The 288,358-nt window shown below is 46.4% G+C and overlaps 1 protein-coding gene across 1 annotated transcript; it reads left to right on the forward strand.

The window, feature by feature from the left end:
* Positions 1-54,280: 54,280 nt before the first annotated feature.
* Positions 54,281-239,413, forward strand: SLC35F6 (solute carrier family 35 member F6). Its single transcript, XM_069605616.1, has 6 exons — positions 54,281-54,550; positions 169,315-169,387; positions 188,247-188,418; positions 221,837-222,049; positions 229,302-229,412; positions 236,241-239,413. The coding sequence occupies exons 1-6, from the start codon at positions 54,474-54,476 to the stop codon at positions 236,717-236,719; spliced, it is 1,125 nt and encodes a 374-aa protein (XP_069461717.1). The 5' UTR covers positions 54,281-54,473; the 3' UTR covers positions 236,720-239,413.
* The last annotated feature ends 48,945 nt before the right edge of the window (positions 239,414-288,358 follow it).

A 288,358-nucleotide genomic window follows, 5' to 3' on the forward strand; every position in this document is an offset into this window, starting at 1 on the left:
CACATTCAAACTGATAGACAAATGGGAAATGTATCTGGAAGCACCCAATCCCAAACATCTCCTGCCAAGCAGGTGTATGCTCAAAATCTCCATTGGCAACAAGAGCATAGTCCATAATAGTTGGGTCGTGCGAGACGTCACTGCCGCCTTTTACTTAGGCAGTGACATTCTCAATCGCTTTTCCATTAGTTTGGACCTAATAAACTTCAAGGCTTGGTCCCGATTAGCAGATAATCCCATGGGCTTTGATGGTCCAGAGAAAGCATTTAGGTCAACTCAATTGCTACCTTATGCAGTTGAAATTCAGATTGGAGAGGAAGAAACCATCCCAGAAAGGACCCGACAATTCTCCCTGGAAGTGAAAGTTAAAAGAGGACAGAAATTGAAAAACCCTGATGCTTATATTCATCTAAATGCTTCTCTCCAACAGCAAGGGTTGGGGGTAAACCCAACACCATTAGTCAATACAGAACATGACACCATTCCAATAGAGGTGGACAACAGCGACTTGAAGAGCATCAGTCTAGCCGCAGGCACCATTATTGGAATTGCGGTTGATGACCGACATTCTTCCATTGATTTAGGGAATGAACTGTTAGGACTGATCCCCAAGGACTGTTTTGACAGTGACAGTGATGACAACACAACACCAGACAGGATCTTCACCCAGCATGGGGGGAACTTCCTGGTGTACACTTCCTGCCCTTATGGTAAGGAAGATGTGACTTGTGACTTCAGGAGGGATGAGGTGATTTTCCAGGTCCATGAGGGCTGCCTTTCCCACCTGAAGCCACCAGTCCAAATCAGCACTCTGACCAGGGACTTCTCCACCCAGCTGGAGGAGGCCGCTGAGATAGCGAAACCAGAAGTCTTTCCAGGCTTCAGGCAGATGGATGAGGAGAGAGTCAACCTAGCTGATGCCTGTGTGACTCTGGAGCAGAAGCAAAGGCTGAAACAAGTTTCTTGGATTTTCAAGATCTCTTTGCGGTGACTGTGGTCGCAACGACATCCACACAACAATTCCCACAGACCCTGGCATGACTCCAGTGTTTGTGAAGCAATATCGCTTGCCTCTCACATCAATGGGGTCCCTTACTGAAACAATTAAGAACCTTGAGTCCTGCGGGATCATCCGTCCAGTCCGCAGCAGCTTCAATAATCCGGTGCTGGGGATATTGAAGCCAAATGGCCAGTGGAGACTCTGCGCGACCTTAGCAAGCTCAACAAACGGGTCCATACTTCCCGATGGCCTCTTCCATACATTCACGAAGGGCTGGCCCAGATCCAGGGATCACAGGTATTCACTGCAATAGACCTGACCAATGGATACTGGACTGTGCCTGTCAGTAGGGAGGACCAATACAAGCTGGCTTTTACCTTTGGGGGCCAGCAGAACACATGGACCCGGACTCCCTTCGGATACCTCAACTCCGGTAATGAGTTCAACATTTTCCTTCATAAGGCCATGCCCGACCTGGCTGAGAGGGGTCAATCTGGCTTATGTAGATGATGTCCACATCAAAAGCTCAAGTGTGGAGGAACATATAGCGGAGATCCGTTATGTTCTGACCCAGCTGAGGGCCGCTGGAGCAAAACTTTCCTTTCAGAAAGCACAGTGGTGTAGAACCCGTGTTAATTTCTTGGGGCATTAGATTACTCCTCAGGGTCTCTGTCCCCAGGAAAAGAAAGTGGAAGCACTTCAGAAACGGAAAGACCCCACAACTCTGTGGGAACTAAGGAGCCTCCTTGGACTGACTAATTACAGCAGAAAGTTAATTGAGGGCTACGCAGAGATCACCAGACCCCTGATTCATCTTTTGTCAAGTGGGAATGGGGTCCAGAACAATCCGAGGCAGTAAGACAGCACAAAAGAAGCCTCTCGCAAGCACCTTGCCTAGCTTACCCTGTCAGAAACAAGGAGTTCTTCCTGGAGACAGGGTTCTCTAATACATGCTTGACTGCAGTATTATACCAAAAGCATGACAAGGTCAATAAAGTAATCTCCTATGCGAGTAAAACTTTATCCTCTGTGGAGGAAAAATTCAACGATTGTGAGAAGGCACTCCTGGCAACGGTGTGGGCATTGAAGAATTACCGCCCGTTTATCCAGGGGGAACACATCATAGTGGAGACTCCACACCAGCCTCTGCAATATCTCCAAAGTGACAGAATCTGGGCCGGAAATGTGAGTAATTCCTGAATGACTTCCTGGATTCTGTCAATGCAAGGCTTTCCTGTGGAGGTCAGATATGGCCAAAACAAGAAGAGTCCCCACGCGCAAGGTCTGGCTGACTTGCATGATTGTGCCAGAGAAAACTGTCTCGATGACGAAAGTCTAAAAATCAAGGACAACATGGAGGCATACCTTAATTCCCCACACAAAGACTTTGAAGAAGACAAGTGTGAGGGAATGCCCACTGTCTATGTGAATGCATGCTCTTACCATGTTGACAACAACAGGGAAAAAGAACTTTTGGCCGGCGTAGGGAATGCATCGGTGAATGAGTCCCCAGAACCCTCCGCTGGGTACAATATTGGTCCCCGAAGTAGTCAAGTGGCAGAGTTGATGGCTGTGCATCAAGCCATCCTCACTGCTGTCCAACATCAACACCCACGAACTGGTCATAATCACAGATTCAGATTATGTACGGAACAGGTTCGTGGAGCACCTGGTTAACTGGAAAACCAGAGGCATGCTATGTGCTAATAACAAACCCTTGAAACATGGGAAGTTAATCCAAAATATTGATGATCTGGTCACCTTGAATGGGTTGACCATCTACTGGAAAAAGATCAAGGGTCATTCCAAAGTAGAGGGACCAGACAAAACTGGAAATGACTTAGCTGATCAGCTGGCCAAAACCGGGGCCATCCAAGGGGATCTAATAGAGATCGAGTCCTGGTTGGGGGAAATCCAGGTCGCTGCTATCACTAGGTCCCAGACAAATGCTCACAATGATCTTTCAACTGCACAATGGAGTAAGGAGACTCCAGATGCTCATTTGATTACGGCTCAGAAAGGGGCTCCAATAATTGGTAAGTTTTACCAACACATTGAGGACCCTGAGAACTTTCCCCTGACGGATACTGATTACATTGGGAATGAGGACCTCAGGGTGTTGATGAAATGTCAAAAAATGTTCCGAATCCAAGCCGGTCTGTTGGTAAGGAAATCCCTAGCTGGCCAGTGGCTGGTTCCTACCTCATTCCGAAGCCTGATGTTAAGTCATGCCCATGATGCGGCCACAGCCGGTCATAGGGGGTTTCATACAACACTTGAAATCTTAAGAGAGGTTGCATACTGGCCACACATGGGGCAGGACCTCGACCAATACTTGAAGGGGTGTCTTGTGTGTGCACAATTTCAGCCAACATCCCTCACACCGTGCGCCTCTCCAAAAGAGAGGGATGACACTGACATGGTCAGATTTGCAAGTCGACTTTATAGGGCCTGTGATTATCTCCTCTCGGGAAATAAGTACATGTTGACTGTGACATGTTTATTTACTAAATGGGTGGAATGTCTCCCGGCCCCAAACTGCAAGGCAGAAACAGCAGCTGCCCTGATGATCAATCACATCTTTTCGCGTTTTGGACTACCCCAAAGGATTGAGTCAGACAGAGGTAGCCATTTCACCAGTGAAGTAATGACAAAGATGTGGGAGATACTTGGGGTTAAAAGGAAGCTACATATTGCTTACCGGCCAGCCTCTAGTGTGGCAGTAGAACGTTACAACAAAACCATTGTGAGCATCTTGAAATAAATTGTGGCAGATTCTGGGCCAAGTTGGGATATTCGTTTACCTCTTGTCCTAATGGCCATCAATCTACCCCTTCATCTGCAACTAAAATGTCACCGTTTGAGTTGATGACTGGACGCAGGATGGTGCTTTCCAAGCATCTGCTTTATAGGACCCAAGAGCAGACATTGATCAATGCCTCCACAACTCATGAGTATGTTGAAAATTTAAGAAAACACCTTCAACATGCTATTGCCTATGCTCAGCAAAATCTAGAAAGATCAGCCGATAGCATGAAGACCCACTATGACTTGAAGACTACCAGGAAAGAATACAATGTAGGAGCCCAGGTCTATCTATACAATTTCCAAAGGAACCAGGCCAAACAGCGAAAATTTCTGCCTACCTGGAAGGGACCTTTTGAAATTGTAGACAAGATCTCACCAGTCGCCTACAAGATCTGCATCCCCAAAGGCAGTTTGGTGGAGGGGGAAGATAAGTGGGTCCATATTAATCAGCTAAAGTGTTGCCATCCCAGACACACTCCGCAGCAACTGGAGGAGTCCTCTGGAACCCCAGAGGGGGCAACTCCAGATCAATAAAATTCCAACTCTAAAACCATTCCACACATAGTCTATAAAATACAATAATAAGAATGCAAATGTCTCCTGCTTTACGAAATGTATATGCCCACCCCACTACATTAATAGTGGTGGGGAAATGTCTACGAATATGTTTTTGCCTTTTTGCTTTGTCATCCTAGGAGAGAGAAACCATGGAGACTGACCAAGGAGGATGACCTGGGGAAAACGACCCGAGGGGCCCGGGGTATCACGCAATACTCCCATCAGGACTGGCGAGGAGAAACGATCGATCCACCCCTGGTGGAGTAAAAGATGCTGAACAGTGCCATTCATGGAATCCGGAGAGATGATGCGGACATCCCAGTCTTACGAAGTTCCATTGATCAATGTTCAATGGCCGTCGCAAGAGGGGGGCTTGTGGGATGTCTTAACCCACTCATCCAAGCACTGCAACATCACTAGGCATTGCTGGCAGCAGAAACACCGGAATGGCCACTGGAAAGCATGCTGCTCGCTCAAAATCACCAGAAAATGTGCAGTGAAAACCTGAAAAATAGGCGGCCATCCACTTTTGCACATATTAGTGAGCACAGGAGATCAATGCCTAAAACCACCATTGGGCTACCCACAAAGCAGCCTGAAACCACTTGGAAATAGCAATGCTGATTGCAAAAGAAACAGAGCTAGCTTCAAAAAAAATCTTTTCTTGATTGTCAAAAATTTCTAAAATCATGGCTCACAAAATCATCTAAAAGATCCAACCTCTTTGTTGGGTGTTCCACATTACTCTGCTTCAAGAATCCACATCAATACAATGTCAGCAAGAATCATATGCTATCAAGCAAAATCCTATTTTAAAGATACTGATGAAAAGACGCTGTCAAAAATGGGTGCAATACCGGTACTCACCACTACCAGAAGCTGGCGTTTTAAAACCATATTCTTTGAAAAACTGAACAACTGAACCCAACCTATGCCAAAGAAGAGAATTCTATCAAAATGCCATATAGAGTGCCACACAGTGATTTCATTGTTGAAAAAGACTTGATTTAAAGATATGTTGCTTATTGTGAGTTTATAAATGTATTTTATTTTTACAAGGAACTAAGTTGCAATTGACTAGAAGGCAATCTGATTTAGTTAAAACTTCAAGAGGCCTTCTGTCCATGGGAACCCTTCACACCTTATCCCTAGCCAAAGGAGCCTTCCCCTTCCCCAAGCCAGGGGATTGACAAGCTGGTGTGAACAGGAACTGGGGAGTGGCACCCTGGACTGATGCTCTGCTGCCTGGAAACAAAACAATGGCTTCTTTCAGCTGAATAGAATATGCTGATTTGGGTGTGCCTGGTCAACAACTGCTCTAGCAGGAAGGCAGGCCATGTGATCATCTGACCCACCCAGCTCTGGGGGCGGACCAGACTCAGGTGTGTATTGAATTGAAAGCAAATGTATGTTTTATAAAATTGCTTATAACAAATTTTACCAAGCTGACAAAAATATGAAACTTTGGGATTCTTAAAATGACAAATTCACTCACAATTTAAGACTAAGCTGGACGCCGGGTGATGTTCTGAGACCAAACTCCGGAATTTATTAATATTGTAGATACAGTGTTTATGCTATGAACATAAGAACTTACAGTAATATGCCGAGAGAGGATCTGTATGCATGTATAAATATTGAGAAACCCCCCAGGATCGCGAATAAGTTGTCATTTCGGAACTAAAGCTCTTAGGAAGATCAGAGTTAGACAAGAATGTACCTTAAGTAATCTGTGATGTGTATATGTATTATGAACAAGTTGTGCACCTTGGAAATAGGTTTGTTATGGAAAATTGATTTTCTAAGTAAAAGCAAAGGGGAGTTTCTTCCCTAGAGGGTAAATGGTAGCATCATGATGACACCTCATGACACGCTGATCCTTTCTGATCCTTTCTCCAGTCAAAAGACAGAGAATCCTCTAACCTATCGAATCCTTAGGGGGTTGGGCATAGAGAATCAGCCTACCCACCCACTTTGGAAACACATAAATAGGAACTGCTGAGACCCAGATAGGACACTTTTTTTCCCACTACTCACCGATTCCTGAGAAGCACTCAGCCGGACCAGATCCAGACAATATCCAAATAGAGACTCCAGAGCTAGATCCAGAGACCAGAACTTAGAATCCAGACTCTAGAACCAAGCTCATGAACCCTGAAGCAAAGGCCTAATTCACAAGCTGAATCCTTCTCAGCAGGCCTTCAGAATCTTTTGCAAACTGATTCTAACCCCTAAACTTCCACGGGGCCTAACCAAACCATTCAACAGCCGGGCTGTGCTGTTTGCTTCTAGCTAAGAACCCTGTGCTAGAACCCAGATCCGGACCCAGAAAGCAGTGCTGTAATCCCAGACCCGTCAGATCCATTTCAAGAAGCTGCAGTCCGCCGTGCAGTGCTGAACGCAGAACCCAGAGGGCCTGAGACCTGTCCGGTGGTGAGAGTGAAGCCAAACCCCTTGACCAGATCTTTGACGGGGCCCATTCCATTCCAAAGCTAGCAGTGAGTATCTAGTCTAGGACTGTCCATAACCAAGCTCTTAGTTTAAAGTAATCCTCTTCCATCCATTTTAACTTGTTCAGAACTGCATTATAGAATCTTGTGTCCATCCTGTGGATTCCAAATCTGTAACGCACAATTTGTCATATGAAATCTTGACTTTATTTCTGCAAAATCTACCTTCACAAAAACATCCGTAACTTTTGAACCGCACGTCCTAGGAGCGAAATTTAACTGTCATTTTAACGCTAATATCCTAGGCTTTCCAACAAACCCAAACGATTCCATCATTATAGTTTGTCAGTAATCGTGATTTACGCACGCGGAAAAATTGCCACGAATTGCAATTTGGCTAAATTCATTTCCTGTCAAAATAGCTGTCTCTTGCTTTCCACTGCTGAGTTTCGTTTTCAATCTGATAATCATTCATGAATCATTGCTGGGTTTGACCTGAACCAATCTAAAGTAACTATCACTTATCCTGAATATCCTTTGGTGAATTAAAATCATTTTAGCATATTTTCCCATCCATTGCAATCACATTCAATAGCATTTTGACCTGTGTTTTAAAATCATTTGTGTGTCTCTCTAAGCTTGCTCGGGAAACTGGAATTGAACTGCATTCTTGATTGTATTCCTGAAACCTGTGTGCCCTCATTTCCATCTCTTCATATTGCATAGGGGGGGAGTGAGTAGTCACAGGGGAAAAAGTGATCATATTATCTTTTATTGAAATCATATCAAGTTTATTCCTGTGTTGCATTCTTTCCATCTTGCATTTCCTTGAACCATAAAACTATTCGCTGCTACCTTATCCTTACTATTCCTACTCCTAAGTGATTAAAGAGATTGTCAATTTTGTAATATTACCCATTGTTGATTACCGTCCATATTCATAAGTGTGCTATTCAGATATTATTTTGTTCATAAAAGTGTGATATATACAGTGGCGCCCCCAGCCATTTTTCATAGGGGTGGCCTGATGAGGCCACATGAAATCTTGGGGTGGCACACCAAAACAAACACATAACTGAATTTCAGGAAATCTCTTATGGTGATGTAGTATATAGTCCAGTTGAAAACTATGTGTATATGAGAGAACGAATTGCACATTGATATAGTTCGATGTATTATTTAACAGGTAACTAATTAATGTATCTAATGAGCATAGACTAATACCAGTACCACATTCAAGCATGTGCACAATCCCAAAATACAGCCCACGAGACACCAAAATCTAAATATCGTTATGCTACAAGCAAAACACTCCACACACACACATAGACCAAAAAATAATATAAATTATAACAACGCTTGCTCCCACTAATAGGGAATCCACATAGTTTCTCCTCTTGTATTCATGCACAGCCCATCCAAAGTGCAAAGAAATATGATATGCCATATGTGCAACTAGTCAACGTGAATTCACTAAACATAACGCAAAAACATACAGATGTTACATGTTGCTACCACACCAGGAATAGACCAGCCAAATCTGAGTGGCTACTCAAGTAGATGTACTTAGTCTACAAATTAAGTGTGGAGCCACTAAAGACCCAGCTAGCAGAGAATGTTCACAGCTGAATTATCCTGTTTTGTGGAAAGGGACAGTTGTAGAAAAGGAACAAAGAATGGCGAATCTGGGAATAACACCTCCAGCCAAGTTGTTGGACAGACCGGGAGAACCCATTACAGAGTGGGAAGACTTGTTCAAGTTTTATTTACTAGCAATGGGTGGCAACACATTTTCGGATGGACCCAAACATACCACATTAATGAACTGTTCGGGCAAAGAGGCAGTAAGTAAGCCTTATTAAGAATACCTTGGATCCACTTCCAGCAGCGCAAGCTATAAAAGCAGTGGTGACCAAGAAGAACAAAGCTCCAAGTGCTCTAGGAAGTCCATTAGTGGGAACAAGCTTCAAATGTTGCCTGTATGAATTCATAGGTCACATGGTGTCGGACCCAGGTTGTTCAGCAATAAAAGGGGTGTGCTGGAAATATAGCAGGAGAGGACAGTTTGCTAAAGTGTCACAATCATATTATTCAGGGAGGAAGCAACCCGGACAGAAAGCTTGAATAAACATGGATGAGGCAAGAGAATATTCTATGGTGGTGGTCAGGGGAGTATCCAGCAATTGCAAGAGTGGGGGTGTGAGCCACTAAAAAAGTCCTGCTACTTTCCCCGCAAATGCAGTGCGCGCAATTCTGTGCGGTCTCATTCGCACCACCCAACCCACCCACACCTGCCCCAATCTACTTTTTTGGTAACATTAGTGGCAGATGGCATTTTAACACAACAAAAACAAGAAAATTGCAGAATCATTACAGATGCAGGGAACTCATCTATTAGAGCTCTGTCCAGGCTCTCTGGGGCAAAATACATGCAAACCTCCAAATGTGCATAAGGATTGCACCAATAGAAATGACTTGACAGAAATGGAAATTTCAAGGAATATCATCAGTCTTTGATACTTGGAGGCACCATGGAAGTGCCTTTAGAATAAGGTGCCATAAGCAAGCACTTGCAACCACACCAACAGATATCCACATCATGACAGCTCTGCTGAAATGGAAAGAACTGTACTCATGTTTGTATTAAGTAAAATGCATATCGTCGTTACAGAAACACTATTTTCAATTCAACAACAAAATAAAACCTCTACCTTTGGCGATGGTGAACCGAAGACGTAAACCACTGACCAGACCCTGCACAATGTTTCCTAAAAGCCTTTTGCGCACAACAACCTACATGCAGTCTAGTCGAGGATGGAAACTCGGAAATAAACACAGCCTGGCTGGAAGCATGAGCCAATGCAGAAATGCGCACATCCAGGCTCAGGATGTGTTTATTTCCGGGTGCGTATGCTGCCATTTTACTAAGGCCTGCGGTCTGCTTGTCTGCATTTCTGCAAGATAAGTGCCCGTTCAAGTGTTCTCACCTTTCGGCTTTGTTTAGTGTCACAGTGGCCTCTCATGTTCTGAGGATCTAGGTATGCACAGTGTGCTAATTCAGATACTTATTGGGAAGCATTGCAGGATAGTGGCTGTCATGGGTAGGCATTGCATGCACAGCCATGTCTGCAGTGAAAGCAAGGCTTGTTTTCTGCAGCCATCTGTGGGTGGAAGGGCAAATTCCCAATTTTGAGATACACTGCACAGATGTTCCAATTTTTAAATGGAATTGAATTGAATTGCTTTATCCCTCTTATACATCTTAACCTGTGTTTGGGTCAGTTATTGCTTATAAATAAATCAACAAACATACATGCATTTTTCCTAGTACGTGCAGTGCAGACGCAGCGTGGTAATAAACATGTTCTTATAGTGCTCTCAGCATCACTCTTTGGTTCCAGTTCTGAACTGTTTTCACTTGAGTTCCCTACCCAAACCAGTTAAAGAATTAAATATCCATTATCCTTCATGATGGACAGGTACTGCATATATATATTGTTTGGGGAATAGGAAAAACTCTATAGTAAAATGTACTTTTTAGTTTTCATGTAATGCTTGATACAGGGTTTAAGTTATTTTGAATGCTCCCAATTGTGCCAATTTAGGGGATGTAGGACAAGCGATATAAGGTGATTTGCCAAGAATCACACAAATTGCTTCAGTGGAGCTGGCATTAGAACTCTGGCCTCCCTGTTCATACATCAATTTAGCAGCCCTTTGTTGAGTGAAGGTACAAATAGGAGACATCAATGCTATCATTTACATAGGCCAGGTGGATAGCTCAGGGGCAACTTGACAACATACATAGCAACACAGGTTTGAATCCTGGTCTTGCACTCGCCTTCTGTTCTAATGTCATATTATGTCCGTGGTCCGGTTGATGGTTCTCTCCAGTACTCTCGCTAGTCTTCTGATGTCTTCGGAATTCGCTATCTGCCCCCAAAATGGTGTTAGGAAAGATTTCTTAATTGTGGGTAATTTTCCTTCCATGTGGCAACCCCTAAACTTTTTGCTGTTGTTCTCACCATGATCTAGACTTTGTCAGAGAAGTGCAGCCTTCTGCCGCACTCCTCTGGGCTTTCGCTCCATTCTTACGGGGAAACTGACATGCCCTTAACACAGTCAGTACCGGGAAATGCTGTTTTCCGTAGTTTCTTTATCATGTTGCGGCTTTCGTGCAACATGACACAAGAGGGTACTGTAAGCTAAGTTACTGCTCTCTTGGGTCTCTAGCCTTCTACAGGCCCTAGATACTCTTTTTGGATTGTAACTGATCGGTGCAAGTGAATAACGGACGGGAATGGTGGCAGCGATCGTTTCTTGTGTTTTGAGCTCCTTTTGGCATTTTAAGCGCGTTTCTCGCGCTTAGCCCAAGATGGTGGCCTGGCTCCCAAAATGGCCAGACCACGAGGCTCCTTTGTTCTGTCCGCTGACCGTCTTGCCCCCTTCACCTTCCCCAGGTCGAGCCGACCCGGGGCCTTCCTTATTTGGGCATGTACTTGCCCGCGAAACACAGATGCTTTCGCGGGCTTCTACAGGCCTTGTGTGTGCCTCCAGGATGTGGGCTGGGATGTCTGGTCCCAATACATATCCTGGGTGCCAGAGAGTCTAGGGTGGTGTGAATGCCTGGGACCACCGTGGTCCGTGATAGGTCCACGTATGGTGTGAGTGTTGATGAGCGGATCTCCCATTGGGTCCCCTCCGTTTTAGCACAAAGGGAACCGTGGATAAGAGGGGGCTGGAAACGCCACTACCATGTCGATCTCCTGAGTTCTCACGAACAAAGGAATACAGGAGCCAAGTATCCTGCAACCACGAGGCTGAACCGAGGAATCGCTGGTTACCCACTGAAGGACTGCTCCTCTGCACTGCTGTCGCCTTGTGAAACCCTTTTTACCTCTGATCGAACCAGAAGGCCTGTACTGGTACTTCGACCCTTGGAATAGCGGGGACAGCTATTCTCGGCATCTTCACCATCTCCTGCACATAAGCCTTCGGAAGTGTCTCTGGGCCATCCAGCAAACTGACCAGCCTACACAGGAGTCTTGCTCTGTAACTGCCGCCAGGTTGTGTTGTATTTCTAGTCCTTGTCACTCTCACACGATTCGTACACTTGGCATTCCCAGGTCTGAAGTGAGTAGTGTACATTTGGCTGAGATACACACGGCCGCTCCGTTGCCCTGCTGTGGTAACAATCTGTGCGGGTTCACTTTGTTTGGGACATCTTTAACTCAACTCTGCTGCTGCAGAATCTACACGACGACGAGACGTCCCCTGCTCTCCTGAACCTGCCAGCACTGAAACTGACGCGGAGAAGCCTGGGTCTGCTTGCATCGGGGACCGGTGAGTAGCATAGCTAGGAACTGGTCGCCCTCCTGCCGGAGCCCATAGCTTTTCCCCGCTGTGTCAAAACAGCACGCCTTTCCGTACTCGCGCTCTGCTTCTGCCCACAGTGGAGGCTGCGCTTGAGTCGCGGAACTCTGTTCTTCTTCATTTGTGCACTAAACTGAACTGCCTGATTCCCTCGAAGAGACTCTCCTTTTTGCCCGTTGGCACCAGCGTGTGCAGGTACTTTTGAGCACAAGGCTCCACTCTTCGTAGGGCTTGGACTTCCTTTTAGTTAGGTGCCTTTGAAGTCGGACTGGGTCTAAGCATTATTTCGCACTGCCTGTTTTCTTTCCCTCCTAGGTGGACTACACATTTCGTGCATCTAACGCTTTAGACTCGTTTGTATTTGTATATATATTGTATTGGTTTGGTATGTGTTGGTTTACTAGAGTTGTATTGTGATTTCTCGCTACAGTCATTGTTTTAAAGGCCTTGGAATAATTGTGTATATATTTTTAATATAACACCTGTTTGGAGTAGTTTGTAAGTGTCCTTGCTTTGTGTGCTCATTGCAGGCTTTCAGTCACCCTCACCCCTCTTGAGACCTAGTCTTGACCGCCGCGATCGCTACCCTGATTGGTCTGGCTTGTCCAGAGGTTACCCTGTTCCAAGTAATTAGGTTGGCCTTCTGAACTTCTGCGCCGCCAGGACAGAGTTCAGAAATCCGTCTTAACAAATGGCACAACTGATTTTGCTATATCTCCCAAGATTTGTGCCGGAGTATCACCATTCTCGTCCCGCCTTTGAAACTTCTTTTGTACTAGCTATAAACACCCCAGGTAACAGGATCCCTAAATAACAAGTTCCCTGCCAATCCCTCGGCATCCATGGGAATGCTACATTACCGCAGACAAAGTAAACAGGTTTGCCTACATACAAAGGTCTGTTTTCCCCAGTCAAATATGCAACGTTGGCACAACCTAGAAACTCTCCCATTTACTGATTTCCATTCCTTTGTATGCAAAAAGAAACTGAATCAGGGCTATGGTTAACAGTGTAAGAAGGAGGCATGGCATCCTTATTGCCTATCAGAGCCATTTTAAAGGAAATCAAAGATTGGAAAGGACGAGACAGTCTATCAGAAGGCCTAATAGAAGCAACGTTAGGTATACTCCTGTTTGCGAAAAGCGAGCATCCCAGGGGAGTCAAAACACATTTCTCAAAACTATTCAAATTGGTGCCAGCAAAGTTCCCTGAGATGCTATCATTCCAACGGCCAAAGAACAGTGCTCTAAGAGAAGCATAACAAGGAGTTGTCAAAGATAAAGGATGAATATACCAACCTAGCCCCTTATCCCCGTTTTGCGGTAAATGTGAGCAGACCCAAGAGTTAGACTTATTAAAAATGGCAGGCATAGCATTCATGATAAGTAGTAGAGTATTATTGTGGTACCTTTGTCTATGCTGAGAGTCCCTAGGGGACAGAGTATGCAAATGTACAAAGGGAGTAGGAACAGTAGGTACATTTTCAGTGGGCAACAAGGATTCTAAAGGATGCATTTCCTCAAGGTACCACAATCCTAAAACAGTGACTATTAAAAACCCGAATATCATTATAAAAACACAGCAATACGTTTTCGGGGCCCAAGTGCATTGTCCATTGTCCCGGTTGGTCACCCCCTCATTTACAAGTCCCATACGAGCGGTAGCGCTGGCAGGCATTGTAGCCTTCAAATGGAAACCCCAATGTTTGTTGCTGGCGACCTCCCGGTCGCGCGACTTCTTAGTCCTTCCACAACCCTAGCCAACAGAATCCCCTTTCTCAAATTTGGGCAAAAACAAGCCCTCGATGATCCTTTCCTTCTTCGAATGCACAGCTGAACCATGCCATAAGTCTATCAGATGCACAGCAAAACCGTGCCGCAAGTCTATTTTCTTGGACACAGATTGTACCTTGCTTTTCCTGGTACTGATTGATCCGGAAACAATGTGTCGTCACTTCCCGTTGGAAGCAACGTATCAGAGACAAGTGAATATGCCAAATTTGGAACAGCAGTTTCCGGATGCAAGACTTTTGGAGAGTGTGGAGACAAAATAGCTGTTTCCCCAAGCACCACAGGCTCAGAAAGATTCTCCGACACACTCTCAGCGCTATTTACTGCTTTGGGATCATTGGTTGCAGCATTAGCGAGGGGTTCTGTTTCTTCTGTAACATGTGGCACTGGGTGAGGAAGTTTCTTAACATGGGACGCGTGGATCCAGTTCTTTCTTCCAGAGACCCGCACCGCTGTTTGGGTGACCAACAGGACCTAGAACGGGCCACGCCAGCGAGGTGCAAGGCAGGAAGAGCGCTCAAATGCCTTGATGAGCACCCAACTTACAGGCCGTATACTGTGGCCCAGGCCCTCGTATCGCACAGGTAAAGCCTCTCGTACCTGGTGATAAATCAAATACAGGTTTTTAGTCAACTGGCTACAATAATCTGAAAGTAATACATTTTCAAGGTTTCTCAACAAATTACATTTAGGAAGGTTCCAGATATTGGCAGGTCTCCCCATTACCACCTCAAATGGAGAGAGCCCAGTCTTAGTTTGAGGGGTTGTACGCATGGATAATAACATGATAGGTAATGCATCCGGCCATTTTAATTTAGTGTCGGCACACTTCTTAGCGAGCTTGTTCTTGATGATACCATTGTGTCTTTCTACTAGTCCGGCGCTCTGAGCATGTCTGGCCGAATGGAACCGTTTGTCGATCTGTAATGCCGCACATATCTGCAGAGTTACAGCAGCGACAACATGTGGACCATTGTCTGACCAGATGACTCTTGGTAGCCCGAACCGTGGAAAATATTCCCTTAACATGGTTTTCGCAGTAGTCATGGCTGTAGCATATTTAACGGGGAAAGCCTCAACCCATTTACTAATAGCACAGATGAACAACAGCACATATTTTTTATTGTTACATCGTTCCATTTCAATAAAGTCAAAGTAGATACCTTCAAAGGGGACAGAGGGTGGCCCGAAACTTCCCCTTGGAGTTGCTGTCCCCTTTCCCACATTGTGTTGTAGACAAATCATACAATCCTGGAAGTAGCGCTGGGCAATTTTCGAAATTTTGTCATTTGCCCAAACTTTCTCTAACATCTTTGTCATCTTCTGGGCACATACATGCGTAGGACCATGGGCCATGATGACCATCATCATTATATACGCGTCAGGGAGTAGCCATTTCCCTTCCGCTATGTCCACCCAACACCCGTCTTCATCAAGTTTCCCCAAGCCTTCAGCCCACCTCTTGGATTCTTCTAACGTGGCATCAGCTTGGATATCTCGTACAGACCCAACACCCTCATCCATTGCATAAGCCTTTACAGTCTCCCTTGAAACATACATCTCCGTAAGGGGATCGGTAGCAGTTTGTCTAGCTATCTGATCAGCGAAAGCATTCCCTTTTCCTATGTCATCTGTAATCTTTCGATGTGCTGCACATTTCAAAACAGCTAACTGAGTAGGGAGCGCAAGCGCTGAGAGTAGCTGTACTATTAGTGAGCCATGTTGGATTTTTTTAGTGTCATGTGAAGTTAGGAACCCTCTCTCTGACCAAAGTCTCCCAAAGTTGTGAACCACCACAAAGGCATACTGACTATTAGTATATATGTTTACTGCAAGCCCTTCGGAAAGTTCACAAGCTCGGATCAATGCTATAATCTCTGTGGCCTGCGCAGAGTTATGCGTCATTTTCTTGGTTTCCACGACCGTGCTTAATGTAGTGATTGCATAAGCAGCTGTGGATGTTCCATCCAGAAGTTTGAAGTAGGAGCCATCACAAAACAGCTCTCCTTGCGGATTATCCAAAGGAGTGTCTTTCAAATCAATTCTACCCTTTGTTTCTTGTTCGGTAGTATACAAACAATCATGTGACTCTTCATTGCCGCAAGTAGTATCTTGCGGGAAAGGTAGGAGTTCAGCCGGATTAAGAACACAACACCTCTTAATTTGAATGTGAGGAGCAAACAAGATCAATTCATATCTCGTCAACCGTGCAGAAGTGAGGTGTTGCGTTTGGGTTCGGTTCAGTAGAACATCTACAGAGTGAGGCACCATCAGGGTTAGATCATGGCCTAGGACCATTCCCTCACTCTGTTTTACAGACGCAGCAGCGACAGCTCGCAAACATCTTGGCAAAGCGTATGCTACCGGATCAAGGGCGGAAGAAATGTAACCGCACGGCCTATTCTTCCCTCCATGTTCTTGCGTTAATACAGCCAAAGCACATCCATAACATTCATGCACAAACAACACAAAGGCCTTTTCATAGTTTGGTGTGCCCAAAACTGGTGCAGAGCATAATGCAGTCTTAAGCAAGTCAAACGATTTCTGGTGTTCCGCGTTCCACGGCAATGGCGAAGAAATGCCCTTCTTTGTAAAAGCCAACATCGGTTTGATCACTAGTGAAAAATGTGTGATCCACAACATACAGTAAGAAGCCATACCTATCAAGGCTCTAACTTCCTTCTGTGTATTTGGGACAGACATGCCAGAAATGTGTTTTATTCTTTCACGTGTCAATCTTCTTCCCTCCTTTGACAGGAGATAGCCTAAATAGGCGAACTCCTGGCAACAATATTGAAACTTTTTAAGAGAAGCTTTGTGACCATGCTTAGCTATATGGATAAGCAATAACACAGTGCCCTCCTTACAGGCGCTCTCAGAGTCAGCAGCTAAAAGCTAGTCATCAATATACTGAAGCAATGTACAAGTAGAGGGCAATTCAAGGGTATCAAGTTGTTCTTTCAAAGCCCTACTATAGATGCTAGGACTCTCTGTGTACCCTTGAGGTGCACGAGTAAATGCGAACGAGCGTCCCCCTAATGTGAACACGAACAAGTATCTACTATCCTTGTTTATAGGAATACTAAAGAAAGCATTCTTTAGATCCTCAACACTAAAGTAAGTAGCTGTACCTGGAAACATGGTTAAGATTGTCGTCACATTAGGCACAATTGGAAATTGTGGAGCGACGACTTTATTAATGGCACGTAAATCAATTATGAAACGGAATGGAATTGCATTATCGCCTTTCTTGTACACGGGTAAAATCGGACTATTACACAAACTTCCTGAAATTTCTTCAATCACCCCGCGATGCACAAAATCGGAAACAATGCATTTCAAAGCTTGCTCACCCTCAACTGAAATCTTATACTGGGGAATGCGTGACAGCTCAATATCATGTTTCAAAACTATCTTAACAGGTTCAATCTGTAAAACACTGACATCATTGTCGTCAACAGCCCATAAACTCTCTGGTACATTAATGAATTCTGGCGGCAAAGGTCTAGTCAAGAATTGCGAGACAGAAAATTGCTCTGGTGAAATCGTCAAACGCACTCCATCAGAAGAACAATAAATCACTGCATTTAATTATTTTAACAGATTCAACCCCAGAAAGTTCTCTCCACAATTTGAAGTCAACAGAAATGGAAAGTGATCCGTAAAGGGACCCAAAGAAATGGGTACCGGTGAAGAAACCGGACAAACAACTGGCGTGCCAGAAAGCCCTACAGAAACATTGGTTTGCCCCGGCAGTGGAATGTTTGGAACCCGTGAATGATCAATGGAACACTTCTGTGCTCCAGTATATATCAAAAACTGATGTTTCCTATTTCCCACCACCATTTCAACATAGGGACCTTTCTGATTGACGGGAATAGGTGTAGGTTCCAAACCCTGCTTCGGGCAATCCTAACGAAACAGAATGTCATCAAAAGGAAGCTCTTCAGATAAATATGCAGCAGAAGGATGATCAAATATGTTCCTGGTGTCCACACTCGAAGTCTGATTATCCTGTGAATGTGAAAAAGGTTGCGGAGGATCCTGTGTAAACTGACCTCTACCAGGGCCCCCTACACCCGGGCGACCTCTGGATCGTCTACCCATGTTCCCAAATGTGTTGTTCGACCTTTGTCGAAGGACGGGGCATTGTGCACGCCAATGATACTCTTGACGACAATAGGCGCACTGGTTAATGTTCACAGGACCCAAAGGCACATTCCCTTGCGGGACATACTGACCTCTAATCTGAGAACTACCCCCTCTGGGGCCTCTAACAATTTGCTGTAATAGCACTTTAGTCTTCAAATCACCTTTTCGTTTTTTCAACTCTATCTTTTTCATTATTGACACGGTTCTCAGAAGACATCATTTGTGACTGGATGTCAGGCAGCAATCCATGCACAAATTTGTCCACAAATAACCTTTTCCCAGACTCTGTGCCTAGGTCTTGTCCGCTGAAATCCGAGAATACCTGTTCGAACCGGTTAAAGAACTCGGTAGCAACCTCAGACTTCCCTTGGACACAAGCCGTAAGTTTTTCCCAAATAATTATTTTCTCTGGAATTATAGTTTTCAATTTTTCAATGATTCTATCAGGCAAAGTTAGTATCACCTGAGGCGGTCTTTCACCAGCTGGCCTTTCTCCATCAGGGGTAAAAAGAAAGGCTGCGTGGTCCTTGCTTCGTGTTCACAGCGAGAAGGAAGAAAGGTGGGTGCGCGGCCCGGCGGCCAGCTTACAATTGTGGCGTGCCGGGAATCCCAAGACATTTCCTGGACCGATCAGCAGTGTGTGTCCTGTGCTCCTGTCATCGGAGCGCTTGAAAATGAAAAGATGCAGTTGTGCGCTGTCCGCGCACCACCAACAAGGTTCCCGGGCTGACCAGGCAGTGATTTAATAAAGAGCCCGGTGATCGGAGCTGTCAGATGGAAAAAGAGGTGGAGTGGCTGCCCGCATTTAGTTTAAATAGTGGGCGGTAAGCCCTCCCTGGTGAACCTGGCTGCAATGGTGCTTTGCATGGGCTCCGTGAGCCAAGGGCTGGCAAATGCAGGCAGTGTACCTCGTATATGGGGCCTGAGAGGAAGAGGACACATGAAGGGCCTAGCAGTGCGTTCCGCCTCAGAGCAAAAGATTAAACAATAGAGTGGCTGTGGTGGGTGTGTGCTCCCGAAATCGGAGATTTTTAAAAAAACAGTCAGATAAAGGTGCCCTCAGTGTACACTCCAGACAAATGGAAAAAGAAAAGTGGCACGACCCCGGGCACTGTTATATCAGCCCTAGGCCTGCAACTTGCTGTGCCGGATTGCTGCTCAAGAAGAAAGGGGGAATGGAAAGTGCTGCCTGCAAGCTCCATGGTAAGAGCTAAAGAAAGAACGGTACTCCTGCCTGAGGGAGCTGAATAAGTAATGTGGCCCATCACCCTGGCACCAGTGTCCTCCTGTCTTCACCACTATCAATGGACTAGTCCGATGTGGCCCCCTCGTCCCCAAGGGTGCGGCTATGCAGATATTTGAATTGTGCTATGAACTGTCTTGGATTGATACAAGTGTAAGTTTGAACTGGTTTCCTGCAGCCCGGCAAATGCTTAAAGAGGACTCAGTAAACATGTATTTTGATTCTGCATGCCTGCATGTCACTGATGTGCTTAAAGTGGTCAAAGTAAGTGTATGTATGTGAAGCTGTGCTCCTGCAGGTTGTCGGCAGGCTCTAGATTGTTCCGGAACCTGACAAGGGTGTCATGCGGTGATTGAATTTCCGTTATCCCCTGTTTAATGAAGTGTCTCTCAGAATGTGGTAGAGCTGCCAACTTACCACCAACCCGGACTGTCACCCATCAGATATGTACAGAGTGCTCGCTATATGTTTTATGGTTGCAACTGCCGATTTTCCAATATATGTGTTGAGTGTTTTACCCTGCAATTCCCAAGTGGTCCAAGCAGTGCTGTGTTGTAAGGGGGGGTTGGAGGGGGAATCAGGTAATGTCCAGTGGTACTGGTTTGGTGTTTTTGGTTATGAAAAAGGATGAGTGTGGTGTTTCCCTTTTAAGAACACATATTGCCCTTTTCCTGATGTGTTATGACAACGTCATGAATGACTGGAACTAAAAGGTGCCCCTGCCAGCACATGCGCCAGAACTGTGGCAGACTCCATGTATTGGCACAGTGTCTCTCTATGTCTCATATCGTAGGGCCTGCAGGCCTACACCGTGTGATCATGGTCCTACCATCCTACCGGTGTGGGTGCCCCCAGGCCAGCATATGTGAGCTGGGGGCCCCATGCCACTGTCCTGCTGCGTGATCGCAGAGCAGCTGCTTGTGCAGGGAGCCCCCGGCAGCTGGTGTCTTCCCACAGGGGGATCCCAGCAATGGACACACAGTGGGTGCTGGATGCCCACAGCAAACCTTGGGCCGGACTGTGTGCCCATGAGACAGCCCGCAACTGTGCTAGTTAACAATTATGCTGGGTGCCCCTAGCGATGGCGCAATTGGCCTGCGACACCGCAGGTCCAGTCCCAAAATACAAATACACACACACACATAGCTACACACAACCCCACTTGCCTCCTCTTCACGCCGGTCTCTTCTGGGCTGCTTTGAGGACGGGCCTCCGGCCGCTGCGTGCTTTCTTTTGCAGCGTGGGGCGGGGCAAGCACTTTCTAATGCTTGTGTATTACACGATTCCCTTTCGCTACTCTTTTCTCTCCCTACTTCACAGCAAATGTACTTGGCATGGTTAATGCCTCACATGGTCCCTGTTGATGGGGGTACACCCTCGCATGCCTCCTTAGAAAGCTCCCGTTCTTAGTGCATTTGCCTGCTATCTTTTAAAGGTTCTTGCCCAAGTGCCATAAGTCTGTTTTTTCACAGTAAGCTTAACTGCTGCAGACTTTTCAATGTTTGTTGAGCAGCCTTGTTTGCTAATATCCAGGCCCTAAGCATCATTTGACTGTTACAGAATTTGTTTTGCTATAAATTGCTTCTCGCTACTTTTTTCTGGCTTTCCTCAGGCCTGTGTCACTATTGCGAAAGAAGCCTGTTTTTTAAGATATATCTTTGTTTTGATGACTTCTTAAGCCTTCCTCTACCTAACTAACCACTCCTTTCCTTTCACTCAGTCAATGCCTTGCAGACTCCCACTCTTATTGGCAATTTGTAGTAAGTGTCCCCCTTTCTTTTTTTGGAGGATGCCTAACCTTTTCACTGGTCGAGTTTGTCAAGCCGTCACCTGTCTGAGTGACCCTTGACCAAACTCGCTTCCTTTCTTTCCCCTTTCTCCCTTTGGATCTTCCCTTCTGCTTCATTGGAGCATCACTTTGAGGCGCTTCGACCTCGGGGGCCCCACCAGGCTCTCCCGACTCTCTTGGGGATGAGGGTTTATTGGTGGTGGTACATAGGAAAGATAGGTGGTCTTATATTGGGTTGGTGGTAGGGATTCATTTCTTTTTTGCTTATTAGTTTAATAAAAAAATGTTGCACTACAAAGTCGATTACCATGATTACACTACAATTGTTACAATGCAGTAAAACCTTTAAAACTCACAAAAAGCCTTCAGTTCATCACAAAATACTAGCTACATCTTATTTAACATCCATCATTAAGCAAGCTTGATAAAGTGCATACAGTGCGTCTTAGACTCACTTCCATCATTAAGCAAGCTTGATAAAGTGCATACAGTGCGTCTTAGACTCACTTCCATCATTAAGCAAGCTTGATAAAGTGCATACAGTGCGTCTTAGACTCACTTCCATCATTAAGCAAGCTTGATAAAGTGCATACAGTGCGTCTTAGACTCACTTCAATGTCGCTAGTTCAATTGTCGAAAGAAATCTTAGGCGAGCAACAGAAAGACCTAATTCACTCCCTGCTAGCACGCTTTGCCAGAAATATTCTGTATTTAACCAATTAATGTCCCCCACAAATGTAGAAGTAGTCGCAGTTGTGGACATACTACCATAAAATGTAGTACATTTTCCACTGGACAAACTCCCAGGTAGGTTTGAGGGGTACTAGAAGTTGACATTCTGATGGAAGGCCCATAACCTTTACCCAAAAGGAACGTGGACCCAGCCAGACAGCAAGTTCAAACTGCGGTTTATTACAGCCAAAACCAACAAGGATCAGTACAAGGATAGACAAAAATCCTAGAACGTCTGTGTGTTCCCTGGCTCGCAGGCCAGTTTTGTCCCTTCCTGACATCAGAGTGATGCTACAACTGGGGCCCTTCTCCAGAAAACCTATCATCGCCTCGGATTGGGTACTGAGTGGTAGTTCACCTTTAGTGGACCCTATACATGTTAGTTCACTGGCTCTCGCATGTCATGTGGCTGGCCTGGACCATCTCCAATTATCTAATACTACACCATGTTGCAGTGTGAAGGTCTTACCATTGGTTCTTGCCCATTGCTAACCACCCGTAGGATACTGAACTGTGGTTGGCTAGAGCTGACGTCCCCAGACCTGGGATCCGAAATGATTCTCAGCTCAAGGTGGGATCTATGTGATCACTGCGACAGCTGAAAATGCAGACTTTTTATTTTTTTAACTCTTTACACCACATATATATATATGCGGGGGAGACCCCCCGCAGAATCCCTCCCCCCAATATTAATATTCATACTCTAACACCCCCCACATATATATATGGTGTAAGGGAGGGGTTAAAAAGAAAAACAAAAGTCGGCATTTTCGGCCGTCGCAGTTCCCAGGTCGACATTTTTGTACGATTCCCTCAAGGTGTACCCATTCAAGGTAATAAGAACAATGAATTGTCTGCATTGTAACTTGTGTGCACCACCAAAGTCTATCAGAGTGCCCGTTCACATCGTGCAACCCTCGTCATAAATGTGAATGGCCCTGCCAGTGATCCCGAGTCTCCCCGGCTGTGACATTTGAAGCGCTCTGTATTGAAGATATGCGAAAAAGGTGGTGCTCCAAGTCCATCAGTAGGGCTGCGGGTAAAGGAAGAAGCAACCGACACAGAGGAGATCCCGAGCCCGATCGGTGCAACCTGCAGTAACTCCACATCAGAGCATTGAACATCAAGTGGCCCTCTGACAACCCCGGGCCAGCTGGCGGTGAGTCTGAAGTATGGGGAAAAGGAATTCTGCAAATGCTCAGTCATCATGAGCATGAGGAGGCTCTCTGGCAATCCCGGGCTGAGTGTGCAAGATATAAAGAGGCAATATGTTGTGCGAGGCACGCACATCCACCAGAGTGAGCCCGGGCTGCTAGGTTGACAATGAAAGACCATAATGATGCTTGTGCAACAATCTGAACCCCCTGACAGGTGGATCCTCCACTGACGGAGAAAGTAGGAGATAATAGGACCCTCTCAGGAGCTTTAACAACAGGCAGGCAAAGTGTAACAACACAGCGACAAGGAGAATTGGCCATTCCGGTTTGCCCGCTCACATTCACATGGGCAAACAACATGCTTTCTGCCCAGCCTACTCATGCCTCGTCAGATAACCAATCCAAGCCACCGTCATCCCAATGCAGCACCTCCATGTTCTGGAACCAGCATAGTTGTTTAGTGCTTGATGAGGGGCATGATCCCAGTCCTCTGGCATCCTGAAATAATTTCGAAGAGTCAGTACCTGTCCTGAACTTCGCGTATTGGCAGACATAGTACTACCACTTCTCAGCAAGAAACCAACACATTACATGGAGGAGTACCTGCACTTCTCAACAGTAAGCAGGTGCTCTGGGGAAGTGAGTACCTGTACCTCTGTATTTCCAATTGTGGCACTGGGCATAGTCAACAGTGGTTGAAGTACTGGACTGGCATATGCTTCAAAGCAAAAGCCATGAGGGTGCATCTCTGTTAAAGTGATTGTGCACCCTCCAATGCAAGCCATGTGAGACCAACAGGCCTAGCCTTCAGGGAGAGAAATGTCTGCCCTCTGACACTCTGCCACTGGTGTCGGCCTACCTACCCCACCATCTATGGACAGGCAGATGTGGCCTTGGGGACGGGGTGTACTAGCCCCTGAAACTGGGACACCAACTGCCCATTTATCTGGCCAGAAAGGAAGGAAGATAGGACTGGCCAGGACTGCTGTTCCATCCGCAGCAGTTACTCCAGCCTGAGGGAGGAGAAGAAGTGGCACAGACATCCTGCCACACTGGGTGGGGGGAAAAGGAAAGAAGGAGCAGTGGCCTCTACCTAGCGCAGTATAAAAAGTGACTCAGACACCATATCAACTGTGTCCGGCCAACCACCATCTTGCTGCCTGACACCTGCAACCAAGAAGCAGTGTGATGAGCAAGAGAGGGTTGCAGCTCGTGTGCATGCTTGTGTGCCCTCCTGTTCCACTACAGTAAAGAGAGACGCCCTGCTACCTGCGTCTCGCTGCCTACCTCGCTGCCTACCTCTACATCAAGGGACTAAGACTAAGCCTAAGTGAACATCACCGAAAAGGGGGGGTGAGTGATGTCCTGTCAACCCATGCCCTGTCAGGATTACGTGCAGCAGCCTGAACGCCCTGCGATCTGCGTCTCACTGCCTTGCCCGCAACATCAAGGGACTTTGCCGATGTGGCCCCTGGTGCTCCCAGGTGCGGCTTTACCGGCCTTGGAACTGTTCCATCAACAGACCTTGACCCGTGGCAATGACTATCGCTAATGGAAATAGATGTGAAGTGAACTGGTCTCCGGCAGTCCTGCAAGGGCTCAAAGAGGACTCAGTAAACATGTGTTTTGATGCTGTGAGCCTGCATGGAAGTTGCATATGCTTAAAGTGGCCCCAGTTAAAAATGGATGTGACGCTGTGCTCCCGCATTTTGTAAACATGCCCTATGCAGTGCCAGCAGCTAACAATTACATCATTCAGTAGTGGAAGTTCCACTTACCCCAGGTTAATAAAGGGTCTTGTAGGGTAGGGTAGAACTGCCAACATACCACCAGCAGTTCGCCAACCCTGTCATTTGCTGTATATACGTAGAGTCTCTGACATGGGTTAGATGTCTGCAATTATCGGAGTCCCTATGTATGTGTCATTGGTTCGTTCCACGATTTGTCTATTCATGTTTCTGTAATATTTGTTTTTTTGTTTGTTATGAAAAAGGAGGAGTGTGGTGTGTGACCCTCCCAAGTGTATTGCCCTTTTAAGATGGGCAGTGTTATGTGTGGCACTCCCAAGTGCATTGCCCTTTTAAGATGGGCCATAACAGTGTCATGCCCAAGCTAATAAAAGGAGCAACTGCAGGCATGTGAAACAGAATGGCTGCAGACTCCAGAAGAGGAACTCCTGAGTCCGTGTCTCATTTCAGGTGGGAGGCACAGGCCTGCATGCCCTGATGCCGTGGGACCCTCGTGCCGGCACGGTGGCAGAGGCCTGCACGGTCAGGGGCATGGCTGGCTGTGCCCCCACAACCCTATTGTTGCTGGTGTCCTGAAGTACCAGGGGGCCTGACAGATGTCCAGGCAGGCCCCAACCCCCACAGGCCCTGGGCCTGTAGAGTGCCAGTGATTGTAGCACTCAGGGGGCCCGCTGGATGTCCATAGCAGGCCCCCATAACACCCCACAATCCTCATTGCCTGCGTGTGCGCTCTCGTCGCACTCGGAGCCCACTGCAGTAACAGATTCTGCTACCCCAATCTCAAGCCTCAGCTTTCCTAAGGAATATGCATCCATAACAGGCGCTTACTGCCTCCTCAAGAACGATATGTCCCTTCCTTCTGAAATCCACTTACAAATACAGGCAAGCAGCACCCGGCGCACACAAAAAGGGCTACACTGCTTGCAGCACAAACAGTCCCTCCAAGCTCCTATTCTCGCCAACAGCCACCTCACCTATCCTGTGTAAACCCCCATTGCATGTTACCTGCCCCCTGACATCAACAGCCAGTAGCACAATCTAGGAATCTGAGATTACGATCTCGTTTCTGCAGCACTCCAATGACAGCACCTTACATTTTGAAATTGAGAAACTCCAAACTTCGAATTGCACAAACTCCACCACACACTGCCTGCATGCGGATTCCTCCCACCAAGCTTTAAGCCCCTTGCACACAAAGGTAGGCACATCACTACCTGCCGTTCTCAACACCAATGACAGCAACTACTTTCCAGTGCTTATAACCCCCAGCTGCCCTGGCCCTGCTCTCAACTCAGCTCCAATAATACTGACAAGTCATAGGGAGAGCACGTCACACCATCTTCTATACTCCACTCGCTCCCGAAAGGCCAGCCACTTGCAAATCCCCTCACTGCCACGCCTCTGTGTGACCGCTCAACCCCACTACTCTCAAACCACCATCAACCATTACCTCCCACCTACCACTAGAAGAAATACAGCTGTACCTTGTAAAAGCCCACCTAACAAACTTCCACCTAGCCACCAGCAACCTTCCCCATGCCCACGCCAAGCCACCACTATGCAGGACTCATCCCCAGGGCCACTCCCCCCCACTACACTGACTCAGCCCCTCCTGGCCTGCGGCCTCATGAACGCTCGCTCACTGCCGGCCCGTCCACTTGACATCATGACCTGATCACCAAACATAATCTTGACGCCTTAGCCATCTCTGAGACTTGGCTTCAGAGGCATATGGACCAGCCCTATCCCTAGCGATACCCTCTGGGTACACTGACTTCCAGAACGGCAAACCCTCCTTAAGAGGAGGTGGCGTCGCCCTAGTAGCCAGAAATTCCCTTCCCTTCAGACAGTGTAACACCTCCATCGATGGCACCTCCGACCTGCTATCACTTAAACTCTCACCATCACCCAATTGCAATATCACCATTCACCTCATCTCTGCCCACCCGGCCCCACCCAAACCTTCGAGTCAAACCTACTTCACATTCTCCAGGATAATCTAAAAGCCTCCTCTAGCATCATCCTGTTATGAGACCTTAATCTAGGTCTTCATAACCAAAACGGCCCACAAGCTAGCTCACTCTCTGGCGCCCTTGACTCCCCAAGGCCACTCCCCCCCACTACACTGACTCAGCCCCTCCTGGCCTGCGGCCTCATGAATGCTCGCTCACTGCTGGGCCATGCACTTGACATCACGACCTGATCACCAAACATAACCTTGACGCCTTAGCCATCTCTGAGACTTGGCTTCATGAGGCATGTGGCCCAGCCCTATCCCTAGCGATACCCTCTGGGTACACTATCTTCCTGAACGACAACCCCTCCTTAAGAGGAGGTGCCGTCGCCTGGTAGCCAGAGATTCCCTTCCCTTCAGACAGTGTAACACCTCCATCGATGGCACCTCCGACCTGCTATCACTTAAACTCTCACCATCACCCAATTGCAATATCACCATTCACCTCATCTCTGCCCACCCAGCCCCAGCCAAACCTTCGAGTCAAACCTACTTCACATTCTCCAGGATAATCTAAAAGCCTCCTCTAGAATCATCCTTTTAGGAGACCTTAATCTAGGACTTCATGACCAAAATAACCCACAAGCTAGCTCACTCTCTGACGCCCTTGACTCCCTAGGTTTTTGCCAGTGCATAACTAATCCCACCCACAGAAAAGGATGCACTCTAGATTGGATTGCCAACCACAATTGCAATGTCTCCACCATCGCCAACACACCATGTCACTGGTCAGACCACCACATCATATACTTCTCCATCCCAGAGCCTGCTGAACCCAAAACCACACACAACCCCTCCCTCCAGCTGTAACACGAAGCTTGTGGAAGCTCACCAGAGGCAACATCTTGCCCCTTCTCAAAACCCCAGGCCTCCAGCCCCCATTCGAATCCACCCCCAACTCATTAGTGGATATTGTCACCTCCATCCTGTCTAACGCAGTGAACCCCATAACCCTCATAGCTCCTCAGAAATCAAAAACAGTCTGACACTCAAACTCGTGGTTTACCCCCGACCTTTTGGAACTGCACACACTGAAACGACAGGCACAGTTAACTCTACAAATCTGCCACTAACGCAGCCAAATTGAACTCCTTCAATTCTAGAATCAGCAATGCCAACTCTGATGTAAAAGAAATGTTCACCATTTTCAGAGAACTTGAATCTCCTGCACAACCCCCCACCACCCTCACTAAAGACTTAACATGGTGCTCGGACAACCAGACAGCACTATTAGGTAATATTGGCACCATGAACTTGAAAAATCCTCTCTCAATAAGATACTGTCAACAAACCCCACTTAGCTACTAGTATCAGATGCACTCCTCCCCCTTCACTCTGTCCACCACTCAGTTCTTCTTCAGAGACCTCTCTGAAACTGAAGTCCTAAACCTGATCAAAAGCCTGAAACCTACCAAATGCAAAGGCGATATATGCCCTGCCTCACTCATCAAAGACTGCGCTGACGTGCTAGCCCCCATCATTACGGCCTTCATAAACGCTTCTTTAGCTAAAAGCACCATTCCAGCTAGCCTCAAAGAAGCGTGGGTCTTCCCTCTCCTAAGAAAAACCTCACTAGATCCAGCCATTCCATCCAACTTTAGGGCAATCACCACTGTCCCCGTCCTACTAAAAATCCTAGACCGTGCAGCCTACCTGCAAGTTAGGCAGTTCCTGGAAGACAACAAAATCCTAGGTATGCGTCAATCTTGCTTCCGCCAAGGGCATGTGACAGAATCTGACCTTCTCAACCTAAAGAATCAGCTAGACAAGATCAGGGATGAAGGAAACTCTGCCCTGCTCCTCCTCCTAGACCTATCTATGGGATTCAACTTGGTTAACCATCAAATCCTCTGCCACCACCTCACCACTTATGCTAATTTCTCTTCACCTGCCACTGCCTGGATTGCCCCCTTCTTGGAAGGTAGGGTCATGAGGGTCTTTTCGAAGATGGATAACGCCTCATCCTCTCCCATCACCTTTGGCGTACCAAAAAGGTCTTGCATCGCCCCTACCCTTTACAAATTCTTTATCAGGCCGCTTTTTAACATCCTAGACTCCCTCGGCATACCATACACAAACTATGCCGATGATACTCAATTTCTGATCCCATTTTCAGGCAACTACTCAGATGACTCCGCCACCCTCAACAACATCTACTGTACTATACAGGCATGGGTGGCACCTAATCATCTTTGTCTCAACAACGACACGACTAAAATCCTAATTGTCGGCTCACCAAAAGCCCTCAAATCTCTCAATAAGCAATACACTGCTTTCCAGATTGACAATTGCCTAATTCCCATCTTAACCACTGTAAAGACGATAGGAATTGACCTCAACGCTTCACTCACTATGTCTAGACAAGTAAGCGTCATTGCCTCTTCTGCAGCCTACACAACTACGCAGCCAGACCTTTCCTCACCAAAACTGATTACCTTACAATTGCACATGCCATTGTGAAAACAAAATCAAAAATATCGAGGCTGAGTACCCCAAAAGGAAATACACCGAACACGGTTTACAAAGGAACATACAAAGTGCTTTATTTATACTGAATCCAGTTACGAAGAACAGAGCAAAATCAGATAGCTATCGGCCCTTAGTGCAACACAACGAACTCCCGCGTGGTTCAGTGTGTTCAGTGAGAGACGCTGTACATTAGAATGCATTGGTCTTTTATACTCTTCGTGAGAACGATGTCCAACCCTACTTCGGGTTAATATTCCGCTAATACATCACCGATCTAGGGTTCATGCCGAGTTTCGCACATCCACATGTAACTGGTTTGCTTTTAATACAACAACAATACGGCAACTGTGTATTCTGTGTTTTCCCATGCAGGTCTTCTCAAACATTAATACATTAATACAATGTAATTAAACAAGTGTTCTACGTTCAGCATTTGAATACATTGTTCTTAACATATGCTCGTGGATTAGTTTCATTGCACGAGTAATCCTTTACACACAGGTCAACGAAGGACAAGGTCTCAGTTCACGACCTCAACAAGTGGCCTGCAGGCAAGTTACATATAAGCTACATACAGAAGTCAAGACAGCCATGTTGCATTTCGGAATGACATTGTCCACCATTTTAACTCACAGGGTGACTTTACAAAGCGAACCTAAAATTGCGGATTGACCTAAAATGGCGGCTAACATTGATTTTAAGGTCAGGACCTTGCAATACGGATTTCTTCGCAAGCGACTTGTTAGCAACTTGGCGTAGGCCAATATACATATACATACTTGCCAACCCTAACGATTTAGGCGGTAGGATACCGCTTTTTAAGCAGTCCTACCGCCTACTGATTTTTTGACACCAAATACCGATTTTGTTTGAAAAAAAAAATATATATATGTATATATATATTTTTTTTTTTACATTTTTTTTTTTTTTGCCCACGCCAGCTCGGGGGTGTCTTTCAAGGGCTCCCCCGAGCTGGCATACCGGGAGAATGCGCGGCATGCAGGCTTTTAATGTCAAAGGCACCCACGGCGGTGGGCTAAAGCGCCCCTCCGCTGCGGGTGCCTTTGGCAAAAGGAGCCATTAGCCCCCACCACGCCGGCTCGGGGGAGTCTTTCAAGGATTCCCCCGAGCTGGCGTAGCGGGAGAAGGCGTGGCATACAGGCTGTTAATGTCAAAGGCACCCACGGCGGTGGGCTAAAAGCACCCCTCCGCCACGGGTGCCATTGGCAAAAGGCGCCATTAGCCCCCCACCACGCCAACTCGGGGGAGTCTTTCAAGGGCTTCCCCGAGCTGGCATAGCGGGAGAAGGCGTGGCATGCAGGCTGTTAATGTAAAGGCACCCATGGCGGTGGGCTAAAAGCGCCCCTCCGCCGCGGGTGCCTTTGGCAAAAGGCGCCATTAGCCCCCCACCACACCAACTCGGGGGAGTCTTTCAAGGACTTCCCAGAGCTGGCGTAGCGGGAGAAGGTGCAGCATGCAGGCCTTTGATGTAAAAGGCGCCCACGGAGGTGGGCTAAGGGCGCCCCTGCGCCGCGAGTGCCTTTTACAAAAGGCGCCATTAGCCCCCCACCACGTCAACTCCGGCGAGTCTTTCAAGGGCTCCCCCGAGCTGGCATGATGGCAGAAGGCGTGGCAGGCGCCTCATTGTCATTAAATGCACCCGCGGCGGCGGGCTCATTCAATGACAATGGGCTGCTGACGCGCCCTATTCCTATCATTACCTCCTCGCCTGACTATTTTTGAAACTTTAAGATTCCTACAGATTTTTGTTCACAGAATGTTGGCATGTATGCATATATTCATTGCAATGGGAGGCACAATATGCTTTCTCCTTTGACAAACCCTCCTTTTGGCCTATGCCAAGTGCTAAACTACTTCTGATCTTCTTGCAAATAGCTCCATGCATCATCGTCCATGCACCCTGAATCACTGTATGAAATGTCTATTGCCATTAGGTCATTTGCTAAAATTTCTTTCAACACATATTCTTTGGAAGTTTTATCTGGGGCATACACTTTATGTCCTATCGTACCTATCGCTTGTGCGCAACATCCCCCTAGCATCGAACATATACTAGGTAGACACTGAATACAGCAACAAAGAAACAACAGGATTCCCAAAATATTCAGCAAGACCGAAAGTACCTTCCAACCCCAAGATCGCAATAAGTTCCAGAACCAAGATCTAAGATCCCAGCTTCCCTCGGGAACATGCATTTCTGAACTAAGGATGTGCAGATTCTGTATTGCCTTGAAGATAGTTGGGGAGGAATCTGGCACAAAAACACAGCAAGCGGACCCGACTAATTTATACACCCCACCATGTTCAGCCAGAATGACATCGAATTCCATTCGATTTTGAAGTGCTACTAGTCTTATCGCCTTCTGTTCTAATCTCATATTATGTCCGTGGTCCGGTTGATGGTTCTCTCCAGTACTCTCGCTAGTCTTCTGATGTCTTTGGAATTCGCTATCTGCCCCCAAAATGGTGTTAGGAAAGATTTCTTAATTGTGGGTAATTTTCCTTCCATGTGTCAACCCCTAAACTTTTTGCTGTTGTTTTCACCATGATCTAGACTTTGCCAGAGAAGTGCAGCCTTCTGCCGCACTCCTCTGGGCTTTCGCTCCATTCTTACGGGGAAACTGACATGCCCTTAACACAGTCAGTACCGGGAAATGCTGTTTTCCGTAGTTTCTTTATCATGTTGCGGCTTTCGTGCAACATGACACAAGAGGGTACTGTAAGCTAAGTTACTGCTCTCTTGGGTCTCTAGCCTTCTACAGGCCCTAGATACTCTTTTTGGATTGTAACTGATCGGTGCAAGTGAATCACGGACAGGAATGGTGGCAGCGATCGTTTCGTGTGTTTTGAGCTCCTTTTGGCATTTTAAGCGCGTTTCTCACGCTTAGCCCAAGATGGTGGCCTGGCTCCCAAAATGGCCAGACCACGAGGCTCCTTTGTCCTGTCCTCTGACCGTCTTGCCCCCTTCACCTTCCCCAGGTCGAGCCGACCCGGGGCCTTCCTTATTTGGGCATGTACTTGCCCGCGAAACACAGATGCTTTCGCGGGCTTCTACAGGCCTTGTGTGTGCCTCCAGGATGTGGGCTGGGATGTCTGGTCCCAATACACATCCTGGGTGCCAGAGAGTCTAGGGTGGTGTGAATGCCTGGGACCACCGTGGTCCGTGATAGGTCCACGTATGGTGTGAGTGTTGATGAGCGGATCTCCCATTGGGTCCCCTCCGTTTTAGCACAAAGGGAACCGTGGATAAGAGGGGGCTGGAAACGCCACAACCATGTCGATCTCCTGAGTTCTCACGAACAAAGGAATACAGGAGCCAAGTATCCTGCGACCACGAGGCTGAACTGAGGAATCGCTGGTGACCCGCTGAAGGACTGCTCCTCTGCACTGCTGTCGCCTTGTGAAACCCTTTTTACCTCTGATCGAACCAGAAGGCCTGTACTGGTACTTCGACCCTTGGAATAGCGGGGACAGCTATTCTCGGCATCTTCACCATCTCCTGCACATAAGCCTTCGGAAGTGTCTCTGGGCCATCCAGCAGACTGACCAGCCTACACAGGAGTCTTGCTCTGTAACCGCCGCCAGGTTGTGTTGTATTTCTAGTCCTTGTCACTCTCACACGATTCGTACACTTGGCATTCCCAGGTCTGAAGTGAGTAGTGTACATTTGGCTGAGATACACACGGCCGCTCCGTTGCCCTGCTGTGGTAACAATCTGTGCGGGCTCACTTTGTTTGGGACATCTTTTACTCAACTCTGCTGCTGCAGAATCTACACGACGACGAGACGTCCCCTGCTCTCCTGAACCTGCCAGCACTGAAACTGACGCGGAGAAGCCTGGGTCTGCTTGCATCGGGGACCGGTGAGTAGCATAGCTAGGAACTGGTCGCCCTCCTGCAGGAGCCCATAGCTTTTCCCCGCTGTGTCAAAATAGCACACCTTTCCGTACTCGCACTCTGCTTCTGCCCACAGTGGAGGCTGCGCTTGAGTCGCGGAACTCTGTTCTTCTTCATTTGTGCACTAAACTGAACTGCCTGATTCCCTCGAAGAGACTCCCCTTTTTGCCCGTTGGCACCAGCGTGTGCAGGTACTTTTGAGCACAAGGCTCCACTCTTCGTAGGGCTTGGACTTCCTTTTAGTTAGGTGCCTTTGAAGGCGGACTGGGTCTAAGCATTATTTCGCACTGCCTGTTTTCTTTCCCTTCTAGGTGGACTACACATTTCGTGCATCTAAAGCTTTAGACTTGTTTGTATTTGTAATATTGTATTGGTTTGGTATGTGTTGGTTTACTAGAGTTGTATTGTGATTTCTCGCTACAGTCATTGTTTTAAAGGCCTTGGAATAAATGTGTATATATTTTTAATATAACACCTGTTTGGAGTAGTTTGTAAGTGTCCTTGCTTTGTGTGCTCATTGCAGGCTTTCAGTCACCCTCACCCCTCTTGAGACCTAGTCTTGACCGCCGCGATCGCTACCCTGATTGGTCTGGCTTGTCCAGAGGTTACCCTGTTCCAAGTAATTAGGTTGGCCTTCTGAACTTCTGCGCCGCCAGGACAGAGTTCAGAAATCCGTCTTAACAAATGGCACAACTGATTTTGCTATATCTCCCAAGATTTGTGCCGGAGTATCACCATTCTCGTCCCGCCTTTGAAACTTCTTTTGTACTAGCTATAAACACCCCAGGTAACAGGATCCCTAAATAACAAGTTCCCTGCCAATCCCTGGGCATCCATGGGAATGCTACATTACCGCAGACAAAGTAAACAGGTTTGCCTACATACAAATGTCTGTTTTCCCCAGTCAAATTTGCAACGTTGGCACAACCTAGAAACTCTCCCATTGACTGATTTCCATTCCTTTGTATGCAAAAAGAAACTGAATCAGGGCTATGATTAACAGTGTAAGAAGGAGGCATGGCATCCTTATTGCCTATCAGAGCCATCTTAAAGGAAATCAAAGATTGGAAAGGACGCGACAGTCTATCAGAAGGCCTAATCGAAGCAACGTTAGGTATACTCCTGTTTGCGAAAAGCGAGCATCCCAGGGGAGTCAAAACACATTTCTCAAAACTATTCAAATTGGTGCCATCAAAGTTCCCTGAGATGCTATCATTCCAACGGCCAAAGAACAGTGCTTTAAGAGAAGCATAACAAGGAGTTGTCAAAGATAAAGGATGAATATACCAACCTAGCCCCTTATCCCCGTGTTGCGGTAAATGTGAGCAGACCCAAGAGTTAGACGTATTAAAAATGGCAGGCATAGCATTCATGATAAGTAGTAGAGTATTATTGTGGTACCTTTGTCTATGCTGAGAGTCCCTAGGGGACAGAGTATGCAAATGTACAAAGGGAGTAGGAACAGTAGGTACATTTTCAGTGGGCAACAAGGATTCTAAAGGATGCATTTCCTCAAGGTACCACAATCCTAAAACAGTGACTATTAAAAACCCAAATATCATTATAAAAACACAGCAATACGTATTCGGGGCCCAAGTGCATTGTCCATTGTCCCGGTTGGTCACCCCCTCATTTACAAGTCCCATACGAGCGGTAGCGGTGGCAGGCATTGTAGTCTTCAAATGGAAACCCCAATGTTTGTTGCTGGCGACCTCCCGGTCGCGCGACTTCTTAGTCCTTCCACAACCCTAGCCAACAGAATCCCCTTTCTCAAATTTGGGCAAAAACAAGCCCTCGATGATCCTTTCCTTCTTCGAATGCACAGCTGAACCATGCCATAAGTCTATCAGAGGCACAGCAAAACCGTGCCGCAAGTCTATTTTCTTGGACACAGATTGTACCTTGCTTTTCCTGGTACTGATTGATCCGGAAACAATGTGTCGTCACTTCCCGTTGGAAGCAACGTATCAGAGACAAGTGAAGATGCCAAATTTGGAACAGCAGTTTCCGGATGCAAAACATTTGGAGAGTGTGGAGACAAAATAGCTGTTTCCCCAAGCACCACAGGCTCAGAAAGATTCTCCGACACACTCTCGGCGCTATTTACTGCTTTGGGATCATTGGTTGCAGCATTAGCGAGGGGTTCTGTTTCTTCTGTAACATGTGGCACTGGGTGAGGAAGTTTCTTAACATGGGACGCGTGGATCCAGTTCTTTCTTCCAGAGACCTGCACCGCTGTTTGGGTGACCAACAGGACCTAGAACGGGCCACGCCAGCGAGGTGCAAGGCAGGAAGAGCGCTCAAATGCCTTGATGAGCACCCAACTTACAGGCCGTATACTGTGGCCCGGGCCCTCGTATCGCACAGGTAAAGCCTCTCGTACCTGGTGATAAATCAAATACAGGTTTTTAGTCAACTGGCTACAATAATCTGAAAGTAATACATTTTCAAGGTTTCTCAACAAATTACATTTAGGAAGGTTCCAGATATTGGCAGGTCTCCCCATTACCAACTCAAATGGAGAGAGCCCAGTCTTAGTTTGAGGGGTTGTACGCATGGATAATAACACGATAGCTAATGCATCCGGCCATTTTAATTTAGTGTCGGCACACTTCTTAGCGAGCTTGTTCTTGATGATACCATTGTGTCTTTCTACAAGTCCGGCGCTCTGAGCATGTCTGGCCGAATGGAACCGTTTGTCGATCTGTAATGCCGCACATATCTGCAGAATTACAGCAGCGACAAAATGTGGACCATTGTCTGACCAGATGACTCTTGGTAGCCCGAACCGTGGAAAATATTCCCTTAACATAGTTTTCGCAGTAGTCATGGCTGTAGCATCTTTAACGGGGAAAGCCTCAACCCATTTACTAATAGCACAGATGAACAACAGCACATATGTTTTATTGTTACATCCTTCCATTTCAATAAAGTCAAAGTGGATAACTTCAAAGGGGACAGAGGGTGGCCCGAAACTTCCCCTTGGAGTTGCTGTCCCCTTTCCCACATTGTGTTGTAGACAAATCATACAATCCTGGAAGTAGCGCTGGGCAATTTTTGAAATTTTGTCATTTGCCCAAACTTTCTCTAACATCTTTGTCATCTTCTGGGCACATACATGCGTAGGACCATGGCCATGATGACCATCATCATTATATACGCGTCAGGGAGTAGCCATTTCCCTTCCGCTATGTCCACCCAACACCCGTCTTCATCAAGTTTCCCCAAGCCTTCAGCCCACCTCTTGGATTCTTCTAACGTGGCATCAGCTTGGATATCTCGTACAGACCCAACACCCTCATCCATTGCATAAGCCTTTACAGTCTCCCTTGAAACATAAATCTCCGTAAGGGGATCGGTAGCAGTTTGTCTAGCTATCTGATCAGCGAAAGCATTCCCTTTCCCTATGTCATCTGTAATCTTTCGATGTGCTGCACATTTCAAAACAGCTAACTGAGTAGGGAGCTCAAGCGCTGAGAGTAGCTGTACTATTAGTGAGCCATGTTGGATTTTTTTAGTGCCATGTGAAGTTAGGAACCCTCTCTCTGACCAAAGTCTCCCAAAGTTGTGAACCACCCCAAAGGCATACTGACTATTAGTATATATGTTTACTGCAAGCCCTTCGGAAAGTTCACAAGCTCGAGTCAATGCTATAATCTCTGTGGCCTGCGCAGAGTTATGCGTCATTTTCTTGGTTTCCACGACCGTGCTTAATGTAGTGATTGCATAAGCAGCTGTGGATGTTCCATCCAGAAGTTTGAAGTAGGAGCCACCACAAAACAGCTCTCCTTGCGGATTATCCAAAGGAGTGTCTTTCAAATCAATTCTACCCTTTGTTTCTTGTTCGGTAGTATACAAACAATCATGTGACTCTTCATTGCCGCAAGTAGTATCTTGCGGGAAAGGTAGGAGTTCAGCCGGATTAAGAACGCAACACCTCTTAATTTGAATGTGAGGAGCAAACAAGATCAATTCATATCTCGTCAACCGTGCAGAAGTGAGGTGTTGCGTTTGGGTTCGGTTCAGTAGAACATCTACAGAGTGAGGCACCATCAGGGTTAGATCATGGCCTAGGACCATTCCCTCACTCTGTTTTACAGACGCAGCAGCGACAGCTCGCAAACATCTTGGCAAAGCCTATGCTACCGGATCAAGGGCGGAAGAAATGTAACCGCACGGCCTATTCTTCCCTCCATGTTCCTGCGTTAATACAGCCAAAGCACATCCATAACATTCATGCACAAACAACACGAAGGCCTTTTCATAGTTTGGTGTGCCCAAAACTGGTGCAGAGCATAATGCAGTCTTAAGCAAGTCAAACGATTTCTGGTGTTCCGCGTTCCACGGCAATGGCGAAGAAATGCCCTTCTTTGTAAAAGCCAACATCGGTTTGATCACTAGTGAAAAATGTGTGATCCACAACCTACAGTAAGAAGCCATACCTATCAAGGCTCTAACTTCCTTCTGTGTATTTGGGACAGACATGCCAGAAATGTGTTTTATTCTTTCACGTGTCAATCTTCTCCCCTCCTTTGACAGGAGATAGCCTAAATAGGCGAACTCCTGGCAACAATATTGAAACTTTTTAAGAGAAGCTTTGTGACCATGCTTAGCTATATGGATAAGCAATAACACAGTGCCCTCCTTACAGGCGCTCTCAGAGTCAGCAGCTAAAAGCTAGTCATCAACATACTGAAGCAATGTACAAGTAGAGGGCAATTCAAGGGTATCAAGTTGTTCTTTCAAAGCCCTACTATAGATGCTAGGACTCTCTGTGTACCCTTGAGGTGCACGAGTAAATGTGAACGAGCGTCCCCCTAAGGTGAACGCGAACAAGTATCTACTATCCTTGTTTATAGGAATACTAAAGAAAGCATTCTTTAGATCCTCAACACTAAAGTAAGTAGCTGTACCTGGAAACATGGTTAAGATTGTCGTCACATTAGGCACAATTGGAAATTGTGGAGCGACGACTTTATTAATGGCACGTAAATCAATTATGAAACGGAATGGAATTGCATTATCGCCTTTCTTGTACACGGGTAAAATCGGACTATTACACAAACTTCCTGAAATTTCTTCAATCACCCTGTGATGCACAAAATCGGAAACAATGCATTTCAAAGCTTGCTCACCCTCAACTGAAATCTTATACTGGGGAATGCGTGACAGCTCAATATCATGTTTCAAAACTATCTTAACAGGTTCAATCTGTAAAACACTGACATCATTGTCGTCAACAGCCCATAAACTCTCTGGTACATTAATGAATTCTGGCGGCAAAGGTCTAGTCAAGAATTGCGAGACAGAAAATTGCTGTGGTGAAATCGTCAAACGCACTCCATCAGAAGAACAATAAATCACTGCATTTAATTATTTTAACAGATTCAACCCCAGAAAGTTCTCTCCACAATTTGAAGTCAACAGAAATGGAAAGTGGTCCGTAAAGGGACCCAAAGAAATGGGTGCCGGTGAAGAAACCGGACAAACAACTGGCGTGCCAGAAAACCCTACAGAAACATTGGTTTGCTCTGGCAGTGGAATGTTTGGAACCCGTGAATGATCAATGGAACACTTCTGTGCTCCAGTATATATCAAAAACTGATGTTTCCTATTTCCCACCACCATTTCAACATAGGGACCTTTCTGATTGACGGGAATAGGTGTAGGTTCCAAACCCTGCTTCGGGCAATCCTAACGAAACAGAATGTCATCAAAAGGAAGCTCTTCAGATAAATATGCAGCAGAAGGATGATCAAATATGTTCCTGGTGTCCACACTCGAAGTCTGATTATCCTGTGAATGTAAAAAAGGTTGCGGAGGATCCTGTGTAAACTGACCTCTACCAGGGCCCCCTACACCCGGGCGACCTCTGGATCGTCTACCCATGTTCCCAAATGTGTTTTTCGACCTTTGTCGAAGGACGGGGCATTGTGCACGCCAATGATCCTCTTGACGACAATAGGCGCACTGGTTAATGTTCACAGGACCCAAAGGCACATTCCCTTGCGGGACATACTGACCTCTAATCTGAGAACTACCCCCTCTGGGGCCTCTAACAATTTGCTGTAATAGCACTTTAGTCTTCAAATCACCTTCTCGTTTTTTCAACTCTATCTTTTTCATTATTGACACGGTTCTCGTAGTACTGAGCCATATGCAGCACTTCTGATTGGGACTTCGCCTGCCAAGCGCTCTCAGAAGACATCATTTGTGACTGGATGTCAGGCAGCAATCCATGCACAAATTTGTCCACAAATAACCTTTTCCCAGACTCTGTGCCTAGGTCTTGTCCGCTGAAATCCGAGAATACCTGTTCGAACCGATTAAAGAACTCGGTAGCAACCTCAGACTTCCCTTGGACACAAGCCGTAAGTTTTTCCCAAATAATTATTTTCTCTGGAATTATAGTTTTCAATTTTTCAATGATTCTATCAGGCAAAGTTAGTATCACCTGAGGCGGTCTTTCACCAGCTGGCCTTTCTCCATCAAATCTAGTTATATTCACCCATGTATCTCCCAACCCTGGCACGTCGTCTATAGTTCTAACTTGTTTCCACAAATCTACGGACAGGAGTACAGGAAATAACAAATCGATGTCGCCTAAGGTGAACACTGAGGACTGCAAGACAGACCCTATTTCTTTATAGAATCCTGTCGGATTTTTCCTAATATCAGGAATAGATTGTCTAATAGTATTCACTTCCTGTCTTGAGAACGGGACGTGGACAAACTTTGATACTTAATGTGCAGGAATGTCCAAAGCGACTATACCTCGTGCAGCATTGGCCACAATCTCAACCTTCGGGACAAATGTCGGAGGAACCTCTCTCATAGGCAACAGAGAAGTAGGTGACTCCGAACGCTTACTAAGCAACAGAGCTAAGTCGAGCGCTAAAGCAGTCGAAGAAGTGTCAAGTGAAAAAGCTCTCTTATAAATACTCAATAACTCTGTGGGACAACTAATCTTTCTTTTTACACAATCATCCTGTAGGTACTCTATCATTACCTGTATCACTTTCCTCTGCATTTCTGGCGTATATTGACTATATGTGTCATATACTTCGACTGGAGTTATCGACATATCTGAAATCCATCTAAGTGCGTCCTTCGTACAAATTCGTGCTTCCTCAGATATCGATTTATGACAAGGAAGGAACCGTTTCTGCACATACATACTTTCCCCCTCATCATCCTCATTCTGCAACTTTTCTAACTCCTTTCTATACCCAAATAACCTCTCGACATGCTCATTTACTTTCTCCACAGTGTCTCTAGAAAACGCTAAAGTCTTTAGATCTCTTAACCCTTGCGGGAGATCTGTATTATTTAATTTTCCCCACATTACACATAAATGAATACCTAAACCTTCAATAAAAACATTTTTCTCAGGAAAATTATCCATATTACAAAGTGTAGCAAAAACATTAGCTTGATCATCCCTCTCCATACAATGCTTAGCCCATGCAATCAAATCACGTTTTTTCTCTGGTGGTACAGGATTGCGAGTGACAACCTTCGACCCTGCACCTCGATCGACTACAAACGGCTCAGGACCACTTGGAAGAGAGGGAGTAGGCAAATTCAATGGAGGTACTGTAACTAGTGCAATAAGAAGAGGTGGAGGAGCTGGAGGAAAGGGATCATTAGGAGGAGCAGGACCAACGGGAACAACAGCAGGCAGAGCAGGAATAGCAGGAGGAAGAGGCAAAGCAGCAGGAAGAGGAACATACGGAGGTGGCGCAGAAGCACCAGGCCTTCGTTCATTTAACAATTTGTCTATGAATTCATCGGAAGCATGGAGGTCTTTGGAAGGATAGATTTTCTGAATTGCAAGTGAGAAAGCCCTATCCATATTCCTAGTCGATGCAGAATGTTTATCTTGGTCATACAATAATGCCTTTTCGGCGTTCGTCTTATGACAGCATGCATGTTTTTCTCTACTTTTAAGTTGCTGCAACGCTTCTTTTTTCCAATTCTGCAAATCATCAAATGGTTCAGGTCTAGCCTTTTTCTTTAATAGAATTAACTCTAACTACTCAATACGAGGGATTTCAAAACTACCATTGATTGTCCACTGAAGTTCGGAGGCATGTCTGGTTTGTCTGTGCCAAATGTCATTAAATACTATTCTTCCAATGCCATGCTTACAGTACATAGTACATGCCGGCGACCCCTCCTGTGGTGCGGGACGGCCAAATGCCAAATATTGTCTATCGCTGCGGAACAACGCCCCTGAAGCAGGTAGACAATTTCCCAGGCATATCAAACTATTGGTGTTACCTGGTCAATAATTGTGTCTGCAGATACAATGCGCCAAATTCAAATTATCAGGGTTGGATTAAGAGTCGGGTCACGACTCATCTGAACAAACCTAAGGAGGTCCGATGGGATTTCAAAGAATCTTACCTAACTAATCTTACCTCGTGTATGGTGATTTCAGCAAATCTGCCCAGCTCGATATGTGGACCCTCATCGAGATGCCGTCTCGGACCACAAGCTAATCGTCCAGGGATCGGGTCGTGCAGTGCTGCTGAGGTGTCGCGTCTCGTTCACTGGGGCCCCTTTTGTAACACCGTCCGATCCCGGTCCAATAGCCTGCGTCAACCTTCAACAATCCGGCATCAATCTTGAGGGTCCCTATTCGGGTGCCAACTGTGAAAACAAAATCAAAAATATCGAGGCTGAGTACCCCAAAAGGAAATACACCGAACACGGGTTACAAAGGAACATACAAAGTACTTTATTTTATACTGAATCCAGTTACGAAGAACAGAGCAAAATCAGATAGCTATCGGCCCTCAGTGCAACACAACGAACTCCAGCATGGTTCAGTGTGTTCAGTGAGAGACGCTGTACATTAGAATGCATTGGTCTTTTATACTCTTCGTGAGAACGATGTCCAGCCCTACTTCGGGTTAATATTCCGCTAATACATCACCGATCTAGGGTTCATGCCGAGTTTCGCACATCCACATGTAACTGGTTTGCTTTTAATACATATATCAACAAGCCTATACGGCAACTGTGTATTCTGGGATTTCCCATGCAGGTCTTCTCAAACATTAATACAATGTAATTAAACAAGTGTTCTACGTTCAGTATTTGAATACATTGTTCTTAACATATGCTTGTGGGTTAGTTTCATTGCACGAGTAATCCTTTACACACAGGTCAACGAAGGACAAGGTCTCAGATCACGACCTCAACAAGTGGCCTGCAGGTAAGTTACATATTAGCTACATACAGAGGTCAAGACAGCCATGTTGTATTTCAGAATTACATTGTCCACCATTTTAACTCACAGGGTGACTTTACAAAGTGAACCTAAAATGGCGGATTGACCTAAAATGCGGCTTACATTGATTTTAAGGTCAGGACCTTGCAATACGGATTTCTTCGCAAGCGACTTGTTAGCAACTTGGCGTAGGCCAATATACATATATTCATTTGAATAGGAGGCACGATATACTTTCTCATTTGACAACATCATTGGCTCCAAGATCGACTATTGCAACAACCTATTCACAGGCACCTCCTCTGGAAATATCAAGAAACTACAAGTCGTCCAAAACAATTCCTTGAGAGCAGCCCTCAATATGCCAAAACGAGAACACATCGCCAATGCTAGAAGAGAGGCTCACTGGCTCCCCATCCAGGAGCAGATCACTTTTAAAACACTCTCCATTGCCACAAAGCTGCTGGTTTCCTGCATTCTACATTGTTGGACCCCCGTGAAACCATTGTGGACTGTGCTCGAAAACCTTCAAACCACCAGTACTCATGGGGCACTTCTTTCAACTGGTGTTGCTCTATTCCTCGAACCATTTCACTACTGCCACAGGCCAGATGAGCACATTGGTTGCCCCGGCTTGAGCAAGAAACTCACAGCTGCAGAAACCTTTGCATTGCCATGTCTTGAACAGCATGTCGGAGCACCAGCATCTTTGTCATCGATCCAAGCTTGAATGCCGAACCAACCCTGGAGGACTCATCGATGCTCATCGTTCCACACAGAGCTTACTCCCGAACCTGACTCGCCACCTGTTCCCTGACTGGATCAATACGGCTCGCTGCATCCGAACCTGTTTCAACCTGCTTGCACAACGTTAAGAAGTCTAGTTCGGGCCATCAAACTGCCAAGAACTGAGATAGGTACTATTGCAAGACCCTAACTCCCTTGGTCCTCTTTTGGGTCCCTAGAGACTTCTAAGCAACCCATGTGAATCTTTTCTCAACCAAGGTGCATCCTTTTGTAACATTGTTGTCATTTATTTTGTCTTTCACCCCTGCTACATTACCCACAGTGCTTACATTATTATATTCTGCATCTTCTGTGTTCTTTCTAGAGGGGTTGGTTTTTTGTTAGTATTTTTATAGTACAGTTATTGCAGATGGTGTGTTTAATTGAAATAAGGCTGGGATGATAGATAGCTCAGGGGCAACGCGTTTGTCTTCAAAGCAAGAAGCAAGACAACACATAGAAAAAAAGGTTTGAATCAGAGTTTGAGGTCCCAGTTAGCCACTACTCATCCCTGTACTTCTGGGGGGCAATATTCACTTCCTCATAATAGTTCACTATGATTTGTCCACCTCAGAACTCTCAGGAGTGTGACTCGAGCATTTTCCTCCTACAGATCCCTGCATATTGTCCTGAGTGTTTGCAATTTGCATTCTGTGCAAACTTACATGTTTATGTTGTTAGGAAGTAGTGTTAGGGAGAATTCTCATAAATGGCTGATTTCCCTTACCCATTGAGTCCCTCAGCAGCTTTGCTGGATTTCTAGGATTTATTTTTTCACCTGGTAAGAGTGTGAGCCTTTTTTTCCCACTCTTACATGTGGTTTGCTGTGTGTGTTTTTACCATTTGTGTAATCTTGGGCTCTGGAGCCTCACCTACTCCATGAGCACCATGTTTGTGTGTGTTACACAGCACCCTCAGTGCAGTAACACAGGATTGTCTTTTAGACTTCCCTCTGACTCCATTTTTCTGGGACTGACTACTGTCTACCAGAAACATGTAAAGTTGCCATTAAATGTATGTAGTCTCTTTAAACTACAGACCCAGTACACCCCATCTTACATGGAGTATTGGAAAGGGTTAATTCTTATCCCTTTTTGTCTGTGTCTCTTGGAGCACTGTTTTGCTCCCTTTACATTAAGACTTGGCTGGTGGCAGTGGTAACTACCCTAACTTTTCTACCGCGGTTATATTATATAACCATGGTATTGTTTTAGGCTATTATATTAGCCTCGAACATAAACCCGCTTGACCAAATACATTTTATTTTGGATGCAGCTGGGTTTAGTCACCATTTTTTTTTGTTAAAGTCTTTCTCGTGTTCTTCTCTGCGTGCCAAACTGGGGATGATTCCTTTTTTCGCTGTCTTTTCGCGGGCTTCTGCATAGAAGCCCTCCTTAAGGCGCCTGAAAGTCTGGGTAGGCAGGATGTGAGGGAGGGGACTTCGGACCCCTGCCATGGGTTCCCTTGGTAACCCAAGTCACACTCTTGTCTGATTGGCTAAGGGGACTGGCCTTGCCAGGTCAGCCACCCTGCTGTGTGATTGACAGCCAGGCTGTATGAATGGGGGAAAACTGCATAAAAAGCAGGTCTCTGGGACTGGAAAGACAGAATCGCCACTGGAACGAAAGAACCAACGAGGAACTGGCAGAAGAGGACCCCTACAACGACTGAACTGCCCGGTGAAGCCCTGCTGCAGGTCCGAATCCCCAGAATCCGATGACAGAGAAGATCCTCCAGGAAATGTCTTCCCTTGAGCTGGTGGGACCAACCAGTTCACCCAAACTCCAAGCCAGGGCCCCTCCTCTGTTTGAATTCACTGTACAGAGCTACAGTGGGCCAGATAGCCAGGAGGGCCGGACCCTGCTTGGGTTTTAAGGAGCGCCCCTCTTATTTGTTGCTTTGCTCTGCTGCTGGTTTCTTCCCTGGGTGGTGCAGGACCCTCCAGTCTTCCTACTTCGTGTCAGTCCGACAGTCGCTTCAGGAACCGTGAGCCTCCAGGAACTACCAGGAACGTCCACCTCAGCTACAGCTTCCTCTCTGTTTTAAGGTACTGTGCAAACCCGGTTGCTCATTTCGTTCAGCCGCGGGGAAAGTGTGTGAAATCTTTCTCCAATCCGAGGACTTGTCCTTCTCTTCTTCTTAAACTAACTTTTCTACCAACCAACCTCGTCCGGAAACCGTGCCGCAAACTTTACCACGAACTACCCTGAACTGTGTGATCTTGAGCAAAATACTTTTGACCCATTGACTTTGGCCCTAAGCCTTTTCTATCTGATCTCCTCACTGAAGTTCCTCTTGTTCAACTGCCCTGAGTACTCACCTGTTGGTTTCATCTAATTTCTAATAACTTTCGTCTTTCCCTCCCTTTTAAATTGCTGGAGTGCCATTTTGCTCCCACTTCATTTTGTGAGCTTAAGTTGTCTGGGATTTAAGGGAAGTGGTGTGGTGTATTGAGAGTGTGATTTTTTAAACTGCTTATAATGGTATCATGTTATACAACTGAAGAGTGAAATAAATGTATATGTTTTTACTTGAAAACCTTGAGTCAGTGTTTGCCTGAATCATAGTAATTGCTGTCCTTTGTGTAACTATTTGATACTGCTCACTTACTCTTGAGATAAGTCTGGCTGCTCCGCTACTGCTACCACTTTAACAGTGTAGTACAGGCATGTACCAAAGGTAAATTTGTACTGTCACTTGTAGTCTTAATTGTGTGTGGTGTTCCCAAAGGGTACTGCATATAATTCTGCCTAACAAGTAGCATTATGGCAAATGGCATTTCTGTAGTTTGGGGTTCTTCCTTTGGCACATGCATCTGCCACGGTGACATATGTAGCACCCATGATGTTGATATCTGCAGTCTCCATGCATTGTTTGTGGCATAGGGTTTGCGCTCAACTGTCGTGCTGCAACACTGTGCTCATCAGTTGCATGCACATGTCTGCTTTATTAGGGAGTCAACTCAACAAGCATTCACGTGTTGTTGGTGTAGTAGCCATCATGCAACTATGCAGCGATAGATGAGCATTGGAAAATGGCCCTGTCATGTATGGTACCGGAAACGTTGGCATATGCATCCTGCTAGCAATGACATAGCTGAGGACTTGCGCACTGGTGGAATGCCAAAGCTTACTACTGTGAAGCAGAAATCCAGACTAAGATTATTATTTCAGTTCCTCGTGGGTGCGGTCTACTTCTGGGCACAGGTGGGAAAGAGGCAACAGCCAGTGATGGAAATGGAAAAAAATGGAAAGGGGGATCCCACAAGGGCCATGGTGGGGGGTGGAGTTTTGGGGAGGGGGCGGTGTTCCCAGGTGACGGAGTTGGTGTTTGAACTCCGCTCAAAGGAAGTGTTCAAAATAATAGTTAAAAACGAGATTCCAAACTCCACACTGTACATCGGCTCCACTTGAAATCACTTCCATGGCAGTGGTGCACCAAAAATATTGTTGGTAATGCAACGATTTTTAGTACATCAAGGGATCCATAGACACGCTCTTCTGTAGAAGGTTATCAGGGAAGCTCAGCAGGTTGAGAGACTGTTGCTGAGATGTAATATATTTAAAACTGGTTGTTAATTGTATGACTTTTTGCAATTAATTATAAAAAAAACAGGTGTTATAAAATGTGTTTGGCCAGAGCATGGGTTGAGCTGGTCACTTGCTTATATTCACAACTGAGGAGTGGGGGGTTGGGGGCGGTATTTCTACCCTGCTGTGAAATCAAACATTGGCACCCATGAACCAACCGTTTAAATTCCTAATAACTGGTGTCAGCACAACAGAAGCATTTATTTATGATTAAGCAGTTTGACAAGCACATCTTTATAAATATAACCTGTGATAAAACACAAAGGAAGAGCACAACAAGTACAGGTTAAAGAAAAGTAGTCAATGCAAATTTAACCAGCATTTTTGAGTTTGGAAATGACTTCTTGTTTTTCTTTGAAAGTGTAAGATGCAGATTTGGAAAACAATAGTGTGCCCAGCATGTAGAAACCCTGCTTTTAACAGTTAAGGCCCCCACCCCAGTGATAGTCATGGCCCATTAAGTCCCGTGGTGTCCCTTTCAGGCCAGAAGAAAAAAGACAGGCTTAGCAAATAGAACCTACAAAGGCGTGAGTGACAGCTGGGGAAAGGAGGACAGAGCAATTAGATCACCGAGCCCCCAGCTCTCCCTCGGCGAAGCTGGGGACTCCGTGAAACCTTGTCAGGGCTGAGGCAGGCCGGGTCCAAGATCTGGTCAGACATCTGATGGCAGATATCGGACCGGCAAGAGCCGGCCCATTGACCAGCGCTGGTAACGGCAATTAAGTGTGTGATTCCTTTCGACTTTGCAGTGTCAAGGATGAGTTTCGGCTCCGACAGGCATGCCCCATTGCCAATGGGTGGAAACAGCAGCGGCTCGATGGTGGCACTGTCATGACCACGCTCGGTGAACTCGCCTGGCACAAAGCTTTTGGATATGTAGCTGAGCCACTTTTGCCACCTGCGATTCCTCCACATTTTCTGATCCCTCCTATGTGCGGTTTTCACATACCCGGCACAGTGTGCCCACACACAGTCGCATTTCACTACTATATGAATTCATTTATTTGAACATGAAATGCATTGTTGATATTTGTGTATCAAACTGTGTATGTAGGGTCGTCACCTTACCGGATTTAGTCCAGACTGACCGTATTTTGAGAACTTTGTCCGGTCGTCCGGTTAACAGACGATAAATCCAGTTTCATCTGTGTCCTGAGATAGGATTCAGAGTGTGAAGACCCAGTAGCCAGTGCAAGCGGCTGGGGGTTTAAGGTGTGTAAACAAATATCAATCCGGTTTTAGAAAAAGTCATGGGACAGAAACAGCACTATTGGAATTGAAATCTAAGCTACTCGATTCCATGGATAAAGACCAGGCCTCACTCCTCATGCTGTTGGATTTGTCTGCGGCTTTTGACTTAATTGATCACTCCATTCTGATCACTTGGTTGAAGGAAGTGGCGAATCTTTCAGATATTGCCGCTCCGTGGATTTCATGCTTTTTGAGTGATAGGCAGCGTAGAGTTTATAGTGGTGAGGCGGAAGCCATGCCAGCTAGTTTAGCCTATGGCATCCCCCATGGTGCTTGTGTGTCCCCTTCCCTTTATAATATTTTTACGGTGCCATTTATCGACCTAATGGAGTTGAATGGTATAGCATTTACGAAGTACGCGGATGACACTCAATGGGTCATCCCGCTAACAGGGTCTCATTGAGAGGAGGAACTAAATATAAATGAGGTATATGACCGTATATAAACTTGGATGCTGCAGAATGGCCTGGCATTAAACAAGAAAAGACTGAACTCATGTTGATTGGCACACAGAATAACATAAAGAAGTTAGGACCAATCCATGAACGTTTCTCGATTGTAGATTGTAATATTGATACAAAAAAGAAAGTTAAAACCCTTGGCATAGTACTGGACCAGAATCATTTAGGTTAGCAGTCTGGTATCCGTGTCAGCTTATTATATAAATTTACTAGCCCACCTTCGTCCGCTCATCTCTCAGAAAAATTACGAGATAATTGCAAGGGCTATAGTGGGATCGAAGATCAACTGCTGTAGTAATCTTTTGATCGGTATACCGAAATCTGAGTGGTTAAGTGTCTCAAATGGAAAGATCACATCTCAGAGGTTAGAAGGAGCCTGCTGTGGCTCCCAGTGGAAGCCAGGATGCAGTATCGCCTGCTTCTGGTTACACATTAATGTCGCGTTGGACCAATGCCAGACTATCTGAAGGATTTACTTTCGGAGAAGTTTAACTCAAGATCTCTTAGATCTAATAATTCACATCAACGGAAGACACCAATTTGTAATACCAGAAACACTTTGAGAGGAGCCTTTGTTAAAGCTGCCCCAAGGACGTGGAACTCTCTCCTGCCTGACTTAATGGAGACTAAGTCAACTGAAATCTTCAAGAAAAAACGAAAAACGTTGTTATTCTGCTAGCCTTCATCTCATCGCTTTTACTCTAGTTTCAGTAGGTCTTGACCTACACTGTCTCCATGTTCTTTATGTCTTGATTGTCTTATTTATGTGTGCCCTTGAGCATGCGGGTCCTTGGCTGCACGTTATTAATGCTGAAAAGTCAAATAAAGTGTCAATTAAAGCAACATGGGTCATGGGGCAAGTACACCGTAAGCAACCTTTTCATATGTAAAGCTCCAACTCTTCATGGAACGTGGTAACGTAGGGGCTGCTATTTTTGATAGCCCATATGCATTTTAAAGGCAAGCCCAGACAGCACGTCTCCAAAGCTTTTTGGTTCATTTGTGAAAGAAAAAGTCCACTTTATATTTAAACAAAGCTACAAAGCTACAAAGCTACCTGCTCGTTTGAAAGCAAAGCAATTGTCTTTTTCGTGTGTATTATTATGGTATATGTTATTTATTGTGTTTAGCTCACAATAGAACGTTTCACATGAATCAATATCAAATATAATACAATATATACAGTGAATAAAACAAATTGATGTATAGCTTCAATTAATCATTATAATAAAACATAATCACCAGAGAATATACATATACTAACTCAGAGTTCAAATGTTTCTCTGTTATTGCCCAAACTCGGAATAAGGCAATCTACAAATGTACCAGATACAAATTCAGGCAATAGTGGCAATGATTCTCACTCTTAATGTCATTGCACTCACCCACAAATATTCCCAAATTACACATATACACATTTCCAGGTGTTTTGTATCCTGTCATCACACGTCGAGGGGTGTCTAACATCTGGGACCTTGCTACTGGGTCTCCAGAAAAAATCTTCGCCTAAAGCTCCAAGATCTAAGACACTAAAACAATTGAATACCTGTCTCCGCTTTTCTCCCTCCATTACTCTCTGCATGTAAAGCTCCCCAAACCAAGACTTTCAGACATCGTAATACTCCCCCACTTGTGTTTTTTCACATTTGTTTATTGTACTTTCCGTATTTTGTATTTCTTGGGTGCACTTGGACCACTATCCTCCCCCCCTGCACATGTCTCCCCCTCCTTCCCCTCTCCTGTGCCTCTGTGCACTTGCACGATCGGAACGGACCATGCCTCGAAGAATGCCTATCTATCTATGCACTTGGAAAAACTGCAGAATCGTTGTCAGACCTATTTGCTGTTATCTACACTGTGCCCGTGTAGACTAGTACCATTCAGAAATTCAAGGACTCTGAATGACTAGCTTTTTCCCCTGTTCCCTCCCTCCTTGAGTGCCTTGAAACAATTGCCTTGTTTATAGGCGCTTTACAAATAAACATTACCATTACCATTATCTCCTAATGTAACTAGCACCTACATACCCAAGGGTTCAGTGCGCTGTAACAATTGCAAAAATAAATAAATAAGAGGTGTCAGCCACGTTATGGGACCACTTCTCAATGCTTTAGGCTTTCTTGCAAGGTAGTCCCCACTCTGCAGATCTGTAAAGCTAATTAACGTCTAGTGAGAGTTACACCATTATCGTTCAGAGTTTATGAGTACTCATTTATCGACCATAAAAGCATGAAAGGCTGAGTCGGCCTTGAAGGGATTCGAACCTGCCAATTGAAGATCACACCCAGATTGCAGCAGCAAGCACTCAACCTGCTGAGCTATCTTACTGCCATTCACACCTCTATACCCACATCAAACTTCAAGCCAGCTATTTGTGGATCTGCATTTCATAGGGAAACCTAAACTTCACTGTTGTGTAAGGGAGCGAGAAGTCTATAATATTGCTCTATGATGTGCCTAACAAGTGCAACAACAAAGAGACAATGGGGCTATTTAATAACAGACCAGTTTCTGCAAAAGGCTAGAAGGAAAAACCAGTCACAAGTCGCTGTAACCGGTTATGCCTCTAAAATGTTCAACAGACCATTCTGTTATTGGTATGTGCTTTATAAACTGGTCAGAGAATCACTCTTACCTTTAAGGCATGTGACTTTATTATGGAATGTTTGCTTGATGGGCCTGCTGCAGTAATTTCTGTGAAACCTGCAGGTACATCTGTGCTGCAGGGTCTTAACTCATTGAGCTAGTCCTGGGATCCACTAGCGTTCAACGCTAGCAATAAAGCTTCTAGGACGTTTTTTACAGCTGTTTTTAAAACTAATAACATATTCAGAAATTAATTTAAAAGCGTCATTTATTAATCTGGCAATATGGTCCAAGTTGGATAATTCACATGTTGTTAAATAATGAGCAGCTGGGGCAGTCACTGGATCCAGTTTTGTCAGAATTAGGTCAGCTATTCATTGCTCCATGGTCAAAAAGTGTATGTTATAGAATTGTATGAAATTTTATTTTCAGCTTTACATAATTATTTTTTATTTGAATAATGAAGATTGCTTTTAAAAAAACAAAGATACTATGTTAAAAAAACAAGCGTTATTTTTTCTCTCCCCTTGCTATTATACTACAGATTTCAAATCTATAAAAGGAGCGTGCAAAGGGGACATGACTTCTTACATTGTGGGCAGGGCTTCATGTTCGGTTTTTGCATCAAACAAAGGTGGCACCCCTATGCATATGCTGACCAGTTTCCAGGGGCAGGCGAAGCGGGCGGTTGTTCAGCGAGCAGAGCAAAATAGCTCAGGGAATGGGGTGGGAGGAGACACAGGAAGGGGCCCACCCAGATAACTGCCTCTGAGCTTGCTGCTGGAGAAAAAGTTCAGTATTCCTTTGTTACAAACAAACAAATACAAATTGCGAAAGCAGCCTCTGTGATGCTCTGGAGACAAACCCTGTTCCCCTCGGTCTTTGTGTTGGCAGGTTTTAAGGTGGGGCACTTTGTAGGTGTTGGCTCTTTTAACAAGGCATTGTTTTTACACAGTATGTGATTACCATTTTAGTGTTAAGAATTGAACATGGGGCATTTTTATTCTGAAAGCCAGCCCAAAGCATCAGTTAGCTGACCAAATGTACCCAGCCTTCCAAGATAATTACTGTGGCACACAACAAAAGTTTTAACTATGTTCTTTATTTTCATGTCTTTATTTTTGACACACGAAAACCTTTTGTTTGTATATTACTTTTTGGTTACAGATGGCGCATGCTTGGAAATGTCAAATGTAACTTTCTTGCTAAGTATTCTAGTGGCTGCTTTGGCACATGGACTAAATGAATCTGCTCAGCATCAAAGCTCTACATTTTCTTAACAGGCCAACCACTGCCTAGCGCACACCAGATGGCACCTCAATGTAACTTGGCACCATGATTAGGAAAGCAAGATTCATTGTTTGTCACCATGCAGACAGTACTCCATGACAAATCAATGCAGTGATATGTGGTTAATGGTGCCTATGTGGTGCTCCTCTATGTAACAGTGCATATGCCTGTTTTTGTCTGATGCCTGTACATTGGCACACTGTAACGTTTTGTGTATCTGGCTCTGACGAGTATACATATTGTGCCAACACTTAAACACATAAAGCAATCAAAGAAGTTGCCTCGAATTGTACATACACTAGACCAAATTACCTTTTCTACAGTGCAACACCATGATTATCACTGGCTGCAGGCCAGCACTAACAAGAGATGCTAATGCCAGCTCCATTAAATAAAACATGGACCTGCTCTTTTTTGCTGGTCTGCGTAATGGTGAGGAGGTAGTGGCTGAAGAACTGTGGACCCTTTACCATGCATTAGAAGCCAGTTTTGTTTAAACCGGTTCATCGGCTTATTACTGGTCAGGCTACAGTTTGTAAGAGGCACAATCCTGTCTGTGTATCCATTCTGTGCATTGTTTATTGACTGTCTCTTGTAGGGTATCTTTTCCTCTCTATAGATATAATTCCCTAAAGATGTTTCTGTATTGGGGGATGGGCATGCTCACACTGAGACCCAGCCTTTCTTCATCTATAATTCTCCAGAAACAAGAAGCAAAAGAACCCTTATAACCCATTTGAGTGGTTGATTTTTGTGATCCAGCAATTTTATACTCAGATCCCAAAACGTAAGCTATTTGAATAAGTATGTATAGTTCATGTTTACAAACATTTTAATGTTTTAGTATGAGTGTTTTAAACAGTGATGTGAGCAGCAAGCCATGTGTATGTCATATATTTAGAGATTCACACATACAATCCTTTTTTATCACAGACTTGTTTATCGAATGTAGAGATCTCTAATTACTGTTTGATTCCTGAAATGCTCTGTGATTTAATGCAAAGCAGACCGGAACACTTATTGGTGCTATTTGTCCGCTTTCCCACTCTCATAGAGGTATTTAGAAAGAGTACAACAAAGTGTAACAGACTGTCCATCTTGGAATGATAACCTTCTATCTGAAAATAATTAATATGGTTAGTCTAGTATTGCCACTTGTGAAATACAAGTGAGGTGGTTATAGAAACAGTACTCCTGCAACACAGAGCAACCTCAGACTCCGGCAGGCTGGTCACACAGCAGTGTGCCAGTACAGACAGTTTGAAACTGCATTCCGGAAAGGCCTTGCCTAAGAGCAGGTGACAGAAGAACCCTTTACGTGCGCAGCAACAGCTCTGTTTTCACATTAGAATTTATCTGTAAAGTATTTGAATTACAAAGCAATGAAACCAGCTTCATTTGTATAGCAATGATGTATTGATATTGAGGAGGGGTTTTGTCGCGTGATGCAGAGGTGTACTTTGGGAGTGACGTGTGCCAATGTGGGGAGAGGGGCGCATTCTAGTGTTTCGCCACGGGCACCAAGTTGGCAAGAAACTGCCCTGTGCTGTGCGTATGATATGCTTCTGTTACACTTCGCCTAACTGCACCCTGATGCACGTCTGTTTCCAGGACCCCCTTTTCGATTGTAAAGATCCGGGGGGCTGATGCTTCCCTGGGAGTGGTTTGCAGTACACCAGCCTTACCAGGAAGGTACCTGCTCTAGGTGTGCAGCGCACGGTAAGGAGTGCCCCTTGCTCCACTGGCGGTGCTGCAGAGCTCTGGGCCTGCGTGCCGGCTGCTGAGTGTGTGTGTGTTCGCTGCGTGCGTCAGCGTTGCTCAATCTTGGATGCGGTCCAATTTTGATTCTCTCTCTATGACTGTAGCTCAGCTGACTCCAGCGGTCATGTGATGCGTTCATATTATTGCTGTGCTGCTGCTCCGGAAGCGGTGTATTAATAAGAGCCGGTGTGTGCACTGTAAACTCCCACGGGCGCCGTGGACACGCAAAACCGGAATCTGTCCGTGCATGCAGGGACCTGAACATCTGGCCTGAAAAGAAAGAACTGCCAAGGTGCCAATCATCTGAGCCATGGCCTGGACATCCTACCAGCTCTTCCTGGCAGGGCTGATGCTCTTCACAGGCTCCATTAACACCCTGTCTGCCAAGTAAGCTCGGGTCCAGGGGCATTGCGTTTATATGTGAGATTGCATTGCATGCGGGTGGTGCAGGGGTATATGTGGGCATTTGCAAGGGATTGTAATGTCTACCAAGTAGTTGCCGGTCAGGAGCATCTGGGGGCAGATGTGAGGCACTGTAATGTGTTCCTGAAGGTGGTGGGTGGTAGTGGCATCAGTGGGCATACCTGCAATGTATGCCAAGTAAGCCTGGGCCCAGGGGCAGTGTGGTCATGTGTGAGATTGCATTAGGGGTCTAGAATACATGGGAGTGTGCAGGGGCTTCTGTGGGCGTGTGAGCAAGTAAGTAGATGGGCAGGGGCACCTGTGGGCATGTGAGACAGTAGGTAGGGGGGCAGAGGCATCTGTGGGATTGTGAGTAAGTAAGTAGATGGGGATGGGCATCTGTGGGCATGTGAGTAATAAGTAGATGGGCATGGGCATCTGTGGGTATGTGAGTAAGTAAGTAGATGGGCAGGGGCATCTGTGGGCATGTGAGTAATAAGTAGAATGGCAGGGGCATCTGTGGGGCATTTGTGGGTATGTGAGTAAGTAAGTAGATGGGCAGGGGCATCTGTGGGTATGTGAGTAAGTAAGTAGATGGGCAGGAGCATCTGTGGGCATGTGAGTAATAAGTGGATGGGCAGGGGCACCTGTGGGGCATTTGTGGGTATGTGAGTAAGTAAGTAGATGGGCAGGGGCATCTGTGGGTATGTGAGTAAGTAAGTAGATGGGCAGGGGCATCTGTGGGCATGTGAGTAATAAGTAGATGGGCATGGGCATCTGTGGGGCATTTGTGGGTATGTGAGTAAGTAAGTAGATGGGCAGGGGCATCTGTGGGTATGTGAGTAAGTAAGTAGAGGGGCAGGGGCATCTGTGGGGCATTTGTGGGTATGTGAGTAAGTAAGTAGATGGGCATGGGGATCTGTGGGAATGTGAGTAAGTAAGTAGATGGGCAGGGGCATCTGTGGGCATGTGAGTAAGTAAGTAGATGGGCATGGGGATCTGTGGGTATGTGAGTAAGTAAGTAGATGGGCAGGGGCATCTGTGGGCATGTGAGTAAGTAAGTAGATGGGCAGGGGCATCTGTGGGCATGTGAGTAAGTAAGTAGATGGGCAGGGACATCTGCGGGTATGTGAGTAAGTAAGTAGATGGGCAGGGGCATCTGTGGGTATGTGAGTAAGTAGATGGGCAGGAGCATATGTGGGCATGTGAGTAATAAGTTGATGGGCAGGGGCATCTGTGGGTATGTGAGTAAGTAAGTAGATGGGCAGGGGCATCTGTGGGCATGTGAGTAAGTAAGTAGATGGGCAGGGGCATCTGTGGGCATGTGAATAAGTAGATGGGCAGGAGCATATGTGGGCATGTGAGTAATAAGTTGATGGGCAGGGGCATCTGTGGGCATGTGAGTAAGTAAGTAGATGGGCAGGGGCATCTGTGGGCATGTGAGTAAGTAAATAGATGGGCAGGGGCATCTGTGGGTATGTGAGTAAGTAGATGGGCAGGAGCATATGTGGGCATGTGAGTAATAAGTTGATGGGCATGGTAATCTGTGGGAATGTGAGTAAGTAAGTAGATGGGCAGGGGCATCTGTGGGCATGTGAGTAAGTAAGTAGATGGGCAGGGGCATCTGTGGACATGTGAGTAAGTAAGTAGATGGGCAGGGGCATCTGTGGGCATGTGAGTAATAAGTTGATGGGCATGGTCATCTGTGGGTATGTGAGTGCGTAAGTAGATGGGCAGGGGCTTCTGTGGGCATGTGAGTAATAAGTAGATGGGCATGGTCATCTGTGGGTATGTGAGTAAGTAAGTAGATGGGCAGGGGCATCTGTGGGGCATCTGCGGGCATGTGAGTAAGTAAGTAGATGGGCATGGGGATCTGTGGGAATGTGAGTAAGTAAGTAGATGGGCAGGGGCATCTGTGGGCATGTGAGTAAGTAAGTAGATGGGCATGGGGATCTGTGGGCATGTGAGTAAGTAAGTAGGTGGACAGGGGCTTCTGAGGGCATGTGAGTAAGTAAGTAGTTGGGCAGGGGCATATGTGGGCATGTGAGTAAGTAAGTAGATGGGCAGGGGCATCTGTGGACATGTGAGTAAGTAGGTAGATGGGCAGGGGCATCTGTGGGTATGTGAGTAAGTAGATGGGCAGGGGCATCTGTAGGCATGTGAGTAAGTAAGTAGATGGGCAGGGGCATCTGTGGGTATGTGAGTAAGTAAGTAGATGGGCATGGTCATCTGTGGGTATGTGAGTAAGTAAGTAGATGGGCATGGTCATCTGTGGGTATGTGAGTAAGTAGATGGGCAGGGGCATCTGTGGGTATGTGAGTAAGTAAGTAGGTGGACAGGGGCATCTGTGGGTATGTGAGTAAGTAAGTAGATGGGCAGGGGCATCTGTGGGTATGTGAGTAAGTAAGTAGATGGGCAGGGGCATCTGTGGGCATGTGAGTAAGTAAGTAGATGGGCAGGGGCATCTGTGGGTATGTGAGTAAGTAAGTAGATGGGCAGGGGCATCTGTGGGGCATCTGTGAGTATGTGAGTAACTATGTAGATGGGCAGAGGCATCTGTGGGTATGTGAGTAAGTATGTAGGTGGACAGTGGCATCTGTGGGGCATCTGTGGACATGTGAGTAAGTAAGTAGATGGTCAGGGGCATCTGTGGGTATGTGAGTAAGTAAGTAGATGTGCAGGGGCATCTGTGGGTATGTGAGTAAGTAAGTAGATGGGCATGGGCATCTGTGGGTATGTGAGTAAGTAAGTAGATGGTCAGGGGCATCTGTGGGTATGTGAGTAAGTAAGTAGATGGGTATGGGCATCTGTGGGTATGTGAGTAAGTAAGTAGATGGTCAGGGGCATCTGTGGGCATGTGAGTAAGTAGATGGTCAGGGGCATCTGTGGGCATGTGAGTAAGTATGTAGATGGGCATGGGGATCTGTGGGCATGTGAGTAAGTAAGTAGGTGGACAGGGGCTTCTGGGGGCATGTGAGTAAGTAAGTAGTTGGGCAGGGGCATCTGTGGGCATGTGAGTAAGTAAGTAGAGGGCAGGGGTATCTGTGGGGCATCTGTGCGCATGTGAGTACGTAAGTAGATGGGCAAGGGCATCTGTGGGCATGTGAGTAAGTAAGTAGATGGGCAGGGGCATCTGTGGGTATGTGAGTAGGTAGATGGGCAGGAGCATATGTGGGCATGTAATTAAGTATATGGGCAAGGGCATCTGTGGGCATGTGAGTAAGTAAGTAGATGGGCAGGGGCATCTGTGGGTATGTGAGTAAGTAAGTAGATGGGCAGGGGCATCTGTGGGTATGTGAGTAAGTAAGTAGATGGGCAGGGGCATCTGTGGGCATGTGAGTAAGTAAGTAGATGGGCAGGGGCATCTGTGGGTATGTGAGTAAGTAAGTAGTTGGGCAGGGGCATCTGTGGGTATGTGAGTAAGTAAGTAGATGGGCAGGGGCTTCTGGGGGCATGTGAGTAAGTAAGTAGTTGGGCAGGGGCATCTGTGGGTATGTGAGTAAGTAAGTAGATGGGCAGGGGCATCTGTGGGGCATCTGTGGACATGTGAGTAAGTAAGTAGATGGGCAGGGGCATCTGTGGGTATGTGAGTAAGTAAGTAGATGGGCAGGGGCATCTGTGGCTATGTGAATAAGTAAGTATATGGGCAGGGCCATCTGTGGGTATGTGAGTAAGTAGATAGATGGGCAGGGGCATCTGTAGACATGTGAGTAAGTAAGTAGATGGTCAGGGGCATTTGTGGGCATGTGAGTAAGTATGTAGATGGGCATGGGGATCTGTGGGCATGTGAGTAAGTAAGTAGATGGTAAGGGGCATCTGTGGGCATGTGAGTAAGCATGTAGATGGGCTTGGGGATCTGTGGGCATGTGAGTAAGTAAATAGGTGGACAGGGGCTTCTGGGGGCATGTGAGTAAGTAAGTAGTTGGGCATGTGCATCTGTGGGTATGTGAGTAAGTAAGTAGTTGGGCATGGGCATATGTGGGTATGTGAGTAAGTAGATGGGCAGGCGCATCAGTGGGCATGTGAGTAAGTAAGTAGGTGGACAGGGGCATCTGTGGGTGTGTGAGTAAGTAGATGGGCAGGAGCATCTGTGGACATGTGAGTAAGTAAGTAGATGGGCATGGGCATCTGTGGACATGTGAGTAAGTAAGTAGATGGGCATGGGCATCTGTGGGTATGTGAGTAAGTAAGTAGTTGGGCATGGGCATCTGTGGGTATGTGAGTAAGTAGATGGGCAGGCGCATCAGTGGGCATGTGAGTAACTATGTAGATGGGCTAGGGGATCTGTGGGCATGTGAGTAAGTAAGTAGGTGGACAGGGGCATCTATGGGTATGTGAGTAATAAGTAGATGGGCATGGGCATCTGTGGGTATGTGAGTAAGTAAGTAGATGGGCAGGGGCATCTGTGGGCATGTGAGTAAGTAAGTAGATGGGCAGGGGCATCTGTGGGCATGTGAGTAAGTAAGTAGATGGGCAGGGACATCTGCGGGTATGTGAGTAAGTAAGTAGATGGGCAGGGGCATCTGTAGGCATGTGAGTAAGTAAGTAGATGGGCAGGGGCATCTGTGGGTATGTGAGTAAGTAAGTAGATGGGCATGGTCATCTGTGGGTATGTGAGTAAGTAAGTAGATGGGCATGGTCATCTGTGGGTATGTGAGTAAGTAGATGGGCAGGGGCATCTGTGGGTATGTGAGTAAGTAAGTAGGTGGACAGGGGCATCTGTGGGTATGTGAGTAAGTAAGTAGATGGGCAGGGGCATCTGTGGGTATGTGAGTAAGTAAGTAGATGGGCAGGGGCATCTGTGGGCATGTGAGTAAGTAAGTAGATGGGCAGGGGCATCTGTGGGTATGTGAGTAAGTAAGTAGATGGGCAGGGGCATCTGTGGGGCATCTGTGAGTATGTGAGTAACTATGTAGATGGGCAGAGGCATCTGTGGGTATGTGAGTAAGTATGTAGGTGGACAGTGGCATCTGTGGGGCATCTGTGGACATGTGAGTAAGTAAGTAGATGGTCAGGGGCATCTGTGGGTATGTGAGTAAGTAAGTAGATGTGCAGGGGCATCTGTGGGTATGTGAGTAAGTAAGTAGATGGGCATGGGCATCTGTGGGTATGTGAGTAAGTAAGTAGATGGTCAGGGGCATCTGTGGGTATGTGAGTAAGTAAGTAGATGGGTATGGGCATCTGTGGGTATGTGAGTAAGTAAGTAGATGGTCAGGGGCATCTGTGGGCATGTGAGTAAGTAGATGGTCAGGGGCATCTGTGGGCATGTGAGTAAGTATGTAGATGGGCATGGGGATCTGTGGGCATGTGAGTAAGTAAGTAGGTGGACAGGGGCTTCTGGGGGCATGTGAGTAAGTAAGTAGTTGGGCAGGGGCATCTGTGGGCATGTGAGTAAGTAAGTAGAGGGCAGGGGTATCTGTGGGGCATCTGTGCGCATGTGAGTACGTAAGTAGATGGGCAAGGGCATCTGTGGGCATGTGAGTAAGTAAGTAGATGGGCAGGGGCATCTGTGGGTATGTGAGTAGGTAGATGGGCAGGAGCATATGTGGGCATGTAATTAAGTATATGGGCAAGGGCATCTGTGGGCATGTGAGTAAGTAAGTAGATGGGCAGGGGCATCTGTGGGTATGTGAGTAAGTAAGTAGATGGGCAGGGGCATCTGTGGGTATGTGAGTAAGTAAGTAGATGGGCAGGGGCATCTGTGGGCATGTGAGTAAGTAAGTAGATGGGCAGGGGCATCTGTGGGTATGTGAGTAAGTAAGTAGTTGGGCAGGGGCATCTGTGGGTATGTGAGTAAGTAAGTAGATGGGCAGGGGCTTCTGGGGGCATGTGAGTAAGTAAGTAGTTGGGCAGGGGCATCTGTGGGTATGTGAGTAAGTAAGTAGATGGGCAGGGGCATCTGTGGGGCATCTGTGGACATGTGAGTAAGTAAGTAGATGGGCAGGGGCATCTGTGGGTATGTGAGTAAGTAAGTAGATGGGCAGGGGCATCTGTGGCTATGTGAATAAGTAAGTATATGGGCAGGGCCATCTGTGGGTATGTGAGTAAGTAGATAGATGGGCAGGGGCATCTGTAGACATGTGAGTAAGTAAGTAGATGGTCAGGGGCATTTGTGGGCATGTGAGTAAGTATGTAGATGGGCATGGGGATCTGTGGGCATGTGAGTAAGTAAGTAGATGGTAAGGGGCATCTGTGGGCATGTGAGTAAGCATGTAGATGGGCTTGGGGATCTGTGGGCATGTGAGTAAGTAAATAGGTGGACAGGGGCTTCTGGGGGCATGTGAGTAAGTAAGTAGTTGGGCATGTGCATCTGTGGGTATGTGAGTAAGTAAGTAGTTGGGCATGGGCATATGTGGGTATGTGAGTAAGTAGATGGGCAGGCGCATCAGTGGGCATGTGAGTAAGTAAGTAGGTGGACAGGGGCATCTGTGGGTGTGTGAGTAAGTAGATGGGCAGGAGCATCTGTGGACATGTGAGTAAGTAAGTAGATGGGCATGGGCATCTGTGGACATGTGAGTAAGTAAGTAGATGGGCATGGGCATCTGTGGGTATGTGAGTAAGTAAGTAGTTGGGCATGGGCATCTGTGGGTATGTGAGTAAGTAGATGGGCAGGCGCATCAGTGGGCATGTGAGTAACTATGTAGATGGGCTAGGGGATCTGTGGGCATGTGAGTAAGTAAGTAGGTGGACAGGGGCATCTATGGGTATGTGAGTAATAAGTAGATGGGCATGGGCATCTGTGGGTATGTGAGTAAGTAAGTAGATGGGCAGGGGCATCTGTGGGCATGTGAGTAAGTAAGTAGATGGGCAGGGGCATCTGTGGGCATGTGAGTAAGTAAGTAGATGGGCAGGGACATCTGCGGGTATGTGAGTAAGTAAGTAGATGGGCAGGGGCATCTGTGGGTATGTGAGTAAGTAAGTAGATGGGCAGGGGCATCTGTGGGTATGTGAGTAAGTAAGTAGTTGGGCATGGGCATCTGTGGGTATATGAGTAAGTAAGTAGATGGGCAGTGGCATCTCCGGGTATGTGAGTAAGTAAGTAGATGGGCAGGGGCATCTGTGGGTATGTGAGTAAGTAAGTAGATGAGCAGGGGCATCTGTGGACATGTGAGTAAGTAAGTAGATGGGCAGGGGCATCTGTGGGTATGTGAGTAAATAAGTAGATGGGCAGGGGCATCTGTGGGGCATCTGTGGGTATGTGAGTAAGTAAGTAGATGGGCAGGGGCATCTGTGGGCATGTGAGTAAGTATGTAGATGGGCATGGGGATCTGTGGGCATGTGAGTAAGTAAGTAGGTGGACAGGGGCTTCTGGGGGCATGTGAGTAAGTAAGTAGTTGGGCAGGGGCATCTGTGGGTCTGTGAGTAAGTAGGTAGATGGGCAGGGGCATCTCTGGGGCATCTGTGGACATGTGAGTAAGTAAGTAGATGGGCAGGGGCATCTGTGGGTATGTGAGTAAGTAAGTAGATGGGCAGGGGCATCTGTGGGGCATCTGTGGACATGTGAGTAAGTAAGTAGATGGGCAGGGGCATCTGTGGGCATGTGAGTAAGTAAGTAGATGGGCAGGGACATCTGCGGGTATGTGAGTAAGTAAGTAGATGGGCAGGGGCATCTGTGGGTATGTGAGTAAGTAGATGGGCAGGAGCATATGTGGGCATGTAATTAAGTAGATGGGCAAGGGCATCTGTGGGCATGTGAGTAATAAGTAGATGGCAGGGGCATCTGTGGGTATGTGAGTAAGTAGATGGGTAGGGGCACCTGTGAGCATGTGAGTAAGTAAGTAGATGGCAGGGGCATCTGGGGGCATGTGAGTAAGTAAGAAGATGGGCAGGGGCATCTGTGGACATGTGAGTAAGTAAGTAGATGGGCAGGGGCATCTGTGGGCATGTGAGTAAGTATGTAGATGGGCATGGGCATCTGTGGGTATGTGAGTAAGTAAGTAGATGGGCATGGGCATCTGTGGGCATGTGAGTAATAAGTAGATGGGCATGGGCATCTGTGGGTATGTGAGTAAGTAAGTAGATGGGCAGGGGCATCTGTGGGCATGTGAGTAAGTAAGTAGATGGGCATGGGCATCTGTGGGCATGTGGGTAATAAGTAGATGGGCATGGGCATCTGTGGGTATGTGAGTAAGTAAGTAGATGGGCAGGGGCATCTGTGGGCATGTGAGTAATAAGTAGATGGGCATGGGCATCTGTGGGTATGTGAGTAAGTAAGTAGATGGGCAGGGGCATCTGTGGGCATGTGAGTAAGTAAGTAGATGGGCAGGGGCATCTGTGGGTATGTGAGTAAGTAAGTAGATGGGCAGGGGCATCAGTAGGCATGTGAGTAAGAAAGTAGCTGGGCATGGGCATCTGTGGGGCATCTGTGGACATGTGAGTAAGTAAGTAGATGGGCATGGGCATCTGTGGGCATGTGAGTAATAAGTAGATGGGCATGGGCATCTGTGGGTATGTGAGTAAGTAAGTAGATGGGCAGGGGCATCTGTGGGCATGTGAGTAAGTAAGTAGATGGGCAGGGGCATCTGTGGGTATGTGAGTAAGTAAGTAGATGGGCAGGGGCATCAGTAGGCATGTGAGTAAGAAAGTAGCTGGGCATGGGCATCTGTGGGGCATCTGTGGACATGTGAATAAGTAAGTAGATGGGCATGGGCATCTGTGGGCATGTGAGTAGGTAAGTAGATGGGCAGGGGCATCAGTGGGCATGTGAGCAAGTAAGTAGATGGGCAGGGGCATCTGTGGGCATGTGAGTAAGTAAGTAGATGGGCAGGGGCATCTGTGGGTATGTGAGTAAGTAAGTAGATGGGCAGGGGCATCTGTGGGTATGTGAGTAATAAGTAGATGGGCAGGGGCATCTGTGGGGCATCTGTGGACATGTGAGTAAGTAAGCAGATGGGCATGGGCATCTGTGGGTATGTGAGTAAGTAAGTAGATGGGCAGGGGCATCTGGGGGTATGTGAGTAGGTAGATGGGCAGGGGCATCTGTGGGTATGTGAGTAAGTAAGTAGATGGGCAGGGGCATCTGTGGACATGTGAGTAAGTAAGTAGATGGGCAGGGGCATCTGTGCACATGTGAGTAAGTAAGTAGATGGGCAGGGGCATCTGTGGGCATGTGAGTAAGTATGTAGATGGGCATGGGGATCTGTGGACATGTGAGTAAGTAAGTAGATGGGCAGGGGCATCTGTGGACATGTGAGTAAGTAAGTAGATGGGCAGGGGCATCTGTGGGCATGTGAGTAAGTATGTAGATGGGCATGGGGATCTGTGGGCATGTGAGTAAGTAAGTAGGTGGACAGGGGCATCTGTGGGTATGTGAGTAAGTAGGTAGATGGGCAGGGGCATCTGTGGGTATGTGAGTAAGTATGTAGATGGGCATGGGGATCTGTGGGCATGTGAGTAAGTAAGTAGATGGGCAGGGGCATCTGTGGGTATGTGAGTAAGTAAGTAGATGGGCAGGGGCATCTGTGGACATGTGAGTAAGTAAGTAGATGGGCAGGGGCATCTGTGGGCATGTGAGTAAGTAAGTAGATGGGCAGGGGCATCTGTGGGCATGTGAGTAAGTAAGTAGATGGGCAGGGGCATCTGTGGGCATGTGAGTAAGTAAGTAGATGGGCATGGGGATCTGTGGGCATGTGAGTAAGTAAGTAGATGGGCAGGGGCATCTGTGGGTATGTGAGTAAGTAAGTAGATGGGCAGGGGCATCTGTGGACATGTGAGTAAGTAAGTAGATGGGCAGGGGCATCTGTGGGCATGTGAGTAAGTAAGTAGATGGACATGGGCATCTGTGGGTATGTGAGTAAGTAAGTAGATGGGCAGGGGCATCTGTGAGTTTGTGAGTAAGTAAGTAGATGGGCAGGGGCATCTGTGGGGCATCTGTGGACATGTGAGTAAGTAAGTAGATGGGCATGGGGATCTGTGGGCATGTGAGTAAATAGGTAGATGGACAGGGGCATCTGTGGGCATGTGAGTAAGTAAGTAGATGGGCATGGGCATCTGTGGGTATGTGAGTAAGTAAGTAGATGGGCAGGGGCATCTGTGGACATGTGAGTAAATAAGTAGATGGGCAGGGGCATCTGCGGGGCATCTGTGGGCATGTGAGTAAGTAAGTAGATGGGCATGGGGATCTGTGGGCATGTGAGTAAGTAAGTAGATGGGCAGGGGCATCTGTGGGCATGTGAGTAAGTAAGTAGATGGGCAGGGACATCTGCGGGTATGTGAGTAAGTAAGTAGATGGGCAGGGGCATCTGTGGGTATGTGAGTAAGTAGATGGGCAGGAGCATATGTGGGCATGTAATTAAGTAGATGGGCAAGGGCATCTGTGGGCATGTGAGTAATAAGTAGATAGGCATGGGCATCTGTGGGTATGTGAGTAAGTAGATGGGTAGGGGCACCTGTGAGCATGTGAGTAAGTAAGTAGATGGCAGGGGCATCTGGGGGCATGTGAGTAAGTAAGAAGATGGGCAGGGGCATCTGTGGACATGTGAGTAAGTAAGTAGATGGGCAGGGGCATCTGTGGGCATGTGAGTAAGTATGTAGATGGGCATGGGCATCTGTGGGTATGTGAGTAAGTAAGTAGATGGGCATGGGCATCTGTGGGCATGTCAGTAATAAGTAGATGGGCATGGGCATCTGTGGGTATGTGAGTAAGTAAGTAGATGGGCATGGGCATCTGTGGGCATGTGAGTAGGTAAGTAGATGGGCAGGGGCATCAGTGGGCATGTGAGCAAGTAAGTAGATGGGCAGGGGCATCTGTGGGCATGTGAGTAAGTAAGTAGATGGGCAGGGGCATCTGTGGGTATGTGAGTAAGTAAGTAGATGGGCAGGGGCATCTGTGGGTATGTGAGTAATAAGTAGATGGGCAGGGGCATCTGTGGGGCATCTGTGGACATGTGAGTAAGTAAGCAGATGGGCATGGGCATCTGTGGGTATGTGAGTAAGTAAGTAGATGGGCAGGGGCATCTGGGGGTATGTGAGTAAGTAGATGGGCAGGGGCATCTGTGGGTATGTGAGTAAGTAAGTAGATGGGCAGGGGCATCTGTGGACATGTGAGTAAGTAAGTAGATGGGCAGGGGCATCTGTGCACATGTGAGTAAGTAAGTAGATGGGCAGGGGCATCTGTGGGCATGTGAGTAAGTATGTAGATGGGCATGGGGATCTGTGGACATGTGAGTAAGTAAGTAGATGGGCAGGGGCATCTGTGGACATGTGAGTAAGTAAGTAGATGGGCAGGGGCATCTGTGGGCATGTGAGTAAGTATGTAGATGGGCATGGGGATCTGTGGGCATGTGAGTAAGTAAGTAGGTGGACAGGGGCATCTGTGGGTATGTGAGTAAGTAGGTAGATGGGCAGGGGCATCTGTGGGTATGTGAGTAAGTATGTAGATGGGCATGGGGATCTGTGGGCATGTGAGTAAGTAAGTAGATGGGCAGGGGCATCTGTGGGTATGTGAGTAAGTAAGTAGATGGGCAGGGGCATCTGTGGACATGTGAGTAAGTAAGTAGATGGGCAGGGGCATCTGTGGGCATGTGAGTAAGTAAGTAGATGGGCAGGGGCATCTGTGGGCATGTGAGTAAGTAAGTAGATGGGCAGGGGCATCTGTGGGCATGTGAGTAAGTAAGTAGATGGGCATGGGGATCTGTGGGCATGTGAGTAAGTAAGTAGATGGGCAGGGGCATCTGTGGGTATGTGAGTAAGTAAGTAGATGGGCAGGGGCATCTGTGGACATGTGAGTAAGTAAGTAGATGGGCAGGGGCATCTGTGGGCATGTGAGTAAGTATGTAGATGGACATGGGCATCTGTGGGTATGTGAGTAAGTAAGTAGATGGGCAGGGGCATCTGTGGGTATGTGAGTAAGTAAGTAGATGGGCAGGGGCATCTGTGGGGCATCTGTGGACATGTGAGTAAGTAAGTAGATGGGCATGGGGATCTGTGGGCATGTGAGTAAATAGGTAGATGGACAGGGGCATCTGTGGGCATGTGAGTAAGTAAGTAGATGGGCATGGGCATCTGTGGGTATGTGAGTAAGTAAGTAGATGGGCAGGGGCATCTGTGGACATGTGAGTAAATAAGTAGATGGGCAGGGGCATCTGCGGGGCATCTGTGGGCATGTGAGTAAGTAAGTAGATGGGCATGGGGATCTGTGGGCATGTGAGTAAGTAAGTAGATGGGCAGGGGCATCTGTGGGCATGTGAGTAAGTAAGTAGATGGGCAGGGACATCTGCGGGTATGTGAGTAAGTAAGTAGATGGGCAGGGGCATCTGTGGGTATGTGAGTAAGTAGATGGGCAGGAGCATATGTGGGCATGTAATTAAGTAGATGGGCAAGGGCATCTGTGGGCATGTGAGTAATAAGTAGATAGGCATGGGCATCTGTGGGTATGTGAGTAAGTAGATGGGTAGGGGCACCTGTGAGCATGTGAGTAAGTAAGTAGATGGCAGGGGCATCTGGGGGCATGTGAGTAAGTAAGAAGATGGGCAGGGGCATCTGTGGACATGTGAGTAAGTAAGTAGATGGGCAGGGGCATCTGTGGGCATGTGAGTAAGTATGTAGATGGGCATGGGCATCTGTGGGTATGTGAGTAAGTAAGTAGATGGGCATGGGCATCTGTGGGCATGTGAGTAATAAGTAGATGGGCATGGGCATCTGTGGGTATGTGAGTAAGTAAGTAGATGGGCAGGGGCATCTGTGGGCATGTGAGTAAGTAAGTAGATGGGCATGGGCATCTGTGGGCATGTGAGTAATAAGTAGATGGGCATGGGCATCTGTGGGTATGTGAGTAAGTAAGTAGATGGGCAGGGGCATCTGTGGGCATGTGAGTAATAAGTAGATGGGCATGGGCATCTGTGGGTATGTGAGTAAGTAAGTAGATGGGCAGGGGCATCTGTGGGCATGTGAGTAAGTAAGTAGATGGGCAGGGGCATCTGTGGGTATGTGAGTAAGTAAGTAGATGGGCAGGGGCATCAGTAGGCATGTGAGTAAGAAAGTAGCTGGGCATGGGCATCTGTGGGGCATCTGTGGACATGTGAGTAAGTAAGTAGATGGGCATGGGCATCTGTGAGCATGTGAGTAATAAGTAGATGGGCATGGGCATCTGTGGGTATGTGAGTAAGTAAGTAGATGGGCAGGGGCATCTGTGGGCATGTGAGTAAGTAAGTAGATGGGCAGGGGCATCTGTGGGTATGTGAGTAAGTAAGTAGATGGGCAGGGGCATCAGTAGGCATGTGAGTAAGAAAGTAGCTGGGCATGGGCATCTGTGGGGCATCTGTGGACTGGGAATAAGTAAGTAGATGGGCATGGGCATCTGTGGGCATGTGAGTAGGTAAGTAGATGGGCAGGGGCATCAGTGGGCATGTGAGCAAGTAAGTAGATGGGCAGGGGCATCTGTGGGCATGTGAGTAAGTAAGTAGATGGGCAGGGGCATCTGTGGGTATGTGAGTAAGTAAGTAGATGGGCAGGGGCATCTGTGGGGCATCTGTGGACATGTGAGTAAGTAAGCAGATGGGCATGGGCATCTGTGGGTATGTGAGTAAGTAAGTAGATGGGCAGGGGCATCTGGGGGTATGTGAGTAAGTAGATGGGCAGGGGCATCTGTGGGTATGTGAGTAAGTAAGTAGATGGGCAGGGGCATCTGTGGACATGTGAGTAAGTAAGTAGATGGTAGGGGCATCTGTGCACATGTGAGTAAGTAAGTAGATGGGCAGGGGCATCTGTGGACATGTGAGTAAGTATGTAGATGGGCATGGGGATCTGTGGACATGTGAGTAAGTAAGTAGATGGGCAGGGGCATCTGTGGCCATGTGAGTAAGTAAGTAGATGGGCAGGGGCATCTGTGGGCATGTGAGTAAGTATGTAGATGGGCATGGGGATCTGTGGGCATGTGAGTAAGTAAGTAGGTGGACAGGGGCATCTGTGGGTATGTGAGTAAGTAGGTAGATGGGCAGGGGCATCTGTGGGTATGTGAGTAAGTATGTAGATGGGCATGGGGATCTGTGGGCATGTGAGTAAGTAAGTAGATGGGCAGGGGCATCTGTGGGTATGTGAGTAAGTAAGTAGATGGGCAGGGGCATCTGTGGACATGTGAGTAAGTAAGTAGATGGGCAGGGGCATCTGTGGGCATGTGAGTAAGTAAGTAGATGGGCAGGGGCATCTGTGGGCATGTGAGTAAGTAAGTAGATGGGCAGGGGCATCTGTGGGCATGTGAGTAAGTAAGTAGATGGGCATGGGGATCTGTGGGCATGTGAGTAAGTAAGTAGATGGGCAGGGGCATCTGTGGGTATGTGAGTAAGTAAGTAGATGGGCAGGGGCATCTGTGGACATGTGAGTAAGTAAGTAGATGGGCAGGGGCATCTGTGGGCATGTGAGTAAGTAAGTAGATGGACATGGGCATCTGTGGGTATGTGAGTAAGTAAGTAGATGGGCAGGGGCATCTGTGGGTATGTGAGTAAGTAAGTAGATGGGCAGGGGCATCTGTGGGGCATCTGTGGACATGTGAGTAAGTAAGTAGATGGGCATGGGGATCTGTGGGCATGTGAGTAAATAGGTAGATGGACAGGGGCATCTGTGGGCATGTGAGTAAGTAAGTAGATGGGCATGGGCATCTGTGGGTATGTGAGTAAGTAAGTAGATGGGCAGGGGCATCTGTGGACATGTGAGTAAATAAGTAGATGGGCAGGGGCATCTGCGGGGCATCTGTGGGCATGTGAGTAAGTAAGTAGATGGGCATGGGGATCTGTGGGCATGTGAGTAAGTAAGTAGATGGGCATGGGGATCTGTGGGCATGTGAGTAAGTAAGTAGATGGGCAGGGGCATCTGTGGACATGTGAGTAAGTAAGTAGATGGGCAGGGGCATCTGTGGACATGTGAGTAAGTAAGTAGATGGGCAGGGGCATCTGTGGGCATGTGAGTAAGAAAGTAGATGGACAGGGGCATCTGTGGGCATGTGAGTAAGAAAGTAGATGGGTAGGGGCATCTGTGGGCATGTGAGTAAGTAAGTAGATGGGCATGGGGATCCGTGGGCATGTGAGTAAGTAAGTAGATGGGCGGGGCATCTGTGGACATGTGAGTAAGTAAGTAGATGGGCAGGGGCATCTGTGGGCATGTGAGTAAGTATGTAGATGGGCATGGGGATCTGTGGGCATGTGAGTAAGTAAGTAGATGGGCAGGGGCATCTGTGGACATGTGAGTAAGTAAGTAGATGGGCAGGGCATCTGTGGGCATGTGAGTAAGTATGTAGATGGGCATGGGGATCTGTGGGCATGTGAGTAAGTAAGTAGATGGTCAGGGGCATCTGTGGGTATGTGAGTAAGTAAGTAGATGGGCAGGGGCATCTGTGGACATGTGAGTAAGTAAGTAGATGGGCAGGGGCATCTGTGGGCATGTGAGTAAGTAAGTAGATGGGCAGGGGCATCTGTGGGTATGTGAGTAAGTAAGTAGATGGGCAGGGGCATCTGTGGGCATGTGAGTAAGTAAGTAGATGGGCAGGGGCATCTGTGGGCATGTGAGTAAGTAAGTAGATGGGCATGGGGATCTGTGGGCATGTGAGTAAGTAAGTAGATGGGCAGGGGCATCTGTGGGTATGTGAGTAAGTAAGTAGATGGGCAGGGGCATCTGTGGGCATGTGAGTAAGTAAGTAGATGGGCAGGGGCATCTGTGGGCATGTGAGTAAGTAAGTAGATGGGCATGGGCATCTGTGGGTATGTGAGTAAGTAAGTAGATGGGCAGGGGCATCTGTGGACATGTGAGTAAGTAAGTAGATGGGCATGGGGATCTGTGGGCATGTGAGTAAGTAAGTAGATGGGCATGGGCATCTGTGGGTATGTGAGTAAGTAAGTAGATGGGCAGGGGCATCTGTGGACATGTGAGTAAATAAGTAGATGGGCAGGGGCATCTGTGGGGCATCTGTGGGCATGTGAGTAAGTAAGTAGATGGGCTTGGGGATCTGTGGGCATGTGAGTAAGTAAGTAGATGGGCAGGGGCATCTGTGGACATGTGAGTAAGTAAGTAGATGGGCAGGGGCATCTGTGGACATGTGAGTAAGTAAGTAGATGGGCAGGGGCATCTGTGGGCGTGTGAGTAAGAAAGTAGATGGGCAGGGGCATCTGTGGGCATGTGAGTAAGAAAATAGATGGGCAGGGGCATCTGTGGGCATGTGAGTAAGTAAGTAGATGGGCATGGGGATCCGTGGGCATGTGAGTAAGTAAGTAGAGGGGCAGGGGCATCTGTGGACATGTGAGTAAGTAAGTAGATGGGCATGGGCATCTGTGGGTATGTGAGTAAGTAAGTAGATGGGCAGGGGCATCTGTGGGCATGTGAGTAAATAAGTAGATGGGCAGAGGCATCTGTGGGCATGTGAGTAACTATGTAGATGGGCATGGGGATCTGTGGGCATGTGAGTAAGTAAGTAGGTGGACAGGGGCATCTGTGGGCATGTGAGTAAGAAAGTAGATGGGCATGGGCATCTGTGGGTATGTGAGTAAGTAAGTAGATGGGCAGGGGCATCTGTGGGTATGTGAGTAAGTAAGTAGATGGGCAGGGGCATCTGTGGGCATGTGAGTAAGTAAGTAGGTGGACAGGGGCATCTGTGGGCATGTGAGTAAGAAAGTAGGTGGGCAGGGGCATCAGTAGGCATGTGAGTAAGAAAGTAGATGGGGCATCTGTGGCTATGCGTACGCGACTGTAAAGTGGGTCCCAAAATAGTGGAGCTGGGGCATTAGTGAGCAGGTGTCAGGGAATGCAATGAATGCCCAGTGGGAGGTGGGCCATGGGTATCAGCAGGGGCATCTCTAGACATGCATACGAGCCTGCAATGTTAGTCAAGTAGGTCTGGCTGCATAATCACTGTGGTCATGCGCGAGGTGGCATACAGGGGCTACAGTGCATGCCAGCAGTGCTGGAGGGGAATGTGTGTGTACATGTGCAATGGACTGTCATCTCGATGCCTAGAAAGTAATGATACAGGGGCACCTGTGACCACTGTAAGGGCATATACTCGATGCCAACTAGGGAGGCGGGGGCGGCGGCATCTGTGATACAGCATTGAGGGGCATTGTTAGGAGAGTTGTGTGTATTGCTCTCCCTGCTCCTCCTTTTTACTATTGAACATGTCTGCCACTGGTGACTGAATGAATGAGTGTGCCAGCTCTATATATGATATTTGCATAACACACATGTCCAGTTTTAAGCGCAGGCGTGTCTTCTTCCCTGAGTCACACAGTTGTTGGTGAAGTGGGTTCTTTAGCGCCCAATTTGTCACTGTTGATTTTCTTAGCAGTCATTGTTTTGCCGATCTGTTGCCACAAAATGCGGGGGAACCCAATCTCCACCCACCCCACGCACGGTTTCCGCTATACCCCTACACACTGTGACATCCCGAGTGTGCACTGGGCATGCGCGAGCCTCGTTTGGGCCCGCGCATGCGCAATAGAATAAAGGAAGTCCGTGCGGCAGTTGCCGCCGGGTGATGCAACCGGCAACATCGTGTCTGATTCCTCTGTGCATGCGTGTGTGTGTACAGGTGTGTTTGGCCACCCACACTCCGCTGGGCCACACAACAACTGGCGACGAGGCGGGATGCCGCACGAGCGCTCGTGGAACACATAGCACGTTGCAGCAGCGACGTTGCGGCGGATGAGTCACGGACCCGGCGGGTGCATTCCGGCGACGTTTAGAAGCAGGAGCACAGTGGTAGTGCCTGAGAAGGTGCTTGTGCGCCACCAGCTCCATTTCGACCAATTTTTGGAATTTCTGGCTATCCTCCATGCCCAGAGGATGACCCATTGAAGGCAGGCACCACACGAAGGGGACCTGAAAGCAGCAAAATGCAACAAGGGGGCCACCACACGCAGTAAGAGAAGTGAAGGTACGTGCAAGACCCTCCAGAGTCAGGTTTGCGGCCTCCAGACCAGCAGGAGGTGCCTGTGCGACCTGTGATCATGTCAGACAGTGATGGAGAGACAGAAACTGCAGCGGTGCCGGCGAGAGCACAACAGGGAGCCTTGCTACCCATACAAGAATTTGATGTGTCAGGACCCCCTTCGAAGTTGGGCCCAAGATGGCGGCTTTGGATCAAAAAACTGGATATGTAGTTTACAGCAACGGGGATTAATGATGACAATGCAAAGAGGGCCACTTTGTTGTACTCAGCAGGCTTAGAGGTTTTACGCATTTACGAGTCCCTCAACTTGCAGGTAGACACATACGCCGAGGTGAAGAAGGCGCTGGAGAACTATTTCATACCGCTCTCGAATGTCGATTACGAGAGGTTCCTCTTCTGTGGGGAAAAGCAGAGAGAGGAGGAGTCGCTCGACCAGTTCTGTGCTGGCTTCGAATGATGGCCACCTCTTGTCGATGGGACAATGATGAGTGCATGATACGTAATCAGGTTCTACAGGGTTGCAGTTCCAGCAAACTGCGGAGACGAGTGTTAAGAGAACCAGGCTGGTCCCTGCAGCAGATATTGGACAGTGGCAGAACATTTGAGCTGGCTGAGTCCAGAGGTGCGAAAATGGATGCGGCGGTGCATCCAGGAGCATCGGAGGAAGCATTCACCATGGGGAAACGGTCGATGTCTAGAGACAAGTGGGGGCAGAGAAAGCAGGAAAGTCGCTCGACTGCGGGGTCCGACAGCATTTGCCAGCAATGCGGCTATGATCTGCCCCACTCAGAGGAATGTCCTGCCAAGGACAGGTCATGTGGCAGATGTGATAGACCTGGCCATTATGCCCGAATGTGTCGCGCCCCTGCCCCGGTGTTAGTGCAGAGAGGCCCAGCCAGAGCACGTGGCGGTGGCTCAAGAAAATTGCGAAGCATCGCGGCGTTGGAGCAGGAGATACAGAGGCTGCACATGGCAGAAGAGGAGGAGGAGGAGGAAGAAGAAGAAGTATTCTTCATCTCAAACATTGCTTCAGGTGCCAAGAACAAGAGACAGCCTAAATGCGTAGTCGACATCCAAGGGGTGCCGATGCAAGTGCTCATCGATACCGGTGCATCGGTCTGTGTGCTGGCCGCAGACCACTATAGGCGGATTCCAGGACCTCCGGCGCTATGTACATCAACTGCCAAGATCTTTACGTTTGGAGGGGACACCCCCCTTCCCAGTGATGGCGTGTTTATAGCGCCCGTGTCCAAGGACGGCATCACCATAAAGGCACGTTTCTTCGTTACGGACGTGAGCCACCACTCTTTGCTCAGCTGCGCAGCGTCCGAGGCCCTGAATTTGGTCCATTTCACGATGGCAGTCTATCAAATGGACATCGAGGTACTGTTAAACAAATTTACAGGCATTTTTGAAGGGGTTGGAAAGTTGAAAGCACCACCGGTGCGGCTGCACATTGATAATATGATCAGGCCGACCGCCCTGAAGCACATGCGGGTCCCGTTCCACCTGAGAGAGAAGGTGGAAGAGGAGCTTCACTCGCTGGTCAACAATAACATTATTGAGAGGGTGGAATGGCCGACACCCTGGGTATCCCCCATAGTAGTGGCGCCAAAGCCGAAGCAGCCAGGGGCAGTGAGGATTTGTGTGGACATGCGTCTCACCAATGCCGCCATTAAGAGGGAGAGGCACCTCACGCCAACGCTGGACGATATTATTGGCGAATTACAGGGAGCGAAAGTATTTTCGAAGTTGGACCTACGAGCGGGCTATCACCAGCTTGAGCTTCACCAAGACTCTAGGTTCATCACCGTCTTCACGACGCACGAGGGGCTTTATCAATCTAAACGCCTGAGTTTTGGTATCTCCTCAGCGGCTGAGGTTTTTCAGAACACTATAAGAGGGGCACTCGCAGGCCTAAAAGGGGTGTTGAACATAAGTGACGATATCTTGGTGTTTGCGGACACAGAAGCCGAGCACATGAGAAGGCTCGAGAGCACACTAAAGAGATTGCACGACCTAGGCCTCACCTTGCACCGCCAGAAATGTGAGTTCCTCAAAGATCGGATTGGGTTTTTTGGGTTCATATTTCACGCAGCGGGAGTGTCACCGGACCAGGAAAAGATCAGGGACATTCGGGAGGCAGCGGCGCAAACATCCCCCACGGAGGTAAGAAGCTTCCTGGGGATGGTGAACTATTGCGGACGCTTTATCAAGGGCCTGGCCTCCTTATCAGAACCCCTCAGAGCACTGACCAGAAGTGATGCGGTGTGGAAGTGGGAAGGTAAGGAGCAGGAGGTGTTTCAGGCACTCAAGAATGCCCTGTCGGATGGGGACACTATGGCCTACTTTAATCCCGCCGTAGAGTCAGAGATTGTCGTCGATGCCAGTCCGGTGGGAGTGGGGGCAGTGCTCTTGCAACCGGACGGAAGAGGAGACATGAGACCTGTCGCGTACACCAGCAAGGCCCTCTCTGATACTGAAATGCGATACTCGCAAATTGAGAGGGAGGCACTCGCCATTTTGTGGGGCTGCCACCATTTTCGCCTATATATTCTGGGTAAGCCGGTGATAGTGGTAACAGACCACAAGCCCCTACTACCAATTCTGGCGGGTCTATCTTCGAAGCCGCCACCAAGGATAGAGAGGTGGATGCTGGCCCTGATGGAGTACGTGGTGCGACTAACGTACAGGCCAGGCACCAACAATCCGGCGGACTACCTGTCACGTCACCCCAACGCTGGAGGTTCCAACAAAGGCAGAGAGGTGGCAGACTGCCAGGGTTTACTCTGTAATGTGGTGGAAGGGGCGCTCCCCGTAGCGTTGTCGAGAGCAACCATTGCCTCTGAGTCATCCAAGGATGAAGTTTTTGACATCACTAAAGAAGCCATTAGAAGTGGAGAATGGAAGGAAATGCAGCGCAACAACTCCCGGCGCCAGCAGGAGGCCCAGAGAGATCTTCAGGCTCTACGGCGGGTGAAGGAGGAGCTCTCAATCTCCGACGACGGTCTGCTACTGAGAGGGAGGCAAATTGTGATCCCGCAGACACTAAGGAAGCGGGTGCTTGAACTGGCACACATCGGACATCAAGGGGTGGTCAAAACGAAAGCGAGACTACGACCAAAGGTGTGGTTTCCGGATCTAGAAGGAAAGGTCGAGGGCTTTGTGAAAAGGTGTTTGGCTTGCCAGGCAGCGACCCCGGGTGACAGGGCTCCCCCTATAAGCTCGATGGAGCGGAGTGAGAAGCCGTGGGGGACAATCCATGTAGACTTTGGTTCGACGGATCGGGGCATGTATTTCCTGGTGGCCGTTGACCAATGGTCAAGATACCCGGAGGTGGAGGTGGTAGAATCAACGGCAACAGAATTCACCACGAGGGCATTCGACAGAATGTTCGCGGCACACGGTTTTCCAGAGATGCTCTGCTCCGACAACAGACCGCCGTTTACCGGCAACCAATTTGCGCAATACCTCCGTGATAGGGGAATCCAGCACCACAGAGTATCGCCACTGTGGCCTCGCGCTAACGGAGAAGCGGAAAGAATGATGCGCACGCTGAATAAAGTGCTGAGGATCTCGGCAAACGGAGGTGACGACCTGCAGAAGAAGCTAGTGGAGTTCTTGAGGGAATATCGGACCATACCCCATCAGTCCATGGGTGTCTCCCCGGCAGAGGCCCTGTTTGGGCGCTGCCCCAGAGGAATGATACCTGAAATGGAGGGGAGGAGTCCGGGCATCATAGACAATGAAAAGGTACGACAAGAGCGGGCCATACACAACCAGAAGGAAAGTGACAGGCGCGGTCTGCAGGGCAAGGAGATCCGTGTCGGAGATTCAGTGCTAGTCAAGAACCGTCACCCCGAAGGAAAGCTAGCTCTACCGTTTGAACCGCACCCTTGGAAGGCCACCCATGTAAAGGGGACCATGGTGGCAGCCGCCTGTGAGCGCGGTACGGTCACGCGTAATGTATCTTTCTTCAAGAAGGTGGACACTTCAACAGGAATGTCCAGTGCCCAAGCCGTGCCCACCCCGGAAGGAGGCCCTGAAGAGCTGTGCGAGGAACCCATGAACATCGGAGCCCCAGCGGCGGAAGCAAGCACGGAGACCCCAACAGTCACATCTAGGTATCCCTCAAGAGTGTCCAGGAGACCGCCTGCCCGTCTCAAGGACTATGTGTTGGACTCAGGGGACTGAGGTCAGGAGATCCGTGGCCGTCAGTAAGTGACGGGAATAAACCTGCTCCCAGGTCGCTCCAGTTAATGTTTACTAAGTTAAATTCATGTTGTTGTTTGTTGTTAAAGATAAAAAGGGATGTGACGTCCCGAGTGTGCACTGGGCATGCGCGAGCCTCGTTTGGGCCCGCGCATGCGCAATAGAATAAAGGAAGTCCGTGCGGCAGTTGCCGCCGGGTGTTGCAACCGGCAACATCGTGTCTGATTCCTCTGTGCATGCGTGTGTGTGCGCAGGTGTGTTTGGCCACCCACACTCCGCTGGGCCACACAACACACACCACCCACCCTCTAGCAGCCAATATAAGCCTACCCCCAGCCGTAAAGAAATCTGCGATGACGTCCCCGCAGTAAAAAGTCTGGATATCGTGAAGTGGCGAAGCCGGGATTCGAAACCAGGCCTCCATGTTCCAAGTTCCGCATTGGCAGCAAGGGATCTACAAGCAACCGGGGGAGGACACAGCAGGGGGCAGATCACCCAGTCTCAGGTAGGGTGGGGAGTGCAGGGTGTGTGGACCTAGGTGCTAGCGAGGATTGGGCCTGATGCTCAAGTGCAGGCTCCAGGTCCCTGTTACTGGCTGAAAGGTACCATGCATAATTTTGCATGAGGGGCCTGGAACCTGTGTCTCCACAGAAGTTTTAGCCTACGGCTACCATGGTCCCTCCTCATTGACCATGCTGTTTAGGAATGATGGGAGTTGTAGGCCAAAGTATATCGGGTAAAGCTAGTGTGGTGGCTATGTAATGTGATTTGCTAATGAAATGTTAGTTTGGAGTTGGTGGGAGAGGTGTTCTTTGAGTGAGCAGGTATGGCGCACAGATATGTCTGGGAGTCATTTTATACCCTGAGAGTGGCCTGGTGGCCAATGGGAGGGGACAGATATTGAAGGGAGTTACTTCCCTACTAGTAAGGTGATATGTTAATTAGTCATCAGGAGAATACCATTAAGATGGGTAATAATAAAGACTTACAGACCTCATCAAGGGTGATTATTACATCGCATAATGACCATTCGCAAACAAATGGCACTGGGCTTTGTCGCAGGGCACCACTTGAGGTCAGGCAGTTATCCTGTGATAATGACCTCCTCGGTCACTCCATAAGGCTACATGAGTCCCACCAGCATTATTTACTGGTGACTCATCCATATTTGGGGCCTGTCATTGGTCGCAACACTGGCGTTGCCCGAGTGATACGCATCTGCCTTGGTCACTTCTCTCCTATTGGCCTTTTTGTGGCCTCCTCTCATGCACTGCTCTTGTGTCGAGCCTCATGCCGCCCTCCCTCCTCAGCGCCATCATTTTCTCCTGCCAGTGTCTTTCTATTCTAAATCCTCGTTGGTCACCAGTCTGAAAGCCCTGCTTGCGGGTTCTTTTTCTTTACCTTTTCTGTTGTTCGTGTAACTCCATTTTGCACCTGAGATGGATTCTAGCGGTAATGCCCTTCTTAGCAGGCTGTACCGTCTCTTGTAATGTCACCTCTTTGCTCTGGTCATTATCCCAATGCAGATCCGATCAGGGTGCTGATAGTTCTGCGCCGGCGTTTCAGCTCTTCCCTGCCTCCTATGACGCTGTTGCGACTAGCAAACAGCGGATAGCATGTGTAAGGAGCAAGTCCTCCTAGGGATAGCAGGAGGGGGAGGACGCATGGAATATATGTGTTGGTCACATGGTTCCCACCATGTGACCGTGATGCAGTTCCTGGGAGCAACCATGCTCCCAGGAGGGGTGACATGCAACAATATGGGCCTGGACTGCTCGCTTTCCCCGGGAACATTCATTGTGAATCCAGGACCAGGCTCATGCTCTCACACCTGCCATCCTATTCAAAGAGGTGCCAACCTCTGTGTCCCCCAACAGAAAATATCAGCGGCCTTGGTGGTCTGCAATGTAAATAGCGAGCGTTTCAGCCGTTCCGGGGGCAGGCTGCCATCTGAGTCATGCAGTACCCCTTAATAGATATGTTAGGGGCACTGCCTCATCCCCCACTGGTCTCCCCTCAACTTCAGTCTTATTTGGTGGGGTACCGTCCAGACTCAATGCGCAGAGCAAGTCGTCTTCTCTACCTGTACCTTTGAAACCTTTGAAACCCTCCAGCGTAAGGGGGTGACATGCTCCCCACACTGTTCAAGATGAAGAGCCCAAGGACTTCAATCCCACTTGGAGAGGTCGCCCTCAAACAACAGAATCACTCAAACCCTTGTTGAGAGTTTACTCTACACAATAATTGGGCTAATGCTATCCCCTACACTGATCCTTTTGGGGATCTGGGCAAGTGGGTCCAGACAGAAGCATTTAATTAAACGTCGTCCATCTATGAGCAGCAGAGCATGGCACCTGCCCAATACTGAAAAGAAACATAAACACTTAAGTTGACTTCACAATATGAGGTGGGTCCACCAGAGACCAAAAGCACGGTGACAACTAGGTTAAGAGAGGACATCTTTTGGTTTTCCTATCAGAATTTAAATGTGACATCCATTAGGGCAGGGGTATACAACCTTTGGCTCACCTGATGTTTTGGACTACAACTCCCATCAGCCCTAGCCAGCATAGTCAATGGTGGGGGATCATGGGAGTCATCGTCAAAAACATCTGGAGAGCCACAGGTTACAGAACCCTGCATTAGGTTTAAGCTTGTGCCAGCCACCCCAGTCATCGTCCCAATAATGGCACTTTTTGCAGTGTTACACTTGCACTCGTGCCTAAGGAGCCCCTTCTCGTCTTTCCTTTCCATGCCTTTTCCCAGTCTCCAACTATCGAGCTTTGAATCGTTCTTGGCAAATCGACTAAATGTGACCTTTGACCGATCCTAGACACTTGTCATGCGTGTAGCATGCTCAGATTACTAAATGGCTCTCGCCATGTGCTGTGGCAGGTACTCCCGAGTCTCCACCAAGCGAGGCTGTCGTCTTGTGTCCTCTTTGGCACTATGCTTTTATTTCTGGGGAATATGCCCACATACAGACCTTGACTGTTCTCGTGCAAAAAAGGTTAGACTGGAAACTGCAGCGTGCAATTAAAAATCTTTTTTCAAACTGCCACACCCTCCTGTTCTCAGGGAGGTGCAGGGTAAATCATGGATAGGGCGATGAAACTTGCCGGGCAAGCGATATCACGCATGCATGCACTCATCAGCTGTTTGCATCATAGCCAAGTTTGATGTAATGTTTGAGGGAGTAAGCTAGCTCAGCGAGTTAAACACTTGCTTGGGATATGTGTGTTTGATCTCCCGTCGCGGGTTCAAAGATTCCAAAGATGTTCTATCCGATAAGTAGTGGTCGCTGTATAAAGTTCTGATTGTATCTTTTTTAGAATGGTTATTCCCTGCCTATTGCTCTAAGAGTGCATGTGGTGCCCAGTTCCCAAGAGCCCTGAGATGCTGCCCTGGTCCTCTCCACATGAGGGAAAGGATAACTTATCCCACATAGGCCAGGCTGCAACCTACGGGCACTGAGTACAGATCTCCGTGGCATCCTTACAAGCGCAATCAAGTGGATCCCTTTTATGGAAACTTCCGGGGTTTCTGTGATCCATCCACTAAGACATAGATGAGAGGGGAGATTGTTCTATGAGCTGAGTAAGCATGTATCTGACCTTCGAAAAGCATCTCTTCTGTCAGCGTAGATACAAAAGAAAAACAGTTGTGTTTGCAATGCCACAGAGTGTCGTAGACTAGACCAAGATCTTGGGGAACCTAGGAAAAATTAAGGTTCACTGCTGAGCAGGGCATTTGCCACAGACTGGGGCATGTAAAAAAGCTGAAAGGGATGGTGTAGAGATCACTTGCATGTCAGGCCTCTCCTGACCTATGTCTCCCTGAAAGGGTGATCCACTGATCACATTCCCCTTTCATAACCTCCTTGCCAAAAAGCATAGTGTGTATCTGTGTCCTGCTGCATCTGTATCCTGATTTGCAGCGCCTGCTTTACCAGTGTCATGGAGCAGGTTCAGAGGTCACAGTTACCCATTTGACAACTGCATTGGCAGCCAAGTCTCTGCAGCACAGGGGCTGCATTTAAGATATTCCCCCTGTACCAAACCTGTGATGGTCATAAGTACCCCATGGTGGTGGCAGGCTAAACGCTATTAATAAAGCTATCCCAGAGTTAAAGCATAGTGCATGACACTACTTATGATGATCATTGCAACCACATCCAATTGGATATCACACATGTGTCAGCTCCCGTGAGCCAAGCTCCGCTGTGGATGGTGATGTGTATCCGGGCCAGATGGGTTGAGCCTGCCAAATGAGAGGACATGAACCTGAATGGCTATGCCTCTTCTTTGATCACCTTGTGAGGGCAGGTAATACCCTCAGCCCGGGACAGCCACACAGCAGGCAACTGCCCTGGGCCCAGGCATCAAAGGAGCACATCCATTCTTATGTACGAGCCTCACTCCAGGGTGCTGTATTCCTAAATGCCTTTGATCCTAGTAGTGAGAAGGGAACGAGGTGGGATAAAGTAGGGGGGAGGGCTATGTTCAGTGGATGGAGACTTCGCCATTTATTTTGTTTCTCTCTGCCTCTCTCTGTCCTTCCTGTCCCCTCCACTTCCTGTACCTTCCACTTTGGGTGTGATGTCAGAAGTACAAGCTCCACTTCTTTCATGAAGGCTAGCTTTAGTCCAATCACCTGCAGGCTTTACCGAACACGTCTTTGATTCACTCTGGAGCAACACCTGAGAAGGATTCACTAGACCTCTTTTGGGAGAGCTGTACCTTTCACAGTCCTGAACCACTGAGGTGAAGAAGGGGCAATGCAAGGCCGAAGAGAACTGTGTCCCATACCCACTCCCAGAGCACATTGGGGGTGACTTAAGCTGTGAACCAGGACCTGGCACTCTGCGCCAGAATCTCCTAAAGCTGGGAGAGCAGACCCTGAACTGAACCATCCTGTCCTCAAGCCCCACTGAGCGGACCTCACAGCATCCGGAGGACCAAATCAGCTGAAGCATCCTGTTCTGCTGCACTAAACTGGTCACACTGTGATTCACCACCCATAGAACCAGAGAGAATATGCCAGCACTGTCTTCTTATTTGTTTGTTTATTTATTTATTTGACATTTTTGTAATGCACTTCGTGCTCCTTGGTCTTCTGCTCTCCTCCACCCATTCAAACTGTATTGTCAGCATTTCTAACCAGCTTGATGCTTCATTGTTCTCTTGCTGAGCCTTTCACTTGCTAGGCTCGGATCAACTGCTAGACGCAGTGGTCCGACTCACCCTCGAACAGTCGCTTCACAGACCCACTCATTGAAGCAACCTGATGACCATTTTGACGACAGTCGTCTGCCGACTCGCACCTCTGGAGTGTGAATAATCGACCCTTCTAATTGAGAACAACCCGGCTCGGCCCCACCTCGAAGAGATCCTGTTGAATGCCCAGATCTGATTCATGAAAGCCCCCTTCGAGCTGCATAGAGCAATTGCCTTCAACCCCTGCTCGACGCACATTTGCTACTTGCGCCCACATGATCCACCGTGCTGGAACTCAGCTCGATCCGCTCATATCATCGCTCAAAACTGGGTTTGACACTGTCAGCCCACCAAAGAACCGAAACAAGGTACTGTTGACCACTAACTATCCCCTTGGTCCACTTTGGCCCTAGAGACTGATTAAGTCACTACTACACCTTCTTTTACTCAAAGACATTTCCTTTTTTGGGGGGGTTGGTAATTTCCTCTGTATTCATGCTCAGAGTGCTACTTTCTTCAGTCTGTTGCATTTTCTCTATCTTTCCACAGGGGTGGGCTTTGTACAGTGTTTTCTCGATAGTTCTATTGCAGATGGTGTGTTTGATTAAAGTATATATATTTCTATAGTATCTTGATGGACATTCCCTTTATTTTGGAGTGTCTTACTGGTTTTTGGGTCACTACTGGATCACATTCACACCCCTCTTAGGAGCATAGCCTTCCTTCGGCCCACGTTACCACAAAAGACAAAGGAGGTATATCTCTCAACTGTGCCTGTTTTACTTTTATGATTACGTTGGCTCTTGGCAGTGCTTTAAATGGGCCGATGCCTGGCGGGGCTGGGCCCCGCCAGTCTCCAAAAAGTGGGGCTGAGCCGGGGCCCTGCCGGGGCCCCCGGTCCCACCACGCCATGGCAGGATGCATTATCCCGCCACGGCCGCAGCCGCGATGGGAGATGCACCCGCCAGTTTAACGTTAGGCAAGTGGACAGAAGTGCCAGCCAGCCACAGCGTTGCTGAGGCTGGCTGGCACTTCTGTCAGTCACTGTAACTTCCCTGATGACCCCCCACCTGAGGGGTCATCAGGGAAGTTACAGTTCCTTTGTTTGCCCTCGCCAGGTCACTGACCCTCTGTGAACCTGCAGGCTCCATGATCTAATATATAGATTAGGTCACGGAGCCCGCGGGTTCCCAGAGGGTGAAAGATGCCTTGGGCTCTGTGATGTCTGCTCAGAGCAGCGATCACTGAGCCCGAGGTGCCTGTCTCCTTTGGCAAATCTATATAAAAGATGCCTTGAACTGTGTACGTTTCAAGCCATCTTTTATAAACGTAGAAATATTTCTACGTTTATAAAAGATGGCTTGAAACGTACACAAACCATAGTAAGGTAAGCACACAAGTGTGCGTAACTTACTATGGTTTGTACACTTTCAAGCCACCTTTTATAAACATAGAAATATGTAACAGTGCTATGTTTATCAAAGAAGGCTTCAAAAATACACAAACCATAGTGGTACGCATACAAATATATAAATGCTCCGGTAGGCACACTCTTTAAAATGCACTGACCTGGCAGGGATCTTCCATTTTCCCTACAGGACACGATGCTCCAGATGGATTATCCTCTCAGGGGGTGTGAAAAAAAAGCAAAAAATGTATAACATAACATTTTGGTTAAGTCCTCCCAAATCACCCCATTCTCATGGGAAGGGGCCCTTTTTCAACCCAAAAGAGAACATTTTCCAGCGTTCACACTGAGCTCCAGTGCATTTCATCGAAAGGAAAGTAGCTTCCAATTCATCAATCCAATAAAAAAATATTTGCACTGGAGCAAATCAGGAGATGCGGGTATGTGTGGTATGCAGTGATTTTAAAAGAAGAAAAATAATGAATGCAATGATAACGAAAACATTTTGAAAATATATATAAATATATATGGGGGATGGGAGTAAAGGGTTAAAATGTGTGGAGGGTTTGGGGAAAGGGGGCTTTAGGGGTGCAGGGCCCCAATAAAAAAAAAAATCTTTGTTATTATTTAATGTATTATTGTTATATTTGTTTCAATAACAAATAACCCCCCGGGAGCATCTCAAGTTTGTACCTGCTCATTAGCACATATTCACAAATCCGAAAAATTTAGCAAATCTGAGATGCTCATGTGCAAATGTGATTCAGAACAAAAAGTGCCTACGGCATCTCAGAGGCGATTGCGGGATCTCCAGATTGCACCAATTGCAGTCTTTGTGGATCAGGTGTGAGGGTGGAAATCTGAGACCTCTCGGCATCTCTTCAGGGCCCCAGCACCTTGGCAGTTGAAAGCTTCAGGAAAAACACGTTGTCGTGGTTCGTACAGGTGCTGAGCTCCATTTGCACCCGCTGTGGTGCCAAAAAGCCGGTCCGGGCCACAGTCCAGGAGGTTCCCGGCTTGCTTGCGCTTCATTAGACACCAGTCCAGACAGTGCCAAAACACCTGTTACCTGATCGCTCATGTATCTGCCACAGTCCTGTATTCTTACACTGCAGCAATCAAAGTTTACGCTTTCAGAAGCAGAGCTCAATATCAGTCGCGTGCATTGAATACATTCTGCTTAATTGTCCAGGGTATTATTATTATTCTTATTATTATTGGGGCCTTTGTTTAGCGCAGTATTTTCTGACCTAACTAGGGTATTCTTTTAACACTGCTTTTTAAAATCTATCTTCGGGAGGCAAACAAGTGCATTGCAAGTCATAGGGGGGTGTACACAGCAAGGGAAACAGGCCCCAAGGGATCAATACCAGGGAGCTGGAAGCTAACAATGGGGGGGGGGGCAGACAATTTGCCAGAAGGGATCTGCAGGGGAGCGAACAGGCGCTGGGGGGGCAGATCTGCCTGTCTTGGGTTAGGTGGGGAGTGGAGGGTGTGTGGACCAGCTACATGATATGATATGATATTTTATATATAGCGCGCCTAAACACAAGTGTTTGAAGGCGCAACGTGCATGGGAGGGCAACAGGGAGACAAGACAACGATCTTACTAGGCCCAGTGACATTGAGATTGCGCAAGTGCAGGGGAGAGGAAAGGGGAGAAGTGCAGGGGGAAATGAGGGAGGAGCAAGTGCAGGACATAGGATCGAAACATCGAAAAAAAAACAAGAAGTGACACCAGCAGTTGCAGGGGTTAAGTGCAGACAACAAGTAAAAGATAGTACAGGTGGGAGGACTGTTGGGTTGCAGATACAGACCCAAGTGCAAGGTTGCCATGTGTCAGTGCAGGTGTGCAACTGGGGGGGACAGGGACTTGCGCCTGTGGTTCAGAGGGTAGCCAAGTATCCAGTGCAGTATCAGGCAGGAGATCAGCAGGGAAGAGGGTGAGAGAAGGCAGAAACAAAGAGGAGAGTCTTGGGCTGCTTCCGGAACCGGAGATGGTCCTGCTCAAGTTTCAGAGAGGCAGGGAGGCTGTTCCAGAGGGAAGCGCCAGCCAAAGATAGAGATCTGCCCCCAGCTCACTGCTTGGAAAAACGATTGACCCTCAATGAGTTGGAGGTGGAGGAGCGGAAAGCCCGAGTAGGAAGATCCTTCAGAAGAGAAAGCTGGAGATTATTTGGTCCCAGGACCCAGAAGGCCTTGTGGACAATGCAAAGGGTCTTGAATTTGATGCTTGCAGTCACTGGCAGCCAATGGAGAGATTTCAGAGCTGGAGAGATACGATCCCTGGGCTTGAGGCCAAGGGCAAGTCTCACAGTCCTGTTCTGGATGAGTTGCAGAGGATGGAGAGTAAAGGCGGGCAGATTTAAAAAGAAAAAGAGGCTGTTACAGTAGTCAAGCCTAGAGAGAACCAGCACTCTAGAGACAGTGATCTTCTGGGTGAAGGAGAGGAAAGGAAGAATACCTCTAAGGAGATGCAGTAGGTAATTTGACTTCTTAGAGATGTCGGAGATGTGAGAAGAGAATGAGAGTGTGGAGTTGAAGATAACCCTGGAGCAGGAAGAGGGCCAAGGGAGGCCATGCAGTGTGGGGCTTTCCTTGCCCTTCTGTATATTAGTCAGGGAGGAACAATGGTGTAGTATGACATGGCATGTCACTGACATGTTATGCTGTGCTGTCTTATCGAAAGGCAGACATGTCAAGTCTCCCACAGCTCGCGGGAGTCTCCAGCAGATGGATATGCTATGTTTGCCTTTCTCCCGCCTAAAATAATTGTAACCCCAATGCAGGCCTATGGGAAAATTCATATCTCCCGCTTTCCTTGACTAAATCTCCCTCGCGGATGCTTTACAATCTTGGCATCTATGGAGGGCATTCTGCATTGTGTTATGCTGACTTGATGTGTTCTATGCCGCACCCCTACAGTAGATGTGTTTTCTAGGCGCAGGCTGTAAATGATAAGCAGACTAATCGCTTACGGACCTGGGCATTTAATTGGGGGGAAAACACGTTTTCAACCGTATTTGAAAGGTATAATGGTACTCAAGTCACTCTCCTTTGGGAGTTTCAAAATGTTGAGTGTTGAGTTTGAGAGCGGACTAGAAGTGGGCACCACTTGTGAGTTGCAAGTTTTCTTTATATTTCCAAATTTGTCCAATTCAATTTATTTTATATTCATTTTAGCCTGGAGCTGTCAAAATGAACTAATCCCATGACACAAGGATTAGAAATATATGCAACAAAAAATAACAAAGTAACAAAGTGGAACCACCTCATAGTATTTGACGCTCTCAGTTAGCTCAAAATATGAGCACAAAAAGTCATCTCATTAAAGTCTTTGGCCCTCATTACAAGTTTGCCAGTCTGGAATTAACGGTGCCTGTAGAACCGTACCGGCACCGCTTTCCAGACTGGCAAACTACAAGTTCTGTAGACGGGTCCCACCTGGCGGGCAGAACGGCACTTGCCCGCAGAGATGCACGGAAACACTGCAACCATTACGACATTGTGCCCATGTTTCCGCGGGCCCCATTTGCGGGGATTTACAGAATTGCTGGCACCGGATTTACCGGACCACCAGGGCTGTAATGCCCTGGTAATTCCGGCAAGTCCGCTGCCAGTAATTCCGGTGGTAGCCTGACGGTTTTACCGGGCTCGTAATGAGCCCCTTTCTCTCATAACATCCTTTTTCTTTCAAGAAGAAATCTAATGCGTTCTATAAATGACAGAATGTGTTTGTAAAAATGTGTAGGTTATGTTGAATTCACATTCCTACAATTTGGTTACAGTGTCGTTTTAAGCAGAAAATGACCCAATGGCCAATCAAGTGCATTCAGCCTATGCATTTCGGTGTACAACACCATCTTCAGGGCTATGCGTACTGAAATATATCATTTGTTTAAGAGAAAATTCCATACAGAGTTTTTATAGATACCATGATGAGCCAGTAATGTTCAGACATGTAAAAGCAAAAAATTTAACAAAAATCTTAGGGAGCAACTGTCTTCCAGTAACATCCAATGGAGTGCAAATGCAACCGTAGTGGTGCGGTTTAAGGTTAAAAACTCATACCTCAAACTCGCAGTCTGCGATCTGTTGCCATGTGTTTGTAACCCGTATTTCACATAATAGGAAGGATGCAGTAACCTACAAATGCTCATCGTGTTAAGTGCTTAATACGGATGTGGAGTCCACTTTCATGCAATCGTTATGGGTTACGGTCCTCTTACCTGCAGTGTCAGATTTCTAGCTACACACGTGCGCCATGCTTTAAAATGTTTGAATTGACATACATGTCGCCAGGCAGTGGCTGTTTTCCCGGTGTCCAGTGATAAAGTCGCCTGAGAAATGGCCGCCAGGGGGCGACATTTCCCAAAAATGCACCCTCATTAAAATCAAACACTTTTCCCAAATATTATTTATAAAATTATACCCCTCCTAGAATATTTGGGGAAAGTATTGCAGAGGTTAGGAAAAAAAAGTAGCCTACCTGGTGACTTTTTTCAGGCAACATTATTACAAGGAACTGTTTTCTCTGGTGGCCCTGCACGGTCTTTTGGACCGTGCCTTCAAGGTGCTGCAAACAAGTGTCAGATTAAAGCTGACAGTGGCAATTTTGAGGGAACTGCTTCCAACATGTCTGAATGTACTGCAGCGCGTAGATGTTCAGTCACCCACACGGACAATAGTAAGCCGCTTTAACCCGGTTCTAGCACTCTGATGGTGTCTCTGACTGTCACACTGATCTGTGACATAGGTTAGATATCAGATCAGCAAGAAATTGATAAAATCAGTAACAGGAAACTACACAAACGAGTATTCCAACGAGTGTGTCTCTAGATGGTCATGTCAGTTTGAGACTCCATATAACTTTTTGAGTGGTGTGTGTGGCCTGCTCCAATAAACACAGTAATTCATAGTTCCTAGAATTTGCTGCAGCGTTGCACCACATGTATATTGAGGACATTTGATTTCTTTTTCTTTGTTGAAAGCGCAGACCTAGCTTGAGAATAACAGGACGCTGTACACGGTGTGGGAAGACAGCGTTTGGGCCGTCATCTTTTAACAGTAGTGCAGTACTGTGAGTTTCTATCTGTGCATCAGTCTGTTCTGCAATGCATGTGCCCTATGCACGCAGGACCAGCCTTAGGGCCGGGCCACTTGAGCGACCGCCCGGGGGACCAGTAGCCCTCGACACACCAACTCGGGGGAGTCTTTCAATAACTCACCCAAAATGGCGTGGTGGGAGAAAGTGCGGCAGGAGCCCTATTGAAATTAAATGTGCCCCGCTTTTGGGAGTAGAGCGCATTTAATAACAATAGGGTGCTGAAAGCATCAGCACCTCTTGAAACATTTGGCACCCCTACGTGCTCCATGACCAGGGGCGCACAGGAGTAGGGGAGGTCGCCAAATGTTTGTTGTTCCGCCTGGGGCGCTGCCACCGCTAATGCCACCCCTGCGGATGACGAGCAAGGAGATGAGAGGATCCTATTTATGATTCTCTGGGAATTTTAGCTGCTCTAGCTCCTCCTGACAGGTATCCAGGCACTTGTTGGAAGCCATGCTGGATTTGTTTGCCATATTATTGTAGTAATTATGGTCTTTGAAGTTTCTTTGTGTTTCCTCAAACTATAGCCATTTTGTATTTATTATCACTACAGAATTAACCCTGTCTTCCAATCGTATTACTTAAAAGCCATTTTGGTGCACGGTATGTGGCATCAAACATGTAGAGAGACCTTTTTATTAACTTAGGCCCATCGCAATCTGCTTGCCGTCATCCCCTTGATCTTTCACCCAGGCTTGTGCGTTTTGTTTCAAGTCCCCTTGTTTGAACTCACTCATCCCCCTTTCTTGAATTGCATATGGCCTGAGTCAACGCTTCATACTTCAGGGGTCAATACACTGAATACTAGCATAATCTATAATATCGCCTGTTATTCCAGTGCTTGGCAGGCAGGTATCTGGTATGGAGCACTATACATAAACGGTCTATTTATGTATCATTATAATTAAAAACACAATACAAAGGGACCTATTGGGTATATCAATTCTCTTTAGCACATCACTTTTGCAATATATTAATTTCTCTATTTTCGTTCTGGGGCTTTAAATGTGCGCTTTGCAGCGCTTGCATTATGGGCTGCGTTCTCTCTTCCCACAGGATATACAAAAGCACATTCTAACGCATTGCCTTCTAACACTGGTTCCTCCACATCAGCTATTTGCTGAAAAAGAATGGTTTACAGATCTTCAGTGGGCATTTCGTGTTTAGGCTCCCTGATGGCTGTCCCTCTCGTGATAATCGGAGGCTATTAACCTTATCTTTGTCACCATTGTAATGTATGTATAATGCACCCCACGAGTGCTTCCGAATGTTTTCACTCTACGGAGGCAGCCCCCAGCCATCATGTTGAAATGGGACCCCCCACACATCTTCAAACGGGCCTGCTTGAGTAGAGAGATCACCACCAATCTATGGTGTGGTTGCCTCTATTCTATAGTGGGGGGACTCAACCTGGTATGAGAGAACAGTGTTCAGTGGAGAGGTTTTGCAAATGCAGTAATGACAATGGGCCTCATTACAACGTAGGCACTCCCGTAATGAAGGGTCCCGGTACGGGACCGGCACCCTTCATTACGGGACCGGCACCCTTCATTACGGGATGCCCTATTACGGGGTTCCCTTGTGGGACCCGGTAAGGATGCCTGGTCAGACCAGACGTCCTTTGCGGGTCCCACGAGGGGACCAGGGAGCTAATAACGGGCACGTTAATGACGGGCCCGCTATTAGCTCCCTCCCCATTCCCATTGAGCCCTATTGGGGCTCGAATGGGGATGGGTTCCTTCAAGGAGGAATTACCGGGTCCTCCAAAGTCAGAATGACCCGGTTATTCCTCATTGAAGGAACCCGGTACTGGGACCCGGTCTGGAGGCAGCCATGCCCTTATTAAGGGCATGGATACCTCCATACTCGTAATGAGGCCCAACATGTTGTTTATAGAGTTAGTTCTGTATTGAGTGTCCTATTTACAACATTTGTAAGAAAAAATTGTTGTTGTCATTTTGGGGGGGTGTGCAACCAACACTGCTTCCTGCCAGGGGAGGGGTGCAATCTGGTGTGAGACCGCCGCTGGCAAGGTGACAGACATTTATTAAGTATACCCCAGTGAGGGAATGAAGAGGGGGCGAGATGGTGTTTTTTCTGTGGTTGTATTGCTGTACAGTTCTTGGCCTTTAATTCCAGACCAGGACAAGAGTGCTTTGATAGGTCTCAATGTATCCTCATGAGAAGAATTAAGGCTGAGTCGGCCGTGCCAAGATTTGAACGACTTAACCCCACCTGGCTGTTGCCCACCCTCTGACAATAAAGCAAGTGGGAAAATCGGGGGAGCCAAAGGGCCTCGTATGCCATGGTTTTGGATGAGGGAGCTGAGACCGAGGGGGCAAAATATTCTGTAAAGTTAAATTCCACGTATAATTTGTTTTGATGATATACACCGTGCACCGCAGCCATTTGCATGGTCTCCAGGCTCTCACGTGGCTCTGTAAGAAAAGTGGGTGGGGTTGGTTAGTGAGGGAGAGAGGGATAGAATAGACGTTGTGCTCGTCTGTTCAAAAGTCAACTGCAGTGTATTGTGCTGAATGTGTATCAGTGTGCTGAATGTGTAGGTTGTGTGAATGTACCACAATTGTACTGTTACTGTTTTACAGGGCACTGCGTCTCTAGATGGTGATGCGGTTATGCAGGGATGTGTCTGGGGATGCAGCTGTGCATGGAGATGCTTCTTCACATTGAGATGTGGTTGCGCAGTGGTATGTGGCTGTGCAGTGGCTGTAGGTGGGGATGCAGCTGTGCAGTGGGATGCAGCTATGCAGGGATATGGATATGACTGGGGATGCAGCTGTGCATGGGGATGCTTCTTCGCATTGAGATGTGGTTGCGCAGTGGTATGTGGCTGTGCAGTGGCTGTAGGTGGGGATGCAGCTGTGCAGTGGGATGCAGCTATGCAGGGATATGGATATGACTGGGGATGCAGCTGTGCATGGGGATGCTTCTTCGCATTGAGATGTGGTTGCGCAGTGGTATGTGGCTGTGCAGTGGCTGTAGGTGGGGATGCAGCTCTGCAGTGAGATGCAGCTATGCAGGGATATGGATATGACTGGGGATGCAGCTGTGCATGGGGATGCTTCTTCGCATTGAGATGTGGTTGCGCAGTGGTATGTGGCTGTGCAGTGGCTGTAGGTGGGGATGCAGCTGTGCAGTGGGATGCAGCTATGAAGGGATATGGATATGACTGGGGATGCAGCTGTGCATGGGGATGCTTCTTCGCATTGAGATGTGGTTGTGCAGTGGTATGGGGTTGTGCAGTGGTATGTGGCTGTGCAGTGGCTGTGAGTGGGGATGCGGCTGTGCAGTGGGATGTGGCCGTGCATTGGCATGTGGCTGTGCATTGGGACACGGCTTTGCAGAAAGATGTGGCTGCGGATGGGGATGTGATGTGAGCATTTGGAGCTGTGTGGGACATGGGCCAATGTGTTTTCACCATTTAAAGGCAATGCATTGTTACTGCTTTCATATGGATTTTACGAAACTACATAGACCGTATTTATATAATCATACAACATTATCACGTTTGCACACAGTTTCATGTATGAATCATTTTGCCTATAAGTGCCAGAATTATGATCAATATCATTAACCAATGTGATGGTAAAAATAGTATTTCTACTGAATTGTGTCTGCTGGGCTAGACTACAGCGAAGGGTGGCATGTCTTGAGTGGAGAAAGAGGGATGCTAATTAGGAAAACCAATCCCAAAAAGATTTATCATTTTTAAGTTATAAGCTAGTAGCCAGGCATAACAAATCACCTCTCCCTGCATTCTCTCCAAGCACACACCACGACATCTGTTTACCTGACACAAGTCAATTATTACTCACCGAGTGCACATGTTCAGGATCACTGGACACTTCTGTGTCCTGTACACTTGGGCTTAACCACACGTTTCCAAGAAGGAACATTGATAAAAAAAAACTGTGTGAAGAAGAGTGGTGGAATAGGTTAATGAGTGGAGAATCCATAACTTTGACTGTGGCAACAGGCAAGTTTCTTGAAAGCCTAGAGTTGGAAGACAAACCAGTTGAGAACAAACAGAAAAATGATGATTTTAAAGAAGAAAGCACAGAAAGAAGAGAATTTTAACGATACAAAACAAATCAGAATCACACCATAATTCTCTTCAAATCCTAAGCCAAAAGAATGATTTTGTAAAAATTGTAATACAATTGAACACAAAAAAACAAACAAAAATAAAACTGTGTTGACGTCTTAAATCCGTAGATTAACAGTGGAGTAAGTTTGCTAGAAATGTTTGGGGGGACATGTCATCTAGCTGAAAGAGGCCTATGCCAAATCAGTGGGACAAAGTGGTGTGCCACAAAAGGCGGGGAGGACAAACACTCTTGTTCTCCCATAAAATTACGCCCATGTCACCAGTCTCACAGTGAATTTATGAACCTCTTACATATGCAAACTGCATGCGATGCTAATATCACTAATGCTAGGAGCACTCTTGACAACACCCACACCTATTGTCTCTGTGGGCACAGGTGAAGCAGCATTAGAGGCAGTCTCTCCCACCACATCATACTTGCCCAAGTAGCATTGCAGCCCCACCTCAGCCAGCTGAGCAGGCTGAGGCCACAAGGCACTTCCTACTTGGATAATGGCCTCCAGCGACCTCAATGTGGCACTTACCAGATGACTAAAGGTATCATTGAAACCTTCTAGCTATCCAATAACCACATTACAAAAACGTGTATGATGCCTGGGTACACCACAAGGCGTCTCTCTCTGGCATCCCATCTGCCTTCCCTCCTTGTACCGGACCACCTGAAGCACAGAAGAGCACCCAGAACCCACATGTTCTACCGGCCTGCGGCTCTCAGTCTAGGAACTTGTTCCTCTGTAGGACAAGCCCACCTCAACCCACACAGCTCCCTCCTTCCTTCATCCCTACTAACCTGCAACATAGGCACTCTACAAAACCCTCAGTGCATGAATGCATCCCTTTTACAGCTACTAGATATCTGCAGTGCTACCCAGACACAATGTAACTTGCAATGGGCGCAGGTCCTACTCAACTCGATCTCTTATTACCCTCCAATTCCTCTTCCTATGCAAAGTCCTAGCTAAATGAGGGTGCGTTTTACAGAGGAGTCAGGCGTCCATGTTCACTCCTTAGAAAAAAATAAATTATACACGTACATTCAATTCTTCTGTGTATTGGTCTTCCAGTCGGACCCCATAAACGAGAGGTCCCTTTCATCCCCCCCTGCATTGTCTGGTCTTTGTTTGTAGCTGTAACTTATAGTTATATATATATTAGGGCACTAGGTTTTCACTTGCCACTAGTCATTGGCTACTGATAGTTGACTCTTGGAGAGCAAGGAATGGTGTCTTGTGTGTACTGACCTTTCATGGCTGGCTGGTAGCTTGCAACTTGAAATCTCTACTCTGATAGATATATTCCTCATGTTTTAATGCACAAGGCACAGCAGAGAACAGTCTGATGCTTCACACTGCCTTGCACAGCTGTTGTGCCCAGCGGGTCTTCTTAGTCCTTTCCCATCAGGGTAAAGTCTGACAGAGCAAGGGACCAGAATTCTCACGTGATCTGCAGGTCATTGGGGCTGTGTAGTTGTCCCTGACCATTTGCCTCTGAAATCCGCCCCGGTGACTACCGCATGCTGCAAGACTCTGGGTGTCAGAGCTAATGGTACCTTCATGAGGGTCTGTGGCTTAGTGGACTAATGCATCCACTACAGGAGCCTGTGTTTGACCTTGTGGTCACAGGTAGGAATCCCAGCAGGTCCACTCAGCCTTTCATAATTCCAGGGTCGATAAAAGGAGTACCATTAAGTTGGGTAACAATACACACCTGTTATTAACACCAAGATGCCCCTTCGGCGGTGAACGTGTGCTTTACAAATACACATGTTATTTTCAGTGTATTTGCAGAAGTTTCACCGGGGGGGCGGGCGGATTTGAGGGCGGCTGGAAGTGTGCAGGATTTAGGCCTGGCATCTGGAGTTACATTACAAAGGGTGGCAGATCTATGCAGGCATATAATGTCCTCCATGCCTTACATGAGTCACTGCCAGATAGCCACTAGGCGCTCACCCACAGAAGTCCATGCAGCCAAAGTACAAAGGTCAAAGTACACTTCTTCCTTTTCCATGGTTCTCTGAGTCACCTGGTGTTGATATGCCTTCTTGGTGGTCAAGTTGCACCTGCCAGCCTTTCATCTTTCTCTGGAATGGGGTCACATAGGATGTAGACAGAGACATAGAATAAGGCAGACTGTGGAATAGGAAAGGCAGAGTGTATGTGCTAGGTTTCATATAGCAGAGGCCTAGCCAGCAAGCAAGGGAGCGATGTACAACACGGGTATGCAGTAATAATAGGGTACAGTAATACAGATAGACTTTGAAGGCTAGACTATTAATGGTATGCTTGGTAGAGCATTGAGAGAAGTCAGTGCCTAGCAAACACATCTCAGTTGTCTCAAGATAAGGTAAAACTGTTGGCTCTGGATAGTTTGTTTGCCTTAGGTTGAGTTGGTAATTATTTTACTTACTCCTGAGCAGTATTTCCAGTGAATCCTTTGATCAATAACAGTGAAGTGGGAAGGTGTTTGACCAATGTGCCTTGCTTCAAAAAACAGGCTGATTTACAAAAGGACCCCCATCCATTCCATGTCAAGGAGACAGAGACTACTCCAATGCAAATGCAGACTGAACTTGAAAGCGAGAGACTGTACGTGAATACTGTGACTTCAGAGGAGATTTTGGGGAAAGATGACTGCAGAGGTTGGCCTGCCTGTGACAGCATGCTAGGCAGTGGTACGCACACATTCAATCCACATAATATCTTGTAAATATATATCTAACATTTCTAATCCAAAATAATACATCACCTCCTCTTAGCAGTACCTAATTGCCCATCATTACTTTATTTCGGCAAATAGGACATAAAAGCAGCTCATAATACAAATTCTATGACCATAATGCTGCTTATAAGGCAGTATATTAAAGCTCTCTTCAATTCACATTTATACAAAATCAACTTCAGCCATAAAATAGCACATCAAAAACATTTTATTTTCCACTGTATCAAAACAAGCATTGGTAACAGGGAAAGGTTGCATAGAAAAATTACATTTATGTACACATATTTAACATTAGTTCACCCCCATATTAATGTGGCAGGATTGAGTGATTCCGGTCAATATGCATTTAGATTAAATGCAGTCTAAAATGAGTTTGATCTAATAGTGCTGGTTTGGGTTAGAGAAACAGTGCTACCAATTTAGAACACACAGGATTTTGGTTCACCCACCCAACCTAGGAGGATGGTTTTGGGATTTTCTGATGCAGTGATGAGGACCTCTCCCCTTTCACTTTGCAAACCGGGTCGCATGTACAAGGTCAAGAATGAGGGCTGAATAAATTTACATTAGTGTAATCTACGAATTTAAGCATCTACAGCCTTCACAGTTCACACATTATGAAGCAATTCTTTATAAGGCTATGGTGTGGGCCGCCTTCGAACCAGAACCAAACATTGACTATATCTGTGAAAACACTTTGGGGACAAGTGAGTTGGATTTGCATTCACAAAGGACAGTGCTTATGTTGCACAGCAGTGCTATCGGTTTTACACTGTGCACACAGTTCAGAAAAAGCATGTTGGTTCTTATTGAAATGTAATCTCCCACCGCTTTAGCACAATGAAGGAAGGATATAACTCACACTAACAAACTACAATACCCTATTCCCATTCTGATTTATCAATGTTTCAGCCCCTGCACTCTGAGCAGAGAAAATGCTATGGTTCTACAACCAGTCAAATTGCACTTAACTTTAAATGTAGTGATAAAGCACTGTTCAATTTCACACAAAATAACAAGATATTCTTTTGGAACAAGCACCCCCTAGTGTAAACCCCCTTCCCAATATTGTCACACTTTAGGGACTTAGCAGGCCAATGACTCCGGGGGACTTTTCTAATTACTTTTGGGGAAACTTTCTACTCACTTTAAAATATTATTTAAGGCTCTGATTCAGAATGGACACCCATGCGTTTTTCAACAGAACTTGCAGTCAGCATCTCCTGCCTTTTGGAAAGCAAGTCTGCTTGATGTAATATTCTTATCATGGGTATTCCCAATCTAATTAATCTCGAGGTTCAGCACTCATCCCTACAGCCCCCCTTCCCAGCACTTGTCTGCACTTATACTGCACTTGCCACCAGCTGGCCCTTGTTATTTATCTTGTTTTTTACTAATCACTTTGTACTGCACTTTCCCCTCTCCCTTTCCCCCTTGCACTTTTTCCCGTCCCCTCTACCCATGCACTTGCGCGATCTGAATGACACCTGGCCTAGTAGGATCGTTGTCTGTCTCCCCTTGTTCCCCCCTCCCTGCCTCGTCGCGCCTTGAAACACTTGTGTATAGGTGCGTTACAAATGCCATATCATATCATATCCCTTTGGAACAGGTGGTACCCCTTCTGTGTATACTTTGATTCCAGGGTCAGGACCCTACTCCCCTGGTTGTTCCTGCTTTTACAGTCACTCATATTCCCACGCTTTGTCATGATTATGCCATACGTTTTGATTGGTCAAGTTCTTCTATTGGTTTATCTAACAGTCAGCACTCCCTTCTTAACACACTCCCCTGGATGTACATATGTCTGAAAAATAAAAAGGTTTTGTCCGATTTCCTCAGGGTAATATTACTTTCTAAGGCCGTTTTTCTTTTATTTTTTTGTAGCAACATGAACTTTTGGAGTTCGAAGCTTTGGTGGTAGCATTTTTAGAACAAAAGGTTCGTGCAAACCTTTTGATTCGGGAAAATCGTCCTAAACCTTATAAAACATGTGACTATCCTCCCGGTTAATGTTGAACATTTTGTTTAATAAGAAGCTCCCAAGATACTCTACTGTGATATCAGAACTTGGATCATGGGCTTAGGGTGCATTCTTGCCTTGATTTGGTAGGTTCCTTATGTGTGGCAAACTGTGCCATTTGTCTGGTGCCGTCTCTCATGGAAGCAAGTAACACTGTGTATCCCGCAGGTGCACTCTTTTGCGGTAGTTAGTGAAGAACAATCTGAATGAAATGATGCATTACTTTGATGCCTCTTCACTGTAAAGTGTGGCAGACTTCATGTCTCTTAATTTGTTCATACACACCCAGTGCACAGGTGTTACTTTTAAGTGGCAAAAAAACACAGCACCATTAGCTTGAGGCGTGTGCTGCTGGTTTCCAAGGTCTTCAGCGTTCCCCCTTTAAACCGCTGCAGGATATTTGCTAGGGTTTGTTGTCACCATCTTGGGTTTCCTGGAGGCATTCTCTTACGCTTGGAGGGCTGAAGCTTGTGGTACTTTTGTGGATCCTAAGAATTTAGTTTGCCTTCTGTTCCATATGGAACAGTATTTCATCTAACCACTCTTCCTCCCTCACCATCGACAGAGAAGACCAGGCGCCCGATGCTTGATGTGAGGAGGGCATTATTGACCTTGATTGAGAGGGTGCCGGAGTCCCATAACTGCTGTTTGTTGGTGATAGCAGTAGAGGCGGATCACGTTGGAAGTATTTAGTATCAGCCCTGCAATTTTGGGTGAATCTAGCAATTTCCGCCACAGATCCATAGGCTGGTCGTTCTTTCACCAGTGTAAACAGGGTCTTTCTACTCAGTAACATGGTCCACTCTTTGTCACTAAATAATACGGCATTGCAGTGAGGTTTCCCTCTGCTGAGAAATGTGCAATGCAAGTCACTTGGCCACATCAAGTAAGTTTGTGCAACATTGGCAAGTATCCCTTAGAGTTTCACGTTCTGGTGCTTTGTTTTTGCTACTGCTGTGTTGTATGGATAAGGGTTAAAGTAGAGTGGGAGAGTGTGTGTGAGTGAGTGAGTGAGTGAGTGAGTGAGTGAGTGAGTGAGTGAGTGAGTGAATGTGTGTGTGTGTGTGTGTGTGTTTGTGTGTTCTTTTAGCCCCAATGTATGAATGGTTATGGGCAGCACGTGACATGAGCCCCCTCTGCCGTTGATTTGCATGCCAAGGTTGCCTTTTTCACTATCGACAATATTGTAGTGGGCCTCTTCAGGTAGCCAGGATTGTCAAACAAGTGGGGAATGAAGCAAAGGCAGTTGGTGCACAGGGGTGGGCCTTGCCCTCAGGCCCTCCCATGTCTATCCCTCTTCATGCTGTACCTTCGTGAATAACGTTGAAGCATCAAATCCCCCAAAACGATTTCACTCGGTCACTTCCTGAGCAAGTGTGTCTCGTGACCTAACGATGAGGACAGCAGGGCCATGCAGAAACGCAAAAATTCAAAAGGCCCATTGTCAGGTGCTTCACGAAGGAAAAAAGAAAAAAAAAGCTGTCGCAAATTTGTCAAATTCCATTCGTAGGTATTCTACACAGTACACAGCTCTCTGGATATGCTGCTTCAGCTTAAAACCGTGTACATACTTGTGGTTGAAAGCACAGGGACAGCTTCCGCGGGATCTCGTGACCCAGTCAGCAGACGAGGCAAGACTCAGAATCAGCATAGTTACGCTTGGAGGCAGGCAGGCCGCGGCCGACTTTAAAAAAGTGTGCGACACATGCTCTCTTCAGGCTCGGAAGAGGGGGGGAGGGGTTATCAAGTTCACGCACCGGTGGTGAGTCAGCGTGGCACCCCTGCGCCTTCGTCCTTCGCCAGTGTCCCCCCAGCTCAGCATCTACCCCCCTCACCCAGCCTGCCTCCTGTGCGCTTTCTACTTCTATTAGTCGTGTTGAAGGCATCACTGTCTACATAATGACCCAATCTTTGAAAGCAAAGAATACATTATGACTAGGGGACGTGGGTTTACACTTTTGGGTTTAGGACAGGAGGCAGGGCCGGCCTTAGGGTATGGCTGCGCGGGGCTCCATTAGTCCCCGCCACGCCAGCTCAGGGGAGTATTTCAAGGTCTCCCCCGAGCTGGTGTGGTATGTGAAGGCGCAGCAAGTTTCCTATTGAAATTAAATGCACCCCACTCCCGGCAGCGGGCGCATTTAATAACAATAGGGCGCTGATGCACAATAGAGATCACTTCCTTGGACATCGGTCAGCTCCATCTCGATCGTTCCCTGAACCCGGCCTGACTGCTGTCTGCCAGAGTTAGCCTCGGTGGCCCCCTGCTACCCTAGAGTGTGACTGCCTCATCCAGGGTTTCACCTGCAAGAGAAAACAGAATGTGCTTCACTGGATCTGGACTTGCAACAGGAGAGCCATGTCTGAGGTAGTATGAGGTGCATTGTGAAGAGGTGGTTCAGCAGGTTGCAAGACTGTAGCTTTACCACACATGGCACTGCACCATTATGAATTCTTTCAGAGGAAATTCAGATCAGATCAGAATCTTATTTGTTTTTTCAAACATGTTTTGATTTTATTTGTTATACATTATCAGGCTGATATTTCATGTTAGGTGCTGCATTTTTACTAAAGCGAGTAGTAGCTCAGCCAATGGACGCCATGTTCTCAGAAAACGTTGTACTTCTGCCTTAAAACTGAAGATGGAACAGCTGAAGTTATAGTTCACTCTGCTGTTAAAAGAGTAAACTAGGGAACCAGAACCCAACTTCCGTCCTCCCCACCTGACACAATATTGTATACTAAGGGAAAGCGCTTTTACCTCACTGTGCACTATTTTCCTTAACTACTATCATGTGAGTTGGTGCACTTCAAGGAGAGTGCATTGAGCACCGTGCTAGTTAAGTTGCCGTGCATGTCGTAGTGTAGTGTACTGGACGGGCAAGCAAGCACGCCTCCGAAATGGGCCCGGCTAACCCCCAGCTGTCTCTGTGCGTAATGATTATGAAACACGAGGCAGAAGCGGAGGCAGCCAACGAAACCGGAAGTCTGACCGCAGCCAGTCAAGCAGGGACACGTTTCGATTAATTCAGAAAAAGCTGAACTGGGGAAAGCTGACCGCATCCGTAAAACTGCAACTTCAAGAGCAGGCCCCTCTTGCAACACCGACAATGACTCAAATGGAATGAGTTGCTCCACTAATCGGGATTCCCTTTGGCTCTGAGTGGCCCAAGGCCAAGGCATTGTGACCGGAAGCCTTAGCCAATGAAGTTCAATGGCTTACATTTCCTTTCGAAAATGGTAACACATTATGCAATCCTTTTTTTTAGTTTGAATCCTGGGACTTGTAGTCCTAAATGGCTCCGTTATAAATTAAGTATTGTAAGTCTCTGAATGCAAAGAAACAAACAGTACGGACTAGCATCTCTGAATGGAATGGTTCATGTTTGCAAAGGAACTGAAGAAGTGAATGGCATGGTCCCCAAATAGAGGGCAATATAGTTCTGATGGGTTTCTATAATTATCTATCAACGAAATTAATCAGAACATAGTTCTTAAAATATCTTCATACAGGGCCGCGAGGTGTGCCACATTTTTGTTTCACGTGCCCGGGGAACTGCCTCCGCTAAGGCTGGCCCCGATCTTCATAACTTTTGGGATGTGTCAAAATAAGGGTGGTAGTGTACCCACACATGCCTGGATTGGTTTGGGGGCATGGGTAGGTCCAGCTTGGGCAAGATATGTCCATGGGATGCAGATTCCCTACACTCGAGAAGAATTACCCCAAAATATTGAAGAGGGTTGAAAATTCCTCTCTCCCATTAGTCCGTCTCTTTGCTTGCAGTGCTGCACTTAGGAGTGTCTGGCAACACTGGGCGGTGATGATTTCCTTCCTGATCTCCGCAGCATAGGGTTTGTGCAGCAAGCACTCGATGCAGTGGCGGATTTAACCGTCGGCAGACAGACAAATGGCGAGCGGGCCCCTGTGCCCTGCCCCACCCCTTCCCTTCCCAGTCTCTCTCTGAGACACACGTTGCAGTCAGACCCGAATTTCAGCAGATGGTCACAGCGCACTGTAATGGAGGCAATGAATCTATAAATGGGCTTTAAACGCCTGCCGCGCAGTGCACAATGCCCACTATTACTCTGTGTTAATTACTTCCCAGTTGTTCTCTGCAGCTCAGTCCAGGTTGCTCTGACTGGGCAGTTTACTTCTCGCCGTATCCCCTCTCCAGAAATGCACGCTCCTGCTCTAGCAAGTGTTAATTGAATTATAGTTAAGAAATAATGCAGATTTAAGCAGACCTGAATTCTCCTTGTTGTAATATTAGTTCAGGGCTGGATGTCTGCGCTCGGGCCTAAAAATCACAATTTAAATAAAATGAATCATGTGTCCCTAAAGTTCATCTTTGCGCAACTCTGCCTACTTTGGGGCCCCGCCTCCAGGACCCGCCCACTTGTGGGCCCTCTGTAATTTTTGCCCACGGGGCCCTTTGCCTTAAATCTGCCACTGACTCGATGGGCTTCATTTAACGATTGCCAGGGGTTGAGGGTCCAATGTGAGCCGCTATGCGTTCCTTAACTCTGCCTGTGCTTGTGAGACGCTCATCGTTCAGGCAAGCCGTCTCCGCGTGCTGCCAGTGCTTTTGTGCACCAACGTTAGGCCATCGGCGCAATGCACCTACTGCGGCGACTCTAGAGTTTGTTATTAGGGCGGCAGGTCGGGGGCACAAATAGGACTGGTGGTTGAGTCGGGACACAAATAAAGGCCAAACAGGTTTAAGTAAACTTGTATTTTACCAGGCTGTTTGTATTTATTGAAAAGGTGACATGATGCGAGTTCTGAGTAGGTTTAAGACAATAAAAGGTTTGCATCAAGTTAATGGACACCCTAAAAAAGTAGCATGTTCAACGGTTGCAAAATGGGCCTCAAAAAAACATCCAAAGACATATAGACTTACAAGTTTGTTACTGTGTGTCATCATCACTTTTTGCTAAGCTTAAAATCAATTAATAAAAGAATACAACATTAAAAAAAAATAATAATAGTCTGCGATGGCCCCTCCCATCCCCCCTCCGCTCTTCCCTATCACAATCTAGTTAATTCAAGTTTAACAATAATAATATCACATTTTTATCTAATGCTTCATGGCGGATATTTCCATTGTCTAAAAGCTGTCATAAATGTTATCACTACTCCATTTTATCATCTTAATTGCAATGTAATGCAGAGGCGTAGGCAGGGTAGAGCCTGAGCTGGCAAGTCCCACCCAACATCTGCAAATGCCCGCTCAGCAGCGCTGTGTGGGCATTTACAGAGGTTAAAGTCACTGCAGTGGACCCAACTACATTAGTCTCAGGCCCCACTTTTTAGACAATCCTGGCTACGCCTCTGATGTAATGTATTGTGAAGTGGATGTACTCTAAAATGGTTTTTTATAGTGCATCTATGAAATTTGTGGTGTTGTTCTTGCATGTGTAGTTCTGTGAAAAAAGAGGGGGTAGTTATAAGGAAGAAGCAAGGTGTGAACCGTGTGGCGTTGATGTGTGTGAGCCAGAAGAGAGTCCTGGGCACTGGTATGGTTCTATATGGTATGTTGCATTAATGCTTGAGCAGTTTCGACTCCAGAGGGAAAAAAGCAAAATCGATTAGCTGACAGGGCTGGGGCCCCCGGGGAGCCCCCGCTAGGTCACATTATTTGATAGAGCCAAAGATGTAGCAGAGCGTGGGATGAGCTCGGAGCCGCCTGCGCCCCCAACATTTCTGTGGTTGTGGTGATCTCAGCAAGCGTAAGTAGTTGAAGGGTGCTCGGAGAGTGACAGATGTGTCACTCAGTTGGGTGTTTTATCCCTTTAAACTTCATTTTTCTCAGAATATTCAGGTTTTGCGTGTTTCGGAGGACACAAAAAACTACATTTTTGTGAAAACCTAAATTTCCCCCCACAGAAAAAAAAGCTCCAAAAGGTGGGAAATCGCCCAGCCGAGGGACAGATGTTTTGGCGGATTTTGCCAATTCTGTTTTGCCAGTGGGATTTTCGTCCACCCCTCTTGAGCTCCATAGTGTGGTCGATAAGAAAGAGTAGAACGATCTCAGGGTGAAGGGCCATGTCGATCCAACCAGAATTCAAATGTGTGACGTCAGGTTGCATACAGATGTCGGAGGCAGGCATATAGTCAGAAGTCATGTAGCCAAGTATCCTGAGCTTGAAAATATCTGCTCGCTTTTCTCCCTCCCCTGCAGCACCTATCCTCGCTCCTGTCAGACAGTGAGGGGCCAGCTTTTAAACTTTGGGCATGTTTCATTCACATAGACTGGTGGGCTTGGGGCCCCAAATACCTATGGGAACTACAACGGGTTCCATAGTCTGAGGTCTATCGTGGAAGGTATCTTTCAAGCTTAAACGTTTAGGAGGCTCAGTCTTTGGTATAGGTGGGTTAGCAGCAAGGAAATATATTTTACCAAACATTGAAATTACAATAGAGGTTGATGAGTTCAGTGAGGGCAGTGGGGCGATGGGTAAGAGGTATGGTTTGATGTAGCTTGCAATTTCTGAACGTCTTCGCTGCGAGAGAAGCTCTCAGTTCTGCTGTCTCTACTCATGATGCTTGTGCTGCACTTAACCATATTAGTTTGATCTATTAGGTGGATCTACCAAAATAAAGATAGGTAGAAATGGCATATAAGGAAGGACACAAAACTTGCAGGTGGTGTTTGGTTATTTACCTACCCATGCTAATCCATATGGCCATTCGCACCCACTTCCTGCCCCTCACCACCCAAAACACATCCTTCCGGGATCATTTTCAGCTAGCTTTATCAGGCCTGCCTGCCAGTCTTTCGAGAGTTAATGACTTAATTGGAGCTGTAAACATGCTACCAGTGTAATAAAAATATCTTAACAATGCATGACTTCAGACACTCGATTTATAAGCACTATGCCTTCCCTGAGGTCCTGTTAAAAACAAGCATTGACAATCCGTGCGGGGGACATGGCCAAAATGGCGGCATGAGCCGATGGCGTCTCTGACACCGCTCACAGACCCATTGCTCAAGAACACTCCTTGGATACTTCAACGGACCCAAAAGGAGCAGAAATGAAGCCAGCGTCGAGCTGACTTCATGGCTGTTGCTCGGAGCCGGATACCCACGGAATAGAGGCATAATGAGAGAAAAACTGCTGAAACAGAGCTGGAACAGAGCTGGAACAGAGCAGCTTCCAAGATGGCGGATGGGCTGAATTGCGGCGGTGAGTGAGCCCAAGGGGAACTAGCACTGCAGGTTGGTGAGGAGGCTGCCAGCAGTTTGGCTGGGCGGTCAGGCTTCGTCCACCTCACTGCACTGCCCAGTTAATGAGGGAGTTCTTCCTCTGCTGCCACCCAACGAGTGGGTATCACCCTGTGGGTGGAGGGTGAAGAGCGAAAAGGCTGCAGGAACAGACCCAGCATGCTCAAAGGTGCTCCGTTCCACCCTCCTTGTGTAACGCGGGACCTCATGCACCGTTCGTGGGCTTGGAGAGAGCAGCACAGCAGGAGCAGCGAATCCTGGTGTCACCACTCACCGCCAAGGACCCGCCAGAAGCTGGAACAGCACCGCCATTTGCTAGCCATGGCAGCTGACAATCTAAAGGTGTAGAAGCTAAAGGGGGGCCCGGCACGGGTTGATCGCTCCGCACAAGCACTAGTAAAGATGAAAGGAGGTAAGGAGGGCTGTACATCTCCCTTACATAAAGTAATAAAGCTGAGAGAAGCCCAGAGAGAGTGAGAAGCCTCCTCCCCACATCACAAAGAGCACATTTGCAGACCAGAGCAAGAAAACCAGAAAGCGATCTCCAACACAGAAGGGCTAGACAGGAACAGCAGCAGCGATATAGTAAAATGTCAAAAACAACACACAAGTCTAAGGAAACCAATATCCAATCTTACGTGGCCCCAGGGAAAAAGAAACCAGACCCAGTTGCCCACCTCGAGGGTATCGAGAGGAGATGGGGGATGAGGTTGTGGCCCAAAGAGATGGGGGATACCACTGACCACAGAGTTTCTGCTTAGAATGCTTCAATCTATAAAAAGAAGACACAAAAAACATGCTTCAGGTGGAATTAGTTGCACTGAGATTAGAATTTACAGAAGCAATTGCAGATTACAGAATGGAGAACACCAGTTTGGGGGAACGGGTTGACCGGGCATAAAGGGAAATTGCCACCCTGGAAGAATAACTTCCAAAAATGAACAAAAGAATTGACCGTACCAGAGATATGGTGAAGAAACGCCAACTAAAATCCAAGGATTTAGACAACGGGGCAAGGCAGGACAATCTGTGAATCTGTTTCCTAAAAGAAAGTACAGATGGTGTGACATTGAAGAATGCATCTCAGATATCTTCAAGAGCATATTGGGGGAAGAGTAGAGCACACCGGTCAAGATAGACAGTGAGCTCAGTCAGAGAAAGACAGTACCCCCGGGATATAGTGGTCAAGCTCCATCAGTATAAAATGAAAGAGTGAATTCTGATCAGCACCAGAAAGAACAGTCATATCGAAGTCCGGGGCAGCAAGATCCAAATATTTCAAGACTTAGTGCAGGCCACCCTTGCCAGAAGAAGGGAAATGGGACCAGTCACAGAACAACTTCAGAAGGATGACATTCGGTACAGATGGACATACTCAGTTGGACTAGAATTCAAAATGGACTGTCAGATACATACAATACTATCACTAAGTGCTCGCCTCAAGCTACTCAACATCCAACTCAACGCAACGGCGGCACCACAAGAATTCATTCTACTCAAGAAGTTTCAAGAGAACAATGCCCAGAGTGGTAGCAGACAAAAAGATCAAGAAAAGGCCCCAAGCCGTGTGTCTGGACGTAACCTTATATAAGGCACAGCAAGAAGTTGATTGAGAGGGGGGAGCGGTGAGGCCTAAAGGTAGGGAGGGGTGAGAAGGGAGAGTGGGGTAAAGCGAGGAATCCTAAGGCTTAGAGGGTTAGAATAGCTCCTCTGAGGAGCCGATGGGGCAAGGCGAATACTGGGGTGGATGGGAGAGGAAGAAAAGGAGAAACAGGAACCAAATCATAATGAGCCTAGCATATGGCAATTAAAGAGCGAGGGAGTGTTTGAGGGCAGTAATCAGGAGTGGGGGCTGGAGGGTTTCCAGCCCAGGAACACATTTATGTTTAAAGTTGTCTATATAGGGATTACAGGTGTTGCAGTGAGGCATGTTTTTGAACAGTTCACTTTAGGGGGGAAGCCAATGACGGTTACAGAAAACAGAACTCATTGGCACACAGCACGTAAAGGGAGGGTAAGGGCTACTCTGAGCCCAAAAAGGGGAAGAGAGTGGGGAGCAGAGAGTGGAGAGAAGGAGGAGCTTGGCGAGATTGTTGTGAGACTGGATAGGATCCTTGAACATTAGGGACCTACGCACACCTATCAAATTAATTCAACTGTTTAAAGAATTAAAAGGGGAAAAAATCAAGACAATTGCACCCTAGGAGACTCACCAAATCAGACCAGATACCTGGCGATGGGCACTGTGACACATAAACGCTAACAATCGTGGCACATGGCAGGCATGCACCCGCAGACTAGGGACTACACCCACTGCTTGCACATGCACAAATCGTTCTCATTAATCAATTATATTCTCGCCTCTACACAGATGCTGAAAGCTATAAGGGAAGTAGAATTTGAACCCATGATAATATCTGAGCATAGCATGATAACAGCTGTGTATGTAGGCCTAGGTTACCTCTTGGGGAGGGGAACAAGGCGTCTAACACTGGGAATTTTGAACAACCTGGTACATGCTGTCGAACTCAAGTAAGGGATAAGGGAGTACTTGAGGTTGAACAACCCATCAGACACCTTGGTAACCATTCGGACACCCTTAAGGCATTCGCGTGATGGAAACTGACAGCTCTAGTGGCGGCCCGATACCGCCTGTGTGAGCACACAGAAGCCAAACAGCTGAGGGAGCTGAAGCAAAGGGACACCAAGCTCAAGGCCAGTCCTATGAGGGAAACCTACAAATAAATGATGAAAACACGTACTCAACTTCACACGTTGAGGGTGCAAAGAGCTTTCCATACTAGGAGTACAGCAAGGGTTTTACGAGCATGTAACAAGCCAGGCAGAAAGCTAGCTAACCAACTGAGAGCCAGCGCGTCCAAAGAATGTATTCACTTGACACTAGATGAAAAGGGGTAGAAAGAGGGAAGGAGCATCAGAAGTGTAGAGCTGTCCAGGCTTACTATGAGAATCTCTACAGGGCAGAGAACACTGACACTAACTTACAGGCATCCTACCTCGGAAGTGTAGACCTACCATACCTGTTGGAAAGTGAATGAAGAGACTCGAATGCGACCATAGACCTCCTTGAAGTTGTCACAGCATTTAAATTCCTGAAATCTAATAAATCCCCAGGGCCAAATGGCCTGATAGCCCCGTTTTACAGAACACTCATTCAAATACTGGCTGCAACAATGGCCACACTTTTTAATTCCATATGAGAAGAAGGCAAACTCCCACCTTAAATGAGAGAAGCTAACGTCATGCTTATACATAAAGCGGGTAAGGACCCCAGGTATCGCACATCGTATAGATCGATAGCACTCGTAAAGCAGGATGCACAAATCTTCATGAAAACACTAGTCAGGAGAATTGAACGCTTAATGCCTTCGTTGATAGGCCCAAACCAATCGGGATTCATGATCGGTAGAGGGATGACTATGTACGGCGTGTGCTGCATTTAATAGGTAAGGCCTACAAGTCCCCAGTGCATTCTCTCATATTGATGCTATATGCGCAAAAAGCATTTGACAAAGTGAACTGGGAATTTCTCCAAAATCTAAATTTCAATTCGGCCCGGGGATGACAAACATGATCATGGCTAATTGCAAAACTCCAACTGCCCGCTTATTGGTGAATGGGACCTACATGGACTTCGTCCGTCTTATACGGGGCACCCAAAAAGGATGGTCGCTGTCAACCATTCTGTTCGCTTTGGTGGTAGAACCACGGGCAGCTAAACTATGGGCTAATGCGAACATCTCAGGTATAACATTTTTGAAAACAGGGCACAAAATAAATGTATTTGCTGATGACATCATACAAACACTGACCATCCCCCACACATCCCTGCAGCATGTAGTGGAGGAGCTAGAACTCTTCCTAAGTATTTCCGGATTCAAGTTCAATGACTCTAAATTGGTGATATTGAACATGAATATACCACCGACAACAAGAGATATGCCCCATCCAACTTCCCGTTCACATGGGCAGATACGTTTATACCATATTTAGGAGTCAGTATTACAGTTAATAGCAACCAACTATATAACACAAATTACATTCGCCTCCTGAACCGCTGGAGGAAAGCGCGACTCACGTGGTTCGGGTTCGGGAGAATGTCAGTGGTCAAGATGAATAAATAAATAAACAGAATGAATATCTTGCCAAGAATACTACATCTCTTGTAGACGTTCCAAATTCTACAACCCAAACAAAAAATCTAACTCTGGGAATCCAAGCTACTCACGTTTTTATGGGAGGGAGTCACTCCAAGGGTCAAAAGGAACACACTGCACGGAGCACAAGTTAGGGGAAGGCCGGCCTATGCTAAACTCCTACACTAGTACTGGGCTGCCCAGATTAGACCTACAGTAGAATGGTCACAGGTATACCCGGAAAAGGAATGGGTACAAACGGAGCCATCAATAGACGGCAGACACTTGTGGACACAACCCCTGGCTCCCCAAATCATCGAGAGTGGAAAGTCTGGATTTCAACTCAATCACAAAAGCATCAATGGAAGCTTGGGACTGCACGTGCAAGATACCCAAATCTGCGTCACTTCCCTCTCTGTACACTCAGATAATTCGCAACAGTGAATTTACACCAGCAATGGGAAACCCCGTAGTCACCAGATGGGCAAGCTAAAGGCTTAATAAAATAGGAGAACTCTTTAACAACAGGGTCATCAGGCCCCTTCGAGATGCTAAAGCAAGATGACAGGATATGATCTGATATGACAGTTTATTTATATAGCGCCTATACACAATGTGTTTCAAAGCACTTCAAGGCAAGGGAGGGAACAAGGGAAAATACGATGACATTTTTACAGGCCATAAACAGTAAGGATGTGAAATTAACTATCGTACTCGGCCTGACGACATTTCAGATAGTGCAAAAGCTAAGACACAGATAAGGAAGGGAGGGGGAGAGTGGGAAGGAAATGGAAACAGACAGGCGACTACCGTACTAGGCCTGACGGCATTTCTGGTAGAGCCAGAGAAAAGAAATGGCGAGGGAGAAGGGTGCAGAAAGGGTGGGGAGGAACAAAACAAGCGACTATCATACTAGGCCTGACATCATTTCAGATAGTGCTGGGGGGGGGACAAATAAGGGGAGGAGGGAGGAGACAGACCAAGTTGCTATCATACTAGGTCCAGGGACAATTCTGATAGAGTAAGTGCATAGAAGAAAGCAAGGGGAGGAAGGGAGGAGATAGGAAAAGGAAGAAAGGGAGAGGAGGAGAGAACAGAGAGTAAGCAGTCCAAGAGAGTGGAGAAGCAAGAGGGGAGAGCGAATAACAGAGGGAGACAGGATTAGACATATGCATGTGCAGCAATGTGGCAATAAGACCCGAGGCGGCCGGGATTAACGAAGCCCCGGGGGCATTACCGTGGGCGGTATTGGCCCGCCGCCGAGGGTCTTATAGCCATTAGTACACAGGCCCGTTATACAGAAAAAAAAAAATGTCAAATAAAACCGCCGCTGGGAAAGGGAAAACGTAGTCCATTTTCCCTTTCCATGGCGGCCATCGGGAGCAGACGCGCTGGGAACAGAAGTGTTCACAGCAAGTACGCTCCCGAGAAAAAGAAAAAAGAGGTAAGTGGGGTTGGGAGAGTGTTGAGGGGATAGTTTGCAGGGGAGGGGGATGGAGGGAAAAAAGACTTACCTGAGTCCCCGGAGGGGGACGAAGGCAGCCTCCAGCCTTGGGGAGGCTCGGAGCGGGGATTGCCCCATTTCAAGCCTACTCATTGGCTAAGGGGCTGCCACGCCCCCCGCCGGGAACAAACGCTGGCACGCTCGTACGTCCACGGGAATACTGTGTGGTATGGCTCGGAAAAGAGCCAATCCACGTGTAGTATTTCCCATGGACAGAGCGTGCCAGGTACTAATGATTGATACTGCCCATCTACTTCCTCCCTTACATCGCCTGTGCCTCACATAGGTTCACTGTCTACATACCTTTACAGATACCCTGCTCTTGACAAAAGGTTCAACCTGCAACTGACTCGCAATTAATTTGTATCCTTGTGCTGGCCCAGCTTTGTTTAATCAGTATTTTTAAGCAATTCCTGATACTAGGACATCCTCCCTTCACGGTATATCACCGTCCGGTCAATACACCAATGAACTACTGGGCAAGCCATAGTCGTGTTGGACCCCCTTGGCATCGCCGGTTTCCGACTTTATGACACTCATCTGATTCCCGCACCCCAATCTACACAGCCGACAAGAGAACACCTATCCAGTGGTATCAGCTCACCAAAACTAGCCTCCCATGTCCTTCAACGGCCAGAAACCAGAGACTGGGCATTAGAACCAAGAGTAGCAGGGACTTCCGCAATACAGCCACCCCACCAACCACAAGAAGGAATATGCACCTCACTTACAGAACCACTTATATTTGTGCTAAGACTACTAAATTCAACAATGCCGTCAAGTCCCGGACACCACAAACTTCGAGCTGCCCTAGCCTAACCACAGCACCCACCTTGCGTGCCTCCCTCAAGCTTAAGTCCTCATTAAACTCTACCGAGGCCCCAGCACCTATCACCATGAGCAAGCAAATACAGATCAAAGGGGCCCTAATCAATGCCAGATCACTCCCCGCCCATGCTCTTGACATTGCAGACATCATCTCTACTTACAACCTTGACTTCATGGTGATTACGGAAACCTGGCTCCATGCAGCGTCAGGCCCTGTGCTTGCGCTTGCAGTCACAGAAAACGACATGATCCTCAGGACTGACAGACCTACGGTAAAAGGAGCAGGAGTAGCTATCATCACAAAGATCTCCTGTAGCATCAGAGAGACCCCTAACACCTTACTACCATCTGGGGAACTACTCTCAGCAAAACTGGCCCTCTACCCCCACTGCCACACTCAACATTTACCTCATCTACAGTTCTCCTGGAACCAGTTCCCAAACAATACTTCTGGGCGTCTTTAACCTAGGCCTTAACGATCGCATGGACAAGAATGCGCTCTCCCTGGCCAACACCATCTCAGCCTCTGGTTTCTCACGCCGCATCCAGACCAGTACACATACCAAAGTCCAGATCCTCGACTGGCTAGCTGATCTAAACTGCAACACCGATGTCACCTCCAACACCCATTGTCCATGGATCGATCATCACCTGAACACCTTCGACATCACCAAGAGTGCTGAGCCCGACAGCCCCCCTATGGTGGTGCCAGCAGCCCCCTCGTGAAACAAAAGAAACATCACTGCAAATAATATATTACTCTTGCTGAACCCTATCCTGACAGACCAAGACTTAGGAACCAATGACCCCTCTGTGATGGTTGAACTCTACAATAAAACTGTCGTTGCTGCAATCGACAAACTAGCCCCTCTCTCCCTGCGCAAAGCCAAACCAGCAGCACACATTAATTCATGATTCACACCGACACTCAAAGCACTGCGCAGTTCTAAGAGAACAGCTGAGGCCATTTGGAAAAAATACCCTAGTGACCTTAACAAAACCAAATTTGCCAATGCAGCTCACTGCTACAAACAGGCTATCCTCCAAACAAAAAGCTACTCCTTTAACGAGAGAATAACCAACGCAAAATCAGGAACCAAAGAACTCTTTGCCATCCTGAGAGAACTAGAGTCCCCGGTACCACCAGTAGATGTCAGCATCAAAGACACAAGCTGGTGCACTAACATTCAGAATGCTCTCTCTGATAACATCTTGCTACTTCAAGCCAAAATCAAATTTAAAAAGACCACTATCCAACCTGACCATCCGCCATACCAAAGCTCGACTCCCTTGGGCAACAACACCAGTCAACAATTTGAATTCTCCTCCTTCTCCGAATCGAAAGTCCTAAAAATCATCAACAGCCTCAAACCTTCTAACTGCCAAGGAGACCTCTGCCCTGCAATTTTCATCAAGGATTGTGCCTCTGAACGTACTCCCTCCATTACTAGCCTTATCAATGCCTCCTTCGATAGTAGCACTGTCCCTGCTAACCTAGAAAATGCCTGGGTACTCCTGTGTTAAAAAAAATCATCACTCGACCCCAACATACCAACCAACTATCGCCCTATCACCACAGTGCCCTTCCTACTCAAAATACTGGATAGAGTGGCCTATCTTCAGATCCCAAACTATCTGGAAGTCAACAAGCTCCTCGGCCTTCGCCAATCAAGCTTCCGTCCTAGACACGGGACAGAAAACTGACTTCTGGATCTGAAAATGCAGATGAATGCATGGGCGTAATTTTAGGGGTGGTCAGGGGTGTTTGTCCCCCCCCCCAAATTTCATGGGACACCATTTTATCCCCATTCATTTGGCTGGGGTCCCTTTCCTTCAGATGTCATGTCTCCCCCCCCCCAACATTTTTAGCAAAGTTACTCCACTGAATGAATGAGTACATAGACAAAGGTAAACTAGCCATGCTCCTCCTACTCAACCTCTCTGCAGGATTTGACTTAGTCAATCATAACATTCTATGTAATCACTTGGAATCAGCAGTGCTCTTCTCTCCTAAAGCTATTCAGTGGATCCAGTCATTCCTCATGGATAGAACGACAAGAGTTTTTTCCCATAGCGCAGCACCCCAACCTAGCCCAGTCACTTGTTGCATCCCACACGGCTCTTGCGTCTCCCCAACACTCTGCAATATTTTTACCAAGCCCCTATGTGACCGCCTTGATGACTTGGGTGTCAACTACACTAACTATGCAGATGACCCCCAAATCCTTATTCCCATCACTGGCTCTCATGACCTTGATTCAGCCAACCTCAACATCATATATCAAACTATCCAAACATGGATGGCTCACCACAGCTTATGCTTAACTCCTTCGGGGCCTTTAACATAGATGGCAACATCATAAAGCTCTCAAAGGAAGTAAAAACCCTGGGATTTTACCTAGATGCATCCTGGACACTATTCAAACATGTTAATGCAACCTTCTCAGCAGCATTCTACACCTCTAAGCTGATCAACGGCTGCAGACCCTTCCTATCTCCAGACAGCTGCACCACACTGGCCATAGCTCTCATCTTGTCCAGACTGGACTATTGCCCTCAGAGCAGCCCTGTATATACACAAAACTTCTCACATTTCCCTCACAAGAAGGAATGCACATTGGCTTCCCGTCCAAGAGCACATTATCTTTAAAACGGTCACGCTAACACACAAATGTCTGAACAACCAAGCACCTACCTACCTTGCCGACAAAATCACCAGATCCCAATCCATCATGCCTACGCGCTCTGCACATAGACACATGCTAGCCACACCTAGATTCAAGCTCCAGAAAGCAGGAGGCAGCAGCTTCCCCAGAATAGCTGCAAAACAGTGGAAAACACTACCAGCCAGACTAAGGTCTGAAGACCCCTTCTGAACCTTCAGAAAACAACTGAAGACACATCTCTTTTTACAGGTGGCCTGTAATTAAAGTATGCCCACCTTCAGACTTGGGTAACCACACCAAACGTAATCAACAACCTGTGTTCCACCCTCTAGGTCTGCCCCCTCCTTCTATGCTGGCAATGCACATACCTGTAATGTATATATGTCATTCTGTAAGGTTCCTGGGTATTGTGTATTTGTCACACTGTCATTGCGGATCCATGTACCTTCTTCACGCGTAAAGCTCAAGCCCCCAGATGCCTCTGGGTTTGGCGCGCTATATAAATGACTAAATAAATAAATAAATGAACCTTACCTTTTGTTATCCAGATCCTTCCATTCCCAAACTCTGTTTTTATGTGCACCTTGATTGTAGTAATATGTTTTTCGTTGTCTGTCGTGAGACATGTTTTTTCCTGTCTCTTTTATTGCCTGGAAATATCAGAACAGTTTGGAGAAATGGCAAATAACTGGCCCGCTGTTCTTTGCTTGCACTGTTTTAATAATATGCAGGAACAAAGTCCTTGAGTTGGGACTGAAATGTTAAAGCACGTGCTCTTAGCACACTTCATTTTCTTTTTTTTGTACAGTAATTGTACGTTTAGTTGCAGACTCAAAAACAGGTTTATCAGTTATTGTAAGAGCTGTTTAGCATCTCGTATTGACATGGGCTAGTTTGGGAAGCCGTTATTCCTCTCACTGTTTTTTTTACATGTGTGATAGTTACCCGCTATTAGTCATCGTTTGAAGCAGGCATGCAGCTTGTGGTTATGTCGACGTAGATGCAAACAAGAGACAGCATATCATTAATGAGAAGGCATCACTCATAGTTAAACCACCTACTAGTATTCACTCAGCAAGAGGCAGTGTGCTTTTAACTAAAACAGACATCACTCTTAGCTCAGCTTCAAATAACACCTAGTCAAAGGCAGTCCGTTTAGCAGGAGAGCTGGCACTCACAGGTTGCGAGTACAGAGGTAGAAAATTGGCAATTCCCCACTTTTTTATTTATTTATTTATTTATTTATTTATTTGTTTTGGTAGCAAAAATTAATTTACACCTTTACAAATAAAATATATCACATAAAATTCATGTAAGATCATAAAATTCATGTAAGATCATAAAAACTTGATCAAGGTTGATCGATACTTGAGCAACTAAAACATAATAAACATAATAAAACACTTCAGCATATTTCCACTACAACATCAAAAATCGGAGATGGGAATCTACAACATCAGGTAACACACCTAACATGACAATAATAATATAGCATCACAGCCCTCCACCAACTTAAATACTTAAATACTCCCACAGACAATTGGCTAGTGCAATCAATCATAAGGCAGCCAAATTTTCAGACACCCAAAATGACCCACTCCAGAAGGTCCTATTGAGTGACGACAGTTGCTCCTCAATTATTGCAACAAGTCTGACAGTTGCTAATATGATGGAATTTGAATTTCCTTGCATACATCTCAACCATACTATGTGACATTCAAACAGGGACTCAGAGGTAAAATATGCGTCTAAGCAACATTGCCTATGCTTGAAGAAGAAATTGCAGTACATGAAGAGATGTTCCAGAGTTTCGGGCTCAGATGTATTTAGGCAAAATCTGCATCCCTCCCATTTTGCCAAAGCCCTATAACAGTCCCAGTTCCTAATACGAGCACCCGTCTGGATGAGGTCCAGGCGGAAGCGCATGTAGGACCTTCTTACTGTTTTGTCTGGGAAGCATAAGATATATGGCAGCCGAGGTGTAAGTGCATGCCTAAAAGTGGCATAGTTGGAAAAGGAAGAGTAGCCTCCAATCTGATCGGAAACATGAGCCCAGGAATTTTTGAAGAAGCGCCTTTTAACTTTGGCAGGGGTGTTAATCAAATCCTCCTGCGTCATATTCAATGAGGTTAAGATCGCATGTGTCATCTCTTTCACTTTGGTGATCGAAATAGGACAATTTCCAGCAAGCATTTCCTGGAAGTCCTCGTAGAGTGAGTTTGGGGGAGGAGAAATCATTTTAGAGAATGCAATTACAGTCCGCCAAAGATATTTGTCTTCTAGTGGATATAAACCCAATTCATGTATAATGATAGCGTTCGGTAGATATCCAGGAAGCCCCAAAATCTTCTTCCAAAGTTTACCTTGTACATGTCAACTGCATACAGGAGGATGGGCTCTATTTTCATGGTATAATATTGTATAAGAGGCAGGAGGGAATAACAACAGCATTTGACAAAAATAATTCTCATTTGGGCCAATAGTGGGTTAAACTTGGCATTCAACACTATGCGCCACTTGCTGATAGACGTCCCATTCGATAGATGATAGCCCAAATACGTAATCTCTTCTTTTCTCAAGATCGGCTGGGCATTTATTGTAAAGTTAAATCTCGGAAGCTTTTTTTGGCAGTGAAGACCAATATGTGTGTTTTGGCTGAATTAATGGTCATGTTATTCAGTGTACAATATTCACAAAACAGATTTAATTTATTTTGGAGTCCGAATGGCACTCTATCGAATATTATGACGTCATCAGCAAATGCTAGCCAGTTGAGACTCATGGAACCCATTATTGCCGGGAAAGAATTGGAACCGTGCCAGATCTTGTCAATATCGGCGAGGTAAAGATTGAATAGGACCGCAGCCAAATTGCAGCCCTGTTTGACACCTATGTACGTAGGTATATTGTCAGTTAATAACCCTTCCGCATTGATACGGACCCGGTAGGATGTATTCTGGTGTAATGCTGCAATTAGCGCTACTAGTGTGGATGGTATACCATATGCCAGCATCTTTTGCCAAAGCCGAGTGCGAAGTACATTGTCAAATGCAGCCGAAAGATCCAGTGCTGCCATATATATGGTGCCATTTGACTTGGAGTGTGCATTCCGAAGGAGATGGGCTAAAATTGAAGCATTTAGTTGAGTACCCATTGCTCTCCGAAAGCCGACCTGGGCTTTTGAGAGAATTTTTAGGTCGTGTATATGGACTTCCAATTCTGACAGGATCAATCGTGCAAAGATTTTCCCAGCTGTATCTATAAGGGCAATAGGCCTAAAATTTAAAGGATTGCTTAAGGCACCCTTTTTGTGTATTGGAATAATTATGGCCGTCAGCCAAGATTTCGGAATATTGCCAGTTTTATAGATCAGCTGATAGCAAGGAAGGAGGTACCTGGCCCAGAAATGAGGATCGTCTTTTAGGACGCAAGGGGGCAACCCATCTGGACCAGCGGCTTTGGAAAACTTCAATTGGGAGATTGCCCATATAATATCTTTTATGTCCCAGGGACAAACCCGAGGAAAGGACAATTGCATATTACTACTTTCTATTTTGGAATGCATAGTTGGCAGAGCATATTTTTGAGAAAAAAACTTCTCCCATTCCGGTCCCGAGATGGTCGCCACAGAGCGGATATCCGCCTTACCTGATGGGTTTCTTAAAATGGCCCATATCTCGCGTTTTTTTTTTTACAGAGCAGGTTAATCATACGTTGGTTGGCAAAGGTGTAGGCAGCCTACCGAAAAAGCTTTATTTGGTGCTTAAATCGCCTAGTGATGTAATTTTTTTCACGATGAAAGATAAGAGGGCTGTGACTTTTTTCTTAGGTTAACCAATTCACGATTTTTTTGCTTTTTTAAGATTGAAATCTGATTAAGGTTTAGATGGGCATCCGGGGGGATACCTTTACACAAGGCATCCTTCACTAAGGATAAGAGGTGTGTCTGAATCATATTGAAATTTATTTCATTAATTTTTTCGATATTTGCCAGCGATATGGAGTCATCGTGACATAGAATGAGATCTCTATTCACCAGGAACACCAGTTTCCTACACACGATAGTATTCCAATTGACTGAGATGGTATTTCTGTCAGGAACCGCCAAACAGGCAGGAGCTGAAGGCATATAGGCATCACACCCCATCTGGAGTCGCGAGCACAGCATGTGATGGTCGCTCAGACCTAGGTCTAAAATTAAGAGTGGTTCAAGCAGCCCAGAACACACTTTGGATGCAAGGACATAGTCGATGAGGGATGAGGCATTGCCCCGAGACCATGAAGTATGTAGAGAATGAGGTGCCAAGTGAATTGGGTAAATGCCCCATTTTTCAAAGAAACTTATCAGTTGTTGCCCTCTATAAGAGGCTTGTTGTGCGTAAAACGAGGAAGAAGTAGAAGAACATAGTGTATTAGAAAACTGAAGATATGAGTTTAGGTCGCCTCCGATCACAATTTCATGATTGGGGCACGAGACAGAAGCATGGCCCAAAATCCTGTCCAGATCCTGCAGAAGAAGAGTAAGAGAAACTGACTTAGGATTCCAATACAGCGACATTAGAATAGATATCGAGGTATCCAGTATAGAGGCCACTGCTTTTAGACCATTTTTAATAAGAACAGCAATACCCCCGGAAGGTCGGCCTGCAAGTATGCGGCTTGCTGGAACAGAAAAGCTAGAATAACCATCGAAAGCAATCTCGTTTAGGGTCATAGTTTCCTGAAGAAATAAGATATCTGGTTTCTTATCAGGGACAGCCCGCTTGTGCCATCCTACCAGGTTGCCCAGGCCACAACAATTCCAGGATGAAATAGTCAAACTGGCCAATTATGAGCCCGGAGTAGGCCCTTTGATGGCTGCAGCTGTTTTTATCAAGGGTTCCAGCCAAGCCAGTCCACACAGTGCTTGGGTTAGCGATGCTAGTTGGAGTGAGAGTTGAGTAACCTGGGAGTCGGACGAATCTAAACCTGGACCCACTGGACATACTGGCAAAGTGGGAGGCGCCCAGTCAAGAAAAGCCAATGCACTATCCATATCTGAAAATAGGCATGGTGTGAGTCCAATAGAGTGAAAGTCCTCAGCAAACTCCAATAGCATTTTAGTTATAATCTGCGATTGGACTCTGCAGAGGGCTCTATGGTTGTTGTGCGTTGCCAATTTGACCCAGTCGAGGTCCTTAGATGAAAGATTCCTAAGAGCTGGAATCTGGAAAAACGAATTCATCAAAAATGACCTATTTATGCGAGCAGGGCCATTTATCTCTGAATTACTAGTCCAACCAAGAATTAGTTTCATGTCCTTTGGTGTATGCGTGAAGGACAAGGCGTCAGGAATGGATTTTCCAACAAATGTTTGCGGGAGGTGCACAACCTCCACATTAGGAGGCCGTACCGGAGACGCCAAAGACTCGGGCGCTTCTGGTTGGAGAATAGGACAAACGCAATCTTCGACTACCCCAGAGGGAGGTGCTGAAGGAACAGCAGCTACTACCGTACCATCCAAAAACCCTTCCAACTGTAAGGGGGCGCTACTTGGGCTCACAACAGGTATCACTAAAGCGTCAGCTGGGATCGTAGTGCTCGCCTTTCTAGGTTGGATGTTGGGAAAGAAGGAATGAAGCTGAGATTGCAGCTTGACCGTGGGAATTCCTTGGGGGCCACGAGGGGCGATCAGAGTGTTGCCATTTTTCAAAGCTGCAATCTGTAGGTGTCTCCTACTTTCCTCATCAAGATCGCATAGAACCAAGCCAAGGTCATCATGGCTAGTCCCAATACCCGAGTTTGCTTTAGCTTCAGGAAGGAGTTGGGCACAAACGGGAGTTGGTGTTTTAAAGATAGATTTCTTCTGGCTAGCCTTGGTAAGGTTTAAGCGTTTTTGAGCTCTTAGGAAGGACTTCCTTGCTTTACGCGAGACAAAATGTCTACCTTCGTGCACCACAGGTCCTTCCTCCAAGTCCGGGAAAAAATCTGCCACCGTCGATATAGGACTAGGCAGGGCCTCAATAATATCAGTCAGGGGAGAGGGGCTGTCCGGAGGAGCAACAACCCCTTGAGTAACTTGGGATCCCTCACTTGGAGAATCTATGGGAACCAAGTGATTCTGGGTTACGGCCAGCTTGTAAAGAAACTGCTCCACCTGTAATAGACGTTCGTGCTGGAGTTTAAGAATCTCCACCGTGTCTATAGCCTCCGATTTTGCATGCTCCAACATGACCGACTTTTCCCCTGTCACAACCTGAAAATGAGAACTCTGTGGAGAAATTATAGAACAAAGTCCCGGATCAGTTTGGGAACCTTGAGTGGAAGTCAAAATAGTAGTAGGGAGGTGGATTGCTCTAGCTGGGACATTCTCCAGCATTTTTTCAAAATGGGCCAGGTAGAAGGATCTGGAGTGTTCTTCTGCTAGGATAAAGCCTTTCAGTCTGGCCATCTTGTCTTTCATAAGAGATAATGAAGACTGCATCTCCCTTATGGAGTAGTGTGTGAGCTCGTGCCCCTTATCCAGCAAGTTGAGAATGCGTGAGATGACGGGAAAGTTGAAAGGTTCATTGAGCTGAGTGTGTGAACAGAAATCCTCTGGGGTAGAAGCCGATCCAACTTCTCCCTTTAGGGCTGCAAGGTCTGCCTCTTCATTCGCCAAAGAAAAAGGGTCCACACCTCTTGAAAGAAAAGGCCCTATCGGCAACTCTTCACCAGCATGAATATTGTCGTAAGGAGAGGGGGCTCCCCCTTCCAAACCCCTATTAAGGGAGGTCAACGGGACAGTCTCGTGGCCGCCATCTTTTTCATTGTTGGATTCTGAGGGGAGATGAAAGTGAACTTGTTCACGAAAGGGAAAGGCAGACGACGCAGGAGACGAGGGGCCCAAAGAGAGCCGCACTCTTTTGCTTAATTCGCTGACAATGGTAGGTGCCAAAATAGATGTGTCAGCGATACACGGAAGGCCTCGAAGGCCTTGCCTAGGAGAACAATCTGATTCATAACCATGACTAATCACGTCACCCTCGTCCCCGACATACTCATTGGCTTCTTGGACTGAGAAGGTTGACACAGCCAGAGACGGGGGCAGACCATGTAGAGATAAGGGGGTGACCAATGGTGGTATGGCCGTTGTAACAGTCTCATGACACCCCTCTTTGCCCAGCCCAACCCCCCTCTCTATTGGTAAACTAGACATAGGTAGTAAAGGTTCATATGGTGCCGAAGACTGAGGGAGGGGAGTGAATTGGGTGTTAGTAACAGACTCTTGAGCGGGTTCCTGCGGAGGAGAGCCGGTTTTACAGCCACTTCTTAGAATCGGGCTCATGCTCAGCAGCTGTACACACCCCAAGGCCAAACAGTGAAAGCCACCCCTTTTTTATCCAAGGACAAGGGTAGTATCAAAGCAGCAATGGGCCAGATAATGCAATAACACAAGCCCACACTCCTAGAAATACCCTCCGTTAATTCACAAAAAGATTTACCAAAGGGTATGCATAAACGCTAAACACATGAGAAGAGCATATTAGAATTATGCCAGGGAAGGTACACATATATCTAGCCTTGGACGCAATGAAAAAGGCGCCCCTCTCAAGGAGATTCCCAAGGACCTGACTGGAGGGCCGCCGACTCCCAATGCAAGAATTGGCAACAGAAATATCAGATGGATTGCACTTTGACTGTGGTAAGGGAATACCTGAGCACTCGCCGGCCTAAACCCTGCAGGACGCAACAGGAAGCCCAAAGTCCGCCTCCGCGCTCCACGCGAACCGCGAACAGCCAACAGTACTTAGATGGTACTTGGCAGGTGCGCGGCGCGGGTGCGCGAGGAGGCTGGACTTTAAGGAGGCGTCACACGGCACAAGGGGGCGGGGCCTCCTCTGAAAAGGAAACCTAGGGAGAAGGAACACAGAGGAAAAAACGTTAGCCACACCTCCAAAGCAACGCTATCAAAGTACACAATTGGAGCAGTAGGGCAGCAAAAAATAGTATGACGAATCAGGTTCCCTTCCCGGGGAACAAATCAAGTGGGCAGGAGTAAGTCAAATGATAAAGAACAGTCACCTCCTTTCCTCGTTCGAGGGCCAGGCAAACTGTGAGTCACACAGTAAGACGTCCTCCCAGCTTTCAGGGAGTCCAAGCCGTACACAAGGCAACAAGAAAAAGAAGCGCGGTGCAGCGCAGGACAAAGACGGCGCTGCTAAAATGATCCAAAAGACAGGGCAGTCCAATCCACAGCCAACAGTACTTAGATGGTACTTGGCAGGTGCGCGGCGCGGGTGCGCGAGGAGACTGGACTTTAAGGAGGCTTCCTGGGCGTCACACGGCACAAGGGGGCGGGGCCTCCTCTGAAAAGGAAACCTCCTTTCCTCGTTCGAGGGCCAGGCAAACTGTGAGTCACACAGTAAGACTTCCTCCCGGCTTTCAGGGAGTCCAAGCCGTACACACGGCAACAAGAAAAAGAAGCGCGGTGCAGCGCAGGACAAAGACGGCGCTGCTAAAATGATCCAAAAGACAGGGCAGTCCAATCCACAGCCAACATTACTTAGATGGTACTTTGGCAACGTGGCAGGAACACAGCTTTGCAACCATAGAGATGTGTACAGGATTCATTTTCAGGCTGTACCGCCTTAATTAATGTGTGTGCAGTGACAGTGTGGCTGGAGATAAAACACTATTGACTTTAATGCCATGTGCTTGCACTGCACTGTTTGTGATATACATTGATTTTGTGCAGAATCAAGGATCCACATCTGAGGTTGAACTATTTGAGAGTAGAGTGACATATCTTAAAGTAGAAACTACCAAGATAGCTCAGTAGGTCGACTGAATGTTGACAAAATGTTACATTTTAGAGCTGCCGGTAAAACATTTGGCTTTTTGCTATTGCTTCTAAAAACATATATGTGCTGTAAAATGAACTGGTCGGCCAGGGGAAGGATTGGCCTGTCACTTGCTTGTATTCAGGGTGCGGATTAGGGAATTTCTACCCCCACTGTGAAAATCAAAGGTTGGCACCCAGGAGCCCACAGCTCAGTGTTCTAAGTTCCAGCTGTCAGCACAACAGAAGCATTTCATTTAGATTGAGCAGTTTGACAAGCCACTGACATCTTTAAAAGCATACTCTGGGATGACATTCTCAAAGGAAGGGGGACAAGAATGACAGAGACTTTGGGTGGCTTTTCCCACAAACGAATAAACACAGGTTAGAGAAATGTTTCTTATTAAATCGTCAGCAGTGCATTTACCAACCAGCGTGTGACCCGCATGGGGATAGGAAGATTCTATTGCAGGAGATTGGGTCGAATGCAAAACCTTCGCATTTATTTGACCGAATTTGGCCGAAAATATATGTGGGGGGTGGGTAAGGCTAATAATTAAGGTGGAGGGGGAGAAGGGGGCGGGGGAGAAGGGGGCGGGGGAGTCTCCCCCCACATAAATTGACGGCCAAGTGGATTAAAAAAACAAAGAAATTCAGTGGTTTTGCATTCGGCCAAATCTCTACGATCAAATCACATAGAACGGCCTGCATGTGGGAAGCCCCCTTTTAAGTAGATTGCCCCCACCCCAATGATATTCATGCCCCATCTATTCCCGTGGTGCCTGCTTCAATTCTCATATTTCTCATAAAGTGAGCTGTCTGCTCCAAACTGTGTGTGTGATCTACCGCCTGCTCTAGTGAGAGTAGGTGGCCCCCCTACCGGCATTGCCACCCCGGTGGGTTCAAGTTTTTATACATAGCCGTGGCATTCCTGCTTTGCGCTCCACCATCCTGCACGCTGTTGCTTACAAATTTGGACCCCTCACATTTGTGGGAAAATCAATAGCTGCAATGTTATTTGCACATACGTCCGCAACAGGCGATCGGCAAGCCATCTACCCAGCGGCAGCACCCACACTTAAACCTTTAATTCCCACACTCCCCCTCAATGTGTATCAATTCAGCTTTTCAGTCAACCGTTATCTTTATCCATAATCCAGGTCTCGCTCCCCTGACTTTCCTGAGCCTCAAGCACAGGATGAATCGTGCGTCCCTCGTATTGGGCTGGGGGCAGTGCCGTTATTTCGGCCAACTGGGTTGGAAGCTCAAGGGGAGTGCCCATGTCCACACAGATCTCTGCCCCCGGCTATGTCAGGCTTTACAAGGAGGTGATTGCTCATGGTAATTTCGTCCTTCAAAAAGGCGTTTTGCTCTGCGCGATCGTGTGTGACTGCCACTGCAAGAAGGGGTTGTGGTCCTAAATTACGCAGGAACTCATTGGAAGGCCCTCCAAGTCCCGCACTTTAGAGTTAAACCAAAGCAGTTGCAAAGCACTTACTGGGCAATGCTGCATGGGCATCCCACAAGCGAGGCAGGGTAACTGCTGTTTACCATCGGCAGCTGGGAGAGGGGCAGCCCCAACCCCCCGCGCCTGCTCCTTTCCTTCCCCCCAGCTACAGAGACACGCAGTCTCAGCAGCACAAAAGCCACGGAAGGGTAAGGTGCGAACAGTCATCACACCCTTCCTCCAAACAGCAAGGTGCTAAGCGCCATAAGGAAACAACCATCAGGCAGGGCCCAGGTTCAAAGATCTGCCCCCACCAGGGGGTCAGACAGTCGGCTATCCCGCCGGGGGCTGCGGCAACAGCGGCCCTCACCACTTACACAACAAAGACCCAGGGCCTCCCTGGGTCCTATAAATGAGAGCAGCATGCTCAGAGTAAACACAATCTGTTTGTGGACCCTGAACGGGGACCCAAGCAAACAGGAGGTTCACTGTTTCCTCAGTGTCTTCCAAATCTTCTTGCTTCTTTAGCAATTCTTGAAGTTTGCTGTACATCGCAGTGTCTTTTTCCTTCCCGAACATTGTACTGTTCAGAGCATTTGCAATACAGCTTTAACGAAGGAAGAAGCGGCAACCGAACGGCCAGCGCGGACGCTGTCAACTTCAACATTTTTCAGCATAGAACGAAAAGCGAGCGGCGAGCATGTCCAAAACAAAACAAACAAAGACACGTGCTGCGGAATCATCCCCAAAACCAGTGCAAACAAAGGAGAAACAGCACACAAACAGCACGGCGAGGACGGCTTCCGATTCAACACTTAAAGGTGAGCCACCGCGCTGGGGTTAGGAGGGAAGATAATAGACATTTATGTCCGGAAGTTTTATTACAGTGGACCGGAACTCTAGCGTTATAAGGCAGACGGGGCAAGATAACACAAGGCAGTTTTAAACTCGGGCAGAGTCACAAGCCAGCTTGGTAACTCGTCTTTGCTTTACAGCCACGCAGAACTAGCGAACACAGTTCCAAGCACGGTGGGCCCAAAGACTGCAGATTTAAAATAATTTCTGTAATATTGCAGGGCGACTTCACAGCGAAATCAATTTAAATCCAGTAAATAAAGCCTGGGGGCTGCCCAATTTTCTGAACCCGGGCAAGAAGGCACCAGTCAACAGTTACCCAGCACGGGCAACAAATAGAACAGGCGCAAAGAACTCACCGATAACAACGGTTTAACTCCTCGATAAAACCCCCTTTTTCTTTTTCCTATAGCAGGCATAGAAAAACATGGGGCCCAAACGGAAAACACGGGCACCCCCAACACCGGCGCAGAAGCCCAAATAACCACAATTGCTAGCAGCCATTGAAGCGGCAGAGCACTACGGATGGGCATGGGTTTGAGAAAACATGTACGGCTTACCCAGGGAAGGAATTACCAGCCCACCCAGCCAGGAGGAGGTTTCTGCACCATTAAAAAGGAGAAAAATATCCGAAGGCGCCAGAAAAGGTACCAATAAATTGTCAAAACTATGCGAGAATGTAGCAGAATTACAGCATCTAATGGTAGAAATAAGGGGGAAACAGACACCGCCCAGAAGGGAACCTGGAGCCTCAAACCCCACCACTGCAATAGAACCTACAATAACGGTTGTCAACCCACCCATAACACCACCTGTAGCAATCCCGCCACAACAAGCACAGCAGTTGCCAATAGCACCCACAGCTATAAATACAACAGCCTCCACAACTCCAGCAACTGATCCAACAGGTGCCCTAAAAGCATGGACAACCCCATGCACAGACAACACAGACACGACAGGGACACCCGGCAGCAATACAACTGACATCTGTAATACACAATTAGACCAAAAAATGAAATCCTTCCAAACAGAGATATTAAATAGATACAAAAGATGCCTGGCACGGAACATTGATACCACAATCAAAGAAGCCATATGGGCCAAAGAATTTATAGAAATCTTTTCCCTAATAGAAACCCAGCGCAAAGGGAAAGACGCTTTCAGAGACCTCCAAAAAATAGAAGAAAAAGCTATTGCCAGAAACGCCCAGGTCGAACAAAACTGGGACAACTGGTTAGAGGCCTTTGCCATTTTAGCAACAATATACGAAGAAAAATTCCCCTTGGATTGCAGGAAGATCTGGGCATACGTTGATAAAATAAGGGAAGTAAAAGTAACATAGAGGGGGGAGACATGGCTTGCAACAACATTAGATTTAGGAGGAGCATGTCAGAAAGGCCGGCCATTGAGTGGGATGAAGTCCAGAACGATTTATACACCCTCAAGCCGAACCTCCCCAGGAAGAAGATACCATGCATTCTTCTTCCAAAAATAGCAAAAATCCCCAAGTAAGCAAATCCCATGACAATGATAAATCCAAAAAAGGGGAGCAGCCCTTGGGTGGCTAAAAATAATGCCCACAGACAGAACAAACAGCAGGCTGTCAAATCCAACATCCCATGCAGACATTTTGGGAAAAACCAGTGTACATGGGGCAAAGAATGCTGGTACAAACACGCCTGCACAAACGGCAACGGCGACCATGCAGCAAGCAACTGCACCAGATTACCAGTCAAGAAAGAATGATATCCCAATTTTAGAACCAGGACGAACCCCCATCAATCCGGGCAATTTTAGGGACGCCCTAAACAGCTACCCAGACAGGGAAACCAGCAGTTTACTACCACAGGGTTTCACCAAAGGTTTTTTCATCCCTTTTAAGGGCACTGGGTCACAATACATCCCAATGAACCTAGAATCAGCCAGGGACAACCCCCAGATAGTAGAAACCAAAATCAAGAAAGAACTGACTATTTAATATCTCCACTAGGCCTGGTCCCCAAAAAAGAACCTGGTAAAATGAGACTAATTCATCACCTCTCCTACCCTAAAGGCCAGTCTTTAAACGACGGCATCACACACACAGAATCCGCGGTATCTTACACGCATTTTCAAGAGGCGGTAAGGCTCATGCAAGAGTGCGGCAGAAACACTTTGATGGCCAAGCTGGACATCGAATCTGCTTTCAGACTCTTGCCAGTCCACCCAGAGTCACAGCAGTGGCTAGGTTTCACTTTTAACAACAAAATCTACGTAGATAGATGCCTCCCCATGGGGTGCGCAGTATCCTGTCCACTATTTGAACAATTCAGTTCCTTTTTTCAATGGGCCTTCCTAAAGCAGAGACCAGGGATAAAAATAGTGCATTACCTAGACGATTTCATGGTCATAGGGCCACCAAACTCAGAGGAATGCGGCCGGGCTTTAACAAAACTCGAGCACATGGCCGCACAGTGGGGAGTTCCCCTAGCGAAGGAAAAAACCACCAAACCAGACACAAACAGAATTTTTCTGGGCACCGAAATAGACTCAGCAAAGGGACTCTGCAGAATCCCCAAATCAAAAATATCAGAACTCCTGGCATAAATACAAAACCTGATAATGAGAGAAAAGGGGACTGTAAAGGAAATACAATCCTTGGCAGGCAGCCTCAATTTCGCATCCAAAATAATACCTCAAGGAAGGATATTTGCCAGAAGCTTGGAGTTCAAAATCAAATCACTCACCAAACCACACTTGGATATCCGGCTAGGCAGAGAGGTGAAACAAGACCTGGAAACATGGGGAAAATTCCTCAGAGATTTCAACAGGGTTTTAATTTGGCGAACACCTTTAAATACAGGGTCAAACAGGGTCCTATACACCTGCGCTGCTGGGAGAAAGGGGTTTGGAGCCATACTAGACTCCAAATGGGTGGCAGGACACTGGCCCAATTCATGGCAAACAGCAGGGTGGACAAAAAACATCACCCTACTAGAAATATTCCCCATCTGGCTAACATTACACATCTGGGGCAGGCGACTAGCGAATACGGAACTTCTGATCTGGTGCGATAACATGGCTGTAGTGGGCTCCATAAACAGAAGGTCTACGAAATGCCCTCTAGTACTAAAAGTATTACGAGCCATTACAACAGTCAAACTACAAGGAAACGTTGTACTCAAAGCGAAGCACATTTCAGGGGCAGATAATAACATTGCTGATGCCTTATCTCGTTTCCAGTGGACAAGATTCCGAGAGCTAGCACTGCACGCCCAAGAACAGATGACGCCAATACGATCAGAATGCTGGACAATAATGGGAAGACAAGAATAAAGGCATCAACGCCAACGCCAGAGAGCACAGGCCGGGATGCCCAACGAAAACCAGGCACCTCTAAAACGGGTGCCAACAACACATCGGCATCAACGCCAGCACCAAAGAGTGCAGGCCAGGTTGACCAATACAAAGCAGACACCTCTAAAACGGGTGCCAACAACACATCGGCATCAACGCCAGCACCAGAGAGTGCAGGCAAGGCTGACCAATACAAAGCAGACACCTTTAAATCGGGTGCCAACAACACATTGGCATCAATGCCAGCACCAGAGAGTGCAGGCCGGGAGGACCAATACAAAGCAGGCACCTCTAAAAGGGGTGCCAGCAACACATTGGCATCAACGCCAGGGCCAGAGAGCCCAGGCCGGGATGCCCAACATGAATCAGGCACATCAACAACGGGTGCCAACAACCTCACAGGCTTCCTAACAGAGATGGCAGAGAGGGTGGTGGCAAGCACCACTGCAACGCAGTACAGTAAGTGTTTGCAAACAATATTTAAGGCCACAGGTGTAAACCACGTAGAACTTATAACGATTAAAGATATAGAAGTATTTTTAAAATAGGCCCGGGAACAAGGTTTCAAAAGGGATTGGGCAAAAAGACACCTGGTGGCAATTTCAGACTTTACAAAAATTTGGGGCGATTCAGACCCCACCCAGAACGCCCTCATCTCTTACGCAATGAAGAGGTGGGGCAGAATAGAGGGTCCACAAGTGGACACCCGCCGACCCATTGATTTCAGCAAACTGGTGCAGATAGCAAGCCATTTGGAAGCCATATGTTGGCACCCATACGAGATAACGTTATTTAAAACAGCTTTTTTCCTAGCCTACTTCGGGGCTTTCGGGGTGGGAGAACTCATCGCTTCCAGCACCAAGGCCACAAACGGCCTGGGCGTCATGGAAATCAGGGTGAGGCAAGAGAGTTTTAACATAGAAATGCAACAGTCGAAAACGGGTGCAAAAAGAACCATCAATATTTGTTGCATCGATGAGGCAACAAACTGCCGGGTTTGCATCACCAACCTCTATTACGCGCAACGACCCAAAGTAGGGGGGAGTTTTTTAATCCACAAGGATGCATCGGCCCTAAGCCGCTACCAATTTAAAGGAGTGCTGATAAAAGCAATCAGCAGAGCAGGGTGGGATCCCAAACAATTCGGCACTCATTCCTTCAGGATAGGTGCCGCCATTGCAGCATGGCAAGGAGGTTTAGCACCGCAACTATTAAAAAACATAGGGGGATGGAAGTCAGACTGTTATAAAAGATATATCAAACCAAAATTGATATAGCCATCCACCCTAAAATTTTTCTTTCTTTCCCCACCTCCCACCACCACAGAAACAACAGGCGAATCGAGGACCACACTCCGATCAGCCTGGATAGTTAGCCACTCATTCGTTTTCAGGACAGGCAGATGGGCAGAAGAGACCAAAGAAGGGCCACCTTTCAGAAACACCATTACTTCGTGGTGGGGTTACAGAGGCTTACGCTGGGCTGACGTCCACGAAACACTAGCGGAACTGGTGGCATGTAGGGACCCCCCCGAATTCCTGATCATCCATCTAGGGGGCAACGACCTATTTAACACAGCTAGACGCATCCTATGCGAAGAAATCTGCTCCTCCCTAGCAGGCATTTCGCACAACTGGAGGGGGACGGAAATATACTTCTCAGCCATCTTACCAAGAAAGAAATGGCTAGGGGCCAATTGCTACAAATCTATAGACATATCCAGAAGAAAACTGAACAGGATGGTAGAGAGATTCTGTATGACAAGAGGACTGGGTTTCATAAAGCACCCAGCCATTACACTAGGCAACCCAGACCTTTTTCTCCATGACGGCACCCATCTGTCTAGCCAGGGCATGGAGCATTTCTTTCGGGAAATCAATACAACTCTTGCTCACAGGGGCTGTCTCTAGGGCATACTCTTGGGGGAACACGGTCAGCCGGGAACCTACCCGTGTGTGGCGGCACGGGTCTGAGGGGGTAACCTCAGGACCCGGTGCCCAAAAGTATGATACCATCATGATATGTGATATTGTTATTGTCATAACCCATATCTGTACAATAAAATCCTACAGCCTTTTTATTGCCTACACTTGAAACAAGTTGTGAGCCTATCATTATGGGTGAGGGTTTGGGGTTCGGCCATTACTAATGCATGCATATGGTTTCAGCAGTAATGGGCAATGCTGCATGGGCATCCCACAAGCAAGGCAGGGTAACTGATGTTTACCATCGGCAGCTGGGAGAGGGGCAGCCCCAACCCCCTGCGCCTGCTCCTGTCCTTCCCCCCAGCTACGGAGACACGCAGTCTTGGCAGCACAAAAGCCAGGGAAGGGTAAGGTGCGAACAGTCATTGCACCCTTCCTCCAAACAGCAAGGTGCTAAGCGCCATAAAGAAAACAACCATCAGGCAGGGCCCAGGTTCGAAGATCTGCCCCCACCAGGGGGTCAGACAGTCGGCTATCTGGCCAGGGGCTGCGACAACAGCAGCCCCCACCACTTACACAACAAAGACCCAGGGCCTCCCTGGGTCCTATAAATGAGAGCAGCATGCTCAGAGTAAACACGATCTGTTTGTGGACCCTAAACGGGGACCCAAGCAAACAGGAGGTTCACTGTTTACTCAGTGTCTTCCAAATCTTCTTGCTTCTTTACCACAGAACCCACCCACCCAACAAAAAGGGGAGAAGAGCAAAAAGAAGTACAAGGCACTGTACGGTGCACACAACAAATCGTGGGACACAAGAAGGCGGCACGGGTCCGAGGGGGTAACCTCAGGACCCAGTGCCCAAAAGTATGATACCATCATGATATGTGATATTGTTATTGTCATAACCCATATCTGTACAATAAAATCCTACAGCCTTTTTATTGCCAACACTTGAAACAAGTTGTGAGCCTATCATTATGGGTGAGGGTTTGGGGTTCGGCCATTACTAATGCATGCATATGGGTTCAGCAGTTATGGGAGTTGTGAGCAAAAAATGAAAAGCAGTCACACTCAAATGACAGCCACCCAACGTTCTGTTTGTGCCAGAAAGTATTGAAGGTGACAGTCGACCAATGAGCTGCAGAGGGCTGGGCCCGGTGCCAGAGCCGCTCAGTGGTAAACATGACTGAGCCCGATGGTTGCAGGTGCAGGAAGCACGGGGTTTCCCAGGCACACCAGCCTCTGTGCTCTACGTTCTAAATCTCTAGCTGAGAACAAGCGCTCGTGGGCACAGAGGGCCTGGTAGACTCAGGCACAAAGGGCATCGACCTAGCAGTCACAAGAAGAGTACAGGAAAACAGAAAGGCTTGTCATATGCCCGGACGCTTGGAGCCAGATGTGCAGCACGTGCTGTTTTGAGGAGAATTGTTTTTTTATAGTGTGAGGCCCAGGCATGTTTTCCACTGCTTGGTGTAGCTAGAAGGAGTTGTACACAATCCATGCGAAGCATGAATGATTTGAGACGACATCCATATTTGTGAGAAATTGTTAGGAGGCAGGTATTTAAAAAATAAAACGTTTACAACATATCAAGAAATGTGCACTTTTGAATTTTTAAAGCCACTAGCTACCCAGGATTCCGAGGGTGTCTGCCACACGCCTGCGTCATGCCTTCCCCTTGGCATTACACGTTTTCAAGGCTACAGCTCTTCAACCTTATGCCGCATTCGCCGCCGACCTGCAAAGAGGTATTTCCTTTTAGCAAAAAAATGTGGGAAGGTATTTCTTTTTTGTAGTGCTCCCCTAACGTCTGTCATTCAGAGGTGCTCAAAGGAGAGTTGGGTGCAACCCCATTGAAACAGAATGCCTCCTCCTCTCCACCGAGCACACCAGCATTAAAACGTGTCTGTCTGCCCTGAAACTAGAGTGCCTCACCGCTCAGCTGGCACAAAGTGCCAAGTCCATGGGAATCTACATTGACAGCCATCTCTCCTTCAAAGCGTGCATACCCAGACAACTTGGCACCAACATCCTCTTTTTCTGCGGAAAATCAAGCCCTCCCTTGCAGATAATAATAAGTTCTGATTCAGAGTACAGGACTAGACCTGTTCTCACTTGGATGTTGGAAACACTCAACTCACCGGCCTGCCCACGTCCACCCTGGCATCAATGAGAAGCTTTCTCCCCGCCACCGCCTGCACCATCCAAGGACTCCAAAATATCACCACATTGTGCCCAGTCTCCTCAAACTACATTGGATGCCCGTACATGCATGCATTGACTTCAATACCAGCTGCCTCATTCGCAAAGCCGTCACTTTGCATGCTCGCTCTGACCTGGCTGGAAAGTTCACAATCTCTGGCAGGCAACGCTCCACAAGAAGCCAGGACCTAGCCGGGCTACAGCTACAAAAATGGAAAAAAGACAACAGGAAACAGGTATTCTCAATCTAAGTTTCCAGACTGTGGAACCTCATACCTAGCATTAGACTCACGCCCACCCTCATGTACTTCAGAAAGGAGCTTAAGGCTCTCCTCTGCAAGGATCACTGTCTTTGTGCACCATAGACACCGTATCTCCCACCTGCCGGCAGAGCCCACCTCTCGCCCCTAATTACTGCTCCTGCTGCTTAACTGTATTGTAACAAAGCTGTGCTGAGACTTATGCCTCCTTACCTTTGTTCCTATTAACCCATAGTTGTACAGCGCTCCATTGCTTCTCGAAGCTAGGTCTGTGCTGAATACACACCCAAAATAAATCAATACGGTGTCAATGGATACCCCTGGCAGTGCTCCTGCCACCAGATGGTGTTCCCCTGCTCCTTATGCACTCTGCGCTGCACAGGGCCCCCATAGTCCTCTGTGCCATGTGGCTGTGTCGCGTAGGCACTTCTTTCTTCACTTTGCAAGGCACCAATTCTTCACGACCACTTTTACTTAACCTTTTCTACATGTTGTATTATCAACTAACGTTGATGGTGACAACTGTTTAAATATGGCAGTCTTGTCAGCCATGATAGTATGTCTCCATAACACTTCCTTCTGATTTGAGGCGCTCAATAGCATCTTGTGCATCTGAGTTGGCGGAGGCAGTAAATGGTGTGCATGACCCTACTCTTATTGCCTGGGCTTCATGTAGGCTCACGGTGCTTGAGGTTTGTTCTCGTTGGTTGAACTTCCATTTAAGCCTTATGTTTTATAGCTAACTATTGATCATAAAGGTTGCTGTTTGAGTAGCAATTTCATTAGGTTGGAGTTGGAGCTTGGATAAGGAAAGAGTAGTGCTCCAACTGTAAGCATCAGTTTCTTATAGGTTTATGGTTGCTGTGGTTGGTGAGCTCAGATTGGTGGGATCATACATAGGGTTCTTGGTGATAGGATGTCTTCAGAAACAACAGTCATGCAGACCCCTCAGCACATCAAACTCATGTGCCAAAGACAGGTATGATGCATGCTAAAGGCAAATGAGTGCCAACGCGTAGAGCACATCACTGGCAATAGAGTGAAGAGGAACCACTGAGTTGAACAAGCCCTTCAGCGAGACGGAAATGCGCTCAAAGGTCTAAATACCCTACTAAAGGGCACTGCATTGGGCTTAATTGACTTTCTTTGGCCAACCTGCGAGCTTCAATCTTGAAAGGAGCTGAAGGTTGGGGACCTGCGCATTAGGTCATGTTAAAGGTAAGCTATAGAATAGATTGCTCAGTGCTCCACAGGCAAACTCAGTACTTACATTTGAAGCTGGTGTGGCCTCCACCAGTAGCGGAGGCAGCTTTTGGTGTGGTGTGGGGGTGGCAGATAATAGGGCACCAGCAGGAGGCTGGGGGCGGCACACTGGGCAAGCTATGGGCACCGGGGCTCTGCTCCGACCCCACTGGCCTCCACCTCTATCAATGTTTCTATGCTGAGAAGTGTTGGCTGTTTCGCTGGATACGGATTGAGAGATTTGTAGACATTTCATATCGTGCCTCTCAGAAAGGCAGGAAGCACAGTTCAGAAACTCGATCCCGCACATCAGCGTGTGCGGCTGAGTGTGCTGGCTGTTTTTCGCTGTTTGGATGGTTGGCACAAGATGCGTAGAAAAGTTTGAACCTGAGCACTCCAATATATACTTTGACTACATAGGTGCTGGGTTCGTTGGACTTCCAGGATTTTTAATATTGATTGACTTGGGACTGAAGTATTTCGCCCATGCCCTACATCGGATGGCAGTGTTGTTTGGGGCTTGGTAATAGCACACATGTAACACCCAATGCTGGCTCTGCTTCCTGCACAACTGTAAGTCATTTTGATTTGAGTAGGGTAGAAGTGATTTAGGAACCCTGAGGTTCACCCGTTCACTACATTGTTAATTGAAATAAACACTGATGAAGGGTAAATTGGTGAGTGGGTGCAAGTGGATCTAGGTCACGTGGCCTACCCCCCACCCACCTTCTTAGCCCTTCCTCTTCCTTTCTGCTCTTAACTCTTAGAGCAACGGTGTCTCTCACCTAATGTCTCCTGGGCGTCCGAAGTGAAGGGCAGATGAAGAAAAGAGCGATTCCTGTTAGGCCTTGTTTGAACAACAGGTAAGCACTCGCCAACATGTGTTTTCTCCCTGCATCCCCACAGGCCATTCCCACCATCACCAGGCAACACCAACGTCAACACCATCGCCCCTCCTCTAAGGAATGGACTATGCAATGAAGCTTACCCACATCAGCCTCAAGCCCATCAGCACCCCGTCCCAGTCCACAACACGGAAGCTGATGCTCGCCAACATCCCCTCAGCTATCACCCATGCAGCAGACATTGCCAACCCACATCACTACACATGACCTTGACGCCATCTTCGTCACCGAGATCTTGCTGATGGCCACCTCCACGCACATCCTAGACATACTTGTCCCCGACAACTACAGCATCCAACACAGAGACCAGACGAACAAGACAGGCGTAGGCTTTGTAATCATCGACAAGACGTCGTGGCCCTGCACCAGACTTGATGTCAACAACATTGGCCCCTTCAAAGTCCTCTCCTGCCACATCCCGCTCTCACCGACAGACACAGTCACCCTCCATCTCATCTACAGACCACCCAAACCCAACGGTATCTGGTAATATTACACCCTCCCAAGCGGGACTGTCTCCCGCTCCCCTTGGGAGAAAAATAATAATAAAAAAAACAAAACAGGTTCAGAGTGATAATGTTGCTGGAAACCACTAGCTTTTTGTGGCAACCATTTTGCCACACAGCCTTTTTGCAGGAACATTATCACATGGAACCAACCCAACACCATCTTCATCTGAGACTTCGCTGACCTGGTCACCACAATGCCCCTCACACACGCTGACAACATCTTCCAAAGCGACTTCAACCTCCCAGGAAACAAGGCCCAAACCAATGAAGGATGCTCTCCTTGGCCTTCTCGACACCCTCAGCCTCATACAGCACATGAAAGGCCCAACTCACGAGAAAGGTAACATCCAAGACCTAATCATCACCACACTGCCTTTCCTCGACTACAGCTCTCCCGTTTCACTGGTCCGACCACCTGCCGTGCCTTTCAACATACTGCACACCACCCAAGTCAAGCACTCCCAGCAGAAACCCACAGAAAACCCTTCAGGTTCTTCAAGAACTTCCCGGTGGAAGCCCTCATGTAAGACCTAGCCAAACTCCACCTCACATGGACCGAACATCCCCAACCAAACTGCGACTCTCTACTGGAAGCACTTAAAGCCACCTTCTCATCCTCCATCGACCGACACGTGCCTCTGAAAAAACGCACCTGCAAACAGAAACCATCAGCACCATGGTACACTCAAGAACTCAATCTCAGCAAAAGAGTCATCAGGAAATAAGAGAAGACCTGGCGCCGCTCCAGAACTGCATCCGACCTGGTGCTCCTCAACAAACTCAGAGAACCCCGCCGACAACCAGCTCTGCATCCACAGACCCACCTCACAATCCTCCTTGTGAAATCTCCAGACCCTGGACAACATTCAAGATACTCTCAAAAGAGGACCTGGTAGAAACCCTGGGCACCCTCAAAGCCACATTGTATACAGACAACATCCTACCAGCATCCATCCTTCCCTACTGGAGATCATCAACAGCTCCCTAACTCAAGGCACCTTCCCATCGACCCTAAAGACAGGACAAATCCTCCCTCTACTAAAGAAACCCACTCTGAATCCCGACAACCTAGGTAACTTTCGCCCCATCACCCATCCTCTCTTCCTAGGTAAGATCATTGAGAAAGAGGTAGCCGCACAACTGCAGCAAAACATTGACACCAAATATCTCCTCCAAACCTACCAATCTAGGTTCAGACCCAGATGCAGCATGGAGATGGCAACCGTACAGGTGGTCGACAAAGTCGTCAACATCCTTGACGATGACCACCCCTGCCTCCTGGTTCTCCTCATCCTCTCGGCCGCTTTCAACACAGTAGACCACCAGGCGCTCACGGACACCCTACATCAGTTCATGTGGATCAGTGACCTTGTCCTACGCTGGTTCAAGTACTACCTCACCAACCACCAGCAGTTTGGTCAGTTGGACTTATCTAGAGTGCAAATGCTACCCGTCACCTGTCGAGTTCTGCAGGGTTCCATCCTCTCCACAGTGATCTTCAATCTATAGATAGAGTCGCTAGGAGCCCTCCTAGCCACACACAACATCCACATCCACCAATACACCGACAACACACATCTATACCTCAAGAGCAACTCCATCACGGACATCCACAGGTTCAAAACCTGCCTCTCGATGATCCAGTCTTGGAAGTGCAATGCATACTTGAAGCTAACCCTCCAAGACCAAATTCCTACTCCTCACCAACAATACCGAACACCCAGGCACACAGACCTGGATATCAACCATGAACCCTGAGGGCTTCACACTCGAGCTCGCCTCCTACGCCATGTCCCTCGGTTCCACATTGACAAGTGTCTCTACTTCAAGACAGACATAGCTAAACAATCTCAGACAGCTTGGTATCAGCTCACCCTTCTGTGGAAAGTCAAGCCCTTCCCCTATCTGGACAGCTTTAGATCCACTGTTAAACACTGGTCCTATCCCACCAGGATGGGTCAATGCCCTCCTCAAAGACCCTCCCCCTGTCCTTCCTTGTGCCCACGAAAAGTGTCCTACACGCGGCCGCAAGCCTCATCAGGGTCCTACACAGATATGACCACATAACCCCAGCCCACATTGACCTTCACTGGCTCCCACTGCATGCACAAATCATCTTCATTTCTTGCTGAATATTCTATAAAACAGTCGTTCTCAAGTCACCCAGCGACCTCGTCGAGAAACCCAGCATGTCCGGCAGATAGCACACCACCAGAAGCCAGGACACGTGCAGCCTTGAAATCTGCCACTGCAAAAAGGAAAGGACCAGAAAACAAGCCTTCTCTGCCTACATCCCAAGTCTATGGAACCTCTTCCCTGTCAGCAACAGACTCACCTCCACCTTCCTACAATTGAGAAAAGGACTTAAGACCCACCTCTTCAAGGAGTCTGTCCTCCTTAACACCTAGGCCATCACATCGCCCCCCTGAGCCATCCGATTCGCTAGATGCCGTCAGCTCACTCCTCCCCACAACCCTGTACATCTGTACCCCTCCTCTGTGCCCCTCTGTATCCTACCCACTATGTATATCTGTTCTGTTGTTAACTCTGAAAAGTGCTCCATTATGTATCTGTACTGTTGTATACGTCTGTAAAGCACTCTGTTGTGTATCTGTATTGTAGTATATATCTGTAAAGCGCACTGTTGCTTCTCAAAGCTAGGTCTGTGCTCAATACATACTGTAATAATAATAATAAAAAATAGTGTTGGGAACTCAAGGGGCAGAACCTACAGCAGTGTCACACAAACTCCAGCAAATGTCTCCCGCGACATGTCTAGCGAAGACAAACCGAATAAGAACTTAACGTGATCTTTAGGCATGGTGGTGGCTGTCCTGAAGTATAAGGTGACGTAGTAATTCAAACCCATGACCCAATACCACTTTCTCCTCTGACCCCGAACCAAAACCTTGCAATGGAAGGTTTGGAAACAAGAGGATCTATTGATGAGTCTACAAATGAAATTGAAAAACCTGCTGTATCCGAATTAAGTAGTGAGCTGAGTGCTTTAATGGAGAATCTATCTGGATCTTAGAGAGGGGCCAGCAATCCCGATCATTTCTCGTTCTCCTCTGCCGGATTGTTGTGGATTCTGGCATGACTCTTAAGAAATCTTATTACTTGGAGCCTTCTCTACCTGCCTCAGGAGCCACTCTTACAAATACCAGAAAATGTGATGTCTTGGGTCTGTACTATCAGATGGAAGACATCTGAGTACATGATTATCCATATGGCTCTAAACATGACTTTGTTTCTACACCAGCTGCATCATCATTAAAAGCTTTACATTTAGTCTTGAAAGGTTTGGTAAAACTTATTTTCTTTTCTTTTTATTTGTTTTAATCAAACTAATGATTTTTACAAAACTTTTTCTGCTGTCGTTGTGTCAAAAAAGTTAGCTTGTTCAGTTTCTCTACAGTCTTCAGCCAGCTAGTGGCCCTTTTAAAATTTGTCGTCCTATGCTGGATTGGTTTCCAATTTGCTTAAGGCGTACTGAAGTTTTTTGGTGGTAGCGGTTTGCCAGGTTTGTCTCCACTTATCATCCTTGACCACCAGCATAGTTCTGGTTCAAGCGATAGGTCGGACGTAAAATGTTGCATATAGCTGAACCTGACCTTTCCAATTTCTGTGCAATTGAGGAGAAGGTGCCTTACTGTTTCCTTTTCGTTTGGCTTCCTACAAAGTCGACAGTCGCTGGTCTCTGATAAACCTCTGATAAATTTTATCTCGTTTGTAGGAAGTAAATTTAACCTGGCTCTTAAGAGACAGTTTCTAGCTTGCCTGTTCGGAAATTGGTTTAGATAGGCCTGCAGTTCATTCAGTTTTTTTGTATTTGGAGGCAGGTGTAACGTTATTTTATTTTCCGAAGCTTTCTCCAACGTCAAGATCCAATCAAAATCTTTCAATTTTCTTAGAGTCCTCGTTGGGTTTGACAGAAGCTCCTCTTCGTCGCTCTCGGTTGATTTAAGGAGTGTCAGCATCCTTTCTTTCCACGTCAATAGCAATTTGTTGGTGCCCATGTCCAGTTCCGTCTTTATTAAGTTAAACAAGGTAGGGCTCGTTGTTATCAGACATTTTCTGAACAATTTAAGAGAGCTACAGTTTACTGATCCTAGCAGAGACAGCAAACTCAGCTCCCTACGTATTGAGGCAACAGGCGTAGAGGAAGGCAATCCCAGAACAGTTCTCCAATAGTAGGCTTCGAGTTTGTGCCAGATAGTAGTGGGGAGTTGTAACATAGCTTCTACTCCGTGTGTTATCAAAGGCACTACTTTGGATTTGTAGAAATTCACCGCTGGTATCATTGAGAATCGGCCAAATTTACTGTCGATTGCCTTACCTTTTGAAGCTAGTTTCCTCATTTTCGAATGGAGTGCTTCTTGCATAGCAAGATCTTTTTTCGAGTTGTCCAGTGTCACTCCTAGATATTTGAAACTCTGTACTTTTTCAATCAAGGAGGAACGATAGTACCATTTGTTGTTAGCTGATTTCTTCGCAGTTCTTTCCAGGACAAGAATTTTTGTCTTCTCCTTGTTAACTTCTAGGTTGTTTGCTGTTACATAGGAGTCCAGGTTGTCCAGTTGCCGTTGCAAGCCCACTGGGGTCTGATCAATCAAGATTAGATCGTCCGCGTATAGGAGTCTACTTATTTTTTGCGGTCCCAGTTTGGGTGGAAAAGATATTACCGACGATTCTGTTTGCTGTTAGTCTCCGATGTAGGCCAGAAAAATTGACGGCGCCAAAGGGCACCCTTGTTTGACTCCTCTATTTGTTGCGATGGCTGTAGACAGGGCTCCTTTACCATTTAAACGAATTCTGACCGAGGTGTTCATGTGGAGGGCTTTAATGGGGTCCAAGATTTCCGTTGGGCATGCCCACGCTTCCAATTTTTTCCATAGAAGAGATCTATCAATTCTGTCAAAAGCTTGGGTGAAATCGATGAAGGCCAAGTATAGCCCCGGACCTCCTTCCATCGTTCTACTTTTTAGTAAGCTCAGCGACAAGATGTTAACTGTGACACCGGTGTTCTTCTTAAACCCAGTTTGGAAATGGTCGGAGCACGGGGCCCCGTTGGCCCACAGTTGAAATCGCTTCAAAAGAAGGGAAGCGTAAACCTTTCCGATTGGGTCCAACAGGGCTATGGGCCGATAGTTTACGGGGTTGTTCGGGTCTCCTTTTTTATAGATGGGCACTATAATGGCCGACGTCCACGAAACAGGGATCGATCTCGAGTCTGCACATCTAGCAAAAACTTCGCTGAGGAATGTAGTCCAGGCTACTGGATGGGCTTTCAGATCAATGTTGGTAATGCCCTCTGGCCCGGCGCTCTCGAGTTTTTTAATAACGATATTAACTTGAAGATTTCATCTTTGTCATCCAGTCTGTCCCACGAGCTAACAGGTTCCTCAGAGTTAGTTGGTTTGTTGTCAAGAGGAGATTTGAAAGTTTTTTCTATATGATTTTTCCATGTATTTTCTCCTATTGTGTTTTGAATACTACTGCGGGACGTCGTTGTTGATGCGTTTAACAGTGACCAGAATTCTTTTGAGTTCTTTGTGCAGATGGATTTAATGATCGCCTCGGCATCTTGTTGGTGCATGTTCAGTCGATGGGTGCGCAACCATTGGCAGTAAGCAGTTTTTGCATTGCGCTTTAGTGTTGCTGCGTAAGCGCAAGCTGGTTTTGATGCGTTTCTCACGGCTTTCCGATAAATCCGCCGTTTTTCGACTACCTGCATATCGAAGGTATGGTTTTTTAGGTTTGGCGCTGGGCAAGACTTAGTACTGGGCCTCTTGTATGGTATAAGTAAAGGACCGTAGTCAGTCTTATTGGACTGGTTTTTGAGTTCGAGGGTTTTATAATTGTCTGTCAGCTCCTTGATGTTATCTGCGGAGAGACGGAGTCTGTTTCCTTGGTTGTTGACTTCCAGTTGACAATCCAAGATGTCTACAGAATCCGTCAAGGTTTTCCAGGTGAATGCCAACAAGTTATGGTCGCTGAATTTTGTTTTGATTACTTCAAAGGTCGAAATCAGATCCAAAAAGGCTCTTGAAGTAAATATATGGTCGATAGTTGTTTCAGTCTGTCCATTTGACCATGTTGCTATGCGATCCGCGTTTGGAAAAACCAGGTCAAGGTTGTGCAGTTCTCTAGAGTTCATTAGTTTCTCTAGAGTTAACACAAGATGTTAACTGTGACACCGGTGTTCTTCTTAAACCCAGATTGGAAATGGTCGTAGCACGGGGCCCCGTTGGCCCACAGTTGAAATCGCTTCAAAAGAAGGGAAGCGTAAACCTTTCCGATTGGGTCCAACAGGGCTATGGGCCGATAGTTTACGGGGTTGTTCGGGTCTCCTTTTTTATAGATGGCACTATAATGGCCGACGTCCACGAAACAGGGATCGATCTCGAGTCTGCACATCTAGCAAAAACTTTGCTGAGGAATGTAGTCCAGGCTACTGGATGGGCTTTCAGATCAATGTTGGTAATGCCCTCTGGACCCGGGGCTCTCGAGTTTTTTAATAACGATATTAACTTGAAGATTTCATCTTTGTCATCCAGTCTGTCCCACGAGCTAACAGGTTCCTCAGAGTTAGTTGGTTTGTTGTCAAGAGGAGATTTGAAAGTTTTTTCTATATGATTTTTCCATGTATTTTCTCCTATTGTGTTTTGAATACTACTGCGGGACGTCGTTGTTGATGCGTTTAACAGTGACCAGAATTCTTTTGAGTTCTTTGTGCAGATGGATTTAATGATCGCCTCGGCATCTTGTTGGTGCATGTTCAGTCGATGGGTGCGCAACCATTGGCAGTAAGCAGTTTTTGCATTGCGCTTTAGTGTTGCTGCGTAAGCGTAAGCTTGTTTTGATGCGTTTCTCACGGCTTTCCGATAAATCCGCCGTTTTTCGACTACCTGCATATCGAAGGTATGGTTTTTTAGGTTTGGCGCTGGGCAAGACTTAGTACAGGGCCTCTTGTATGGTATAAGTAAAGGACCGTAGTCAGTCTTATTGGACTGGTTTTTGAGTTCGAGGGTTTTATAATTGTCTGTCAGCTCCTTGATGTTATCTGCGGAGAGACGGAGTCTGTTTCCTTGGTTGTTGACTTCCAGTTGACAATCCAAGATGTCTACAGAATCCGTCAAGGTTTTCCAGGTGAATGCCAACAAGTTATGGTCGCTGAATTTTGTTTTGATTACTTCAAAGGTCGAAATCAGATCCAAAAAGGCTCTTGAAGTAAATATATGGTCGATAGTTGTTTCAGTCTGTCCGTTTGACCATGTTGCTATGCGATCCGCGTTTGGAAAAACCAGGTCAAGGTTGTGCAGTTCTCTAGAGTTCATTAGATTCTGCCATAGTCTTCCTCTCTGGTCCGCGGGCGTACGATTTCTTTTCAATGTTTGCGACGGAGTAGTTGAATTTAAGTCTCCGCAGATTAACAAATATGATATTTGGTAGGTAGTCAAGATTTCGTCGATGGCCCCTTCCATTTCCTTCATGTAGGTTCCAGCTTCTGTTTTGGCCGGGTTCCAGTAGGTATTTAAAATAGCCACCAGCGATGTCTGCTCTTTATCATCGTTTGCATGCTTGTGGGTCCATATTAGGAGCACAGTTAATAAGGACTGGTTTGCCGTTAGTATTTTTTTCAGCTTTAATCCGTGACCTATATGGATTGCCGTCAATAGCCCAGAAGAGGGACGGCCTCTGATGCTCTTTTTTGCCGGGGCTAAGGTAATTTCATAGCCGTCTAATCTCGGGAGTTGGTGAGCCAAGTTTCTTGCAAGCAAACGATATCAAAATCACCCAAGTTCACATCTCCTGAAACAGTTAAATGATGAAAGCCTCTGGTATTCCATGAGCCAAGTCTTAAGTTAGTTGAAGTATTTGGTCGCCGCTCCTCGCTGATCTCTATAGGAGACCTGTGTTGCTATGAAGATTTTTTTGTTATAAGGGCTTTTGGTAGCCAGGCCCAAAAACTCGAAACTGACGTAGATTTTGAATTTAACTTTTCATCTCCGGAAACCTGTTGCACTTCCTGTCTGATTGTTTTCCCCAATCCAAAGGGAAGTGGCACAGCTTCTGCCAATCGATGCGTAGTTCCCTTGTTTATTTTTGATCTGGACTTTTCGTTTTTTGACGTGGGGCTCTTTGCGGTCGTTGGTGGTTCATGCAGTCGATGCCGTAGTCGTGGGGACTCTACGGTTTGCCGATCCGGAATCTCTGGTTTGGCCGGTGTTTTGCTTTCGTTCGGGATGGTGAGGTCGTAACCTAGTCGAAGCAACTCATCGGCTTCTTTTATCAGAAGGTTTTTTATTGTTTCCGATGAAATGTAAAGGTAAGTTTGTGCTCTGCCATTTTTATGGCTAGGGTCCACGATCTTCAGGTCGTTGGTAGTTATTACTCTTAAGCTGCGAACGTGATGAAGCAGCGTTAGCACTGAATTCCTGTTCAGAACTACTTCATCAAGGTTTTCTTTGATTTGCTTCACCTTTACTTCCATCGCCATTCCGTTTTCGGTTTTCGATCATTGCAATATTTTTCCTTCTGCGAATGGTATAGGAGATCTGAGGCGTGTGACTTTTGCGTATGTGGCTTGGGTAGCCAATTTCTTGTCTTTTTTTGTTGCTTTGATGATTGTCTAGGCGATTCGGTACTGTAGTTTAGCCGTTGGGTTTTCTTTATTGGGGTTTCCTGCACTGGCGATCGATGTCTTTTTTTCTGAGAGCTGTTGGCCAGTGTAGGGTTTTTGTTTAGTTCTTACTCCTTCTTTTTCGGTCGCCGCCTTTGTTCTAATAACTTTATTACGGCGTTCTTCAAGCGTCAAGAAGTCTCTAGGACTATGGCCCATGTTAGTGTTTGAGGGAGTCGTTGAAGGACTGTCCGAGGAGAGTTCAAAGGTCACTTTTCAAACTGGAGACAGATGGGGCTCGTCCAACGGGGCTAGCCCGTCGTAATCTTCTAAGTGTTGGGATAAGTTCATTAGGCTTTCGTTTCCCATGAGTTCATCCACTGACTTTGGTGAGTGTGTAGGTGAGTTTTGAATTTTGCCTGAGGATTGCTTGAGAAGGTTGTTATCCTGCGCTCTCAAACTTGGTGGGTAAGAATCTGACAGGGTTTTCTTAGGACTTGTTGAGGCAGCTTGAGGCTTTTTTGGTCCTAGAGGTTTCCTCTCTGGTAGCCGCACTTTTGCTGGGTCAGAACTCTTTTTAGCAAAGATCTTGAATGGTTGGTCCGTAGTGTTGGGTAGTGAGCTGTTAGTTTCGTCTATAATTAAGAGAACTTCCGTACTTCTACAGTATTCTGCTGCTGTTGCAAATTTTTTTGCTGTTAATGAAGACTTAGGGTTACAAGGTAAAGTTTGGTGTTAGTTAGGTCAATTTTAGGCATTTGTTCTTGGGGCTTTTCCTTTGCTAGTTGTTCAGCACAGCAGCCGTTATTCGATTGATCTGATAACACGGGTGGGGACCCAATTTGTAGGTTCTTCTGAAGATTTTCCTCAACTTGTTTTTGCCGGACAGACTGAGCCGTTACAAATCCTTACAAGTACGTTAATTTTGTCAGCATTGAAGCCTGGAGTGACGTGTGATCCTTTAAGGTCTCGTTCATGGACTCGTAGAGTTTGGTGAACGGCGCTAATGCGATTGTAATAGCTGACATGATAGTAATGGAATCATTTTTTTTGTCGGGGTCTCCTTCACTGGAGGTATACCCTGAACTGGTATCTTTGTCGGTGTGTGAAACAGAGGGTTTGTCGTGCTCAATGGTTTTTGTTGCAAACTGTTCAATGAGTTGTCAAGGGAGAGACCTCGATGGAGGGGTCGCTGGTACAGGCCCGCCGGACATTCTTCCAAACCATCACTCCTAATGTGCCCTGGATGACAGATAATTGGGACCATTATGGGTGTAGAATCAAGGGTGGGAGAATAACCAGTGGTCTCTTTTTCCCTGACTTCGGCCGTCCTCTTTTCCGACGGGTTCAATGGCGCTAAGGTTTTGTTGGATGGATTTGTAGGTTAGGGGTTTTTGGCTGGTTGCTCGTCTTTTGAGCTAGGGTCAATAGTTTTAGGAGCCGGCTTTGAAGTTTGTTTCGTTATAGCAATGCCGGAGACATCCTCATCCGTTTTGCTCTGGTCTTTGTCGCGTTTAGAGCTAAGAGTTAAAGTTTTAAGCTCTTTTTGAGGTGCACAGGCTGGTTCAGAGTTCTGGAGTTTCTGTACCGCTAGAGGCGGTGAATCGCTTTCCTGCTCATGAGTAGGCGGCGATATGTTCCTTCTGTCCTGCAGGATCTTCGGACTCTGAGAGATATGTGGCTCTTTTGCGCCCAAGTTGGTTGACTTTATTAACAAAGATTCCGGGGCAATCGAGCGTTGAGGAGTTAATGGCGGAACAAAAGCCGCTTGTCGATCCAACCTCCTATGCTTGGATAGAGGTGGATAGTCTTTGATAGCGTCCAATATTTCCAAGTCAGTTAGTTCAACATTTGGGGAGAAGCGGCCGACGCCTATACCTTTAAAGAAGCTTATCAAGGACGGTTGTGAAGGGGATTTTTCGCTCTCTTTCCCCTTTTTCAAGTTCAAGGTTACGGGCTCTCTACTAGTGCTTTCTTTAGAGTTTTTATTTGTCGGCAGTCGGCCCTTCCTTATAAGGTGTTTCTTTCCTCGGAAGGTGTTTATTCTGTTCTGAGGTCCGAGGTCCGGTGCCCTTGATCTTTTCTTTGCGTTGTTTAATGACGCTGAGTCGGTTGGAGATGGAAAAACAGGGCTCAAGGGCCCGGCGTCTTCGCCGACTCTACGGCCCGCCTCTCTCGACTGGCCCACCTCCTCCCCTTCCACGGGCAGGGCCGGGCACGCCCCCAGCAGCGCCGGTTGCTCAGATCCCGTCCAGCTGTGGATCTGAGCCTGAACGGCTACCCGGGGAGACGGTTCCACCACTGCCGGCTCCTCACTCGTTTCCACGGCCTCGGTCTCCGGCTGGTGCCCCACGCTGACACCCACGGGGGCGGCCAGCGACGCGTGCACAATGCTCCTCGAGGCATCGGGGGCTCCGCCATTCAGTCCACTCGAGTCTGGGACTGCACCACCAACCAACGCCAGCGTGAACTCCCCTCCGGGAGTATCAGGTAAGCGGGCCAAGGGGTGGGAGTTTCCCAGGTTCATTGAGGTTGATGTTGGCATTACCGTGTTTGATGTAAATAAGTTCTTCACTGTGCTTAATGGGGGGTTCGAGCTTTTCCTTAACTCACTGCCGGCCGCAGCAATCGCCGAAGGGGAGTTGAGGAAACTTTCAGTTGCAATGTCATTGGAAGATTTAAGCAAATCATGCTTGTTGGGTCTTCCTCGTTTCCCTTTTGGGCTTTTCACGCCTGCAGTTCGTTTGGTATTTGGCACGTCCAAAGGCGGCGGTTCCTCTGAGTCCACAGTGGGACGTGTGCTTCGCAGCCGGCGCTTTTCCTCACATGGGGGGGAGGTGAGGGCGAGTGCAGCTCCCGCAGCCACGACAGCCATGACTGCAGGACTGCCACTTGCCGCCACTCCACGTCCGCTCCGCGGCTCGTGCAGGTTCTTGAAGGTAGACTGGTGCAAGGCTCCTCCTTCCAAAATGAGAGGCAGGGAGGACAGACTCTGCTTTCTGGGACTGCAGGACTGTCACTCGCCGCCACTCCGCGTCCGCTCCGCGGCTCGTGCAGGTTCTTGAAGGTAGACTTATTTATAAAATTGAAGTGGAAGTTACTAAATATGAGTCATCATGGACAGAAATTAAGAACATTAGGTCTCAAATAATCCCAAACAATAATGGAATGGAGGTTACTGTCCTTGATGTTACCGTGAAGGAGTATTCTGCTCAAAACCCTAAGAATGAGGGTGTTGGGGCTATTATCATTGAATGAGCTCCTTTGTCTCCCTTGTAATGGTGGAGGAAGTGGGGCAAATGAGTATTTTCCTCAACTAAGGATACCCCACCGCCCCCACAAATGTAGGCAGAAGGTGATAGGAGAAAGACAGTGGATTTACAATAAAAAAATAATCTAAAAGGAGATCCCATAACATAAAACAACCTCAACAACAGCATTGTTTATGAAAATCGGGAAAGCTTTCTGCGTGAGTGAGAGTCGACAGAGTCTCATCAGCAGCTGTAGAGGAATGGAGCGACTGCTTAATTTTAGTAGATGCATCACCGACAAATGTGAAAAAGTTGCAGACAAAAAAAAGAACTATGGCTCAAGACAAATACAGAGGAATGGGCCAAATAAATTGCCTAGCAAATTGGAGAAGATCCTTGTTCAGAGCAAGGATTGAAGAAAGCTCTGGGGTCTAGTTTGTATATAGAGGAGAAGGAGGCGTGTTGTATTGACCTTGAAACCACCTCATTAGAAGGTGTTGGTCATGAAGAGTTTCCATTGTCTTAAAATCAGGGAAATGATAAACTCAGAGGTTTTAGGAGTTGTAATTGCTAACCAGAGTGTGTTACAGATTTTAGTGAAGGATTTCAAGAGTTTGGAATTTACTGATATATTTTATGATGACAATTTCAATAGCCCATTAAATCAATCAAAGCTTTTATATTTAATTAATCAAATTCCGGAATTATGAATAGTACTCTAAAGACATTGATGTAGTACAAATGAATGACCAACATTGTAACGGGAAAATAATTATGCACTTCTATTCTTCATTGGTAAATTAACTTGATTTTGGAAACAAAGGCCATTTTAACAAGATGGGTTTTGATGTTTTGTTGTTGGGGGGAAAATACCATTCGCTACCAGTCCTAAGAAAACTATCTGATGCAGTGTTTGACCATAAAACATACTGACCTGATAAAATATATTTAAAAATGGCGACATATTCAAGTAGAAATGGATAGGATCATCACTGTGCTGAATGACTCTCTTTATGTAAATGAAGACATCATAGAAGATTGGTCATGGCTTTCAACGGCCCCGCAACTGAAACCCACAATGGACTCTCTCATGGAACACTAGAGGATTTAAGCACATAATTGGCAAGGGCCATTCTTCAGATATCCTCAGGAACCATGATATTACATTGCTGTAGTAAATTTGGTGTACGCAGGATCCCTTATATTAGGGTTTTAAATGTATTATGATTACAGCTTTAAAATGAGATAAGGGAAGACCCAAAGGGGGCCTGCTACTAAGGGCAAAAAAGAATGGGAGATACTTAAAATTGAAACTGGCCCTCCTTGTGAGAATGTATTAGCAGGTATGATCTTGACCCGAAGAAAGGACGGTAGGAGTATCCCGCAAGTGATTACTTTCTATGATCCTCCTAGTAGAAGGCATACTAGGAGTCCTGAAGATTTTATGATTTTTTTATCTTTCTTTCTAGAATTCACAGGATCCTAGTACAATCATCTTAGTAGGTGGGACTGTAGGGCAAAATGTCCAATATATGTTGATGTTTGTATCCCTTTTAATGGGAAATGGGTGTCTAATGTGATTCCTGGTTGCTCTAAAGCCACACAAACAAGGTAAACGATGGGTTCATAACCTTGATCTGTACCACTGAGTTATCCTAAGCTGAAGAACTATTGGTGATATACCTAGAGATTTAACCTGGGCTCCGGTACCTCGAGAGCTATATTGGATTATTTTATCACAAATTATAATAATATAAAAACAGTGGATGAATTGTGTATTATGGAACATTTTTTCAACAGATCACTCAACTCTTTCTTTGGTTTTAACACTAAAGCATACAAAAAAGAAGCCCTATGGCCTTAACATAACATCAACTTGTGTAATGCCATTCCTCATGTCAGATATGGGGGGAATTGAATGTTCATACTTTGATTGCAAAGTAAATGTTCTCATTTATTTCAGATTGGGTAAAAAACTGCATTGATTGACTTCGTAGAACAACTAAAGCGGCTTTATTCAGATGCCATGATAAACATTTTGACTGGTTTGTAGTTAAAAGAAAAAGAAAGTTGCAGGCTAATTTGAGACTCTTAAGACTTGAATTTTATGTTACCGACCCCTTACGCCGTCCGGCAAAATGAAAGGAAATTCTCGACTAGAGGAAATGGGTCAAACATTATTGCAAAACTTATGTAGCATGTAAGCGACAAGAGATTTTAAAGGTATTGCTTGATAATATGTACATGACCGTGTTGGTCACTAGGTATTGACAATGGGGGTTTGTTGGCCCATCTACAAAGTAATCCTGTTGACTCTAAAACATGTGTACACATTTTGGGGAGGAACAAAGATCCCAAACTGGAGAAAGAGGAGATATTCTCCCAAATTGATGAGCGACAAATGGTAAAGTGTGTGTTCCCCTTAAAAGATGAGGCAATGTTTAGTCAAAGCTAAAGAATCACAGGCCCAGGGCCTAACGGCTTACTCACATTATTTTTTTAATGACATTATCTTATGGTCAGAAATATTTGAGCCCTTGTTTAAAGCGATTGTTGAAACTGGGAAAATTCCCAAAACCTGGCATGAGTGTGTGTTGCTCATATTTTTAAAAAGGCTGTTCAACATAAGCAAGAGAACTACCGTCTGATCACCCTTTTAGATGCGAGCAGCAAAATATGTTCATCATTACTTCTGTCTGAATTGTTTCTTTGGACAGAGAAGGATAAAATCCTTCTGTGGAACCAAACATGATCTCGTAGTGGGATGTTGTAATGGTGTCGAAGAAGGAAGCTGTCACAAGGGTGGCATGTTTGTTGCTATATAGTTATATTTTAGTGAAAAAACCCTTGCTATACCCATCTCTAAGAGGGGTATCTCAGCCTAAAACTAAAACTAAAAGATTGGTCAAAATGTCAGTCGAAATCAAAGTCCACCGTCCTGTGTCACAACCTCCTTCCATCACTTACACCACAATAAAAGAACAATATAATCCAACAGAAAGTTCCTTTTCCCAGGAGAATGACTCCCTCCTCCTTGTATACAGGTGGTGTTCCCAAAATGTCCTCTTGTAAACAAATGCCAGGGGGAATGACTCCCTTCCCCTGGCTGATAGTGCCAACACTTTGTGCAGTCAACTTTCTGGACCAGGAGAATGATTCCCTTCTCCTGATACTGATCTGCACTCTCCAAAACCCGGGGGAATGACTGCCTTTGCCTGACACTGATCTGCACTCTCCAAAACCAGGTGGAATGACTCCCTTCACCTGGCATCTCTTCAGCGTACTTGAAAGGATTCAGTTTTATCACCAGGGGAATGACTCCCTTCTCCTGGTATTTGAGATTTCTTTTTCAACATGGGTTTTATCTCAGCACTCTTTCACTGCATTAGCAAAGTCCCAAGTCCTGTTTATATCGGGGTCCCACACCCTTCTCTGTTGGTCAGTGGACATATCCCTGTCACTGGTATGAAGAAGATTTCCTCACATGCACTCTTCCTTTCCGCTGGGGTCCCAGACCCCCATTAATGGCCCTCTGATAGATCTCATACTTGCCCCACCATGAAGCGGAGACCTCTGTCCTTCCCCCACATCCCTACTGGTCTGCCAGTGCTTCCCATTACCTTCTGGGACTTGCTGTCCACTGTGCCTGTCTCCTTCCCACTTCCTGCAGCCATCTGCATTATTACTGCTTCTGCAGTGGCTCAGCATGTTGTGGCTCCTTGCAGCCTCGGCACCTTAAGGGGACCGCGCGCTGAACCTCCTCCTGGAGGTCGTGCCACTGCTTCGCATGCTTCCTGCTGGGCTTGGTCCTGCCAACGTAGGACCCGTCATGGACTTCCTCAGCTACTCGCCGCCATCCTCTACAGAGCCCTGTGTTTGAATCGAGTGGAGACATAGACACTCCCGGGTTCTCTGATGAGGAGGGAAGACAAAGACCTAAACTTCTTCTTTTTACACTTTATAGGGCTTACTCCACCCCAGCGTAACGTCAACACCTGTTGTCAATGGCTCCTTGGTATTCCTCATGCCTCCTGTGAGCCACCTCATCTCAGTACTAGCACCATCAGTATTCCTCATTATTTCTGTGCACTTCTACAACCTTGAATTTTCTGTCTTGGTTGTACCCCCGGCACTACAGTAATACATTTCTTTGCTTTCAATATAGTGGTTTGAAATGGAGAGGGTGTGGGGGGGACTAAAGCATGTGGGGGTGTGATGTCATACAATGGGTTGTACCCAAGGTGGTCGTCCCTACCCCCAGAGGGGGAGTCCCTCCCCATGAGGTCCTCCCACATTAAACCACCCCTGGGGGGGAACTATTGTGTAGCGGCCACGCCTCCCTAGCCTCAGGCGAAAGAGATCCACTTCCCTTGCAATAAAGAGCTGCCAACTACCTCACACCCCTCCCCACCTTCCCTTGAGCTTTATGCCTGTTTGCAGGACAAGACGAAATTCAAGTGCTCTTAGCTGATAGCTATGGCCTAATACACTTTAACGGCAGCTTAATGCCTCAGCCTGAGGCCTATTAAAAATGACAGAGCACTTGCACACAGCACCTAGAATCCCTAAAGGCACAAGACACAATAATGCTGTGTCATGTGTTTCACACTGTGTGTTCTAAAACTACCCGCAGCAAAATGTGCACATGCCCTTTATGTGAGGAAATATATGTGGTGAGCTATGTGTGTGTATGTGTGTGTATTTATGTGCAGTGTCAGATAATAAGATTGTTCTTCTGTGCTGTGCAGCTTCTATCCAGCTGTCATGTAAATTTGGAAATGTGGTTTCATGAGCTGGACTGTGGGCAGGTGTGTCACACAATGTGCTGTGAGTTTTCTATGGCTTATGATGCATGTGGGAATGCGTCACCATGCACCAGGTGTTTCTGCAATCATGTTGTGTAAACAAGGGGTGAAAGATATAGGGCCCCATCACGACCTCGGCGGTAACGGTAACGCTATTAGCGCGGGGGCTATTAGCGCGACCGCCATAGCCCCGGCGCTAATAGCGCGGGATCACGACTTGGGCGGACTTGGAAGTTCCCATTCCCCATTGAGCCCATTCGGGAATGCCCCATTCCCCATTGGGCTCAATGGGGAATTTTAGCTCTCTTACCGCCGGCGGATTTCCCGCCGGCCGTAATAGCGCGTATTTTTGGCGGATTTCCCCCCAGCTAAGAGCTGGGGCGAAATCCGCCGAAGCCCTGATTCGGCGGACCCTTAAATCCGGCGATAATAGTGCTTCCGCCGGATTTAAGGGTTACCGCCGAGGTCGTGATGAGGCCCATAATGTCATTCTGTGTGCTATGGATCGTGGTCAGACACGGGGCAACGCGCTACATGAAAACATGATATGCAGCACCATCTCTATAAAGGGCAGTGCATGCAAGCAATGAAATGTTATGTGCCACAATGCTGGCAAATGCTAAATTCTAATGCAACCTCTGCCTGTATTACGTGAAAAGCAAAAATGTACTACTGTTTCCTATATTGTCGCCTCTCAATTTTTAACATAAACTTATGAGCCCTGATACTGTTCTCGTGGCACGTGGTCATTACATCACTGTCGAGGCCCTGATTCCCTGTTAGATGATCTTCCTCAGGAAGTGCAAGCGCACCCGTGGAGGGCAGTACACCTGCATCTGAACACGCCCCCTTTTTTTACATCAGTAACAAACAACCCATCCCCAACTCCTCCTCCCTCATCCTTCTTCTTCACCCACATCTTCTGGACACCCTCCAAGCTGTAGCCCTCCTCCACACATTCCTTTAAGACCCATGGAGGATAAAACAGTCCTCCCCACCAATGCAACTAACCCAATGTCTTTCTTAATTTTCACCATCTGATGGTTCTGTAAAAGGTACAGCAAAAACAAAGATGTGATGGCTGGAAAATTCTGAATGAATCTTAACCTCTGGCATTGCTCTGGGCAACCCTCCAGGCCATCGTGACCTAGCACTTCGGGCTGGACTACTTCTTTGGGGGTGGGACTAACCCTGATTTGCAAATGGTCTTTTCCATTTTGTAATGGCTTGGCAGGCGAAGACCGATGGTCTGGAGGGTTGCCCAGAGCAATGCCAGAGGTTAAGATATATTCTAAACCTTCCAGCCATCACCTCTTTTGTTTTGCTTTTGTCACCCTGAGTGGGACGGGTATGCCCAGACGTGGGTCATGTGCCTGCTGGGCCTAGAGACCCAAGCTACTCCTCATTGATGATGCCCAACAAGGCTGAAACATGTCTGGGAATGCTTGTGGTCTCGTGCAGAAGGGAAGTGACCTAGCAGTTCGGGCTGGAATACCCCTTTGGGAATGGGACCAAGCCTGATTTGCATATGGTCTTTTCCCTTTTGTAATGGCTTGGCAGGTGAAGAACAGTGTTCTGGAGGGTTTCCCAGAGCAATGCCAGAGGTTCAGAATTATTCTAAACCTTCCAGCCATCACCTTATTTGTTTTGCTTTTGCCACCCCGAGTGGGACACATATGCCCAGAAGTGGGTCCTGTGCCTGCTGGGCCTAGAGACCCATGCTACTCCTCAATGATGATGCCCAACAAGGCTGAAACATGTCTGGTGATGCTTGTGGTCTTGTGCAGAAGGGATGTGACCTAGCAGTTCTGGCTGGACTACCCCTTGGGGTGGGACCAAGTCTGATTTGCATATGGTCTTTTCCCTTTTGTAATGGCTTGGCAGGCAAAGAACGATGGTCTGGAGGGTTGCCCAGAGCAATACCAGAAGTTAAGATGTATTCTAAACCTTCCAGCCATCACCTCTTTTGTTTTGCTTTCGTCACCCTGAGTGGGACGGGAATGCCCAGACGTGGGTCCTGTGCCTGCTGGGCCTAGAGACTCATGCGACTCCTCAATGATGATGCCCAACAAGGCTGAAACATGTCTGGTGATGCTTGTGGTCTCGTGCAGAAGGGATGTGACCTAGCAGTTTGGACTTGAAAGGGGCCCCTAGTGGTCCCTTACGTCTATGGAAACAAGGCGAGTCACCACACACGATAGATACGCCAGACATGAGGTTGTATTCCCAAAGCTAGGGTTTATTGCAAAGCAAAAGTCTCAGTTGGCCAACTCGGTCTCACGCCCCGCGACGTGTATCTCTAGACCTCGAAGGACGCAAGAGAGTGAATTACGTACATCAATTACATATATACAAAATGCATATCAAACAATCAGCTACGACCAGTTTAACACCCCCCTTTATTGGGTTTCTTTGAACTTGGTGTGATGATGGACACTTTCGACAACTATGACACCTTCAAATATCTATTCTAGTAACAATTTGCAATTTGTGAGTGCGGAGGCATCTTTCAGTTGTTGAACGGAACACAGCGCTTCTGTTCATGGAACCGAGCTACATACGGGGGAAGAGTTGCATTCCAGACCTTGCTATCTTTGAGGTGCTATTCGTGTCCTGTGACCCGACACGCTCTAACAGGGCTCAGCAAAGGGGGGCCATAAGAAGAGCATAATTCAAGCCTTTAGCTGCTTTATTCTAACATATTCTACCAACATAAAGAGACTGGCTGGCAGCTGTGAAATGATTAAATGCCCTGCGGCTCTGCTTCAAGGCTACATTCGGGAGGGAGCCGGGCATTCTTCCTGGCGCTGCCTATGTTGTGTTTCAACAAACTTTTGTTATCCTCGCAGCGCTGCGGCCTTGTCCTTTCATGTGCAGACAACTATGTTTCACAGTCAAGCAGTGTAAGCAGAAAATGTACTGCAAAGCAAATAAGAACAGAAAGCAATGAGCCATGGTTAGGAAACAAAATGGCGATTCTTGTTACATAAAAATGGCCATTAATTGGCAAACTCGAAAACCTATATTCTGTCATAACGTCTCATCCATTTATTGTATCCTCCTCTAATGACGATAAGTCTGAAGTACTTATGTCTGAATTTTGCATGCTATCGTAAGCATCATCCTCTTCATTAATATCTATAGCCATCAATTCTTTTACTGTTTTCATCTCATTGGTGTCTTGATCAGCCCGACCATGAGTTTGTTTTCTTTTTGTCATCATATGCATGCATCCCTTAGTACATCCCTCAGTTACCTCAGCGCAAACTATTGGTAGGCAGTGTATGCAACAACAGCGCGTTATGAATATTCCAAACACCACTACTAATATCGAAATCAACTTCCATCCCCAAGAACGCAGTATTCCCCAAAACCAAGACCCTAGTCCTCAGCCTCCTTCTCCAGTAGTGAGTTCAGAACTGAGGACATGCATTTTCTTTATTGCTTCAAAGATTGTAGGGGAATAGTCATCTACAAATACACAACACGCTGATCCCACTATTTTGCAAATTCCCCCATGGTCAACCAGGAACACATCGAGAGCCATTCTATTTTGCAGCGTCATTAACCTGATTTCTCTTTCTTCCAACGTCATGTTAAATAGTATATCTGTTGTTGTGTTTATGGTATGTTTTAGTATTCTGGACAGCTGCCTTGTATTATAGGAGTTCACTATCTGCCCCAAGAATGGAATGAATGATTTTGCTACGTCAGTTGCTATCAAAACACCTTCGCTACTCCTTTTGCCTCTAGATCTGGATAGTCTGGCCATGTCTGCTGTTTCTAAGAGGAACACTCCTGGGAACAGTAGACCTAGGTAACATGTACCTCCCCAGTTTCTGGGCAACCAAGGATATGCTTTCTCTCCGCATATAAAATAAACTGGATCTCCCACATATACTGGTTCTATTTCCCATTTCAATACCACTGTATTCATGCACCCAGTAAATGTTCCGACTGAAAAGGAGCCTTTCTTTTTTAGACAAAAAGGGACAGTTCTTGGGTTATAATTCACCGGGTAAGAAGGGGGAACTGCATCTTTGTCCCTGTCTGTTCTTACACGAAACGTCATCACAGATGTTTTATCTGGTGGGGACAATCTATCTCGTCTATTTTGTCGTGTTATTTTTCGCGTACTTTTCCTCGTAGGCTGTGGGGCCAGTACTGGTGCTTTATGGAATATGGAACAACCCACAGGCTTCATTATTATTTCCTCAAACTCATTCATGTTGGTTCTGTCTAATTGACCCATACTACTCTCATTCCATTTCCCATAGAACATTGCACTTAAAGATGCACTACATGCAGAACTTAATGGTAATGGCTGTACATACCAAATTATTCCTTTGCCAGCATGCTGCGGTAAATGGGCACATACCCAGCAATTTGTTTTCTTCAGAATTGCATGTGTCATGTTCATAATTAATAACAACGTGTTGTTACCAAATCCTTCCCTGTGTCTTTCTTCCATTGGGGACAGGGTATAAGTAATCACCTGAACCGGGCTTTCAGTAGTGGATATATTAACTATTGGTAAAAACAATCCCAATGGGTGTATCGATTCCACATACCATAATACTAGGGCTGTCATTATTGGTGCTACCACACTCATAAAGCACATAATTATTGTAGGTGCCAGCATACAATTCTTTTTACCATGCGTTTTTCTTAAGCTTACAGTCTTTATAATTGACTCATTCTCAGCAGTGGTGCAGGAGGAGGCTGGAACCGGTCCCGACATGTTTCTCATCGTCCTTCTTCTTCCTTATTACAGTTCATCGTGGATATCGCTCTTCGTTGCGCTTGCTCTGATGTCAATAAGTTCAACGGAATTGTCACAGTTCAGTTCTGCCAGTCCTTTATAGCCTGGATTTGCTTATTTATTTTTAGGCAAGATCACTTGTCCTTTCTCATACTGCTCAGAGGAATTTTGATCAGTTATCCTATTTATTGCCTTAGTACCATGTGCGCCCAGCTTGTCCGCTCTGGTTCCAGACACATGTACTTTTTATGATCACACCGAGGAGCTGCGAGTCTTGAATTGTCCAACTTGCACAACTCTCACGCTTCTCTCCTCTACACCTCTAGTTCCTTCTCCGTCCATGAGCAGAACCAGAGGTTGATATAAACGCCAAAGAACTGTGGATCACTTTGTCTTGCGAGGCTGCAAATTGTATCGCCTCACTCCTAGTATCGTGTGATCCGTGAACAGTGCCGATGCACTTCCAGATTCAGGCTCAAAGTCATCCTGTGGTGTTACTGCAGGTGCTGGTGTGTGACGCGCCAGTGATTCAGATTCGGTCTTTGGCATGCTGGCAAGTGCTGGTGGGTGCCAAAGGGGTACACATTTAGTTTCTGCTGGTATTTGCAAGGCAGATTTTGTGTCGGCCAACAGTGATGCCCATTCTGCTGGGCAACGTTGGGGCACTCTTTGCCCTTTCCCCTTTTTAGCAATCGTCTCAGGCTTTGTTTCGAGTTATACTTCTCGCTTGGGCAGATTTGGTGGCGGCTTACTGGCAACAAACAGTGTCTTCTGTTTCTGGGACCTCTGTCTCTTTCCGGTTGTCTGGGTCAGGCAAGTCTTTCAGTGAAGTTGGAATCTTTTTGGCATGGGTGGCATGGATCCATGACTTCCGTCCATCCACCCGTATCGCCGTCTGCGTTGCCAAGAGTACTTGATAGGGGCCACGCCACCTAGGTGCTAACAATGACTTTCTTTCAAAATTCTTAAGCAGCACCCAGTCTCCTGGCTCCAGTGCGTGCCCCGGACCGGTGTATCTCACTGGTAATGCCTCCTGCACCTGCTGAGGAATCAAACGCAATTTCTGCATTAAAAGGCCGCAATAAGTACTAAGCACAGGATGTTCTACCTCTCTAAGTCGTTTTGGCTGAGGTGCGCACCAAACATTTGCCGGCCTCCCCATTACGATTTCGTATGGGGAGAGCCCAGTTTTAGCCTGTACAGACGTACGCATGCATAACAGCGCTATTGGTAATGCATCCACCCAACTCAACTTGCTTTCTGCACATATTTTGCTGATTTTTGACTTGAGAATCCCATTGTGCCTCTCCACAAGACCGGCCGAACTCGGATGCCTTGAACTATGGAATCTCTTATCAATCTGAAGACCAGCACATATCTGTACCACCACTGCACCCACAAAATGCGGGCCATTATCTGACCATAAGACACGGGGCAAGCCAAAACGGGAAAAATATTCTTTAAGCATTACTTTTGCCGTGCTCATTGCTCTGCAGTCTTTTAAGGAATATGCCTCCACCCACTTACTGAATGCACAGATCACCACTAAGACATATTTCAAATTTTTGACATCTCTCCATCTCTATGAAATCAAAATGGACCACCTCAAAAGGCATAGAGGGCGGGCCAAAAATGCCTATTGGAGTCACTGTTCCCTTTCCTACATTGTGTTGTTTAAACGTGATACAGTTCTGCACCAACCTCTCTGCATTCTTCTTTATGTTTACATTCTGCCATACTGTAGATAGGTGCTGTATTATCTTTTTCGCACAGATGTGGGTAGGGCTGTGGGCCATTGTGACCATTGCAGTCACATATGAATTTGGAAACATCCAGTTTCTAGTTCCCTTGTCCACCCAACAACCCTCCAGATCTAACTCAGCAGAGCCCTCTGCCCACCCTTGTATTTCATCAGCCGTAGCTTCGGCCTGCATTTCTTTGACAGTGGCAACTCCATTTTCTATCATACAGGGTACTTCCTCAGTCTGAACCATCATCATTTTGGTATTTAAATCAGTGGCAGCTTGTTTCACAATTCTGTCTGCAAACGCGTTTCCCTCTCCTACTTTGCATGTTACCTTTTTGTGTGCCTCGCATTTCACTATTGCTAGGCGCTTTGGAAACGTGAGTGCAGACAGCAATCATACAATCAAAGGGCCATGTTGAATTCTGGCACCATGTGATGTCAAAAACCCTCTCTCAGCCCAGAGTCGACCAAAGTTATGAACCACCCCAAAAGCATACTGACTATCAGTACATATATTCACATTCAAATTTTCAGAAATCTCGCAGGCTCAGGTTAATGCTATTATCTCTGCGGCTTGCGCCGAGTTGTAGGGGATTCTTTTGCTTTCTACAATGCTCTCTAGGGTAGTGATAGCGAACGCGGCAGTTGTCGTGCCGTCAGGTAATTTAAAACATGAGCCGTCACAAAATAACTCTCCATCTGGCTCTTTCTGTGGGGTATCACTTAAATCAACTCTCCCCTTTGTTTCTTCCTCAGTGACCATTAAGCAATCATGGGGGGGTGATTCATTCTCCCCAATTTCTTTTATGGGTAGTGGCATTAATTCTGCAGGATTCAAAGCGCCACACCTCATAATTTGGATATGGGGCGCGAACAAGATAATCTCATATCTTGTCAATCTAGCAGAGGTGAGGTGTTGCGTCTGTGTTCTGTTTAATAGAACGTCTATGGCATGTGGCACCATCAGAATTAAAGTATGCCCCAATACCATCCCTTCCGTTTGTTTCACTGACGCAGCAGCCACCGCGACAGATCGAAAGCATCTTGGAAGTGCGCGCGCTACAGGGTCCAGCGCAAAAGAAAAATAGCCGCATGGCCTATTTCTTCCACCTTGTTCCTGTGTCAAAAACCGCCAATGCACATCCTTCACTTTCACACACAAACAGTCTTAAAACCTTCTCATAATTCGGCGTGCCCAAAACTGGAGCCGAACATAATGCAGTTTTCAATTGATCAAATGCTTTCTGACATTCCTCATCCCACTGTAAAGGTATATCCGCATCCTTTCTAGTCAAATTCACCATCGGTTTCACAATTAACGCAAAATTACCAATCCATCGTCGGCAATATGAAGCCATTCCTATTATGGCTCTGACTCCTTTCTGTGTCTTTGGAATAGGCATACAGGAAATACTTTCTATGCGTTCTGGTGTTAGCCTTCTCCCTTCTTTCGAAAGTAGGTAGCCCAAATAGGCCACCTCCTTTCGATTATTTTGAAATTTCTTCAAACTAGCTTTATGGCCATGTGCCGCTAGGTGTGACAGTAGTAATAATGTGCTTTCTTTACAAATCTCCTCTGTGTCAGCAGCTAATAATAGATCGTCTATGTATTGCAAGAGTATGCAACCCACTGGTAAGTCTAGCATGTCTGGCTGCTCTTTCAATCCTCTACTGTAGATACTCTGACTTTCCGTGTAACCTTGTGGAATCCGCGTGAATGTAAATGATCGTCCTCCTAATGTGAACGCGAACAAATATCTGCTGTCCTTGTCCACTGGAATGCTGAAGAACGCATTTTTTAGATCAACTACACTAAAGTATTCTGCTGAAACAGGTATCATCGTCAATATTGTAGTGACATCTGGCACTAAAGGAAATTGTGGATCTACTACTACCTGTAATTTCTTCAATCACCCCTAATTTCACCAAATCTGTAACAATACTCTTCAATCCTTTCTCACCTTCAGCCGAAATTCTGTATTGGGGAATTCGCGGTAGGGTAACACCTTCTTTCAAAATGATCTTTACTGGCTCTATTTTCAAGCATCCTACATCGTTGTCATGCATTGCCCATATACAGGTTGGCACTTTACTTAGTTCTCCTGGTAAAGTTTCAGACATGAATTCTAACACAGGGGCATCTTGTGGCCAAATCGTTAGGAACACCCCGTCTGCCGTACAATGTATAACGGAACCTAATTTTTTCAACAAATTTAATCCCAACAGGTTCTCCCCACAATTTTCTGTTAAAAGGAAAGGACAATGTTCAGTGAATGGTCCTATAGTAAATGGGACTGGTTGAGACACTGGGTTTATAACTGGTGTACCTACGAACCCTATGTAAACATTATTTTGCACTGACAGTGGTATATCCGGAACCAAGTGGTGGTCTATTGAACACTTTTGCGCTCCTGTATCTACAATAAAGTGGTGCGCCTCATTCCCGACTCTCATTTCTACGTAGGGTCCTCTCTGATTCACGGGAATAGACACTGGTTCCGACCCCTGTCCTGGGCTGTCCTATTGGGGAAATAACACGTCGTCTGATGCGTAATCATTACTGTTACTGTAATCCGTGTTTGGCTGTGTATCGAAAATGTTCCCACTCTTCCCTCTATTTCCCCCACTCTGGTTTCCATACTGTTGGTTTTGCTGTCCCTGACTCTGGTTAGGGGCACTTTGGTTTTGGGTTTGGTTTTGATTACCTCCATTATTGTGGTGCTGCTGCATACTATTCCTATTTGGTCCATTCGCTCCTTGGTGTCCTCTATGCTGTCTCCTCAGACCAGACCCATTTCTATTCTGCAGATGCGGACATTGCGCTCGCCAGTGTCCTTCCTCCTTACAATATGCACACTGATTTGGTCGGACTGTTCCCCCATGCATATTGGAATTACTCCTTCCTTGTGCGTTCCCTATCCCTCTATTGTGTCCTACTATTTGCTGCAGTAGTACCTGTGTTTTCAGATTTACCCTATCCTTCTCCTCTTTCTCTTTTTCCGCAGTCACTCTGTTCTCATAATATTGGGCCATGTGTAATACTTCGCCCAGCGTTTTTGCTTGCCATGCACTCTCTGATGTCATAATTAGGTTCTGGATTGGAAGCTTTAACCCCCTCACATATTTGTCAACAAATAACCTCTTTCCCGCTTCCGTGCTCACATCCTGCCCACTGAAGTCTGTAAATACTTCTTCAAACATGTTAAAATAATCTGTAGCTAACTCATCCTTGCCTTGTACACATGCAGTCAATTTGTCCCATTGAATTCTTTTCTCCGGGACAATTTCTTTTAATTTCGGTACTATGCGTGCTGGTAATGCTACCAGGATTGGTCCCGGTGTTCCTCCAACTGCTTTATTCCTGTCTTCCATTATCAAGTCCGCCCATGTGGCGCCAAAGGTCGTTGTGTCCACCTTTCTTATTTGCTTCCATTTGTCTGTTGGCAGGATCACTGGGAATATTAGGTCTATGTCACTCATGGTAAGCACAGATTATTGCAGGCAGGACTCTACTTTCTTGTAAAACCCTGCAGGATTCTTTCTTATATCAGGAATCGTCTGCTTTATGTTGTTCACCTCCTGTCTGGAAAAGGGGACATGCCATTTTGGGCGGTATAATGGGCTGGTGTTACCTGCGCCGCTACATTGCCCGCTGCGGGAACCTCTACTTTGGGCACAAAGGTAGGTGCGACCTCTCTCATAGGAAATGCCCCACTTACTGTCCCTCCCCCTTCTCTCGTGTGTAACAATACTTCCAGATCAAGCGATAGGGCTGTTTCTCCTGTCCCTCGTTCTAGTGCTATTTTATATACTGCCATTATTTCGGGTGGGCTGGCCTTATCGTTTTTTATATCTTTGTCCAATAAATGTTCAGCCATCGACTGCAGTGCTTTTCTTTTCATGGGCATGGAATATTCATCAAATATCTCATGCATCTCCATTGTGGGGATACTGGGATCCGACATCCATCTAAACGCTTCTCGTATACATACTTTCAACTTGTCGCCCCTCTGCACTGATGACATTCAATGTCATCAGTGCAGAGGGGCGACAAGTAGTTGTATATATGGCTCTACAGTTTCCTTCCTATGTCTCCTGATATCCCTACTCCTGTACCCAGGTGTAGTAAACATTTCGGCATAATCATTATCTAATTCATCTTTAAGTTCAAAAAGTCCATATACATGTTCTCTGACTTCTTCATCCCTCTCCCTACAGCGTGCTAATGCATTTAAATCTAACAATCGCTGCGGTGGTAATTTCCCAATTAACTGTTTCCATTTCTCCACCAAATATTGACCCATGCATTCCAACACTACCTGTCTTTCGTTCCTTCTTCGGAAGTCATACATCGAAGCCAATGCTGCCGTCCCATCATTCCCGTCTATATACATCTCTGCCTGTTGCTGCAATTCCACCTTCCTTTCTTTTCTGATCGCACTGCGAGTTACCCTCGTGCATCCCCGTTTTTCAGTCCCGCCTCTCGCCCTCGTGGTTTCAACTTTAACCCCGGGAGGAACAGACGGTACAGAGTCTGTGTCTAAGGCGGGAGGTGCAAATAGGACAACTGGAACAGGGAGGGTCTGTTGTGGGCCTGGTTGGATAATAGGAAGTGTTACGTGCGCGGTCTGTGGCTGTGGGAGGGCTTGAGCTACCGGAGGGAGAGTTTGGGCTGCGGGCGGGGTTTGGGCACTAGTTACTGACATGTCTGGCCTCACTTCTGATCTTGGGCCTTGTTTTGTATGGGTCAATATGTTTTCTATCAATTCATCTGCTATGTGTAATTCTCGTTGTGGGTATATTTTTTCTATATTCAACTGGTCACGCCTACCTGACCTCCTTAGACTCTCAGTCCACTCCTCCTCTTCTTTCTCTTCCGCTACTTCACCTTTAGATTTATGCCTGCGCGCATGCTTCGCTCTACTTCTAAATTGGAGCATTGCTTCCCTTCTCCAGTCCTTAACGATATCAAATGCTGCAGGACGCGCTTTCTTTCTTATCAACACCCTTTCCAAGTTATCTATTCTTACTATCTCAAAACTACCATTAATCGGCCACTGATGGTCTTGTTGCTTTCTGGTTTGCCTATGCCAAGTCTCGCAGAATATTATCGCACCCACTCCATACTTCACATACATCCCATGCGCCGGCGTTCCCCCAGGTGGTGCAATTTGGCCATCTTCCAAAGATTGTCTACCACAGCGGAAAAACCCAGCTAAGGTGGACAATACCCCAGGCATGTTTCAACCTTCCCCCTGGTTAATCAACCTTACCTAGGGCGTTTGATTTTGCAAAGTCAACTCTCAACCAATATCAGGATTACTTTGAATCGGGGAATGACTCACCTGATAAATCAATTTGTCCTTTCGGACACAAGTCGTCTGTATACTGACGCACCCAATGACGTCTGCGTTTCTTGGCTTCCGCCTCGTTTCGGGACCCTCACCTCCTTGTTCTCTAGCCAGGCACGTCGATCAGGGATCAGATGTGTGCAGATTTGCAAAGGAGTCTCTCATCACTTCTACAGGGCGCCCCGAACACCTCTTGATCCCGGTTCGATTGTCCCGTCCTCACCGTTCTCCGCCTTACTCAATTACAACCTATGCGATGGAACAAGTGGGGGAGGGTCCCTATTCAGGCGCCATCTTGAAAGGGGCCCCAGGGGTCCATTACGTCTAAGGAAACAAGGCGAGTCTCAACACACGATAGATACGCCAGACACGAGGTTGTATTCCCAAAGCTAGGGTTTATTGCAAAGCAAAAGTCTCAGTTGGCCAACTCGGTCTCACGCCCCGCGACTTGCATCTCTAGACCTCGAGGGCCGCCAGAGAGTGAATTACGTACATCAGTTACATATATACAAAATGCATATCAAACAATCAGCTATGACATGTTTAACACCCCCCTTTATTGGGTTTCTTTGAACTTGGTGTGATGATGGACACTTTCGACAACTATGACACCTTCAAATATCTATTCTAGTAACAATTTGCAATTTGTGAGTGCGGAGGCATCTTTCAGTTGTTGAACGGAACACAGCGCTTCTGTTCTTGGAAGCAAGCTACATACAGGGGAAGAGGTGCATTCCAGACCTTGCTATCTATGAGGTGCTATTCGTGTCCTGGGAGCCGACACGCTCTAACAGGGCTCAGCAAAGGGGGGCCGTAAGAAGAGCATAATTCAAGCCTTTAGCTGCTTTATTCTAACATATTCTACCATATAACGAGACTGGCTGGCAGCTGTGAAATGATTAAATGCCCTGCGGCTCTGCTTCAAGGCTACATTCGGGAGGGAGCCGGGCATTCTTCTTGGCGCTGCCTACGTTGTGTTTCAATGATTTTTTGTTATCCTCGCAGCCCTGCGGCCTTGTCCTTTCACGTGCAGACAACAATGTTTTACAGTCGAGCAGTGTAAGCAGAAAATGTACTGCGAAGCAAATAAGAACAGAAAGCAATGAGCAATGGTTAGGAAACAAAATGGCGTTTCTTGTTACATCAAAATGGCCGTTAATTGGCAAACTCGGAAACCTATATTCTGTCATATCGTGCATGAGACGGTTGGCTCACGGCCATCAAAATACATTTGCGGTCACATATGAGAGGTATCCATTTTTCTAGACTGACAGGCTGGACTACCCCTTTGGGGTGGGACCAAGCCTGATTTGCATATGGTCTTTTCCCTTTCGTAATGGCTTGACAGGAGAAGAACAATGGTCTGGAGGGTTGCCCAGAGCAATGCCAGAGTATTCTAAACCTTCCAGCCATCACCTCTTTTGTTTTGCTTCTGTAAAAAGTATGTCTGTATTCCTTTTTCCCCACTTCTTTTCTTCCTTCCTTATTCCCAAATTGAACATCCTTCCCCTCCCCTCCCTCAACCAAAAGTACCCCCTACTCTCTTCCCCAGCTTCCCTCCTGCCTATGCACAACAACCCAGTGCTCTTGGGTAGAGCAAAGAACAATGAGCACCACTATGAAGACATACAACAATACCTTCAGAACCTGAGCCTACCACGTGGGTAGACATGAAGAAATGGCATCACATCATCTTCCTTGATGACCCTGATAGATTCTTCTTCCATCTTCGTGTGTAACCTATGCAAAGCATTTGTGTCTGCTGTTAAACTACCATTCCGTTAATCATTAGCCTGGTATCAGGGTGTAGCAGCTTACGCCAATCTTTGCATAAACCCCCCTTCCATAGCTGTCAACAGGTCCAAGTCACCTGTTTGTGAAGGGTCATCAATCTCACTGTCCTGAGCTCCTCTTGTGTCGAGTTCAAACCCCTCTATATTGCATTTGCTAGCTGCAAAAACTCCCATCTTGTAATCTAGAGCCATTTGGTATTTGCATCTGCCTGAAAACCTGGTGCTAAAAGAGATGCAGGTTGCGGTTGAAAATAATTATCTAAACTCTGTTGGTATGTAATGCAAAATTCTGACGATTTTACGAGATGTATAATTATTCTCCCTCCTTCTACTTCCATTGCGGGATACTCCTTCTTCCTGTACCATGCTAGCACCAGCAGAGCTATCATTACAAACGTCAGTGAAGAATTGCCTAGGATCTGAGTTTGCATACTGAGCATTCAACAGTCCGTCAATGGTACGCCTAGGTCCCAAATGTCCGATATCCTTTTGCGTAGGAAAGCTGTTAGTACTAGAATGTTCGGCAAACAAATGTTTGGTAAAAGTATGTGTATCAGTAGAAAGTTTGGCAACAGAGTGGACATTTAGAGGGGCAACATTTGACTGAGGCACTACCAAGGCTGGGGTTTCTAGTGCAATTAGGGAGCATTAGCCGGCCCAATGTGGTGGCAACTGGAAATAGACGTTGGGCCCACAGGCTCACCAAAGGTCCATAATGGTAGAGGCCCCTTCTCGCATGCCAGCCAGGTAGCTCCATCGTCTTGGTCAATCCTCATCCTCTCCCATGTAGGTATTGCCTCATGCTCTGAAACACAAAGAAGGATGTGTGAGTGGTTCATTTGGTACGGGTGTTTTATTGTTTGTTATCCAAGTGAGGGCATGCACATACCTCTCCCATGATTTCAAACAGGAAGTGTTAATTGCAGTTGCCACCTCAGTCCTAAATCCCACCAAACCCTTTGCCCTGCAGCTCATCATGCCCTCCACCCATTAACCTCAGTTGAAAATGCCACATCAGTGTGCATCAACGGGTGAGTCTTACACCAGGGTATGGAGTGTCCTGACGTTTTGAGGCACAGGTGCGTATCGTGTGTTGTGAACGTGACCTCCCCCATTTGCGGTCCCTCACTCTCGAAGTGCAACACCATGTCCCTCATGTCAGTGTTCTCTGCCATCTTCATATTTATGTAGTTGTTGGCATGCACTACCTCCCCTTCCGCCACCCACTGTACAGTGATCGTCCGACCCTGGAAAAGACCTATAACCTCACACAGCGCCATGTGAAGTAAATACTGCGCCTTTTGCGCATGCACTACTTTTGGAATTAATGTTCTAGGTGTTCCCATTGTGTAAGGTATCAGGGAGCACCTAGAACATGTTCTATTATCTCTCTGTCTCCCCAGTGCTGCCATGTGTTTGCACCACATATTACCAGAGTCGGTGTGAGGTTGGCCCCCGCTTGGCCCAAAGAGAACTCAAAGAGTGTGATGCATTTCCCTTAGCTCGTGCCATAGTGTGGACAGTGGCTGGGGGTGCATTAACTGTTGTCCCCTTATTATCAATTACTGGGGGGCAAAATAACCCATCCCCTGCTATCTACAAAAACCCCAGGCCAGTCACTTGAAAGGCGTAGAAGTAAAGAAAGATAAGAAAGATAGAGAAGGGACAAAAGGAAAAGGACTACAAGGCAATACATCATAGTTGTCAACATTTTTGCCAAACACTGCACTCCGTATTGCGGCCTCGCTCCTCCATATCCAAAACCCCCTCCTCTTTGGATCCCCCCTCGTGTTCTCAGAAAATACCCCCCTTGCTGGACAAGCCTGCCTTGTGGGGAAACCCTCCTTGTGGTACGAAAAGTCCTTGTGGTGCAAAAACATCTTGTGGGGCAAAGGCGCCCTGTGGTGCAAAACCTCCCTGGGGAGCAAACCCTCACAGCTGTACGAAACCTTGTGGCATAAAACCCCGTTGGGGCACGTGTCCCCCTTGTGGAAGGGCATTTAGGACAGCTCCTTCCGTAATGATTTTAGCCAATTTCGTTTGTACCAATGTTGCCTCTGCCTTTTGAGAATCATCTATCTTCTTTCTATCCCTGTGAGGTTTTGCTTTGCAGTGATGTACTATGTTGGCCTGTATCTCTGACCAACAACTTCCCTAGTTCAGCCTGTATCTCCGCTGGGAAGCCTCTCATTAGGATGTGGTAAAAAGAAGGTATGTTAATTAGTGTCCCATGTTTGTTGTGTTCCAAAGGCCACTTCTAGGCCCATCATTCGACCGAGAATGGACTGCTTGTCAGCCGAATCTGGGTACATCTCCCCTAGTGCCTTTCATTAATTAGTCCTGCTGTTATTGAATGCTGCACCGTCGTGAGCATCACTGTTTATCATCAGCCCCTCATATCCTGCCTTCCGCCATAAGTCATTAGCTTGTTCCCACAAAAGGGTGGCAAACAAACTCTTCATGTTACCTACTGCCACAGTTATCCCTGCTGTCTCTTTTTCCATGACATAAATCAATTTTCCTGTACCCAGCGATGAGGGATGTCAAGCTACCCATCAAATTCTCTTTCTCCATATTTGGCCAGGGTACATACTGGGTACCCCACAACCTTTCTGCAATAGGGGCAACTGCTTCTTCAATTCTTTAATCTCTCCCTTCTCACCATCCCCTTTGGTTGTAGTTACAGCTATGCGGGTCGGCATTCTTCTGAGTCTCGCTGCCAATGGCCTGTCACCCTGTTCTTCCCCCTCTTCATGCACCCCTATTTACCCCATTTTGTCAGCCTCCCTGGCCCGCAATCTGAATCGTTTTCAAATTGCCCATGTGATGGAAAATATCTATCAACAATGGCCTTCTGTTCAATTTAAACATTATCTGTCCTGATCTCCATTGATTGCGGGCGCGGTCACACATCGCCGCCCCTCCTCTGGCTCTCTTGCTGCATGCACGGGATCCTCGTCCGCCTCTTTCAGCACCTCATCGATCTGTCTCTGCTCGCTCTTCCCTATCTCTGCAACCAAAGTATCACTAGCTGATTGCCTTGACGTATTTCTGCCATGTGTGGTAGTGGTATTTACTGTATCTTTTTGTCTGTCACGGGCATATCAAGGGTTGGTAGATCCCACAGCGGCCTTTAGAGGGAAGGACCCTTCTATGGGCTGAGCTAATGGTGTTAAGTATTGGTTTTAGGCCTTGTCCGCACCCAGGCTGTTCGTAAGAAGTACAACACAGTAACACAAGTAGAATATTATGTCATAGGTGAAAAACTTGAACACAAATAGAATACAATTAGGTTGCAACACTACGATAGATGTGCCACATTGAGGGAGTTAGGTTGCATTGTACACTAAGAAGATCACCGAGGGATAGGGTGCTGAATAAACTGAGAAGATACATACATGAAGAAACAATAATATTGATGAACCATAGATGTAGCAGTGAGCAATGTTTCTGCCTGGTCTGGACGGTTGCCCAGAGCAATGCTAGAGGTGAATATTGGTTCTACACCTTCCAGCCATAACCGCTTTTGCTTTGCTTTGTTTACACTGGCCATCACTGATATGCCTATGTTTTGACAAATAAAATGGAGATGGTTGGATGGATAGAAGGAAGAAAGTTTGGATGCATGGATGGATAGGAAGAGAGAGGGATAAAGAGAGAGGGGAGATGAGCTGTATGGGATTAAGGGAGTGGGCTGGGTGTATAGATGTAAAGGAGGCAAAGCTTTTCAATTGGGGACAAAGTGACATACTAGCAGTGTATTTATGGGAGCAGCACATGGGTGCACACTCTGAAGCCCAGCGCTAATGTAAGACTCTGTAAGCACAATGCACTGGTAGAGTAAGAGAAACTCATCTGTACCTTTCTTTTTTAGGTGGGCTGACAGTCTCAAGGCAACAGGCTGCCATGGGAGCGCAGAACACAAATTTGACCATCCCTTCTTACAGGTAATTATGCAATAACCCGATTAAAGCTGGTACTGCTCAATAGTCAAAGATGCCACCAGAACTACAAAACTAACAATGCAGGACGTTATCATTTTAGGTGTCTAACCAAGGCCTTCAGCGGCATAGCATGAATTGGCAGTGTACTATATACATTTCACCTATAGGCGTACAGGTATGACTGCCTATCCTAACACAGTGATAGCTTGAAGTACTATCAGCCTCATTACTAGTTTGGTGGTAATTCTGCAGTAAATCTGCGGAATTACTGCCAAAATCATTTACTGTTACTGCCTCTCTGTTCCGTGCCCTTACCACAGGATTACGAGTGGTGGTAGGGCAGTATAATTCTCAATTTCATAGGATTCCATGTGGATTTTACCGGATTTCCTGAGAGCGGTAAATTCGCTGTGGTAAATCCACCAATTTTGGGATAGAAAGTGGAAGATTTGCCTCCATGTTTCTCGTTGGTGGTGAATCTTCCACTATTTGTCCAAACTTGGAATTCGGGGGCGCGTTTGCAAATGGCAGTTATCACATTACCATGAAAAAAGTGGCGGTAACGGAATTACTGGCACCATTTCATCGCATCTCCAAACTCAAGCTATATATCCCACAAAACGTTATATTTACAGAGAACATCATTACCCGCACCATGTGTCCTTGTTACAGATTGCACAGCGCGCCGTCACTTTATGGCTAAGTTAGTGATGTCTAAAAGGCAATTCAAAAGTACCTTTATTTGTATTTATTTTTTGGATTTGTAAAGCGCACTAACAGCCCAAAGGCATCGAGGCGCTGTTGCATGAAGATGTCTTAGTTACATATAAGTAAAGCTTAGCTCAGGGTTACAGTGAGTTTATATCAACAGCAAGAATTTTGTAGGATACATACAATGGTGGATTTAGGAAGGAAAACTTGGAGCAGGGTAACAGGAAGCGTGCATCCGAACAAGGCGAGTACATTATGATCATTATGGAATGTTTGCACGTTAGAGTGAAATATAGTAGCCCTTGAGGTTTCATTACGGATAGAAAAGTGCAGCCCGGACAAGATCCTTAGTTTGCCCTCGGCGCCCACAGTGTATTTTAGACAAACAGCAAAGGTTTTAACACTTTTCAAAAGGCCATGTGAGAGTCAATGCCTCTGATGTGGGGCGGTAGAGTGTTCCAGTGGGTTGCAGCCAAGGTGGGGAAGCTGGAACCTCCTGCATGAACTCTTTGAGTCTTAGGGGTGGATATTCGGTTAGTGTAAGCCAATCTGATGGGTCTGGCTGAAGTGGGCTCGACTTTTCTTTGAGATAGGTAAACAGGTGCAAGCTTATGGATACATTTATGCGTTAGGGCGAGAGTTTTAAAGATGATCCAATCTTTCACGGGAAGCCAGTGGGCCTGCCTCCTGGTCCCAGAAACATGGTCCCTCTTGGAGATGCCGGTGGCAGCCCTTAGGGCTTTATTTTGGACCGTCTGGAGATGTTTTTGACAGACGTCCCTAAGAAGAGGGCATTGCAGTAGTCCAACCGAGATCCAATTATTGCTCTAGCAATGGTGAGGCAGTTCTGTTCTGACAGAAAAGGTCTCGCTGCATTGAGCAGTTTGGAATTGTATGCTGAAGTGGATGCAATAACATTAATCTGCCTGCTCATGGATAGGTTGGAATCCATGTATACACCCAGTGTCTTGACAGCCTGAGATACAGTGATAGGCATGTTATCAATCATGAAAGAGCTGTACTGTTTGTCCAGTTTACTAAGGGTGGCAGGTGATCCAATTAGCAGGAGTTTGATTTTTTCGCCATTGAGGCACAACTAGTTTTCTGCCATCCATGTTTGGATCGTTGAGTATATGGAGTTAAGGGTGTTAACGTCGTCTCATCGTCACCAGTAAGAGGGATGAGCAACTGCGTGTCATCGGTATAGTTGGTGTATGAGAGGCCCATCAAGTCCAAAATATTGAACAGTGGCCTTGTAAAAAGGTTATACAGGGAAGGTGAGATGCAGGAGCCCTGTGGGACTCCGCATTTGATGCACATAGATTGCACAATGTATATTGATAGAGTTATTCACCTGTGCCCAACTTTAGAGGTGAACTAATGCTGGGCTGCCAGAGGCAGCATTGCTCATCCTTCATCTAGCGGGAAATGCCAGCATTCATCTGCCTCCAAGTAAAGACGGAAAAGCAAAAGTTGTCCTTATTTCCACTCTAATGTAAAGGAAATATAGGCAAAAGCAGAAGGAAGGTTCTGTGACAAAAGCAGAGCTGTGGGAATAAATCCTCTGTCTGTAACCTTTCTCCACATCTGAAACGAGCTATATTGCTGACACTTGAAGCAGGTACACAATAGCCTGATATGTACTTCCTTTGGTGAATATTGTTGAACACTTCAGACTCATTGTGCAGTAACTATATTCTGCAAGCTGTCATTTACCAACCATGAGCAATTGGGATCCACAGCAATGACCAAAAGCAGTTAACACCTTGTGGGGTGGATTGTATAGGTCCAAGTCCATTCTGCACACGACTGAAGGCATTCATGACCCAAGCTAAGGGGTGGGAAGGGAAGTTCAATACAGTTTGAAACTGATGCTATTATGTCGACTACCTGAAAGTCAGTGTGTGCTTGGACCCCTGTCCCACAGTTGCCATCCCTTGAGTGTTGCTCCTGACAGTTTTAGACCTGAGGCTGACAACAGAATACTGCTGTGTACCCTCCTCTTCGTGGTAGCTTGCTCATCAGGAGTCAACCTGGCAGCAATATTCAGACAGGTTTGCAGATGTGGATGCCACTTTCATAGGGGCAGCCTTGATCACCAGATCGACGTTGCATGCAGTTGGGGGTCTCAGTGGCGGCTGTCTGTGATATAGGATATAGCTCCTGGCATTGCAGGGCTGGGCACCTCATCAGAATGTCTGCTGTCTTTGATAATGTTGCCTTTCTTGTGACTAGATGAATGGGAGCCCAAGCCATCATGGCTGATGCACATTATGTACTGCCATGTTTCCACCTGCCAGGAAGGTAGTATAACATTAACTTCCTGGCAGGTGGAAACATGACAGTACATAAGGGTACCCGTCAGGAAGGACGTCATTTCTCAACTCCCGTTTCTTCTATGCATTTTTCTTGGTCTCTGCTAGGCCATTCCTGTAGTGTTTTTCTGCTTGGTGTTTTCTTTCCTCCAGTTTGGGGTGTTTCCCCTTGGTCACCCTACATACCTCTTTGTTCGGTCCAGGGGAGACCAGTGGCACCAAAGAAGGGAACAGAACAGACAGCACTCTCGTTCCTGACACAGACTTCAAACAATGCCTCCAGGAGAGGTTTGGGTCAAAGATATTGTTCGGAGCTCTACATTGGATGTATATACGATTGAAATGGCCAAGGATTGTTCAGAGATTCATTTTGATATAAGTCATTCAAATGGGGTGAAACAAACCAAAACCAACCCTCCCACACTGGGTGTAATAACGTCTGACAGCTATTTGTGACATGAGTTTCTAAAACCTTTCTTCTGAGCAAATTCCACAAGGGTAAAAAGTCTCTCAGTCAGTCGTACGGTGCTTTGGACCAGCTGTGGGTATATCTCCATCAGGGCGAGGAGTGTCCAAACAGTGTAGTCATTCTACGTTAACACTTTGCACTTCCTTAACTCGGGGGCCCTTCTCTCTCAAGTGTCTTGGCCCCCTAACTATCACCCTGGCTGTTCCTTCTCAGTCTTTCCTGGGGCCCTGAGTCGAACCACGGAGCCGTCCTGACTGGTACCTGGCATATTTCGCTGCGTACTCTCTTCACTAGCGCTGAATGAAGGGAACCTCTCCCTCCAGCTTGCCTGACTCGAGGCGTGTCTGTAGACTGCACTCCAGCTGTCACTTGTACTAGGACCGACATAGTCGTCTACTACAACCTACTATTCATAGTAAAGAGCTCCCACCAGCACCATTTTAGATGCTATGAAACTTTTGTTGTTGCTATGATTGCTCCAATTGTAACTAGGCTACGTTGTTAAAATTCTCCCTCCTGATGAATGTTCCACACTAAAGCCTTGATGAACAGAAACATGTCGAGACATCTCTCTACAAATCCAGATTCTCTCTTATACAAGATTGTAAATCTGGATCCCACGTAAGAATATGCCAATTTTTGCGAAAGATCTGATATGCTTTCCTGCTTTCAGCCGAGTATTTAGAAATCATGAAAACTTTGTCAATAACAGATATTTTCTCTGCTTGCATCTCTCTGAGTAAGACCTGACTCTTTCTTTTGGGCTTGTAAGTCTATCTCTAGAGTACCCTCGTTCACTAAATCTGACATCCAATAAATTACACCCTTTTTCAAATTCTAAAAACTCCCTACAGTTTCTTCTTGCCCTTCTGTATTCTCCTAGTGGTATGTTTTAATCACACTTGGTTTGTGGCAACTGCTTGCTTACAATATTGAATTTACTTCTGTGGGGTTTCTGATGGTTTTGGACATGATCTTCCCATCTTTCACATATTAATGCACATCGAGGAAATCAATTTCTGTTGAATGTGCATTGCCTGTAAACTGAATACCAAAATAAGTGTCATTCAAATAGCTGACAAAATCCATCAAATTCGTTTTTTTTACCATGCCAAATGAGAAAAACATCCTCAATGTACCTGGTCCAAAGTTTTATACATGATGTATATCCATGCAAATTTTGTATATGTATCACTTTAATTCCTCTACCATATGTTATTGGCAATACTTAGCCCTGAAAAAAACCTTTGGTTTCAGGTCAAAACGTAAGCTGGCAAACCATTAAAAAGAAAGAAGCATCAATTATATACTAAGCCTTTCATGATTTTCTTACCACTATTGATCATAGCAAAAACCCTTGCCAATTGGCTAAGGTTTATTGTTTTAAGGCAGTCAATTGTATATAACAAGGTAGTAGCGCTTTGGTCACACTACCTGGATGGTACAATAAGACAACATGTCTGAACAGGCTGCTCCGAATTCCAGTTGAGCAAAATGATAACACTTATTGTGGTTACTTTATCATAGATGCACGGAAAAAATGCCAAGCCACAGTAAGAAATAGGCAGAGCGGCTGCATCAAAATACCAGTCTAGCCACTTAATAACACATCATGCTTTCTTAAATATAGATGCCCAATAAAAATGCTATGTAACATTACAAATTGCTAGATTGGCTGCACCCAAATGTCAGTCTAGCCAGGTAATAATAACACATATCATGCTTGCCTTATTATAACTAGCCATTCAAAAATATCATGCTAAAGTATAAAAAGGCTAGATTGATGCCATTCTAGTCACATACCATACTTGTTTAATCATGGATTGGGGGCCCATTGAAAGAATGTTGTAGGAGCGCACCCTGGCCCTCACCCACAAAAATAAGGTCCTCTGCCCCGACCCAGCACAAACACATGCATACACCCATTCAAATACCATTAATTTGCTCATTCACACACGTACCCAACTACCAGTACATCATGCACTCGCTCACACAATACATAATACACAACACACCCTTGCATGCATGCACACATGCATACACACATACATACATCAAATATGCAGCACGTACACTTACAAAGTTCATTTACCTGCTCCAGACCCAAATCCGTCTTTCCAGCGGAAAGCCTCCACTCCGCTTTTGGCAGCCGACTCAAATGGTCCAGCCTCCACCACACAGACAGGAATCAGAAAGCAAGGAGAATTTACTGGTTCCGTTCATGCGCAGGGGGCCGGAGCACCGAGCGTCACAAGTGGAACATTTCTCTCCGACTTCACAAAGAAATCATTTCATTTCTTTTTTTTTAACTCTTTATTTAGTTCAACAAAACAATTACAATTCAAAAAAGACAACCATAAGCAAAAGAATCAGAGCATAACTGAGTACAACATTTAGTGATTACATTAAGTCAAATACAGAAAAAAGAACAGAAAGAAAAATAACATATGTTCTCTGATTGCCAGTACACTGCTAATCTATTATCAGAAACACCATTTTTTATTTTACCAACAAAAATACAACATCGAAGAAACAACAAACATCAACCCTCCCCTCCCCCACCCACCACCTGAAGATAAAAACAAAGTAAAAAACCATTCTGACGTAGCACCAGGCATAAAACTCATTGAATTTACTCCATTGTTCATTATAGACTTCTTTTCTATGTAATTTACCTAATTTCAATTCCTCAAAACGTGAAAGAAATTGCACCTGAACTAACCAATCTTCCACGCATGGCTTTTTCGTCTAACAGCAACCAAAAGGACCTTATTAATCCAACACAACATCAGATATTCAAGATGCCGAACAGAGCTCAAAGACTTCATTATCACAGCTAATGGATTTCTAGGAAAAGCAATCTCACATACCATATCAACTCTTAATTCCAAGACTTAATTCCAAAAACACATAACCCATTACTTTCTCGCAATCCCATAACAGGTGTAACATAGTACCTTTTTCCTTCAAACAACCCCAGCACTTATCATTATCACAAAGTCTCAATTTACACATCCTATCCGGGTCCAAAAAAGACGCCCTAAAGTCCTCTGATTAATGAAGCGCAAATTCAAATCAGCCTTTGCCCTAATCGGAACCTTCCACATACTTTCCCACTCCTTCAGAAATATAACCTCTCCAAGTTCTTCAGACCATGCACATCTCAATTTATCCCATAATACTAAGGAACGACTTTCAGTTGGAAAGAGTTTAAAAAAACTAGATACCCTATGTGGAGTAGTAGAAAGAAAATTACACCTCTCAGGTCTCTGCATCAGAGGCAGGTCAATCATCTGCTGACTCCTCTCCGATATTAAAGCACTCAACAAATTATACCTTCGCAATTCCCTTTGATGTAAACCAAATGTATCCTTCAAATCTTCAAAGGACTGCATACAACCATCATACCAGATATCCTCTATCAATAATATGCCCCTATTCATCCAGCTTCTCCACCATAACATCCTATTATTAATCTGCAAACCTGGATTCTGCCAGATGGAAGCTTCCGTATATAAATATAACCCTTGCCCACCACCAGTAACCAAAGAGATGATAGCATCCCTAGTGACCATCACAGATTGCAAATTAGACACTTGCCTAGGCAACCTACCAAAGGAGTGTAAACTTTCAACACGAAAAGGTCTCAATCTATACTCCTCAATTTGAGCCCAAAGCGGAGCCACAGGACCATTCATAGAGAAGTAAATAGATGATTTCTTTAACAAAAAGCCATTGAAATAATTTTCGAAAATGGGATATCCAAAACCACCTTCAGATGTCTCCCAGATCATAAGATACCTCGGTATTTTGGGTCTCTTCCCAGCACCCCATGAAAATTCCTGAAATACCTCATCTACCCGACCAAGAGCCTTTTTGAAAATCTTAATGGAAGAGATTAGATAATGTATAAAACCTTAGGTAAGAGTACCATTTTAGTGGCATTATCTTTTGCCCAAATATTAAATGGTAGTCTTTCCCATTTACAAATGTCCTTCCAAAGAGCTTCAATGACTTTATCAATATTAAACCCAACCATCATTTTCATATCTCTAGTGAGGTACACACCCAAATATTTTACAGATCTATTTTCCCATTTACAATTCCAGTTCAACAACTGATCACATACAGGAGTATCTCGGATTTACAGGAGTATCTCGGACTGGAAATACTATTGTTTTTTCCCAATTGATTTTATACCCCGAGAGCCTACCCACTTCTTCAACCATACCTCGTAGAATATTTCCACCTGTTTCAGGATTACCAAGGATGATCGTAACATCGTCAGCATAAGCCAACACCCTAACTTCAATTTCTCCTATCTTAAACCCTAAAAGACTCTGAGATTGTTGAATATAAAGAAAAAACGGTTCCAGAGCTAAATTAAAAAGGTAGGGCGATACACAACACCCTTGACGAGTACCTTTGAATAATTTGAAGGAAGCCGACAGTACCCCATTTACCCAAACTCTAGCACTAATATTTCATTGTAACGCCCCCACAGCATTTATGAACAATGGACCAAAACCCATCTTCATCAGTGTAAAATTTAAGAAGGTCCAGTTTACACTGTCAAAAGCCTTCTCAGCATCAAAGAAAATCAAAATTAAATTCTCGGCTTCTAAACCAGACAGACTCAGAGCATCTAATAGCGTTCTAATATTATCATAAATGAAACGCTGTTTCATAAAACCCACCTGGGTACTATCTATCAGAGCACCTATATGTTTATAGAGTCTATAGGTCAGGATTTTTGTAAAAATCTTCATGTCCACATTAAGAAGGGAAATAGGACGATAATTACCACACTTTGATGCATCTTTCCCCACTTTTGGAACTATAGTAACAATAGCTTCCGTCATTCAGGGACATAATGTACCTTCCATTAAAAATCTATTGTAGAGAACACATAGTTTTGGAGCAAGCAGCTCACTGAAAGACTGATAAAATTCAGTCGACAGACCATCCGGCCCCAGCGACTTTCCGATCTTTAAATCGTGGATAGCCTGCAGGACCTCATCAATCATTATTGGAGAATCAATAGAGTCCCTAGCATCACTAGACAGACAGGGGACTTCAATTTATCAAAAAACTTTTCAAGTTCATTTTCTGACGGGTTATAGTCCTCAGCATATAGAGTAGAGTAAAAAGAACGAAAACACTCACCTATATGTTCCCTCTTAAACACCACATTACCTGAACCATTATTAAGCTTACGGATAAAAGAACGCACAATGGACTCTGACTTGACAAAGACATTAAATGATTTCTTCCTAAATTCAGAGAACTTGCTATCCGACTTCACAAAGAACTGAAATCATTTCTTTCTGAATTCGGAGTGCTGCAAAGAAATTACATTATTTCTTTCTGAAAATGGAGTGCCTACACAATCCCATCTGCTCAGGGCCATCTTAAGCATTTTTGGGGCCCTGGGCATGGACATCTTGGGGGCCCCCCTCCACCAAACCAAAGACATTAAGTGATCAAGAATATCTGGTGGCACCCCCCCCCCCCCAACCTGATCATAACCTATAGGGTGATATGCTGCCTTGCACCATTCAAAATAAGCATGTTCACTCCCTTTAAGTCCCCTTACCCTCTTCATTCTTGCTCTAATCAGAATGATAAACAAGTAGCACTTGAAGGCCAACATTAGCAATCTACAAAGAGGTTACTTCTCTTCTAGTATAAAAACAGGATACTTTTTTATCAATAGCATCCGGGAAGGTATGCAGCCTGTAGTATTAATGCAGGAGTGTATGTAAATGGGACATGTAACCCAGAATAGGCAGAGAACTCACATTAGCTGCCTCAGAGAATGCAAAAGTGCTCAAGCATGGATAGAGTAGAGCAATTGTAAGGAAAGAGAAAGGTACAACTAGCATACTATGTATAGTGAATGCATCTTAGAAGCTACCAGGTGTCTCTATTCAGACAGACTGAGATTAGAAGTGGGACATGGTTTTCAAATAGTGTTGCCATTAGAGATCAAGGGAACAAGTGCCCGTGGTGTGCAGTATATCAATGCTCACTATTATATTGGAAGCAACCTTATAGCCAGTGAAACCATGAGTGGGGCTTTTATGAAGATCATACCCTGAGAAGGAAATCACTCTGAAGGGCTGACCATTTTGAAAGGTTTAGGGACTGGCAATTCTGAGAGGTTAGGCAATAAAAGATTAAATGAGATGGCCAGGATCACACATTGCTTAAGGGTAAAGCTGGGATTTGTGCCAATTATGCAATTTCTGCATTGGAGCACTTTCTTTTCCAGCTCTTACCATGTACTAAAACAATCTCATTTTATAAAACTGACTTGCAAAGTACACAAATCACATTTCCAAACCTGACAATATTACAGAAGGGGGTTACGCAAACTGGGAATGATTCTAGCTTCATTCTCTCCATCATCAAGGGAAGTATATAAGTACCAGCATACCAGATTTAATCTAGGTATGTCTTTTGTACTTTTAAGCTTTAAATACTTCCAAAACAATGGGCCTCATTATGACCCTGGCGGTAGAGTGATAACGGCGCTGGTAGTGCTGCCGGCGCCGTTATCACTCTACCGCCACATTAGGAGTTCTGCTTGCGGGGCCGCACTTCATGCCTGGTCAGACGAGACGTGCAGAGTGGCACCCGCTAGCAGAACAGGATGGTAGCAACGGACACATTATGAACGGGTCCGTTGTTACCATCCTCCCCATTCCCATTGAGCCCTATGGGTGCTCAAATGGGAATGGGGATGTACCGGGTTCGGGTCCTGCGAATGGGAATTACCGGGCCCACATAGGTCAGAATGGCCCGGTTATTCCCATTTTGCGGGACTCGGACCCGGGTTTGGGGGTAGCCATGCCGGTAAAAACAGCATGGCTACCTCCAAACTCATAATGAGGCCCAATGGCTTGTGAAATTGTCATTCATAAATGTGCAGAAAAACATTTGACTTTTATACAAAAAAGCAAAACTTTTTTGTGTCAAACACACCGACCTTAAAATATGCATGCCTAAGGCCTACAACATCTGGTCCGCTCTCTCCTGTCTACCACCCCTTCAACTCAAATGGTCTACATAAGAAGAAATATCAAGTAATGAGCTAAATGATGCCACCAGCATGCAAGACGGCAAACCTCACAGAACACAGCACAGTAATGCAAGATATATTATATGATTTGACCAGGATCCCTGTATCGTCTGCTGGCAAAGCCGGGATACAAGCATGAACACTTTGGTTCCACAGTCTTGAATTTGGATACTTATTCACCTCTTGGACTAATAGTTTATGCTCTTCTTTGGAGAGGATTGCCTAGGTTTTAGAACGCATCTGAACAAACCAATTTCTAGAGCTTCACCATATGAATGGCATGTTAATTTTTATAGCAACCCCTGTCTGGTGCAGGAACATTGCTGATAATAGCACCTCTTATGCATCAAAACCAAGTATATATGCAGTTTCGTTTATACACTTCATAGGAAAGGTTCAGCCAGCCTTGCTGGAATGTGCTGTACTAATCTTTCATATGAACACATATCTCTGCAATGAGTGCTTCACACACGGAGCTAACTTCGGACCCATTGTGGCACTTAATTTATCAATATGGATTTCAACTTTGGCTATTGCACATGATCAACATAATTCCCACAGGAAGGAAAGAATGCTACAGAAGTTGTGCCATACGGAACACACAAACTATGTATTCCACAATTAACACAGAAAGCATTACATGATTAATTGATCAAGGCAGAATGTACTTGTCAAAACAGATAGGCAATAGGGTTAGCACCTCATCAGCTTGCCACAAAATCTCCTGGCGTGTGCTATTTAAGTCTGGTGAACAATTAAATCTTACTTTAGATCAGGCAGCCTTGTGGGGGCCCCCTCCAAGGTGGGGGCCCTCGGCAAGTGCCCCTTTTGCCCTCCCATAAAAACGTCTCTGCATCTGATAAGAACACTTTTCGGTACCAGGAACAACTACAGACTAAATCCAGAGCTGTTCACCTGACGTGTCCTAACGCAAGGGCCAGGTAGAGTCAAGCAATTAACCAGAATCACACACACCTGACAACCCTTTCCTTTCTCCACAGGGATAGAAGGTGGAGCACAAGAGCAAAGGTCGAGCAAGGCAGACCGCACGATGTGACGGCTAACTCAGCATGGCAGTTCAAGAGGAGGAGAAAGACGGCACATACCGAGAGGATGACAAGGAGAGAAGTGACCTTACCCTTTCCGATCAAGGCCCGTGAAACCTCTGCAGGTGAAAACATAAAACTGCGAACAATATGTGTGTGTTGCAGCAGATTTCAATGGTACACGAGACCCTCCTCTGCTGATTACCAAGCCGGGGAGAGATGCTTGTCTCTGATGTACCAACCTTGACTCAAGGTAGAAGGGAAGCCAAGCGGTTCTTCACAGCCGTTTAGTCGAGGGGAGAGTCGATAAGAAACCGACCTGTGTTGAACGAAAAGTAGCCCAGGGCTAATTTGAACTTTGAAAAGCTTGAAGATACTATTGATGGAAAAGGTGGAAACATCATTAACAGAGACATTACCCGATGGTACAAACTAACCTAACCAGAAGGCCTTGGGAAGAGGCGAAAAGAGGTCAAAGTGGTCATACAGGGGTCTTGTAAAATCCTCTGTACCGTCGAAAGTCTTTGACCTACAGATGATTGTGAAGGGAAGGGAAATGAATCCCGCTTAGTGAAACTAGCGCATGAACTGTGTGTCGTAAAGGTTGGCAAGAGTGAACCCGGTGGAGGGATGCTAACGAGAAGGGACAAAGTCTAAAGTCCATAGTGAACTGTTTGGTAAAAGTTGGCAAATGTGAACCCGGCAGAGGGATGCTAACGGAAAGGGGCGAGGCCTGAAGTCCCTATGAACAATGTGTTGACCGGAGTTAACCCGACTGAGGGATGTCCACAGTGAACTGTTTTGCAAAAGGTGGCCAGAGTGTAACCGTCAGAAGGAGGCCGACAAACAGGGGTGAACCCAAGAAAGAGAGGCTCATCGTGAACTGGTTAAAAAGACATTAAGATTTGTGGAGCAAGGAAAAGCCATAGTGAACCTGAAAGCGGGAGGCTGAAAATTGAAAAGGGTCTGCGCCTGGAAGAGGGGGACCAAGGGGTGAGCCATTATCACCCTAACTACCCTATAAAAGGACCTTTGGATTTGTTTTGTTCGGAAGGGGTTTACGCCGGGAAGAGGGGGACCCATGGGTGAAGTTATCACTCTGCAAACATTTGAAAGGAAATTTTGTTTGTTACTTTTGGAACCCATCAGGTCCCTGGAGGCAAGAGACTTTTTACAGAAAAGAGACTTAACCAAGGAAGAATCTGATACTTGCAAAGGAACTGTCAGCTTGTGCTGAGAAAGCTAGAGCATGCGCTGTGCAGAGGTCTGCCACCTTATCCCATGCTCAAAACATGGGGAAGGGAGACCCCTTGCTAAAACCCATACTGACATATTATTTGAGAACACTTCTTTCTTTATTGAAAACCCGTCCCACACTCTTTCTAGATTAGTTGGAAGGACTGGCAATAGATTTATTTATAATGGGCCCTTTTATTTTGACCAGACGCCACGAGGACTGCCTTATTTTTCATTTGATGGTCGAAGCTTGCTCCCATCTTAGATTTAGGTTAGATTAGGCGTTTTTCCAACATGCATATTGTTGAATCGTGATCACATGTGTCTGTCTTTACTGTTGCCACCATGAGTTCCTTACAGCACGCACTGCTGAAGCTTTGTGTCTGCCCTACAATTCCTTGTAACTGGCACCTTCCAGCACTCAGTGGCCATGATGCACGGCATGACACAGCCCACATTCTGGGCAGTGCTGGGCCAGGTGCTTGAAGCCCTCCTGCAGCAAGTGCAACACCACATCTCACTGCCTACCACCCCAGCCCAGGTCAATGCCATAAAGGCACAGTTCTTGGCTGTTGCCCAAATGCCAAATGTGATTGCTGCCCTGGACTGTACCCATGTTGCACTGGTGGCCCCCCAGGCCCACAAAGCAGTGTACCGTAACCGCAACCACTACCGCTCCCTGAATGTGCAGGTGACTTGCAACCCCAACCTGTACATCACCCACTGCTGTGTCCGCTACCCTTGTTCCACCCTCGATGCCATGGTCCTATGGAACAGTGCACTGCCATAATACATGGAGAGGCACAGAGAACAACTGTCCTGGATAGTGGGTAAGTAGAAAAGCCAGCACTCAAGCGCTCATGCACTGTGAAGCAGATGCCCAAATGGGGGTGTGTGAATAACTACACAAAGGATGGCATGAAAAGCAAATGCGAAATTTGTACTTGACCACCTCCTGCACCAATGTCAAAGTACAGGCCAGGAAGCATGCACATGTCAGACTTACCTTCATAGAGAAGCTGATGTACACATACAGTAGCAAATATAAACACCAACATGACTACATGTACCACAATGCAACCCGCACTTACCAAAGCAATGTTGACAAATGGCCACATTGCCTCACACAACAACCCTGCCAGTACCACAGCCATGCACCCATGTGCGCCAAGCCCACAATGGTGACCCGGTGGCCCTAGATGCTCAGGGAGGGCCCATGGCAAACCCAGCATGCCACATGCACAGTGGAAATACACTTCCACATGACAGCCACCATGTCAGCTGCATATGTCACTTACATACATCTTACGTAATGTATGCTGCAAAGGAACAGGGTGCATGTGAAGCATAAACAATGCATGACACGAGTGACAAGCATGCACAGACATAGAATCGACACATGACTTGAGATGAAGGCCCATTTGCATGCACAAGTTGTCCATTGACCTGGTATTGTTTAAGCCCACCCCTGCACCTTACACCGTCACTAATGCCTGTGCCTCCCCCATGCAGGTGACGCCCGATACACACAGCTGCCCTGGCTAATGACCCCTGCGCGTGATCCACAAACACAGCAGGATAATGCCTACAACCACGCTCACAGCAGGATCCGTGTGTGCCCAGTGTCAGGGTGCCCATGCTGGCAGTTGTCGAAGCCCTGTTCCACGCGATGGCCAGCACAATCCTGCGGGTGGCCCCTTGAATACTGTCTCTAATGTCCTGCAGGTGTTTGGAGTGCGTGTGGCCAATTGTCTCCATATCCCACTGTCTGCGCTCCATGTCCTCAAGCCTACGCAACAGCATGCTGCGTGCCGGTGTGTGATGTGTGGGAGAGGGGCGCTGCACTGGGCCTGGGCTGTGTTCAGGGGAGCCATAAGAGGGAGTGTCAATGTCTGGCTCTGGTGACTGTGCAAAGCGGTGGCCTCCATCAAGGCCTGTCTTGGGACTGTGGATGCTGGAGGCATGGAGGGCTATCCGGGGAGTGTGGATGCTGGCAGCGTCGAGGGCTATCCGGGGAATGTGGACCCTGGCGGCGTGGAGGGCTATCTGGGGAGTGTGGACCCTGGCGGCGTGGAGGGCTATCTGGGGAGTGTGGGTGCTGGCGGCGTGGAGGGCTATCCGGGGAGTGTGGATGCTGGCAGTATGGAGGGCTATCTGGGGAATGGGGACGCTGGCGGCATAGTGGATGCTGGCAGTATGGAGGGCTATCTGGGGAATGGGGACGCTGGCGGCATAGACAGCTCTCCAGGGTCTGTGGTCCTTTAACAGGTGGTAACACCGGGCTGGTGTCCCCCTGAGACTCCTCAGTCACCCTGCCACCAAGTGTGGCCTTGGAGTGTGTGGCTCCAGCTGCTGGTGTCATTGCAGTGGTCCTTGCAGTGCCCCTGGTGGCCTGTGATGTGGGTGTTGGCTTGGCCCTGCTGTGTTGTGGTGTTACACAGCGGGACATCCACCTTGGTGTAGCCTGATTGGCCCTTCGTGGGGTGGTGGTTGTGGAGGTGGCAGACCTTGAAGGCCTGGATATGCCGCTCCCAGGTGGGCCTGCAACCTCCTCCTCCTCTGATGCCTCTGGCGATGCATGAGTGCCTGTAGGGGACATAGGAAATGTTGTCAGGTATGGTACCCCCACGTGTTTTGGCATGCAAGACATGCTATGGTACAGGGTGGGAACCCACATATATGGGCAAATGGGCATGGTTGGTCAGGGGGTATTTCATGTGGGCCCAGCATCATGGGGGTTGCTTGTAGCGATGAGTGTGAGACACAAGGCCAGTTGGTCTTTGGCCTGTGTGTGGGGAGGGCAGGGTACCCATGCTGGGGCAGCTGACGTCTGGCATGCATGTTTGTGGTACTTCATGCCCCTCATCCATTCCCAGGTGACACTCACATGGTGGGGATGGTAACTTAGACTATAGCACAGTCATGGCACAATGGGGCACTGCTGTGCAGCCATCAAGGCTGCACTGTGGTGCACAGTGATTGCCAGGTTGAGCACATGGCGGTGTGGGGGACACGTACTTCCCTGTGGCTTCTCTGCCATGCCAACATTGGGCAGGCCAACTGGGCCCTCAACATGCTGATGGGACTGCTGCACAGTGTCATGGTTGCTCACGCACCTCAACCCTGCTGGCACGGGGTGCGCCAATAGGGGTGTGGCGCACATGGCATTTAGTTGGGTCACTTGCCACCCGTTACTGCTGCTCTGAAACTCAGGGGTGCCCTTAGTGCCCTGCCCCATGGCTGCTGTGGAGGGTGGCTGAAGTGCCACCCCTCCATCCACCCTGTTGGCATGCCAAACTTCTCGGTCTGCTGACATGTGTTCCTGTTCCTGGGGCATCTTATGCTGGGCTGTCATTTGTGCATGTACTTGTGTTGGGGGTGGCTGTTGACTCACCTCCTGGCTGCTGGCACCCACCTCTGCACTGCCGACTCCCTCTATCCGTTTGATGTCAAGCACTGTACTGCATTTCTCCTCCCAGGTGGTGAGGACAAGTGGCTCCACAGTGCCTCCTCCAGTCGCCAGGGACTCCTGGCGGTGTTGTGACAGCAGTCCATGCACCCCGATCCTCAGTTCATTCCACCGCTTGCGGCAGTCCTCTCCATCACGGGGTACACTTGCCACTGCTGTCATCTTCTGGCAGATGGCATTCCAGATGGCTGTCCTCTGCTGCCCAGTGGTCTTCCACTGCCGACAGCAGTAAAGTTCCTAACAGTGGACAATGACCTCATCTCTGAGGAGCAGCGGCTCCCCCTCACTAAATTTAGGCTTGAGCAGTCAATGTTCTGCCACCTTGCCTCTTATCCACTCCTGGGACATTCTTGCTTCTTCACAGGACCGGGTGGCTGCAGGAAGTGGAGATATTTAATGGATTGTGTTTTTCAAAATAGCCACTACAATGCTTCCCGTTCCGGCGATGACACAATAGCACTGGGATAGCCGGCGGTAGTGCTATTAGCGCCAGTTTCTCGTCAGTAACCATTATTTCGCCACAGTTTCCAGCCGGGCGCTAATAGCGTTATCGCCGAAGTCAGGGGCGCGTTCACACCAGGTTGTGATGCAGCACTAATACTGCTGCATGACCCAGCAGTAACACTATTTCCGCTTGACAGAAATTGCGCCGGATTACCGCCCAACTAGTGATGGGTCCCATTGTGGGAAAACATCTGTGTTATTCTCTGCAGCATGATGCCAAATGCAAGGAAGGGAAAGATGATGCTCATGTTAAAATTGGTGCAGTCTGCTGACCCAACGTCCACATATGAATGCTGGTGATGAACTGGTAAGTGAACAAGAATAGTGATGCACAAAGACTGAGCCTGTGTTAGATATCAAGCCCAGCTTACGCAAACTCAAAAAACGTTCCTCGACAAGACCTTTAAGATCCACCTACACACACTGCCTCGTCACCCCGAGATTCAACCGGAAAAGAGCAGGTGGGTTCCACTTTCCCAGTCCAGGCCGCCACTCTTTGGAACGAGCTCTCCGCCCACCTACTTGACAAAGCGTCCTACAACATCTTCAGGAAGAAACTAAAAACTCACCTTTTCAACTGACACCTTCTATTGCAATTTTCTCCCATGTTCTACCCCACCCATCTCTACTGAAACCAGGGCCTAGATGCCCACGGGCTTGGTGCGCTTTACAAATGCTTAAATAAAATAAATGAAGTCGCTCTTGACTTGTTTTTACGTCGAGAATTGTATCAGTAAGCGCTGTGCGCTTTCATCTCTGCTCCTTTCACTGTCAGGAGAGGCAGCGCTGGAACAGCAAAGAAACATCTCAAAGGGGCCTGGCAAAAGAGCCCAGCATGCTCGCCCTGTCCTTTTTAGTTTGCGCTATTAGGTGGCAGTGCCACCTACAAGCCGACACTATTGCATTGGAGTACAAATAGGAGGGAGAAGACATGTGAGGAAGGGCACGCAGCCCATGGCCATGCTAATCCCTATGGCCATGCCCACCCACTCCTTCCCCTTCTCCGCCCACAACAGAACCCCCCTGAGATATCTTTGAGCTTGCTCTATCAAGTAGTAACATCAAACTTCCACCTGACAATGCAGCTCCTTAGGTCTGCATCTAGTTCTGGTTGCCGCTGGAGTATAAATGTTCTGATAAGTGATATATGCAGCCCAGAGGGAAGCCACGCATGCCTGTTCTGAGTCGGCTTGTTCCGCACCCACAGACTTCAGAACGTGGCTGTGAGAAGTAGATCTTCAAGGTAGGGATATAGCTAAGTGAAGGTCGTTGTTCCAAGTGGATTTATCATGAAACCAGATATGGATAAGACATTAAAGATTTTTTTCTGGAACTCTCTAGCACACATGTTAAACAAGTTGTTGTGTATCCACAATTAGGATTATACATGTGATACAGTAAGTAAAGTCATTTTCCTTCACTGTAGACTGTTAGGGGATGTGAGACTGGCTTCTACTGCCAGGGAGTCATTGGAATAGTGTTGGTGCAACTGCAGTCTGTAAGTCAGTTTCAGGAGAAGGCCTCAGTCAATAGAGAACGCAAAACAGAAATCAAAACCCAACATGGATTCTGAATTGGACCCACTAGTATGCAGTGTCAGCTGTCTCTGTGAATTATTTTAAACGAGAGTGGGAAGGCAAGTGGCCAATGTGATGTCTTTAAGCAACATTATGAAGGACTCGCCATTTTGAGTTGCAGTGAAGCTGTCAGAAACATTGGACATTTTCAGCCTCTAATGTTTCATAGATATATGTCAACCCATGTAAAGCATGTTTGATTTGTATGATGGCTCAATTTTTATTGTTTTACACAAACACTAAACTGCTTATTGAATAAGTGCCCAGCAGACTTCTGTGCATCATGAAATATTGAAAATGGTTCTCAGTAACATTTGACTTCAGAACGTCTTACATGGGGTACAAGCTTATGTGTTATACTTTCTAACTTATCAGTATAAACCATGTAGACATTGACTATGGCCCTAAAAGTAGATGTGATGCCTGTTTCCATGTTCTGGTTGCATTCTAGGCTGTCGGTATGTTTCTGGGGGAGCTTTCCTGTCTGGCTGTCTTCTACATCCTGGTTATGAGTGACAGAAGAAGACCGGAACCCCGGCTACCACCTTCGCGCCCCTTCAACCCGCTGCTCTTTTTACCCCCAGCTCTTTGTGACATGACTGGCACCAGCCTCATGTATGTGGGTGAGTGAATGGGTGTTTCATGCATGCTTCGTAGCACGTTGGGTGGCCAAGCGGAAAGAAAATGGGGCCTGAAGGCAAGCATTTTGCCAGTTTGGGGGTGGGGAGGCAGCTCTAGATACACCAGTCAGATGGCACTCTCTAGGGTGTCTGAAGTTATAGAAGTTAAAAATATAATGGTTTATATATAAAAACTAAAAACTAAGCATTGATCTTCATTGGTCAAATCAGTTAAGAAATCCTGTGAAATGCCTTTATACTTAACCTGAACTGGGTTTTTCCCTCAATTGATTAGGCTTCTTAACTAATTTTAATCTCTTTTCCTTTCTTTATCTGACATGGGCATTGTTTGGTCCTGAGGAAGGCGATCTACCTACTTCGCCGAAACACTATTTTGAAGCGCTACTACCCCTAATGTGCTTCAAGTGGTTATTCACTTTTTCAGCGTCAACCCTGGTTGTTGACTTACCGCTCTTTAGCCCTAGATCACCTGCTTAGGCTGCTATTAGTTATTGCAACTAATGCACCTTTTCTGCACAAATATCCCACCTTCCATGTCTAAACACTGGGAGTCGCTGGGACACTCTTCTTTTCGGTTGCACATAATGATGCCAATAGACGTATTGCCATGATGAAATATCTGAAGTAACATCTTGCAACAAAACAGATGTAAATACATTGAGGATTATGTCTGTGTTTCTCTAAAAAATGCAAAATAATGCAAAAGAAGGTATAAAGAAAATCATATAAGAGTGACATAAACCACTGCCTGTGCTTAGATACCCAGTCCTCTGTGTTTTGGGATTTATTCGGACACGAAAGACCAACATCACAATTCCCTCTAGGAACAACCCTTTTTTTATTTTATGTACATCAGAACAAAGACATTTGTATAAATATGAATTGATGTAAAATCGTTGGTGCGAGAGTATTGTTTAAATTGTTTTTCTGGTAAATATGAAAAAAGGTGAACGGGGATAGGAAAAAAATATTGGGTTTGTGCTCTAGCACCTTGAAGCGTCTCTTGTGCTAGATGCAATTACCAATACAAGATCTCAGACCAAATATCAGAGCAGAATCAAAGAATATGGCAAAGCACTACTTTATTCTCAATTTACTAAAACAGGGTCCACTGACAAACATTGGACTGATGTTTGCACACACACACAAACAAACTTGATTACACAGAGGTCTCATACCCCAATATGGGTCATCAATGACATCATTCTTCGCGGCAAACCATAAAATCCACTGGCGGAGGGATTGGCTAGGGGAACATGCCTACATATCAAAAGTATACGGGTAAGTACTTCATTTGTGGTCTCTTATCTGTAAAACACAGCTTGAACTACCTCTAAATATGTGTAATACTGATTGTAGAGGACAAAATGGCAGTGAACATTGTATAGCAGGTTGCCTAAGAGACCCACCGATTGGTTGGAATCCCACCCAACCTTGGACTTTCGGCTTGCTAGCAGCACGTAAGGAAATCAAAACCGAGGTGCTTGAGTCACGTCTGATTACTCCCCACGTTCTCAATTATTTATTTTATTGTTTTTTTTATAACGCGTACCTGAGATCGGTTTCTAAGCGCAGATCTGGGATTCGAACCTCTTTTGCTCTGTGTGGTCTTGCTTCCAAGACCAGCGTGTTTCCCCTGTGCTATCCTCCGTTCATAGGCCATCATCTCTCATCAGTTTGACTGTAAACCAACGTTTCCCGTCTGTAGTTGACCTTGCCATTGCTCTCTGTTGTAGGACATTCAAGGGAGTATAAGCACATCATTTCTATTCAACCGCAGCCTAATGAATAGGCATTTTCTTTCGTCTTCCGCATCACATGTGAGACCACAAATGTGTCCATTTCAACCTCCTATTTACTACTATTTGATTACATTTAGCTGGGTGTTATTGCTTCCTTAGCCTCTAGAGACTTGCTCACTCCATCGTGTATGAGCCTTATTCACTGTTAATAGTTGAATACTTGTATCTCGCATATATTTTCTTCTTCCTTTATCTAAGAGAAATGTGTCTCACGCTCATGACGTTATCCATCTTCCTCCCTTTGTGCTCTGCAGCTATTTCTTGAATAAGCATCCTTGATACTAGGCCAACATAGACTCCTCTTTGTTTGTGCCCGAAGTCCTTTTTCAGTATCTCCTGACTCTTCATCCCTAATCTGTTTCTGAGGTAGTTAGAATGTCATCTTCTCACAAGCCAATGTCCATTTTCCAATCATGGCTTTCCTTGCCATGTTATATATTCCTTTATAGCAAGCTTCTATTTGTCTCATCTACCTTGCGTCACTGCATTTTTAAACTTGTTGATCCACAAGTTACTTCATCTTCTTTTTGCATACTTGATAACTTTATCATTTCGTACATGTTTCTCTTATCGTTTCAGTTACATCGTACATGTTTCTCATATCGTTTCAACATATTCTTGTATATCTTTTTCATGACATCACTCTGCTCTCATTAGATGCCACTCAGCATTACATAATATATGTTGGTGCGTGCAGACATCTATTCACTCTCTCAACATGTGGGTACATTCGATATGGTGGTCTGAGTTCATATCATCTCTCATACACTCAATGCGGTACAGGGACAACATAGGGGGTGCCACATGCAGCTCTTCTCCTGATATTTCAATATGTAGGCGGTGAGGGGGCGGGGTTAAGGTATATGCGTCTACCTGCTCCTCTACAGTGTATTAACCGGTTTTCTCATAGAAAGATGAATACCTTGGATTGGTGCAAAGACATACCATGCATTGGTGCAAAGACATACAGATCTCTTTGCAACCTGCCCTTTGCGCCAATGTAAAGGTATGTGCTCATGAATTTCTTTGCTCTTATTTTCTAGCCAGACCATGAAAGAAGTTCTCTAAGCGTAGCCAAAGAGAAATGATGTCAGAAGGGTCTGTAATGTCTTCCTCCTCCACGGAAGAATCCGTCTCTCCCACCTCCCCTTCCACCTCACCTCTGTTTTTCCAGCAGAGTGCCGGCTTCTGGTTTCCTTTGGGTCTGGGCCTCTCCTTTTTTTTATGCAGATAGGGGCGACCGTGGAAGGATGCCACAGTGTCACCTTGTAGGTAAACTGTGGCTATCCTCCGCGGCCGCCTGAATGTGGGGAAAAAGCCAGTGGCACAAAAAAAAACAAGGAAATCCACACTGAGCCAGTTGTAGTGTTCGGGATCCAGTAGCTCTTGAGGAAGATCCGTCGGGAGTGAACAACGGTCTGGTCCGGCAGCGGAACAGGAAGTGGAGAAGAATAAGACCACGTAAGTACTCCTCGGAAAGGTAAGTTGCAGAGGAAGTCTCAGCAAGAACTATTAAGTACAGTATAGGGGAAAAGAGGAAGCAATCCAGGGACAGGCGAAGGTCTGGTATCCTGGGAGCCAAAAACGTAACACAGGGTGAAGGCGAAGCAATCCAAAAGCAGGCTGAGTCGGTACATGGGAAGTCAAGGCAACAGGGAAAAAAGGAGGAACAGAACACAAAGGAAACAGGAGAGCGAGAAAAGGAGCAGAAGGAAAACAACGGAAGATGGGCGGATCGGAAGGAAAGGCAAGAGGGAAAGAGTTTAGCAGGGGAAGGGTGTAGCGAAGGAAAAGCAGAGAGAGAGCGGCGGAGTCAAAGACAGAAAGGATAACAAAGGGGGAAAGCCAAAAAAGCTACGGGTAGCAAGGGAAGCGCAGGCAAACAGCAGAAAAACTGGAAAACAGGACGTTGCAACGCGCCCGAATGCCGGAAGTGCGGAAAGAAAACAACTGGCGTCGGACGTGCTGCAACAGAAAGACTAGACCTGCACTCGGCGTTGTGCGGAACGTGATGGAAACGGCAATGGAGGACGCCGTTTCCATCGGTTCCAAAGTCGCCAGTTACTCCAAGATGTGACAAATGATTCTGATCAAAAGAGCAGCATCCTTCAAGAGGTTCTACATAAAAAATGTAGATTAACCCAAACGATCAACTGCATTCCCCTCAGCCATGCTCGCAACACCATCAGAAACACTGGCCGCATGACCCCATACCAAAAATAAATTCTCCCATTCCCCCCTTTTGCAAACCCCAAAAAATATCATCTGAGCACCTTTTCCCGCCACCACTTACACATTGCTTTTTGTCCCTGGAATTGTTGATCCATTTGTAACAAAACAATCTACAATCACCCAACCATCAGCTTGAGACTCAACAGACCATGATGTTCTCCTTGCTATATGGATACCAAGGACTAACACAGCCCTTCCTACGTCCCTCTACATCGACCAAGCATCCTTCACCTTTTTCCCCCACCCTCACTAATAAGGGATGGATTCGGATTCAATTTGAATAGGGTACTCACTACTTTTCAAGCGTGTGGAATTTCTCTTCCATGATTGGATGCTTAAACTGAGTGGCACAAGTGACGGAATGTAAACCTGTAGCGTAAGAATGACAATTTGACGGGTTCAGACTGAATCAGTCCCTTGCTGAATAAATTAATTTAGTTTACTTTATTAAATGTATCCATCTTCACTGCATTTGATTACATAGAACAATGAACAAGTGATTTCAATCCAGCACTCCAACTAAGTCAATGCCTAGTATGGGATGCCCAATGGAAACCCTTATTTATATATTTTTATGTCAAAAATTCTTTTAATTCTGGATGATGTACCCTTATATAACACCCCTCTCTTTGATTCCCCCCGGTCTCACGGAACCAAGAAGAAGGTTGTTTTGCAAAGTTAAAAAATGTATTTGAAGAATTGAACAATATATAGATTACACTTTTATGAATATGAATAATATCTGAATATCACACTTATGAATATGAACAATGATCAGCAGTGGGTAATTACAATATCAACAATCTCTTTAATTAATTAGGAGAAGGAATAGGAAGAATAATGTAGCAGAGAATACTTCGTATGGATTCAAGAAAATGCAATGATAGGAAAGAATGCAACACAGAAATAAAACTTGATATGAATTCAACCAAAGACAATGTAATCACTCTTTCCCCCTGTTAATACTCACTCCCCAATATGCAATATGAAGAGATGGAATGAGGGCACACAAGGTTCGGGGAAACACTAGCAATGATTGTGTGAATGATTATCAGATTGAAAACGAAATTCAGAAGTTGGAAGCAAGAAATTGCTGTTTTTGGAGTGAAATTGAGCCAAGGGCAAATTTGCTGCAACTTTTCTGCGTGCGAGAAACACGATTACAGAGGAACAGGGGGAAGTGCGGAATGTCTTCTTGGGTTTGTTGAAGATGTTAGCTTCAAAATGACATTTAAATTTTGTTTCTAGGACGTACGGTTCAAAAGTTACAGAGATTTTAGAGAAGGTAGATTTTCCTCAAAAGAGTCAAAATTCCAAAATGAAAGATGCGCTTTAAAGATTAGGAACCAAGATGGATTTATACTAAGGGGCTATGAAAGTGCCAGATACCCAACGGGACAGTCACCAGAACAGGGCGCCTTCCGCTCTGACTTTTGTCCGCCAGGACACTTGACTTTCTTCAGAAAAATATCAGCGCACAGATGATTATCACTACAATTATCACAGACTATATAATGAGAAGGATTCAGGAGAGACACAAGATTCTATAATGCAGTTCTGGATAGGTTGAAAGTGATTGAATAGGATTACTTTAAACTAAGAGATAACTATGGACAGTTCTATACTAAATACTCACTACTATGGCTTTGGAATGGAATGGGCCCGTCAAAGATCTGGTCAAGGGTTTAGCTGGGATTCGCTCGCCACCGGACAGGTCTCAGGCACTTGGTTGTGCTCTCAGCAAGGCACTCGGGTCTGCACGGCCTCTTGGACTGGATCTGACGGGTTCTGGGTTACAGTACTGCTCTACTGGTTTGGATCTCTGGTTCTAGCACGGGTTCTTGACCAGAAGCAGCAAAACAGCTCAGCCAGGCTGTTGAATGGTTTAGGCCCTGTGAAAGTTTAGGGGTTAAAATCAGGTGGCTAGATTCTAAAGGCCTGCTGAAAAGGGTTCCGCTTTTTGGGTTAGGTCTCTGCTTCAGGGTTCTGGAGTCTGGTTTTGGAATCTGGTTCTGGATCTTCCTGCGGGGTGCTTCACCAGTGGATCAGTTGATGAGTGAATGTGTGTCCTTCCTTGGTCCTCAACAGTCACTATTTATCCATTTTCCAAAGTGGGTGGGAGGCTGATTGTCTATGCCCAACCCTCTAAGGATCTGATAGGTCAAAGATTCCCTCTCTCCTGATTTGAGAAAGGAACAGTGTGTCATGATGTGTCATGTTTATGGCTTAGAGAGAAAACCTCCCCTTTGTCTCTGTACAGTGGATCTTATTTTTCCATAAAAAACATATTTACAATATCACAAACTTGTTGATAACACATATACACATCACAGATTGCCTAAGGTACGTTTCTGTCCAAATCTTATCTTCCTACGAGTTTTGGTTCATAAATGACAGTTTTTCGCGCTTTTGGTTGGTTACACATTTTCGGATCTGTACAATTTTTTACACATACATGCACATACCCTCTGGGCATATTCCTGTAATTTTTCATGTTCCTAGCATAATCACTATAGCTACAATATTAAACATTTCGTGGTTCAGTCTCAGAACATCACACAGATTCCAGATTAGTTTTAAACTGTGAGCGCATTTTTCATTTTAATAACCTATAAATCCCATATTTTTATCAGTTCCATACAATTTGCTATAAGTCTTTTTCTAAAACATACAGTTACTTTAGTTTCAAATCCACATTTTCAGTCTGGCCCGCCTCCAAGGCTCGGCTGAGTCAGAGAGTCACATGGGATTCTTCCTGCCAGGGCTGTTGATTTCAGTCACACCCGAATTAGCATTTTCATTCAGCTCAAGGGAGTCCTTTGTCTTCACTCAGAGCAACATGCCAGAGTGCCCATCCCAGTTCCTTTTACACCGGCCTGCCAGTTTCTTAGCAGAGAGCAGGGGGAAGATTCCTTTGTTTGGGAGAAGGTGTGGAATGTCTTTGAAGCTCAGTGTGGCTAACTTTAACTTTTAAACACATGTCTGAAATTGTCTTGTCCTAAAATATAAATTACATTTTTAACAAATACAAATACATCAACCAATTTCTTAATTCAAGCCTTTTTAAAATATAGTTTTGAATTGTATCCTACCTCTTAGGCTTCTGATAGCAAGTCTTTCTTTGGCATATTTAGCTTTTGAGACACAAGTTACACCTGTCAGATTTAGAGATCGCCAGCGTCTGACAGCGTCTGACAGCGGGGAGTAACGGTATTGCACCCATTTTCAACATAATTTTCCAAGCAAGCAATCTTCAATGTGGATGTTCTTCTAATAACTGTACTTCTGTGGACATTGTATTTATGTGGATTCTTGAAGTAGAATGATGTTTAACACCCAACAAAGAGGTTGGATCTTTTGGGTGGTTTGTGAGCCATGATTTCGGCAAATTTGACAACCAAGAAAAACAGATTTCACACAGCTCTGTGTTTCTTTTGCAATCAGCCTTGCTCTGTGGGCAGCCAAATGATGGGTTTTGGCAGTGTCTCCTGTGTTACCACTGAGATATGCAGATTTTTACTGCGCACTTTTGGGTGATTTTTAGCGAGCAGCATGATTCCCGGCGGCCATTCTGATGTTCCTGATGCAAGCAATGCACAGTAAAGTTGCAGGGCCTGGACTAGTATGTTGAAACATCCCACAAGCCCCCCCTTGCGATTTTTGGCGTTGAGCGTCCATCAATGGGAATTTGCAAGACTCGGATGTCCGTTTCATCTCTTCTGGTTCCAAAAATGGCAAAGTTCATAATCTTTTCCTCAGTCAAAGGTGGATCGATCGGTTCTCCTCGCCAGTCCTGATGTGAGTATTGAGCGATACTCTGGACCCCTCAGATCTTTCTTCCCGGTCCCCGGGTAGTCCTCCTTGGTTAGTCTCCATGGTTTCCAATCCTAGGATGACAAAACAAAAACATATTTGTAGACATTTCCCCACCACTATTAATGTAGTGGGGCGGACGCATACATTTTGATAAATCAGGACACATATTTATTATTGTATTTTATAGACTATATATGGAACGTTTTAGAGTGGAATTTTATGGAACTGGAGTGGCCCCCTCTGGGGTTCCAGAAGACTCCTCCAGTTGCTGAAGAGTGTGCCTAGGATTGCAACAATTTAGTTGATTAATATAGACCCACTTATCTTCCCCTTCTGCCAAACTGCCTTTGGGGATGTGGATTTTGTAGGCGACTGGTGAGATTTTGTCTACAATTTCAAAAGGACCCCTCCAGGTAGGCAAAAATGTGCACTGTTTGGCCTGGTTCCTTTGGAAATTGTATAAGTAGACCTGGTCTCCTACATTGTATCCCTTCCTGGTAGTCTTAAAGTCATAGTGGGTCTTCATGCTGTCTGCAGATCTCTCTAGATTTCGCTGAGCATAGGCAAAAGCATGTTGAAGGTGTTTTCTTAGATTTTCAACATACTCATGAGTTGTGGAGGCATTGATCAATGTCTGCTCTTGGGTTCTGTAGAGCAGAGGCTGGGGAAGCACCATTCTGCGTCCAGTCATCAGCTCAAACGGTGACATTTTAGTTGCAGATGGAGTAGATCTGATGGCCATTAGGACAAGAGGTAATCAAATATCCCAACTTCGCCCAGAATCTGCCACAAACTTTTTTAATATGCTCACAATTGTTCGATTATATCTCTCTACTGCACCACTAGAGGCTAGCCGGTAAGCAATGTGTAGCTTCCTTTTGACCCCAAGTATCTCTCACATCTTTGTCATTACTTCGCTTGTGAAATGGCTACCTCTGTCTGACTCAATCCTTTGGGGTAGTCCAAAACGCGAAAAGATGTGGTTGATCATCAGGGCAGCTGCTGTTTCTGCCTTGCAGTTTGGGGCCGGGAGACATCCCACCCATTTAGTAAACAAGCATGTCACTGTCAACATGTACTTGTTCCCCCTAGAGGAGCGAATCACGGGCCCAATAAAATCGACTTGCAAATCCGACCATGGCATTGTCATCCCCCACTTTTGGAGAGGCGCACGGTGTGTGAGGGATGTTGGCTGAAATTGTGCACACACAAGACACCCCTTCAAGTATTGGTCGAGGTCCTGCCCCATGTGTGGCCAGTATGCAACCTCTCTTAAGATTTTTAAGTGTTCTATAAAACCACCTATGACCGGCTGTGGCCGCATTATGGGCGTGACTTAACATCAGGCTTCGGAATGAGGTAGGAACCACCCACTGATCATGGCCAGCTAGGGATTTCCTCACCAACAAACCGTCTTGGATTCGGAACATTTTTGGACATTTCATCAACTCTCTGAGGTCCTCTTTCCCTATGTAATCGGTATCCGTCAGGGGAAAGTTCTCAGGGCCCTCAATGTGTTGATAAAACGTACCAGTTATTGGATCCCCTTTTTGAGCCGTAATCAAATCAGCATCTGGGGTCTCCTTACTCCTTTGTGCAGTTGAGAGTTCATTGTGAGCATTTGTCTGGGACCTAGTGATAGCAGTGACCTGGATTTCCCCCAACAGTGACTCGATCTTTATTAGATCCCCTTGGATGGCCAGCTGATCAGCTAAGTCATTTCCAGTTTTGTCTGGGCCCTCTACTTTGGAATGACCCTTGATCTTTTTCCACTAGATGGTCATCCCATTCAAGGTGACCAGATCATCAATATTTTGAATTAATTTCCCATGTTTCAAGGGTTTGTTATTAGCACATAAAATGCCTCTAGTTTTCCAGTTAACCAGGTGCTCCACGAACCTGTTCCGTACATAATCCGAATCTGTGATTATGACCAGTTCGTGGAGTTGATGTTGGACAGCAGTGAGGATGGCTTGATGCACAGCCATCAACTCTGCCACTTGACTACTTCGGGGACCAATCCTGTACCCAGCAGAGGGTTCTGGAGTCTGGTTCACCCATGCATTCCCTACGCCGGCCACAAGTTCTTTTTCCCCGTTGTTGTCAACATGGTAAGAGCATCCGTCCACATAGACAGTGGGCATTCCCTCACACTTGTCTTCTTCAAAGACTTTGTGTGGGGAATTGAGGTATGCCTCCATGTTGTCCTTGATTTTTAGACTCTCGTCCTCGAGACAGTTTTCTCTGGCACAATCATGCAAGTCAGCGAGACCTTGCGCGAGGGGCTCTTTTTGTTTTGGCCATATCTGACCTCCACAGGAAAGCCTTGCATTGACAGAATCCAGGAAGTAATTTGGATTTTTTCTCACATTTCCGGCCCGGTTTCTGTCACTTTGGAGATATTGCAGAGGCTGGTGTGGAGTCTCCACTATGATGTGTTCCCCCTGGATAAACGGGCGGTAATTCTTCAATACCCACACCATTGCCATGAGTGCCTTCTCACAGTCGTTGAATTTTTCCTCCACGGAGGATAAGGTTTTACTCGCATAGGAGATTACTTTATTGACCTTGTCATGCTTTTGGTATAATACTGCAGTCAAGCATGTATTAGAGAACCCTGTCTCCAAGAAGAACTCCTTGTTTCCGGCAGGGTAAGCTAGGCAAGGTGCTTGTGAGAGGCTTCTTTTGAGTTGTCTTACTGCCTCGGCTTGTTCTGGACCCCATTCCCACTTGACCCCCCCTTCAAAAGATGAATCATGGGTCTTGTGATCTCTGCGTAGCCCTCAATGAACTTTCTACTGTAATTAGTCAGTCCAAGGGGGCTCCTGCGTTCCCGCAGAGTTGTGGGGTCTTTCAATTTCTGGAGTGCTTCCACTTTCTTTTCCTGGGGACAGAGACCCTGAGGAGTAATCTCATGCCCCAAGAAATTGACACGGGTTCTACACCACTGTGCCTTTTGAAAGGAAAGTTTTGCTCCGGCAGCCCTCAACTGGGTCAGAACATAACGGATCTCTGCTATGTGTTTCTCCACAGTTGAGCTTTTGATGAGTAAATCACCTACATAGGTCAGGTTAACCCTTTCAGCCAGGTCGGGCATGGCCTTATGTAGGAAAATGTTGAATTCATTGCCGGAGTTGATGTATCCGAAGGGAGTCCGGGTCCATGTATACTGCTGTCCCCCAAAGGTGAAGGCCAGCTTGTATTGGTCCTCCCTTCTGACAGGTACAGTCCAGTATCCATTGGTCAGGTCTATTGCAGTGAATACCTGTGATCCCAGGATCTGGGCCAGCCCTTCGTCAATGTAGGGAAGAGGCCATCGGGAAGTATGGACCCGTTTGTTGTGCTCTCTAAGGTCAGCGCAGAGTCTCCACTAGCCGTTTGGCTTCAATATCCCCAGCACCGGATTATTGAAGGTGCTGTGGACTGGACGGATGATCCCGCAGGACTCAAGGTTCTTAATTATTTCATTAAGGGACTCCATTGATGCGAGAGGCAAGCGATATTGCTTCACAAACACTGGAGTCATGCCAGGGTCCGTGGGAATTGTTGTTGTGTGGATGTCGGTGTGACCACAGTCATATGAGTCCACCGTAAAGAGATCTTGAAAATCCAAGAAAACTTGTTTCAACTTTTACTTCTGCTCCACGGTCTCACAGGCATCAGCTAGGTTGACTCTCTCTTCAACCATCTGCCTGAAGCCTGGAAAGACTTCTGGTTTTGCTATCTCAGCGGCCTCCTCCAGCTGGGTGGAAAAGTCCCTGGTCAGAGTGCTGATTTGGACTGGTGGCTTCAGATGGGGAAGGCAGTCCTCACGGACCTAGAAAATCACCTGATCTCTCCTGAAGTCACAGGTCACCTCTTCCTTGCCATAAGGACAGGAAGTGTACACCAGGAAGTTCCCCCCATGACGGGTAAAGATCCTGTCTGGTGTGGTGTTGTCAACACTGTCACTGTCAAACCAGTCCTTGGGGATTGGTCCTAACAGTTAATTGCCTAAATCAATGTGAAAATGTCAGTCATCAACCGCCATTCCAATAATGCTGTCTGCGGCTAGAGTGATACTCTTTAAGTCGCTGTTATCCACCTCTATTGGAATGGTGTCATGTTCTATATTGACTAATGGTGTTGGGTTTACCCCCAACCCTTGCTGTTGGAAATAAGCCTTAAAATGAATATAGGCGTCAGGGTTTTTCAATTTCTGTCCTCTTTTAACTTTCACTTCCAGGGAGAATTGTCGGGTCCTTTCTGGGATGGTGACTTCCTCTCCAATCTGAATTTCAACTGCATAAGGTAGCAATTGAACTGACCTAAATGCTTTCTCTGGATCATCAAAGCCCATGGGATTATCCGCTAATCGAGGCCAAGCTTTGAAGTTTATTAGGTCCAAACTAATGGCAAAGTGATTGAGAATGTCACTGCCTAAGTAAAAGGCGGCAGTTACGTCTCGCACGACCCAACAATTATGGACTATGCTCTTGTTGCCTATGGAGATTGTGAGCATACACTTGCTTGGCAGGAGATGTTTGAATTGGGTGTTTCCAGATCCATTTCCCATTTGTCTAACAATTTGAATGTGGGAATGGCTGGATCTTTTGGGAGTTGGCGGAACATGGCTTTGCTGATGAAGCTCTTACCGTTGTTCACACACACTCGGGCGAGAACAGAGTCCTTTCCTTCATTTAACTGAACAGGGATGAACAACTGCTCTCCAATTTGCTGAATATCAGCCAGGCTCTGAGCTGATTTCTCATCTTTCTGGACTATAGGAGTGGGAATGTCTGATTGTGGAATGGTAAAGAATTTCAGAGTATTTCCTTCCAGTGTGGATGCCACCTTAAACTGGAAGGAAGGTTGATTTTCAGAAATAGAGAGGACTCCCCATCATCAGTCTGTTATCCTACTGCTATTACTGTCACGTCTGGAATTTGATTGTTCTGGAAGTGAAATTCTACTTGGTCAGATTTTTGTTCAACCATGTGGCAGGTGCCGTTTAAACTAACATGGTTGACACTCTGTTTTAACTTTATTGGTCGGCTAGTCTGGGTCCAGAGGACCTTGTTTACGCAATCTATTCCGGGTGACAACCTTCGCAGGAGGTCATTCCCTAGTAAACAAGGGGTGCCCTCTGGAGTCACAACTATGACCGGGTGCTTCACCCAATTTTAATGTCCAAATCCGCAGTCCCCTCGATGGGAATTTCCTTTCTTTCAAAGTTCTGAAGTTGTCCAGGAAGAGAGGTGAGTGGAATTTGGTACTTCTCCCCCTTTCCTGAATCCAGTTCATCAATGGCCTTTTTGGACAGAAGGGTAGCTTGGGATCCAGTGTCCACCAGTGCCAAAATTGTACCCTGCCCCTGTATTTGCACCGGGGCATAGTATCTTCCCTCCTTCTCCACAAGGGGGCACAGATAATGCACATTTTTGGACAACTGGTGGGTTAATTTTCTAGTATTGGACATAGAGAGAGAAGAGATTTGGGCAGAATTCTGTGGGGAGTCTTGGGAATCTGAAAGAAAAAGGTGGCAACTAGAGATGGGAGAAGTCTTGAGTTCCCCTGGTTCCGGTTCTGGGCTGCCCCCCCCTTTTGGAGGCAGTCACCAGGATGTGTTTGAACCAGGGGATTTTCATGTTGTTGGTTCTGGGATGGGATGATGGGCGGCGCTAGCTCAGTCCCCACATCTACCCAGTCTGGATTTGAATCCTTTGAGACCCATTTTTCTTTGGGAGGAGTTCCCCCATCTCTGAAGGAGAAGATCCTTTTCCCAGGATCCTCTGAGGATCCCTCTCCTTCAAATTGGAAGATCTGTACCTCCTCCACAAAGTGGGTCTGTTTGGGTTCTTTGTTTCTCCTACCCCCACCCCCCTCTGCTCCTTGCGTGGCAGACTTTCAGGGGCAGGAGATTTTGGTTCCGGTTCCTTAGTTTCCAGGGGCTTTCTACAAGTGGGGAAGGAAGCTTCCTCCAAGGCTTTACACCCCCCCTTCCCCTTGTGCCTCCTCCCTGGGAACCAGTGATTTGTCGGGGTCTTGCCCCCGTCATTTTCTGGAGCACCAGGTCCAGTGTTTGAGGTATTCTGTGCTGGCATGCCCATATGAGGATTCTGCAGAGCCCTCACCATGCGACCCAGATCCTGTGCCATGTTTTGGACCTGGCGCTATAGCTGTGAAACCCGCTCAGGCAGATACGGGGTTCTCATGTCTCCCCTGGGCTGATCCCGAAAAGGGTAGCTATCCCTTCTCTGGTAATACCCCGGGTTGGGAAGATTTGGGTACCACTCCACCCGTGGCCTCCCCTCTCCCGGATTAGGTTGTCTGGGCTCAGGAAAGTGGGGAAAGAAGGATGGATTGTTCTGGGGTTGGAAGCTTTGTGGAAAACTGGGGAAAACGTTCTGCCCAGGATTTGGGGAATTTCTGCCCTCCTGGGGGAAGTGAGGAGGGAAGTTCCCTGGGTTAGGTGCCTGGTTGGATCCCCCCCACTTGGACAGGAGGAGGCCACACATAACCCAGGATGGGTCTGTTCCCCTTGTAGCTGGGACTTACATAGTCAGGGGAGTGAGGGATCCCATTTGTGGGACTACCTCCTTGGCTCCCTGTCTGTGACTGGCCCGAGGGCCTTCTGAACTTGGAATTATTCTGCTGTGCAGGCAATTTTTTAGGGCCCCCCATCTCCAAATCTAAAATGGGGGCAACCTTTACCTCTGCCACCTTAGCAGCAGCAGGGGTGTTGGTTGTTTTTTTTTTTTGAGTATTCTTGTTTTCTATGGGCTTTTGCACCTCATAGATTCGGGTGGCTTGCTCAATGACCCAGTCTGGTGATCTTTTCTCATGAAAATCTCTCACTAGCTGGGTCATGATGTACTTTGGTAGAGCATGGAAAAAAGTATTAACACATTCGTTGCTGTCCATGCGCACCCTTCCGGTAGTCTGCGCAAAGGCACGCTTTAATTCCTGCACAAATTCTTGTGGGGCCTGATCCTCCCCACATTGCAAGTTGTAGGCTGCCTTGCGAGCCTCTTGGGGATTTCTGTGAACAGGAAAATGCTTCAAGATGGCTGCCCTATATGTGGACCATCTTAAATGATTTTGGTCCTCCAGCCCCGCAAAGAAACTGGAGTATTCTGGTGAAAAGGTCCATTTCACATACTGAATGCAGCTACTGCTGTCTTTCAGATGGAAAGTTTCCATCATCTGCTCAAAGAGCTCTAAATGTTCCCAAACAGAATACTTAGTGTTCTTATGATAAGGCGTGATAACGCTCCTTATTGTCTTGATCTGTTTTAAGGGGTCCTTAAGCAAGGCCCTTTTTGCCTTATTGGCCTTCTTGGTTCGGGTAACCCTGGTCCAACCCTCCTCTGACTCAGAGGCACTGCTGCCAGAGGTGCCTGTCTGGTCTTCTAGGTTCTCCCAGATTTTGCGAGCCTGAGAATGGCTGGCAGAATGTGGGGACCTAGTCTCCTGTGTCCTGGAGCGCTCAGAGGAGTCTTCTGATTCCTCCTTGCTCCCAGGATTTGATGGGTACCCCCCCCACTGTCCTAGCTGGGCAGAGGTTTTCAAGATGCCCTTAGTGTGCCTACTCTTATGGGGTTCCCCACTACATTTCACAGTGCTTGGGTACCCATACCCAGATGCCCGCCCGTCCATTCCTGGGAGGTGCTGGTCTATGAGCACCACACTTCTGACAGGATAGTAATCTGCCATCCCCGTGGCCCTGGGCTCATGTGCGCCAGTGGACATGGGGGTGGCAGAGTTCAGGGACTGGGAGAGATGAAGGCATCTGGTACTAGGGTTCCTGAGCTTATGCTCAGGTGTTTCCCTTTCCCAGCGAACCTCATCTCTATCAGCCCCTGCTTCCTGTTGCCATGCAAGAACCTGAGCTTTCTGTTCCTCAATCAAGGCGTTACTAGTCTCTTTCAGTCTCTCTTGCATGGCTACCTGTCTGTGGAGCCTATCATTGTTCTCACAGAGAGCCTCATTTTCTCTCTGTGCTTCCTGGTTTGTCTTTGAGTACTGGGCCAGTCTTTGCTGCAGGAGGGTTACCTCCTGAGTCCTGTCCATACTGGCCTGCTCCTTCCTTGCCAGAGCATCTTCCACCCTCCTGGTCTGCTTTAACAATCTATCATGCTCTTTTCGGAGGTCACCCAGTCCCTGGAGGGCCAGGTGATTTTCTTCCAGTTTCCCTTTTAAATGACAGACTTCCTGGCCTAAGGTGTCCCTTTCCTGCGCAAGAGACTGCCTCTGTGCCGCCAGGTCGTCCCTCTGTCTTTGAAGGGCACCAGCTTTCTGGCGCTCTTCACCAAACTCTGCCTGGGTGTCCAGGTCTTTCAGAATTAATGTGTTGCTCTCTGCCTACTCTCTATCTAGGTGGCTTTGCAGGGTGACTACCTGTTCTGCGCATACCCTGTTGAAGTCCAGTTGTTGCTCCAGCTTTTTCTGGTTCTGCAGTAGAGAGTCCACACTTTCTTGGTACTCCTTCTGCAAGGACAGATCTCTGGTATCCTGTTCTGCCTTTTCCTGTTGCAGGATACCCATATCCTCTTTGATTTTAACTATATACTGCCTGCTTTCATTTTCTGACTCCTGGCTCCTCTGCAGCCTCTACTCAGAAGAGTCAGAAATGCCATCAGTTGCCTACTTTCCAGATCTTGGGCTACAGTATATTTGTCCTGTATGGCTCCCGTAGATAAATATAGATATGCCGCTATCTTGGCAATCTTATTTTGCTCATCCTTGGCCTTCGGGGCCATATATAGTTCACTCAGAGCCACATGTAAGGGACCCTGATCTCTCCAGATATCTAACCCTGTTGCAGTGATCCGTTGTGTGATTGCCTGCAACCACACATTCTGATCCTGCTCTGTCCATTCACCTCTCATAAATAACTTATGTAAAAGGTGTTCTCTAGTCATCTTAATGTCTACCAATGTCGCCATTTTGGATATATTAATTTCCTTCCTGACTTACAGAAGTTTTTTATTTTATTTTTGCAAAACAGACCGTTTCCTTAGAGCGTTCCCTTTTGAGGGGTGCTTTTACAGTGTAACACAGCGTGGTAGCCCAACAGGATTTATGTGTCCTCTTAGTTAGCACCCTGTATTAAACTACACAAGTGGTAGATCTAATCCAGAAATCCTGGATGAGCCCCCAATCTGTAAGTGATTTCAATCCAGCACTCCAACTAAGTCAATGCCTAGTATGGGATGCCCAATGGAAACCCTTATTTATACATTTTTATGTCAAAAATCATTTTAATTCTGGATGATGTACCCTTATATTACGCCCCTCTCTTTAAATCCCCCCCGTCTCACTGAACCAAGAAGAAGGTTGTTTTGCAAAGTTAAAAAATGTATTTGAAGAAATGAACAATATATAGATTACACTTTTATGAATATGAATAATATCTGAATATCACACTTATGAATATGAACAATGATAAGCAATGGGTAATATTACAATATCAAGAATCTCTTTAATCAATTAGGATTGGGAATAGGAAGAATAATGTAGCAGAGAATACCTCGTATGGGTTCAAGAAAATGCAATGATAGGAAAGAATGCAACACAGAAATAAAACTTGATATGAATTCAACCAAAGACAATGTAATCACTATTTTCCCATTTTATTACTCACTCCCCCCAATATGCAATATGAAGAGATGGAATAAGGGCACGCAGGTATCAGGAATAACAATCAACAATGTCAGTTTCAATCCCACTTCCCCCCAGCAAGCTTAGAGAGAACAGTAATGATTTTAAAACAGGTCAATTGCTTTTAAATTGTGGTTTGAATTGGATGGGAAAAATGCTAACATGATTTTAATTTGCTAAATTGAATTTCAGAACTAGTGAGAGTTGCTTTGGATAGGTTTGGGGAAACACTAGCAATGATTGTGTGAATGATTATCAGATTGAAAAGGAAATTCAGAAGTTGGAAGCAAGAAATAGCTGTTTTTTACATGGAGTGAAATTGAGCCAAGTGCAAATTCGCTGCAACTTTTCCACGTGCGAGAAACGCGATTACGGAAGAACTATAAGGAATTGGATACAGTTCTGGATAGGTTGAAAGGGATTGAATAGGATTACTTTAAACTAAGAGATAACTATGGACAGTTCTATACTAAACACTCACTACTATGGCTTTGAAATGGAATGGGCTCGTCAAAGATCTGGTCAAGGGTTTGGCTAGGATTCGCTCGCCACCGGACAGGTCTCAGGCACTTGGTTCTGCTCTCAGCAAGGCACTCGGGTCTGCACGGCCTCTTGGACTGGATCTGATGGGTTTTCGGTTACAGCACTGCTCTACCGGTTTGGATCTCTGGTTCTAGCATGGGTTCTTGGCCAGAAGCAGCAAAACAGCTCAGCCAGGCTGTTGAATGGTTTAGGCCCCGTGGAAGTTTAGGGGTTAAAATTAGGTTGCTAGATTTTAAAGGCCTGCTGAAAAGGGTCCAGCTTTTTGGGTTTGGCCTCTGTTTCAGGGTTCTGTAGTCTGGTTCTGGAGTCTGATTTTGGATCTTCCTGCAGGGTGCTTCGCCAGTGGATCAGTTGATGAGTGAATGTGTGTCCTTTCTTGGTCCTCAACAGTCCCTATTTATCCATTTTCCAAAGTGTGTGGGAAGGCTGATTGTCTATGCCCAACCATCTAAGGATCTGATACGTCAAAGAATTCCCTCTCCTGATTTGAGAAAGGAACAGTGTGTCATTATGTGTCATTATGTGTCATGTTTCTGGCTTAGGGAGAAAACCTCCCCTTTGTCTCTGTACATTATATCTTATTTTTCATAAAAAAACATATTTCCAATATCACAAACTTGTTGATAATACATATACACATCACAGATTGCCTAAGGTACGTTTCTGTCCAAATCTTATCTTCCTATGGTTTTTGGTTCATAAATGACAGTTTTTCGTGCTTTTGGTTGGTTACACATTTTCGGATCTGTACAATTATTTACACATACATGCACATACCCTCTGGGCATATTCCAGTAATTTTTCATGTTCCTAGCATAATCACAATAGCTACAATATTAAAAATGTTGTGGTTCAGTCTCAGAGCATCGCACAGATTCCAGATTAGTTTTAAACTGTGAGCGAATTTTTCATTTTAAGACCCTATAAATCCCATATTTTTATCAGTTCCGCACAATTTGCTATAAGTCGTTTTCTAAAACATACAGTTACTTTAGTCTCAAATCCACATTTTCAGTCTGGCCCGCCTCCAATGCTCGGCTGAGTCAGAGAGTCACATGGGCTTCTTCCTGCCAGGGCTGTTGGTTTCAGTCACACCCGAATTAGCATTTTCATTCAGCTCAAGGGAGTCCTTTGTCTTCACTCAGAGCAACATGCCAGAGTGCCCCTCCCAGTTCCTTTCACACCAGCCTGCCAGTTTCTTAGCAGAGAGCAGGGAAAGATTCCTTTGTTTGGGAGAAGGTGTGAAATGTCTTTGAAGCTCAGTGTGGCTAACTTTAACTTTTAAACACAATGTCTGAAATTGTATTGTCCTAAAATATAAATAACATTTTCAACAAATACATCAACCAATTTCTTAATTCAAGCCTTTTTAAAATATAGTTTTGAATTGTATCCACCTCTTAGGCTTCTGATAGCAAGTCTTTCTTTGGCATATTTAGCTTATGAAACACAAGTTTCACCTGTCAGATTTAGAGATCGCCAGCGTCTGACAGAGGCGAGTAACAGTATTGCACCCATTTTCAACATAATTTTCCAAGCAAGCAATCTTCAATGTGGATGTTATTCTAATAAGTGTACTTCTGTGGACATTGTATTTATGTGGATTCTTGAATTAGAATGATGTTTAACACCCAACAAGGAGGTTGGATCTTTTGGGTGGTTTGTGAGCCATGATTTCTGCAAATTTGACAACCAAGGAAAACGGATTTCACACAGCTCTGTGTTTCTTTTGCAATCAGCCTTTCTCTGTGGGCAGCCAAATGATGGGTTTTGGCAGTGGTCTCCTGTGTTACCACTGAGATAGGCAAAAGTGGATGGCGGCCTATTTTTCAGAATTTTACTGCGCACTTTTGGGTGAATTTTAGCGAGCAGCATGCTTTCCGGCGGCTATTCTGATGTTCTTGATGCAAGCAATTCACAGTAATGTTGCAGGGCCTGGACAAGTGGGTTGGAACATCCCACAGAACAGTACAACAACGACACATAATTCATTAATAGCACACATAATTAAATACATTTCAGTAACCCTTGAAGGTCTGGAGATCTAAGGAATACATCTGGATGTATCCATTGTGCAATGCAATCAAGAAGCCTGCTGTCACAGGTGGCTGAACCAATAATCCACCGCTCTGAGATGGTTCAATGGTTTTATTAATATGTTTGTGGGACCACTGGCTGTCCCTCTCTCTCGCTCTCTCTCTCTCGTCTTGTAAAGCACCTAATCCCTTACCCAGGCGTCCCTATGCCTTGTTGGTAGATGCAGATAAGTATCACCTAATGTCTAAGATCTCACTTAACCTGGATGTTGAGACCTAAAGGCAGAATACCTTCTCAATCTAAATTCCGTCCAGGACTTACTACACTGTCTATACTCTATCCAGTTGTTAGTATTCTAAAAGGGGATTGTTAGATTGTGACTTGCAGACACCTTGCTTGATTTTGGCATGGCCTTGCACACTCACTCTCTCCTCTCCCGCTCTCCCGCTTCTCCTTCTCTCTACACACCCTCTCCTCTCCACCTGCCTTTTTTCTTTCATATTTTTCTCCTTTATCCCTCCAATGTCTTTCACATTCTCTAGTCCTCGCCTCCACCCTTTGATGTTACTTCTCCCTCCCTCTGACTCATCCACACTACTACGCTCTCCTCTGCCCTAATATTCCCTCCTCCTCACTACTACTCCCTCCTCCTCGCTATTACTCCCTCATCTCCACTACTCCTAGTCAATAACCATCACTGATGTCAGTATCATACACTTCACACTCAGTCCCTACACTGATGCACCTAACCACACTCTCCACATTATCACGCACTCTTACGATGCAGTACTACTTCAACTCACTAGCCAATACCTCATATTCTCCAGAAATCACCTCCACACCTCGCCGCTCCTTCCTCCCACTTGCTGGTCTCTTAGTCATCCACCTCTTCCTCCTCTGCCCTCCTCCGAATTGCCGACACTTTCTTCTTCCTGTTTCTTCCTTATATCCCCTCCCGATGTTGGCATTGCTTCCCTGTCCTTGGCCAATATTCCTTTGTTTTTCCCACCCAGGTGTGTTAATAAAACGAAAAGTCATAAATAGTGGTCTCAACCCTACCCACTATTTCCATGAATATCTGCTGTAGGGCAACAATTGCAGCCTGGGAAAACAAAGGTTTGTGTTTGTGTTCTGAGGATCAGTTTGGTCTACCCCTGAGGCAAATTCCATGAATGAGGGATTGAGGCTCCCCCACTTTAGTCCCTGGTGGTCTAGACTGCTTGCTGGCATTTGCGTGGGTCTGCTGATAATGTTTAGCAGCAGCGTGTGCTCCTTTTGCCTGCCACGCATGGACGCTGAGGATTCTTTTTGTGTGGTTCTTTCTCTCTACTTTGGTTCATGGAGTCCTGCTGTGTCTATTCACATAGAAGCCACTGCTTCATTTTCTCTCTGTGGGTTTCCCTTTCCCTGCTGTTGATCCTTAGATACCGTGGTGCGGGCTGTTTATGGCTGGGGCTTCTTGGCATGAGTGTGAGCCACTGGCATTTCATCCTGATGCTTCTTTTGTGTTTCTAACTTGGTTGATGTATCTCTAAAAGAAACAGAGAGACACTGGCAGGTGTCTTGTATTGAAGGCATGGCTTGAGACTGAGTTGTACTGCTTAGATACATGCTGGCACTTGGGGGTGGGGGCAGGATATTGGGCCCTCTCAACTGCCACCCCCCCCACCTCAGGGGTAGCACTAGCTCTAGATTTCTCCCTTGTAGGACTCCCACCCCGACGGAAAGGGGTACTTGTCTTTTCAGACTGCCCTTGCGTCCCACATTAACTGATGTAAGATTTTAACAGAATCCTATTTTACCTATTGAAAGAAAAGGCAGTGGTTGGTGCACATCTGTCCACCTCAACATACTTTTAATGGTTAGATTCTCAGGAGGTTGCTGAGATGGCTTAGTTTAAGTGTGGGGTGCCCTTTGGGAACCACAATCTGGGTTTCAAACACACACTATGCCATGTGTCAGAAAATATGGATTAGCAATCTGGATTTTACTGGGCCCAAGCATTTGCTATTTCTTTTCAGTAAAATTTCTGAAAATATTTTCATCAGTTTGTACTGCACTCAGGTATAAATCAGCACTAGAAATGGCTGTCCTTTCCTTCAAAAGGAACTAAAAAATCTTGACAATCTCAACAATATATTTAGCAACACACTCCACAGTGTGTGTATGTGGCTAATTAACATGTTTCCTCAAAAGGACTCTATAGACAAAGTTCAATCTGTTCCAAAAGTGGCATCAAGAAGATGATTAACAGGCATGTTGCCAAAAAGTCACATCAACATTAGAAAGATAACACGTATACAAATAAGTTACATTGTAGGTTATTTCTTATCCACATCATAGTAACTTTTTGCAAATACACATCATTTTAATCATTCAGGTCCTATTAAACGTCCTCGGTATGCTCTAAAGAGGAACTAAGTAACACTAGCATAAGGATGTTCCCATCCCTCTATTCCGCAAGTGAATTCTACAGTGGGTAGGCAACCTAGACTTTCCAGATGTTTTAGCTTAAAACTCTCATCAACAGTAGCCAATATAGTCAGTGGTGCGGGATCATGGAAGTCATAGGCCAAAATATTTGGCGGCCCACATGTTCACTATCGCAGCTAGGCTTAGTGACAGCCAGAGTCACCTGTTCTCTTTTTACACAAAGAAGCTGGTCATTTGGAAGACAAACTGTCAGCTTTTGGGGAAGGTTTGTGTCTAGGGATTTAAACTTTGCATAAGGAGGTGAGCAATCCTGCACACAGCTACTAAATAGTTCCAGGTATCTCTGCTGAACAAGATTTTCAGGAAGGAGGATACCCTTGGACCTGATGACATATCTTAGATCACTTGCAGCTTCACCAGAGTTAAATGATCACTTCTTCACCAGAGCAGATGTATGGGCACTTTTTTGGCAGACACCCCTGATTGTCATGCCACAGGCCAGTGTTTTGGCACAAAGGGTTCCATGTCACTACTCCGGATATAATTACTGCGCAAGTCTTTCCTGCACAGTAAATATATCAGAACTCTTTCCCTCCTCCCCTTCACATATTATCTAAAGGGGGTCCCGTCGCCCTACACTGGCCAACTCATCCCAAACCACACACCCACACTTACATCGGTCTCTGCCACTGGCTCAGCTTCCTCTTCCACTCTGCGTTGGTGACGTTCCTCCAACACCCTGCCCCCTTCTACTGACTACCTGCCCACTCGTCACCCGCCTCCCATACATACACCCTCCCACACTTCTCCTCTTTTAGCGGTTCTTTGCAGAGATACAAGTGGGATGCAGTAAATACCTTAATTGCATGGCAAACACATATCACTAACACAAAGGACTTTTGACATTTTCTTGGGCAGTGATCCCTGTTGTGTTGTTGGAAAAATCCGTCTTTGTACCTTGAAGAGTTGGCCTAGAGCAACTCTTACAGCCTGCTGGTGATTCCAGGCAGGAAGTCTCTGATAAGGTTTAACCAGAAATACTTTTAGTTGAAGACCCCACAATAATGGGGTGCTGACAATGAGAAATCCCACAAGCTTATCAATTAGGCTCTAGAACAAGGTATTTTCACACAAAATATCTAAGTGCATATGAATGAGACAAACCTGAATCAAAAAGAAAATCTATGTCCTGAGCTGTTAAAGCAGACACCTTTGGAAAGGACCACCATCTAGTCTCCTGACAAATCTTCAGAAGGGAAGCCTCACCATCTTTGCATGTTACATACCAGCTCTGCTAAATTGACACAGGTTTTGATCCTGCTTTTAGTTTTGCACTAAGATATTTTCTGACCTTTTTCTCAGAGTTTCATATTATGTCATTGTCTCCCACCTTTCATCTTTTGAAAGTTCTGATTTAATATTTTATAGACAGTCAGATAAATTCAGTGCCAATTTTCTTTTTATAGCCCTGTTAAGTACATTTTGTCTTACTATTTAATTGTTATTACATTTATATTTTTACTAAAGTTCTCAACTTTCAAAATGTTCTTTATTTGGCTGTGCCGCTTCCTCCTTAGTGAACCAAAGCCTTGTGCTCAGCCTATTAGAATGGTTTATGTCTTGTGTTATACACCTACTCTTAACAAACACTTAAACACATATTGTCCCTCATTCTAAGGTTGGTGGTATCCTGCTGGTAAATCCGGTGTGATACCACCAAACGGATCTACCGTTACTAGCACCTGGTCTGCTTGAAGGAATTACTGGCAGATTGCAGGTGCCAGTAAGGATAGGTAAATCTCCATCCCATAGAGTCCCATAGGACGCCATGGGGGGATTGCCGGTATTACCGCACCGGTAATACCAGTGCCGGTAATACTGGCTGTTTTTGCTGGTGGGGGGCCTGAGTTACCTCCAGCTCTTTGCTGGAGGCAAATCAGGCCACCCCACCAGCAAACTTGTAGCTTGTCGATGCGTGAAAGTGGCGTAACAGAATTACTGCCACTTTTTCCCTGCACTGCCAAACTTGTCTGCTGCCACGGTGGTGTGTGTTCTGGCTGAGATATCAACACATAACTCAGATATTGAGTCGGTTTATTTGGCAAACCAAAACTGACCATAGATATATAGGATGCACTGATCATAAAAGATGAAAGTAAACCAGTAACACAAGACCAGCTGCTCCAGCTTGCTTAAAAACCTGATCTTAGTCCATCTATCAGTTAATCCCCATCCAACCTTGTGGTCTGCTTCTGGCCGGTTAAGTGAATGTCATTGACTGTAAATTGGGGTTTGAAGCGTCCCTTGTACTTCTTACTTGTCTAGCGATTGCTGAGCTAATGTCTTGTCAGATGGTCGCACTCCTAGGTGTTCCATTTCCACCTGTCAGGACTCGAGGGTCCCTATGCTGTAGGCTCCCATTCCCCACCTGCGTCAGCCAGTGGCAGGTATTACAAAGTAAGTCTTTCTCTTTCTTCAGGTTTTGTAGGAATCTTTTTGAGATAAAATTCATCAAGAAAGTGCTTACCACAGCTTACCCAGCTACACCACCAAGCCAGCTCCCCTTTCTTCCCTCAGAACCTGACTCAGTCCAACATTCTATTCATAACCTCCATTCCCTTTAGAACTTAGAACCATACTCAACTATATACATGTTTACTAGAACACAAGGAGACAGTGTCCCTGCTTCCTTGCTTATATGTGTGATGAGACAACACAATATACCACAACTCCTCCATTTACATCTACACAACTGTTCACCTTGCCTGCACATCCAGGGAACCTACTTCACAATCCTTTCACAATTCTCAATTTATTCCACGCCCTGCCATCAGCCATCACAACCTCTCCTTCATTAGTTCCATCTTCCTCTTGACTGTTTCCCTCAATTTCTGTTTATCCCACTCAAAATACCCTGACCTGCCTTACTATGGCAGACAAACCAACGTGTGTGGTTTCCTCCTCCTCAGTACCTCGAAAAGGCATCAGTCCTGTGGTGGCATGCAGTGCCAGCCTGTAAGCAGATACTCTCCTTTTCACTAAATCCTCCCACTTCACTCCTGCCCCATACAGCCACCCTGATACCTTGCATAAGCATGCCAAACCTTTTCACCACCCCATTGTTCATGAGATGGTACATTGATGTCTTGCAGTGTACTATCCCAACCACCTCTAAAAATGTTTCCATCATCCTTGAAGTGAGCCGCACTCCATTATCCATTAACATTTTCCTTGTGTAACCCTCCCTTTGGAATACCCCATCCAGGAACCTTATAGCTGCTTGTGTGTCTGCCTCAAGGACTACTTCCACCTCAACCCACTTGGAGAATAGGTTTGTCATCAATATGACATATTTCTTCCTTCCCCTTTCACCATCAAAGGGCCTCAATATCTTTGTAGCAACACACTCCGACGGCCTGGTGGGCAACTCAAAAGGCCTAAGTAGATGAACATAACTCCTTAGCCCCTTTGTTTATTTTGATGCGATGGTGGTGCCCCTTCAAGCACCCCAACCCTTCTCTGAAGACTTCCTTGTATGCTTCCTCTGGTATACCTTCCAAATATTTCTCTACCACGGAAACATGACCAGGGACACTGGAATCCACTACAATCCCCATCCCACCTTGCTCACACCAGCCGAGTATGCTTCCCCCTCTCTTTGACAGGTATACTTTTGCAACAATCCTCTTTCCATTGCACTCCAATTTTGTCTAAAAAAAAGCAGTATCTCCATTTGAGAGCCCCCACAGGCACTAGTTTTTACAGTGGGATGCTTGAGTTCAGCACCCTTGATCTTCTCTTCCCACACTCTGCTATCTAAAATAGTACAGTCAAAGCCAGTGTACACCAACATTTGCACCCCAACACCATGTACCACAACCACAGCATGTGGCTTCTCTCCCTTTTTTGGCCTGGCCCCTACCTGGCCTACTGACCGACTGACAGCATTGGCGCATTCCTCATTGTCATTAAAGTCATCATGTACCTCACACTTCATACTTATTTCCTTAATGCCCCGTTTAGAGAAGTTCTTCTAACACCTGGAAAAGTGTCCTACTTTCCCACATTTATGACATAAAGCTTTAAGTACAGGGTATGTGGCATTGTTCACAAAATGGAAGGTACTTCCACACCTGAAGCTCCTCTTCACATTTTGGTCCTTCCCTTGAGACCTTTGAAAATGCTCTCCTGTGCTTCTTTTTTGGCAATCTCCTTGTTGGCTGGACCACTTTTCCTCTGGAAGGGCTTATTCTGTTCTTGCTTTCCGTTACAATGGCACCAACATTCTCTCCCACTTTATGATCCTTTTGATCTAGTCCTTCACACAAGCCATCATATGTTCCATTTTCTTCACTATATCTAGGATCTCACTCAGACTGGGGTCACCTTTGGTCCAAATCTCTTCTCTGGTGTTGCTCTTCCTATCAGCATGAATTGGTCTCTTAGTCGTTCATCATGTGACAGTCCGAAGCTATGTTTATTAGCAGGTTCTGTTAATCCTGTTATGAAAGCCTCTACGGATTCCCCTGCTCCTTGTTCCCTGATCCCAAAGTAGTATCTTTCAAGTATGATGCTTGATTTGTTCTCAAAGTGTATGTCAAATTTTCTCAGAAAGGTCTCATATGCGTTTAGTACCTCTCCGCTGCCACCTTCCTCCCCATCATTGTTCGCTCTACTTGGAACAGGCTCTGGAAGACTTTTAAATATCTGCCTGCCCTCAAAGCCCAAGCAGTGCATAAATTGTGCCCTGTGGCCATCCTTGCTATGGGAAGGCCCATGTATTGCCAAGACGTATTCCTGAAAGTCCTCCTTCCATGTGTCCTATTTAATTTCCAGCGATTCTGGAGTGCGAAGAAATGCAGGAGGTAAATTGCTCACTGATACACTGATAATTGCTCACACAGGGAGGTGAGTTATCAGACCCCCCTGGCGAGAGATGGACCACTTATCAGTCTACTTTGCCATATTACTATGCAGAAGTGAAGCTGTCGTTGCCAGGTCACTTGTGCTGACTTGACACTGCAAGGAATGCAGTTCTGGTCCCCTTTGGGATACCTCTATCACTCCAGTTGCTTGCAAATGTTCTCCAAATGTTACCACCCAGTCAATAATAACAGTACCTTTTTTTCTCAGTGCACCTGATTCCTCCATATCCTCTCATGCGGTGTGTCTGGTACCCTCCTCCACTCTTCACTTCATGGTTCGCACAATAATGACCACCGTGGGCATGTCAGGTTGATGTTATACGCGCTACCCAGCAACCAAAGTGTAATGGGGGCCGGCAAGAACACGCACACACCATGCCGTTGGGTCTGTTTCTCTAACCTTTCAGGCAACGGACTGCAGCACCAAAGGCCGAATGTGTGCAGCAGCACTCCCGGGTTCTCTTCGCTTTTCCCAAATGCCACAGAAGAAGCGTGGCTCGACCGTCCTTGATCAGTATAGGCTGCTGGCCAAGCTCTGTTGATCAGCTTGCATTGCTGTTAATTCCCAACAGCCAATCCGTCTCCACCTGGAGTCCCCTTTTGCAGCAGTCCTGTAGGCACAGGGGGGGGGGCGGAACCTACACAACGAAAAACATGCAGGTCGCACTGCAGCAGTGTAGGAAGTTGATGCACAGCTTACTCCTTCCAGCTGGTAGACCTCTATCCACAGTTGCTACCACATTGGCCCACGGACAAACTGATGTGGAGTCAGATGAGATTAGCTCTAAGGGCTTCGACAGCTCATTGCCACTATTACAAAGTAAGTCTCTCCCTCTTGAAGTTTTGTAAGAAGTTATTTGAGATTAAAACCATCAAGAAAGTGGGTACCAAAGGCCATCCGCTTCACCACCAAGCCAGCTCTCCTTTCTTCCCTCAACAACTGACTCAGTCCAACATTCTATTCATAACTTCCATTCTCTTTAGAACTTAGACCCATACTCAACTATATACATGTTTACTAAAAAAACAAGGGACAGTGGCCCTGCCTCCTTACGTAATCTTGTGATAAGACAACACAATATAACAACAGGATTTAAGATGCCTGGGCAGGGTTTGTCCCTACTTCTGGGATGCGAGCAAGAGACTCTGTCTCGTCTCCACAAGGGCTGGATTATTGGGTCTTCTGCCTTCTTCCTCTCCAAACTTTATTTTGCTTACCCTTCTCACTGTGACCTTTCCCCATCTTCCTTGATGTCCTGAAACAGTCAAACCCTCCTTACCCTCTCCCTTAGCGTCTTATCTTTCCCTCCTTCTTTCCTCTGTCTGTCTGCCTCCTTCCTTTCCCCATCTTTTTTTGCACCACTGGTATGTACTCTGACTCCCTTGCTCCCTCTCAGACACTTTTCCTCTCTGTCCTCTACTAATCCCTTTTCGATTCCCCTTCTTATTGTTGTGCTTCACTTCTCCATTTCTACTGCATTCACTCTGTTTCCTTTGTCTCATCCAATGTTTACTTTGCAGAGGTCCTCTGATACATACATCTGCATGTTGCATTTCACCTTACTGCGCTCCTCTTTTCTTCTCCGGCCACCTTCATTCTTAGTATCATTTTCTTTTCTCCTGGATCCTCCTTCCATCTCATTGATTCTCTTTAATTTCTTCCTCTCTCCTTCAGACTGTTCCCTCTACTACTCATCCAACTTCCCACCAGCTCCCTCCTTGCTCCTCGCTCCACTGCGTGCCCTTTGACGATGAGTGTCATACTATTGTCTATCCTTGATGGCTTCACTTCCGGGGCCTGCAGATTCCTCATCAGAGTCAGCCTTGTAGCCTGGTCAATGATTCAACGGGGCAGGTCTGCAAAGGTCATACTGTTTTTCCCTCCTGCTTGATTGGTCCTCTCGTCCTGCCATTGATCCGTGGACCGAAACATTATGTTTACCCGACATCTTGATTTTCTCTTTTCTGGTGTTTCTCATCTTGTTGGTTTCCTCATCAATGCCAATTACCATCTTATGTTCCTTCCGCACTGTGAACTATTCATGTATTGTTGGCTGTCTGTGGCTACTAGACGCCACGTTCAGCTGGCTCAATGTGGGCACAGCTGCAAATTGCCATTGAGACTGCCAAGTCTCACTTCAGCTAAAGAGCTTGTGAAGAGTTAGGGTGGACCATTGGAGACTGTTGTGTCTCGCCACATCGGAAGAAGCAGTGAGACTGCTCTAATCCCACTACTTCTTTTCATCCTGAAAGCAGTGAAGATGCTATTGAGGCTTCCTGGGGTCTCATGCCTAGTCTGCTTCCCGATAGGGCCAAAAGAAGCCATTGAAACGGCTGTTGTAGTTGCACACTTACCCTAGAGGCTACGAGGGATGTAGAAGACGTAGACGTCCAAATGTCTGGTAAAGCATGTACCTCCAATAAGGAGAGGCGTGGATGATGAAAGCCTAGGGGGGTGACAATTGCTCTATGTCCTTGAGTGGAAGAAGATACTGATGGAAGCTTTAGATGTGACCTAGCAGTTCAGCTGGACAGCCCCTTTTGGGGTGGCACCAAGCACGATTTGCATATGATCTTTCCCCTCCTATAATGGCTTGGCAGTCTGAAGAACAATCTGGGGGGTTTCTCAGAGCTATCCCAGTGGTTACGAGTGATGGAAAACATTCCAGCCATCATCTTTTGATTTTGATGGAAGCCATAGACACTGCAAAGAATGTGAAAATGGGAACAATCCAGGCACCTTGATATCTTCACAAGAGATTTTTTTTTATTGAAACATACATTCTATGTGTTCACTCTGTGACCCTCTGCAAATGGCTACCAAATTCTCATTTTATTAGCATTAATGGTTTGATCCTCGTAGCTACTTAAAAAAGGGCCTTTCTACTTAGGAGGCTTTGTAACTATAGGTGAATGAGCTGACAAGCAGCAAGTAAAACAAGTTGTTCTGCAAGCAGGGGAGCTGGCTATTGTGCAGCAGCAAAATTAAAGGGTGCCATCCTACGCCTGATGTACCTCTAAGACAGTGAAGGTCCGGGACGTCACCCATAGCATGGCTATTCATCGCCATACAAGGCCTTTGATGGCAGCCACTTTGTAAATGTTCCAAGACCAGAGTCACTGTCTTCCCACATGCGGCACTCTCTGCATGAAGGGTTAGTTTTGCTTCATATCCTCCTTGCCTGACAAATGCCACAAAATAATATGTAAGCAGTTTTTTTTCTCTAATGTGTATCACCAGTTCTACTGGAACGATTTGTTCAAGACCAAGCTAAAAGCCCACCACCTCCTCTCCAAATTACCCCCTTAACCTACCTCTCATCTGCCTTCTAGCAAACATTTCCTCTATCCTGTCCCACACTTTCTACTGCCTCCACGCTAGCACTTCATCCATCATGGTCACATCCCTAACATAGCTGGCCGTATGGCCTACCGGAACTTAAAAAGGGTTGTCCTTAATCTGTGTATGTCCACCCATGTATTGTCACAGGTGACTGTTCGAATTACTCCCCTCCACAACCTGGTCAGAATGTCCCTCAAACTCACCCATTGTAAGAACCTCACAGCTTCCTGTCAAATCTGATTTCTTATCTATGGTACATTCTTTTGTGATCACAAGACATTGTTTCTCCCTGTATGAATAAATAAATAAATACATGTTGGTGAAGTGGGCATCTCTGTAGTTAAAATAGAGTGGGTGAATGTCCTCAGTCCTCATTGTATGTATATGACAAAGGCAGACATTGCCCTCTAAGCATTGTCAAGTAAAACAACTTTGATGTGGCTGACTTGTTAGTCCACTTTGTGAGCTGGTGATGGTCCAGTCCCACGTAGAAGGAGGTTTACCAGGCCCTGTTCCATGTCCAGTCAATCACTTGAACTACACGTGTCCTCAGTCTTTTCTAAATAAGTTATCTGCCAACTCTGCTAAAAGGATCAGTACAGCCCGAACTGCTTGGCCACATCCCTTCTGCGCTAGACCACACGCAATCCCAGACATGTTCCAGCCTCATTGAGCCTCATCAGTAAGGAGTAGCTTGGATATCTAGGCCCAGCAGGCACAGGACCCATGTCTGGGCATACTGCTTGGGGTGACTATAGCAAAACAAAAGAGGTGATGACTGAAAGGTTTACAATAAATCTTACTCACTTTGACAACCTCAGTAGAAGGAATGGTTGAACTTGCACTGGAGGTATTTCAAACTTATGTCCTGCATGTTGAAGAAAGAGTATAGCAAAGATTGCTTAGCTCGCAATATGACCTCTACCGTAGCATTTCCTGTCCCATTAATTTAGGTTGAGCCTCTGGAAAACAGTGTCCACGCCGACAGGACACAACTGAATCCTTCCTATCTATGACCAATTGCGCCAAATATTTTTGACAGGCATAACATAGCATACCGTTGGGTTCTAACAATAACCAACATACAGAATCAGAGGGTTTAGCATTAAATATCACCCAGAAACAGCCTACACCAATAACACCAAGAGCTTAATGAACATTGGAAGGAGGACAAAGACGCCCCATGATCAGACATTTGTTCTGAAACATGCTAAAGACATGACTCCCCTAAACACCCAATGCTGGCTAAGTTCGGCTTCCTTTCACACAGACAAGACTTCCTTCCAGTACAATTGTCCTCTCAGTTACAAACATATAAACAACCCCTGGCTGTTTGTCATTCGTGTTACACTATGTGTCATATAAAATCCCTTAAAAATACAGTTAGGACAGGGACACAGTTCCTCCACAGGACAAGGCAAAATTATCTACTTTCCAACTGCATGAGCGCTTGTGTTCAGCAAATTATCATAAACCGTGGATGCGTACTGTGGAAGTCTCCAATCAGCACAAGACATGAGGGGTGATAACATTTTAATTGTGTCTTTCAAAGAAATTAAAGATTAGAGTTTTGGTGACAGGCAACTAGAAGATCAATACATAAATGTGGATTATTAAGAAGAGATCAAGCTCAAATCTTTTAGAGAAATTATAGGCCGACCGGACCCTGGGAATGTAAAGTGAAGAAGAGTGGGCAGATTATTAGAACAAAAGATTTGCAAGATTTATTCTCGAGGCAAGAGTAGCAGGAATTAGAATAACTCCTTTTCCTGTTTATGCCACTAGCTATGCATACAAGTTCAAATAGAAGGATTCTATTAAATGTGTCTGGGAAAGGATTGTTCTATGTTTTAAAGTCCAAGACTAACATTGCTTGGTGAACTAAAACAAGTTGCAAAGAGACCTAAGGGAAGTGGCTAAGAGGCCTAAGCCAACTCACAAAGAGACCTAAGAGAAGTCACTAAGAGACCTAAAGGAAGTCACTAAGAGGCCTAAACTAAGTCACTAAGAAACCTTAGGGAGGTTACTAAAAGACATAAGAGAAGTCACTAAGAGACCAAAGGGAAGTCACTAAGGGAAGTCACTAACAGAGACCTAAGGGAAATCACTAAGAGACGTCACTAAGAGAGTTAAGGCAACTTGCTAATTATGTTTGTTCTTTTATAACGTGCTTAATACCGGAGACCAGTTTCTAAGCACAAGCCCGGGATTCAAACCTGTGTTGCTATGCATTGTCTTGCTTCTAAGACACACGCGTTGCCCCCAATCCATCCTCCCGGCCCAAGAGACCTAAGACAAGTCACTAAGAGACCTGAGGGAAGTCGCTAAAATTGCTCTACAAATTGTTGTTCAAAACCAATCAAGGCGTTAATCCCAGCAAAGCTTTTTCAGACGTTATCCAAAGCTGATTATAATTGGGGCCCAACTAACATTTTACATAACAGAAATATTCACGTCAGTTGTTTGGTCTTTGAAATTGAAGAATAGTTTTAAAATTAAAAGACCAGCAGTTCATATACATATTGCAATAAACTCTGCATTCATGGTTGCATGAATCACCAGTCATTATTATCCCATTGATGCTGTATGGATCCTCTCACTCCTAACAACCCCTCCTCTCTCGGCAGCCCTCAACATGACCAGCGCCTCGAGCTTCCAGATGCTTCGGGGGGCAGTGATCATCTTCACCGGTCTGCTCTCTGTGGCCTTCCTGGGCAGGAAGCTGCTGTGGAGCCAGTGGATTGGGATCCTCATCACCATTGCGGGCCTCGTGGTCGTGGGACTGGCTGACCTGCTCAGTAACGGGGACAGGGAGGAGAGCCTGAGCAATGTCATCACAGGTATGAATTCCTTTGCAAGACACTGACATTTCACGCAGGCATGTGTTTGTTAGTTTTGGCTGTTGAGTGGCACAACCAACTAACAGGCAACATGATGCTGTATGCAGGTTTTCCAGGACATGCATAGATGCACTGTACTTTTGCTCTCTATTTAGTGTGTAGGAGTGCATTATGCCTCCATGGATCCTTGTGCATCCACACGTACAAAAGCACTGACATAATAGCCATCTCCTACATAGGCCATGCAAGGCTGGGGAAGCAAAACACCCCAGCCTTTCATGGTCCATTAAACATGCACACTGGGGAACTAAACTGTCAAAGGGAAACTATGTTTCCCTTTCACAGTTTAAGACTCCCATGAGACCTCCCTCCGCTGCAACAAGCACCAGAGAAAGTGCTATGTGTTTCCAATAGGTTAGCATGGCTCCTCCATAATGGGCAAGGGTTCTGCCAGGTCAGCACCCCCTCGCTCATTATGTATGGGCAGCCATTGATTGGATTTGTATGGCGCTATATGCTAAAGCACTTATCAGAGAAAGAAACAGTACATAGAGGAGTGTGTAAAGTCAATACATTCATAAGGATAACCAATAGGCCTTAATTCGAGAATGGAACAAAGTATAGGAAGACAACAATTAAAGATTAAGAGGCAGTTTATTCAAGTAATGAGGGGGAAGAAGTTAAAAGCAACTTAAACGTGATTGGGCACATGGGGGATGGGAGACTGCGAGCAGAAAGATAAAGAAGGAGAATAGCAATAGATCAGAGAAGATAGATAAGGGGGTCCCATATCATGAAGACATTTGAAAAACGACGATGAGAAAGAGTAGATATGATTCAAAATAAAGCCATTGAAGTGACTGGAGCGCAGGCAAAATAGAGTCTCGAGGGGAGACAAAAAAGAAGACAAATGTAAGAGTTATAGATGGAGTGGAGAAGAGATAGCTGATAAGCAGAAAGACCAAGAAAAACGCAAGATCAGTAGACGAGGTGAGAGAAAATGAGATGACAATGTCAGTACCATGAAGAATGGGGTGGTCAAACATTATATAGATGCAAACAACAGGAGACGGACACCGAAGAAATGTGTGAAGAAAATGATTAGGAAGTGTCCGGGCAGTGGGGTAGATTGGAAGTGAAGATGGAGAAAATGATATGGAAGGAGGTGGCGGGCCGGAATAATAGTGGTGGCAGAAAAAAAAGACCTTCTGTTATCGAAGGATTAGGTGCAGAAAGTGATTGAGCATCCAGGATTCGATGCCGAGAGGCAGGCAGAGACAGTCAAATGAATAGTTTCAGTGAGATAAGGCAAAGGAAGAAAGATCTGGGTGAAGTGATGAGAGCCCAACAGAAGATATAACAGTGGAAAGAGGAATAGTGTATAAAGAGAAAAGGAGAGGGCCCAGGACCGAGCTTTATGGCACACAGTACTACAGGGGAGAAATGGAGGATCACTGGCCATAATAGTAAACTGAATAGGTGCGGTTAATAAGATAGGAACAGAAGCACTCAAGCAGAAAGCTTTGAAAACCCAGATGAGAAAGAGTATGAAGAAGAATACATAATCTGTGAGATACTCGAGAAGCAAAGATAAAATCTGGTGCCTAAGCTTTCGACAGATGGGAAAAGAGAGGAGTGTTGGCAGAGGCCATTGATGATTGACGTCATTAATGATTCGAACCTCAGTTTCATCACTATTTAGTTGGAGACACATCTCTCACATTCACTGATTAATGGCTAACATGCATTTGTGCAGTTTGCTGGAACCAGTACTCTGTGTCATCGGCATATGGCTGGAAAGGGAGGAGTTAATAGGAAAGTGCAAGGAGCAATGCTAGATATTTAAAAGAATTGGTTCGAGATAAGAGCCTACTGGAAAAGCACAGGATAGGCATATGATATGATACGATAAGTAATTTATAAGGCGCCTGTACACAATTGTTTGATAGTGGATTGGAATGGAAGTTGGGGACGAGCTATACAGTGGGATCTGATTAATAGGAAGGCGGTGATCCTGATGAGTGCAGAATCCAGGATATCATCATTGTGGTCCATTCCGAGTTTGGAGACAGCCATGGTGCTATTAGCCCCGGGTCCGGGTCCGGTGTCTCTAAACGGGGACTTACCGGCTCATTCCAACCTTGGAGAACCCGGTAAGTCCCCATTCAGAAAACCATTCCCCATTCCCATTTGAGCCCCATAGGGCTCAATGGGAATGGGGAAGGAGCTAATAACAGGCCCGCAAATTTCGGGCCCGTTATTAGCTCCAAGGTCCCTTAACGGGTCCTGCTAAGAACGGGTGGTCAGACCAGCCTTTCCTGGTGGGACCCGCTAAGGGACCTCAGAATGTGGCGGTAGGGGGTTAACGGCACCAGTATCCTTATTGGTACCATTAGCCGGTGCCGTTAACCCCCTACTGCCCAACTCAGCATGAGGCCCATTGTATAGAATCAAGAAGAGAATGTGGTGTTCAGCAATGTGGAATGTGGCTGGGAGAGATGAAAGCGACAGCATCCAAGGGCACATCAAGGTGTCAGAAAAGCAGTACAACAGAAAATATTGATCAAGAATGAGGTAGTGACTGAAAATGGATTACTAACACCATTCAATGTGGGTAGTAATCTGGGTAATTGCAAGTGTATAGTGTACTGTAGTCAATAAGGAGCTAGAGAGTGGAGGTTGCATAAATGTAAACACAGGTACAGTAAGCAAGATACCTATGACTGAATGCTACTGTCAGCTGTGTAAGGACAAAGATACTGTGGAGACAGAGAAACATCTATTGACTAGCTGTCCTAAGATGATGAGTGTTTATAAAAGACACTATGATAAATATGTTCATGATATAGTAAGGGAACCAACCTTCTGGTGGCATAAGGTCAATGCTTCAAATTTGAAGATCTTCATTGCAATGTATAAATGAATGTGCTAGCAGAAAGCCATACGTACATCATTTGAGGAGTAGAGGTCTGTCATCAGCCATGGGTCAAGGAGAGAGGTGGGCATCCACACCTAAGCAGTCCAGCAAGAGGGACACAAAGGAGAGCCGCTAGCGTATACTGAAAGTGCTAAGGCTCTTAGATGAAGCAACAATAAAACTCAAACAGAGGAAGAAGGGAGGTAGGATAGGCTTGTAGGCTACTTAATGCACCCTTTTCATAATGGAGGGTTGGCTGCAGACCAGGAGAGCTGGGCTTCTTGGGAATGAATAGGGGATTGAAGAACGCAGATTCTGAGATGAGGTTAAAGGAGAGAATCTTGAGTGCCTGAGGGGGCAGGAAAGAGTCTTGTGCAAAGGAGCTGTAAGAGCAGATTTAGGGAGGCCCATCTTGTGGCGGATGTATGAGCCTTTGATGAAGAAGAAGATGGATGGCTATTCATAGGGGGTTGCTCTAACGAGCAGTAACAGGAAAGGGGGCCGGAGTTGAAAGTTCAGCTAGCATGTGGAGAACTCTATGTTCTGGTGGTGGTGTTGCAGATGCTTGCAGTGAAGTAGGCTATTTTAGCATTCCAGACGTGAGCTATGCGACCTCTCAAATGGCAGAGGCGTGACATCTTAGTAAGGTTGCCGTCAAGACTCTTTCCAGAGATAAAAGGTGACTCTGATTGGAACATTTCAGAGGCAAATCATTTGCCAATACATTTCTGATTAATTAACCTGCTCTGTTTTAGAGGGGCAACATAGCCTAGCACTGAAGTAAAAGATTCTAAAGGGTGGACCAATTGTGATCAGAGTTAGTAGAGACCTTTTTAAGTCACTGGTGAGGGAGGGTGGGTGGGAACTTGACATGTGTGAATTAACATAATAGGCATTTAATTACCTGTATTTTGACTTATTGCTCCCTTATGCAAGAAGAAGGTGTGACCTGTTAAGGGGTTAAATGAGACTGAATAGCATAAGGCTTTCATGTTTGGAATGAATTTTGGCTATGGGCACATCGGATTGGTCAGCCCAGTTATTTAAGTTCCCAATAATGACCACATTTTATAAGTAGACGAGGAGTTGTATGACGTTGTAGGAGAAGGTACTGTTGAAAGGCAAGCAGGCGGTAGGGCATTGGTAGATGATGAAACCAAGAATGGTGAATGGCTTGCTTTGCTTGTGCAAGCTTTCAGAAAGGGGGTTCCATGTATATAATAGAGGCCATATCACCTACACTACCTTAATGATTTTTTTTAAAGACTACAAATAAAATTGAACGCAACCATGTATATGATTCTTGGGTTACTGGTTTCTTTGAGAGAGGTTTTAGTAGAGTATGGGCCTCATCACAAGTTGGGCGGTAACCCTGGCGGTAATTATCATTACCGCCAAACCCACCTGACGCTATTACCGCTGGATCACGGGTTTGGCGAAACGGTAAGTTCCCATTCCCCATTGGGCCCATTCAGGAATTCCCCATTCCCCATTGGGCCCAATGGGGAACTCTCAGTGGTATTGCCGCCTCCGGTAATAGCACAGTAAATTGGCAAAATACCAACGGATTTGCCCCCAGCTAACAGTGATCTGTGTGATCTAATAGCATTACCGCCGCATTTAAGGGTTACCGCTAGACTCGTGATGAGGCAGTATTTCTACAACAAGGGTGTTCAACCTACGGCTCACCATATGTTTAGGGCTGCAACTGCCATGATCCCCCAGCATTGTCAATGATGGCTAGATCTGATGGGAGTTGTAGTCCTAAACATCTGGAGATACCGCTATTCTAGAAGAAGGGTCTCCAAGCCCAATCTTGAAGGACTAAATTAACTCGATGTTTTCAGGAAATTGACATAAAATACCTTACAATGCAGAAGATATGAGCATTTTCATCATCTGTGCATATCCTAAAAACCTACTGTGTCTGTTGGTCTCGAGGAACACACTTGTAGACCCCCAAATAGAAGCTCATGAGTCGGGTGATGCATTTCAGTGGCATAGTTAGCTGCACAATGCTCATTGAGCAGTGTACTGTTGACCACAACGTGGTCTGAGAATCAGGTTTGCTGAAAGGACTCTACAGGGGTAGATAGGATATGTTGAATACAGAGAGGTGGCGAGAAGCAGGCGATCAATCTAGGTACAGTCTTACTTATATAGAAACTGGAAATGGTGGTTGAGTAGGTTGACTGAAGGGGGCAGAAGGCTGCAGCAAGGAAGGGCTCTCGAGGCATCACTGCAGCCCATTCCACAGGACTGCACAAGATAATCATGGACTCTTCTGCAGTGCCAGAGGTCCTGGATGAAGCCCCAGTTAATAATAACATCCAAGTTGACTGTTGTTCTTGAAAATATGTGTGGTTACCAGGCTTCTTTTCAATTACTCAAAATATATTTCATTAGGCCTGGGCCTATGATACGCTATTATCAGTCTTTGAACAATATTGACATCATGGTGCACAAGAAGATTACTTTAAAAAGCCCTTAAGTAAAGCTAATACAATGATTGCCAACAGATGGGAACAGAAAATTAGAGCAATGGAAACTGAAATTATGTCTACAAATTCCATACTGATGCTAGTGGGCGTGATTCATGTTTCCTGAAGCACGTTTTGGGGTCCGATTTATGTTGAAACTAGATTATTTTCTGTATCTGCTTTGGTTCGAGGGGATGAGGTACCGAACCTCTTAGTGATGTCTTGTCACCATAAAGCCTTTCAAAGTGCACGTATTATGACAGTGCGAGTCCTAATGCCATATTGACAAAAGCTAGAGTGGTCATGGGAAACTGGTTACCAGCATGATTGACCCACAGACCCATGAAACAGTGCCATAGACTATGATTTGGAACACAGAGGAGATAGCTACGTCATGAACTGCATCATGTCCACATTAGAGGGACGAGGAAAGGATGATTGCGCGAGGAAATAATCCCATACAAATAGGTATGGACAAAGAACCAAATGGCTTGAGACACGAAGACTAAAGAAGGAAGCGGTGTCCTTATTTGGTTATATGTCCGAAGGCTGCGCGCAAAAGGTAGCAAAGCGGATTGCAATCTCGGGAGTGCAAACATTTGTGTGCAGCCCTCTCCCCTTCCTTGTTGGGGGATCCCGAACCCCCAGCCGCTACCTGGCACCCTCTGCAGCTCTCAACCCACTCCCATCCCCTCCCCCACGTACCTGCTGATTCCATGCATCCCCTCCCCCCGTCCAATTATCTCCTCGCCTCATGCATCCTACCTCTGCAGGAGTCTGTCTTGATACATTCTGGTTTCACCATCAATGCCCTTTGACAATGCTTGGATTTGACTTTTATGGACTTCATTGATTCACGGTGCGTCACCCTTTCTCAACTCTCATGCTGGATTTCCTTTGCATCTTGTACTCATGGTGGCCCTGAATCATGCTGTTCACATCTTCATCTTGAAACCTGGCTTGTATTTGCTGTTCTCTCGCAACATAGTCAGTCTCCCCTCTAGCTTCTCCACTTTTTCATTGCTCACTCTCTGTTCTCTCCTCCTCTCCCTTTCTCCCTTTTCCTATCTCCTTGCTTTACTTTCTTCTATGCACTTACTCTATCAGACTTGTCCCTGGACGTAGTATGATAGCACCCTTGTTTGTCTCCTACCCCTTCCCTACTTGTTTTCTACCCCCTGCCCACTCCAGCACAATCTGAAATGTCGTCAGGTCTAGTATGTAAGTCACTTGTTGTGTTCCTCCCCTCCCTTTCTGCACCCCTCTCCCTCACCTTTTGTTAATCTCCAACTCTACTTGAAATGTCATCAGGCCTAGTACGGTAGTCGCCTGTCTGTCTGCATTTCATTCCCCTCTCCCCCTCCCTTCCTTATCTGTATCTTAGCTCTTGCACTATCTGAAATTTTGCCAGGACGACTACGATAGTTAATTTCACATTCTTATTGTTCATGTCCTGTAAGATTGACATTGTATTTTCCCTTGTTCCCTCCCTTGCCTTGAAGCGCTTTGAAACACATTGTGTATAGGCGCTTTATAAATAAACTATCATATCATATCATACTTTGACCAACGAAATAGAGGGCTGTGAAGGAATATCCTTACATACATCATACAGGGGCAATCATGGTAAAACGTATACAACAATAGACGCTGGTTGATTTGATAATCGTAACAAAATGTTCCAATGGAGCTGGCCAATATTTTAGGGTGTCTTTGAGCGAGCTAAATAGATTGTTGGTATGTGCTGCTGACTATCACAAGAACATACTCTTACAATGATCAAGACTATAAACAGATGTTGGCGGTCTTAGGAAAGATTGACTAATGTTTAATTGGCCTCTGCTTCTTCATTCAGGTGACCTCCTCATCATTATGGCCCAGGTGATTGTGGCCATCCAGATGGTGCTGGAAGAGAAGTTTGTCTACAAGCATGATGTGCACCCTCTGCGAGCAGTCGGCACGGAGGGTAGGTAGTTGGTGCTCAATGTTCAGCTGGCCCGACCCAGCTACCATTTTCCATGGCATATTTTCTCTGAATCAACAAGAGTTACCTAAAAGAAAAAGAGCACCAAAAGCAAACACCCTCTGAACATGTGTTAAACCTAAAGGGGACAAAGAAAATGAAATAGACCACCCAAGTAAAATAAATAAGCTAATAATGTCACCAAGATCATTTCCAAGAACATTTTATGAAATATATTTTCAGTGCATGCTCACATTTCAAAATACGCTACATATGAAATTGGAGATTGGTCATTGTCGACGTTGGAGATATTTTTCACAACGAGATTCTGATTGAGAACATTGTCCAAGGAGTAAAGCTCAAGTTGTCTATGATGTCACTCAGCACCCGAGGAGGAAAATATTCTTTGTTGATGCCTACCTATGTACGCTGTTGCACATGGCAGGCTGCTGTATCCCGCTCCCCCCTTGAGGTATTCCCGTAGGCAAGCAAAGCAAGGAGTGAGGAGAGAGCCATGGGACACCAATAAATCGACCAAAAATACTGGGTATCCTTCTAGTGTACCTCTCCAAAAACCCATATAAGCATATGCATTTGAAAGTCATTTGTCTCCTGACTTTCTGACATCCTCCCTGGACTCTCTCATTGGCATGCCCCGCCCAGTCAAAGGAAAGGGAAAGTGATTGGCACGATCAATATCAAGTCTGTACTCCCAAGCAAGGGTGGGAGTTAATTGCTGAAGGTTCCGCCTTTTTGACTCAATGGATTCTTTGTAACAGCCAGTATATCTGAGTTGGCAAGGATCCAAAGTTCTGTCTGCCAGAATGATGAGGGGGCAAACTCTGTCAGTAGATCATTTAATAAGGCCCACGACAAGTAGATAATCGGTAGGCGGAAATGTAACTCACAACTGTCAATGCTTCGTGCATTGCCCAACATTCTATGATGTAACTGAGAATTCCATGGTGCATTGCACAAGGGGCTCTTGCTCAGCATGGCATGCAACCCTTACTCAGGGTAATTTAATATAGCATGTCTCCCTGTTTTTATAAAACAGTGTCTTATCTCTCTGTAAACTGGACACTATTGTCTGTCATAAGTATCATTTAATAAGGCCCACGACAAGTAGATAATCGGTAGGCGGAAATGTAACTCACAACTGTCAATGCTTCGTGCATTGCCCAACATTCTATGATGTAACTGAGAATTCCATGGTGCATTGCACAAGGGGCTCTTGCTCAGCATGGCATGCAACCCTTACTCAGGGTAATTTAATATAGCATGTCTCCCTGTTTTTATAAAACAGTGTCTTATCTCTCTGTAAACTGGACACTATTGTCTGTCATAAGTATTTCCGGCATGCATTCATGACTGAATAGATCACACAAGTACCTTATAGCAGCACACTGTGGCAGGACTAGACATGAATTCCACCTCCAACCACATTAAACTCATGCCAAGACAGCAAATACATTGACCCCATGAAATCTATAGCAATTTTACAGCATGGTCTCCTAAACCAATCAACGATCTGCAACGGAACACATCTTGTTGTCCAGCTTCTGTCAGCCGTGGTACACACCACATATCCTTTAACTAAGAAGTCCACCTCTCTGTCTGTTGACGCCACCAATAATGATCTCTCATATTTATTTTTGCCACCGTAGCCCCATAGAGCCATTCATGGGCAATATTCAAAGGTTTGTGGCACAAATCTTTGATCGCACCTTACCACTCCTGCCTCAATGGAGAATTCGTCCAGCGCCTTGATGCATGGTGACACCTCTATTCACACACACTTTTCCTTGGACCACCCTTTCCAAACATACACCAGTACCACATCGTCAATCAATGCCCTCGTCCGTGCCTTTTTCGATATGACTCAACATACATTTCCCACAAATGCTGCCATCTCCTCCTCGCAAACGATGCAAAAGTCAGTTTCACGTAGGGGAACCAGTAACTGGGACAAACAATTAGACATTGCCTTCTCTGCCCCTGTATTCTAGTTTATACATAAATCTAGACAACTTTGAAGCTAGCCAAGCCAGTCTGCCCAAGGTATTGTACTCTCTTTCGACTTGTAGCACCTTCAACCGACCTTTGTGATCGGTATGTATCGTGAATGCAGTGTCCCATGAATATGACTTGAAGAGATGTCCCACCCATACACCTGCCAAAGATTCTCCAAAGTATCACCAAATAATGACCATACACCTGCCAAAGATTCTCACTCTATCACCAAATAATGACCCATACACATGCCAAAGATTCTCACTCTATCACCAAATAATGTCCCATACACCTGCCAAAGATTCTCACTCTATCACCAAATAATGACCCATACACCTGCCAAAGATTCTGACTCTATCACCAAATAATGACGCTGGGCCAAGCGTTGAGTACAGGAAGCAAAAGCTACAGTAGCTTCTTTACCTGCTGCCCTTTAAGCAACTCCCCCCCCCTACCTCCGCATCCATAGTCCCTACGCATTGCTCACTCTCTCGGAACACTTGCAAAATTGTCACAGTCCTGATAACATCCTTAATGCAACGCAAACCTCACCCGCCTGTGAGCAATCGATTCCTACGTCATCGATTTCCTCCCCAACTTATGTAAGGGTTCAGTCAATCCAGTTACGAATTTTTGATAGTACCCTCCCAAACTCAGAAAGGGTAATAACTGTTCCCTGCTCTGTGGAGCGGGTGTGTCCCTTGTGGACTTCACTATAACATTCCTCGGCTTTACCCCAGAAGCTGAAATCACATGCCCAATGTATCCTATAGAGGCGTTACGGAAAACGCGCTTCTTTTGCACGCACCCCCTATTTCGTAAAATACATAAAACTGTCTAAAAGCATGTTTTGTGTTCCAATAGTTTCCCCCAAAAATAATAATGTGTCCCGCAAAACAACCCCCCTTGCATGTGAGGCCAGATCCAACAGTAGTCTCCTGAAATAGTGTCACCTATCATGAGTTCCAACACATGAATCAGGATGCAGTACATTTGGAGGGTATGTTGCTCTTAAATATAATGTGGACAAACATTTTGCTCTGCCTACTGGACTTGCAATGTTGTCAGAGGGTGACAAGCCACCCAGTATGGAGGCATTGAGTCCCCGGCGTGAGGTTTGCATGGCATGCTGAGCAGGATCACCTTGTGCCACGTGCCATGGATTCTCGCGAGGTCATAGAATGTTGGGGAAGGTATGATGAATTGACAGTTGAGGGTTATGTTTCTGCCTGGATGTTATCAACCTGTTGTGGGCCTTAATAAATGATCTATAGATTTCATGCCCTGTCATGAGCCAGGGTTAGGTGTAAATGTCCTGTCCTGTTGACCATCCATGTATGCTGAGAGAATGTTGGTGCTTGGAATGATTGACAGCTCAAGAGATCAAGAGAATGTTAATGGGTGTTTGCTGGTGAGAGTTCTGTGAGTGCCAGTTGGAGGGCCTGACCTGGTGTGTGCGAGGATGGCCGCTGGGTGGAACGTGTTTGCTTTGGCACGTGAATGGTGCTTGCGCCGTGAACGACAGGGTGACTACGCAGGAAGGGCCTGTGGAGCCAGGGGCTGATGATAGTTTTCTGATGTTACAGAGAGTAAGGGTATGGAGAAGAGATCTGGGGCTGTGTGCCGGCGCCATCTTTCATGTTTACAATTAACGTAGCACGGACACACCGTCTCCTCTGGTGGTGATGCAGTGCTGAGGTAGCTAACAGCGGCTGGCAAGGCAGCACCAGAGGATGGGTAAACACTTAGCATTGGCCACACTGATGGAGCTGTGGCATCACATGGGAAAGAAAATAAAATCCACAGTGCAGTTTGTCATGGCTGCTTATGATCAGTCAATATGATCAGTCACATCCCCCACCACCGTTCCCGGCTTCTCCTGGCAAGTGAGAAAAAACTGAAGGGCAGGTTTTCCATAAACCCCTAAGACCTGAGGGAAATAGAATAATATGCAGGAAAAAGGGTCTAGACGTATCAATCAAAATAGAGAACTATTTAATGTATTCAACCTGAAAGAATAGGTTCAATCTGAAATGTTGATAGCATAGAACAATACTTCTAAGCAAAAAGACTACATGGCCTTATGGGAGAACCACAATTTCACAATTCATTGATAACATTACATAATATTATTACAAAACCAAATAGTAAAAATACGTTATCTAATCCCAAGCAAGTGACTACCACCGTGGACTATTCCAAAATTATTCAGTGCAAGGAAACATGACCTGCAATAATTGAACCTCAGAGTCACACTACAAATTAGTGTGAGCATTAACAAGAATTAAAAGAGATAACCATGGCTTTAGAAATGGCTCAGCATGGAGAGAAACAATACTTTTGACTTAATGCGTCCAACAACTGGCCATGGGGCAAGACCGACGGGTTCTCCTGGCAATCCGCTCCTTAAGTGGACATTTTGGAAAAGGAACTTTGATACATATCTGGCATCCATGAACGGTGAGGCGTACAAACCTGAAAAGAGAGCCGTGCTGCTGAGTAAATCTTTGGAGGTTCAGACAGTGTCCCTCGTTTGCCTAAAGCAGAGGGTGCACATGGAGAAGCATTGGATGTGTACTAGGGGGCTTTGGGAAGGCCGGAAAGGCATTTTGCAGGACAGACTGATATAATGTTGGCGAGGCAGCAGTTTTGCACCTGGCATCAAGGTCCTGAGGAGTCTGTTAAAGGGTAATGTGGCAATTATATACCTGTGCCAGGCTAATTATGAATTTGAGGGTTAGACTGATCAATGCATCAGGGATCAAGGTCACAACAAGACAATTCAAGAGAAACCATTGAGTTGCAGAAGTCCAACTCTGGACCAAAAGATCCACATTGCCAAAACTATGGAAGTGTCGGCGAATAGCATGAAAACACTGGATAAACAAGGACAGCTGGGGTCCCTGCACTGCAAAGTGTGTGACAGGATACAGTGCAGAGCTCCAAGCAAAGGCAGTGTGGGTGACTTTAGACATGGTGCACCGAGTAACCTTGATCCAGCAGGATTCCTCCAGTGTGGTAGCAAGGGAAACATAGCCACAATCGAGTATTGACAGGCCCTGGAAAAGGCTTTCAAGCACTCTAGACACTTTGCGCTGGTATGACATATGTTTACAAACAATCGTGTAAACACAATTATCCAGGAAGATTTTGATGAAGAGGAACACATTGTACTCATGGTGCGGGCATCTACTGGCGAACACAGGAAGAAGCCTTCCAAATGTAGGGTTAAAGGGGGAAGATTCAGGTGGTAGAATCAATATAATCAATGCAATCCCCCAGGATACTTAGGACCAACAGGAGCTGATCGCAGCGGGGGATCATCCCCAGGCAGTTTGAAGGGGATCAGATAAGATTGGGATCCTTCTATGCAAGCCTTGAATTCAGAGGGCATCCAGCTGATGACGGCGTATGCGTAGCTAAGGAAGGTTTCGACATCTTGTGTTGGAACACCCAAGCCAGGTAAAAAATTAAACTGGATCCGTGCAGCAAAGAAAACATTCAGGTTGTTGTCTCAAATGTGAAACTGGAAGATGGGCTTGGGTACCACGTAGATATCTTTTCTGAAAAGGTTGGGGCATTTTCCCCATATTAGGTGCCAGGGTGAATTTTGCCGCATTATATTTCGATAGGTCGGAAAAGGCACACTTCCCATAATTTGAGATAAAATGATTTAGGGACCTAGAGCACTTAGTGAGTGTGATGTTTGCCTTGGCAAGTTCATCAGCACATTTTCTTAATTTATACCAACAGAGTCAAACGTGAGGGTCAGAGGTGAGTGAGCATCATTGAGAATGTCTTTCTTGCCCACGACAAATGGTGACTTTTTTAATGCGGAATGCCTTTTTTGACTTTTACGATTTTAAAACTGGACTAACACGGCACCAAACCCTTTCTCGCACGGGCACCCTAAAAAGAGCTCTCATTTTGCTCTGATGGCAGATGTGCATGTCCTAAAATGGAGTGGGAGGCCCATCAGTGACCCCTGTTCCCTGGTCACAGGGACCGCCAAACATCATCTTTTTGTCCAAGCATTCTAAAGGCCATGGGGGGTGATGGGGGGAGACAACATTGTAATACATAAGCAGAAATGCCTCTATGCATCCAGTAGTTAGCTCCTTTTTATCCTAAGCAGAAGGGCTGAATCCGCTTCAGAGAATGACAGTGACACAGCTGCATTAGCTAGGATAAAGACTTCAGCCGTAAGATAAGTATGCCTTGTAGAGACAAGGACCTACGGCAGTTCCATGTGATAATGTCCCCGCAAAAATGTTGCCTATGCCGTTTCCCAGCGACTATATGTATGGGGGCAATATTACCTCATACCCCTACGGCTTGTCATTGCTGTACAACAAGGCGCCTGGGTCTTATGGGAAAATCGTGAAGGCGAAAAATATCAAACAGTGAACATCTTCTATGAGAAAAGTGGAATCTAAAACAAAAAATACTGTTTACTAGAATAGAATTAAAAATACATCATCGAGTGGTCCCAAAAAATACTGTCTTAGATTGTTTTTTAAAAACAAAATGGTTGACCAAACTCCATCCCTGATTGTGTTCGCCTTTTCCGAAGGGTGGTGGGAGTAACCTCTGTTGACCCTTGCACGGCTTTCCCTCAACTATTGCCTACTTGGCAATGTTCATCCTGGCTTCCAAATTCCGTTTCCCATTTGATTCAGCCATCAGCTGTTTATTTAAAAATGAAATGTTCCCATTTCTTCTGCATTTTCATGATTTGATGTTTTGAGCATTCTTTCCTTTTCACTGTAGCTATTGAGGACCATCTTACACCCTTTTCCTTTCCTTTGTGCCTTGCAGGGTTCTTTGGGTTCGTGATCCTGACCCTTCTGCTCATTCCCATGTACTACATTCCAGCGCCAGGCTTCAGCAAGGGCGACCGCCCTGTCCTTGAGGATTCGCTGGATGCCTTCTGCCAAATGGGCCACCAACCGCTCATCATCCTGGCCCTGCTGGGCAACATCAGCAGCATCGCCTTCTTCAACTTCGCCGGCATCAGCGTCACCAAGGAGATCAGCGCCACCACGCGGATGGTGCTCGACAGCCTACGCACAGTCGTGATCTGGGCGGTCAGCCTCGCGCTACGCTGGGAGACGTTCCACGGACTGCAGATCCTGGGCTTCATCATCCTCCTGGTGGGGGCGGCCCTTTACAACGGCCTCCACAAGCAGTTTATCTGCCGGCGCGAGTCGGGCGACAGTGCTGAAAGAGAGAGGCTGTTGAATGGGACCCCCATCAACGAAGGGACTGATGAAGAGAAAGATGCTATGAACAGATAGTTTGCTCTTTTTTTACATTTTTTAAGGACTTTTTTTCTAAAGTGCACAAAATGACTGATTAGAAGGAGAACGCTTTCTGTTCTGCTTGGACACAAAACTGTTCACATGATATCTGGCGTATCATACGCTGAACTAGCACTCTGTACTGGCTTGGGTCTCTTTGACCTAAAATATTTGACCTAATCACATTTGATTGAATTTATTTGACCTTTTCTTCGGTCTAAAATGCGCGGGGAGACCCCCACAGCCTCCTTCCCCGACTTCCCCTCAACCTAATCTATACCCTTACCCACCCACATATATATATATTTAATTTATTTTGACCTAAAAAAGGTACAAAACATTTGATCAAATGTTTTAGGTAACATGTTTTTAGGTCAATCATGCCAATACCTCTGTAGCTCTCGCTAGATCGCTGCCAGAGCCCCCTGCAAAATTCTTTAGGTGGTGGTGATAGCCTGCGGCTTCCATGTAGTTAGTGCCACGGTTCTCATGGGAACGACGTTGTTCCATCACCAGGCTTTATTTCATACATTTTTTCGCTGAGGATTTTCTGCCAAAAAAACTCAATGAAATATATGGGGGGTTGGGTAAGGGGAGATAAGGGGTAAGGTGGGGGTGGGGAATAGGGACTAGATAATAGGGAAGGAGGGGTTTGGAGAGGAACCTCCCCAAATAAAAGAATTAAAACTTTTTAAAAAAGAATTTCGGCAAATGATATTCTGCAAAAAACTCAGCAAAAACAAACCTGGTGATGTAAGAACAGCTCTCATACACTCCCTCACTCACACTCTCTTTCTCGCTCTGCCTCTCACTGTGTCACTCTGTGTCTCAGTCTTTTTCCAGGCAGGCGAAAGTCGCTTAGTCACATGTGCACTTACTAGAGACACTCCAGTCGTTGCTGACAGCTGTGTGACAAGAGGAAAAAAATAGATACTTTGGGGAGAGGTGGCCCTGCTATTTGCAAAAGCCAGTAGTAAAAGAAAGGACTTTGATTAATTGTGATAATATTGTAAACTGATTCTATCCTTAGAGTGTACAATGTTTATTGCTAACAATCACTTCCAGTAGGTCAGAAAAAGAATGTTAAACTTGTCTTACTGAGCAAGGCGCATTATCGAAACCTGCAAGAACGATAGATGTCTTTTTCTGATTGAAGGTTATCATTCCAAGATGAACAGTCTGGAGCCTTCCTATCTAGCTCTTGAGGAAGGCTAAATAGCCCCAGAGGATCTTGGGAACGTAAGAAATAACCACAGACCTTTGCATTTGACGAATACGTCTGTGATGAAAGGGTTGCATGCTTGGTTCACTAAGTATATGATGCACACTGGGGCTTGGTGCACGTTTCATTTTTCACAGGAATCAGCCTAACATTCAAATGTTTTAATGTTGAAGCATATATACTGATTTGAACAGCCTAGATTTAGATGTGAAGCAAAATGGCTGTGACATTAATGATTCTATTGGGGTCTGGCTCTCCACAGGATTGCAGCTGGGTACCAGGATAATGGTGGCTTTGCACATGCTCAGTTCCCAAAGCACAGACATCCCAAGAGAATTATACGCTGTATCCTTCGGCGCGTCTGACACTGGTTTTCTTGGCCTTCAGAGGGCGCAAAAACATGTCCATATAGGTCCCCAAAGTACCCTACTGAACTCTACAGATGAGGAACGTGGTACAGGTTTTTCTCTTAGAAAGAGCCAGTAATTGTTGCCTTCATTTACACATACCACTAACAATGATCATTGCTGACGTGCACCCAAACCATAATCACTTTATCTATCAACATTGTCTAACACGTGCCTTTTGGCTCTCAATCAGAGGGCACGGCAAGCAGAGTACTTTGCACCTCTTATCATGCCGTAGAAAGAGAAAAGGGATTTTCTAGAAAGGTTGAAACCTTTGTTTCCTCTGCTAACAGTTACAAGGGAGACCCTTGGTAATGAAATGTCAGACATGATGGAATTGTGAGAGTAGTTATCACATCAACCGCAATAGCTGTTCCATTAAGGTCTGATTTACAAAGGGATTTTTCCATTTAAAAATGCGCAAATGGGAAAGAGTGTAAATATGGGAGTGTCCAATTCTCAAATACGTCTCTTCTTTCGGGACGTCTTTGATGGACACGTGCATTTTAAACGGTTCCCCCTTTGGATGGTGTTGGCTGGGTGGCCTTATATATGCATTATTGTCGTACCAATGCCCCAATACATTCAAACAAAGGCCATGCTTTTTCCTGTGCCCATGTGAAACAGGTGCAGAGTCAAGCTCAATGCACAAAAGGAGTGTTCTTGATGCTTCTAGGCATTACCTCAGACTGCTCAAATGTATTCCTACCCAACCTGCCGGACCCTTTAATGCCCATCACGCAGAATGAAAATCCCAGCATGGTAGGCTGGGACCTTCTGAATTCAGCAGGCTTCATGTGGATGGCTGTACCCTAATAATACCTAAGTAAGAGAACAGGGCTTATACATAGGTATTCATGGGGTCCAAGCAGTACAGCCTTGGACTGCTCACCTTGCCCACAATGTGCAGGAAACCTTAGGGAATCCATTCACTTGTGCATTGTGCTTAGGCGTTGTGGATAGAGCCCTAAGAACCGGCACACAATTGAAACTTGAAATCTCTGTTAAGGAAATGGCACTGTACGAAAAATAAAGGGAAACTTGACACTCAAAGTGACTTAACTCATGTGGTCTGTGCTGATTTGATGTGATTGCCTGTCTGTAAGTTTAGCAAGAAGTTTTCTTCCATCACAATTCCTGGGAAATCCAATAAAAGAGGGACACCAGAGGATGAGTAGTGACCGGGACTGGGGACTGTAAACATGTGATCGTTGGACTTCCCAGGCCTCCTGGAGCTTGGTCAATATTAATTGGAAGACATGGAAATAGGATCAAACGACAAGAATAAGAACCGGATCACCCAGGGAGGCAAATATGCAAGATGGCGTGTAGGCAGCCAATCAGTCATCCTGGCAGAAGAGAAAGCCTTGTTAAAAATGGCAGAGGGCAATGATTGGGTGTAGGACTTTGAAATAAAACATACTTTTCTTGATTGAGTCACACATTCATCTTCATTGAATGCTGGTAGGTGAAGGTAAGGAGAAATGCAATTAGAATAGAGTTCAGGTGGATGGCCACATGGAATTCGAAATATTACTCTCCACTAACAATGTTTCTGGACACCTATAGGACACGCATTTGCAATCCAGCAGATTATACCTGTCCTATGTGAAGCAGAGCTTCAGGTGCACCAGAACTATTTGTACCAGGAAAACTCATACCATTAGAAGTGGTAACGATAATTAAAGAACGTAAAACAAAACCTGCACACCCATGAAACAAAAACAAGAAGATTACCAATACTGTGCCATCATTCCTAGTCATCTCACAAACACCCCTCAAGGCCACATCATATGGGGATGACATCCTCTGTGGCCTCTGTACTCAAAACACTTCAAACTGAAGCCCTCCTCCCTTACCTGACAATCATCAACAGCTCCCTAAATCAGAACACCTATCCCTCAATCCTCAAGACCAGACAAATCCTCCCGCTTCTCAAGAAACCAACTCTGAACCCTGATGACCTCAGCACTACCACCCCATCACCCATCTTCCCTTCCTAGGTAAGGTCCTTTAGAAAGCAGTGTCCATGCAACTCCTCCAGCACAACAAAGCCAACAACCTCCTTCTGTCCTAACAATATGGCTTTAGATCCCAGAGGCAGTACAGAAATGGCTTCCATCAAGGTCGATTGACGATGCCCTTAAAATGCTTTATGATGGCCATCCTTGCCTCCTAGTTCTACTTGACCTCTTAGCAGAATTTGGCACAGTAGACCACCAGACTCTTACTGACAATCTACATTGGCACATTGGGGTCAGAAAGATCATCCTCAGCTGGTTCAAATCATACCTTACTAACCCGCCACCAGTTTGTACAAATAGAATCCTCCAGATCACCAACTTTACTCATCACCTGTGGAGACCCGCAAGGATCCATCCTCTCTCCTGCGATCTTCAATCTTTACATGAAACCACTTGGAACCCTCCTTGCTCCATACAACATCCACATCACCCAATACGCAGATGACACAGCTATACCTTAGGATAACCTCCATCAAAGACACCAACAGGCTAAAGGCCTGCGTCTCAGTGATCCAGTCATGGATGTCCAGTGCTTACCTGAAGCTCAACCCCTCCAAGACTGAATTCCTACTGCTGACCAACAACACTGAATACCCGCATCCAGACCTTGCTCTCTTGCTATGTACCTTGAGGGCTTCACACCCCAGCTGGCCATCTGTGCCAAGTCCCTTAGGTTCAACATCGACAGATACCACTCCTTCAGACGGATCTATGTGATCACTGCAACAGTCATAATTACGATGTCCGAAAATGCCGATTTTTCTTTTTTCTTTTTTTTTAAACCCCCTTTACACCACATATATATGCAGGGGGAGACCCCCGCACCCACACCCCCATATTAATATTATATCATATACCCCCCACACACATATATATGTGGTGTAAGGGGGTCCAAAAAAAATGAAATCAGCATTTTCGGACAGTGTAATTGTGAGGGCGACATTTTGGGCCATTACCCTTCAGACAGCGCATAGCAAGGAAGACAGAAACGGCTTGGTACCAACTTTCTCTCCTGTGAAAAATCAAAACTTTCATCTCAGGAAACAAATTCAGATATGCTGGCCAAGCCTTGGTCCTCTCCCACCTGGATGTTGTCAATGCCCTTTTGGAAGGCCTTCCAGCAACTACTCTGAAGTGTGTTCTGCATTCTACACCACGACTCATCAAAGCACTCTGCAAATTCGACTGCATCACCCCAACGATCTCTCCCCCAAGCTACCTCACTGAGAAACTCAGCATCTCTGGAAGCCTACAATCCACCAGAAGTGAAGACATTTACAGACTTGAACTCCGCCGGTGCAGGAAGGAAAACTCCAGACGACAGGCTTTTTCTGTCTCTGCCTCAAAACTCTGGAACCTCCACCACATCAACATTCCACTCACCCCCTCGCTTCTACATTTCAGGAAGCAGCTCAAGACCCTCCTCTTCAAGGAATGGCTCCTCTCTAACACCTAGCTGCGTACAGCGTCCACTCCCTACCATACATGAGCCTGGGTGATCTGATCCCCATTGTTTCCTCCCTGGTTACTTGTATACACATTGCTGACTATTGCCCTCCCTTCCCTGTTGTTAGATCCCCACTCCCTTATGTCTCTGCTTCCTAACAATATTCTTCCCCTATGACTGTAAAGTGCTCCGTTGCTTTCCGAAGCTAGGTCTGTGCTCAATAAATACCCTAATATGGACAACTGGGACAACGAATACCAACTACAGAATGTTCACCTTTCAGCAATTCTTAATGCTGGGCACATAAAAAAGGAGTTAATAATGTCACATCACTACACCGGATGAGTGTTGATGCACATTTTCACACTACCACTAGTCATACCAAAGTTTTACTCCACTTGGTGACAATGTTATCAGCAGAAAAATTGAACAAAAAAAACAGCATGCACAAAAATGCCGAATTCGGCTGTGCAAAAAATAACGGAAAACCGGTAATGATGAACAAGGGGAGCGGAGGTTGCGGGGTTGTCCCCCGCACCTCTTGTTCGACATTATGGGTATTCAGGGGTTCGTGGGGGTTTCCTGCGCTTTCATACAATGGAAAGCTGGGGATAAAGAGTTTTAAAAGAAAAAAAAGAAGAGGAACCTGTGGCAGAATTTCCGCCTTTCAATTGGGAGGCGGAACTCACATCGCAGGGTCCACATAGCAGTAAAGGGGTACAGGTACATTGGGTGCTGGAGGTAAGTATGGGTGTTTTAAGGGTTAGAGAGGTGAAGGGAGGGGGGATGGCGGGCGGTGGTATTGTCTGTGATTAATTCCTTTGCAAAAATTTAGAATTCGTAATATTTGGATTCGAAATTTTTCATAATGGAAATAATCACGTATATCCGGCGTCAATGAGTCAAGACGTAAAAAGAGCATGCATGCGTGTATGTTTATACACAAAAGGGCAGGACTGTAATCTCAGGGTCAAACAATGCTTCTATAGCTTGATGCTTGGCCAGGTATCATTCGTGCAATCGGGTACTAGAGCTGGCCAAGGTTTTATAATTATACATTTTAATCGTTCATAAAAATGGACCCTTCTTGAAAAAGGGAAGAGGGGCTCATCTGCTGATAAGGCAGGTGCCATGTCCCTCTGTCTTTTATAACTCTAATCGCTTCCGGATCCAAGACCCTCATTGGGATTCCCTAGTAGCGGCTCGTGAGTTTTAGTGGATGGGCATACATATTTTCCTCAAAGTGGCAAGTGCGAATGAGCACAGAGGGCCAGCTGGAACCAGCAGAGGAGAATTTAGAGAGGTTCTCCCCATGAACATTTTTAAAACAATTGATTTAAATGGTGCAATTTACAGTCCACCTTTTGCAAAATGTTGGTTAAAAAGCCATACAATGTGCAAGGGTAACACATGATAAACTAGAATGCATGGCAGTTCACCAACAATGCGCAGGAGCGTTCACAACACATTTCCGTGATCTATGGGTGTAGTATAAATGCCAGTTATGCCACTGTAAAACACCTACATGATTCCTGATGCCTCAAATTAGGCCAGCATTACCCTGCAATGCACAATGCCACAGCTCAATCAATTTAGATTGTGCCGATGTGTTGGAGCTAGAGAAGAGGGGAGTCTGCCACAGTACATTGCTCCTGTGCCTTTTGTCCTGCCCATGGTCAACCATATGTAAGGCTCCTAGGCATTTATATATAACTTTAAGGCGAGCTACATAACTAGCAAGTCTCTACCCACTCCGAGGTGCACTCTCACCGGATTTCAGTCACCAGTCTGGATACCATTATGTTGGATATAGAAGCAGTTCCTGGCCACAACAATGGCATATCCCGCCGTCACCACGTACTGCTGCTCCGCTTTCATAATGGCATGTTGCCAATTGGCCCACACTGGATCTTGTGGTTGGATAGCCTGAAAAACCACCAAAAAAGGAAACCAGGGAGTGAAGTGATCCCTGTTGGTGCAGCTGGTAGGGTAGGATATCCGCGAGCCTTTCTGGCACTTGATTTTGGCATTTGAAGATATGGTTCTTGGGAAATGTATTGCTGTTGGCTGATGGGTTGTCAAAACCTTACAGAGCTATTGATGTGCCATTGGCACTGAGTTGGACGCTATCAGAGTTAGTGTGAATTATGGCTTCAAGCGGGCAAAAGGCAAAAGTATGCTTTCAACAAACATGGTGAGAGGCATGACCCTTTTTGAGTCCCGCTCCTAGGGAGCAGGTGGGCGTGATTTCTTTTACATAAACTTCCCAAGTATTGCATGAAAGGACCTGTCATTTGAGGACCATCCAGTTCCAGGTCTTCCGCTTGAGTTTTATCCAATGATGTAGTCTAATAACAAGACTTTTCGGGTTAACTGAGTCACAGCCGGCCACAAGGTGGAAGAGTGGTAAGATGGCTCTTTGGTAAGGCTTCCAGTTTTCGTTTTTACTGATTTTTAAACATTAATATATATGGAAATCAATCTGCTTCCTGTCTGTATTCATTTATAAAAATGCAAACAAACTGAAAAACAGGTCTTTCTGTGGTTTGGGTCTATTTGACCTAAAACATTTGACCTAATCACATTTGATCGAATTTATTTGACATTTCTTGGTCTAAAATGTGGGAGGAGACCCCCCGCTAGACCCCCACTTGCCCTCAACCTAATCTATACCCTTACCCACCCCCATATATATCAACAAAATGCAATCAAGTGTTTTAGGTCAAATGTTTTTAGGTCAATTATGCTAGTACCCTTTATGTCTGGTTCTCTATGATGTCGCTCATACATAGCAGGCCAATCATATTGAAGATTGCCAGCATGGAAAGTGTAAAAGTTGTATAAAATAGCATTAAAGTTCCTTAAATTGCTGGCAGCATATATCCTGAGGCAGCAGTAGTCAAAGGAGCAAGCGTTTGTTGTAATGGAAAAAAATGGAGCTAGCATTTCTTTCCTATATGGCTACATGTGTGCATTAATAAATGCATTTTTTATTAGAATAAATGCAGAAAAATACAGGTTACGAATTACCTGTTTATATGACAAAAAATAAATGTGGATAAATACTGAGGGAAATGGCAGAAAAATAAATACCATAAAACCGGAAGCCTTACTCTTTGGTTACCAGCCATCAAGAGTTTATTTCATGTCTATTAGGGTCGTCCCAGTGCTTTGAAGTGTCGGCATTCCGGATAGTCTATCATGGAAGAGTTCTAATACTTTATTTCTGTAATTGTGTTGTTGATGGTCTATTCAATATTTTAGACAAAAGGAAGGTTGGAGAGTTGCTAACAAGTGAGCAACTCTTTTGGGTTCCGTTTACCTTTTCCAGCTGTGCTGTGGTCCTTGCTTGTTTCAATGGGCCTACAACTATTCCAGTGTGTAGGTAGTGCTGCAGAGCTGAGTGGCGTGAGGTGTCAGCCAGGGAATGTACTCTTTTATCATGGGTGCTGGGAAGGTGGGCACATTGCTGTTCTTATTTATTTATTTTGACATTTGTAGAGCGCACCGAACCTGGAGGCAACTGGGCGCTGGTTACAGTGAAGCAGGTTAATTTAACACAGTTGATTCTTGAGTACAAGTAGGTTTTTACATACAATGAAGTACAGTTACAATTAAGCAATGGTGAGGGTGGCATTCATAAGAAAGATGCATATACAGCAGAATGTGTTACATACGCTGGGATAGGTCTTGCTTGAGTAGCCACGTCTTGAGGCTTTCACGGAAGCACCAGAAGGAGGGATCCGATCTTAGTGAGGGCGGGAGGGTGTTCCATTGTTTTGCTGCCACCACTGGGAAGCTATGGCCCCCTGCCTTTTGCAACTTCTATCTAGGGATGGATAGAGGGTTCGGGTGGGCCACTGTAGTTTGTCTGTTCGATTGTGGTTTGGTGAATTTTCTGGACAGGTATTTAGGGGCGGTGGTAAACAGACATTTGTGCGTGAGGGATAGGGTTTTGAACACGATACGATTGCAAACTGGCAGCCCGTGGGCGTTCTTCCTGGCGGCAGAGATATGCTCTTTTGTGGGAATATTTAGCGGTGTTCTAAGAGCGTTATTTTGTTTCATCTGCAATTTGTTGATGTTACCGGCGGTTTAGCCTGCAAAGAGGGCATTGCAATAATCTATCCTGGAGAGGATGAGGGCTCTGGCAATAGTAATACAACTTTCTGACGTCAGGAAGTGGCTGCAGGCATTGATGAGTTTGATGGTGTAGACTGCCGCTGAGGCGATATCGTTTACCTATCTGGATAGCAAGAGCTAGGAATCCAGATAGACCACCAAGGTGTTTACCTCTTTAGAGACTGGGATTGTGTTCCCATTAATGATGAAGTATTTGTAGTTATTGCTTATTTTGTTTAGGTGCGATTGGGTGCCCACCACAAAGAACAGTTCATTTTTCTCACCATTTAAGCATAGTGCATTTTGAGCCATCCAAGCCTGTATGTTTTGGTACATTTTGCTTAGTGTGTTGGAGTAGGCGTTGTAGTTGCCTGAGATGGAAAGGAGGATCTGGGTATCACCCACGTAGTTGGTGTAGGAGATACCCAGGTCATCAAGGAGGTCGAAAAGTGGTTTGGTGAATATAATATACAGCGTCGGGGAGACGCACAAGCCTTGCTGAACTCTGCATGTGACTGGAGCTGGAGTGGCAGCTGCAGTGGTGGAGAATACTATCATTGTTCGGTTAGAAAGGAAGGACTTGATCCAAGCTATGGTTTTAGGAGAGAAGTAAGCTGCTGTGGCTAGTTGTTGGCAAAGGATTTGGTGGTCCACTAAATCAAATGCCATAGAGAGGTCAAGCAAAAGGAGGAAGGCCAAATTACCTTTGTCTCTGATCGCGTCCATTTGGATTTTAAGGTCCAGGAGAGCAGATTCTGTGCCATGACCGGGGCAGAACCCCGATTGGCGTAAGCCTATGACATTGTTAGTCTCGAGGTGACTTTAGATTTGCAGAAAGCTGCTCTATACAGTATTTCAAGAAGAAAGGGGACTGTCGTGATGGATTGGGTAATTAGTAGGGATGTTTGGATCCAATATAGGTTTTTTTAGGAGTGGGAGAACCCAGGCATCTTTAGTTTTTAGGTATGTTACCAGAGGAGAAGGAGTTATTGATAAGGGAAGCAATGAATGGGGCTAGCTCGGTAGCGCAATTCTTAAGGAATGGCCCCGGGAAGATGTCGCCTTGGCATCTGGAAGGCTTCAGGCCTTTACTGATCTTAATGATTTATGGGATGGTGATTTGAGTGAACTCAAATAATTGGGAGGATGGAGGGGAATGGGGACGCGGGCATCCGAGGGAGCTTCTGTTGGAGTAGTTTGATTTTTTTTGTGGCAATTTTAGTTTGCAGTAGGGAGATTTTGCCCATTAAGCCCTTTTGAATATTGGTACATAGGTAATGTCTTTAAGGCAACTGTCTGGTGGGGAGACTGATGATTCAAGTTCTCCCAGAATGTCGAAGAGCTCTCTTGAGCCTGAGTTGGCCTTTTTTATTCGCTCGTTGAAGTTTGAAATTTTTGCTTGGAGGATGGCTTGTTTGAAGGTTTTTGATAGTGAAGTAAAGTGGTCTTTATTCACATCTATGGGGGATTTCCTCCATAAAGGTTTGGCTGTTCGCTTGTAAGAGCGTAAGGCTTTGAGGTTAGGAGTGTACCAGGCATACGGGTGGGTTATTGGTTTTGGTTTTTCGAATGCTCATGGGGGTAACTTTGTCTATGGCTAGTTGGAGAGTTAGGTTGTACAGTTCTATCATGGAGGTGGGGTCATTAGTGAGCGGCTGCAATAGTGGTAGCATGTTGGCTGGGGTGATGTTACAAGTGTTTCCTGAGAGACAAGCTGATGAACATTGTGGTGTGGGAGCAATGTGACAGTTATAGGGAATAGAGAAAAGGATAATGTTGTGATCAGACCAGGGACATGGAGTGTTGGACGTTATGTTGGTATAGCAGTTGGCATCTGCCAACCAATCCAGCATGCAACCCTTATTGTGGATGGGGGATGTGATGCGTTGTGTGAAGCCCAAGGCTTCAATGGAACTGGCTAATGTATGTACGTGAGCATCCGAGGGGTCATTGATTCCTAGGTTCATATCGCCCAGTAGTATGATTTTGGAGGCTGGTTTGGTGTCGCATGAGAGGATATGTGTGATATCTTCCTCAAAGGATAGCAACAGGCCAGGGGATCTGTAGACCAGATGGAAGGTTAGAGTGGTTGTGTGAGAAAGGATCAATTTGCATGAGAGCAGTTCTCCTGTCTGAAGAGTTAGGTTGGGTATTTCTCTGATGGCCAACTGATTCTTGCCAATGATGGCGACGCCTCCCCTTTGGAGAGTAGTCTGTCCTTTCTGAGGATAGCATAGTTGTCAGGGATAGCCAAGGAGAGTGATGGTCCAGTGGCAGCATGCAGCCACATTTCTGTGAGAGCTATTAGGTCTAGGTTATTCGAGGAGATGAGGTCAGCTATATCGAGGGTGTGGGCTAGCATTGACCTAGTATTAATAAGAGCTCCATTGAGGTTTGTTGATAAAGTGTCTGTATTAGAATGAGGGACCTTAGTCGACGTATAGGGCTTTGGGGTGCCGGGTAAAGTAATCGATACAGGGGCAACCAATTTTGTAGAGCATGTGGCATGTGCAATTACTGGGTCATAAAGCTTTGCAATGCTGGTGCTGTCAATAGCTGCAAGGGTGGTCAGCTTTGAGGTACAACTTACGTAAGAGGATGTGGGGGCAGTGGGCTTTGGGCTACAAGTTACATTAGCAAACACAGGGGCAGCAGGTTTTGAAATACAAATTAAATCAGCTAGTGCAGGTGCAACAGATTTTGAAATACAAATTACATCAGCAGATAAAGTAGCAACAGGTTTCGGGCTGCAAGTTATATAAATGAATGCAAGGGCAGCAGGTTTTAAGTGGGTAGTGATATCAATAGTTGCAGGGGCAGAAGGCGTGAGTGAGCATGTTGCGCCTGCAGTGTCAAGAGTGGTGGGCTCGAGTAAACATATGGCATCTCTCAGTGCCATTAAGGTAAGTTTTATAGTGTGGGCTGATTTAGCAATGCTAGGTGCAGCTGGTTCCAATGGGGCATTGGTTAAGCTTGTAGATCGGTCTGCTTGTGGGCTTGAGGCTGTCTCTCTGGGGCATGTGGGTCTAACGAGGCGGTTGTGTGAATGCTGCCGAAGGCATAGGGGTGTATGCTCTTTGTGCCCAAGTAGATAGGAGCATTTCCAGGCTTGCACGGTATTAGGGGCAATACATCTTAGGCTAAGGCGTTTGTTCCTAATGTAGGTCGGAGGAGTCCCTGGTGAGTGAGGGTATCTCCGAGGAAGGCACGATGCCAGGGACATGTCCTTATACTTTCTTGAGCAGGGGGTAGAGGCCCAGGGGACATCCTTATGCATTGGGGGGGCGCTCTTGCAGACGCTCGAGGCATAGGGCAGAGTGTTGGGAAGGAAGATGGAAGGCGGCACGCTAGATGATAGCGGCAAGGTGCGTGGCCCTCTTAGAGTAGGTGAACAAATGGATACGTGAGCATCGTATAGTACATACCATATGAGGCAGTCTGGCATCCGGCTTCCTGTGGCCTGACAGGGTCACTCGGGATTGTGTGCAGTCCTTAGAAGAGGTGCTTGGAGGGGGGCCGTCAATGCCTGCTGGCTCGCTGGACCAGTGGAGGATAAGGCCTGGTATGGCCAATCCGGACGACTGGAAGGTGGGATAAAGGGCCGGCAAGCCCTTGCTTTAGTCGATGCTGTGGTGGCGGCCATCTTATCACGGAGCCGATGCTCCATTGCTCCGTGTGTATACCCAGCCCCTGGGACTTCTTGGGGGCTGGTGGGGCAATCATCTCTCTGCAAGTGGGGCCAGACAGGATTATGAACAGTCCTTAGAAGGAGTCCTTGGAGGGGGGCCGGCACTGCCTGCCGGCTTCCTAGACCAGTGGAGTATAAGGCCTGGTATGGCCAATCCAGATGATTGGAAGGCGGGACAAAGAGCCAGCAAGGCCCTGCTTTCGTCGATGTGGTGGTGGTGGCCATCTTATCGTGGAGCTGATGCTACGTTGCTCTGTTTGTATACCCAGCTCCTGGGACTTCTTGGGGGCTGGTGGGGCAATCTCCTCACTGCAAATGTGTATCAGGTGGCACAACGGATCAGCGAGTGACGCTGGATGAACGACCATAGGCTGGCTTACGCTACAGCACGGGTCAATAATCGTTGTCTCATTGCTGATCAGCAGTTCTGTAGCACTGGTCGAGCCGTCTCAGGTTTTTTTCAGCAACTGAGACTTGACAACGGTCAGCGTGCAGTCGGTTGCGGATCGAGGAACTCGACTGGCTCAAAAATGTCCTTTAAGTCGGATGGCAGTAGATGCTTGTCGAGGCAATTCTCCCATCTTCTTCAATGGGCTTGTGGCGTCCTTTAAGGTGGACAGCCCAAAGCAGAGGAGTGTGTTGCAGGCAGCTGCCTTGTCCTTGGTTGTAGGTTCAGAGACCTTCTGGCACTTCCTATCCAGGAAGCTTGCTGTAGAGCCTAGCAGGATATGCTGTGTGCTGGCTGGGTACCGGTTCTGGAGCGGCTGGAAGGTCCTCTGAGTTCTGTTTCTCCTTCTGTTCCCTGGGAGAAGGGTAGGGGAGGGATCTTGCTTCCCTCTTTGGATTTCCTGGCCTTCCTTCACTGGCGGAATATGTAAGGCAGACTGTGACTTGGGTGTCTTGTTTGGAGATAGTTTTTGATTGGTTATGCTTTGATCAGCATGTGCAACATGTCTGCAACCATTAGAATACTCTTTGAGGCAGACTATGGGGTTCATTATTAATTATAACTTTGCCGGTCTGTAAAGAAATGCCTGAAAAAATAATTCCGAGACTGCCATTTTTTCCAGACCGGCAAAGTACATGTCCCCCGACGGGGGTCACGGATCTCCCCGCAGGCCTGACCTGGCGGTAGATCAGGGCCCCACCGGCAGATAAATGACTTAAACACAGGCCCTGGTAATGCTGGTGCCGGTGATTCAGTGGTTCCCATCCCATGGAGTCTTGTTGAACTCCAGGGGAATGGGAACTTACTGTTACTCGGCCAAGCCCAAGATCCCGGTAATACCAGGATATCGGGCAGTGGAGACAGTAGTGCAGCTTTCCCGGTATCCTGTCGGAATTACTGGCAGGATACAGAGAAAGCTGTAATGACCACCTATGTCCTCTTGCTGTGTTTTCTTTTCGAGATGTGGCACGAAAGGGAATATTTCTTTAAGCTAGGGGAGGTGTACATGGCGCCTACTTATACCAATCATCGCCAATGCATGGTCATTATATTGGCTCCACTGCAGGACAGGGAAAGCCAATTGAGCAGAAGAGTCTTGCAGCAAGTGTAACTAGACCCACAGAAACCACTGCACACTGCAAGGGTGTAAAAAGCACAACAACTTTCCAGCCCTTTGTGTACCTCTCTGCCTCTGCCTGTGGGATGAAGGGAGGCTGTCTGAGGCCGAGTAGATGCAAACACTTCACACACACATTGCACAATGGTACAAATTCTGATAACACAAATTGTGATAATGACTAGTGAGTAAAAACTATTCAATAGAGTCTTGTGAGGTGGGTTCTCTGTACTGTACAGCAGACGCAGAGCAGTGGCGTAGCTAGGGGGGGTTCAAGGGGCTATAGCCCCTGGTCTTTTGGTTGTAGCCTCTGATAGAAGCTCAGGTGCTACAACCAAACTGCTAGCTAGCCCCAGTCCCACCAGTCCCGGAATTAACTTAGCCCCTGATCTTTTCCAGACCTAGCAACATCCCTAACGCAGAGACTCTGTTGTTAGGTGTAAGGTGCTTTATAAATCAATAAATACAAATACAAATAGATGGGTAGCTTCTTGTACAGGTAAAATCCGGTACACACGGGAACGCAGGGAATACATACAGAAGTGGAAGATGATGTGAACAACAAGCCGGTCAGAGGGGAGTGCACTTGATATTGTTATTTTTGCTGGCGTATAATACCTGCGAAAGGTTCTTTCAATATACACAAGACCCCCATAGTTTTTATTATCTAAGGATAATACTGGGTGCCAGAGGACTTTAAAAAACACTGTTTAATGTAATATCATTGCTGCACACATAAATTCATAGCACCACACAGTTATTTAAAATTGAAAACACCCACGAGTTGCTTCTCACCTGGGGACTCACTGGCAGACTTCAAGGCATGCACCGCACACTACCCATTTGTCAGACCCAGCGGTGCTCAATGGCTTAGCAAACATTTGGCAGCTCCCCTGTGAGCCATGTTGTGTGGGCCCCCCAAGCTCCTTAACAAAGCAAAGGGTATGCCACACCCCAGGCCGGTCCAGACCACCACCTGTGCACAATGGCCATGATGATTATGCCGCTGCAGGGCATTCACTACTGCAAGTAAAAGAAGTAAATATGTTTTTCCATTCAAAGATTAAATCTTTAACATAACATAGAGAGAGGGGGGCTGTGCCTGGTCCACAAATATACCAGCCACCACTGGTGGCTGTGAGTTGTTTTTTGGAGGGTGTAAATATTTGCCACAGGTATGTGATTGCGACCGAGTGTAGCAAGGGAGCCCGAACTAACGAAAATGGGTTGGGGGGGGTCAGAGGGGATTCTTCTCCCTCCCCAAAGTAAACGTTTTGAATAATGGGTTACAATGGTGCATTACACAGCACACTTTCTGGGAAATGTGGGTAAAAGGACAACAATGTGGGTAAAAGGCCAACAATCGGTTTTGTATGGTGTAGGGTAAATAATGAAAAAACAGTACAATAGATGTAAGTCACCAAAAGTGCACAGGGCATTTCCTAAGGCATTATCATGCTGGTCCCTGCAATAAATGCCAGTATAAAAAACATTTGTATGCTGGCTGTGCCCATATATTTCCATGTTGGATCCACCAACATATGCTAGTATTCCCATATAACACCATACTTATGTTTGCTTTAAGACATTTTTCTATAGTACCATTACTGGCACTGGGCACAAAACTGGCTCTGCCAATATATGCCAGTACTCCTTTGTAAGTACATACTCCCGTTGGTTTGGCCATTAAAAGTGACATGTCACAATAGCAAAACCTGTCCAAACAGGTTCCAATGTAAGCCTGTCTAGACCCATAAGAACACTTATCTTGCTTGATTCATCATAGATGCTCAGTTAATAAAAAGTCATGCTACAGTGAAGAATATACAGGCCGCTTCACCAAAACACCAGTCTAGCGAGGTAACATAATTGTGAAAGATAAAGGAAAGTCTCTTAGATCAGACAACTCAAATATACTTATGGTTCCCAGGCATAAGACCAACAAAACAAGGCAGGGGTTCTTTGAAGTAGTGAAGTAGCGGCCCCCAACGCCTGGAATTCTCTCCCAACTTCAATAAGAATGTTTGTCTCAACAGAACTTTTTAAAAAGAAGCTGAAAACTTTGCTTTTTGTTTAGAGCCTTCCAGTTGTGACAATGGATAGTTTTTAGCTGTGCGGCATGTGTAGTTTTGTTCTGTGTGTGTCAGTCTGCACCCATTAGCCTTCGGGTACCAGGTGCGCATTACAAATTACATAACATAACATAACACTACTTATCATGCTTGCTTTTTTAAAGAGGCTGAGTAAAAGATGTTATGCCAGAGTAAGCAATGGCTAGACTGACTGCACCAAAAAGCCATTCTAGCCATGGAATGGCACACAAATACCAGTAAAACATGTAAAGTCAGTAGAGGATGAGGCAAAAATGCTCCATTGATCCCCAGTCTCCCAGGGCCTTACACACATATGCATCCCCTTTCACCCACCGGTCACTCACCCATAAATCTCCTCTCGCAATCACACTGGATTCACCACACAGGCACACACCAAACCCCAAACAGAAAATGTATGCTCATTCGCCCACCGGTCACTCACTCACACCTTCTCTTACATGCACTCATTTCATTCTCTACACAGGCACACACCCACCCCATAACATTCAAAAACACACATCACATCACTTCTCATTCACCCACAAGTCACTCACACACACATTCTCTTACATCCACTCATGCATTCGCTAAGCAGGTACACACCCATCCACTCATTGCATTCTCTACACAGGCACACAACCACACAACCCAGAACATTCAAAAACACACATTACATTACTTCTCATTCACCCACCAGTCACTCACACCTTCTATTACATCCACCCATAGCATTCTCTGCACAGGCACACACCCACCCACCCAGAACATTCACAAACACACATCACATCACTTCTCATTCACCCACCATTCACATACATACATCTGACACGCACTTCACACATGCAAAACACACATCATATGACAACAACAAAAAAAAGTCTTACCTTTTTCTTGCAGCTTCGGTCCGTCCATCCAGGTTCCTGAGTGCTGCCCACAAACAGGAACCAGGAAGAGAGCTTCCTGGTTCCAGTATGTGAGCTGCAAGGAAGCAGAGGGAGAAGGGGTTAGAGCTGAACGTGGCATGTGACATGTGCCACATGTCACGGTCAGCTCCAACCCCTACTGAGTGCTTCCCTGGCCCAAGTTTCACCCTGATAGGTGAGGACTGGGCTGGGGACCCACCAGACCAGGTGTGGTGGGGCCCCCCGCACCGCCATAGGGACGCTACACCAGGAGCACCTGTTAAATTGTTTTTGCAAAAAAACATCTTTTTTTTTTTAAAGTTGGGGTCGCAAGGGAGTTCCCCGGGATTGCAACTGTGGCCCCAAGGGGTCGCAGTTGTGTTTCCTGGCGACTCCCAAATGATGTCCCTGGCCACAACCAGTTAATGCATGTGCCTTGAGCCTATAAGGTTGGGGGTTCGAGGCCAACCTGCCATTGCAAAATGATGTGTGTATTTTAATGCATATTTACTTTATAATTGTTGCCGACCCCCCTTTCCACAAAAAACAGAACTGGCACCGACCCCCCACTGTTCTCGAAACCAGGACAGGGTTTTTGCATTGAAATAACTGTAGGATGGCACGGAGGGCCCTATTCCGGGACTGTACAGGCAAAAACGGGACGTCTGGTCGTATCAAAGGCTGCTTTAAAGTAAAGGTAAAGCAAAAGGAAGTTACGTGTGGTGAGGATGGAACGGCCCTGGCACCTTGCAGCAGCATGGCAGAGTTTATGCTGCGTGCATACATGCCAACATTCTGTGACCAAAAACCTGTAGGAATCTCTGGCTTCTGTCAGGCAGACCGCCTTTGATAAGTACTGTGATGAGGAAGAGGGACATGGAGGTGATGATATTTTATAATTATATGCACTAAGTACTCTCACATAAGTTGACCACATGGCTTTGTAGGGAGACAGGTCTGTATGCCCCTCAAGGGTCAATGGGCCTCATTCCGAGCCATGCCGGTAAGTATCGGTACTTTCCGGCATGGCGTAAAGTACGACACCGGGCTGGTGCAAGACCGCAAATTTCGGCCCATTCCGAGCTTGCGGACACGCGCTTTTCGCCATGCCGGAAAAGGACTGAGCGGCCTGCCGCAAAACGCCCCGAAAAACCCCTACTGGCATGCTGCGACACGTAAACAACAACACCGCCCTGTAAACTGTAGCGTCAGTGCATAGCGGTGACTGTAATTTTATGGAGACCGTAAATTACGGTCACCGCAATAAAAAAAAGGAACCGGAAATCACGACACCGCACAGGAACGGGAAGGAGAGCGGCGGCCATCTTTAAAAACACAATCCATTGCCATCCTGAGCCACCAGCACCCTTGTGAGGTAACTAAAGTCGGGAACAGGACCAGGCACCTCACAACATGCCCAAAACACCCAAAAGGGCGGCGGATCGCATTCGCAAGCAGAGATTCTGCCCCGAGGAACTCCAGGCCATGGTCGACTTCCTGGCAGAGCATGCCGATGTTGTCTTCAGCAGCGACATGCGGAGGGAGTCCACCCTCCGCACGAAGAACATCTGGGCGGAACTTGCACAGAGGGTGAGCGCTGAAGGCAACACCCCCCGCACCCCCAGTGACTGCCGCAAGCGGTGGGATGACCTGCGGGTGCGGGGCCTCCTCTCCAGCAACCGCAGCCAGGCCCTGCAGACGGGAGGTGGACCAAGTACCGCAGTCCAACTTGAGCCGTGGGAGGAGACCTGTGCGGCTCTCATTGGCACTGAATCCATTGAGGGCGTGGGGACCATGGAGTGCGGGGGAACGACTTCTGCAGAAGGAGGTGAGTGTCCACAGTGTACACTGGCAATGTCCATTACATGATGAAAACTGACCCAGGGGCCATCGAAGGCATCCTCTCGTGTTGCCCTCCCCCCATCCAACACATACCCCCATCCAACAAATGCTGAGGCAAGTGCCGCCTAACGGTGGTCCAAGTGCGAGTACATAACGCACCTCAACCATAGTGCATTGACTTGCACAGCCCATCATGCACACTGTCCAGCATGTTAGGCATTGTACTAGCCAAAATGTACATAACCAGGGCACAATGAGTCACTCCCAAACATGTGTATATGTCATTACCATGCACATGTACCACTGCCATAGCTACCCCCAAAACAGAACAAACCTAAAATGACCGACATGTCCATGCAGCCATGTATGCAAATAGGACATTGCATATTCACTAATGTTGTCCCTCTCTTCTACCCCCACAGGCACTGACCATGACAGCACAGAGCCCCAATCAAGCCGGCCAAGCACCTCCACGGGTAGTGGCAGGGTCAGGCCAAAGCCAGCACCAAAAATAACCACTCCCCTGCCTACGGAAAGGCCACTGGAAGCTGCCGGACCACCATCCCCCACAGCATTGGCGGCAGCAACTATGCCAACCCCTAGCTCGGCACAGTCGAGCGTCTCAGGGGAGGCTGCTGCTACCGCACCTGATGAGTGTGAGCACAGCCCGTCACCCATCTGGGGGGCCTTGTTGGCGGACGGCCAAGAGACAGTGCACAGCCCGGAGCCATGCATCGTAACACTGGCCTCATGCAGTGACTCTGGGGATGCCCCTTCACCTGTGCACAGTCCGGAACCCGACCCGCCGGGGTATGATGGCGATCTCCACAGTCCACCCATACCGCCCCCTGCAGAGCATGCTGGACCAAGTGGATCTTTCGATGGTTTCCCATCTTTTGGCAGGCAGCGAGTGCATCAGTTGACGGACCTCATACACAACTACATTGAGGACAACCGCCAGGCCTGGACAGAATTGCATGAAGAACTCAGTCAAATGCGGCAGTCCCTCACTGACTGCACCACCAAATTGTGTGACTCTTTGACAGACAGCACGACCTGTCCTTGGCCGCATAGCGAATGCCCTTGAGGCAGGCCATTCAAATTCCGAGCCACTGCAGGAGGAAACGGCCGCAACCAGTGAGGCCACGCAAGGCTGCCCGGAGAGACGCACTCGGCGTTCCATGCGTCAGCGGGATATGCCTCCCCCAGACAAGGGGAGCAAGAAACATTAGGCATTCCTGCCACATGTGGGCTTCACATCCTACATGGGACGACTGCTGGGGAGGGGGTGATGGTTTGTTCTGGAGTTGGGGGGAGGTGGGTGATGGTTTGTTCTGGAGTTGGGGAGGAGGAGGGAAGGGGGGCTGCTGCTGATGCATGCACTATTTTGTTTTTCTCACAATACACAATTGGTGTCGCAAACTTCAACCGTTGTGGACATTCATCATTGCACATTTGTTCATTGACTACTGCCAATGCATGGTGTACAAGTATACACGAATCCAGTGCCCTGTGTGCCTATGTCATGACACCCTCTACTGACTTGTGTCCTGGAGATCTTGTCCACTGTAAGTACACAGCATTACATGTCCCTCAAGTGCACTGCCCCAATGAACCTTTGTTGCCACTTCACCCTCCGCTTTCACCGCATCGTCCTGTGGTTGTAGCAGTACCATGTCAGGGGTGATAGCCGCTCATGTAGGGATGCACTTTTTGTCCATCTGCACATATGACATGGGCTCATTCAACACCAGATATCAGTGGATGGGTCAACCACCAGTCCTGCTTCACCGGCACATATGTGCTTCACGCAAGCCAGGTGACTGCTTCATCTACACGCATGCACGGGTATGGCCATTGTCTGGTTGCCCCATGGGCCTGTTCATGGGGTTAATGACAGGGGTCATGTGGCTTGTTGTCAAGGGACAGCCAACAACAGCTGCATGTGTAGCCAAATAAGGTGAGTGTGTGGACTGCCATGGTGGAGAACAGTTCTTGGCTGTCATGGCAGGGTTTCAATGATGGCCATCTGCACATGTCCATGGATGTATTGCGCACGATCATGGACACAAATATGTGTCCGATGCAATGGAATGCAGTGGGGGGTTACGTCTACATGATGGTCCGTGAACGATGGTGTGGACATCTTGGGGTACATGTTCCTTTGTTGCATGCTGCTGTCCTGATGTCGGATCAGTGTGGTGCTGTGTACTGTGTAGAATCGCATTTGGGTGTGATGGCTGTAGTCTGTGGATCATGGTCATCATCCTGCTCTGATCCATTCTATGGTGATTCCCAACATTCCTATGGGTGTGCCATGCCGGTGACGTGATGTCGTACCCCTGCTGCACTCCGTTAATTCCACTCCCAGGGATGGGTCTCCAATGTGGTGCCAAGCTGGGGGATGCCACATTGTGCATGTGCAGTGTGTCTTCCCATATGCGCTTACGGTTGTGGTGTCCGCCAATGAGTGGTGCTGGTGTAGTGTGATTAGCCCTTGTCAGTTGGTGGAGATGTAGTGTGTTGTGAGTGCCTTATTCTAGCAAAGTGGGAATCTGTTTGTATGTGCCGTTGCACTGGTTCTGTGGCAGGTTTGTTGTCGGGGTGAACACCGTACGGTGGCTTCATCGTTTCAACCCAGTTGGTTCATGCAGGCACCCACCTCATGGCACCAGTGCACTTGCATGACACAGTCAGACGACTCAACCGCCAGCCAGGCAGGTCATCCTGCATGTTGGACCATGTGGCGCGGTAGCGTGGTGAACTGCTGGCCCTTTGAGTCATGTGTAGTTGTTTGGTGTCGGGCCCACCTATGTGTGCGGTTCTTGGTAGCGTTGGATTCCATCTGCACATAGGGGGAGTGGTATTGTTTGCAGTTGCTGTCCACCACTTGCATGCCATGCTGGTCCACATACGACCTGTGGGTGCAGTCAGGGGCACCATTGTCATTTGGCATGCCTCCATTTGCATTAGGTCCAGCTTTACTGGTGTGTATTTCATGGGTGGTCCATGTTGGGGATTGGTAGGCCCTTGTGTGCTTGGGGAGGTGTAACGGCACTTGTATATGTGGCCGCCTAATGGACGGTGGTGACATGCCACTGTGTGCTGGTAGGTGCCTGTGGCATGGGTGTGGGGCACAGGCAACACCGTCACTTGTGCCAGGTTGGCACTGTACATTTGTATGGCGCTCGCTTTTCTTGTGTCTGTGGCGCAATATGGTGGTGACGGTGTCACAGTCTAGGTGGTCAGGGGTGTCTATCTGGTAGGACTTCTCCTTGAGTGGCCGGACATGCTGCGTATGCATGGGGGCTGTTGGGGTGGTAACGGAGGCTGTACTGGTGCTGCATGCAGGGCCTGTCTCCCCCTCCTTCTACCCCTGTGTCTCCTCAGTGGGGGGGCGTGGTGTTGTTGCAGGGGTTTGTGTGGTTGTGGCCTTGCTTGTTCTATTGGTGTCATCTTGGTGTGGGAGGGGGGTGGTGTGTGGGTGTTTCCTTTTCTGCTGTAGCAGACTCCTGGCCTCCATCTGTGTTGCATGTGTGCACCTGTGGCTCTGGGACCCACTGCTCAGGGTTCTTTGCTCCTTCTCTGAGATGCCTGTATGTACTACATGCCGGTAAGGTACTTTACGGGCTTGAGGAGGCCGTAATTTATGTGTGCTCCTTACTTGTGATCAGCTCAGGTTTACGCCATGCCGTTAATTTCGGCATGGTGGGGCGCGCGCGCGACCCAACACCGATAACTACGGCATTGTAGTTTATGGTGCCGTAATTAACGGTCTGAGGGGTCGGAATGGCATGGAGCGGAAAACCATGCCGGTAAATCATTACCAGCATGGTGTTTACCTTACCTCCATGCTCGGAATGACCCCCAATGAACCTTAAAACACCCTCAAGGCTTATTCAGATTTCTCTGGTCTCAATGGTCTAAAATATGTTGACTTTATCCCCAAACCTTAGGTATTCTGACAAATTTGTTATCACTTCTCAGTCAGCTCCAGGGCCACTGAAGCGTTCAAATACCAGCAATAACACACGTGTGGTCAAGATATTAACTAATAACATTTGTAAAGGATTTACTCTTGTACCGGGTTAACATCAGGCTATGAACGGGGCAGAATTTCAATTTCTCCCAAAAAGCAAACACGCAGGCAACATTCAGTTTGCTGCAGAGACTCACTGCCCGTGACCAGGCCCGCCTGAAGAAGTGTGGGCACCCACATCAACAAAGTGGTTGGGTACCTGACTTGCCTTGAGCGAAAAACAGTGAGAGGAGCCTGTTAGGTGCATATATTACAAGGGAGCAAAGAAATACAGCTGAGGGTTAATAGCCGCCGATTATCATGAGATGGCCAGCCCAGCAGGGAGCTGAAACACGAAATACCCACTTGAAAGCTATTAATCCTTTTATATCAGCAAGTGCCTGCTGTGGAGGAACTAGTGTAAAAAGGCATCAAGGTGATAACACTTCTGTAAACCCCGATGGGAGTGATGGCTACCAGGGCTCCCACAAATGCAGCTTGTAAGTCAAGCGCTCCAAAGATCGCATTTAAAGCCCCAGAACCTAATTTATATAGAGAGAAATATATTTCCATGTCATAAGACTGCTGACTGGCAACATGGGGCAGATGCTAGGGGCCCCTGAGAGGAACATGGCCCCTTTCAACTGAAAAGGTGAAAATGCCCTGATGTCATAATACTGATTTCTAGTGATGCCGCTGGGCTTATGTCAACATGTAGCTTCCCACAATCAATGGCTTTGGGAGACATGAGGCACAGAACAGAAGTGCACAGTGAATAAAAAAGAGTGTGAGCAGGACTGTGCTTGCACAGTGCTTTTCCACCCAGAGACCAGCAAATGTATGGTACACGATTACCTCTTTTAAATAAAGTATTCAAGAAACTCAAAACATGTGCATTGACTTCTTTGCGACTTCACAAGCGATCTTTGCACAAAATTGGTGGAAAGTTTAATGTACAGGCCCTGTGGCAGGGAACCCTGGGCCAGCACACTACGCGATTACAGCCAGGGACTGAATGGAGCTTTGCACCAGCCTGCCCTTGACACACCGATTGTCAAATATTTTAAAAAGCAACACATTTACCTGCCTCAGAGATTGGAGACCTTTGCAGCTGTGTTTATACAGCACAGGGACAGACACTGGAAAGTTCAGAAGAATTTCTGCAGTGAGACAGAGCACTGGCTCGGAGGCCTGAACAAACAGTATCCATGGTGAGCTCAGACAGGCAGCTCTGAGAGGCATGGGATGTGTGTGGCCTCACATTGAAGCTCTGAAACTTGCCTGGACTGCAAGGTGCCCATGGAAGAGAGTGTGTCTGTTTCACGGTAGATCATGGCCAGGCAGAATGTCAAAATCAATCAAATTAATGGGCCATTAACACGCCCACCTTCCAATACACATAGAAGATGGATGGGCGGTAGCGCAGCTTAAAAAGCAGTATTATACAGTGTGAATAGGTAGGGTTGGCAAGTATGTGCATGGCTGGAGAGTCCATGTGTGGGTAGTCTGCTCTGTGAGCAAATGCAGAGGAAGATGTAATCCAAGATGGTGGACTTCATTGGTGAACCCTCTGCCTGCGAGCACAGTGCGAGCAGCTGTCCAACAAGACATGAAAAAGTTGTAATCCCAAACTAGCTCAGCCAATCCGAAGTGTCCCAACACGTAAAAGACCAGGTGAAAGCTCTCCTGTCTGAAGAGGATTTGGAGACAGCTGGAAAATGGTGAGAGACCCAGAGGGAGGAGAATGGACAGAGGAGAGGAGGATGAACAAGAAGGGTGAAGGAGTTACTGGAGGTTCTGTGTAGGGACCCCGTACCCTGATGTATGCGGGGTATTGCGTAAGCCCCAAAACGACCCCACTTTACTAACAGCCCCTTTACGATACCCTAATAGAGGTTTTAAAAGGTCTCTTACCTCTCAGGATGGAGCCAGCAGTTCAGCGACGAGCAGACCAATCTTGCGCTTGTCTTCAGAGTCCACACTGCACCAAATTGTGAAAACAAACTCCAACCAGTCTGCGATTTTAATTCTGCAAAAGGAAACAGAGTCACTTCATTGGGCCTCATTACGAGGTCATTATGAGTTCAGCGGTACAGGAAAAAGTGGTAGTAATGCAGCGGTAATTCTGCACTGTATTACAGCACTACTGTATTACCGCACCGTATTCACAGTATTACATAAAGAGGTAGAACATTAACGGCCTGTGTTGTGCAACAGTAAGTCAAACAACGGTGAATTAACACAGTATTAAACTTTATTAAGATATAAAAACATAGATCAAAATATTGAAAATCTACAAAAAATAGTATAAAGGTAGCAATAAGTACTCAATACTTAAATGGTGACTTGGGATGATATAAAGTTGCGGAACTCTTGATGATTATTGGGACATATATCATTTATAGTCTCCAGTCGAGTATCAGTGACTCATGTAGGAAATTGTACACATGTAGCCTATGCTCTATGGTTTAGGCTTATTCTCAACATGTTTCTGTTCTTTTTTCCTTACAATGATGAACATTCCTCAGGAGATTAACAGTGTGGTCACTAGTAATAACAGAACTATTATGTTCTTAACAAAGGGGGTTCTGGGAGTCTCTCTACCAGCACAAACACAGCCCATTGACCTGTTCTTGGGTGGATGGCCCCCGGGAGAGTCTCAACCAAGGCCCTCATTACGACCCAGGCGGTAAGTTACCGCCTGGATCGTACCCTTACCACCATGGCGTAAACTATGTTTACGCCATGGTGGTTGGTGGATTTACCGCCCCATTCCAAGGTGAGTGGGGTGGTAAATCCCCATTTCCCATTTTACCCTACCCCATTCCCATTTTTGCCCCATAGGGCATAATGGGAATGGGGAAAGGCGCTAATTACGCCACCGTAAATTACGGTGGCGTAATTAGCACCAAGGTCCCTTTGCGGCATGGGTTTTAACGCCTGCAAAAAGCAGGCGTTAAAATCACCATCCTGCAAAGGGACCTTGGTATCAGGCGTTAAGGGTCGGCGCCGTTTACGGCGCCGTAAACCCCTTAACGCCTGGGTCCTAATGAGGGCCCAAGTCTTTAGCGCACTGTCCCTTTCACAGAGGAGAAATATCCATGCATATCAGTCTTTGTCCTGCCCAGGGGCAGTCCAGCACCGAAATGCTAGGCAATTCTCCTCTGAACAAGAGTACCAACAGCAACCCCATACACGTGTTTCAGCCTTGTTGGGCATCATCAGTGAGGTAGAGCTGTGCCTCTTTGAGGAGAGTGAACAAGGGGTCCACATCTAGATTCCCCTGGTAACTTAGGGAATGACCCAAAGTTACTTAATATGCAAAACAAAGGGGGTTCTGGGAGTCTCTCTACTGGCACAAACACAGCCCATTGACCTGTTCTTGGGTGGATGGCCCCTAGGAGAGTCTCAACCAAGTCTTTAGCTCACTGTCCCTTTCACAGAGGAGAAATATCCCTGCATATCAGTCTTTGTCCTGCCCAGGGGCAGTCCAGCACCGAAATGCTAAGTAATTCTCCACTGAACAAGAGTACCAATAGCAACACCATACACGCGTTTCAGCCTTGTTGGGCATCATCAGTGAGGTGAAGCTGTGCCTCTTTGAGGAGAGTGAGCAAGGGGTCCACGTCTGGATTCTCCTGGTAACTTAGGGTGAGACCCAAAGTTACTTAATATGCAAAACAAAGGGGGTTCTGGAAGTCTCTCTACCGACACAAACACAGCCCATTGACCTGTTCTTGGGTGGATGGCCCCTGGGAGAGTCTCAACCAAGTCTTTGGCTCACTGTCCCTTTCACAGAGGAGAAATATCCCTGCATATCAGTCTTTGTCCTACCCAGGGGCAGTCCAGCACCGAAATGCTAGGCAATTCTCCTCTGAACAAGAGTACCAACAGCAACCCCATACACGTGTTTCAGCCTTGTTGGGCATCATCAGTGAGATGGAGCTGTGCCTCTCTGAGAACAGTGAGAAAGAGGTCCACGTCTGGATTCCCCAGGTAATTTAGGGTGAGACCCGAAGTTACTTAATATGCAAAACAAAGGGGGTTCTTGGAGTCTCTCTACCGGCACAAACACAGCCCATTGACCTGTTCTTGGGTGGATGGCCCCCGGGAGAGTCTATTATGTTCTTAGTCTGGTCAGTCTTTAGTAAAACAATATCCACAATCAGTGGTACTCGTATCTGCTCTCACAGTACAGGCTGTTGTTAAAAACAAAAGACAACAAGTGCTGTTAATGCTCGGTCTAAGGTTGGAGATTATAAATTATCTCTGTGCCAGTTTTTGGTATATAAATTAACTTTAATTGGAAAATTGGTGTACTAGTAGAGTGTCCAGTCTTAAAATTAGACCTTCTTGACTAGCACTCTGAAAAAAACACAATTGTAGGTTTTTAGCATACTACCTTCTATTACATACTTGCTTTTATAATTGTCATATCCTTCCGGATTTTTTAATTAGTTAAAGGCGCAATAATCTATGTAGTGTGCCGTGTTATACTCTCACACTCGGTAGGTATAACCGTGTCGGGCTGTTCTCTTCGTCTCCTTGTTTTGCGGGGGCCTCAAGGGGTAAAATGAGTCCCAGTGAGTATTAGCATGTCTTATCCTGAAGATAAGTAAGTGTTAAGGATCATTATTAGCGATTTACCCTAATTACCCTATTAAAATTAAATTAAATTAAATTAAATTAAATTAAATTAAATTAAATCAACTTGTGTCTTAATTATCTCGGCGGGACTGAATTCCTCTTCTGCTGTAGATAAAAGAAATAATAAGTATCTAGTGGTCCCTGGGTGTTTGGGATTGAATCAAATATCTCTAGAGGTAGCACTTCTCTATTACAAATTCTGTGAGGGTATAGTCTAGTATGAACATTTTAAGAATGTGCACATTAGAGTGACTAGCTATACTCTAACTTATGGCAGTAAGGTGAGGTTCTTTTAACTCACGAACAGTGCATATCTCATTTGAGGCTTGTGACAAGGTCGCTGTAATCATTAAGAAAAGAAAATATATCACAGCTAGTTTAAGTATCCGGTGGTACGCATCCGACTCATTGCGTTACTGAATCTGTCTGTATATACTGCAGCTAGTTTGAGTGGCCGATGGTGTATGAAGAACTCCGGCATTACTAGATCTTTCAGTATCTCAGTGTATGATACACATTGAGTGTCAAGAATTAGATGTTTATTAAAACGCTTACCTTCGGCACAGCGTCTCGCGTACGGTTCTCTCGTTGTGTGAGTGAAGCTCTGTTGTTCCACAGTTACTATGGTTACCATTAGTAGAAATTAATGGTGGAGTTAAAAGTTGTATTGCCGCGCGGCCATGTTGTAATACTGTTACGTTGGGTAAACTAATATCTGAGATTGCGATATCTATACAAATATTGATATAGGAAAGAGCTAGAATGGATTTGTGAGGGGGTTCTTTGGTGATGAATAGCCATTCCTTCAGTAGTGTTCAAAGTAGTCATCTGACACTTAAATAGGGGTGAGACTGTTAAAACTATAGCTATGTCAGATAGCAAGTTAGTAAAGGGAGTTAAGGTGGCAATGGCTATGGGGCTACTCTTAGTGCAAGAAGTGAGTCTGGCAATGGGTAAGGTGATAACAGGCAGTGGAAGAATAGATTAAGATGTGTATTATTTAATTTTATGCAATTCCACTGCCTCGTTAAGACGTCTTGTGTCGCTCTTGGTAAAGTAAATGAGTTATTGTTCTCTTTATAGCAATTTCTCTTCTCTCAGGATTTGGTTAGTGCCATTTATAGCTTGTAGTACTGTCCAATTGAAGTCTTACCAACCATGATTTTAGCTTATAAAATGTTTCACCATGGCCGCCTGTTCGATTTTGTTTCTCAGGCAGTTTCTGTGTTCAATGATTCTGATCTTAATTTTTCTATTAGTTTTACCAATATAGTTCAACCCACAGGGACATGTTATTATATAAATAACATGATCTGTGTTACAATTGGGAAATTAATTCTGTTTCCATGATTTATTAATGCCTATATCCACTCCCTTAGATCTTTTGGTTAGTTTACATATAGAACAATTTCCACATGGATAGTGACCCGCAATAGGGATGAAGGCTCTCAGGAGTAGAGGTCTTTTTCTGCACTTCTACTCACGCAGTTACGTATTGAGGTACTTTTTTGTATGCAAAGATGGAACGTGTTGTGTGATCAGTGGTGGCAAATATTTTCTGTGGTTTGTGTATAATATTGCAGATGGCTAGGCTGTGGTAACTAAAGGTAGAAACACAGACCAATCAGTCATCGGTTTTTTGGGGGGTTTGTTCTTCAAGTGGGACTTCTCTATTGTTATTGAATGCCCTTTTTGCTCCTCTTTTATTTAGTTGTTTAGGATATCCTCTGTTTCTCAACTTTTTGGATAAGGTGTGAGCTTCCTCTTCGAAGGCCTCTTTAAGACTACTGTTTCTGTTTAGATGGAGAAATTGACCAGGGGGGAGATTATCTCGGAGATGTTTAACATGGTGACTATTGTAGTCAAGTAGAGAGTTATGATCCATAGGTTTGTGACATGGTTTACCTAGGAGGAGGTAACAATTTTCGTGGAAGACAGTGATGTCCAAGAAGTTAGAAAATGCATTACTCTTACTCATGGTACATTTAAGATGTCGATTCTGTGTATTCAGCGACTCAAAAAAATGGGTCAGCTTTTTCGCTGGGACCTTCCCAAATAATCAGAATATCATTTATGTAACTGGTCCATATATTTGTATGGTTCCTGAAGGGTTATTAGGGGCATAGATGATAGATTTTTCAAATGCTTCCACGTAAAGATGTGCTAAGCTTGGGGCCATGGTGGCTCCCATGCTGTGCCTTCTATTTGTTGGTAAAATACTCCCAAAAAATCAAAGTGGTTTTTAGTCAGAGCCATTTCTACACACCACATGATGAATGTGTTGGGAACTGGATCTTGGTCAGTCTTGTTGTGTAGTATTTACTCTATGGTTTCTAGTGTTGCTTGTTGGGGAATGCTTGTGTATAATGACACTATGGGCCTCATTACAAGTTTGGTGGTAGCCTTGCCGGTAAAACCGGCAGGCTGCCGCCAAACTTGCAATTTTTTCCAGCGCCCAGGAATGGGCATTTACCGGGTCATTACGGCCTTGCTGGACCCAGCAATCGCCCATTCTCAGGCGCCAGAAAATATTCTTCCCCATTCCCATTTGAGCCCAATAGGGCTCAATGGGAATGGGGAAGCCGGATGCACCGGCACCATTTGTGAATGGTGCCGGTGCATCCGACATTCTCTTCCCGCTGGTGCCGGTACGCCCGCCAGGTCAGACCTGGCGGACGCAAAGGCACCCGCGAGCAGAACTCGTAGTTTGCCGGTCCGGTATCTATGGTAAACTTGTAATGAGGCCCAATGTCTAGACTTATCAAGCAGTAATGACTGTTCACACTTCCTCAGCTGGGGTTTGTCAACTTTGGGAGTCTGCGTGATGATGGCTCTTAGGCTGCTCTGGCTAGCTCGCTGTGATCCAAGATGTCAACGTACACAATTGCTGTGTCTGCCATGAGGGCATCTTTGGTTCTCTGCGTGGCTTCTTAGTGCCACTCTGCCCATTCCAAAACATTTGAGGCAATGGCATGCTCACATAGAAGTTCTGTGAGCATTGTTAACCATGGGACAGACCTCCAACAGTTGTTCACCAAGCTGATGAACCTGTGTACTTCCTTAATGTAGTGCAGCGGCCCAGCTTGTTCAATATCTTCCTCCATTAGGGGACCCTATGTGCGGCCTATGTGGCTTAACATAAATCCAAGGAACTCGAGTTGATCCTTTAGGAATTCACATTTCTCTTGGTGTGAGGTCCGGCTACAGATTGATAGCAATAAAAGCATGGTGGGTCCTTTTCTTTAGTTTGAGTAACTCCTGGGCAGCTACATTTCAAGCTCCAAATACATGGAAAATGTTTTTATTGGCCACAACTGTAACTTACGCATGGTGCTACCTGCATAAATAAAAGGGAATCATGGTACAGCAAGGGCCACCTGAGGTTATTTTCCTCTCCCACCTGTGAGTAACCAGAAGGTGTCTCACCCGCTAGTCTCCGGGGGTCTCTCTCTGAGGTGGCCAGGGCATGGCCATCGCCTTTGGAACCAGACCCTGGGGGTGGACCAGTGCGGGAGGATCACCTGGGTGAGAGGTCTTTGGGGAGTGGGATACCTGATGGAGAGATGCGGTATCCCTCTCCTTGCAACACCTTTACCCCATCCAACGCAGTAGGATATATGGAAACTTTAGCCCCCACCCCCTTTCCGGCACAAACACTTTCACACAGATAGCCAGCTCTGGGAGAAAACAGACTCACACCCGAGCATTGTACCTGACAGGTCCCATTACTATGGTCAGGCAAGGTCAGGCAATTAGTGGTAATCATTCACACCTGACTTCCATTAAACTTCCCCATACGGATAAAAGGCAGAGAAAGAGAGTTCACTCTGAGGGAGGCAAAGCACACGCAAGAACAGTAGTTTCAAGATGGCAGCTGAATGAGGAAATAGAGACGGAAAACCAAGAAGGGTGCACAAGGAGGGAGATACCTTTGACCTTTCCAGCAGAAAGCTGTTACTTCCTAGGCACCTTCGGATTTAAGAGCATACAGCCAAGAAACCAGACTGAAGAATCCAGTATCGTGTGTCAGAGATACCCGGGGCCCTCCTGCGTGACTCATATAGTCAGAGAAAAGCAGTAGCCGGCGTGGTACCATCCTTGGCTCCAAGATCAAAGAAAAATCAACACAGTCATTGAGTTGGGGAAACTGATGCAAGACCGGTCTGTGTTGAAGTCAAGGTTGCAAGCAGTAACATATACAAAGAGCAAGGATACAAATTGCTGAACGCGTGTGATGAAAGATGCGAAGACAGCCTGATGGATGTTTGAACTGTAGCAAAGAAGATTCAATATTTGTGACAGAGTGGTACGGCACCGCATGTGTGCTCAATCAAAGGTCTCTGTAAGGTATGCAGCCAAGATTTGGCAGAAACGAAAGTAAATGTTAAAGAATAAGAAATGGAGTGAATCGACGTGGTCCTGCGAGGGTTTAAGCAAAACCCATTTCACAATCAAAGGTCTTTGGTTTTTTGATACAAAGGGATCTGAGTCCGAACGAGGGGGATCCGTGGTCCGTGCCCGAACGAGGGAGACCAATCGTAAATATTGTGCTAAAGGGATCTTAGCCCGAAAGATGGAGATCCGTGGTCTGAGCCCGAACGAGGGAGACCAATTGTGAACCTGTGAATGTGAAGATCCTGACAAGAAAGGAACTTTGTTGTTTTGTTTGTTACGTCAGGCCCTCTGCAATAAGAGGCTGTCATTGGGAGAGAGACTTTACCAGACGGCGCTGATGTCTATGCTCTGAACTCTTTCCCCGTGGCCCAGAAGCCAGAGTGTGTTAAGCTCAAATGTGCCACCTTGTCCCATGCTGAAAACGTGGGGAAGGGAAGCCAACAGCTGAACTATCCTGACATATTATTTCTTGAACACTTTTCTTTTGCCTACAATGTTGTCCCACATCATTTGTATTTAGAAGTAAGGATTAGCAATAGGTTTATTAGTATAGGTGCTTTGACAGAGACTCCACTAGGAATATGTTATAATTATTTGATGGTTGTAGCTTGCTCCCATCCTTAGATTTAGGATTAGATAGGCGTTCCACCAACCCATTGAAGTTCAGTAAACACCCTTGAACTGTGATCATTTGTGTCTGTCTTCACTATTTGATACCATGCCTTCCTTACACACTCCATTAATAGTTGAGCCTAAAATGTTAGTTAGGTTAGACAAGTAATTATCACTGAGGGCCCCCACCTACGTTGATCGTCTCCACAAAGCATCATCTGGTGGAAGCCTGCTTTCCAATTTAGTTTGGAGAAGACAGTGGCACCAGTGAGTTACGCCATTAGGCCATCATGAATTTTGGGAGTGATGTTTGATTGCCTGGTTGGACCATCGCATGTATACAAAGATGAAGGCCTGACCAGTTAGCGTGGCTTTTCAATTGACTACGATTGGTGACATCCAAGGGTCTTGTCCATTCACAATGATGCCAGCTTTTTTATAAGGTTGCCAGTTTGTTTGTTAAAGGGCACAATTTGGTATCCTGTGCCTCTGCTTTGAATCATCCTGTTGATGTGGAGCTTGATGACCATATTCTCCATGCAGCCAGTGCCTGTGAGAGTGTTGTTAAATTCACACAAACACATATTAGTGGTCTTGGAATGTTGCACTGCCCGCATGTTGAGCAATGACATACGTGGCTCGGGATTTAACTCGGTTAAACAAGTGTTTTTTGGGCATTAAATCAGGGAACAGTTTGAACCAAACACCTATAGGAATTTGGCAAATATCTACAAATGATAATGGCGTTCCTCATAACAAGAGATTACATTCCACTAAAACATAAAGTTCTAGCCTAGTCCTTCTACCTCAGAGTATAACCTATTCCACAAAACAATGTCCAAAGGTTATGGCCAACATATAGGTCAAACCATATACGTAACAAGGACTTAGTCTGTCAGGACTAAGTCCCGATGCTCCACAGCTCATTTCACCGGAGCACGGAGGTTACCATGGAGATGGTGGCAATGGAAAAGGAGAATTCACACGCACCGTTCTGATTGGTCCCAGGCATGACATACTGAGTCAGGTGGGACTGTGATGAAGTCCTCACATTCCTAGAAAAGCGTTGGGTTGACGGAAACCTGCGCTTTCCTTTGTATGAAACCCGGCTTCTCCGTGACTCGCTGCTTCTCAACGTTTTTGAGGAACAGTGTGCCTTTTGATTGTTACAGTTTTTCAGGGATTTTGACCTTCTGCCTGTTTCTGGATTCACTGCTGACTGCCCCTAGGTCTTGATCTCGCGGACCATTCCCCTATCTTGGAAGACGTCCTTAATTGTGCCGATTTTTAAGAAGGGAGACCGCACTTTGCCACAGAATCATCGGCCAATTGCGTTGTTAGACGCCCCTGGTAAACTGTTTGCAAAGCTAATATTACGTGATTTCAATGCCTGGACTTTGGCCGGCAACTTGCGAGACCCACAACAAACTGGGTTCATTGCAGGCATGGGGACTAACATCAATCTCTTCTGCCTCAATGCTCTGAAGTTACAATGTCAGACAACAAACCAATCAATATTCTTTGTCTTTGTAGATCTACATGCCGCGTTGGATTCCATCTCGAGTCTAATCCTGATGTCAAAGCTAGAAAGAGATAATTGCCCATCGTCTTTGTATGATATCATCTACGCATTACATGTTGGGACTTCAATATGCATTTGCTTAACAATGGATGGCTTATTGTCAGCCCCTATTACCACTGCGCGGGTCCTCAAACAAGGGTGTCTTCTTGCCTCTGACTTCAATATGCATTTGCTTAACAATGGATGGCTTATTGTCAGCCCCCATTACCACTGCGCGGGGCCTCAAACAAGGGTGTCTTCTTGCCTCTGAAATGTTCAACTACTTCATTTATGATGTTAAGCAAACGTTTATGTCAGTAGTCTCAGATTCACCAATGCTTAATGGTTGTCCCATTAAAACATTAATGTATGCTGACGATTTGGTTCTTATTTCCAAATTTCCAATGGGATTACAAAAACTGCCTTCAATTTTTATATTGATGTAAATCAATTGAAGATCAATACAGATAAAACCCAAATCCTAACTTATTCTGTGTCTAAAAACTGTCGTAAAAAATATGTGTGGTCAAACAACCAGATAAAATTATCAACAGTCAAAAGATATACGTATCTGGGAATGTCTTTTGAAGGTTCTGTTAATGCTAAAGGTCAGGTGGAGAGTGTGGAACAGAAACTAGACACAGCTTTCTCACAAATGAAGATCATACTACATCGTTATGGCAAATTCACAATAAAACCGGCTTTGATCTACTGGAATCAAAAAGCTGTACCTTGTATATTATATGGCCTTGAAACGCAACCAATTTGGTCAAGTCTAACATTTGGCAGATTAGAGGCAAAATTTTGGAAGACCGTTCTTCACCTGCCGCAGTGCATACCGGGACCTTGGCTCTGTTACGAACTAGGCCTAGTTTCTCTCCATGCTCTCTATCAGTGGCGGCTATGTGCATTGTTTCATAAATGCCTGATCTCAAAGTCTACAGATTATATTTTAAAGATTTTATCTACCTACCTGTGCACTTCATCTCATAAATTCATACAAAATTGGACGAAGCAAGTGTATACCATCCTTGCTACCTCAAATGTCACCATTGAAATATTGATTTCAAATCCAAAACAAAGAAAAAGACATGATATATTGTTGTGATTGGATTGCCACTCGGGCCCGATGCCTACAGTACATACATACTTGTAGACAAAGATTCTTTCCCAAACATGTCAAAACCATGGAATCATATCTTCTAAAATATCCATCACCAGAAGTGAAGTCGGGTATTCTTTGGTTGCGCTTCGATATTTGGCCTACTAGACTGATCCAGGTCAGGTCAGGTGCAAACTAATAGCAAGTCACCAAAAATGTTGTCGGTTTTGTCTAAATCAAAACTTTGAAGAATCACTTGAACATCTGATAATCGATTGTCCAGCCTTGGAAGAATCCAGAATGATCTATTTTGGATGTCATTGTACCACCATAGGCTTATTAGACAGTAATCTGCGATGGTCATACTTGCTATGTACATCCAATGTTTCAATACAAATAGCAACTGTGAATTTCTTAAATGCTTTGAAGTTAGAATTATAAGTATTACAACAAATGTTATAAACATCAAATGCTACACTTGATCCGTTTCATTATAAATGGCAATAACCATCTCTCTAAGAGTTGCGTAATGAGTTTGGTAAACAGTCAAACATAATATCATGTGACCTTGTAATAAGTTATTCCAAATCTTTGTTTTTAAAATCGAGGTTGTCAGGTTTCCAAATATCAGGACATGCTTAGGTGGTATTTATGTTAGATAATTAAATTGGTGTCTATACAACAGTGCAATTGGATCTGCAGTGTAACCTGATGTATGATTTATGATGTATTTTGATTTGTGATATTGTTATATGAATTTTATCAATTATTTCTTCTATCCTTTGTAAATACATTGAAAAGCTGATTCATTTCAGCTAAATCAATACGAAAAATAAAAAACAAAAACAAAAATTATGCTTGGACTTGATTTGGCTGTTGTCTTGGATTGCATTTCTGGATTACCCTCTGGTTTGGCGCTTTTGATCGGTATTTCTTTTGGAATTCAAGCTTTGGACACTTGTGAAATTCCTAGAGTGCTGCTGTTTCATGGACAACCTGAGGAAGAGAAAAGACGGAGAGGACTCACGAAGAATGCTCATGTGTGGATTAGTTGTCCCTTAGCTGCGTCCTCATGCCATCCAGGTAGCTTCCTGCGTTGCGCAAGTTTCATCCGACTTTGCAACCTTCAGGATTGTGTACTATAAGATAGATGCACCCACATTCTGACCAGGGGAAGTTAGGTGCTTTCCGTCGCCTCGCTACAGTTGGCTACCTGATCTCTGGACTTCTTAAGGGTAGGCGCACCTTAGGTTTACTACTTGCTGATCTGTGGTTTAAGCTAAGAATGGGTTTTGGGGGAGGCTTGAATTGTAGTAAGTTAAGTCAGAACAAGTGGTCATCGGTTGGTTGTTGTTTTTTTCTCCCTTACAGCACTGCCACAGGTTTCCTGGTTTGTCTATCCTTTTCACTTAAACCCTCGACAACCAGGTATTTTTTCACTTCCTGGTTGTGGTGATTTTAAGGGGGAAGTTCCCCGTAGATGGGTCTTCACTACTGATTGTTAGGAAAGATTTCTTAATTGTGGGTAATTTTCCTTCCATGTGGCAACCCCTAAACTTTTTGCTGTTGTTTTCACCATGATCTAGACTTTGCCAGAGAAGTGCAGCCTTCTGCCACACTCCTCTGGGCTTTGGCTCCATTCTTACGGGGAAACTGACATGCCCTTAAGACAGTCAGTACCGGGAAACGTTGTTTTCCGTAGTTCTTTTATCATGTTGCAGCTTTCAACATGGCACAAGAGGGCACTGTAAGCTAAGTTACTGCACTCTTGGGTCTCTAGTCTTTTACAGGCCCTAGACACTCTCTTTGGATTGTTAACAAACGGTGCAAGTGAATCACGGACGGGACTGGTGGCAGCGATCGTTTCTTTGTGTTTTGAGCTCCTTTTGGCTGTTTAAGCGCGTTTCTCGCGCTTAGCCCAAAATGGTGGCCTGGCTTCCAAAATGGCCAGACCACGAGGCTCTTTGTCCTGCCCGCTGACCGTCTTGCCCCCTTCACCTTCCCCTGGTCGAGCCGACCCAGGGCCTTCCTTATTTGGGCATGTAGTTTCCCGCGAAACACAGATGCTTTCGCGGGCTTCTACAGGCCTTGTGTGTGCCTCCAGGATGTGGACTGGGATGTCTGGTCCCAATAAACATCCTGGGTGCCAGAGAGTCTAGTGTGTTGTGAATGCCTGGGACCACCGTGGTCCGTGATAGGTCCACCTATGGTGTGAGTATTTTGTGAGCAGATCTCCCATTGGGTCCCCTCCGTTTTGGCACGAAGGGAACTGTGGATAAGAGGAGGCTGGAAACACCACTAACATGTCGATCTCCTGAGTTCTCACGAACGAAGGAACACAGGAGCCAATATCCTGCAACTACGAGGCTGAAACCGAGGAATCGCTGGTGACCTGCTGAAGGACTGCTCCTCTGCACTGCTGTTGTTTTGTGAAACCCTTTCTACCTCTGATCGAACGAGAAGGCCTGTACTGGTTCTTCAACCCTTTGGAATAGTGGGGACAACTATTCTCGGCATCTTCACCATCTCCTGCACGTAAGCCTTCGGAAGTGTCTCTGGGCCATCCAGTGGACTGACCAGCCTACCCAGGAGTCTTGCTCTGTAACCGCCGTCAGGTTGCTGCTGTATTACGAGTCCTTGCCACTCTCACACGATTCGTACACTTGGCGTTCCCAGGTCTGAAGTGAGAAGTGTACTTTGGGCTGAAATACACACAGCCGCTCGTTGCCCTGCTGTGGTAACAAACTGTGCGGGTTCACTGCGTTTGGGACATCCTCAACTCTAACTTCTGCTGCCGCGGAATCTACACGACGCCGAGACGTCCCCTGCTCGTATCTGAACCTGCCAGCACTGAAACTGACGCGGAGAAGCCTGGGTCTGCCTGCATCGGGGACCGGTGAGTAGCATCGCTAGGAACTGCTCGCCCTCCTGCAGTAGCCCGTTGCATTTCCCCGTTTCAAACAGCACGCCTTTCTGTACTCGCGCTCTGCTTCTGCCCACAGTGGAGGCTGCGCTTGAGTTGTGGAGCTCTGTTAATCTTCATTTGTTCACCGAACTGAACTGCCTGATTCCCTCGAAGAGACTCCCCTTTGCCCGTTGGCCCCCGCGTGTGCAGGTACTTTTGAGCACAAGGCTCCACTCTTCGTAGGGCTCGGACTTCCTTCTAGTTAGGTGCCTCTGAAGGTGGACTGGGTCTAACTATTATTCGCACTGCCTGTTTTCCTCCCCATCTAGGTGGTCTGCACATTTCGTGCGTCTAACTCGTTAGACTCGTTGGTAATTGTATATATATCGTATTTGATTGTGATGTGTTGGTTTAATTGAGTTTTATTGTGATTTCTCGCTACGGTCAATGTTACAAAGGCCTTGTAATAAATGTGTCTATATTTTTAATATAACACCTGCTTGGAGTCATTTGTAAGTGTCCTTGCTTTGTGTGCTCATTGTGGGCTTTCAGTCACCCTCACCCCTCTTGAGACCTAGTCTTGACCGCCGCGATCGCTACCTTGATTAGTCTGGCTTGTCCAGAGGTTACCCTGTTCCAAGAAACTAGGCTGGCCTTCTGAACCCCTGCCCCTCCAGGACAGAGTTCAGAAATCCATCTAAACAAATTGGTCTACAGCGGTGGGATACGACTGAAGGTATCCAGTGTTGCGCACGAGCGAAGGCATTTCAAATTATTCCTACCAGGACACGTAGTGAATTACCGTAGTATACCTTTTTAAAAGGCCATAGTCCTATCTATCAGTATGGAAACAAATACCTTGTTAACTTTAAATGCTTCTAAATCCGAAACATTGAAAAAGATGTGTGCGGAGAGAGGTGTCTCCTCTCAAGGCACCAAATTGGATATGATCCAAAGAATCGTGGCGTGGCAAGAAGCGCAGCTTGACGCTATAACTTCCAAGGACAGTGCAGAAGGAGGTGGGGCTGCTCTCACTGGTAGAACCGACGGTTCTGCCGCTGCACTGGTCCACCACGACCACGAGGACAGGGAGGATGAGATGTCTAATGTTTCCTCTGCCAGTGTCGATGGGGAGGCCATGCTTGAATTCAAGAAGAAAGAACTGCTGTTTAGGCAGAAGGAGCTTGATTTCAACATGACCAAACTAAAAATCGAACAGGTCGAAAAACAGAAAGACAGGGATCACCAGTTGGAACTGGCCAAGCTTCAGGTTGCAAATGGATCCAAGGGTCCTGGACATGGGTCTGGGGCCTCCTCTCATCCACAGTTTCCAAAAGATCTGCTCAGTTTGTATGAGGAAAAGAACGACATTATGGATTGGCTGAATACGTTTGAGTATGCATGTGAAGTTCAACAAGTTGACAATGCTGATAAGATTGCCTGGTTACTCAGCAGACTGCCCCATTCTGGCTGTAGTGCCATTATGGAAATGTCGAAGGCTGAGCGAGCAGATTTTGCAATGTTAAAGCAAACTCTCATTTTAAAGTTTGGAAAGACTCCTGCCCAATATTTAAAATGATTCCGAGAGTATAAGAAAAAAGAAGGTGGTACTTGCGTATCTTATGTAACCGAATCCTTAAAAATCTTGACTGGCTGGGTCGAAGGTTATAAGATTTCTACCTTTGAAGGCATGATAAGTCTTGTCATGCTGGAACATATTTTTGCATCTTCTTCCCCGGACCTTAAGCAGCATTTGGCCGATTCGAAGGAGATAGATCCTAAGAAGCTTGCCATTGCCGCAGATTTATGGGTGTCACATCGAGTGTCCCATAAGGACAAAACTCATCCTGGTAAGCAGGAGGAAGGGAAAAAGTCAAAAGATAAGGAGGGTGGAGAATCTGATAAATCTTCTTCTCAAAAGGGCCACAAAAAGAAAAATAAGGGTAAGACACAAGAGAACTCACAGGGTAGTGGAGGTCAGCCTCCGAAACAGAACTCTGGTTACAATAAGCCTCCCTATGTAAACAGACCCAATGGATCTTGTTTTGCTTGTGGAGCAACTGACCACGTGAAGGGGGATCCCCGGTGTAAGGTTAATCCTTTGGGGGTCGACTCCGCTAATCTGGCCTTCGCCTCCTACGAGGAAGAAGAGATTACAGGAGCATCTTTATCCTCAGACTCCTTCCCCAGTGGGATAGAAGCTGAGGTACTTTTAGTTTCCCTGGGTTCCTGGGAGCCTAAAGTCACAGAGGCTTATGCTAGGATTCCAGATAATACCAAGCACTACTTTAAAGACAGTGTGCTGATCAATGGAGTAGATACTCCAGCTCTTAGGGATAGTGGGTGCAGTCAAACTGTAGTGGATTCTACCTTGGTAGACTCAGAGGAAGTTGCCAGAGCTACTCTGATGCCCACTAAGGTGGCTGACGGCCCACCTCGCATGTTTCCAGTAATACCTGTAAATCTTACTTTAAATGGTACAGCAGTCAGGATTCCAGTAAGCATTCAGAGAAACGTCCCAGGAAAGGTCTTGTTAGGCAACGATCTCAGGGCTTTAGGGCTCGTAGGAGACACTGCCGACAGACCCTGCACACGGTCTCAAACCCGGGCAGCATTGGCCAAGACCAATACGCCGCCCCAGCCGAAGGGGAAACCCAAGGCGAAAGGAGTGAGAAAGTCAAGACGAGGGAAAGAGAACATTCCCCCAAACTCACCTACCACTGCGGTGGAGGAAGTTGGTCAATCGCCCGGGCCTGGCGAGGAGGTGCCGATGCCTGAAGTATTTGACCCCAACGACCATCCTGAACTAAAAGACTTGTTAGTAGAAGGTGGTCCTGACAGGGAAGAATTCAGTAAAGGCCAACGTGAGTGCCCATCTCTGGAAGGCCTAAGGAGACAGGCCTGCTCCCAGCTTGAGGGTGAACCTCCTGAGACGCATCGGATTTATTGGGAAGGTGGACTGCTGTATAGTGAGCCCACAGAGTCTACAGAAGGAGACCATAGGAGGTTGGTGGTTCCCCTTGCTGTAAGACCCTTCCTCCTGCGGCTGGCGCATGAAGTGCCCCTTGCTGGTCACCTTGGTATTAAGATGGGGGTGCAAGTAGAAAGTCACTGCAGGAGTTGTGCCTCCTGCCAGTTATCTGGTAAGAGTGGCTCAACAATCCAAGCTCCATTGGTACCACTCCCAGTTGTGGGAATACCATTCAAAAGGGTAGGGATCGACATCGTTGGTCCCCTTGACCCACAGACATCCTCAGGCAATAGGTTTATCTTGGTGCTAGTCGACTATGCTACCAGATATCCTGAGGCTATCCCATTGAAAACTGTAACTACCAAGTCAGTTGCAAAAGCGTTACTTGGCGTTTTTACTAGGGTTGGCTTCCCTAAAGAAGTTGTGTCTGACAGAGGCAGCAACTTTATGTCAAAGTATATGCAGGCTATGTGGAAAGAATGTGGGGTCACCTACAAGTTCTCTTCTGCATACCACCCCCAGACCAATAGTCTGGTGGAACGTTTCAACAGAACGTTAAAGAGCATGATTGGGGCTCTGGAAGAACCTCGGAGAAGAAAATGAGATCTTCTTTTACCATGCTTACTGTTTGCCTACCGAGAGGTACCACAGGAGGGTGTTGGCTTCCGCCCCTTCGAACTTCTGTTTGGTCATCCTGTGCGGGGACCCTTAGCCATAGTCAAAGAGGGATGGGAGATGCCCACTCCCCCTGTTACTACCAACGTAGTAGATTATGTGCTGAGGCTCAGAAAACGGATGGTACTTCTGATGGGCTTGGCTAGTGATAAATTGAAGGCAGGACAAGCGCTGGTGAAACATTGGTACGACCAGAAAGCTTCCCTCATCAACTTTACACCTGGTCAGCAAGTCCTGATCATGAATCCCATAAGGCCTCGAGCTTTACAGGACAAATGGTCAGGCCCTTACACAGTGGTGGAGCCCCTGGGTGAGGTTAACTATTTAGTGGACTTTGGAAGGCCTGGACAGGCTCCAAAAGTGTTCCACGTAAATAGGCTGAAGGCTTTCATCCAAAGAGTCGAAATCGCAGCACTGCTACTGGCTTCAGATGTTGAGGAAGAGGAGTCTGAACCTCTCCCCGACCTATTCCAAAGCGGTCCTTCAGATAGCTCCTTTGAGGGTGTCCGAGTGGCCCCTCACCTGATGTTAGGCGGAAACCTGTGCAGCTCCCTCTGGGACCACTGCAAAAGATTTAGGACTACAGGTGTTGCGATGAACCCACTTGGTAGCAGTCTGTACCACACAGATTCAATTGGTAGCTGTGGCTGAGCAGTCAGACTTCTCTCAAGAATAGTTGGTCAGTATAGGGAGCATACAAGATAGGGTAATTCTTCGCAGCAAAACGAGTAAACACGCAACCAGGCTTTAGTATAAAGATAGCAAGTCATTTATTAATAACAGAACATCTACGGAAAGTACTAAAGCGAACCACGGCAAACAAATCAAAATACAATTACTCTACAGAATGGAATAAAGCTCAATCCCTGAAAACACAATATCGACAACTCCAGGTCCTACGGCACCACTTATTTTCAGACAGAGGTGTATACCTCAACCCAGATGACACTCGAATATTTAGTGAGGAAGGGAGAGAAGAGATAGGCAGGTAATAAAGTCAACACGGTTCGTACTGAAGCAGGTAAAAATGCAAGGCAAGAAGGCATTAATCACACTAGATCATACAGTTCGGCGGCCAGGCCCACTCGGTGAGAGGTATGGCACGATGTCCTGGAAAGTCTCTATGGGTGATGCATTCGAGTCACAGTTAGCAGTTTGGTTAGCGACAGGTTGAACCAGTTCAGAACAAAGAGTGAATAAAGCTTGGAGGCAACCCAACGGAACGGAGAGGAATCAGATACCTCACACGGACCGATCGATAAGGGAAGCCAGGCGGTTACGGTACCTTGTTGTGGAAGACCACTCCAGCGGGGGCAGTTGTTCCTGGTGGTGGATGCACGACGGGTCTTGGCCAAGAGAAGAGATGCTCTCGTCGTCGAAGAGAAGATGTCCGGTGCACCGCCAGGGAAGAAACCAGCCGCGGAGGGCTTCGTCACAAGGCACCACCTTTCGATCACGATGCCGGAGTAGTGGCTATCCGGTTGCCGGGTGCTCTGCACGGGCAATTCGACCACTGCGTCCAGGGCGATCAAAAAGCACAAAGAAGAAGAAGACTGGTTGTTCCCACCAGCCAGGGAAAGAGCCTCTCCGGCAGGGAGATCTCTTCTGTCGTCGGGAGATTGTGAGACGGTTCCGCAGGGCTCCACCGGAGGTGTCGTCGTGCAGGTCGGCTCAGCGTTACCCTCGTCGGATTCTTTAGGTCCAGTGGCGACGTTCCGAAGATCCAGTCCCAAAAGCCCTGCTTTTATGCAGACGTCCCCCATTCATTCAGCCTAGCTTGTCAATCAATACATGCTAAGTGGTGAGCGGGAAGGCTCACCACCTGGGCCAATCACTCCAGAGTGCGACCTGAGTTGGCAAGGCAACTCGGTCCAGGGTGCCTAAACCCCCTCCCACACCCCTGAGGTAACCCAGACAGAATGGCGCCACTTTGGAGGGTCTCTGTCCAGAGGCCCGCCAAAAGTGGAACAAAAGGGCTCAACCTTTGGTTTAGGAGTCACAGAGAAAAACACAGACGCCATTTTACAACCCGAGTTCTGGCAGAAAATACCACTCGATAAACCTATTTAAGATAAGTAGATCGGTGGTACGTTGGAGATTAACGAAAAACAGTATCAATCTTCAACAATGGGACGGATCCCAGGGGGTTATGCTCGGGGTCGAACATAACAAGTAGTTTCCACTGCCACCAGCCAAAACTCGACGAGGAGGGACGGGACAGTGCCCCCTCGAGTAACAGATCCAGGAGTAATCGAATTACCCCTACTAGCACGTCCACAATAAGATGGTTGGTACTAGTTCTGTTAGTAAATTTAGGTCTAGTAAAGCCAATGGTGACTTTACATGCCCGGGGAGACGGTAGTCAGTCCCCGGGTATGGAGTCTATAGTGGGGGGACCAGCTAGGGTGCCCCCGTGTCACGACACGTAGGGTGCGGAGTGACACACATAGAAAAACTTATGAGACCCTATGGAGTAAAAGACCCCATAGCCCATCGAACACATTGATAACTCAAAGGAATCACACACATACATGTCCAAGAGTGAGAGGAAAAGGGTCACACTCTTGGCAGGATGGAAAAAACAAACTCCAGAAATCCAGCAAAGCTGCTGGGGGACTCACTAGGTTAGGGAATTTCAGCCTAAACAGAAAATTCTCCCTAACACTCGCCCCCCCCAGACTAAGGGACAGGAGGATTTAATCCACTCCTGGATGAATCTCATACCTCTAGTCGATGATATACATCCTAGAGAGACCATCAGCATTTTGGTGGTGACACCCTGACCTGTGCTCAATGGTGAAATCGAACCCTTGCAGGCAGATCGACCATCTCAGTAGTTTCGGGTTTTCCCCTTTCATTTGCATTAACCATCTCAAGGGTTGGTGGTCAGTCTGAATAACAAAAGTAGAACCATACAAGTACGGCCTAAACTTCTTCAGAGCCCACACGATAGCAAAGCATTCTCTTTCGATTGTTGCCCACCTTGTTTCAGGATCCTTCAGCTTGCGGCTGACGTAGCAAACGGGGTGCTCCCTACCTTTCCCATCCAGTTGACTGAGTACGGCACCTATCCCTACATTGGAAGCGTCTGTCTGCACAATGAAGTGTTGGCGGTAATCAGGAGCTCTGAGTACTGGGGCTTGGCAAAGAGCCTTTTTCAGGTTTTCAAAAGCCTGATTGCACTCCTCGTTCCATTTAACCTTTTTAGGGAATTTGGGCGAGGAGATGACATTCAGTGGAGAAGCTATGGTCCCATAGTTCTCTATGAAATTCCTGTAATACCCGGTGAGGCCTAGGAAGGCTCTCACCTGAGTCTGAGTAGTCGGTGTTGTCCAATTTTGCACAGCTTCAATCTTACTGAGCAAAGGCCTTATTTCTCCACCGCCTACCTCATGCCCAAGGTAGACTACCTTACTCTGTCCAATTTGGCATTTACTCGCTTTTATGGTCAGATTGGCTCGTCCAAGAGCCTGCAAAACATCTCTCAGGTGGGTTACATGTTCGTCCCAGGAATTGCTGAACACTGCTATGTCATCCAAGTATGCCATGCAGAAGTCCTCCATCCCGGTTAGAACCTGGTTTACCATCCGTTGAAACGTAGCAGGTGCATTTTTTAGTCCGAAAGGCATTACCGTAAACTGGTATAACCCAACGGGGGTAGAAAATGCAGTTTTCTCCTTGGCATGGTTGGTCAGGGCTATTTGCCAATAGCCTGACGTCAAGTCAAATGTGCTGAGGAACTTGGCGGCGCCAAGTTTATCCACCAACTCATCTGTCCTTGGCAAAGGGTGGGCATCAGTCGTGGTGACTGCGTTAAGAGCTCTATAATCCATGCAGAATCTAAGTTCTTTAGATCCGGCCTTTGGTACTAACACAACTGGGCTAGACCATGGACTAGTAGAGGGCTCTATTACCCCGAGATCAAGCATCTTGCTGACCTCGCCTTTGATGTGGGTTCTTACGTTTTCTGACATGCGATATCCTCTGCTTTTGACAGGCAGACTGTCACCAGTGAGTATCTCGTGCTGGCCCCAAGGGGTCAAGCCTGGTGAGAGCGAGAACAGAGAGGCAAACTGATTCAACATAGACTTGCACTCTTCTTGTTGCTCGGGTGTCAGATTGGAGGAGAGATTTACTCCTTCAATTTCTTCATCTAAAGGTAAGCCTCTGAGGAGATCCGGAAGAGCTTCACTCTCTTCTTCTTCCTCGGCCGATGCTAGAAGCAACGCTCCTACATCAGGTCGTGAGACATACGCTTTAAGTCGGTTGGTGTGAAAGACTGTCGGAGCCTCCTTGGGGTTGCCCAAGTCCACCAGATAGTTAACCTCGCCGAGCTTACCCACTACTCGGTAGGCTCCCATCCATTTATCTTGCAAGGCCCTCTGCCTTGTGGGGATCATAACAAGAACAAGCTGGTTTTGAGCGAACTCAACCATGTTAGCCTTTTGATCGTGCCAGTGCTTGACCAATGCTTGTCCAGCTTTCAAGTTATCGCTTGCTTCTGTCATCAGGTGCGACATTCTCCTCCGGAGACCTATCACGTAGTCAGTCACTCTGACTGGCTTGGGGGAAGGAGCACTCTCCAACCCCTCCTTAATCAGGGCCAATGGACCTCTGACGGGATGACCATAGAGCAGTTCGAAGGGAGAGTAGCCTACTCCCTCCTGAGGGACTTCTCTATAAGCAAAAAGAAGGCATGGCAATAGAAGGTCCCACTTACGTTTAAGGGGTTCTTCTAGAGCACCTATCATGCTCTTCATGGTTCGGTTGAACCGTTCTACCAACCCATTGGTTTGTGGGTGGTAAGCCGTTGAGAACTTGTAAGTTACCCCGCAGGTTTTCCACATGGCTTTCATGTAGTGGGACATAAAATTTGACCCCCTGTCAGAGATAACTTCCTTAGGAAATCCGACCCTAGTAAAAATACCAAGGAGGGCCTTAGCCACAGCCGGAGCTGTAACAGTCCTCATAGGAATTGCCTCAGGATACCTAGTAGCATGGTCTACTACAACAAGTATAAACCTGTTGCCTGAGGAGGTTGGAGGATCAAGGGGACCAACGATATCAATCCCTACTCTCTCAAATGGGACTCCCACAACGGGAAGAGGCACCAACGGTGCCACATTCTTGGACCCAACCTTACCAGAGATCTGGCAGGTATGGCAGCTTCTGCAGTGTTTTTCTACTTCGGCCCCCATCTTTGGCCAATAGAAGTAGAGCGAGAGCCTTTCCTTAGTCTTCTTGAAACTCAAGTGACCAGCCAAAGGAATCTCGTGGGCTAACTGCAAGAACTGTGGTCTGTTCTCTTGGGGTACTACAAGGCGTTTGTAGTCTCCAGGGGCAGACTCGGTCGGTTCACTATAGAAGAGGCCATCTTCCCAGTGCAACCTATGTTTCCCAGGCTCTTGCCCTTCAGCCTGAGTTTCTGCCTGACAGCGAAGACCTTCCAGAGTTGGACATTCTCTCTGTCCCTTACTGAAGTCCGCCCTGCTGGGTCCACCTTCTGCCAGTAACGACTGCAGCTCAGGATGGTCAACAGGATCCAGATCTCCAATGAGTTCTTGGCCTTCCATTAGCTCTTCTTCAGAGTCTAATTCTACCATACAGGGTTGTACTTCCCCCTCAGCCTCAGCTGGAGGTGGAGTTACGGGTGTGACGTTGGACAACCGCGGGGAAGTCCGTGTCGGCTGCATTGGAATGTGGGCTGTTGGTTTCGGTTTAGAAGTTTTAGGTTTCCCTTTTACTTCTGTGTTCCTAGAGACAGCGGCCACCATTTCCAATGGAGCAGGAGTGATTTCTTTCTTCATCATCTCCCCGAGAGTTCCGCGCAGGGTCCTCTCTCTTGCAGGTCTGGTTAGCTCCTGTAACCGTTTACTAGGAGGTCTGGGAGTATGCGATACAACTCCGAGAGTTTTCAAATCGTTACCCAACAGTACGCGTCCTGGTACCTCACTCTGTATGCTGACAGGTATCTTTACAGCCATGTCGTTACACTGGATGAGAACTGGTAATTGGGGAAGCATCTGCACAGGCCCTCCAGCTAACTTGGTGAGGCGTTTGGGTGCCTTAGCAACATCCTCAGCCTGAAAAAACGATTTATCCACCACAGTTATGCTGGCCCCAGTGTCCCTAATGGCAGGCGTCTCCTGACCATTCACCTGGACACTGTCCTTATAATACTCTTTAGTATTATCGGGGATAGAATTATAGACATCTAAATTCTGTTGTTCCCACAACCCCAGAGATACTAAAGAAACGCTGGCTGAGACTCCAATGGGTTCGTCAGCTAGCAGTAGAAAGTTTCCACTTGCCATTTGGACTTCCTCCTCTGGAGCGAAGGCTAAGGAGACAAGCTGGACCCCTGAAGGTTTACCCTTACATCTGGGATCTCCTTTCACGTGATCAGTCGAGCCACAAATAAAGCATTTCCCGAATGCTTTCTGGAATGGTGGCTTGTTCTGACCTCCTTCCGGTTTGGCACCAGAAGACATACTATTCTGCTGTGGTTTTCCCGGTGGCTTACCCTTCTGGTTTTGTTTGGGGCCCTCTTTGGAATGTGAGTTATTCGAATTCTCCTTTGAGTCTTTTTTAGGCTGTTTTCCCTCGTCCTTTTTCTGAGTTGCCCCAGAATCCTTGTGAGTAGCCCTGTTGGCAACCCACAAGTCAGCAGCCTTAGCTAGAGTCCTGGAATCTAACTCCTTCGAGTCAGCCAAGTGCTGTCTGAGCTCGGGAGGACAGGCATCATAAATCGACTCCAACATAAAAAGATTTCGCATACCCTCGTAAGTGTTAACTTTGTAACCCTTAATCCATCCCTCTAAGTTTTTCAACCCTTCACTCACCCAGGTAGCCCAAGGGGTACCATCATGCTTTTTGAGGGTTCTAAACCTCTTAAGATACTGGGAAGGGGTCTTCCCGAATCTAGCTATCAATGCTAGTTTCACACTTTCGTAATCCGTCTTATCCACCTCCCCCAATTCCATTACCACATCAGTCGCAACAGGAGGAAGCCTAGAGAACAACCAGGGAAGCAACGCATTCCCGGTGATGTCCTGGAGCCCATGATTGTATTCAAACAGTTTCAGCCAATCCAACACATCCAATCTCGGTTCGTACATACCCACTAATTCCTTCGGCATCCGGGGTCTTTTGGGACTGGAGCTCCTAGAGGAACCAGAGGAGAGAGAAGCATTTTCCATAGACAACTTTTTCATTTGTAACTCATGATTAAGCTCTATTTCCCTGAGTCTTAACTCAGCTTGTTTCTGCTCAGCCTGGGCATTTATTCGTCTGAACTCGAGCTCTTGGTTTCGTTCAGATTGAGCCAATAACCGTTTATATTCTAATTCGAGTTTCATTTTTTCAAGTTCAAAATAAGCAGGATTACTTGTGGGACCTGGTATTGGCCCCGTAGGCACAGTTGGTAAGGCAGGTAGAGGAACAGGTGAGACAGTTTCGTTAGCCTCGCCGTCCTCGTCAGCCTCTTCATCGCTATCATCAGAATTACGATTCAGATCAACACCATTACTGTTATCTACAGTTGCTGGAGAGTTTGGTTCTTCTGAACCAGTACCCAGACTTTGGTTCGCCAGCAATCTCTCTATCAGTTCTAACTTCTTGCCTTTTACAGGAAGATTCTCTTGTCTACAGAGAGCTCGCAGACTCTCAGTATTTTTATCTGACAAAGACTCTTGGCTGTAAATTTCCATCGTAGACATGTTTTTTGAAAGTTGCTTTTGTAACGTTTTGTGGTTAGTCGTCCTACAGCGTCGAAAAACACTCTAAACTGTATACTCGATACTAATCCCACCGCTGCCACCAGTGTTAGGCGGAAACCTGTGCAGCTCCCTCTGGGACCACTGCAAAAGATTTAGGACTACAGGTGTTGCGATGAACCCACTTGGTAGCAGTCTGTACCACACAGATTCAATTGGTAGCTGTGGCTGAGCAGTCAGACTTCTCTCAAGAATAGTTGGTCAGTATAGGGAGCATACAAGATAGGGTAATTCTTCGCAGCAAAACGAGTAAACACGCAACCAGGCTTTAGTATAAAGATAGCAAGTCATTTATTAATAACAGAACATCTACGGAAAGTACTAAAGCGAACCACGGCAAACAAATCAAAATACAATTACTCTACAGAATGGAATAAAGCTCAATCCCTGAAAACACAATATCGACAACTCCAGGTCCTACGGCACCACTTATTTTCAGACAGAGGTGTATACCTCAACCCAGATGACACTCGAATATTTAGTGAGGAAGGGAGAGAAGAGATAGGCAGGTAATAAAGTCAACACGGTTCGTACTGAAGCAGGTAAAAATGCAAGGCAAGAAGGCATTAATCACACTAGATCATACAGTTCGGCGGCCAGGCCCACTCGGTGAGAGGTATGGCACGATGTCCTGGAAAGTCTCTATGGGTGATGCATTCGAGTCACAGTTAGCAGTTTGGTTAGCGACAGGTTGAACCAGTTCAGAACAAAGAGTGAATAAAGCTTGGAGGCAACCCAACGGAACGGAGAGGAATCAGATACCTCACACGGACCGATCGATAAGGGAAGCCAGGCGGTTACGGTACCTTGTTGTGGAAGACCACTCCAGCGGGGGCAGTTGTTCCTGGTGGTGGATGCACGACGGGTCTTGGCCAAGAGAAGAGATGCTCTCGTCGTCGAAGAGAAGATGTCCGGTGCACCGCCAGGGAAGAAACCAGCCGCGGAGGGCTTCGTCACAAGGCACCACCTTTCGATCACGATGCCGGAGTAGTGGCTATCCGGTTGCCGGGTGCTCTGCACGGGCAATTCGACCACTGCGTCCAGGGCGATCAAAAAGCACAAAGAAGAAGAAGACTGGTTGTTCCCACCAGCCAGGGAAAGAGCCTCTCCGGCAGGGAGATCTCTTCTGTCGTCGGGAGATTGTGAGACGGTTCCGCAGGGCTCCACCGGAGGTGTCGTCGTGCAGGTCGGCTCAGCGTTACCCTCGTCGGATTCTTTAGGTCCAGTGGCGACGTTCCGAAGATCCAGTCCCAAAAGCCCTGCTTTTATGCAGACGTCCCCCATTCATTCAGCCTAGCTTGTCAATCAATACATGCTAAGTGGTGAGCGGGAAGGCTCACCACCTGGGCCAATCACTCCAGAGTGCGACCTGAGTTGGCAAGGCAACTCGGTCCAGGGTGCCTAAACCCCCTCCCACACCCCTGAGGTAACCCAGACAGAATGGCGCCACTTTGGAGGGTCTCTGTCCAGAGGCCCGCCAAAAGTGGAACAAAAGGGCTCAACCTTTGGTTTAGGAGTCACAGAGAAAAACACAGACGCCATTTTACAACCCGAGTTCTGGCAGAAAATACCACTCGATAAACCTATTTAAGATAAGTAGATCGGTGGTACGTTGGAGATTAACGAAAAACAGTATCAATCTTCAACAATGGGACGGATCCCA

Source organism: Ambystoma mexicanum, chromosome 4p, assembly GCF_040938575.1.
Source record: "Ambystoma mexicanum isolate Mex_15411 chromosome 4p, UKY_AmexF1_1, whole genome shotgun sequence".
In the NCBI taxonomy this organism is placed as follows: domain Eukaryota; kingdom Metazoa; phylum Chordata; class Amphibia; order Caudata; family Ambystomatidae; genus Ambystoma; species Ambystoma mexicanum.

Bases quoted from the DNA above. Each gene is read 5' to 3' on its own strand.
- SLC35F6 (XM_069605616.1), top strand. From the start codon at position 54,474: ATGGCCTGGACATCCTACCAGCTCTTCCTGGCAGGGCTGATGCTCTTC. The intron at 54,551-169,314 runs GTAAGCTCGGGT...TTTCTTTTTTAG, and splicing joins ATTAACACCCTGTCTGCCAA to GTGGGCTGACAGTCTCAAGG. The intron at 169,388-188,246 runs GTAATTATGCAA...GTTGCATTCTAG, and splicing joins TTGACCATCCCTTCTTACAG to GCTGTCGGTATGTTTCTGGG.